Source organism: Hemicordylus capensis, chromosome 5 (assembly GCF_027244095.1).
Source record: "Hemicordylus capensis ecotype Gifberg chromosome 5, rHemCap1.1.pri, whole genome shotgun sequence".
NCBI lineage: Eukaryota > Metazoa > Chordata > Lepidosauria > Squamata > Cordylidae > Hemicordylus > Hemicordylus capensis.
In genome coordinates this window covers 95,697,796-95,986,153 of record NC_069661.1, presented here as the reverse complement: position 1 = coordinate 95,986,153, position 288,358 = coordinate 95,697,796, and the positions used below count along the sequence as shown (strand labels likewise).

At 43.7% G+C, this 288,358-nt stretch overlaps 5 protein-coding genes across 13 annotated transcripts; 2 read left to right on the top strand and 3 right to left on the bottom strand.

The window, feature by feature from the left end:
• The first annotated feature begins 74,945 nt into the window (after positions 1–74,945).
• Positions 74,946–85,910, top strand: SRD5A3 (steroid 5 alpha-reductase 3). Of its 2 annotated transcripts, none has more exons than XM_053256969.1 (5): positions 74,946–75,292; positions 78,033–78,184; positions 79,373–79,567; positions 82,385–82,507; positions 83,619–85,910. In XM_053256969.1, exons 1-5 carry the CDS (start codon positions 75,090–75,092, stop codon positions 83,876–83,878), a joined length of 933 nt encoding a protein of 310 aa, XP_053112944.1. In that variant the 5' UTR covers positions 74,946–75,089; the 3' UTR covers positions 83,879–85,910. The 2 variants fall into 2 exon arrangements, with proteins under 2 accessions (XP_053112944.1, XP_053112945.1); XM_053256970.1 differs by lacking the exon at positions 74,946–75,292 and adding an exon at positions 75,599–75,988.
• Positions 85,911–89,181: 3,271 nt separating this feature from the next.
• On the top strand, positions 89,182–117,049 carry TMEM165 (transmembrane protein 165). 3 transcript variants are annotated; one of them, XM_053255454.1, is made up of 6 exons: positions 89,182–89,201; positions 106,217–106,442; positions 109,247–109,422; positions 110,375–110,557; positions 113,540–113,645; positions 115,677–117,049. In XM_053255454.1, exons 1-6 carry the CDS (start codon positions 89,199–89,201, stop codon positions 115,751–115,753), a joined length of 771 nt encoding a protein of 256 aa, XP_053111429.1. In that variant the 5' UTR covers positions 89,182–89,198; the 3' UTR covers positions 115,754–117,049. The 3 variants fall into 3 exon arrangements, with proteins under 3 accessions (XP_053111429.1, XP_053111427.1, XP_053111428.1); XM_053255452.1 differs by lacking the exon at positions 89,182–89,201 and adding an exon at positions 97,758–98,086; XM_053255453.1 differs by lacking the exon at positions 89,182–89,201 and adding an exon at positions 103,171–103,212.
• A 10,471-nt stretch (positions 117,050–127,520) lies between these two features.
• Positions 127,521–211,797, bottom strand: CLOCK (clock circadian regulator). 4 transcript variants are annotated; one of them, XM_053253837.1, is made up of 23 exons: positions 211,638–211,797; positions 202,223–202,319; positions 187,958–188,085; positions 187,772–187,863; positions 186,163–186,222; positions 184,967–185,133; positions 180,892–180,983; positions 170,633–170,722; positions 169,537–169,657; positions 166,612–166,725; positions 164,752–164,870; positions 162,707–162,789; positions 162,398–162,504; positions 161,159–161,306; positions 160,641–160,716; positions 157,849–157,990; positions 154,657–154,757; positions 153,425–153,514; positions 150,842–151,000; positions 135,934–136,140; positions 134,897–135,099; positions 134,078–134,411; positions 127,521–132,827 (listed from the first exon to the last, which is right to left on the bottom strand). In XM_053253837.1, exons 4-23 carry the CDS (start codon positions 187,816–187,818, stop codon positions 132,624–132,626), a joined length of 2,664 nt encoding a protein of 887 aa, XP_053109812.1. In that variant the 5' UTR covers positions 187,819–187,863; positions 187,958–188,085; positions 202,223–202,319; positions 211,638–211,797; the 3' UTR covers positions 127,521–132,623. The 4 variants fall into 4 exon arrangements, with proteins under 4 accessions (XP_053109812.1, XP_053109810.1, XP_053109814.1 ...); XM_053253835.1 differs by lacking the exon at positions 211,638–211,797 and adding an exon at positions 211,503–211,617; XM_053253839.1 differs by lacking the exon at positions 211,638–211,797 and adding an exon at positions 211,503–211,617 and having other exon boundaries at positions 184,967–185,115.
• Positions 211,798–225,051: 13,254 nt separating this feature from the next.
• On the bottom strand, positions 225,052–247,328 carry PDCL2 (phosducin like 2). The gene is made up of 6 exons (XM_053253840.1): positions 247,220–247,328; positions 236,294–236,414; positions 235,199–235,289; positions 233,926–234,069; positions 227,947–228,155; positions 225,052–225,316 (listed from the first exon to the last, which is right to left on the bottom strand). The coding sequence occupies exons 1-6, from the start codon at positions 247,223–247,225 to the stop codon at positions 225,195–225,197; spliced, it is 693 nt and encodes a 230-aa protein (XP_053109815.1). The 5' UTR covers positions 247,226–247,328; the 3' UTR covers positions 225,052–225,194.
• A 1,006-nt stretch (positions 247,329–248,334) lies between these two features.
• NMU (neuromedin U) lies at positions 248,335–279,509 on the bottom strand. Of its 3 annotated transcripts, XM_053253841.1 has the most exons (10): positions 279,219–279,509; positions 275,258–275,316; positions 273,159–273,206; positions 272,990–273,049; positions 269,926–269,955; positions 269,775–269,825; positions 265,838–265,912; positions 252,312–252,365; positions 250,725–250,764; positions 248,335–248,554 (listed from the first exon to the last, which is right to left on the bottom strand). In XM_053253841.1, exons 1-9 carry the CDS (start codon positions 279,382–279,384, stop codon positions 250,729–250,731), a joined length of 579 nt encoding a protein of 192 aa, XP_053109816.1. In that variant the 5' UTR covers positions 279,385–279,509; the 3' UTR covers positions 248,335–248,554; positions 250,725–250,728. The 3 variants fall into 3 exon arrangements, with proteins under 3 accessions (XP_053109816.1, XP_053109818.1, XP_053109817.1); XM_053253843.1 differs by lacking the exon at positions 265,838–265,912; XM_053253842.1 differs by lacking the exon at positions 269,775–269,825.
• Between the last annotated feature and the right edge of the window lie 8,849 nt (positions 279,510–288,358).

The following is a 288,358-nucleotide window of genomic DNA, read 5'->3' as shown; positions in this document are numbered from 1 at the left end:
TGCGTTCTCTCTTTTTAAATGAGAAGCAATTTGAAAAATAAACATGCATTTAAGATATTGATAGAAGTGGTGAAAGCTTATAATGATGACAGTATGAAATGGTCAGGAAGCAAAATTATACCATTGATTAGAAAACCAGCCTGTGACCCACATATGCTCCAGGGCACCATTATCAACAAGATGGAGCAGTCCTTGAAAAGAACTATTGCAATGCAAACATTTTGAATACCAGCTCCATTGTGGTGCATTCTGACTTCAACATTTCCCAAGACAATGCTTAGTTTAGTTTCTCCATCTATATATTTAATTCTCCTAAACATACCCGTCACTAATCCCATGTGTGGCAGCTCTCGTGAGAGCAGCTAGCTGCTGGGGGATAGCGACAGGGACGGGAGACAATGACGGCAGAGCACCGGTCGGCCAGAGAAGGCAGCGGCGGGCCGGCCTGGCCCTTGCCCGGCCACAGGGAGGAGGGGGTGGGAGGAGGTGGCGGGCCAGCTTTCCGGCTGGTCCACAAGCCAGAAAGTGGGGGGTGGGGAGAAGGAAGCGGGCCGGCCAGCCGGCCCATCAGAAAGCGCGGGGGGGGGGGGGGGGAGAAGCGAGCAGCAACGGGAGAGTGGCCGGCTGGCTAGCCAGAAAGCCAGGCATGCCGGGGGGGGGGGGACACAGCAGTGGTGGGTGGGCCGGCCGGAGGCACAGATTTTCTGTGCCCGGCCCAGCTAGTATTACATATTACTGAAGGAACTAATGGCTCAGAGTGTGATCCAACTGAGTTAAACTACCTGGGCCCACTTCAGATGTGACCAAGTTCCTGTGACAAAAGCACATCAATGAGGAAGTCCATTGTAGTGTGTGATTGTGTCTTATGGAGAGCTCAAAGTGCATCCTCTTCCGGTGTCCCATCTCCCTCCTGCCCCAGGATGTTTCCAAAGTTGATTGTAGGGGAAGAATGGCAGTTCAGTCCCCAACTAGCGAAGCAAAACCTGTTTGGGGAGAAAGCAGCAAAGCAAGACGTCTTGAGACAGTTCTTTAGTAGTGAAGAACTACAAGGATATATTTAAAGAAAAGGTTACAAACATATGTGAAAAAGCTTGCAGCTTAATTTTACCTGTAGCTCATGGCTGAAGAGAGAGACCAAAAACAAACAGCCATCTCTGGAGAGACAGAATGGAGACTAACACTGAAAGAACAAAGAGGGGGAAAGTCCAGCACTTTTATCCATGACCCTAACCCCGGCCCCCCAGTGATCACTATGAGACATTGCAGATGAGAGCTGATGCTGCCAGGGTCCTAACTCCAACACTCCTTCTCATTGGTTTATGCTGCTGTCTATAAGTCCCAACTTCTCTCTCAAAGTTTTGAAATCCCTGGGCAACAGCGTAGTTAGCACATCTGCTACCATTTGTTCATTTGGACAATACATCAATTTTACAAGTCCCTTTGCTTGTGCATCCCACACATAATGATATTTGGTTTCAATGTGTTTTGTTCTAAATTTAATTTTCTCCATTTGTGATATCTGAAAGCAGCTTTGCTTATCCTCAAACATCTCAGTGGGATTAGGTTCATTTTGTTGAAATCCAACGTTAGCTTGTGCAGCCACGCCACCTCTTGACATGCTTAAGTGGTAGATACCTATTCTGCCACAGTAGATGAGAGAGCAACTATTGATTGCTTGCAACTATCCAACTGACTGCTCCACCACCATAAAAGAATACATTATCACGGGTTGACTTCTGGTCTGTTTGATCCTCAGCCCAGTCTTCATCCATATAACTTACTAATTTGGGTCCACAACTAGCAGGCAAGCCACCTAATGGTGCTGCGGGGAAGTAACTTGCCTAGGGAGCAAGAGGTTGCTGCTTTGAATCCCAACTGGTATGTTTCCCAGACTATGGGAAACACCTATATCAGACAGCATCGATATAGGAAGCTGCTGAAAGGCATCATCTCATACTGTGCAGGAGATGGCAATGGTAAACCCCTCCTGTATTCTACCAAAGATCACCACAGGACTCTGTGGTCACCAGGAGTCAACACAGACTCGATGGGACAACTTACCTTTACCTTACTAGCAGTCAGCTTTAATTTTAGATGGATTGTCCCATTCAGGTACCCACCTAGTCTCTTAAAGCAGTCCAGTCATCTTTGCTGTTGTGCTTACTTTCCTACTCAAGATTCCCACAGATGCAGCTATATCCAGTTTTGTTATCATAGCTACATAAAAAAAATTTCCAATAGCTGTCCTGTATTCACTGTTGTCTGGCAGACGTTCACTCCCCTCCTCCTGCTTTAGGTAACCTATTTGCATAGGTGTACTCATTTCTTTGGCCTCTGTAAGTTCCAAATACTCTAGCAAATCATTTATTCTCTGTTTTTGGTTAAGCAAATAGCTTTCATCCTCTTCTCTCTCTCTCTCTCTCTCTTTCTCTCTGTGCGTATCCCAAGGCAGTGTGAAATAGGCCCAAGTTCTTTTACTTCTCACTATTCAGGTGCTTTATTATTTCAAGGCTGTCCTCTCTATTTTCATAAAAAATTATCAAATCATCAACACAAGTAAGTATATAGGTCCATCTGAGCCTCGAGTACAGGCAAGGGTCAGCCTTTCCTTGGGTGAATCCCTCATTGACTAGCAACAGGTTTAATTTGACATTCCAGGCTCTTGCAACCCGCTTTAATCCATAAATACTTTCCTACAGCTTACATACAAGTTTTTCTTTACCAGGTTCCACAAATCCTGGAGACTACTCCATATCAATATCTTCTTTGATGTCTCCATGAAGAAATGCAGTTTCCACATCTATATGATCCATTTGCATTTTCTTTGCTGCTGCAATGCTTAGGAGTGTCCATACTGAGGTGTGTTTTGCAACGGGAGCAAATATCTCATCATAATCTTCCCCATATATTTGCAAGAATCCTTTTGCCACCAGTCTTGCTTGGTAACGCTGGATATCTCCTTCTGCATTTTGCTTAATTATAAAAATCCACTTGTACCACACAGTCTTTCTTCCCTCAGGTAGATCTGTGAGTGTCCATGTGTTATTTTTGTGCAATGATTCCATTTCTTCTTTCGCAGCTTCCTTCCAGTTTTGTGCTTCTTCAGTCACACATTTGACTTCAAACAATCCATTCTCTTGTAAAACTTTCATAAGCAATTCCTGTTTATGAATAATGAAACAGTGGTTTCCTTTACATTTTATTTCGTAGCCCCTTCCTGTAGCATATTTTGCAAACATCAGACTTGTTTCTAGAGTCGGCACATACAAAGTTTCTTCAATTGTTAATCCAATGTTTTCTCCTTTCTCCAGTTTGCAGAGCAACTGTGCAGATCCTTTCCCTTCTGCATACATCAGTTTTCCATCTGCCAAATATATAAGGATTTTACAATTTGTATCTAGGTTTATAAATCTCTCCCTTTCTCTAATCAGGTTGCTTGTAGCACCTGAGTCAATGCAAATGCCATTGCTGCATTTCTCAGACTTCGCTTCCAAAACTGTATCTGTTCTTGCAAGGTATGTCCTTTGCTTATTAGCTTTAGTCCCTGATTGCTTGTAAGTTCTGTACTCTGTGTTCCCAGATGACTCATTCTCTTTGCAACTTTGTTTTGCTTGCTTTTTGTCTGCAAACTCTTTATTCTTGGGACACTTATTCTGCAAATGTTTGGAGCTTCTACAAATAAAGCATTTATTATTTCTTTGCAAGGTTCTAAATGCATTTTCTTCACTTTCCGTTGGTTGCCTATCATCCCTTTTGTGCAAATCAAAGTCCTCTAGACAGTTAATTACAAATCGTAAGCCTGCATCCTCCTTGACTTACAAGGCACTAGTCACAATATCAAAGTAATGTGGAAAACTATTCAACAGCAATCCTATCAAAACTGTACCTGGTATGACCACCTCTTGAGCTTGCAGTTGCCTAGATATTTCCAACATTTCATCTATGTGCTTGGACAGACTTTCTCCTTCTCTAAGTCTTTTATTGCTCAGTTTTCTTACTAGATGCACTTTGGAAACCACAGACTTCTTTTTATACAATCCCTTCAGAGTTTCCCACATGTTCTTTGCATTTTCTTTGTCTCTTAGATGCACTAAGATTGGGTCACTCACCACCAAGCAAATCATTCCTGATGCTTTTTCATCTGCTCCGTCCCATTCTTTCTGCTCCTTTCCTGCATCTGCAGGACCCCAAGTAGCAAAGCAAAACCAATTTGGTAGGAAAGCAGCAAAGCAAGAGCTCTTGAGACAGTCTGTTAGTATTGAAGAACTACAAGGATTTATTTAAATAAAAGGTTACAAATATATGTGAAAAAGCCTTCAACTGGGTTACTTCTGCTCACTGATTCAACCATGTCCATTAGGGTTGTCCTACACACACTTTGCAGACAAAATAGCTCTGCTTGAGTTCGGTCCTCCTGTGTTAAATGCAGAATCAAAGTTTGCTAGTTCAGCCTTATCCCATTTTATTTGGATCAGTTTCACCTGGCGTCTCTGGCCAATATGGAAGATATGCTATTCAGGCTGGCAAAACCCAGTTAGTTGTACCATAAAGACACTGAGGCGATTCTCACAATCGCCCCAAAGCAGGCTAAGGGAGCCTAGCCTGCTTTTGGGTGGTCGTGTACTGCAACGGGAGCCACGCGGCTCCTGGCAGCTAGCCCTCAAAAATACCTCTCCCCTAAGATGAGGTTAATGGAGCAAGTGCTTTTCTGAAGCTTTTCTGAAAGCCAGATTGCCTGCTCTAATCTTCCTTGCATAAATGTGTGTATCTTCAGGGGAACTTTGGATATATTTTAAAGTGCACTCTTAGTTATCATGGGTTGATGGCGATGTCTGGCAGTCCTGACAAATAACACAGTCCAGCTGATTGTGTCACTGTAGAATCTATCTCAGAATTCTCTGCAAGAATTCCATGGCTCTGACTGGCCACAAGCAAGTGCTCCATTAACCGCGTCATTTTGCTTGTGTGTTGCCACGGCACGTGGCGACACACAAGTAGACCCCCGACAGAGAGGCTGCAAGCAGCCTCCTGGGCTCGGGGGGTCTCTCCAGGATGCCCCGTGCACCTGCGTGCGGCATCCTGGAGCTTCCAGGTGCCACGCGGCCCCTGATCCTCGCAGCCTCTACCAGCTCCGTGATGGAGCCGGCAGTCGTGTGGGCGGCTGATCCTGCCGCCCAGGGCTGCCTTCTGATCGTCTGAAGCCCAGTCTCCCCGCAAACCCCCTTCTGGTGAGTCTCACTGATCGTGAGACTCACCTCATTGTCTACAGTGGTTAGGGTTCTGGATGGCTTCAAAGGTGTAGTCCTTTGACTCTTACTCGAGACATCTAATTCAGGTGCAGACTTCCCTGACAGCTAACACTCTTGCCAACCTTCACTTCCTTACTTGAACTTTCCATTTGCTTCATATTTGATCCTGAGCAGCTGAAAAACAAGCACCATGGCAATCTACCTCGAGTGACTGTTGCTGGTGTCTATCTTATGTTTATTTTTAGATTATGAGCCTTTTGGGGACAGGGTTCCATCTGATTTGTTTACTTATTATTTTTCTGTGTAAATCACTTTGGAAACATTTGTTGGCAAACAGTATATAAATTGCTATTGTTGTTGTTTTATTGCAGCAGCAGCAGCACTGTCCTGTGTAAAGTTCTGCCCAAGGCCACCACCTTGGATTATCTCATGTTCACAATCGTCCTCCATAATGAGTATTCACTCTGAATCAAGAAAAATCTGCACAGGACTATATGACTGGGTCATCTGATAAATATGCAATAAAAATATGAAATAAATATGAAATGGAATATGAAAAATCATGAAATAAAGTTAACTGTTAATCATTTTTTCACTTAACATCCGAGCTATTTTTCAGAATAAATAGGGCAGGTCTCTTTAGAATGACCCTGCATAGACAGTTTCAGTTTGCAATTCATACATATTTTGAAACAAACAAAAATTAAGATTCACACTTGCTCATTGTTTTTTGAATTAGCTTCACCTAATTCTTACATGCTTGTTGGCAAACTGTGGTATATGTGATCACATAACAGGATTCAGAAACATTTATATACAAATACAATTGATGAATATTTATATACCGCTTTTCAACAAAAATCCCCAAAGCAGTTTAGATAGGAATGAATGAATGAATGAATGAATGAATGAATGAATGAATGAATAAAATGTTTCATGCTTTGTTTTTGTTGTGTTTGTTCAGTCATTTAGCCGCTTCATCCATTCAAGTTGTTGAGAATGTTGTTTGGTAAATACTCATGATAATTTATCCTGAAATGGTCATACTAACAACATCAGGATATACTTTACACTTGAATTGTGTTGATTCAGAATAATATATATGAATTGTCTTAGCTTTTCTATATAATAGGGTTTTTCACATGATCATATGGTTAAAGGATCACTACCCTAGCAGCAACAGACAATCAGAACCTCTGTTTGGGTCTGCAAACTCAGGAAACACATGAGTAAGTCAAGTAACATGTCCATTGCTGCAATTGGGAGCTAGAAGCATGGAGAATCCTCCAAAGGCCTTGCAGGCATTCCCAGTATGGTTTGCACTGCCACTAGACTGGAAAACCTCATTGCATCAGCAGCTGCCCTCTGACTGGCCACAAAGGGGCAGGAGGCAGCCTCCATCCTGCTGAAGTGGCTGTAACTACAGGATCATAGAGTGTGCTTTGCAGAGTGGCACATTCATGGATGGCCGCCACTGTAGCCACAGCTCTCTATTGTTTCCAGGTCTCTTAATTCATGGTAGCTGCCAGAAAAGGTAAATGGATCCACACAAACAGAAAAGCAAGGTAGGAGAGCAATCCTCTCCTCTTACCTTGGTTAAGAGCAGGGTACAAAAGCTGGGCTGCCCTGCTTTGAGCAACCTTGATCGGAGGGATTTCGATAGTTCACACAACCATACAAACCAGGAAACAAGGCCTCCTACTGTGATGCTGATGGCTGTGTGAATATTTGTTTTTATTTTGAGGTTTCTTAAACATTGGTCCAGATTTCCTCAAAACTTGGGAACATGCTACAGTTTTTGACCTAGTTATGATCTCCAAAATCAGCAGCTTACCATGGAAGTGAATGAGGTCATTCTGCTCAGAGCTAGGCATTCAATAGCAATGGTCAATCCTGCCCAAACCACAGCAAAGCCTTTGAACGGAGCTTGATCAAAGTGAGAGGAGGGGACGGTGTGGAAGTTTCCTGTCCTGTTAAGTGAAAATTAGGTGACATCAGCAAGTTTATAAGAGCTGATGGAGGCCTTTTTCAAGGGAATGCAGCAGCTGCAAGGCTGCCTCTAAGAATGTCATCCTGTGCTGTTTGGTGCTCTTTGACCACAATCATTTTGAACTCCAGCATTCTGATTCGGGGCATCTTTAATAGGTAAAAGCAGTGGGTGGAACATTACAAGCAAACTTGTAAGGATCTTAACAGACACAACAAAATCTGTCAGTGTTGCTAGGAATGTCCTCAGCAAGCCTCCTCAGTAAGAAGATCATTTGGAATAAAGACATACTAAGGAAGAGGGACTGTTTCTGTACTGTCCTCAGGCCCACACTTGAAATAAAACTACTACTAGTACCTCCTTAGAGTTTGGAACTTGAACCCAGAATGGGGTCAAAAGTGGAACAAAGTAATTGTTGGCAAGTATGGGAGTGAAGCCCAGTGGTTTTGGGTGAGTCCAGGGACTAAGGCCTGCATAAAAGCTGTCTGTTCATCCAAAGCGTACTTCCTTTATAAAAGAGAACAGTTGGAATTGAAAAACCATAGTCCTTGCCCTGTTGGTCTTGTTGTAGATGCTCTCAAGTGTAGTCTTCTGTTCTAACTACTGGACCCACACCCCATTGCCAAACATGGATGAAAGGTCACCAAGATTGTAACCCAAGAGTCACTTGCCAATTGCAAGCATTTGATTGTCCATTTTGGAGAAAAAGGTGGAAATGTTGTAAATAAGATCCTATAGTCTGTATTTGAACTTAGTGGTTCTGTTGGGATTTTTTAGGGCTTTGATTCATCAGGATAGGATTCCTTCGCAGAAAGCAAATCATAATATGCTTCTCTTTCATTGTTTCCTTTTCCAAATGCAGGTAAATAAGGTTGTGTTTGTTTTCAGGTGGAGAATAATATATCTCATTGGTGAAATGTTGAACTAAGTGATGCAAATGCAGTGAAGATGATCAGGATTAACATAGAACTTTTGACAGTGTTGAGTATCTGAAACTTGGAGTTTTGGTAGTTAAAAATTGGCAGAATTTATTTTTGTGAATGGTGGAAGTTTGTTAAAACCGACATTCGAGTTTGTGTTTGCATGTGTGTGCCGAGGCCTCAATACCTCTCTGAAAATACTGTGTGCAACTGTTTCTTCTTGCAACTGTGGGTAGCCTTTTGCTCCCACCTTGCTGTGGAAAGCAGTGTATTTCGGAAAAGAGAGAGTAAATCCTGTATATGAGCTGTTTAGCTTAGATTGGTGTACAGCCATCCAAGTATGATCTCTGTGTCTCTAATGTTCTTATAATGCCCTTATACAAAACTATGGTGTGGCCACATTTGGAGTACTGTGTACAGTTCTGGCCAGCATACCTTAAGAAGGACATTGTAGAACTGGAGAAAGTTCAGAATGTTGAAAGTGAAGGACTATGCGCTGTCTCTTGTCTCAAAGACAGTGGAGGACAGACTAGTGAGTCAGAGGGCTAGAGGGTCAAGACATTGGTCATCCCTTCTCTACTGCTCTGACACTATCCCTTTGGAATGTAGATTGCTACTCTTAGGGACACTTCCTTCCTTCCTGCCTTGTCACTTCCTCTTCCCTTCTCTTCCTGTTCCTTCTGCCTTGCAACATGCAAGCTCCTCTCCCTGCACCATGTGTGCAGCTATGCAGAATCCATCTGCATCCAGCTAGCTAGATAGATTAGAGATCCTAACTCCTCACTTTCCTATCTAGAATGGAGTTCTCTAATAAATGCCATATAGATTGATTTGAAACTATGAACTGGCTCCAAGTTACTTTACTCTCAGCATACACGCATGCCTTAACTAAATTCCGCTGTGTTGTGCCTATGTGCACTCTGTTATAATGAAAAGGGGTTTCTCCTACCAGAAAGAATTCCCAACACAGAAGAGGGTGACCAAGATGAACGGGGCCTCAAGAACTTTCCTTATGAGGCAAGGCTACAGCATCTGGAGCTTTTTAATTTGGCAAAGAGGCAACTTCGGGGAGACATGATAGAGGTCTATAAAATCATGCATGGTGTGGAGAAAGTGGATAGAGAGAAACTTTTCTCCCTCTCTCAGAACACTAGAAGCAGGGGTCATCCCATGAAACTGATTGCCAAGAAATTTAAGACCAACAAAAGGAAATACTTTTTCACACAATGCATAATCGACTTGTGGAATTCTCTGCCACAAGATGTGATGACAGCCAACAACCTGGATGGCTTTAAGAGGGATTTAGATAAATTCATGGATGACTGGTCTATCAATAGCTACTAGTCTGGGAGCTATAGGCCACCTGCAGCCTCAGAGGCAGGATGCCTCTAAATATCAGTTGTAGAGGAAGCAACAGCAGGAGAGAGGGCATGCCCTCAGCTCTTGCCTGTGGGCTTCCCAGGAGCATCTGATGCGCCACTGTGTGAAACAGGATGCTGGACTAGATGGGCCTTGGGCCTGATCCAGCAGGGCTGTTCTTATGAGAGATGATGTGGATTGGACTGGAGCCCTTCAACGCTATTTAGAGGAATGCTATTTCAAGCCCAGTATTTCCAAGATCCACTGGACCTTCCATTGATATATTTTTCAGCACAACATATTTTCATTTTGAAATGGTACCTTCAAATGTTTGCATGGATTCTTTTTTCCAGTATTGAACAGTGTGTTTATCCTGGTCATGTAACTGCCCCACAACAGAAAATGTACAATTTATTTGTGAGTTCACTCCCTTACTTCTTCATCACTAAATCTCAGACTTGTATATAGAATGGGACAAATATTTATATACTGCATTTCAACAAAAGTTCCCAAAGCAGTTTACATAGATATAAATAAATAAAATGGCTTCCTCTCCCCAAAGAGCTCACAATATTAAAAAAAAAAAGAAACATAAGATAGACACCAGCAACAGTCACTGGAGGTACTGTGCTGGGGGTGGATAGAGCCAGCTGTTCTCCCCCTGCTCAATAAAGAGAATCACCACTTTTAAAAAGTGCCTCTTTGCTCAATTTGCAGGGGTATCTGTCAGAGTTGCTAACTAACTGAGCCTGCCCTGTTCTGCTGCTGACCCTGTGTGTAACATCCAAAGCCAGCTTTTGGCAGTGAGAGCATCCTGCAAGGTCTGGAGTATGAGTGTACAGAAGACATCAGACCATGGAGGAGACATAAGAGAATAAAAAAGACTGTAGAAGGGAAGAGGAAATCACAGTAGTGCTAGCAAAATTTTAGCATTCTCCTTCTATAATTTTCCAGTAATGTAGCAATCATTCCCTTCTTGTCACCCCCCAGTATTTCACCTTGACCCAGTTAGGATTGCTCTTGTTTGATTTAAAATATATTGAAGCTATTCCCACGATCAGTAGAAAGCGGGCTAAGGGAACCTAGCCCACTTTCTACTGATCATCAGAACCACTGGGCTCACAGTGGAGTCCAGTGGTTCCAAGGTGACTAGCCCACCTAATTCCCCCTCCCCTTAAATGAGGTTAACAGAGCGAGTGCTCCGTTAACCTTGGTTTTTTTGCCCATGTGCCGCCATGGCATACTGCAACACATAAGTAGACTCACAACCGGGAGGCTGCAGCCTGCCTCCTGGCCTCAGGGGTCTCTCCAGAATGTCCCATGTGCTCGCGTGGGGCATCCTCTAACTTCCGGGGGCCAGGCAGCCCATGATCCCCGCAACCTCCACCGGCTTCGTGATGGAGCCAGCAGTCATGCGGGCTGTCAATCTGGCTGCACAGGGCTCAGAGGCTGCTCATCTGCAGGGAGAGCAGGCTAAGCCCACTCTCCCTGCAGACCCACCAGAAGCTCTTCTCATTGATCATGAGAAGAGCTTCATTGGCTTTTCAGTGGGTCAGACTCACAAGAGTCAGAATAGGGATAGAACCTGGAAGAATCCATGTGGCCAAGGTAAAACCTGGGGAGGCCCATTGCACTACACTGTTGGGGCTGCTTTTCAAGTTACATGGCAGCTCTGGTGGGCCCCTAATGTCGACTCATCAAGTCAGCTTCCTTTTTAAAAGGTCCCCCCCCCCTCAGAGTCCCTGATTCCATGAAGATAATCTACATTGATCGAATGCCTAATGTCTGCGGGATTGTGGCGGCAGTGTGGACTCACTGGAAGCGGAAAGGAAGAGAATGGAGATGTGACTGTGGAAACACATATTTGTTTTATTGAGGGGTAATAGGGGTACAGGAAATGAAAATGGTAGGTTAGGCACATTGCCAAATTGCATTACCAAGGAAGGGGGATAAAGGTGTAAGGGTGAAAGAAAAGAGAAAGAGAAAAGGTGTTTGTCATAGCTACCTGGATCTAGCTAGGGAAATCCTCCTCTCTGGGGACCTCAAGTATAAATCAAGCTCATTCGGGTGCACCCAGACAATGTGGTATGCAGAGTCTGATCGCAAGTGTGGCAAATGCAGGGTGCTTTCCAGACTGCATGGGAGGAAGTGGGGTAAAATCTGACAGCTAGTCCTAATGTTTGAAGCCAGTTAGAGTTAGCTGCTTTGAATTTTACACCACTTCCTCCCTCGCTGAGGCTTTGAGGGGAGGGAGAGAGGGAGAGGGAGAGACAGAGAGAGAGTAGGAGAGGAAGCAACCCCCACTCCTGGATCTTCACACAGGCACTTCCCTGAGGGAGAAGGGGGGGTGCTACCTGACAGCTTTCCCTCTCCTCCTTTCCTCCCTCCTCCTCAGTGAATTTGCTCAAGGGCAGCGGATTCATGCAAAAAGAAGAAAAATTGGTAATAGACACACACACACACACACACACCTCTAAAAGCAAGCCACACTTCTACAGCTGCAATCCTATGCACTTTTACCTAGGAGGAAGCCCATTTAACTAAATCATTTATGTCTGAATAATCCCAGCAAGCCTGCAAACTGTTCTCAAAACTCAGAAAACTAGCTACTACTTCACAATGCACATACAACGTGCTAAGCCTGAAACGTCAAGATAAGAACAGAAACAGGCTGTGGCTATGTGAACGGCACCCTGCTATTCCTGTGTGGAAGATGGTGCTAAAAGCCAGATCATATGGACGGACAGCAAGCCTAGATATAGTGAAGCAATTCCAAGGTGTCATCTGGAAAGTCCCCAGGAGGCAGAAGCCAGGCTGGCAAAAGCCAAAAAGGCAAAAGCAGCTGCAGGTGGCAGACGCAAAAAGCAAAAATGAGATCCCACACAAAACAAGAAGGCAAAAGCCCTAGTTCAAATGCAAGGGCACCTTGGGCAGAGTGTAAGCTTGCAAAAGGGCTGGGAGGCAAAAAGCAGGACAACAGTTGCAGGGAGCAACACTCCAGCAAAAGGGATAGGTGGCAAAAGTATGATTCCATGTTTGAGGGGAGTTTTGATAGACAAAAGCATACCCTGAGGCATTGACTGGAGGCTAGAGGAGACTGGTATATGGTCTGCTTCAAGCCAGGCTGTCCTTAAAGAGCCCTGGTGGGGTGCAGGGCCCGGGAAAAATCAGGCAATGTGGGGCTCCCTTCCAGTTAATTCTAATGAGGGTTAAAAGAGTAGGGCCTGGGGCAGTCACCCTGCTTGCCATGTCCTAAGGACAGCCCTACCTTCAAGAATTTTCCTGACTTCAGGAGTTCCTGTTGCTGATAAGGTGTGAATATTGGATATTGATTAGGTTATGTAGGGTTCTTCTATAGCCAAACAAAGGTTTCCTGAAAAGAGTGATTCCCCCAGGCAATCACTGAAAATATTTTGGGAAGGACACATCAAGCATTCTGGCATATACTTGCTTAACTGTGATAACAGGAGGAAGGTAATGTGTTAAGAATGTCCTTGAAGCCTTGAGCTTGTATTTCTTTCTCTTTTGACTATTTTCAGCTTTAATTGGGTCTGTATGTCTCTCTGCCTGTGCTTTAATGCAATCAGTCAGGGGCAATTCCTCTGCCTTACTGCAGTTCTTTTCAAATGAACCTGGAAAGCACTTTTTGGGGAAACACCTTGCCAGAATGACCTTTTGCCTGGAATGCAGCCATCATTTCTCTTCCAAGCAGGCTAAGGGAAGAACATGGCTGAAAGGCTATGTTTTAGAGGGACACTGAGGTGCTCCCCAAATGCCATAGCAAGTGTGGCTAGTAGCAGTGCCGTCTGTGTGGGCGCGGGGCACTGTGGAGGGAAGACAAGCAGGCTCCTACCTTCCCCCCGGCCCTCCCTGCCCCCGATGCTTTTGGTCGTGTGAATGACTTTATTGGATCCATCTTGTCCAGTATTCCAACTAAGTGGTTCTCCAAGTGCTCTACCACTGAGCTACGGTACTAAATTTTAAAAGGCACACATGGAAGTGGCCTGCATTACCTTACCTGAGCTCAAACATCCTAGCAGTTCCTTTTGTGTAAAAATAATAAATCCACATGCAATTACTGTGTTTCCCAGCTTTGGTTCATGTAGTTTTTGAAATGTAGCACTCTGTCCAGTCTGAGTCGCCTTTCTTTCTACTTAGCAACTTCTAAGTGGTGGTTTCCATAATTAGAAAGAGCTCTCGAGTTCTTGAGGATTTTTATGTATTTAGTGAGACAAAACAGTATTCCCTCCACCCAGTGGCTACAGTCCATATCTGTTCCCATGCTAAAGGAGGAAACATTAAAGATATAGCACGGCCTTATTAGCCACTTAACAAGTTGATATTCTCCAGGTACACCTCATTGTAGTCTCCCATTTATTTATTATTGCAACAGTGTGTGAGGAAAATGAGCTCAAAGTAAAACTTCTCTGTTGCAGCTGCCAACCTTTCTTAGAACGGAGGTGAAGAATAGCTCTCCATCAAGTTCATCCGTTAATTCAATATGTGAGCTTTTCTCCTCATTCTGTTGTTTTTTGGAACAGCTTCAGCTCTTCAGTTGCTGTAACATCTAAAAAATACACATAGATTATAAGTTTGTAAGCTGGGACTTGTTTTATCTGTTTGGGTGTTCTTACAATTATTAGGTGGTGGTAGTGATGACAAAGGAGGTGGAAGCCCATCTTCTGACTATCTTTTTGGACAGTCATACTTACTTATACTTTATTATGGTCATAGACCGGAATATCTTTTTGGACATCAAGATGAAGAGAGCTGGCCTTGTGGTAGCAAGCATGACTTGTCCCCTTAGCTAAGCAGGGTGCACTCTGGTTGCATATGGATGGGAGACTAGCACTGTAAGATATTCCCCTGGCGCCTCCAAGATAGGGCTGAGAGAGATTCCTGCCTGCAACCTTGGAGAAGCCAATGCCAGTCTGTGTAGACAATATTGAGGGAGATGGACCAATGGTCTAACTCAGTATATGGCAGCCTCCTATGTTCCTATGAGATCGTGGTAAGGCTTGTGCAGCCTCCTCCACCACTTGTCCAACTTCTCACTACAACACCCACATGCTCCTAGAGTTATTCTATGTGTTACAGCCAACAAGCTCATAGACTCAAGCTATAATCCTAGGCACACTTACTTGGGAGTAAGGCCCGCCAGCTGACATCCTGACTAACAAAGCACCAGTGCAACAGAACAAGCACCGATACTTCCGAATAGTCCAACAAACTCAGCTCAACTGCTGGGACAAATTTTGACCACCTCCTTTCCCCAGGAAGCATTCTGTGTCACCTGAAAATATGACCCTGAGGGTGACACAGCGGGCTTCCAGGGCAAGAGGAGGTAGTTAAAATTCATACACACACACCCCTACCTGGCGGGCCATTGTGTGAAACAGGATGCTGAACTAGATAGGCCTTGGGCCTGGTCCAGCAGGGCTGTTTTTATATACAGCCTAGCACCGGTGCAGTATTAGACTGGAACTCTTCAGAGGCATTTGTGCTACACCAGTCTTCTCCCATTGCACCACTGCTTCAGGATGTCAGCCACTGGATATAGTAGGTTTTACAGCATGTTGCTGTTTCTCACATCACACATGGGGAGCCACCAAAGTATGACTCTTTTCCACATGGCAAAGAAGACAACAGAAGTCTGGAGCTAGAGGTGTCGTTAGAGAGTGGCCCATGGGGCACGGGCCTGGCCGCCAATGAACTGGTCAGACCACACATTTCATCAGCCACCTCCCACCTCCATGAATTCTTCCAGAAAGGGAGTGCAGCAGTGGAGGTCCCTGCAGGGAGCATAGGAGAGAGTGCCTAGCCTCACCTAGCTCTCTGCTGCTTCCACCTTCATACTGTAGGTGCTGCATTATAATAGTAGATACTTTAAATGAAATATGCAGTTATTTTTGGTATCATTGAGAATTATCACAAGGAGTTCCAGACTCCCCGGACCACCATTAGCCCTCCCTGAAACTGGCCAGTGCTGGTATGGAGAGTAACTGCAGCATGTGTTTCTTCTTCCACATAGTGCAGAACTTCTCACATTACCTGCGTGACATGGGAAGAGGGTATCTTGCAGCCGTTCTCATGTCACAAATGCGAGAATGGGCTCTTCAAGTCCTTAGCCGTTACTGTATTAATCTTTACAGAAAGAGCAATTGCTTGCTCATGTATAGTAAACATGGCCAGCAAAACAATCTCTTTGATTAGGAGGACTTGCCTAGGTCTAGCTATTGACAGCAGTGTGAATTTCTTTGTGACTGAGTAGCTTGTAAATATAAGCCTCTGGAGAAAAGATTAGATAGATGTCATTTAACTTTACAGATACACTTAGAATTAAACATTGGATCAACATTGAATTCTGGGGAAAGGTCCTTTACGCATCATTTCATTAGGTGCTGGGCAAATATAGATGTATTATTCACCAGCATGTGGGAAGCTGAAGAAAAAGCTGCATCCACTTTCATGAAAAACCATCTCTGTCCTGCATCGTTTAGGGATAGAAAATATTCCACCAATTTATCAATTCTACAAACAAGATGTAGAAATCGGCCCTCCCTTACCCTAAAGAGTGAACCAGAACTGAACCCTGACCTGACTGATAGGCAGCCACTCAGGACACGGTGTCCGGAACCTAGAGGGCCTAGTGGCAGGAAATAAAGGGGATCTTTGTTCTCAGAAGGAGCTAGGAGGGAAATGAGAGAGGACGGGCGGAAGGTTGAGTGAGGAGCAGCAATGGAGCTTCTGCTGCCTCATGGCCAATGCTAGCCTGAAGAATTCTCTCATGAAAGGACATCTACAGATCCTTGAGAGACAGGATTGCAGGAAGCTTGAAATCTCTCCTGAAGTCTGGGGTGAGTTTCAAGGGGGAAGGAAGGAAGCCAGGGGTTTGGGGCTTCTGAAGGGTTTAACGAGGGAACAGTTTGTTAGTTAGCTCATGTTAGATTTCTTTCTTTTTGTGGTATGCAAATCCTTACAAATGGTTTATTGTGTTTTTATTTGTAACATAACCAACTAAGAGAAAGTGAGCCTCTGCCCTTTCTTTCCAACTAGTGTGTTGCAAAAGTCTCTGTAGACTTCCAAAGGTGCTTTTTGGTAATTTTTTTACGTTTATGTTCTTTGCAACTGGGTAACCATGATTTTTAAAGTGTGTCACCCCAATATCTTCTGAGGGTGCTTTTTGAAGTATTCTTGTAGTTACTGAGTGTTCCCTTTACCTGTAACTTAAAGCTGACAGAGCCTCAGACTGAAGCAGTCTGTAGTATTCTGAATAAAGTTTTTCTCTTTTTGTTCTTTGTATTTTACCTGCTTCTGAGTGGATTTTTACCTCAGAGAAGGGGTTTTTACTTTGGTGCAAACATGCCTCAATGTTAATTGCTCAGCAACCTACCAAGCATTCTCACCATGTGGAAGCTGCACGTGGAGGGTTTTTTGTATTTTTCCATTGCTAAAAGAAGAAGAATCTCCCTGGACAATCACTCAAATCCAGGGAGGGGTTAAGCTCTGTAATTAGGGTGTGATCACAGCATATTTTCTACCAGTTTAAGTTTAAAGGAACAGCCTTTATTGAGTAAACATGGAGGGAATGAATCAGCATTTTTCTTTCCCCCATGTGGGCTTGCTCTGAGGCAAAGGCTGGGCTTAAATCAGCTACACAAGGGGATTCGGTTCTCAGGATACTGTCCAATACATATTCATAGTACAGATCAGTGGCTGAGAAATAAGGTTGTAAGCCAGGAAGCTCCTGATTCAAACCTCATCCCATCCATGAATTCCCTAGGTGATCTTAGGCATGTGATCATCTTTCAACTCCACCCCAACTGCAGTATGGGGATAGTAGTAATGCTCTGCCTTACACGGTCATTATAAGGATTACTGAAATAATGTATTTGAAGCACTTTATTCAAAACAACATGCTCACCCTTTTGGAAAAAAATGTATAAAGGTGGTTCACAATGAAGGAAAAAGTAGCACAGTAACATGATTCTTATTTTTTCTTAAAAGCTCTTCATTTACAGCAAGTGATTGCCAACCACCCTCTGTAGATAGGAGATATCTCTGTGATATGTTTATAGCTTTACACTAAAGTATTTAGCTCCCGGGGCCTCCATCCAGCACATTCATAAATGACAAATGAACTTAACAGCAGGATTCATTCATTATTTGATTATTCTATTTCTGATAGGCATGTTTTGGAGCAAGTTTCATCTTGGAATATTTGGGTGCAACAAGTATAGATTTACAGATGTGTAAATAGTTTCAGGACTGTAATTAACTCTCTGATAGAGCTTTAACTTTTTAAATAGTTTTGGAATGGCAAATTTTAGTTCTCAGTCAAAGACCATAACATATCTAGGCTGGTACCAAATAGGATTTATTCTCACATTGAAAATATCCATTGCATTGTAGTCAAAAAAGATATTTTAGTGGCAATAAGATCTTGTGTCCTCCTTGTCTAGAAATAGAAACTTTCTCAAGATCCTTTCACCAGGGACTATTAGTCTCTCAAATTACTTATAAGGTGCCATTTGCAGTTTCCCTTCTTCTGGAGCAAAGAGTCTTTGTTCTGGATTCTACAACCAAAGAGATAAGAAATGAATTAGAACAACTCATAGCCTGAACTTCAGGTATCAAACTGTAAGCCACTAGCCCATTGTTCTATATGGATGTAGGGCTGACATCTCTATGGTGAAAGCCCTGTATGCATTTCATTGACATACAGAGCGGCAAACAGTTCAGTTTAATCCCAATGCCAATAAGGACTGCAGTGCGAATGTATCACCACCACCAGCTGCTACAATTCGAACCCTGTGAATACCTCCCAAACCCTCTGTGAATACCTTCTGAAGCCCTCCAAAGTCTACAGTCTCATGGGTAGCCATTTAAAAGACTTCAGCTGTAGCATGCATGCAAGCACACGTATGCACGCAGGCACACACAAAAAATCTTTAAAAGATTTCTCCTCTAGACAAAAGATCTAAAAATTTATTTCTGCCATTGGTCCAATGTCATTAACGTAGAATCCAATGCAGAAGACAAATGTAGTGTACAGTCACCAACCTATGTTTTACATTTGCTTTATAAAGGAACTTATTGTTCTTATTATCATTATTTAAAAGGAAACCCAGTTTAGATCTCATACGTGAACATGCAATTTGGAGCCATATCTTAAGGTGTGCATCCACATGCAGGGGTGGGAGGATCCCGACTGCACCACACACAGAGGGAAAGGTTAGTTTCCCCCTTTACCATTTAACCCCCAAGATCACCACTCCCACTTGTTATTGGCCCTTGAATCAGCTAATTGCAGCAAATAGTCGCTTTGGGGGACAAACAGCAGTTCACAGGATAATTTTCAGTGAGAAAATGGTACAAGGAGAAAGACTTAAATTCACCCTGCCCAAATACTGTGGTCCTAATCAGGATCAGGCCTGGAATCTCCAGGAGGAATCAGCATCAATTTCCAGGTGACTACTAATCCTGGAGATGTTAGTGACTTGACTTTGTGAAAATAATATAGGGCGTTGGGGGGAAAGCTTCAGGAATGGCTTCAGTCAGAGTTGGCAACCCTAGCCCTGCAGCAACTGCAGCTCACTTTGAGGCTATTCTATTTGAGGCCTACCAACATTTCACAGAAGAAACATTGGGACATGCTTGCAATGCCCCTGTCCTGAAACCAAGGATAATTTTCTAGCATCCTCCCTGCACTACACATTACTGAAGGATATGTGTCCGTGACACAGTATCCCATTCTGCACTGCTTGCCCTAACCTTGTCCTTTCGTTTACAGATACAGAGCTCTTTCTCATGGTCATGTGAGAGAGAACTTCAGGGCAGGCAGTGGGGAAGGCGGCAGAAATTTACATTCCCCACAGGAAATCCGGCTGCCAGGCCTGGGATGGTCAGGGCACACTATCCTGTGCATTCAGGCACTGAGCTTTTCCCCCTGGCAGCATGGAGTGTGGAGATCAGGACATGTCATCCCAGCCCCTGGAACTCCCACAATGCACCGTGTGAGTGTGAGGTGTATTGTGGAGATACCCCCCAGCTGGGGGCATTGCTGGAAGCAGCTGGTGCTGCACACAATCTGGAAAACAGGGCTAAGGGAGTACTGTACTCGCTCCCTTAACCTCGTTTAGGAAGTGGGCTCCCTAGGTGGGTTGCTGCCAGAGTGCTACCAGGGTCGAGTGTGATCCCAGCTTGGCTTTCTTAGCCTGGTCTTGGCTGCAGGTGAGAACAGCTTCACCCTATACTAGAAAAACACCATCATCCTATTATCTTGTATCAGAACAAGCCTCAGCAGCAGGTGAAATGGCAAGCTACACATGACCTTAATGTGAATGCATCTCTCTTTAGTAGAGCAGGGAGGTATTCACACATGGCTTCATGCTGCGGGGTAAGTGTTGAGTGAAGCCACTTCGAATCACACTCGTGGCATTGAGGGAAGCAGCCCCTCCCCTCCCCTCTCGGATTTTGTTTTTGCAAGTTGACATGGCATGCTTCCATGTTTTCTTTCAAGCCAATGGTGGGGGTGGGCGGGCATGCGAGAGTACTAAAAAGCTATATCTGCATTTCTAAAGTGAGTATCCCTCTTATCATGCTAATGATTCTATGTCAGTGCCTTTACCTATTTGCTCTGGTGTTTTCAGAAAAAGCAGCTTAAAAACAGCATTTTTAACACCTAGAAATACACCGAGATAAGCTGAAATTCGCAAGACAAAGCCTGATTTGTGTGTGGAGTGGGTCCAAGGCTCTTGAAGGGACTTTGGGATAAGTTTGGCTGGTGTGTGAGAGCACACACTCTCTTCTGAAGGAGATTTGGGGTGGAAGCCCTGTCTGTAAAGCCTCCAGAACATGTTTCTGAATGGGGTGTTAATGACCATGAAGTACCCTGATGGGGAAAGCCATCAGGAGGCATATCTTCTCCACTAGTGGTATAGGGAGGGCATAGGCAGCCCATGTTCTCATGGCCAGCCCCCACCCCCACCCCACCGTGGCTGCACACTCCCTACCTCTCCCAATGGTGGTGGTGGTGGTGGAAGCTTCCCCCCAGTGACTGCTTGCTTTACCAGTCAGGCAGCATGTCTTTAGGGATGGGCAGGAAGCAGCGGTGGGCTGCTGCAGTGCACCACTGGGGCTCTGCACCACAGGGAGGAGAATGGGCGAAGAAGGCCCCGGAGGCAGGGCAGTGTGGATTCTTGGGACCCATGCGCCTTATTGGAGCTCCGCCCCGGTTCTCCACCTGATGGGCAGGGTTGTGTGTTAAGGAGCAAGAAGAAGCATCTTGGAAAACAGAGGCAGTTGTTCACAGAGAGGAATTCTCATGATCAGGCAAAAGTGGGCTAAGGGAGCCTAGCCTGCTTTTGCCCAATCATCTGCTGCCACAGGAGGTGCGCGGCTCCCGGCAGCAAACCCTCCTAATTCCCCCTCCCTTAGACAAGGTTAGCGGAGCGAGTACTCTGCTAACCCCGTCTATTTGATCATGTATTGCCGCAGCACGGCTCCGCGCCGTGGCAACACATGAGGGGACCCCTGCCGGGAGGCTGAAACAAGCCTCCCGGCCCTGGGGATCTCTCCAGGATGCCCCGCGCACTCGTGCGGGGCATATCCCCACAGCCCCCGCCGGCTCTGTGATGGAGCTGGCAGTCATGTGGGTGGCTGATCCGGCTGCCCAGGGCTGTTTGGGAATTGTCTGCTAAGCCCACTCTCCACGCAAACCCTCTTAAGGCGGGTCTCACTGATCGTGAGATTCGCCTCAGAGGTTTTTGAGAGTCTGGAATGGGGAAGCTGAGCAGAGAGCTGAAGACCCTTAAGGTACAGTGTTTTCCTTCAGGCAGGCTGATGTAACTTGTTGCTTGTAGGTGTGTTATAATATTGCATCTCCATCTAATGATTAATTTGTATACATTTACATAAAATAAAAATTACAAAGACACTATAACCATCCAGTGGTCTCTCCATTAGAGAAAGCACTGAACCCAACGAAGTTCTTAGCTCTTGGGGAAGTGAGGAGCATGTGTCATAGCAGGTTATATTGCTGTCAATATTTTGATAGTGGTACTCTGTGCAGCAGAGACAATGTTAAAAGTCAAGTCATTGTCAATGCAGAACATCACCATTCCTGCCTGAGTATTTTGCTGTCTGCAACTCTGGTTTCAGGTGAGACTTCTTTGATCTGCAAAGACAAAACATTGCATAAAGACACCCTTTTGGAGATCTATGTGTGGAAATGTTGAACTTCTTGTTTGGCCCTGTCAGTTCCCCCTCTTGTCATGACACTTCACACTATTTTTCCAACATTAGTAGCAAAAGAAGAAGAGAGGGAAACGCTTCTTGGATGCAGCTGAATAAGGAGGAAGAAATTCATTCTTTTTATCTCTCTGTCAAACGAAGCACGCAGAATTTTATCAGCTACAGCCTGCAGCTCGAATCACCGTCTCCTTCTGGCTGGTTTTACAGTCTGATTAGTCTATAACTTCCTGTAGCAAACTATCATCAAGAGCCAGAACATTAAAGGGAAAAATAGAGTCAAGGACAGGTTTTACACTCCAACCCTCCAGTCAAAACATTTGTGGACCTTGCTTTATAAAGAGGTGTGTGGGTGTGGGTGTAAAATGCAACAATTCCCTTCTTAAGAGTAGCGTGCACCTATGGTTCCTATTGGCTTAAGATAGAGCCTATGGCTAGTGTACAAGGTCAATAAGAACAATGGCAAAGCATTAAAACCCCACAAAATAGATGTTCTAAGAGTCCCTGAGATGCTTCCCTGTCCCTCCAAAAATATTATTCCTGATTACCCATATAACCACTCTGTTACTCTAAATGCTTCCGAAACATTCCAAATTAGGATGGAAGCCATACATAAAAATAACCATTAAAGGGACAAAAATGTATCTTCTCCCCCTCTTCCCAAAGTACTTCTTTCCTCTTGCCCACAATTTGAGTTGCCAATTCTGGAACCGTAGCTTTCCCCTGATATTTTTTCAGTCAGTGGTTACATGACTAATTGTATCACTGCCCACTCCTTCACATAGCATATGAAAGCCAGTGTGGTATAATGGTTAGAGTGTTAGACTAGGACGGGGGAGACCCAAGTTCAAATCCCCATTCAGCCATGAAACTAACTGGATGACTCTGGGCCAGTCACTTCTCTCTCAGCCTAACCTACCTCACAGGGTTACTGCAAGGATAACTTAGCAGTCATGGGATAAGGGGACAAGTACATGTATGGATTGCTAACTGGTTGAAAGACAGGAAACAGAGGGTAGGTATAAATGGAGAGTTTTCACAATGGAGGGAAGTAAGAAGTGGGGTCCCCCAGGGATCTGTATTGGGACCGGTGCTTTTTAATTTATTTATTATTATTATTATTATTATTATTACATTTATATCCCGTTTTTCCTCCAAGGAGCCCAGAGTGGTGTACTACATACTTGAGTTTCTCTTTCACAACAACCCTGTGAAGGAGGTTAGGCTAAGAGAGAAGTGACTGGCCCAGAGTCACCCAACTAGTTTCATGGCTGAATGGGGATTTGAACTCGGGTCTCCCTGGTCCTAGTCCAGCACTCTAACCACTACACCACGTTGGCTCTCTTTATTCATAAATGATCTAGAAGCAGGGGTAAGCAGCGAGGTAGCCAAATTTGCAGATGACACCAAACTCTTCTGGGTAGTGAAATCCAAAACGGATTGTGAGGAGCTCCAAAAGGATCTCTCCAAACTGTGGGAGTGGGTGACAAAATGGCAAATGCAGTTCAATGTTAGCAAGTGTAAGGTGATGCACATTGGGATGAAAAGCCCCAACTTCAAGTATATGCTAATGGGATCTGAGCTGTCAGTGACTGACCAGGAGAGGGATCTTGGAGTCGTGGTGGACAGCTCGTTGAAAGTGTCAACTCAATGTGCGGCAGCTGTGAAAAAGGTCAATTCCATGCTAGGGATCATTAGGAAGGGGATTGAAAATAAAACTGCTAATATTAGAGAATAACAGAGAGCCAACATGGTGTAGTGGTTAGAGTGCTGGACTAGGACCGCGGAGACCCGAGTTCAAATCCCCATTCAGCCATGATACTAGCTGGGTGACTCTGGGCCAGTCACTTCTTTCTCAGCCTAACCTACTTCACAGGGTTGTTGTGAAAGAGAAACTTAAGTATGTAGTACACCGCTTTGGGCTCCTTGGAGGAAGAGCAGGATATAAATGTAAAATAATAATAATAATAATAATAATAATAATAATAATAATAATAATAATATAATGCCCTTATACAAAATTATGGTGTGACCACACTTTGAGTACTATGTACAATTCTGTTTTGTGGGTGGTAGGCACCCCACTTTTGTACCCCTAGCTGCTCCACAATAGGGGGTATGGGCTGGTTCGGGTCCCATTATACCTTATGAGAAAAATAATTTAAAAATATTTCAAATATTCATAAAAAATCATAGGGGTGTCCAAATGCTTCGGAGTTTGGGTGGTTGTTGGCACACATGGATGCTCCATAATAGGGAATAATGATCTGCTTCAAGTCCCATTATACCCTATGAGAAAAAAATAAAAATAAAATTCTAAAATTCATAAAAAATCGTACGCGTGTCCGATTGCTTTGGGGTTTGGATGGCAGGTACCCATGGGTGCCAGCTACCACCCCACCCACCTTTGGAGATTCAAACCAGTTCAAATTTGAACCAAACCAGAGGGGGGTTCAAGCAAAGCCAAAACCGAACCACCCCCTCCAGTTTCGAACCTGGTTCAAATTTGAACCAAACCAGGCAAATCGGTTTTGTACACATCCCTAAAGATGAATGTGTTGAATTAAAAAGGTTCATTAACAGAGTCATGCAAAACTACAACCAGCCAACCAACAAGGATGTAGTGCTTTGTAGAAGAGTTGACTAGTTAATTTTAATATATGCAGTGATAATAGATGCAAATATCTAACTTCTCGAGATAATGCAGGAAAACCTATATTGCAAAATAGAATCAAGGCTTAATATGATAGATCCACCAGTTTTTAACCCTGGGATCTGCTTTCAGTATCAGGCTAAATCCTGGAATATGTAAAGCCATAATGGAGAAAAATACCTCTGGGCATATGCAGAGATTCTGAGTGTACACAGAACCAAACTGAACATTTGTTGGTGGTAGTCCTGGTCCGGGAACAAATAATCTGAAAACAAACAGGGGAGTGAAGGTGCAATTTGGAGAGGAATGGGGGCAGTCAGGAAGTGCCTTAGCTCTTCCTTTGCCTGCCACTTCCTCCCTACAGCCCTCTCCCACACCTGGAGTTCAAGATGTATGTTTGCAGATATCACAAAAACACCATGAGTCTCCAATCCTCTCTCATTTAATCCAGAAAGAACCTAAAACACCAGAGTACTGCCCCTGGAATTTCTTGCCAATCATGGAAAAGAGACGCTCATAACACCATAGTGGCAGCTATAAACAATAAAGCAATATTAATGTATATGCCATAATTATGTTGTTTTAAAGGCAACAAACATTTCCTAAGAAGCATGTTCAGATTCCCATATATCAGATCCTATTATACAATTAACCTGTGTATGATTGTCTCAGATCAGAATCTTGTTTAAGCTTATTCTTTTAGCATAGCTCAGAAAAGTGTAACTACTGACTACTACTCTGTTTAGAATGTTTGATTTATTTGTCTGCTAAGTGCCTTCCAAGAACTTTCAGATGTCTCTTATTCTCAACTAGTAAACTGCAAATTCCCCATTCCTTTGGAAACCTTTCCAAATGGATGTGGAAGCAAGCTTGTTAGAACATCATGATACTTTGGGAAGTGTTATTAATCTACAAACTAATTTAAAACCACTTCATAAGAAACATGAACACTGTGTCGGGTCTTATGTGTCCTGTGAGAATCGTCACCAGAGAGAGCAGATACTATACAGTATATTCTTCAAGGAGCAGATAGTTCCTACAGATCCAATCCTACAAATCAACTATGCTAATTTTCCCCATCCTGTGCTGGTGCTCCACTATCTGGTCTGCAGGCAAAAAGGTGATGGCATTGCTAATAATCACAGGTGCAAGTGCATGGTGGTTGGACTAGGACCGGATAGACCTCACAGGGTTGTTGTGAGGGTAAGAATAAGCACATACACTGCTCTGAGCTCCTCGGAGGAAGAGCAGGATATAAACTGAATGAATGAATGAATGAGAACATAAGAACAGCCCTGCTGGATCAGGCCCAAGGCCCATCTAGTCCAGCATCCTGTTTCGCACAGTGGCCCACCAGATGCCGCTGGAATGAATGAATCACAGTCCTAAGTCAGTTTGGACTTCCATGTATCCCAGCATTTTCACTTAACAGTGGATATATATAGTCAATAACGGCTAGAAGCCTGAAACCAAATAATTGGCTAGCTCAAACAAGCTGGTTCAAATCAAGTTCCAAACCAGAAACTTCCTGATGCACAACTGCCTCTTGGCCACTATGCAAGATTACAAGTGGCATGCTTCTAATGTCTAATGAAACAGATGTAAGGCAAATGCTAGCACAGAACGCCCTGACTTATCAGAACAGTTTGGTTTGCAATCATGTATTCCATGACTCTGCATGCTAAATAGTGATGGCTGACATTCTGTGCAGTGAAACTTGAGCACTACATACCCCCTCCTGTGCTGTTGTAGGACAGGGCTGGCACACTGCTTGCTACTTAAAACTGTGCAACTGCAATTGCACAACACTACACCCGTTGGAAAAAAATGGACACAGCATTGCAAAAACTGTGACTTCACCATTTTAAGTCGCAGTGCACCAGCCCTGTCTTGCAACAGCACAGACATCCTTTTAGACATGCACAGCAGCTTGGGAGGCTTGGTACTGCCCACTTTTTACTGTGCAAAATGACAGCCATTATTCAGTAGGAAATTGGCTATTGACTACCTAGTTGTACCAGCCAACCTGCATATTAAAAACGCTTTGCAGAACCATAGATATAATGTAATAATATGAACTGAATGACAGAGACATAGTCTCCCTAATCCAGGGCTATTGTATGATTGCCGAAGAACACACAACTAGTTGCCCAAGTGAGTGAGGCTAGACATTCACATCTGCACTACAAGACATCCCCATCCAAGTCCTATAGGTTGGGAGGTGCTGAATTGGATGTTTCGCATCTAGATGTGCATTGTGCACCATACGTGCACCAAGGATGCACACCAAATCCAGGCAATGCATGTGGTTCCAGAGCCAGCAAAGGACATGCACAGACACTTACTGACAAGTTCAGGCTCCTCCCTGAAATTGGGCAAATAATTGGCTGAGTTGCATTTAAATTTTAAAATAGAGGAGCATGGAGGGTCCTCACAAGGGGCCAGTGCAGATGCTAGCATCACTCCAGCTATCCATCATGTAAACACCACATGCACACACATTCTCCCCCTCAGCTTGCCATTCTGTCCCTGCAGAGTCACCAGGGGGTTGGAACATTCCAACTCTCAATTGCCTAGTTAAAATACTATTCTAACAGTTTGGACATTTCGCCCCCCACATGATGAATATGTGGGAGCAAGGGCAGCATGCAGAGGGGATGTGGGCACACACGTTCCACGTCATGTGGTGGGTGACTGGACAGATGACATCATCAGGGATGGCCCAAGAAAGAGCTTTTTGATGATGGCGGGTGTATATGTATGTATAGAATACCTGCTTGCCTGCAGAAGGTCCCCAGTTTCATCCCTGGCAACTCCAGGTATGGCTGGGAAAGACTTCTATATGAATGAGCTGCTGTCAGTTATTTAATTTAATTTAATTTAATTTAATTTAATTTAATTTAATTTAATTTAATTATCAAACTTCTATACCGCCCAAACTTTCATCTCTGGGCGGTTAACATAAACATATAAAAAGTTAAAACAATTCAACAATTTAAAATCAACCATCAAATTAAAACAGACAATTTTAAAAAGCTGGGAAAGCTTGGGTGAAAAGATGGGTTTTCAGATGTTTTTTAAAAATTGCCAGAGTGTAGATAATGTTGAGCTAGATGGACCAATGGTCTGACTCAGTATAATCCAGCATTGTGTGTGTGTATGTGCGCGCGCGCATGCACACACAGACGCAGACATGCTCACACGCATGCACGAGCAGGGAACTGACCTTATGTGATGTCTTTATATGACAGGTCTAGAATGGGTTAGTACCAAAGCAACAAAAAAACATTTTTTCTCATGTATATCAAGTGTTTTAAAATAAATTTTCATAATTATAGGAACTAAATCATAACAAAGCTACAGCAGACCTCGCTAACATGCTTTTCTTCCATTCAGCAGAAAGGACATGGTTCAGAAAAAACTATGAAAGTTATTCCTTTGGTGAAAACTTGGGTGGAATCATTTAGCATTAAATCAACGTATTCAAACAGAAAAGAAAATCCCTAGTGAGAGACACCCTAAAAAAAGGAGTATCACTTGTGATGTTTGCTCATATGGAATGGGTTAGTTACACAAACAGTGGGGGGAAGAAGATAGTGTTACAAGTGAAGTCCAACAGCCCCTCCAATGAAAGTTATTTGGTTTCTCTTCCTGTTGTTTTTTTCCCCCACCTCGCACTTAAAATTTTTATCACAGTTACTTTTACTTTAATACAGAACGGATCGTGGTTTTCTTTTCCTACAATGGGCATTCTGCATTTCCTACTCTTAAAACCTTTGGGGCAGCCAATCGTTTTTGTGTCCTGTTGTGATGGCCATCTCCAAGTGAGACCCCTTTTGACCCTGAAACTAAAGTCACTTCAGGGGCCAGTGAATGAAATGAAACTTAGAGATCAAGTAAAGTCTCCACTTTCAAAAAGAAAACATACTTTTAAAAAGTTGTTGCTTACAATTGACCTCTGATCTCCTATTTTCTTTTAGAATTTTTTTGGGGGGGGGAGTCCAGCACTAATGGCCTAATGAGACATCATCATCCCTATCTTGGGGGGCGGCGGAAAGAAGGATCTCTTCAGGTCTGAAACTAGAAGAGGAAAATGTGATTTACTCAAGAAGAGCAAAGCCATGATTTAGTAGCGGTCAGGGGGAGTTTTGCTTAATGACAGCATTAGGATTGCAGGCTGAAGGTTTTAGAGAGGGACTCAAGTGGCCACATATCAAATACAAACTTGCCTCCCATTGACAGATACCTCTCCGATGTGATAAAGGTTCTGCATGTGATAGCATTTCAGAATGAGTAGGCTGTTGGGAGATCATTTCAATGATACAGATTATGTGATAAATACAGTATGTCACCTGAACCAACACAGAAGTATGCATTTTTGGAGCCAGCTTCTCCCTATTTGACACTCTCTTTTTTTCCAAAATATGTATTTATTTATTTTTGATGTATTCATCAGCTGAGCAATAAAAGAGATTATGCCTTGGTAAAGTAGAGGGAGGTTTCTAATTATAGGCAACAACCTGCACAGCCTGAGACAACAGATGAAGATGTATATTCCCATTCACTGCAATATAGATTGAAATACACACCTCATCCACACTGCGTAGTGTGAAGGAGTGCTGCATCAGATGGTTCCTGTCCAAACACACACCATAATGCAGATGTGCTCTGTATAGTCCGCTTATGTCATCTGTGGATTGCTGAGCCAGGAAAAGAATCTACACAGAGAAGTTGATTCTGTGTGTCTCTTTCCCTGTCAGGCTCATCATGTTTTCATGTCTGACAAATGTGAATCTTAGAAATAAATTTCTCTTTCTGTGAAAACACAGCTTGCAAAGATCTGCAGTCCACTTGGACAAGACAGAATTTTTCCTTTGCATAAAACATTTTTTCAGTGCTGTCAAATTTTTAAAAACATAATATATGGGAAAAGTGGAGGGGACCGCTTCCTCCAGAAGTGTTGTGAGCAGCATGAAATTATGTTCTCAAAGAAACAATGGCTGTCTGGCAGAAATATGAAGTTTGGAACTGAAATAATGATAAAATAAAATTAAAAAGAAAATGAAAAACTGATATTAATTCAACCCAATCATTCCAGCACAATATTTGATACTTTTTATTGTTTCCTCCTAACCCCATAATCTTATCCTAAAGTAAAGTGTGCTGTCGAGTTGGTGTCGACTCCTGGCAACTACAGAGCCCTGTGGCTGTCTTTGGTAGAATATAGGAGGAGTTTACCATCCCTGCGCAGTATGAGATGATGCCTTTCAGCATCTTCCTATAGCTCTGCTTCTCAATATAGGTGTTTCCCATAGTCTGGGAAACATACCAGTTGGGATTCGAACTGGCAACCTCTGGCTTGCTAGTCAAGTCATTTCCCCACTGCACTATTAGGTGGCTATAATTTTATCCTATCTACAGTTATTTCTCCATAAAAACTTGCAATGAAAAATGGTTTCAGTCAATTACACATTAATCTATGGGATTCCGATAGAACGGCATGATACATAAAACAATAGGGGTTTCCCCCCTAAACTACATGAAGTTGTAATAAAAACATAAAATATGCTGCAGGTATCATTTCAGATACATTTTTTTAAATTAATTATGCCAATAATTATAGCAAAAAACCTCAGTCCATTGTGAGCCAAGCTATAAAGTTACCCTATTAAAACAGGATGGTAATACTGCTGGTGGGGCTAGGAAGCTAACAGCTCTCTTTAAAATAATTATTTAGAAACACCAGAAAGCATGAATTCAGCAACATACATATTCTACCTTAATAATAGTGGCTGGCAGGATAAGCAACCCTCAGCTGACCGCAGGGACCTGCTAGGGCTGATTCAAAAGCAGTCCTGACATTGTAGCAAGGGGACTGCTGAGGAATGATTTTAAACCAGTTTCCCCCCCAATTTTTGCAAAATTTCGGTTTGCAATGAGTTTGAGTGCTGAGAAAATGCACTAGCCCCACTTCAAGAGTAACACATTGAAAGACAATGGGGCGCTTCTCACAATCAACAAAGATCAGGCTAGCAGAGCCTAGCCCGATTTTTGTTGGTCGTAAGAACCACTGGGCTCGCAGCCGAGCCCGGTGGTTCTTGAGCGGGTAACCCACTCGAGAACCCCTGCTAAAAAGTAGGTTTGCGGAGCGAGCGCTCCAGCAAACCTGCTTTTTAGGCTCGTGAGTAGCCGCTGCTTGGCTTCACGCCGTGCCTACTCACGAGTAGACCCCCAGCCGGGAGGCGAAAAGCCGCCTCCCGGCTTGGGGGTCTCCCCAATATGCCCTGCGCACTCGTGCAGGGCATACTGGGGCTTGCGAGGGCCACACGGCCCCTGCTCCCCCCACCCCCCGTTGGCTCCGTCACATCCAGCCGCCCAGGGCTCCCTGCCCGCTCGTGAGTGGGGAAAGCGGGCTTAGCCCGCTCTTCCCGATCACTGGTTACTGATCGTGAGACCCGGTCCTATGTGAATTTACCACAACTCTAATCAATGTGTATTACAAAGAAAACAATAATCATCAAAAGGTTTAGATGGCAAAGACTAGGGTATAAGTCTTTGCATGGCACTAAATGCCATTTTTCTTCATGGGTAAACATGTTTGGGAGTGGACTGCATGCCTTTAGGTAAGTCACTTAGACTGCAATTCTATGCACCCTTACCTGAGACTAAGCTTCAATAAATACAGTGACTGATGTCAATCCTAATGCTGAGCATGGGCCAGAAAAGCCCTGCCTGCAACTAAAGTGACACCACTTCTGAAAAACGGGGGTTCATGGTGGGAAGTGATAGCCAATGTCGTCTTCCTCCAGAAATGCTTTGAGCAGCAGGAAATTATGTCCTCAAGGGTTGCGTCCTCAAGGGCTGCTTGACCACAGGGGCATAATTTTGCACTGCACAGAGCACTTCCGGGAGAAAATGTGGTGAAAATGTCTTTCCACATGAAAACCCCCATGCTTCAGAAATGGGGCCCCCATTGCTGTGTTCATGCCTTTTTTTGTTGCATGTGTACAGCATTAGGGCGTCAGCCAGTAGGACGTACTCCCAAGTAAACATGCATAGAGTGTATTGCCTAGCACCTTGTTTTTAATGAGAAGACAGGAAAGGGACATTTAGCAGAACAAGCAAAAGTTTATTTTCTCTTTTTGATTTAACTTTAGTGACCAGGTTTCTGCCCTTGATTATACCATGAAATTCCAGACTTGCAATGTAACTGGCTTCCAGTTTGCAACGAAAGAGATCTGACCTGAATAACCAGTTACTGATCTTCATTATTAAAGGAACAAAGCCTGCTCACCTTATCCACACTAGTTGTCACGGTGAGATCAATGGAAGTCTTCACGTGAGTGAGATGAGCAGGAACTGGCTGTCTGTGAGCTCTGCAGATAGCATTGTCCTGTCAGTTTTCACTCCCACCAGCCACAAAGCCAGATAAATGGCTTCCTGCCATATGGTATAACCTCCATTCCAACTGCCCACATTCACACTAAAGCTGATCTGCCTTTATGCAAAGCCCCACAACTCTGACAGAAGAAATCAAAAGAACTTTATTTGCAAACATCTTTCTACATTTTGAAGTGCCACAGTTAGAGTACATGATACACACAGAACATAATTCACAATGGAACTGGAAAACCTACAAGACGACAATGAGCAGGATCCAGAATATGTTAGACATAACTCATTCCCATTGAAAGTAATGGGATTCAAGTTAGTCATTGCTCACTTGTCTCATGTATTTAAATAGCACTTAGCCATGGCTAATTTAGGCCGGATCCTGTCCTTAAAAAACACACACACAGACACATACACCCAAAAAACCCAAGCTTCAGATTTATATCCCAAGCTTCTTTCAAGTAGCTCAGGGTATATGAGATTGTCCCACGCGATCCTCACAATAATCCTGTGGGATGGTTTGGCTACATAACTAAGCACGAATTTGAACTCAGATTTCCTCAAGTCCAGCATTATTAGTTACACCACAGTAGCACCACCTAACAGAACTGCAATTTCTTTTTATACACACAGGAACATAGTCATGACATCACATGAAGCAGCCATCAAACCAAGAGGCATAGTGCTTCGAGCAGGATTGGGCAAACTTGGCCCTCCAGCTGTTGAACTACAACTCCCATCATTCCCAGTCACATTATCGGGAATAATGTGGCTGGTATTAGAAATAATGTGTCTTCCATTCCCATTATTGTGGCTGAGAATGAAGGGAGTTGTAGTTCATCAACAGCTGGAGGGCCAAGTTTGTTCATCCCTGATTTAGAGTGTCAGATAAGGACTTGGGAGTCCCAGGTTCAAATCCCCACAAAGCTGTGAAGTTCACTAAGTGACCTTGGGCCAATTGCTCTCACTCAGCCCAAGCTACTTGTCAGAGTTGGTGTGAGGATAAAATGTGGGAGGCCATGTACCTCATGTACCATGTGCCCCAAGTTCCTTGGAAGAATACAAATCAGTAGGGATGTGCAAAACAGCTTGAGCCAGTTTGCCATCGAATCGGGCCTATTCGATGGCTCACCCTCAAGCCAAACAGGGCCCAGTTTTGTTCATTTAGACTCAAGCTGAATGCCCCCAGGCCGGCTCAGGGGTTCGAGAATTTTTTTTAAAAACTTGCTGTCTGGTCTGGTGGCCTCCGGGGAGTGCTGCCACGGGGGGGGAGGGGGTCTCCAACAATCTCTGCTCCCTCCACTAGCCTCCCCCCAGTCTTTTTTAGAGCCAGTTCGACCCATATGGGCCTTTCCAGACCTCTACCTGCTCGCAGTGGCCATTTTGAAGGTGTGGCATTTACATGCCTGGGTGACCCAGCCCTAAAAAGACCGGGGGGTGCTGGCAGGGGGAGTGGGGATCATTGGAACAAAACCCCCGAGGCCATGGCAGCACCCACTGGATGCTGCTGGACTGTGCGGTAATTTTTTTAAAAAAATTAACTTCTAACACACACACCCACGAGCTGGGCCCGAACCCGTTCAGCCTCAAGCTGAACTGGGGCCCGGCTCAACATCTGCGGAACCGAACCAGGCCCCATTTCATTCAAGTCCAGTTCTATTTGAACTGAACTGGGCTTCCCGGTTGCATGCACACCCCTACAAGTCAGCAGACTGTTCACCACATATTATCTTATAAATGAAACATCAATACTTTTTGCTTACATTAGCAACTCTACACCACAGCGGAATCAAACATTCCATTAATAAGATCTACACAAGAAGATAACAGATGGTGTTGGAATTTTGATAAGTGATCTCTCAAAAAAAAACCCTATAGGCTTTTTAAGAAACTAAAACGTTAATCCAAGGCAATGTAGATCCAGATTAGACTATTGCATCCACTCCCACAATCCAGTTTACCCTCCCTGATAGCTATTTCAAGATTATATAGAATTGGCCAGTCAGGGCACAAATGGAGTACAGCACCCTGACCTCATACAAGGAGCTCCATTATAATGCTTCTCTGAGGGGGATATGATGTCTCCTCTTGAGGAGGCTATCATTAGACCATACTTGAAAAAACCTACATTGGACCCCTTAGGGCAGCTATAGGCAGCTACAGGTCCATCTCTAATCTCCCATGGTTGGGGCAACGTGATTAAGACAGTGGTGGCATCTCAGTTCCAGACAGTCCTGGAGGGAACTGATTATTTAGACCAATTTCAAATTGGCTTTCACGAGGGTTACGGGGTTGAGAATGCTTTAGTTGGCCTGATGGATGGTCTCCAATTAGATACTGACAGAGGGAGTATGACTCTGCTGATCCTTTTGGATTTCTCGGCAGCCTTCAACCATGGTATCCTTCTGGGTCGCCTGAGGGAGATGGGATTAGTTGGCACTGTTTTACAGTGGTTCTGTTCCTACCTCTCAGGCAGATTCCAGAAGGTGTCACTGAGAGACTGTTGCTCTGCAAAGCAAGAGTTACTGTATGGAATTCCACAGGCTCAATACGGTCTCCAATACTCTTTAACATCTACATGAAACCTCTGGGAGAGATCATCAGGAGATTTGGTGCAGGGTGTTATCAATATGCTGACAATACCCAAATCTATTTCTCCCTATCAACTTCACCAGGAAATGACATAACTTCCCTAAATACCTGCCTGGAGGCAGTAATGGGCTGGATGAGGGATAACAAACTAAAGCTGAATCCAAATGATGGAGGAATTGACTTTGAGTGTGGAGGTCAAGACCCAAGAGATGGTTTAGATCTGCCTGTTCTGGATGGGGTTACACTCCCCTGAAAGATCAGTTACATTGCATGGGAGTGCTCCTGGATCAAAAACTCACTCTGGTTTCTCAGGTTGAGACAATAGCCAGGAGTGCTTTTTCTCTCCTTTGGCTGAAATGTGAAGTATGCCCATTTCTGGAGGGGAAACGACTACTGTAATGCAGTCTACATGGGACTGCCTTTGTACATATTCCGGAAGCTACAACTGGTACAGAATGTGGCAGCCAGGTTGGTCTCTGTGGCAACCCAAAGGGACCATATAACACAGATTCTAAAAGAACTGCACTGGCTGCCAATATGTTTCTGAGATAAATACAAAGTGCTGACTATTACCTATAAAGCCCTGAATGGCTTAGTTTCAGGGTACTTACGAGAATGTGTCATGAACCCTGCAACCTATTAAGATTATCTGGGGAGGTCAGGTTATGGTTGCCACAGGCTCGGCTGTGGGTGACTTGGGGCTGGGCTTTCTCTGTGGCTGCCCCAGGGCTGCACTCCCTGTCAGAATAAGATCCCCATCTCCAATGGCTTTTTAAAAGACCCTTAAGATACACCTGCTTTTTCAGGCTTTTAGTTAAACCTGATTTTAAACTGTTTGGTTGCTTTACTCTGTGAAAGAAGTGTTTCAATTGTTTTATATTGTAACTTGGATTATGTACACCGCCTGCCTGCCTGCCTGCCTGCCTATCTATCTGTCTGTCTGTCTATCTATCTGGAGGTATATAAATATTATAAATTGAATAAAATAAATAATGCAACAATTTGGTCCATCTAGCTCATACTATGTACTCTGAATGACAACACCACTCGAGATTTCCAGCAGAGACACTTTCCCACTTCCAAGGGTGGCAGAGTGATTTTGGTGAGCAGGAAGTAGAGAAATATCTTTGCTGACAATAAGGAAATAGACCATGTTGTTTGTTTGTTTTCCCATACAGTGCTGAAGAACAAATGAAGCAAATGCATCAAGAGTCTCAAGCTGTGAGGAGAGATCTGGGTTTATCAGCTGTTTTAGTGTTTATATTTCAAACCCATGAGATGTCCTCCATTCACACTGGAAATTATTGGTGTTCCTGCTGATTTGGGGAAAACATTTTTTTTTTTTTTAAGAGAGAGAGAGAATGAAAAGAAGAACTGCACTGAATTGAATGTTAAAACTTGATCAACCAAAGGAACAAGTGTTGACAATTCTTATTGAAGTTATCCCTGGAAATTGTTTCCCACCCCAATATTTTCACAATCTTACACCATGGGTGGGTTCTCACAGCTTGTGTGATGCCTCCAGACCAGGAATTAAGAGACTCATAAGCCGTGCACACTTCTAATTTCTGGTCATAAAGGACTCAGAAAATTTGCAGCAATGTTGGGTTGGCAGTGCACTAAACTGACATTTAACTGGGATTCGTAATCTAGGATTTGATCTCAAATTGCTGATTCCAGTTAAGTATTGGGTTTGCATGGTACCAGCTCAACATCACTGTAAAATATTTGGGTTCTTATAAATGGAAATTGGGAGTGTGTATGCACGACTCGCGAATTCCTCAGTTCCTGGTCTGGAGACATTGCACAGGTTACCCCATTAAAATCTCCAGGTTTGTTTTCAATAATCCCCTGGAGCTCAATGCCAATCCTGGAGGGCTGGCAATCCTAAAAGGAATCAAAATCCTAATGAGTCATCTAAGGTTCTCATCACACCCAATTATTGTTGTCTCTCCTGGCCTAGCAACAGTCACATGGGAAAGAGCCATCCAATTGGCAGAGGCAATAAAATGTCTTAGGCAGAGGTCTTTCCTAGCCCGAGATCCTCTTAACAAGAGCTGCCAGGGATTCTCCATGCAAACCTACCACTGAGCTTTGACTATCCCATATGTTCTCCATGCTACCTGCATAGGCAGCCTGGAAATAAATGTCAGGGCAAATTGTTAAATAGTGAGGGCATCTAGCTTCAAAGCTGAATATTACAAACTCACATACACCAACTGCTTTAATGTCTACTCAAAAGAGAACATTTTAAAACTATATCAAACTTCAAAAGTTCTTTTTAAACTTGCCCCACCCAGCCCCTTTCCCTTGTCACAATGTTTTCAGGGTGTGTTTTTTTCAGTTCCCCCCCAAGCCAATCCTATATTTTCCACACGTTTTCTCCCCTTCCCATATTGATGAGTGATACACTTTATGAATTGCCCCAAGTATAGCTTTATTCATAAAGCCTACCCACCCTGTTTTCATGGCAGATGGATTACATGAGTGGGGCACATAAATCAAATCAATCAAATCAATCAGTCAATAAGCAAGCAAGCAAGCAAGCCCTGGGTTATATTACAAGCTTATCCCTGGGCCCTGCCTTGTGAATACTGGGACTATATATGAACCAATCTGGAGAAACACATCATGATTCAGTGAAGCAAAGAGCACAGTTCCAAACCCACAGATATCAGTGGAACAGGCATTTCCAATGTAGTTCTACTTTTCCTTAAGTCAGGGCCAGCTCTGGGTTTGAAGGGAGCCTTGGCAAAGTGCCTCTAGAGCCCTTCCTATGTGGTTGGGTTACTGGGCACTAGGACCACCACCAGCAGCAGCAGTGATGCTTCTTGCAGCACCAGCATGGCTTTAAAAATTTCCCCCAGTGTTGCACTGCTCTAGACACTGAAGGAGTACAAAAACTGCAGCTCCATTAAGGAGGCAAAAGCCATGCAGTCATCAAGGCAGTGGGTGCTCCTGGGGCATTGGGCCCCCAGTATTTGCACAAGGATGCCATGTGCTGATGCCTTAAGTTGTGCCAAATGTTACACCAGGTCTTTGAAAAATGCCACTAGCAGCTAAAAACCCAAGGGTTCGGCATCCCACACCAGACCCCTACTAGCCATAAGAACTGTTTTTCCTGTTAGAGCCCCAGAAAGAAGACAAGCCAATCACTGTTTTAGCTAAAAAGGGAGTGTCTTTATTCTATGTGTTATTCTGTTCTTGGAATGATAAAGTACAGAGTAACATACAATCATACATTTTACTAAGATGACCTTAGGTGTGCTTAGGGCTGGTTCACATGACTGCAACGATGTCTGGTCAACAACAACAAAAAAGATCCCGGTGGCACACACGCACACGCACACACATACACACTCTCCTGTAAACCATGTCATGTGAACTTAGGAATTTTCACCAATCCCAAATTCACATTACAACCAGTTGTTCTAGTAAGAACTAATCTGCCTACTTTCCTTTCACTATTGGGTTTTCAATGTCAGCTTATTGCAGTGAAAATCTGGGATCAGCAAAAAATCCTGAGTTCACACAACACGCTCTGCAGGAGAGTGCACCCTACCAGACCATGAGTTTTCATTTACTGGATGCTGCCACAATCGTGTGAAACAGTCCTTAGAGTCAACCGGATAAACTTATTATTGGGCAGCATCCAGACTAATGCTGGCCTCACGAGAGAAAGTTGCCTACATGCAAGTTTTATTTGAGCGTAAATCTATGTCCTGATTATGTCACTGAAGGTCCCTCAGCCCTCAGAGATATATTTTCTGGTGGCATCAGGGACAGCAGAGGGAGGAGGGAAATTGAGAAAAATAGTTGTGTATCCAAAATATTCTAACACAAAGGCAATGTTAGCCTGCATGCTTCCTGCTATTGATGTTTATATACCACTTTTCAGCAAAAAGAAGTTCACAAAGCAGTTTATATAGCAAAAGGGATGAGACAACAGTTTCCTGTCCCAAAGACTCACAATGCAAAAAGAAACACATAAGGCAGACACCAAGCAGCAGGCACTGGAGAGATGCTCTGCTGGCTGGAATGAATAGGGACAATTGCTCTCCCCCTGCAAAACAGAACAGAGGCATCACTTTATAAGGCGCCTCTTTGCCCAGTTAGCACAGGGGAAGGATTTATTATAACTAAATCAGTCCACTAAGTGATAAGTCGTCATGCTAGTGGCAAGGTAACAATTGCCAGGCACAACATCTTAGTTCCCCCTTCCTCACAGATACCTGAATTGATCAGTTTTTTTAAAAAAGCAATATCTGATTAGATATAAGGTTTAATGACAGATTGTGCTGCAAGGGTTGTGATTTATCACCATTAAGGCTTATCAGGCACTGATGAGCTCTTTCCTCTCTTAGCCCTTTATGATGCCAGCTTCCAGGCTCCTTTGGGTCCCTTGCAATTGTCCAGCTTCTCTCTATCCTAATCAGCAGATACAGAACTTTCTGTGATCTTACCAAGCGTTAGGTCAGCAATTTAATTAGAAACACCAGAGTATAAACATCCTACCAAAAACAGCTTCCACAACTCCTTGGTCGTAAAGAGAATTAAAATGAGGAACTTCAAACAGCTAGCATGCTCGCTACCACTGTAGTTGTTTCCATTCATCAGAGCCACACATTAATATTACACATGCAAAAAGGAGAATTATTTAATTTGCACTATAGCATTGCAGAATTGCTCCTCTGTTGGAAATGAAAGTGGAGTTCTTGTCATCTCAGAATTAAACCTGCACACTCAGCATAAATTTAGTGTGGGTTTGCACATTTACTTACCATCACCCAAGTCAGCAATTTTTGCAGTGTGTGCTATACTACAGCAAAATATTAACTGGGAGGGAATAATGTGCACAGGCATGTGCACAAAGGAAGGGCTGTTCTGTCACTTTTTTACCCTTGCATGGCATGTCACACCTGCCAAAATTCCATTTTTTACACAACTGTTAAAGGTACAAGAACCATGTGGTTTTTGCAGCTGGTCACCCTATGAACAGAGGGTGCTATGTGTATCCTGGGTGGAATATAATACTGAGCAAAGAATCTCAGTATTTAAAATCTCAGGCAGTTTTAAAAATCAAGTTTCTAGCCCTCATGGCTGTAAAGGCAGATTTTCAAAGGTGCTTGCCTGGTGATGTCTCAAAAAACAGAAGGGGACTTACTAGGATTCCCAGTGTTCTGGAGATGGGAATGCAGTACTCTGCAAATCCCTTTCCCTCCTATTCACTTGAAGAAGCAGAGTGTTTTAGAATATATACAATTCTGCCTAATTTGCAGTAGTGTATACAATTTTAGTTTTAATTGGTGCAGAATTTGGCATACTTGGTGCCAGTTTATTTTTTTAATAAAAAAGTACATAAAGATACCCCAAAGCTGCTTTGCAGAAGTATGAAATCTCTACTTCTCTTATTGGAGATATCTGGAAATGATCCCTTTGGATGCGTACCTGAATATACGATAGGGTAGAATGTGTCTAGGAAAAAACAATAGCAAAACTCAGAATTTTCCAGTGTGCCAAAAGAAAATGGAGAGTGGGAAGGAGATAGGATGCTGAAATAGCCAGGTTTATTTTCGGCTGAAAAGTTAGTAGACAATATTAGCTGGACTTCTGTAACAGATGAATTCTTGAGTGAAATGGCACATATTCACCATTTAGAATAGGCTTCAGTAATGAAAAATGACAGATGGAGACAATTACCAGAAAGAGCAGTAGTGAGACTTTAGTCCGCAACAGTTGTACAAATCATTGCACCTCTTTAATGGTACATCTAGGACTTATTTGTGGGCAGGGAACAAGGAAGTGAAGAATGCAATGCAGATCTGACCGCTCCTTTGCACAATTATTAGCAGCAGGTTGTATAAATATACTATGATGTAGTAGCAGTAGTAGTAAAAAAATATATTGACCTGGAAATACCTCTTGGGGTTCTATGCAAGCCCATTGGCAGCTATATCTAGACCTGGAGGGCTCCAGTTGTTGTGAGTCAGTGGCTGAAGCTGGAGCATGAAATGCAATTTAAGGGAATGCCTTCTTCACTATGAACCGCACCACCCATTGAGATCATCTGGAGAGGTTCGTCTGCAGTTGCCACCGGCTCGTCTGGTGGCTACTCAGGGACGGGCCTTCTTCATTGCTGCCCCGAGGCTTTGGAACACAGTTCCTGCTGAAATAAGAGCCTCCCCATCTCTTACAACTTTTAAAAGGGCGGTCAAGACCCATTTGTTCACCCAGGCTTTTAATTAGATACTGTTTTAATTGTATTTTAATTGTGTTTTAATAGTTTTAACTTTTAATTTTAATTGTTGAAATGTTTTAATCTTTTATTGGCTGTTTTGTTTTGTAGACCGCCCAGAGAACTTGTGTTTTGAGCGGTATAGAAATGTATTAAATAAATAAAAATAATAAAATAAATAAATAGGCAGAAGATACAGTATTGTTCGGTTCACCAGGCACAGACAGAAGAATATTTTGAGTCTATCCAATTTGCTGAAGTCTACCATCTATGGTTTAACTGTACGTGCACCCCTTTTGCAAAGAGACTGACAGATGTACATTTCCCACTTCTCTATACCCTGCAACTTTGGGACATTTCCTCATAGTGACGGAACTGGTCCCAGGTTTATTCCAAATGTTGGGGCAATTTTCCAGACAGATGTCCTTGCCAAAAGATGAGTAGAGGCAGCCCCTATATCCTGTGGAGCATCTCAAACCCATTGTCAGATACAAGAAGATCATGGGAAGTGAACCTTTAGTCCCCAGCCAGGTGCCCCCCTCCCCAGTTGTGTTTTTATTCACTACCCCGGCAGATTTTTAAAAATAATTACCGATGAAGCTATAGGGTCAAGTTCAATCTTTAGGCCTTATCCAATTGTATAGGGATACCAAAGAGATACAAGCAGATATGTTTATCTTTCCAGAGTCGTGTGCCAGATGTAGCCACAGCTGCAGGAAGTTGTTTATCTGGCCTTCTGACCTTTAAGAGTGTTTAAGAATAAAATCATGCTTTTATTGCTGATTTCTCCACTTTAATGAGAACCTGTTGGCAATCAGTTACAAACATATCAAAAATGCATAAGGAGGCCAAGTAGCTACAGTTAGAGAGATCTGTGTGATCCAATAATGTCCTTAATGTACTTGCTGCAATTATTAATGGGTGTACAAGAGGCAATAGTGGTTCTTGCTTAGTCACTTAAAGCAACATAAGTTTGACACCTGTATTTACTAAAGATCTTAGATGGAACGATGCATTGCGATGAACATAGGACTGCCCCTGAAAATGGCAGCCCTATATCAGGTTTTCCCATTCCTGCTCCATAACATGTAGCAACACTTATCCCATGTCCCAGCATAATCATATTGTGATTCCTCATTCCTGCCAGCAGAAGGTAATGGTGAGTTGCAGGCAGAGAGTCAAATCATTAAAAGTTTTGTTAGGTACTGGTTCAGATCTAGCTGCAGCTGAAGTAGTTGCAATTTGGTTCCGGTTCAGGCCAGTCAAGATTCAGTTGTAGTAGTAGTAGTTGTTGTTATTTTATTATTTATTACATCTGTACACCAAACAACCCCAAACTTTCATCTCTGGGCGGTTAACAATAGTATAAAACAAGTTAAAATATATACAAAAAACTTAAAACAATTTAATAATTTAAAAATCAGCCACAAATTAAAACCTTAAAATTTTAAAAAACAGAAAACGTTTGGGTGAAGAGGTGGGTTTTCAAATGCTTTCTAAAAATTGTCAGAGATGGGGAGGATCGTATCTCAGTAGGGAGCACATTCCACAGTCGGGGGTGGGGGGCAGCAGGGTCCACCTTGGTTGCATATGAAAGGGAGACTAGAAGAGTGAGCACTGAAAGATATTCCCCTTGGGGGACGGAGCTGCTCTAGGAAGAGCAGAAGGTTTCAAGTTCCCTCCCTGGCGCCTCCAAGATAGGGCTGAGAGAGATTCCTGCCTGCAACCTTGGAGAAGCCAATGCCAGTCTGTGTAGACAATATTGAGGGAGATGGACCAATGGTCTGACTCAGTATATGGCAGCCTCCTATGTAGTAAAGTTTGAGATCGTGGTAAGGTTTGTGCAGCCTTCTCCACCACTTGTCCAACTTCTCACTACAACACCCACATGCTCCTAGAGTTCTTCTATGTGTTACAGCCAACAAGCTCATAGACTCAAGCTATAATCCTAGGCATACTTACTTGGGAGTAAGGCCCGCCAGCTGACATCCTGACTAACAAAGCACCAGTGCAACAGAACAAGCACTGATACTTCCTAACAGTCCAACTAACTCAGCTCAACTGCTGGGACAAATTTCGACCACCTCCCTTCCCCAGGAAGCATTCTGTGTCACCTGAAAATATGACCCTGAGGGTGACACAGCGGGCTTCCAGGGCAAGAGGAGGTAGTTAAAATTCATACACACACACACACACCTACCTGGTAGGGATGTGCACAAAACCGGTTTGCCAGGTTCGGTTCGGATCCGAACTGGGTCCGAACCAGGAGGGAGTGGTTCGGTTTTGGTTTTGTTCGAACCACCCCCTGGTTCGGTTTGGATCCGAACCTGTTTGGACAACTGAAAATTGGTAGGATGGTAGCTGGCACCCAGGGGTACCTGTCACCCAAACCCCAAAGCAATCGGACACTCGTACGATTTTTTATGAATTTTTGAAAACTATTTTTATTTTTTCTCATAGGATATAATGGGACTCGAACCAGGCCATTATTCCTTATTGTGGAGCACCCATGGGTGCCAACAACCATGCAAACCCTGAAGCAATCAGACACCCCTATGATTTTTTATGAATATTTGAAATATTTTTAATTATTTTTCTCATAGAATATAATGGGACCCAAACCAGTCCATATCCCCTATTGTGGAGCACCTAGGGGCACAAAAGCGGGGTGGGTGGCAGACAGACAGGGGTCTTTACGCGTCTTTAAGGTTTTTCTCCATAAAGAAGCATGGAGGTGTGCACATAGGGTAGTGTAGTGCACATAGGGTGCCAACTATGTAGTGCACATAGGGTGCACATACAGGGTTCTGTTGTTTCTGAGGTGTTCTGAGTGTGGATTCTATGATAGCAAATGAGATTTTCAATGAGACACCATGAATCCACTCTAATATGCTATCATAGAATCCACACTCAATACCTCAGAAACAAGAGAACCCTGTACCCCATGGGTTAGAAACCCATGGGGGTGGTTGGCACCCTATGTGCACTACACCACCACTCGCTCTGGGCCACCCCAGCACCACCCAAGTGCACTTATGGGGCTGCTGAAAGCTCCATTATAACTTATTATGAGGAAAAACCTTAAAGACACGTAAACTTCAACAATTAACCAAAAATCAGCCCTCTGCCCAAATCCTTTGAAAAAATTCAGGTAGCTTCCTTGCCCCTACCTGGCACTACCACCAACCCCACACTGCTCTAGGCCACCCCTTTGCCCCCGACGTGAAGCTATACATTTGCTGACACCTCCATGCTTCTTTATGGAGAAAAACCTTAAAGACGCGTAAACTTCAAAAATCACTTAAAAATCAGCCCTTTGCCCAATTCCTTTCAAATAATTCAGGTAGCTTCCTTGCCAACCCTAGGAACTACCAGCCACCACACTGCACTCTACGACACCCCTTTCCTGCCGACGTGAAGCTATACATTTGCTGCAATCCTAATTATTCTCTATGAGGAATTCAAAAATACTTTAACAATTCACCAATAATCAGAGGACTGTCCAATTGCCTTGGGATTTTTTGGTTGGTAGGCACCCCTGTCTGTCTGCCACCCACCCCGCTTTTGTGCCCCTATGTGCTCCACAATAGGGGATATGGACTGATTTGGGTCCCATTGTACTCTATGAGAAAAATAATTAAAAATATTTCAAATATTCATAAAAAATCATAGGGGTGTCTGATTGCTTCAGGGTTTGCATGGTTGTTGGCACCCATGGGTGCTCCACAATAAGGAATAATGGCCTGGTTCGAGTCCCATTATATCCTATGAGAAAAAATAAAAATTGTTTTCAAAAATTCTTTTAAAAATCGTACGAGTGTCCGATTGCTTTGGGGTTTGGGTGACAGGTACCCCTGGATGCCAGCTACCATCCTACCAATTTTAGGGTGTCCAAACCGGTCCGAACCGAACCACCCCGGTTCAGTTTGAATCTGAACCAGAGGTGGTTCGGTTCGGATCTGAACCGCCGAACCGCCCCCGGTTCGGATCCGAACCGGTTCGCACATCCCTACTACCTGGCGGGCCATTGTGTGAAACAGGATGCTGAACTAGATAGGCCTTGGGCCTGGTCCAGCAGGGCTGTTCTTATATACAGCCTAGCACCGGTGCAGTATTAGACTGGAGCTCTTCAGAGGCATTTGTGCTATACCAGTCTTCTCCCATTGCACCACTGCTTCAGGATGTCAGCCACTGGATATAGTAGGTTTTACAGCATGTTGCTGTTTCTCACATTGCACATGGGGAGCCACCGAAGTATGACTCTTTTCCACATGGCAAAGAAGACAACAGGAGCTAGAGGTGTCGTTAGAGAGTGGCCCATGGGGCACGGGCCTGGCCACCAATGAACTGGTCAGCACACACATTTCATCAGCCACCTCCAACCTCCATGAATTCTTCCAGAAAGGGAGTGCAGCAGTGCAGGTACCTGCAGGGAGCATAGGAGAGAGTGCCTAGCCCCACCTATTATTTTTTATTATTATTTTCCTGTTTACACAGTCAGACAGGTGTTATTGACTGGTTTGTTTTATCCAGACATCGAGTCCTTCCCAAGGACCTGGGATGCCAGAATTTTATTGTCAATTGTTATAGATATCGTCGCAGAATATAGGCTGTTCCCAGTAAAGCTGCTTTTTGTAATTGGCTGATGATGATTTCTGTGGCCCCTATGGTGTTGAGGTGCTCTTCAAGGTCTTTTGGAACTGCACCCAGGCGCCAATTACCACTGGGATTATTTTGGTCTTTTTCTGCCACAGCCTTTCAATTTCAATTTGTAGATCTTTGTATTTGGTGATTTTTTCCATTTCTTTTTCTTCGATTCTGCTATCCCCTGGTATTGCTATGTCGATTATTTTGACTTGTTTTTCTTTCTTCTCGACTACAGTTATATCTGGTGTATTGTGTGGCAGATGTTTGTAATCGGAAGTCCCATAATATTTTTACATCTTCATTTTCAACAACTTTTTCAATTTTATGGTCCCACCAATGTTTGGCTACAGGTAGCTTGTATTTTTTGCAGATGTTCCAGTGTATCATCCCTGCTACTTTGTCATGCCTTTGTTTGTAGTCAGTCTGTGCGATCTTTTTACAACAGCTGATTACAGGTGAAACTCGGAAAATTAGAATATCGTGCAAAAGTCCATTAATTTCAGTAATGCAAATTAAAAGGTGAAACTGATATATGAGACAGACGCATTACATGCAAAGCGAGATAAGTCAAGCCTTAATTTGTTATAATTGTGATGATCATGGCGTACAGCTCATGAAAACCCTAAATCCACAATCTCAGAAAATTAGAATATTACATGGAACCAAGAAGACAAGGATTGAAGAATAGAACAATATCGGACCTCTGAAAAGTATAAGCATGCATATGTATTCAGTACTTGGTTTGGGCTCCTTTTGCAGCAATTACTGCCTCAATGCGGCGTGGCATGGATGCTATCAGCCTGTGGCACTGATGAGGTATTATGGAAGACCAGGATGCTTCATTAGCGGCCTTCAGCAATTCTGCATTGTTTGGTCTCATGTCTCTCATCCTTCTCTTGGCAATGCCCCATAGATTCTCTATGGGGTCAGGTCAGGCGAGTTTGCTGGCCAATCAAGCACAGTACACTGTATACTTTTCAGAGGTCCGATATTGTTCTATTCTTCAACCCTTGTCTTCTTGGTTCCATGTAATATTCTAATTTTCTGGGATTGTGGATTTGGGGTTTTCATGAGCTGTACGCCATGATCATCACAATTATAACAAATTAAGGCTTGACTTATCTCGCTTTGCCTGTAATGCGTCTGTCTCATATATCAGTTTCACCTTTTAATTTGCATTACTGAAATTAATGGGCTTTTGAACGATATTCTAATTTTCTGAGTTTCACCTGTAGGTGGTCCACGGTTTCATCTGCTTCCTTACAAAGGCGGCACTTGCTGTTTGTGGTGGATTTTTCAACTTTTGCTCTTATTGCATTTGTTCTTAGTGCCTGTTCTTGTGCAGCCAGTATTAAACCCTCTGTTTCTTTCTTCAAGTTGCCATTCTTAAGCCATTGCCAGGTCTTGGTGATGTCTGATTTTCCACTTATATTGTGCAAATATTGACCATGCAGGGGCTTATTTTTCCATTTTTCTGCTCGGTTCTTGACTTGTTCTTTCTTGTAGGCCTGCTTTGTTTCATTGGTGTTGAATAGTTTCTCATTATTGACCATTTGAAGTGCATCTTCTTCACTCTCCTTGATATATTCTTCAAGCCTCTTTTCTCCTCTACTGTTTGATGGACTTGCAGCATTCCTCTTCCACCTGAGCTGCGAGGGAGGTAGAGCCTATCTACATCACTGCGGGGGTGCAGAGCATGATTGATGGTCATGATTTTCCTGGTCTTACGATCCAGCGTCTCTAGCTCTGCCTGGGTCCAGTCTATTATTCCTGCAGTGTATCTGATAACAGGTATAGCCCAGGTGTTTATGGCTTGTATGGTGTTCCCGCCATTGAGTTTGGACTTGAGGATTTTTCTAACTCTCCTGATGTATTCACTTCCAATTTTTCTTTTAACTTCAGTGTGTGCGATGTTATCAGCCTGGAGAATGCCCAGGTATTTGTTTATGTTCTTTCTCTTCCAGGTTCTTGATCTTGCTTCCATTGGGCAGTTCTATTCCTTCTATTTTTGTTATTTTCCCTCTGTTCATTATTAATGCAGCACACTTGTCTAGTCCAAACTCCATTGATATATCGCTACTGAATATACGGACAGTGTTTAGCAGTGATTCAATTTCTGACTGGGACTTTACATACAACTTCAGATCGTCCATGTACAGCAGATGGTTGATTTGACTTGATGTTTTAGATGTTTGGTATCCGAGGCCTGTTTTGTTTAGTATTTGTGAAAGTGGGGTTATGGCGATTAACAACAACAGAGGGGATAGTGAGTCCCCTTGGAAAATGCCTCTTCTAAGGCTAACCTGTCCAAGTGTCTCGCCATTGATTGTTAACTGTGCATTCCACATGCTCATTGCTTTTTAAAATAAATATCTGAATGTTTTTGCTGACACCAGTTGTTTCTAGACATTTTTGTATCCATGTGTGAGGCAATGAATCGAAGGCTTTCTTGTAGTCAATCCATGCAACACTTAGATTGGTTTTTCTTCTCTTGTAATTTTCTAAAATCATTTTGTCAATCAGCAGCTGGTCTTTTGTGCCTCTGGTGTTCGGGCAATTTCCTTTCTGTTCAACTGGAAGCTGTTTGTTAGTTAATAAGTGTTGCATCACTTCATCTGCTATTATTCCAGTTAATAATTTGAACATGGTTGGCAGGCAGGTTATCGGTCTATAATTACTTGGAACTGCACCTTTTGCTGGGTCTTTCATGATGAGATGAGTTTTCCCAGTTGTTAGCCATTGTTCAATATCACCTCCTTGCAAAATGTGATTGAACTGTTTTGATAGTTGTTTATGAAGGTTTGTTAGGTGTTTAAGCCAAAAGCCATGCAGTTCATCGTCTCCTGGCGCAGTCCAATTTTTAATTTTCTTTGCTCTTTCACTTATTAATTCTGGTGTTATTATTAGACCTTGCATTTGTTGGTTACATTTTTCGACCTCTTTCACCCAGTCTGCTTTTTTATTATAATCTATTGGATTGTCCCATAATTTCCCCCAGAATTGCACTGTTTCTTCTTTATTTGGTGTTTCTAGGTTTCTTGCAGTTTCTCCTTCTATGTTTTGGTAGAAACGTCTCTGATTCGACTGGAATTGGAGATTCTGCCTGTGTTGTATAATTCTGGCTTCATAGCTGCTAATCTTCTTTGACACTGCTGTTATTTGCTGCTTTATTATTTCCAGGACTTCTCTAATTTTCCTTGAATCTAGGTGGTATTTTTGGATCAGATACTGTTTGGTGTTTTCATTCTTCAGCTTCTTGCCTTTCATATCTTTCAATTTACTAGCATCTGATCTGAGCCTGGAGATTTTATTTTCTAATCTAATCTTCCATTTAGGTGATGTACTACTTTCTTTTTTTACAGGTCCCCTGATCTTATATCCAAGCTCTTGTGTTGTTATTGTTGCTGCACTGTACATTAGTTGGTTTGTTTCTTGCAAATTATTGGTTGTTATTTCTGCAAGTGTAGCATTGACATCTTTTAATGCCTGAGCAAGTTGTTTTTGGCAACTGTTTTTAGAGCTGGAAGTCGAAGGTTCATGTGCTCAGTTATTTTTTGCTTTAGTTCTTGTTGCTTTTCTGTTAAACGGCATTTGGGTTTTTGAGGTGAAGGCAAAGGGGAGGTTTCCTGGTTTTGATTTTGAAACAGTTCAGCAACAGTGGCATCCTCGATTTCCAACACCTCCTCCTCCACCTGCGCCTGAGCAACGTCTTCAGTTGGTGGTAATTCTTCTTCCATATCTCGAGCCTGTGTTGCTCTTTGCAGTTCTTCCAGCTCAACTCCTGTGAATACTTTATTTCTTATTATGAATCTTCTCTGGTCTGCTAGTCTTTGTTCTGTTATTTCTCTACCTGGATGCTTCTCTTTCCAAATTTGGTACATTCTTTTTAAATAACCTCTTCTAGTTGGACTAGACTTGTAATAACAGATCATTATTTCCTTGTTGGCGTTTTTTGTATATTTTTTTCGGTTAAGCAACGTTTCTTCCAGTAACCTTACAGTCTCCAGCCCTGGTTACTCAACTGAAGATCCTGAGTCCTGTTGCCCACTTGCCACCAGATGTCCAGGGACTCCAGCACCTGGCGTGGTCCTTGTTGACCCGGGTGACGACCGATCCGGTATAGATTTATTAAAGTTACATCTCACCATATTGTTGATGGGAGAGGCACCCTTCGTCTGGCTCCTCTGGTGAGACCTGTCCAGTATGGTTGGACCTCTGGCATAGCTCTCACCTTCATCAGAGCACACAAGCCCCACAACCACGCCAAGGTAGTGCCTTATTATTATTATTATACATTTATATCCCACTCTGCCTCCAAGAAGCCCAGAGCGGTGTACTACATACTTAAGTTTCTCCTCACAACAACCCTGTGAAGTAGGTTAGGCTGAGAGAGAAGTGACTGGCCCAGAGTCACCCAGCTAGTATCATGGCTGAATGGGGATTTGAATTCGGGTCTCCCCGGTCCTAGTCCAGCACTCTAACCACTGCACCATGCTGCCTGGAGCTGAGAGGCCACCACCCTCTCAATTACCTTGCCCAGCCATGGGAGGTTGGAAACAAGCCTATAGTTGCTCAACTCTGGGGATCTAATGCAGGCTTCTTAAGAAGAGGTCTAACAATTGCCTCCTTAAGACAAGGAGGAATCCTGCCCTCCCTCAGAGAAACATTTATGATTTCTACCAGGCCTCCTACAACAGCATCCCTGATAGATAGAACAAGCCATGTTGGACAAGGGTCAAGAGAACAAGTGGTAGGCCTCACCGCTCCAAGCAGCTTGTCTACGTCCTCAGGAGTCACAAACTGGAACCGATCCAGTTGAACCACATAAGAGCAGTTGCCGGACACCTCCAGTTCAGACATCGAATTAATTGTGGAGTCTCTGTCTAAGTCAGCCTGAATCCGAGATATTTTATCTGCAAAAACTTCTTTAAACACATCACAGCAGGTAACTGATGGCTCCAAATTCTGATTCAAGGAGCAGTTTAGCACACAAGATGGGTGAGCTGGAGTGCTTAGTTGCTAACACAGAAATAGACATAGTGGGCATAACAGAAACATGGTGAAACAGTGAGAACCAGTGGGACACTGTTATCCCTGGATATAAACTCTATAGAAAGGACAGGGAGGAGCACCTTGGAGGTGGAGTAGCACTGTATGTTAAAGAATAAGATAGGGCTGAGAGAGATTCCTGCCTGTAACATTGCAGAAGATGCTGCCAGTCTGTGCAGACACTACTGAGCTAGATGGCCCCAAATCCATAGGTCCATCAGATATACTGTCTGACTCCATATATGGCAGCTTCCTATGTTCCTAACCAACCAGTTCAGTTCTGGTTCACATGAGAAAATTTAAAGTACATTATTTATAATGACCATGTGTACAATTTACTGAATCAAGCTAATCCTTACAGAGTCAACTCGTTCCCTACTCATATTGGAAACAGAAGCCCTATTCAGATGTTATGTTGTATGAGTGTACACAATTATATGTTTTGTGTGAACGATTGTACCTGTGTTCATTGTAAACACAAATGTACAGGCACCTCAGATGCAGTATACAGATAGGAAGTGTAGGCAGAACATCCACTGAACTTCAATGAACACAAGCCACCAGATGCCCTGGGGACACCAGGGGATGCTGCTCCAGGCTCTGCCATTCGCGGCTGCCTCTGCCATCTGTACACAGGTCCAGTTATTCACATATATTGAACTCAGATACAGCTGATGAGAGGCCTGTATCCAGGTTCACCTTTAAAATGAGTAATTGAGTAAATGAGTAAATGCAGTAATTCCAAAAACACATATATGCATGTACAGACATCTGAATTAGGTACATCTGTTTTAAAGTAAAAGTAAAGTGTGCCGTTGAGTCGGTGTCGACTCCTGGCGACCACAGAGCCCTGTGGTTGTCTTTGGTAGAATACATGAAGGGTTTACCATTGCCTCCTCCCGTGCAGTGTGAGATGATGCCTTTCAGCATCTTCCGATATCTCTGCTGCCCAATATAACATCTGATTTAGGAACAATCTGTTTTAGCTACAACATAATGAAGCTCTTCTCACGATTGGTGAGAAGAACTCCTTCGAGATCTGCAGAGAGAGCGGGTTTTGCTCAGCCTCCCCGCAGACGATCACTTACCCTTCGCTGGGCAGGCGGATCGCCCACCCAGATAAGCGCCGGCTCTCCTGCCAGCCACCAGCAGCTTGCCTGGCAGCTCCAGGGGTCCAGTGTAGGGAAGCACCACCGTGCACTGCCCTGCCCCCTGGAGCCCCAATTATGCACTGCACAAGTACACAGTGCATTATTGAGATACCCAGGGGCGTAACAAGGCTGGAGTGGGCCCAGAGGCAAAGTTTTAAAATGGGCCCCTTGCTGATACACACACACACTTCACTATATGTGACTTGCCTCATGTGACTTGCCTCTGGGGGGCCCCCAGGCAGCCGCCTCCCCTTGCCTAATAGTAGTTACGCCCCTGGAGATATCTCTCTCCAGCAAGTGTGCCCACCGCACCTACAAGCAGTTGCCGCAGACACACAGTAAGCTGTTTGCAGCACTATAGGCATCACCAATTATTATTTTTTTTGCCACTAACCTCTTGCTCAGTTACCGTCACACACTACCTATCCCCTTGCCATTCCACTCTAAGCTGTTGAAGGCTGCTACCTCTCAGCATCAGTCCCACTTACTAATGGTACCATCCCTCCAATACCCTAAGCATTCCCTCTTCTAAAGTGTAATCCCCTTGCTAGATAGATCATGTAACGGGCACTAAATTTAAGGCATTCAAATATTTTTAATCGCCTAAGAAGCAAGAATCTCAGAGCTAGCCCAGAAGTGGAGGAGTGGAGGAGTGTGTGTGTGTGTGTGTGTGTGTTGGAGATGGACTTCCAGTACATCGACCTTTTGCACCAACTGTCCTAATGACCACTAGGGGCATTGGGAGTAGAGACAGTCAGTCAGGGTCTCCCTATCTGTCCCTACTCTATGACCCCTGGACTGATTCTGCAGCACTTCCTGTGCTGAGTCACAATCCTTTCTTTCCTCCTAGAGAGCAGATGGGAACATCTCTCTCTCTCCTTACCTATCCACTATGTAGTCCTTTAGATTAGAGATAGGTCTTTCCTATCTAAGTGTATTTAACCAATAAATATTTAGTGTTTAGTCATACAAGGATCTCCACGTGTTTTCTCTAAACAGCTGCAATATCCAAACCATCCTCTGCTACCTACTCTGTAACTGGAGTGTGTACTCATTCCTTAGTGCTCTGCTGTTTTACCTATTGTGGGTAAAAATCAACAACCTCTAACAGTATGTATGCATACACACACACACACACACACACACACCATGCTACGCCCTTGCCTGGGCTGAGGGCTCCTTCGGACTTCCTGGACTTTGAAGACCCTGCTCAGTCACCTCACAGCTTCTCAGGGCCTGCCCTAGGTTGGTAGGCTGCTACACTGTGCACTCTGCTCCGCCTGGGACTCTGAAAATGCAGTAATGTCTGGCACCTGCAGAGGCTGGCTCAACACTGCATGGGGGACATACTCTGAATGGCACAGCAATGGTAGTGCCCCCCACCCACCAACAATAGATGCAAATCTATGGGTTTGTCACCTCCTCATCCTCCATCATCAAGATTTGTGTTTACACTTATTCATTTGAATAAGCCCAACTTTGATCCTTATCTCTGCTTCTCCTGTCCTTCAGCAATCCTGCTATGTCCTGTCCCAATTTTGGATTCACAGATTAATCTCTAATCCTCCAAATGTATTCCTGCCTCATTTTATTGTACAGATCTACATGTTCTCATTCTTCTGTACATGCAAAGACTATTTGATAGACATGACATATCTATGCCCCCATGTTGCTGTATTGCTGTATCACTTCACCATAAGTCTTGTATTATGTTCACCCCTTCCATGTGGTAACTGTATGTTGACCAAACCCTTGTCACCAAGAGGAAACAGCAAGCAGGTCTGCCGAGCAATCTCTGCCTAATGCTTCCCAGGCCCAGCGCTTGAGAAGGAGGAATTCAGAAGGCCTTACAAACTCCAAAACATATACAACCTTGCAGGTACTGGTTTTTAATCAGTGTATCAAGTATATGACATCAGGTGTTTTGTTTGGTTGGACCCTTATCCTGAACTGGTAAGCTCATTTTGAGTGGGGGATATCTATTCCAGTTCAGGTTTAACAGAGATTTTCAGAGAATTGTTCAGGTTCTGTTCCTGTTCAGGAAAAAATAATGGTTCAATCCAGCTTTTGGTTCAGGTTCGGTTTGATTCCATAAGCAGGGGAATCAACAATATGATGTCAAAAGCATGAGAAAGGTTTAATACATAATATAGAAGGGGAGAACTAGATACAGAGTTGCCAGTTTCAGTGGCAGACCCATGCTACAGTGACATGCACAGATGTTCTAATACTTGAATCTTCAATAACATATTCTTAAGGTTTTTCACTCCAGATTTCAACTGCCCTGCTGTACACAGCAAAAAAAAAAGTGTGTGTTTGTGCACACACACACACTCACACGAGAGGGAGAAAAACATGTTTTTCTGCAAAACAAAATGAAAGAGTGTTCAAAATATAATTATTTCTTTTAGCTTATTCCTATATTTATCTCTAGAGAAGAAATGTATTTAGTCACATATCTGTACATGATACTTTATGGAATGTTGCAAACAAAAACCCAGCAGGTTTACAATCTAAATTTGAAAGGAAAGAGAGAAGTAAAAGGTAACAAAACAGAAAGAGGGAGGCACAGGAAAGTCAAGTTGAATATATCCGTTGCTTTCCCCTCACACATGTTCTTGCCATGCTTTCTAGATATTTACATCTTTATGTGTTCATTTACTCACCATTTCATACTGTCAGTCTCTAGTGGTACAAATGCAAATTTGCCCAAGTGACTACTTAGCATCACTCCCAGTATAATCTGTTTGTTATTCATGCAAAGTTATTAAGAAGACATTGTGTGGGCACATAAATATGAAAAGGTTACATAGGAATGAATTATTCACATAACTTTTAGCTCAGGAACTTTTGCAATGGACAATTTATCAGATAAGTACCAAAGTACGAGCCTAAAGTGTGGAGATTCGCCAGTATTCATGATATAAATGAGAGTCCAGAACTGGTGCAAAAAGATTAAGCTACAGACAAATGGAATGGATCTATCAACCTTATCACTCAGGAAAAACAGTAATCGTGTCATTAGCTTAATGTTTCTGCAAATAACTACTTCCTGTCTGAAAATCAATCCTTGAGCAACTTGTTAAGCCTTAGCTTTGTTATGACATTTCACCAAAATCTCAAAGGTTTCCTTGCTCTTTTTCTGTCAACATCAGCATGTTAATAGGAAGTCAGCATGATAAAATGAAAAACACCTCCCTGCTTCACAATAAACTGTGACCATCAATATAATAACACCAGATCTACACTGATAAAATAGTTTTTGAACAGACATTTTCATGTTAGGATTTGTACTTCCAAATCTTTCTCAGAGCATTAGAATGGCTTGATGTTGTACCTTCTGGAATACAAAGTAATTAACAAGTCCTCTCTCCTTCATATACCAAATAAAAATCAATTTGTATTCATTATGTCTAACTGTTCTGAATTTATTGGAGTATTTCTTGCTGGATGACTTCTTAAATCTCAAATCCTAGCCTTTCACAGTAGCAGTGTTTAGACGTATTTATTGGGTGCACATGATAACATTACAGCACTAGAAGCATTTATGGCTTTGTTGATCCCTAGCAAAGACGAAGATATGCTAGAAGGTTTGAGAGCAAGTTAGAAAGCTGCACAACTCTAGACAATAGTGTACAAGGTTGATGATGACACAAAGGGGAGAGGTTACTGTATAGGGGTTAGTGTTTTTGCTAGTGGTCTTTCTCAGTGTGTTGACTGGTGGTCTAGAGCAGGCATCCCCAAACTGCGGCCCTCCAGATGTTGCTGAACTACAACTCCCAGCAAACCCAGCCACAAAAAATTGTGTCTAGGGATGCTGGGAGTTGTATTTCAGCAACATCTGGAGGGCCGCAGTTTGGGGATGCCTGGTCTAGAGAGATGGGCCTATGCAATTGCTATAAAGTATGACGTACTAAACAGACCACAGTTCTTGAAATTCTTTTTATGCAGTTACTGCCCTGGTATGGCACCACTGGCTAAATGCTGGATACTGACAAACTTTCATTAATGAAAGCAGGGGTGGCGAGCCAGTCCTGTGGTAAAGTAAACTGTGCCATCGAGTCAGTGTCGACTCCTGGCGACCACAGAGCCCTGTGGTTGTCTTTGGTAGAATACAGGAGGGGGTTACCATTGCCTCCTCCCGCACAATGTGAGATGATGCCTTTCAGCATCTTCCTATATCGCTGCTGCCTGATATAGGTACCAGCAGGGATTCAAACTGACAACCTCATGCTTGCTAGGCAAGTCATTTCCCACTGTGCCATTAGGTGGCTCAGTCTTGCAGTAGCAAGCATGAATTATCCCCTTTGCTAAGCAGAGTTTGCCTTGGTTTGCATTTGGATGGGTGACTATATGTGAGCACTGTCTGCTGTAAGTAATTCCCCTTAGAGGATGAGGCCATCGTTCGGGGTAGATTATCTGCTTGCTGAGGGGTGTGAGGAGAAACACATTAAAGTCCTCACACACCAGAGTATGCTCTGATGGCAAAGAAGTTTAGCTCAAGAGCTTATCTGGACACCTTAGGTAGTATTCAAAAAACTAATAAAGATTTATTAAGAAACCAAAACATTACATATTGAAAAAGATAGAATATACACAGACACTAGCCTTCAACAACTGATCAGTTCTACTTGACCAAGACCTATTAACATCTCAACATGCCTCTAGTGGCCAGAAGACGTTACTGCAGTGCCAAGAGCAAAGCTTTAGAATTCTCACTTCTAACACTGCTTGCATGCCCTGGTTCAATCCCTAGCATTTCTAGGTGTGGCTGGGGAAGACCTCCTTCCTGAAACCCTGGAGAGCTGCTCCAGTCAGTGTGGACAATAGTGAAGTAGATGGGCCAATGGTCTGTTCCTATGCAGAGAGATGCCACCGTCTCAGCAGGACTGTAAAACTGAGATCTGCCCAGTCTCACTCTATCCATTAATTAAAATTCTGATCTCAAGACTGAAATGTCAGTCACAGAACCACACCATTTTCACACACACACACATACTCAACCCTACAACTTCATAGGTGATCAATGAGATCTGCCAACCATTCGCAATATATTTCAGATCAATTGGAATTTTAAATGGAAAAAAGAATACTGGAATATATATATATACACACACACACACACACACACAGAGTTTGTATAATTACATAAGGGAAATGGTTTGTTTACTTTTGGTGGTGTTCATTTCAAAAAGAAAAATGCTTTTCAGTCACAGTAAACTAGATCTCTCTTGAGTTTTGCTCTCTTCAATTAATCTACATGCCTGTGGTCTACCATTAAAGGAAACTTTAATCTAAGACTTAAGCTAGATACATGGAATCAGTCTAGAGAGAAAACAAAGAGGTGTGGTAGGATTATTTTCAGTTTAATTTACACATGCCTGTTTTTGGTGTACATAAAAAATCCCATTCCAGAAATATTTCATTCACAGCTTAAGGGGTCTTCCCGGAGAATTAGTTTATAGCACAATAAATGAACACCTGTTATTTGTTTGCTGCGGAGAATCTTAATGTTTCTTTCCACCTTCTGTCTCAGAGATCTTGCATTTTTCTAGCAGTCCAACCACAAAAGTTTGTTCCTGGGAAAACACTTCCCCCGCTAGTTAATGCTTCCAGTACAATTCTTGGTGCTGTGTTGAATGTAATTGCCTGAACATCACAGGCAATCTGACATCTAGTGGGTACTCGTGACATCACTAGGGATGAGCAACACAGCTCTCCTTTCCCATACCCTGTGCCAATTTGTTGGAGAGGAGAGCTGGTCTTGTGGTAGCAAGCATGACTTGTCCCCTTAGCTAAAGCAGGGTCTGCCCTAGTTGCATATGAATGGGAGACTAGAAGTGTAAGCACTGTAAGATATTCCCCTCAGGAGATGGAGCCACTCTGGGAAGAGCTGAAGGTTTCAAGTTCCCTCCCTGGCTTCTCCAAGATAGGACTGAGAGAGATTCCTGCCTGCAACCTTGGAGAAGCTGCTGCCGGTCTGTGAAGACAATACTGAACTAGATAGACCAATGGTCTGACTTAGTATATGGCAGCTCCCTATGTTTGTCTCACATATGTAGACTGAGAAAGATCACACTTTTTATTATACCAACACGAACTGTGCAGAAACAAAGTTATACAAGGGATATCATACGTAGTCAGAGAAAAATTCTTGACCTTATGTCAAAATGTGCTTATCATTTCGTTGCAGGGGGCAATTGGGGAGGGTTAGATTGCAGCAGCAGAGGGGGAAATAGGTGAGAGTAGCCATGGTTGCCTTGTTTCCTGCTGCCTCATCTGAATGCTGCTCATGTCCAAGTTGCAAAATGGAAACCTTATAGTGCCCTTTTATAGTTTTGAATAATGTTCTGTGATGTCTTGAATTAATTGGGCGGGGGGAGTAGAACAAACATAGTAGGTTGCTAATAGGTGAAAAAAAGCTTTGCCAGTGCCAGATATGAATCTAAAAACCAATATTGACAAAGCCAGAAGGGGGCTTTTTTTACATTGATGAGTAAACAGAAGATGTGTGTATAATTTGGCAAGAATTAAGTCAGAGTCTGTGAAGAAACAGCACAAGCCCTTAAAACCAATGCTGACATCCAGACTAAATAACTCCTCAGTGATCCTATTGAAATTAAGTAGTCCTTTAGAGTAATTCCTGAATAGTACTACTGAGTAACTTAGTCTGCCAATATAGTGGAGATTTGACTCAGTCTTCTGTCTTTCAGTAAGTAAAGCTGTGCCGTTGAGTCGGTGAGCACAGAGCCCTGTGATTTTCTTTTGGTAGAATACAGGAGGGGTTTACCATTGCCACCTCCCATGCAGTATGAGATGATGCCTTTCAGCATCTTCCTATATCATTGCTGCCCTATATAGGTGTTTCCCATAGTCTGAAAAACATACCAGCAGGGATCCGAACCAGCAACCTCCTTCTCACTAGGCAAGTTACTTCCCCACTGTGCCATTAACTGTAAATTTGCTTCATGATCACTACACATTTGTTGCTTGCCTATCTCATTGGTCCACTTTGTTTTCCTCACAGTAACACCAAAGCAGACAATAATTGCTAGGGAAGAGGGAGTTAAATTTATTGCAGGCCCATCTGTAACGTATCATAAGAAAACACACGGGTGAGAAATAGCAGGACCCATGTTGTCATGGTACTGTATTACAAAATCCCAGGGAAATGATCCATTTGGGAGACTTTGGGCATTGTAGGGCACTGCAGCACTTCTAAGAACAATGCAAAGTATCCATGCTAGAGGTTGGCTGTCCCCTCATCTTTCCAAGATGGCACCCATTACCCCTGCTTACACTGGTACAAGCTATTCATTACTCCATCCTCGCATCAAACAACATTCATGCTTGCAAGTATTCTAACCAAATCAATAGATATGCACCTAATTCAGTAAAGTATTTATTGAGTGGATCTGTCTTTTTAGAGCAAGTGAGATCAAAAGCTAGCTATATCAGCATGCACAATTGATCTTGATGGTAGCAGAGAGGATAAATCAAGGCAGCTATTAAGTGTTCAGACTCGCCTCGCATCACCGGGCTGTCAATTCTAATTGTTCACAGTGCTGAACAAATTGACATGTCATGGTGTGGTATCATTCCATCTGTATACTGTGAGTAACCCTCATGAAGCAGTTATGTGGTATGGAAGTAAAACATTCTATCAAGTCTTGTTATGACCTCATTGGATGAGGGATTTCCCTTTTGAAATGATGGGGGTAGGGAAGAGGATGGAGGAGGGGTATTTCAACAGCTCCCTTTTAAACAGTGGTTCATCAAGTCATTGTATTTTGTCTTGCCATTGATTGTTGGAAAAAATGCCTAGAATGGCTCCTCATTGTCTCCTCTGGGGTTCAGCTCCACTTTTGTAGTATGCTGACCAGAATGGTGGATGGTAGAGATGTGCACAAACTGGTTTGGCACCTCCTTTAGGAAGCACTGAACCGGCTTGGTGGGGCAGGGAGTAGTTTGCTTAAAGAGCAGGTAAGCTAGTCCTTACCTGCTCTGACACTGCATGCACAGGCTGCAGGGAACAGTGCTGCAGCCATGCACTTCCTTTGCTTGAGCGAGCGCCATGCCCAGAAAAGTGGTGGGGCAGCAGTGGAGCAGGTAAGGACCTGCTTACCTGCTCCTTAAGGGAACCGCTCCCTGCCCCGCCCGTGCCTGCATGAGACAATTGTGCAGATCCCTGATGGACAGGAGACTAGGAACCCTCTTGGCTCTGCAGCTCTCTGGCTCTCCACACTTCGGAAGCAATCCTGAGACATATAAGAAAGACGACGGATGGAACTATTTTAAACATTCCAGTGAATCTATCTACTACTTACGTGCTTCGCCACCTAACCCCCAAGATTATTTTAATTAATTAGACATTGTTTTAATTGTGTTTTAATAGTTTTAACGTTTTAAATGTTAATTGTTGAAATGTGTTAATCTTTTTTTGGGTGGTATAAAAATGTGTAAAGGAAAGGAAAGGAAATATTTTGGATCCAGGTAGCAGGTTATCACACCTCACCCAACTCTGCAAATGTCTTTTGCTTATAGCAAACACATACAAATTAAATACGGGATTTTCTGAGTTTGTCTGCAACTTTAAATGAACCTAGACTTTGAGCAGAATGCACATTGATGAAATACTATATAGCAGTGCAATCCCTATGTGTATCCACCTGGAAGTAAGTGCCACTAGGGTTCAGTGGGACTTACTCCTAGCTAAGTGTGGACAGGACTGTGGCACAAGGCATTTTCATTTCCCTGCTTTGCACAGTCGACTTGTATTTGATACTAGTTAGAATAGTTAGAATTGTGTGCAGCATCTAGTAAAAAGGTCTAGAAGTAACTTATCACCAGCTGCTCTGACCAACTACAACCCAACTTCATCTTTCAGGAGATTTCATTTTCTAGTCTCTTTACGTTTGTAAAAGTAAAACGTGGTTTATATTCAACATGGTCCTCTAGTAACACTTTTACCAATACTAAAATTGCCAGTATGAATCAACATCATTGCTAAATCAAATTTTGTGCTGGTAATAAACAATGTGGACTGTGTTTAGTTGCATGCACATGGGTTTTCTGTGAAATGAGTCTCTGAAAAAAAGCACAGCTGCCTTTTTTAAAGCAGCATTTTGAATGTATCTTTGTAATAACATGTTCAAAAGAATACTAAATTGTAGCAACTCTATTAAGTTGACCCTAACAGCGATTAACAAGCCACATTTGCAGGTAACGTGGAACTGAAGGTCAAATGGCCCCTACAACTCCGGTTTTATGTCTCATGTGAATGTGGCCATAGTGTAAGATGATCAGAACTGCCTTGCTGAGTGAGACCAAGTCTAACATTCTGCACCCAGGGCCAACCAGGCACCTCTGAAAGCTTATAAGTAGGGCATGGGTGTGATGGGCATCCCTTTGTTGCCCTTCTCTGAGGATTCCTTCCTCTGAGGGCGTGATGGGCATCCCTGCTTCTTGCCCTTCTCTGAGGATTCCTTCCTTTACATCACTTTGCTGTCGTGTCTCATCCATTGACAGTTTTGCTAAGGATTCTGCTAAGGATACAATCATGCCAACATATGGACATCACCCCTTTAAAATATCAGGACTCTACTACTACCACTACTGCTACTATTTATATTCAAAAGTCTTTTCATAGAAACAGAATAAGAGGAAGATGGTTTCCTTGTCCCAAAGGGCTCACAATCTAAAATCTCTGCACACCCAAACACTCAAAGCTAGCTGTGTGCCTTTGGCGGGCTTATTTCCTGTTGCCTGGAATTAACACAACGGTACAACTGCAAGGGTTAGTAAAGGTAAACGTTAGCAAGCATTTATTGGTAAAAGTACTACCCCAAACAAACACATTTCTAATAAATATTTGCAAAGCAATTTCATGAAAGGAAACACATGGACATTTAAAAAACTTTTTAAAACTCATCCTGCTACTACAAAAATAAACTTGAAGCAAGCACTTGGCAGACAGAGGTTGAAAACATAAAGCATACGCCAGGAAGGGAAATGCTACTTGAGAGAACAAACCTCCTATCTGCCCATCAGTCAGAGAAGCAGCAGTGCAATGACAAAAGTTCATGGGATCATGAGGCTAGAGCTGACCCAAAAGCATTTAATCCAATCATACATCCAATGCCTAAGAATCTCACAGGGACCATGCTGGGAGACCACTGGACCATCCCTGGCATCTCCAGGTAGGGCTGGGAAAGACTCCTGCCTGAAACCTTGGGAAGTTGCTGCCTGTCAGTGTAGAGCATACTGGCTAGAAGGAACAATGGTGCGACTTAGTATAGGGCAGTTCCTATGTTCCTTTGACCACCAAGCAGAGTATTCTGTCCATGAGTATTGGACACACAGCTTTCAGTGCATGGCAGTTGTGAAAAAGGCTAATTCCATGCTAGGGGAGGAATCGTTAGGAAAGGTATTGAAAATAAAAATGCTAATATTATAACGCCCTTATACAAATCTATGGTGCGGCCACATTTGGAATACTGCATACAGTTCTGGTCATCACATCTTCAGAAGGACATTATAGGACTGGAAAAAGTGCAGAAGAGGGCAACCTTCCTCTTCTGGAGCACCTTCTTATGAGGCAAGGCTACAGCATCTGGGGCTTTTTAGTTTGGAAAAGAGGTGACTACAGGGCTACATGATAAGAGCTGTATAAAATTATGCATGGAGTAGGGAATGGACAGAGAGAAATTTTTCTCCCTCTCTCACAACCCTAGAACCAGGGGTCATCCCATACAACTGATGACCAGTAAATTTAGGACCAACAAAAGATAGCACTTTTTTGCACAGTGCATAATTAATCTATGGAATTCTCTGCCACGGGATATGGTGATGGCCATTAGCTTGGATGGCTTTAAAAGGTGGTTAGACAAATTCATAGAAGACAGGTCTATATTTGGAAGTCAGGGATTTTCCCTTGGTTCATCCCTTGGTTGGGTAATTTACACCAGGCACAAAGGGAAATCCCTGACTTCCAACACTATCAATGGCTACTAGTCTGGTGGCTATGGACCACCTCCAGCTTCAGAAGCAAGATGCCTCTAGATACCAGGGGAGGATCAGCAGGAGAGAGGGTATGCCCTCATTTCTTGCCTGTGGGCTTCTCAGAGGCATCTAGTGGGCCACTGTGAAAAACAGCATGCTGGACTAGATAGGCATTGGGCCTGATTCAGCAGGGCTGTTCTTATGGTGCCTTTCTGCATTTAACAGCAGTGTGTATCAGCAGGATCATATGCATGTTGCTGATAAGTTCTCAAAGGTTTATACCTCTGCATAAGAGCTGCTGCCTTATCAGAGATCTCTTTATCTTATCTACTCTGTACAAACTAAGAGTTTTAGGATAGAGAAGATGCATTTAACATTTAGATCAAAGCATCATGTAGGGTTTCACTGAATGCCCTGTCAGGATTGCGACATACAGGATGTTGACATCAGAACAACAGCCAAAGGGGAGCTCTCTGAAGTTCCTGTACAAAAAAAAATCACATTTGCCCTGTATATTTTGCGAAATGCCAATTCTGCCTCTGAACAACTCTTTTCTTGGGGTGATTCCACACTTTACTTATTATTAATTCGATTTCTATACCGCTCTTCCAAGAATGGCTCAGGGCAGTTTACACAGAGAAATAATAAATAAATAAGATGGATCCCTGTCCCCAAAGGGCTCACAATTTAAAATGAAACCAGGGGCGTAGCAAGGTTGGAGTGGGCCCAGAGACAAGATTTTAAAATGGCCCCCCCCACTCAAAGTCCAGGGCCTCCACACACCCCAGGCCCCCAAGGATTTAAATCTTATATTCCAAAATAAGTATGCTGCCTGGAAATACATTTCACTGAATACACACACGCACACGTCACAATATATAGTGATATACATTGAGTACTATACATTTGTTTTATTTATTTTTATTTATTTATTTTTGCATTTATATACCGCCTTTCGTTAAAAAGATAACCCCAAGGCGGTTTACAAAAGTTAAAAACATACAATAAAAAGACAATAAAAATATCATGTTAAAAATATAAAAACATAAAAACAGGCATAAAAACAATACAACAAATAAAAACACAAAGAAGCTGCAGTAGAAAACGATCATGTAAAAGCCTGGGTAAAAAGCCAAGTCTTTAAAAGCTTTCTAAAAGCCGTGATGGAGTCCGAGGAACGAATGGCCACTGGGAGAGCATTCCAGAGTCTGGGGGCAGCAACAGAGAAGGCCCTGTCCCGAGTGCACGACAGCCGGGCCTCCCTCATTGTCGGCACCTGGAGCAGGGCCCCCTCAGATGTCCTTGTCAAGCGGGCAGCAACCCGTGGGAGCAGGCGGTCCCTCAGATACCCCGGGCCCAAACCGTTTAGGGCTTTAAAGGTCAAAACCAGCACCTTGAATTGGACCCGGAAACGAACCGGCAGCCAGTGCAGCTCTTTCAAAATGGGGGTGATATGTTCCCAACGGGCAGCTCCGGATAAAACCCTAGCTGCCGCGTTTTGCACTAGCTGCAGTTTCCGGATATTCTTCAAGGGCAGCCCCACGTAGAGCGCGTTACAGTAATCCAGCTGCGACGTGACTAAGGCGTGGGTAACCGTGGCCAGATCTGCCTTCTCGAGAAAGGGACGCAGCTGGCGCACCAGCCGAAGCCGTGCAAAGGCACCCCTGGCCACCGCCTCCACCTGAGCTTCCAAAAGCAGAGCCGGGTCCAGTAGTACCCCCAAGCTGCGTACTTTTTACTTTTAATGCCTAGAACACACTAGAAAGATGAATGATTAAAATGGCCCCCTGGGTGCAGATTAGCAAAGGAGACTTTCAACCATGCAGGGTGAGCCTATGTTTGTTTTCTCAGAATTCTGAACAAATTCAGTCAAGTTCGATTCCAGGAGGTTTTTCACAGGAGGCTTTTAAAGCCCTTTAACACACATCTCCTCTGGAATAGAGGTGCTGCATTCACATGTTGGCCAGATTTACCCTGAAGTCCCTGCAAGTTATTGGGGAGCAGTTCACACACAAGAAAAATAAAATAAAATAAAAGCACAAGACATGCTTCACAGTTCTCACTCAGACCTTCTGGGTTGCAAAACAACTTGAACATAAGTGCATTTATAAATGAATGAATGAATGAATAAAATAAATATAATACTGTTTCTTCCAGAAGTTTTTGTAATTTTCTGCCATGAAACAAGCCACTTATAGGACTTTTTAGATAGTTTTTTTTAAGCCAGCAAATTTTCCAAGCTGTTTAAAAATAAATATTTCTCAGTCCCTCCCCCCCCCCATATCAAAGCCCTATGGCAAGCAGATGCCTATATATCCGGGGCGGGCGGTGGGGGGTGGAAGGTAACCACAAAAAAGGAGTTCACACTCTACCTGGCAAATGCTGGGCTGGGCTGGGCTGGGCAGGGCAGCAAGGGGTCTGCTGCAGAGAACAGTGGTGGCCACTCTGGCTGCCTCCTCCTTCCTGGCTGGCTTGGGCCCTACTGGAGTTCAGGCTTCACAGAGGCCTACATGAGGCCTCTGTGGAAGCCCCGCCCACCCGCCGATCAGCTGAGAGGCGGGAGAAAAGGAGCTCTTTGCAGCTTGTCTGCTGCCTCGATTGCCGGCCAGGAGAACAAGCTGGAGAGACGCGAACAGGGCAAGTGGCTGAGGGGCCTTGGGGCTGGGCAGGGGGCAATGGGGAGTCACGTGAGGTGCCTCTGGGGGGCCCCTCCAGGCAGTGGGGCCCCCAGACAACTGTCTCCCCTTGCCTGATCGTTGTTACGCGCCTGAACGAAACATCAGATAGACACCAGCAACAGTCACTGGAGGTACTGTGCTGGGGGTGGATAGGGCCAGTTACTCTCCCCCTGTTAAATAAAGAGAATCACCACATTAAAAGGTGCCTCTTTGCCAAGTTAGCAGGGGACATTCACTTAAATGAATTTAAGTGGCGTTTTCCACAACAAGATGTGGACACATACATGCATGTATACACATCTTAAACATCTGTGCACGTGTCTAGGACATTTAAATGTGCCAGGTTCTCCAGACATATGCACCAAGGTGTTTTAAGATGTGTGTACATGCATTATGTAGAGAGGGAGAAGAAGTGACATTTAGATTTAGATTTAGATTTAGATTTAGAAGGCCACTGTGAGGAGTGGGCTAGGTTAGGCACACTGTCTCTCTCAAAACAGCTTGAAGCCCAAACAGGTTCAAAGACCTAGACTATGTTAGCACAGGAAGGAAAGAAATTCCAGTGGTAAGGATAACTGCAATCTAAGATTTGATTTCCATTTCCATTAAAGTGTCTCTGTATAAATATATGGTGGCATGTGCCTCAGGAAAGCTTAGGCCAAGGTCCTTATTCATTCTGTAAGCTCTTCTACTCTACCTTTCCATCATTCAGTGCCCAGGACAGCTACACATAAAACCATAACAACTACAAGAATGCATCAATAACTAAATACAACAGTGATGTGAATGACAACAGTAAAGCAATCATTGCAATACTGCAGTAAAAACAGGGACTATTAAAAATACAAGAGTAGAAATAAAAGAGAGAACCATAACACACAGATGCTCGTGGGGTGGGTTAATGCTTTTCTTCTGTTTTCATCTGCCCTACCCAAAGCTTCTCTTCACCATGGCTTGGGAGAAAAGACAGGGTTCCTCTGAGTATTCCTCATCATTATGAGAACAGTCTCTTCGGAGACTACAAGCAGCACTTCTCTATATGACTGGGAACTGCCGGCTTGCAGTCTCCATCCTGGCTATCTGGACTCGCAGGACCATGAGCCCTCCATGTGCCCATATTTGTTAAACTCTCAAGTTAATTGTAGCCACCTAATGGTGCAGCAGGGAATGACTTGACTAGCAAGCCAGAGGTTGCCGGTTGGAATCCCCGCTGCTGGTATGTTTCCCAGACTATGGGAAACACCTATATTGGGCAGCAGCAACATAGGAAGATGCTGAAAGGCATCATCTCATACTGTGCAGGAGATGGCAATGGTAAACCCCTCCTGTATTCTACCAAAGACAGCCAAAGGGCTCTGTGGTCACCAGTAGTTGACACCGACTCGACGGCACACTTTACCTTACACAGATCTACAGCCAAAGTCTCCTTACACAAGCACTTAGTGGGAATGGGTGCAGGGAACAGGAACTGAGAATGCTCTGCCCTGGTTATTTTGCCAATGATCAGCGCAAGATGCTAGAACCCCACACCTAAATATATCTATTTATTTGGAAGGAAGATCCACTGATATCACATATATGTCCTTGGGATTGAAACCTAAGGCCCCAGACTTCAACATGACCCACCAACACAAACCCTATTGGCCTCAGAGAGACATTATTAGTAGTGTGTTGCACAATCCTAAACATGTTTTCTCCAAAGTAAGTCTCATCAAGGTTAACTTCCTATTAAGTATCTTTAGGATTGCAGCCTCAGTGGGGACTATTCTGGCATCAATCAAGGGTTTGGGGATCACAGGCACAGGCTGGGATCCAAAAAACCAGACAAACAGCTGAGTGTGCCCATGTGTGGTTGGAGCTTGTATCTCTTGAACAATGGTACCCCACTCCACTCCCTGTGCCACATAAAGTCACGTTTAACACCAAGGTGAGATTGAAAAGCAGGTTGTCACATAACACAGGTGTCTTCTGTTTAAAGTGGGGGCATCAAACCCTCTCTTATACATCCCCAAAGTAGCTTGTAGGTTCTTGGCCAATGTATTCTGTGATGCTAGAAAAGTTCTAATAAAGATTCTAACACAATACTTAGTTAACAGTACATTTTATAGTGAATTAATGCACTGGCTGTGACAAGATTGCTTGTACAAATCATCTGATCAAATCTTTATGTACAAATCTTATGTAGGATACTTGCAGCTGTGCTATGGATTACTTTGGAATACAGACAAAATAAAACAAAAAGCCTCTCAAATTGTGTAGGCCAGCAAAGCCTAGCTGCCTTTTAAGACTCAAAGATAGAAATTTAGTACCACCTAGTGGTGACAAATATGTTGCCTTTCTGTTGGAATCACAGTACAATGTTTAGGAAAGTTTATGAGCATCCATTTTCTGCCTCACCCAAGAAATATGTCATAAAGAGTTACTGAAGTTTGAAGGACACAAACTGATCACTCAGTAAGATTTCCAGGTTCATTCTCAGGGTAAAAATTGAAGACTCAAGGCTGTCAGCTAATCTAGTACTACCACTGCACACCTGACGGCTTCTAAGTGTGCAGATCTAAAAGTAAAGTGTACCATTGAGTCGGTGTTGACTCCTGGCGACCACAGAGCCCTGTGGTTGTCTTTGGTAGAAGACACCTGGCCGCCAGCCTCCCTATGCTACTGATACCAACTGGTTTCTGTGTGTATGGCCCAGCCCTTACAATGGAAAGTTGACCAATCAGAGAGCAGTTGATAGAGTTGCCATTTTCAGTGGCAGCCCTGTCCAAGATTACTTTATGTCATTGTGCCTTATGTGATTGGCTGAAAATTCCTGTTTGCTAAACATTTATATTGGCTGATCATTTGCCAACTCAACACTTTCCATAGGACTTTTCCTGCCAAGAGGGGCCCAAGACAAGAGAAGCCAGTTTAGACCTCTTTGTATTGAGACGACTGGAGCAAGGAAACCTTGTCATGTGATCTATAATCTGAAGGTCCCTTCCTCTGCAGCAAGATCCTAGACTCATGATTCAGACATGAGAGAAGCAATGGAAACATCAACATTAAATAGGATTAAATGGTCAGCACTGATTAAGGTCACACAGACATCTTTAATTAATTTAATACAATTAAATAATTGCTGGTCTACGTCTGAAATAAAGTTTTAACTTACTTACTTACAATTAAATACTTAATTTAATTTCTTTTTTCCCCTTGGCCTCATTTGTTTATTAATTTGTTTCTTTTTCTGGCCCCATTTGGCCCTAAAGAGGAGCCTCCATTGCCCCATTATCACTGAGGCATTGTTAATGAAACTGTACGGGGGTATTAGAAGAACATCTCTGACTGACTTTTGGGCTTGTGTGGAGGACCAGCAAATCTTAAAGTGAGCAACTCATTTCAGAATAAATTTTGCAACACTTCGGTCTTGGAAGTGACTGACAGAGCGTTGAAGTTCAAAATAGAATCAAATTTATTTTAGGGTTTAGGGGTACAGAAGAGAAATTCTGATTAATACGCAACACAATATTAACTAGTAAAACTAACAAGGTTAATAAATCAATAAGACTAAATTGAAACTCATGAAGAGGTGTTTTGGCTTGAGATCCAAATTAAATCCACTCAAGGCTGACCAGAGAAACGGTCTTAGAAGAGAACATCTTAAGACTTTAAAGTTAGAGAATGGGAAAGAGGGGAGCGAGGGACTTAACAATAGGGATTAGTATACCTCATGTCCTTTCTTACTTCATGTGTCTTTGGACACCTGTTGCTTGACCGATGTCAAGGGTCCTCTTTCCTCCGGGACAGGTAGGAAGATGGGAGGTAAGAACGGGAATCTGGGTATCCCTCATGGGTCAGGAAGCCAGGAAAAGTCCAAAGGAGATCTGATCTCAGGAGACCACTCTCTCACTGCAGCCAAGCGTGCTGCACAGATCAGGCCTGGGGAAAGGATTGATCTGAAGGCAAAAAGCGGGACAGGCATGAGAGTCCAGGTACAGCAAGGTGGTATCTCTAATAACCAAATGCATGAACATGCAATGGGTGAATCCAGAGAAGAGACACACTGCTTGGTGGTCTCAAGGACAGAAATAGGCCACATCTTACTTGGGGGCCAAATGCCGGCCATACCTTTCGATTGAAAAGGGTGATATCCATGATAGACAAAATAATACATGGTGTCCGGTTCAAACATTACTGGGTGTACTCTTGAAGCACAATTAGGTGAACAGGCTTGAGGAAGCCTGGGCAGGATGGAGGGAATGGGCGCACCAAAGCTTATCTTGTGCAGTCAAGGGGATATTGATAAATACTAGAATGTTTTAACAAATGTACCTCCAGAGCCTCGAGTCACCCATTAACATTCTTGTTAGGGAGAGATGAGCCTGTTACCTCTTACCTATCCCTTCCTGCAAAGGCGATAAGCATTAAGCTAATCCAATGTGCCAACATAAGAAGGGAGTATAGCGCTTAATTAACTGGTGTCTACTTTGGCTTCCTCACCTGCTGAAATCAAAGAGGAAAGCAGAGGAACAGTCCTCTTACGGTTGAGGGGTCACACTTGACCTAGAGTTACCTTCCCCATGCTGTCTGCCAAGTGACATACCCTCGTGAATTAGCTAATGTAAGCAAAATGGTAAGACCGCGATCCTGTAAGTTCAGAGTGTCCAAAATGGAAACTACAAGCCTGTAGTTCCAAACCAGGTGTAGGGGTGCTGATGGGAGCCCCCAATCAAGTTAACTTGGTAATAGCATATTCCCTGACACAACCAATATTTCAACTTTTTCACTTTCAAGAGCTGGCAGCTCTGTGAGCCCCACCCAAGCCCCACCCCCTGGCTATCAGGCTTAGGGATGCTGTTCACCAGGCAAGTATACTCATTAGTAGTTCACTTTCGGGGTTACAGCAGTAAAGTGACCCTTCATTTAACATTTTGAGAAGTACTGGATCTGTTCATTGAACCCTGGTGGGTCAAAATATTGGATCTCTTGTCCCTCCATATTTCAGAAAATTGCCAACACACCATTACAAAACACTTAGACCCAGATTAACATCCAGCAACATTCAAAGCACCCCAGATAGGGATTTTGACCCAGATTGAGCCCCTGGTGGCGCAGTGGTAAAAACTGCCGCCCTGTAACCAGAAGGTTACAAGTTCGATCCTGACCAGGGGCTCAAGGTTGACTCAGCCTTCCATCCTTCCGAGGTCGGTAAAATGAGTACCCAGAATGTTGGGGGCAATATGCTAAATCATTGTAAACCGCTTAGAGAGCTTCGGCTATAGAGCGGTATATAAATGTAAGTGCTATTGCTATTGCTATTTTCTCTCTCACATCCTCAATCTAAATCAGGGGTGGGTTTAAAATTATATATTATTATACACTCATTTCCCTGAGAATTAAGAAGTTCCACCACCTGGATTCTGGCCTTTTGGGGAGAAGAGATCTTTGGAGGCTTATGGTGTCTGGAGATCTTTGGAGGCTTATGGTATTTGAACTACTTACAAATATTCAGGTTAAGCATTACATATATGTAAGTACACAGGAACATAAGAAGCTGCTATATACTGAGTCAGACCATTGGTCTATCTAGCTCAGTATTGTCTTCACAGACGGGCAGCAGCTTCTCCAAGGTTGCAGGCAGGAATCTCTCTCATTCAGGAATCTTGGAGATTCTCAGTCAGGAATCTTGGAGATGTCAGGGAGGGAGCTTGGAACCTTCTGCTCTTCCCAGAGTGGCTTCATCCCCTGAGGGGAATATCTTACAGTGCTCACACATCAAGTCTCTCATCCATATGCAACCAGGGCAAACCCTGCTTAGCTAAGGAGACAAGTCATGCTTGCAACCACAAGACCAGATCTCCTCTCATTAGAAATAATCCCTCCTTTCCCATTAGGAACATAGGAAACTGCCATATATTGAGTCAGACCATTGGTCTATCTAACTCAGTATTGTCTTCACAGACTGGCAGTGGCTTCTCCATGGTTGCAGCAGGAATATCTCTCAGCCCTATCTTAGAGATGCCAGGGAGTAACATGTATACTCCGATGGGCTGATCCGCACAAACAGGGCCCGCCCCCAACACCTGATGAAGGGGCAGACAGATTGAGAATGCACCCATCACAATGAAGGGCATGTCAACGCATTGTCAGGACATCCTTTAATCAACAATGGGGTTGATAATCTGAATCACCGCTATACACATGCTCCAAACCCCTGTTTAAACAATATTTTGGAGCATGTGTTGAGGGGCAATTTGGATTATCACCCCTCACACACAATTAAAGGATGTTCCAAGAACATATTGGTACATCCTTTAATAACATTGGAGTGGGCATGTTCTCACAGCAACCCTGACTTGATCTGTGTTGGGGCTGCTGTTCATTTGAACTAGCCCTATAAGTCAGCAACAGTTTACATAAGTTCCCTAAAAAGCGGCCCTGCACTCAAAGGTGCTCCAGCTCTCTCCCAGCTTCTCTATTCAATCTCCATCTGCATCACACAAAAAGTTGTTCTAGCAAGAACTAATGTGCCTACTTTCCTTTCACTATCCCTACAAATGGAATACATTTGATCCAAATCAGTTAGGCAGTTCACAAGTTAGCCCACTTATACCTCAAACATTCATGCATCTGCCATCTTGAATTGAGGTGGATAACATCATCACAAACCATGCCACTGAGTGTCCCTGTGTGTCACTCACAACTGTACCAAATTTGGTTCAAATTGGTTAGCCAGTTCACAAGTTAGCCCACTAGCACTTCAAATGTTTATGCATCTGCCACCTTGAAATGGGGTGGATTACATCATCACAAACTACACCGTAGAGGTGTCCCTATGTGCCGCAACAACTGTACCCAGTTTGGTTCATATTGGTCCAGGCATTGTGAAATTGATAGGGACACACAAACACACACAGAATGCCAGGTGATCTCATAAGCCTACTGGAAAGTAGGCAAAAAACATCATGGGCCAGTTCACATGATTATTGCAATGTTTGATAATTGTTAAATCCCAGATTGCCATGTTGAAGATGGAGTTCCAGTGCATCAACCTTTTGCACCGACTATCTTAATGACCACTAGGGGCATTGGGAGTAGAGATAGTTAGTGTTAGTCTCCTTACCTGTCCCTGCTTGCCTCTACTCTATAACCCCTGCCTTGACTCCTCAAGTACTCCCTGTGGTGAGTCACAATCCTTCCTTTCCTCTCTCCCTCCCTCCATCTCTCCCCCCTCCCCTATTCATTATGTAGCTGATAGATAGGACTAGGTCTTTCCTAACTCAAATGTACTTCACCAATAAATCTCGTTAGTTTAGACTGTACAACAAACAATCTCCATGCCTGCTCTTTAAATATCTGCCACAACTAAACTCAGCACTCTACTCTGTAATTGGAGTGGGCAGCTTCCTTTTGGCACTTTACTAAATAATTACAAACCCCAACATGCCAAGCCACTCGTGTTGCTGCCAACATGGCATTTAACCAGTACGGTTGATCTGAAATTTGAACCTGGTTAAAAGCTGGCTGGCATCTGCCAACTAAAGATTGAGAGGTTTTTTGCTTCCCACACAACATGCTCTATGAGAGCACGCACAGCTCAGTGATTTGGGATTTAACACGGCAGTAATCTTGTGAACTGGCCCCATGTCTCCAGTTTCTTTTCACAGACCAAACATTTGTCCTTGGCTGTGAGGTGGGACATGGAAGATTGTGAGTTCTTCAACTTCCAGGTCAAGTTTCACATTAAGGAAAACCATTAGCTCTTTTGTCAAATTCTAAATTCTGACCAGATAGCCATAGTGAGGGGCCAGTTACAACAATCAAAATCCAAACTTGAAACAATATATTTAAATGAATTGGCATATGCAAATGAGAAATAAGCTTCCCTACCACCAGCACGACAACCCTAAACCTAGCAGATAGTACATCCAAAGGCATTTTAGGATGCAACCTTCAATGTGCTTGGCAGAGAGTAAGTGCCATTGCATTAACAGAAATCTTGGGCATGCTTACTCATACATAAGCATCACTAAGCACTGCTTATGTATGAGTAAACATGCACTAGATTGCACTGTTAATCGGGTTTATCTCTATTTGTTTATGCAAAAAAAACACATGGATTTTGGAAAGACTAAATATTGCAGTATTTGTAATCTAAAATCACACATTTAGAATTCCAAATTAAACTGCAAAAGATGTAGTTTAAGAGGAATGTTCTCTTACCTCCAACCCATTCACCAGTTTACTGCTACGAATATAATATGTCATTTTATTTTTACATGATAAAAACAGTGAGGAAGGAAGAGCCCATTCTCTTCCTTTTTAAGAATCTCAAAGCAAGTTAGAAACAAGAAAGCTTTTGAGGCCCAGAGAACACAGGAAAGAACTTTTCTCTGGGCTTTCCTGTCATGCACACACCTAATGTGATTACCAACCTACAGTCCAAAAGAATCTAAGTGTGTAGAAGATTATGAGCAGGGGTGGGGGTAGTTTTGAAAACGACTACATTAAAGGCATAATACTACTATAAACCCTTTTCCTCCTTTTTTGCTATAAATAATCAGATCAGTTGGATCTGTGACATTGCTTTTCCTGTCATAAAAGCCACAGGAGCTGCCTATTTTTCGAACCTGGGAGCTATGGAGATTTTTGTAAGTGCAATGAACCTAGACTGGCCCAAAAGAAGACAACAAAGCACTAATACCTTGTTATGCAGGGATGCGAAAGGCTACACCTTCTGCAATTTCCTCCTCTACACAAAGATTAAAGTTCTTGTCTTCCTCTGCATGTGATTACTGTACGTATTAACCCTACCCTATAATCTACGCAGCCCAAACAACCTAGTGAACTCCGTGCAAATGCGACGGAAACCGTTGCTCAAAGCAGCAACACCACCAAACACTACCTTTCCTAAACGCTAGCAGCTCTGGGTAACATCTTGGGATCCCCGCTCTCCTTTCAAAAGTTATTGAGAAGTCCTTCTAGTGTTCCTGATTTGTCTAGTCTAGATACCCACAAACAATCTGCCCTTTCTCCCATCCGGGAGAAACGCTAGTATTCTTTCTTATCAGCATATACCGGGCCTTGTGTTGCACGTGCACTCTGGGCTGGTAGCAAGGAGTCTCCCATTTAAAAACGCACTGAGATTCAGCAAACCAATCAATGCAGAGATTCGAGAAGCGGGTAGGCTCCAATTGGATCTATTAGCACGACAAGCACAATTCTGATCAAATCAGAAGCAGCTTGTAGAAACAGCCCGAGAAGAAGGGGGAACTAGCACAATCTATAGAAGTATAAAAAAGCTAGAATAGCACTCAGGCTGTACCTCTAGCAGCATGGAAAAGACTCACTGGTGACCATTCTCAGTGAGTGCCAAAGACTTATTTAAAATCAACATGTTTGGACGTAATAAGACTTGCGTTAGAAAGAGAAGGAACTAGTTTCTTTGCTTCTGCTTTTTGTTTGGGAGTGAAGTGAACACTTAGTAGTGCTCAATCACATGCAGCTACGGCAAAACCGAAGACTTCTTCATTGGTTTCCGACCCGTGAAGCTTTTAAAACCGTATAATTCTGAACAAACAATTATCCTGATTACGCTAGTATTTTTACATATCTCTGAGACTATCGCTAGCTATTAGCCTGGGAATGGGAGAGGAGGGACAGTCGCGCCCTAAAACTTCTGTCTGCCACAGAGAAGCACCAATAAAGATCGTAGTTAGAAGCCGCCCATACGAAGCAAATGGGGAAGGCTAAAAGCTTGGAGGCGGTACTTTAAGATGATTGAGCAGTCGTGTAACGTTAAGGTTGAAGAATTTCGGAAAGCGCGATTCGTCATCAACATTGGGGAGGGAAGCGAAGCGCTGATTGGTCCTCTCTCCCCCCCTTCTCCCTGGGATCAGGTGATGACCTCTAGGACACTTTTGCGCCTGCGCAGACGTACGGATGATGGCTGAGGTGTGGTTGGTGCTGGCTGCCAGTTTCCTCGCCGCGTTAATAGCTTTGCAGGTACCGCAGCTGCAACCTACTTCTGGGTCTTCCTCGCTCAGCCTTGCGGGGCTCTTCCAGGATCTGGTCCGCTACGGGAAGACTAAAAGCGGCTGTGGGCAGCGCCCTGCCTGGCTGCAGATCTTCGATGTGCCCAAGAGGTGAATGACGACGCGCCTCCGACATCCGCCTCCCTGGCTGAGCTGCTGCCTCTCCAGCCGGTCATCTGACCTGGCGTTCCGCTGCAGAAGTCCCCCCCCCGCCCTCCAATAGCTTTGAATCAATTATTTGAGTGTTTGGGGGTATGTGCAGAGTGCATATTGTTGGATGACCTTCTATCCAGCACTCGAACACTCGTTTGTCACGCATCCGTGCTCTATCTGTGGTTACAGCTCTCCTTATCATTTAAAATTAAGTTCCTCCTGCTTGTTATTTGGACCTCATTGGCCGAAATTCAAGAAGGCAGGAGCAGGTCTGCTTCTTAACAGCCAGGCAAGGAGGAGAAATCGTGGACTGTTGCTTCCCTGCTTTTTCAACTGAGGATTACACACAATGACTGTGTTAATCTTTTAAGGTTCCACAAGAAGCTTTGTTGTTTTTGCTGCTGTAGATTTATATGGCTGTTTCTCTGGAAATACTTTTCCTTCTACCACCCAAAGACAAAGGGCTAGAGCAGTGATCTTCACTATTTTTCAAGCAGTGGCCACTTGGGCAAAAAACCAACAACGACGAACGTTTGTTTTGGGCAGCATGGGAGCCATTTCCCACTGTGCTGATTTCTGTGCACTGTACTGTGCTTTTTCTCTTAAGGGCCCTGTGGGGAAAGGACTAGGAAGAGCTACACTTCCCAACACTCAGTGAGTGCTTTTGGAGATGGTGCAGGAGCTCAAGAGGGCCTTGTCTCCCTTAAAGGAGCCCCCAATAAACAATAAGTCAAGGAACCACACTTATGCCAAATTCAGACATAACAGGAAACCAGAGGTCCCTTCACCTCCGATTTCCGTAGGTGTCTAAGGAATTGTCTGAATTCGGGAAATGGATTGACGGCAAGAAGGGATCAGTGGTTTCCCTCTATGAACTCCACACTGAACGTTTGGCTCAGAGTGGGCACTTCCAACGGGAAGTTGTGTGCCCTCATCCCCTCCCACTTTTGGACGTGCAGGAGAGGTGCCTCTGCAGCCTGCGAGACTGTAGAGAGGCAGGGGAGCTGGCTGTGCAGGCTTCCCTCTTGACTGAAGGACAGCACGCACAGTCAATCAGGCCGGAGGAGCGTCCTCTCTCAACTCTGGCCGAAACTGCGGTACCAGCGTTTGGATGTAATGCTGGTGCCGCAAAACTGGAGTTTGAAATGTTCAAACTCCACTCTGAGCTGAAGGTTACACTCCATTCTGTTCTGCATTACGTCTGAAAGTGGGCTTAAGAGTTGATGAAAGCTGACACTCCCAGCCTTAGGATGAAGAACACTGTGCTGACTACTTTAATAATAATTTTTTAAAGCATTGAGAAAGGCCTGGAACATCTCAGGAGCACCTCCTGTAGTTATAGCCACGACCAGGGAGCAAATCTGTTATCCTCTAGTCCTATATCCCGCACATTATTTATTTATTACATTTATATCCCGCTCTTCCTCCAAGGAGCCCAGAGCAGTGTACTACATACTTGAGTTTCTCCTCACAACAACCCTGTGAAGTAGGTTAGGCTGAGAGAGAAGTAACTGGCCCAGAGTCACCCAGCTAGTATCATGGTTGAATGGAGATTTGAACTCGGGTCTCCCCGATCCTAGTCTAGCACTCTTAACCATTACACCACGCTGGCTCTCACTCTGGCATTAGACTGTACTAAAAGAGAATACTGGATCTGTGATCATCCCCTTCAAAGACATGTTAGTATTTGGGGGAGGGGAGCATGTCTGATCTTAATTCCACCGTCATATGCAGTAGTCATGCTACGTTTGCCCCTAGTTTGGTTTTCCTTTTGAAGCCTTGGCATGGGATTTTGTGTTTAAGCTGTAAGAACTAGACTTGGAATGGTAGTTCATAATATATAAATTTTAAAAATGTGATCCTTCACTCTGCTAAGTGTTTAATTTCATTAAATTTACCTTAATTTGTATATCCATTTGCCTAAGGAACCATAATGTTCCAAGTTTTGCCTCTCATATTAGTATGGCTTTCATAAAATGTACACTGGTCAGAATCCAGAGCAACACTAACATCCTTATGGCTATAGAAACCAGTGGGTTTGTGTGCATCTTTTCAGTTATGGTGTCCTCTAGATTTGAATAAAGAAGCTCATTAATGCAATGGCCTTGTGCTCATGGCTTCAGAGTAATTGAAATCAGTAAGACTTCAATTCACAGCCAGCTGTTCTATCTATTCCATGAAAATAGCCTGACCTTAGGCATGTTTTATTGGAAGCAGGTTCCTCTTGGGACTTACTCCTGAGTCACTGGAATAGGATTACAGTTTAAGTAATATGTTTATGAGAAAATGAACAAAGTGGAAGGTCATTTAATGTCTAGATAGCAATAAATGGATGAACATCTAATTATGTTCAAATTGACCACATGGCTATTCGTTTTGCAATTTACTGAAATAATCCCATTCTCTTTAAAATTAAGATATGATTTCTGGGGGCAGTATATCTTGTAGACTTCCATGTTGCATTGTCAAGAGCACTAAAACCAGCAAAGGAACACTGTGATTTGGCATGTTAAGTAGTGACTGTTAATCAACAGACAACTCATTAAACTTTCAATGCCATTGACCAGTGCTTAAGAAAATTGTAAATTGTAAGGAAGGCATGCCAAATAAAGGAAAGCCAATCGATATTTAGAAGATGGGGAATGTGGGACTTATTTAGAATGGAAAACCCATAAGTTAACTATGCTTCCATCTGCAGGTGGTTCTATCACTTCTATGTTGTGTCTGTGTTCTGGAATGGCTTCCTGCTACTGTTGGTTATCCAAAGTCTGCTTGGATCATGGCCCTTCCCCATTTGGCTTCAGGATTTGCTCAGAATTCTTGACAGAGCATCACAAGACAGGAATGAAGGTATGTATGGTTTTGTGAATGAAATGTATATGCACATCATATCGCAGGAAGGTTCAACTTCTGTATTATGATGATGATGATGATGATGATGATTATTATTATTTCGATTACTATACCGTCCTTCCAAAAATGGCTCAGGGCGGTTTACAAAGAGAAATAAAACAAATAAGATGGCTCCCTGTCCCCAAAGGGCTCACATTCTAAAAAGAAACATAAGACACACACCAGCAGCAGTCACTGGAAGTACTGTGCTGGGGGTGGGTAGGGCCAGTTACTCTCCCCCTGCTAAATAAAGAGAATAACCATGGTAAAAGGTGCCTCTCTGCCCAGTTAGCAGGGGTTATTCTCTCGTGAAATATATCTGTTGAGATTCTCTCTATTCCATGAAAATAGTGTTTTTCCATTAATAAACCAAGCTGAAATTATTTATCCTGAATATGAAAGCGGCACACAAGCAAGCTATCAGTTTTCAGCAAAAAAATCACACTTGCACAATTAGCAGAATAGAGCTGATATGTACCTTCAGAACGGAAAAAAAAATGTGTGCTGTATTACTCCTGGGACTGTCTGTGCTACTCAAGAATGCAAGTAGGGATTTTACATGAGAATGCTTTGTCAAAACTCCTTGCCTAAATCATACTTGGCATGTAGGGAAGACGGCTAAAATAGAACCCTCTTCCCAGACATGCTAGCTTTCTATGAGCAGAGAGGTTTATTTATTTCAGAGGCACACACTAAATTTGCATTCACAAGTGATATAGAACCAAGAGGGCTATAACACATACATTTTTCAGAATGTGTGTATCAGCCCTAGAATAATCTCATAGCAGGTTTGTACCTTGCCACTGGAAGGCGGGGGGCGGGTGGAATCATGCAGATTCTGCATATGCCCTAACTAAATAACCTAGATCTTTTCATAAGAAATGTGCAGCTCCAAAAATCCTAATAGCAGAATCCAATAATTATTGTTCCAAAAATTTCAAAGTACTTTGGATTCTGCATGCTAATTAGTAGTACACGGCAATGTTGCCAAGTAGTTCATGCAAGCCCTTTCATGAACCTTTTCCTTTTATCTTGTTTTTCTGATGTTTGTCTATCTTCTTCCCATGAGAATTTTTCTATGAATGAATGCAGCATCTCATAAAGAGAGCAATTGTTTTAAACAACATCCTATGTGTTGGATTCTAGGTGGTGAGTTCCTGTCTGCTTTCCTAGTTTGCCTTTTTGTCTGGCTAAACAGCTGCAGACGGTTGAGGGAGTGTCTTCACATCAGTGTGTTCTCAGCAGGTGTCATTCATATTGTACAGTACTTGTTTGGACTCTGTTACTATGTCCTGGTGGGCTTAACGGTGTTATGTCAAATGCCAGCCAGTGTCAGGGAAGGTAAGCATCTTCTTTAGTATACTTTTCATAAACATTGTTCCTTCTTTCCACTGGAGTAAAATAGTCTACACTGCCTGGTCTACACATACAGTAAAATGATGTGGGAGAGTCTTGAAGCGGTAGAGTGAACTCTGTCATTCAGGCAGAGAATACTGTTTCTGAATCCCCAAGTGATTTACTTGCCTGCAAGTAGGAGACTAGCATACCAGGGAGAGAGGTTCTAGTGGAGTTCTTTGTCTGGTGTGCTAGGCTTTTTAGTTTCAGGAAGTGTCTTATGTAGGTGAGCATTCAAAAATACTTTCTCCCATTTGAAGTACCATTCTGTGACCTCCTCAGAGCTTGCACACCTCATCCTATGGCATATGTGGATGCACCATTTCTGAGGAGATGGCCTAGTTCTCACTGAGGTGGCTAGCCTGTATCAGGGGGGCTACAGCACTTAAACCTTCAGATGCAGGCTCACCTCATGAAATATTGCTTTGTATAAAACATTCCCTTCACATAAAAAACTAGCATGACAAGAAGGCGGCTTAGATCTAGGTTAGGTTTTGTGTGCACACTCTTTTTAATGACCATTCAAATATGTGAGCCCTCACCTGCAACAGTACAGCCCAAACACAGATTTGCTGCTTCAGTGAGAATTAGGCTTGGGGACATGTCTGAACTTGCTTTTCCTTTAATGAAAATTGAGAGAATTTGAGTGGGGAAAGAAAGCATTTGATAAGACTGACAAAATCTTACACAAAAGTTGTCCAACAATCCTTCTTGTGAGATCAGATTGGATCAGTTTCAGTTTGTGACTCCTGAGGATGTGGACAAGCTGTGTGGAGTGGTCCAGCCTACCACCTATTCATTGGATCCTTGCCCAATGTGGTTGATTTTATCTTGCGGGCGGTTGCTGGAGTTGGCCTACTTGATATCATTAATACTTCACTGAGGGAGGGCAGGATGCCACCTTGTTTGAAGGAGGCAGTGGTTAGACCTTTTCTTAAGAAGCCCACTCTGAATCCCCTGGCAATAATTATAGGCCAGTGTCCAACCTCCTATGGTTGGGTAAGATGATTGAGAGGGTGGTGGCTGACCAGCTCCAAGCAATCTTGGAGGAAATTGATTATAATATAAATGTAGAAATAAATTATCTAGATCCATTTGAAACTGGCTTTAGGGCAGGCTATGGGGTTGAGACAGTCTTGGTCGACCTGATAGATGACCTTCACCAGGAAATTGACAGAAGGAATGCGACTCTGCTCATTCTTTTGGATCTCTCAGCAGCTTTCAGTACCATCAACCATGGTATCCTTCTGAATCACCTGAGGGTTTGGGAGATAGGAGGCACTGTTCTACAGTGGTTCCATTCCTATGTCTTGGGTAGATTTCAGATGGTGGCAGTTGCTATTCTAAACACAAGCTACTATATGGAGTCCCTCAGGGCTCCATTCTGTCACCAATGTTCTTTAACATCTACATGAAACCTCGGGGATAGGCCATCAGGGGATTTGGTGCTATCAATATGCTGATGACACCCAATCTATTTCTCCTTGTCATCAATATTAGGAAAGGGTGTTAGCCCCTTAAATGCCTGCCTACAGGCATTAATAGGCTGGATGAGGGATAATGAACTGAAGCTGAATCCAAGCAAGATGGAGGTGCTCATTGTTGGGGGGTTGTAATCTACAAGACAGGATAGAAATACCTGTTCTGGACAAGGTTACACTCCCCAAGGAAGAACATCAGTTTAATTTTTTTTGTTACATTTAAAAACAAACAAACACCACTCTGAGCCACTTTAGGAAGGGTGGTATATAAATCAAATAAACATTTCTTGCTATTAAAATTGGTATTGTCATAGATGAGTTGACTAAACATAATTTCTCTAGATACTAATCAAAATACACAAATCTTGGGGTTCTCCAACGTTCATGAGTATTAGCATTAACAGATTTTTTTAAAAAAATACTCAGACCAATGCAAAGTAGATCTTTTATTGTTTCATGTGTGTGGCCCTGCTGATTTCATAGCAGCTGCATGAGATTTTGAAGTCTGAGGCTTGGGTGTAATTCAAAAAGGCCCTACTGGCTGTCTGCATTCAGATACTCTCTGCATCTCCCATGTATATCTTGCAGAAGTACTGTGTCCATGAAGGATCTGTTTCTGCTCTTGGGACAGGCTCTTCAGTCTGTGGCCCATTTATTTCTCAAAGTTGGGAGCCCATTTCTACACACAACTTATTTATTTTTATTGTTAAATTTATATACCACCTTTCATTAAACAACCCCAAGGCTGTTTTTTGTAGATATTGTTATCTACACATGAGATCATGGTTCTTATGTACCAACGATGGGAAGACTTACTCAGCATAGGGAGCCACAAGAGAAACAGTCACAGCAATAGTAAATAATACTTTTAATTAGGAAGAATCAGTGTTCAAAATTTAACATGTGAGCTTTCAATTCTCCTTGAGCTGGTTTGAAACTATTAACTAACTGTAATTTCCAGTGCAATCCTATGCATGCTTCAAACCAACTCAAGGAAAGGTTCTGTGAGATTCATTGGTTCTTCCTAATTAAAAATATTATTTACTATTCCTGTGACTGTTTCACAGTTATCATTAAACTGTGATTAATAAGAATATCATCAAAGTTATATAGGTGTGACTGCACACCAAATCTACAGCATAAAGGCAGAATCTGTGCCTTGAACTTGGTGTAGGAGCATCTTCAATTATGAGATGTGTAGTAGGGAGGAATGCTTGATAGTAAAAGAAATACAAATTCTGATCCTTTTAACATGAATGTATCTTAATTTTGCCTAATTCAGGGAAAGATCAGCCAATGATAGTCCACTGGTACCATGCCCTTGGACTCCTGATGTTCGTGTGGGCTTCTATTCATCAACACAAGTGTCATGTAATTCTTGCTAATCTTAGAAAAAATAAATCAGGTAAGATTTTGCTGCTTTCCGCATCTCCTGAGTTAGTGTAACTACAGCACTTGCCACATCCAGCTTTGTCTCCCAATGTCATTTAACAACTTCATGAAACTGTTTCATAGTCTTGGGCAGAATAAAAATTTACAGATAAATTAACCCACATGTTGCCCTTCACAGAACACTGGCGACATTGCGAGGTCTAAACTATACATAATAGCAGCAAAAGTGTGCCTTTTAAAATGCAGATGTTCCCCATCACACACAAAGTAGGGGTCCATTTTAAAGAGCAAAGGGGATATGGAGGAGGTCCCTCACCTTCTCCCCCACCATCCCTCTTATCTCTGCAGCCTCCTCCTGAAATGGACTTTTTTGCCATAACAGATTGGCTGAGAGAAAAGTCATGTTGGCAGACAGACTAGGGAAATAAGCCACAGGTGGTGGGAATATTCAACACCTTTTTCTTAAGCCAGACCCTGCTTTAGACATGATTGAGACAGCCCCTCATTTATGACACGTCTGCTTCCTTCATGTGTAGAAGAGGGGTAAGAGTTAAAGAGACTCTAAAGCTGAATTGTGAATTCATAGTCTGCAACAGGACGTCCCAGGCAAGCGCTCTGTTTAAGAGTTCAGGGACACTGTCTTTATTTTTACTCCTTACAATCCAGGACTAGAGCCCTGGCTTCACAAATACATTTGATGACAGATTTGGTGCTCTGTCAGTCTCATTAAGCTCTGTGTGGGACTGGTTTGCTGCTGCTGGAGAAAGCAAGGAACAGACCTGGTCACATTGAAGCAAGAGGTGTGCCCGAAGCCTGTTGAGAACTGCTAGGCTAGCAGAAAGTAGCCTGGAGGTCATCTCTTGGGGAAACAGTTGAAAACAACTGAGTTAGGACAACTGGTGAACTTCTGCCCCATCTTTCGGCCACAAGGCTCTTGAGGTAGGTACAGTGGGAAGAGAACCAACTCCTAAAAACGGTGAGTCCTAAAGTTAATGAGGAGGAAATGGTCTAATCTGTGCAAGTCTTAGTATGCCCAAAACATATTGGTACTGGTGAACACTAAAGGAATTTCAGCCTTACCACTCAGCTGGACAAAGCTAATTACTGTGTTTCCTTGTTTGCAGGAAAAGTAGTACATTTGGATCACAGCATTCCTTTTGGCGATTGGTTTGAAATGGTGTCCTGCCCTCACTACTTTGCCGAACTCCTAATATATGTTTCAATGGCTGTCACATTTGGATTCAACAATTTAACATGGTGGTTGGTTGTGATGTATGTGTTCTTTAACCAGGCCGTGAGTGCTGTTTTATGCCACAAATTCTACCTGAGTAACTTTAAGCACTACCCAAAATGTCGGAAAGCATACATACCTTATCTCCTTTAGGTTTTAATGTTAAATATCTTAATAGAAATGTAAAGTGTTCAGGTGTCGGGCAATCATGAACAGAGGATTTGACTGAGATTGAATTGGTGCAAGTCATGTTTAAATTCCCAGGTGATTCTGCAATTCCTAGGTAAATCAATTTTAATAGGCACCAACAGCAAATATTCATGACATTAAGGAGATTGAATAGCCCCCATGAATAGCCTATTTGGAGGGTATTTGCATAACAGTGACAGAGGAAACATAATATACAAATGGAAAGTATTGCTATGACTATTTAAACTGTGTGCAACAATTCTGTACAGAATAAGGAACTGTATTTACAGTCTGATTCACATGTGCCCTGTGCATCACTTGAATAATGATATGAGGAGAAACTTGACTGACGGCTGCATGTGTGATATTCTCTTTTACTTTAAGGCTCCTTTACTACAGCTTCTTTTTCTGGTTTAAGAGCAATTTATTTTTAGACTGTGGAATTTAAATTCTGTGAAGCACCAAGTTGGGAAGAGCAACCTTGCATTATCCCTTTTAGTAAGAAAGTTGTATGCAGTAGCTGCTTCCTGTGATGCAGAGAATAAGGTTATAATTTGATCTAATTATGACCCAGTTAAAATATCTTCCTTGGAATGGCCTTACAAAAGAGCACCAGTGCAACTTTATAACTCTGTGATATGTGCAGGGATATTACTCTTGTGCTGCAGGCAAATGCCTGTGCAAGTTTACACCTGAAGAATAAGAGGATTAGGAACTGAGGGTTCATCAAAAGAAGCTATGAGGGAAGAAAACCCCCTGCTTGCTGCAACCTGCTAGTATAGTTCTTCACATGAGTCTGCCCACCAACAATAATCTTATGATGAACAAGAGCTGACACTTTCCAAAACCCAGACCTTGAATAGGGGTCTACCACTAGTATCTTCAGTTAGACTGGAGACAGTGGCTGACATACAGATCAAAGATGTACCGGTGCAGTGAGAGAACAGCCTAATAGAACTTCTCAACTGACTGCACCAGAACAGCAGGGAAATAAGTTGAAGCACTGAAATATGTCCCTGAGAATTACACAGCCCTCAGGGATGTGTTTTTGGGTGGTAGAGAGAGCTTCCTGTGGAAGAGGAGACTGCCAATAATTGCTCTTTCCCCAATGCACTAGTGCAGTTATTTGGAAAGTTCTGTTAGGCTGCTTTCTCACTACACTGATGTAGCCTTGCCAGGACCCTGTTAAGGATGTGACTTGTCAAGTGCTGGGTGCTTCCTCTGTTCTAGTAAGCTCTGCACAAAGTGAGAGCAGGTTCTGTGTGCTATTGCAAGGGTCTAGGCTGCCTGGCAAGGGGGCTCTCAGTTCCTGTGTGCTGCTTCTAACCAAAATAGTGGTTATGTGGCACTCTATTCATATACTCTATGCCACCTCTCACTCACACACCCCTACCTTGGGGGAGCAAGCAGGGCCTCTATCTGAAAGCCCCAAAACATCAGAAGCCAGCCTTCTTCCTTGTAGTTGATAGCAGTAGCTGTGGGAGTTTTATTAATGTGTGATCCTTATTTGCATGGTGTCCCTCCAGTGGGAGGGTGCCTGTTCAATCTTAACATGATTTGAATGTTAGAAACTGTGGTATTGAGTACATAGTTTTGCCAGCATGTCTTACCTCATGGTACTTAAATTATCCATCTCATATATAGAGATATCAAGGATTAGCATACTTTACTTACACTTCATGGAAACAGTCATGACTAGGAAGACAGGAACAGAACCTCATGAAGATAAGTGAGCAAGAGCCTAAAGATCTCCTGTATGATGCAGCAGGATGAAGACGACCAGCCAGGATGTGGAACAGATCACTTTCTTTCTTCTCCGGTGAATGTTTAACTTTTACTTAGTACAAGAGTTACAATGTTTTTATAAAACTACTTTAAATGTATACCATGTATATTTTTATCTGTGTTGCATATGTAGGATAGGCATTGTATTATTTCCATTTTGAGTAAAAGCTTGACCCATCAATCCCTTCTGAATGAAACAAATGTACAGCAAGAGTGTCTGCTTATTTTGTACAGTAGATAGGACAAAGTGCTCAGGAAGCATTATTTCTACATGTGCATGTGAAACAAGAGGTTGTTCAGCCAAATTTTGCCTGCTGCAGAAAACACAGTTTAGTACTATGTCAAGAAAAGTGGGAGGGTATCACATAGTGGTCCTCACTTTGTTTTGTTTTTTAGAAACAGGGGGCCACTCTGGCAGACAAGGGTATCACATAGTGGTCCTCACTTTGTTTTGTTTTTTAGAAACAGGGGGCCACTCTGGCAGACAAGCCAACCTTCCCTTTAATCTGAGAGCCATTTCTGACTATGCTGACCTTTGCACAGTATTGGGCTTTTCTCAGTGCTGGGAGGGTCATTAAGAGATATTTTGGCCCTATTCACCCCCAGCACAGTACTTCCAGTGACTGTTGCTGGTGTGTGTCTTATGTTTCTTTTTAGAATGTGAGCCCTTTGGGGACAGGGAGCCATCTTATTTGTTATTTCTCTTTGTAAACCGCCCTGAGCCATTTTTGGAAGGGCGGTATAGAAATCTAATAATTATTATTTATTATTATTATATGGAACCCTCTTAAGAGCTCTGTGGCAGCTGGTGGGCCACTGTGTGAAACAGGATGCTGGACTAGATGGGCCTTGGGCCTGATCCAGCTGGGCTGTTCTTATGTTATGGCTCCGTTTCCCCTAAATAACTCCCTGCCCCAGCACTGGCCAAAACATAGCACTGCATGGTGAGAATGGTCATCTCTGCATGGTGCCAGGGGACTGGGCAGAGTATTCAGCTTTAGCTGGAGCTTCACACAAGCCCAACATACAATGTGTCAGAGAGCCACACTTGGGCTCTCTGGTGTGGGCTGCCATTGGTCCCAGGGCCTTACAGTGAAGAACACTGCGGTGAGATGTAACTGCCTCACTTATACATACATTTATGTATATTTGCACGCTTGGCATAATTCAGATTTAACTACCAGTAGTCATAGGTGGGACTTAAGATCTCACCTGTAGAATTCTATGGCCAATAGCAGAGTCTGGCTTTGCATTTGAGGGGAGGTGGGTGGGGGGAACCACAATTAAAGGGCAAACACCTGGCGGAAAAGAAATTTCTTCAAAGATTTAAAGACTGAAAGGGAGGAGGCAGACCGAATTGGGGGGGGGGAGAGAAGAGAGTTGTTCATCTATGGCTCCCATTTAATAAAAAGTTAATCACAACAACTCTTAATGACATTTTCATTAATTTGGCCTAAGGGGACTACAGAGTATGATTCATGCAAAGCCAGAATCTGCTGTTGGCCATAGAATTCTACAGGTGAGATCTTAAGTGCTTGCTCTCTTTTAAAAACGTTATTAAATCATCAAGATTCAAGGGCAGTTTTGAAAATCTGCATACCTGGTAGAGTCTCTAAAGATAGGTGGAGGAGGAAATACATATGAGGCAGGATTACCACCAGTTGTCAGATGGCAGGGATTCAGTGCCAAGCCTATCTCTTTGCTCCCACCTATGACTAGTTAAATGTGAATTATGTCACTGTTGGGGGAGAGGTTTTCACCTTTTATCCTGCCACAGTCCTGATCTGGATCAGCCCACCCCCTGCTTCTATTTGTCCTGGGAGAAAAGCTTTCATTAGCAGAATTTATGGGTATAACTCTAGTAGATTACATGATCCAGCTGGATTTAAAGAGATCTATTTCAGTTTCACCTATAGCAGTACTTGGAGTTTGAGCTTTTCAAATCCTGGGCTCCATGTTCACCATACCATGCAGCATCAAAGCCACTCTTTTAAAAAACCACATTTGCTTTTCTCCTAGGGATGGTGGGACCCCAAGTCTGATTGATATACAATGTTGCTAAGGAAGATTAATTACCTGTATGACTGACAGATTTATCAAACTCTTCCAGAATAAGTTATGGATTGGACTATGGGATATAAATAAAAATAATTGCAGGGAGGATTTGGTGTGGAGCACAAAGAACTAAGTAGTCTTACAACATAGCCCTATGCATGCACACTGTGAAAATCCTGCTGAGCTCAATGCTACTTACTCCCAGGAAAGTGCTTATAAGTTTTCAGTGTTAAAGACCTTGATGGTGTCATGAGTTACAATATTGCTTAGTGGCCTCTGAAAAGGTCCTAGACTTTTTTGCCTTTGTCAGAACTATTTCAGACATCCAGAGATTTAGCTGGATACATGAAATGGGTCTTCTGAAATCCAGTCAAAATATCTGGTTATACTGGAGGTGATTAGCAACTTCCGTTTCTTCCAAAATGGTGTTGGTAATCACTAGCTGAAGTCCAGCATTCCAGGCCATATGTGAGATAGTTTACCTGATGCATGGTGTTTGAACCATTTACATTGCTTTTACAGAGTATTTTTTGTGATTGTTGTATCAGTATTTTATATCAGAGGACAAATCACTATTTAATTACACTTGCTCTGAATTTGTGGTGTCTATAAACTAGTCAAAGCAAGAGAGGAGGGGAGAGAGAGAAAAATGACAGCACCAACAAATTGGAAGGTAAAAAAAGAGAGGCGGGGAAGAACGCCCAAGGTACTGCTGAAATATCTAAGAGTATTTTTATTGGTACACTTTTGTAAGATTGGTTCCATGTTGCATTACACGGTTCAAGGCAAGTCTACAAAACAATATGCAAATTTCTACAAATATATATTTATAGTATAATATAAAAGGTATAAATATTAAAACTATTGAAATATAAGCTGTTATATGAATAAAGCTAAACAATATATTGTAAAAGATATCTCAAGAACTATATAAAGTGTCAGTGAAAACAGCCATCTGATATGAATCACTGAACTAGGTATTTTGTTGTTAGTAAAAGTAAATTAACAAGCACAGAAAACTTCTTATTAAGAGATCTCTTGCTAAAAACATATTTCTGAAAAACAAGAAAAGGAAAAATGAAAAGATATAGAGCATACCTTAGGTAGATAAAAATTATTCACAATGTTTGTTTTTTCCTGGAATTATCACCCTGCACCACAAAGGGTATTTATGTCTTTCTTTCAAAAGCGACTCTCTAAGACCTGCTTTAAAGCAGACACCTGTTGTTAGTGTTCTGGAGTGCTCTGATTGAATAAGTGACTAATCGGAGGGAGTATCAGGAGTGTCTTGTTATCTTGATTGTTTTAAAAGGGAGATATAGTCTAAACCTTCATTTAACTCCTTGGGTGCAACTTCTGGGGTCAATCATAGGAGTGCTGCTTTATCAACCATAGCAAAGATGCTTACTATAATCACAGACACTGTATCTAGTCTGGGCTCCAAATGGTAAGCCAGTCTGACAGTCCTTACTTAATTCTCTTTTGCATTAGGTGCTTCTAGTAACACTGGGCTTAGTTCCCAGTGGACACCTGGCTTCGCTTCAAGGCCTTTTTTGCTTCAAGGCTGGCTGCATTCTTGGTGCAATTAACAGTCTTGTAAACAGAAAAAAATTACTGGTTCTGTCAAGTTATTTGGCGAAGGTCAGCTGGCAGCTCTTTATGAAGAAATCTTAACAAATGTGCTTGCTCTTAAGGCTTTCCTCAGCCCATTTCTCCCACTCAGAAATGCTGGCAGCAGTGAGTGAACAATACCGTATGTCATTCTGACTGTCCTGAATCTGTGCAAACAGCTAGACTTCCAAAATGCATTGTCAGGAGACGTTCCTGAAGTGAATGGCGTTTGTGTCAACAAAGCACTTTGCGCTCTGGAGTCAGAATGTCAGGGCTGCTGAGGCTGCAATCTTCAAACCACTCACTTCATCATCACAGTAGTGAGTACACCATAGCAGTGGACTACTCTACAGCAAGTACTAAAAGTCTGCAGCTTGACTGAGTAGCTATTCCATCCCAAAAATAATTGAAAAGATCCGAACAAAACTTGCAGTCCAATCCTATGCATGTTTACTTGGAAGTAAGTCTCATTGGTCCCAATCCAGTTCTAGTCATAAGTTAACTAATGCAAGTAATTGTGTGAAAATGTGGAAGGATACTTTCTCAACTGAAAAATATTGTGATTTTGAGTTGACATACTCGTCAACAATTTCCAAGACCCCAAGACTTTATGTCTGCATTCTTTTAATTCTTTTCTTTAAGAGAACTTAACACTGCTCTTTGTAATTGGACACCACCTTTTCAATCCTTGCAAACTGGCTAAAGAGGCTCCTTTCAAGAGGCAGCAGCAGGTGAGCAATTGTCCTTCATCTCAGCATAGCATCCCCCTAGTGGCTCTTGCTGGTATCTCACTTGGGTCAAGGAATCTCCCTGCCCCCCTGCCCCATTTCTCTGCTATGTAAACTGCTTCTCGGTTGGTGCTGTCAAGGCATCTCATGAAGATGGGTTATCCCTGTCACATGCTCCTAGGCAGGACTATGCAAATTAGTTTAGAAAGGCAGTCCTATATAGCTCTGATGGGGATAACCCCGCCCCAGTTCTTCTAGTCCTGTTGCTCCTGGCAGGCTGTGTTCCTCGGCTCGTCCAGTTCAGGCCTGTATTGCTTCTGCTCCTTACTTTTTCCCCGTGGTTCCTATTGTTTCGTGTACTTTCTCTCTCCAGATATATATTAAAAAAAAAAAAAGCCCCGTCAGTACTTTTCAGCGCCTTTCACTCCAACCTTGGTTTGTTGGCACCCCCGGTTAGCCCCTCCCCCTCCTCCCCCCTCTCCTTTGTCAATTAGATTTTTATGGGAGATTCCTCCAGGGGCTCAGAAAGTAGGAGGAGGTTATTGCATGTGCTAGTGCCCGCTGGGCGTCCGTCTGAGCGTTTCCCGGGGCACACTAGAAAACTTGGCGATCCAGCACCCCAACCCAGCCCAATTGCCACAGTTCAGTGCACAATTGTCCTCCCTGCCCCGGCCCCGGCTGACTCTGTTCTGTCCGGGCAGGCAGTGGGAGTGTTCCTGCGTTCGATCGCCCCTTCGGGAGGCGAGTCCTCAGGAAGAACGGAGGCCGGAGAGAGCTTAAATCGCCCGAGGCGCTTTACACGTAGTGCGGCCCTCGCAGGCGACTTTAATCTAGTTGAGCCTACGTTCGGCGCATTAAACGAGGCCATCAGGGCGGGAAGGGTTAGACCGATCCCCAACCCCCCCCCACACACACACAAGCAGAGATCCGGGCCTTGTGCTCTCTACCTAAAATGGCCGCCTCCACTAGCGACGCTCTACAGCCACTAGATGGCGCTGCACCAGAAATGGCGGGAACGGCTTTGGCTGCTCCTTCTACATCCTCAGCTAGTATTACAGCGAGAGTGCCCCGATCGGAGGGGCGGGAGGGTTCCCCCCTATCAGAATCGGTAGCTAATCTGCCTATGCCTTCCCAAATGCCCACGGAATGGCAAAATTGGTTTAAATCGACAATGAAAGAGTCCCTGGGTCTGCTGAGGGAGTATAACAAGCGTAAACGCTCTAAGAGGCCCACAAAATCATCTTCCTCTTCTGATGAGGAATCCTCCTCCTCTTCCTCCTCCCCCTCCCCTAGGAGGTCCAAGCGCAGAAGGAAACATACAAAGAGGCATAAAAAGCATAAAAAGACTGCTAGGGTCATTACCTCAGTACACTCATCTGAGGGATCTGGGCAAGAATCTGGGGACCCCACGGCAAATGACATCCGCCCAGTAGGAAATAAAGCTCCACATATTCCACCCCCCCTTCTGGAGGAGGAGGCGGAAGACACCACAGCTGATATCAGGGGAGCTGATATGGCCTGCGAGGGTGACCAGGGACTAGAGAGAGATGAGGGAGACTGGTCAGGGGCAGAGGAGATCGAGCAAGCACAATCTTCCCAACGCCTTTTCTCCCCGGAAGATTTTAACCCCCTCATGACCAAAGTGTTAACTACCATTGGTCTACAGGCTAAGCCCACGCCTGAACCAGGCCAAAATTCCAAGGGCGATCTGGTCTTTCCCAAGCCACAGCCTCGAGAGCTTCCCTTACCCATGCCCACCTATTTTTCAGAAGTTATCAAATCAGAATGGGCGGCGCCGAGTGTCCCGAAAAAAGCTTCCAACTCTTCCACTAGATTCTACACGTTCCAACAAGAACCTACCACACTCCTCCAAACGCCGACCACCGATGCTCCTATTTCACAACTAAGCAGCGGATCCCTGGTACCGAGAGATGGGGAAGGGTTCCTCAAAGAACCATCCGATAAGAAGGCGGAGTTCTCGTTCCGACGGGTCCACGACAACGCCTCACTGGCTACACGATCAGCCGCAGTGGCCTCCATGACGGCCAGGGCCAGTCTTCTGTGGATCAACGACCTCATCGACGAGACTCCACCGGAATCTACTCGCCTAAGACAGCAGCTGTTGAAACTACAGCGAGCACAGGCACTCATCGCCGATACTTCCCTCAACACTATACGTTACTCGGCAAGATCCTCGGCGGCTTCAGTGGTCGGTAGAAGGCATCTCTGGCTGAAGGCGTGGCAAGCAGACACCGTATCCAAGAACAACCTATGTGCTCTGCCTTACGAGGGGTCTAAGCTCTTCGGCGATTCAGCCCTAGAGAACATACTAGTCGAATCGAAAGATAAAAAGAAAACCATGCCGTCGGCCCCCAGGAAGCCCGATAAACCAGCTTTCAGAAGAAGCTACCAACAGCCTTTTCGTGCCTTTCGCCCCGCCTTTGGGGCAGAGACAGAGACTTCCGCGGCTCCAGATCCTCCTGGCCCCACCAGCAATTCACCAGCAGGAACCCCAACTTCCGCAACCCCGGCAGCCAGGGGAAACCTCAGGCAAAGAATCAGTTCTGACACAGACTTCCTCAGCCTGGGGGGTCGCCTATCCTACTTCCTTCCAACATGGCTACGCGATATATCGGATGCATGGGCTCTGGAGGTCATTCGTTTCGGTTACAGGATCGAGCTGGGCTCCTCCCCTCTTCCACGATTTCTCCCTACTCCCCGCTCTCACTCCGCTTCAAAGCACGCGGAAATGTCCATGGCTATCCTACACCTGCGAGACATCGGAGCCATAGAGCTTGTTCCCAGGGGGCAGGAGGGGAGGGGAGTCTATTCCATCCTGTTTACGGTACCCAAAAAGGACGGGTCCCGCAGAGCGGTTCTAGACCTAAAATATTTGAACTCCTTCGTCAGAACACGCAAGTTTCGCATGGAGTCGCTCCGCTCCATTTTAGAATCTCTGCAGCAAGGAGACTTTCTGTCATCAATAGATTTACGGGAGGCCTATCTACACATTCCCATACATCCCGACAGCAGGCCGCTACTCCGCTTCAAATACGCAGGGCTGGACTATCAATTCAAGGCCCTCCCCTTCGGCCTCGCCTCTGCACCCAGGACGTTCACCAAGATCCTCGCCCCGGTCCTCGCTCTACTTCGTATTCAGGGGGTACACATAGTGGGGTACCTCGACGATCTACTCCTAAAATCGGAGTCCTGGGATTCAGCAGTAAGGGATCTGGAAAGGACCATGACAACACTGAATCAACACGGTTTTCTAATCAACATAGAAAAGAGTCACCTCTCCCTGACGCAGAGAATTCGCCACCTCGGGGTAATAATCGACACTCTATCGTGCAAGGTCTTCCTCCCGGAAGACAGAGCCCAGGTGCTTACATCAGAAACAAGGGACGTCCTGGCGAGGCTGAAGTCGCCTCTACTGTCCTTGGCTCGACTCCTGGGACTAATGGTGTCAACGCTGGAAGCGGTCCCGTGGGCAAGGCTACACCTTCGGGTCCTCCAATGGTACCTCCTGAAATTCCAAGCGTGCATAACCACGAGGCGCAACATCCTAGTCATTCCGCCTCCGCAGGTGAAAATGTCCCTGACCTGGTGGACCAGGTCTCGGAATCTCCAAACAGGCAAGTGCTTCCTCGAACTTCCGAAACTCATTATCACAACAGACGCAAGCAACAGAGGCTGGGGGGCACACTGCCTACAACACTCAGTCCAAGGACGATGGGAGAGCCTAGAAAGATCCCATTCTATAAACTGGCTCGAGCTGAGAGCTCTCCGTCTGGCCCTCTTACATTTCCAACCCCGGGTCGAGGGGAAAGATGTCTTAGTGAAAACGGACAACACCACAGCCAAGGCACACGTAAACAGACAGGGAGGAACTCGATCGCGTTCTCTGTTCCAGGAATCAGTCCTCCTCCTATCTTGGGCCGAGAAGCACCTCAATTCCATCACAGCTCACCATGTCAAGGGAGATCTGAACTCAGTAGCGGATTGGTTGAGCAGGGAGGACCTCCTCCCGGGGGAGTGGTCCCTCAACACGGAAGTGTTCGATCAGTTGGCATACAAGTGGGGGCGGCCACAAGCAGACTTGTTCGCCACTCCCCCAACGCAAAGACAGAGATATTCATCACCAGGTTCCACTGTCGTGCAGCATGGGGAACGGATGCCCTGTCTTGCAGATGGCCTCAGGGTCTCCTGTACGCCTTCCCCCCGATACCACTTCTGACCAGAGTACTCCGCAGGATACGGAATCTGAGAGCAGAGGTCGTCATGGTGGCCCCGTTCTGGCCCAGACGTCACTGGTTCACAGACCTCGTAGGCATGGCAATAGACCAGCCTTGGCACCTCCCCGCGAGACCAGACCTTCTTCTCCAGGGGCCAGTTCACCATCCCAATCCGGGCTGGTTTCAACTAGCCGCCTGGAGACTGAGCGGATCCGATTGCGAGCGCAGGGACTTCCCCCCAAAGTGACTGAAACCATCCTGGCTTCTAGGAAAAATTCCACTAATCGAATCTACCAGTATACATGGAGGATGTTTCTGCGTTGGCTCCACAGGAAAAAACTCCCTAGTGACGAGGCGACTCCACTACATCTCCTACAATTCCTCCAGGATGGGCTTGATAAAGGACTGAAGCCCAACACCCTCAAGAGGCAAGCTGCCGCATTATTGCCAATGTTGAAGGGGAAGGCTAACTCACAGTATCATTCTCTCCTAAAAAGGTTTCTCAGGGGGGCCACCCTATTGTCTCCCCCAGTGATACATCGTTTCCCCTCATGGGATCTGAATTTGGTGCTTCAAGCATTACAAGGCCCTCCTTTCGAACCGATCCGTACCATACCACTACGCCTCTTGTCTCAGAAGTTGGCCTTCTTGGTGGCACTCACCTCTGCTAGAAGAGTTTCCGAGCTGAGAGCGCTCTCAGTCCACAAGTCGTTCTGCGTCTTCTCTGAGGACTCGGTCAGGCTGATTCCGGACCCCTTTTTCCAACCAAAGGTGATATCTCATTTCCATGCATCACAAGACATCTTTCTTCCTTCATTCTGCCCACATCCGAAGCACCCCAGAGAGAAACTGTGGCACAAGCTGGATTTATGTAGATGCTTGAGATGCTACATTAAACGCACGGCCAGTTTTCGTAAGACCGAATCTATGTTTGTCTCTTACCTGCCCACCTCTATGGGAGAGGCGGTATCAGCAAGAACTATTGCTAAATGGATTAGAGCATGCATTACCTTAGCTTATGAGACACAAAAGGTCCCTCCTCCGGCCAATATTTGGGCACACTCCACCAGGTCGGCAGCCGCCTCGGCCGCCTTCTCCACTAACGCTTCAGTACAGGAGATTTGTAAGGCAGCGGTATGGAAGAGTCCATCCACCTTTATAAAACATTATAAATTGGACACATACGCCGCTGCCCAAGCGGCATTCGGTAGGAGAGCACTCCAGAGGGTTCTTCCCCAGGAATGAGCAGCGTTATCCCTCCCTGACTTGGGAAGTTTGCTTTGGTAAGTCCCATCTTCATGAGATGCCTTGACAGCACCAACCAAGAATGAAGCATTGGTTACTCACCGTGAAGGCTTCTTCTGGTTGCTGCTGTCAAGGCATCTCAGCCCACCCTTGTGGCTCGCTTTCCTCTCTAGGGGAAGAACTCTCCTGGGACCAGGTTATACGCTCCCACACACATCTGTTCCTTGCAGGGCGTAGGGACATGTATATGTGTTTCTTCTCTCTTGTATTATTCTCTGCATAACTTTCTCGTACTACTGGTTCACTCGGCCTAGAAGAACTGGGGCGGGGTTATCCCCGTCAGAGCTATATAGGACTGCCTTTCTAAACTAATTTGCATAGTCCTGCCTAGGAGCACGTGACAGGGATAACCCATCTTCATGAGATGCCTTGACAGCAGCAACCAGAAGAAGCCTTCACGGTGAGTAACCAATGCTTCATTTCTGACATTTTAAACAGTAGCATATAAATATTCTAAATAAATAAACTTCTGAAATGTATGCAAGTATCCTAGTCTAGATATCCTAAAATTAGAAGCTGCCTGCACAATAGTGTGTTGTATTTCCCCCTGCAACTAAAGTCTGCGGCAGGAACTAGCTTGGCTGGATGTGCAAAAATGATCAAATCATATTTTATGACATCTAATTTTTCAAAGAACCAGTCTTCAAACTGTGTTTGTTATTGCTGAGAACTCAGTTTCTTCTTCCTAAAAGCTTGAAAAGGTAGTTCATCAGAAAACAAATATTTAGAGGAAATTTACTCTTATTATTTGAGAGTGTTAATGTTAGCATGCCTTTCCCTCAGGATTAGTGGTCCTCAGTAACTAATTTGTTGTTTTTTTAAAAGTTGGGAAGGGGCTACTAACAAGGACACAGTTTGTTGGCATCAAAGTAGCGGGCTCCTGGGGATTTGTTGTTAATCAAAGTAACCAAATAAATATTGTAGAATATGTACAGAAATGGTAAGGTGGGTGGTACTACAAGAGATAGATCTACAAGAGATAGTTTAAGAGAAAAGATGTGAGAAATTTGGCAACAAAGATGTCAGATTAGCAAGTGGAAAGATTCATGGGGGGATAGGGTCTATCAACAGCAAATAACGATGATAACTAACTGGAACCTCATGTACAGAGTATACCAGAAAGTGGTAAGAGAAACAAGAGAAAAATCATCTTCATCTCCATGCTTGTATTCATCCTGCTTGTATCCTTCCAGGAAGCTTCTGGTTGGTGACTGTTGGAAATGGAATGCTGGAGACTGAAGGAGATGAATGTATCCAGCAAGGCACTTCTCAAATACTCACTTCTAGGCAGGGGTTGGGCATTGAAAGTGGCTCCCTTGAGCACATTTTATTTATTTTTCATTTTCATTTTATTTATATACTGCCTGACTCCAAAGGCTCTAGGCAGTTCACAAAAATAAACACAATAGAAACAGAGTAAAACCAGCTATTAAAACAACAATTAAAAACATCAAAACATTTAAAAATTACAGCAATTAAAAATTTTAAATAGCAATTAAAGTTTTAAAACATTCAGAGGTTACTAAAAGCCTGGCTAAAAAAGTGTGTCTTAAGGGTTCATTTTAGCTAGACTGGTACAGATGTTAGTTAAACCACGAGTGTCTATAGGGAGCAGCGCGCATTCCACAGCCCAGGAGCAACTACAGAGAAGACCCGCTCCCGAGTCACGCCAGATCCGGAGACGCTCTTCTCTCGATGGCCTTAACGTGCAATGGGAGATCGTGCAGAAGATCGTGCATTTTCCCTCCTGGTGATCTGATGATGTTCTTAGGTGTGTGAGTAAAAATATTAGCCATCAAAAATTATCTAGGCAAAGCTCCCCGCCTTTTCCCCGGAACTCTTAGTTCCTCCTCTTTCCCACTCCCACTACTTTTGCAGCTACACTCAGAAACCTGGGAGACACCTACGGTTATCAAGCGGCTGGGCGGGAGGGCGGATCACGTGGCCCAGGTGGTGGCTGGTCCTTCCTTCCTGGCAGCCCAAGCCAAACTTCCTTTTGTGGAAAGAAAGGATCGCTCTAACTTGACAGTTCCGACGCTCGAGCACCGCCATCCGAGCGAACGAGGATGTCCCCAATCAGAGAGGCGGATGCCGAGGAGGGGTGGGGCGTCTCCAAGGCTTCGGTTGCGTGGCAAACTGGAGAACGCGAGGCGGGGCTTGGGTTGGTTGAGCCGCGAGCAGCAGGAGGGAGGAAGCGGCGATGGCGAGAGGGAAGCACCGTCCTTCCTGCTCCCGCCGCTGGCCTTGCTAGCCCGAGAGGCCGGTCGGGGATGGCGGGCCGGCCGCGGCTGCGGCCGCTTTCCTTCTTGCTCCTGCTCTTCTTGGCGGTGCCCTTCGCCGCTTCGGAACAGGAGCCTGGCCAGGACCGGGAGCCGCCGCCGCAACAGGAGCAGCAGAAGCCGCCGCCGCCACAGCAGCCGGCAGTGCAGGGGCCGGAGCTGGCCAGGGCCGAGGTGAGGCCAGGGCCGGAGCTTGGAGAGAGGGGGTGGTGGGCTCCAGGGAGGGCTGGGGCTGCTGCCCCCCTGCGGGCAGTGACAGCTTGGGCCCCGAAGCCAAACTGCCCTTCTCTGCCTTGGACGCGCTTCCCCGCCTCCGAAAGACGCGGCACGCCTGAGCATGATGTTCCTCTTCCGCGCGCCCACAAGCGCCCACTCCCTCTCCCTCCCTAGTTGCACTGAGCTGACCTGAATAGATCTTGTATGCCCTGGAGATGCGGAAAGTGGCCAGTCCAGCCCGCCTGAACAGCCAAGGACACGCAGCACCTGCTCACCTCTTTGGGAGAAGCTGGGCTTGATCTGGGGGTGGGGCGCTGTCCAGGCATGAGTGCGCTTGGTGCGGGCTGGAGACAGCCTTTGCTTTCAGTACGCTTTCATGGAGCCTATGTAGATACTTCCAGAGAATGATCTGTGTTAAATGTTAACAAGCACATGCCCCTGCTCACACATGTTCAGTGCTGTAGAGCGAATGCACATGCAGATTTGAGTACATGTACAGTTATACATGATGATCTACATATAAAAGTGTGCTTTCTGCCTGTGTTCTCGTTCTCTCTCCCTCTTTCTGTGTGTGTGTGCTGAGGATGGTATTTATGAATCTGATGAAGTGGACTCTAGGTTACAAAAGCCTTTCTCCCAAACACCCATAGTGGAAAGGTTAAAAATTTGTTTAAAATCCTATCCACTTGCCCATTTCTTGTGGGTTGGTTAGAAGGTGACACCCATCATGCCCAGACAACCCATTTTGATGTCCCTAGGAGCTACCCATGGGGAACAATGGGGTGTTTTGAGCTTCCCCACTGTTCCCTATGGCTGAAACACTCAATGTTTGAGATGTTTCGTTGAAACAGCTGGCTCAGCCACTGTTTTGACTAAATGTTTCAGCTATTTTGTGTTTCGTTTTTAGCTCAAAACATAACGCAAAGTCAGTTTCTTAGACATACCTAATTATCTGCTAACGACCAAAAAGTAGATTTTTATAGCTGCCTGAACAGTAAAGCACAAAGTAGCAACATAAGTGTGCTGATACAGGATTATTTATTTAATTTATATATCATCTGACCCCAGTGGCTCCAGGAGCCTTTGCTGCAAACTTCAGTTTCAAGAGAAAAACTGGATCCTGTATCTGTCTTAAAAAGAAGTCTTGCAGCTATAAGCATGTGGGTCAGACAACAATTATTAAGCAGTGAAAGGAAGGTGTTCTGCATATTAGAGGGGTGGTAAAGTAAAGTTGTGCTATCAAGTCGGAGTTGACTCCTGACTCTTGATCCATGTGGCTTTCTTTGGTAGTATACAGGAGCGGTTTACCATTGCCATCTCCCGCGCAATATGAGGTGATGCCTTTCAGCATCTTCCTATATTGTTGCTGCCCGATATAGGTGTTTCCCATAGTCTGGGAAACATACCACCGGGGATTTGAACCAGCAACCTCTTGCTTGCTAGGCAAGTTATTTCCCCGTTGCTCCAGTAGTTGCATAAAAAACAGTCTTATGGCACCTTAAAGGCTAATTAATTTGTTTCAGCATAAACTTGTCTGGATTAGAGTTTTTGTCTAATGAAGTGGGCTCTAGTTTCATAAAAGCTTATACTGAAATAAATTAGTCTTGAAGGTGCTACAAGCCTTTTTGCTGTCTTTGCATATACTAAAGAGTTTTCTTGATTGCGTAATCTTTATATCTCTTCTACACAGAAGACCAAGCCTCAGATGGGAGGGAGTAATGCTAAGTGAACATGTTTTAAAGGACAAATGGCTACAAAACCAAGAGTACCTGCAAAATATTTAGGCTTCTGGTTACATCACTGTAAATAGGACACAGCATAACTTCCAAAAAAAGTGTGTGGAGAGGGGGAGCATTACTTAGGGGCATTATTTAGGGACAGTCTCACTAATGTGTGTGAAAATCTGTATTTCCCCCTCACTCAATAATAAAACTTTGTATTGAGGACACTCTTTTACCACTCTTTAACTGCCTTAATTGTGACCAGAAAAGGAGGGTTAATTAAGCACTTGGTTATGAACTATAGCTGGCATTGTGCTGCCCTAGAACTGAAATGGAAGAGAGTTTGCTTGAAAGTCTTGCAGATATACGGAACTGTGGCTGCCTGTTCGTCTGAGAATCAGTTGCAATGTGAAAACATTGCCATGGACTGTCCCCTTTATTTCACTGTTATTTCAGTGCTTTGCAAAGAGTGGGGTTATCCCCTCTCCCTGCCCTCTAGAAGTGCTCCTGTGCCTCTTAACAGTTCTGTGGCAAATAGAAATTCAGCAGGTAAAACTTTTTCCAGCATGCAGATATGGTAATAGGGAAAGCTTCACTGAATTTCTGCTTGTCATAAAACTGTTAAAAGCACAGGAGCCCTGCCAGGGGAAAATCTGAAAAACTGGTTACCTTGTTTGCTAGAAGATGTGCCTACAACTCAGGAGACTTGTCCTGTCTTATTTCCCCTCTCCTCCCCACCCACTGATTGCTTTCCCATCTTTTACAAAACCTTGCAATGCACCTGTTTCAGCTTGGCAAGAGGAGGATGTAATGGATTGTGCTGCTTGCTACTGAAGGTTTTCTCTCATTTAAAAGGGCTTGGCTTCTCTTTCTTCCGCATTGCTCCCAATTAAGAAGTTGCTTCCCAGATCTTTGGTTATGAGGCAAATAAAGGTAAAGTGTGCTGTTGAGTTGGTGTGAACTCCTGGCGACCACAGAGACCTGTGGTCGTCTTTGATAGAATACAGGAGGGATTTACCATTGCCTTCTCCCACGCAGTCTGAGATGATGCCTTTCAGTATCTTCCTATATCACTGCCTGATAGTCTGGGAAACATACCAGTGGGGATTCGAACTGGCAACTTCTGGCTTGCTAATCAAGTCATTTCCCCGCTGTGCCATTAGGTGGCTATGAGCCAAATAAAGTAAAGTATGCCATCGAGTCGGCAAATACCCAGGATTTATTTTAGTTGGAATCTGTCTCTTTCAAGCAATTGCTGCTGCTCTTTGCTCTGGATGTGGATCTACAAGGGTTTTTTGATTGGCTTGGAAAACTGTGGTAGTCACCAAACAGCTGGTTTGACAACTAACTGGGAAACAAAGTCCTAGTCACCAAGATTCCCTGTGCTCTTCTCACTTCTGTGGCTCTGCGGGGGCCTTGAAAGACTAAGGTGGTGGAGTCTTTGTTAATTAGGCCAGTTTCTCTGTTGAGTGGAGCATCTGCTGTGTGCTGACCATCGTCTTGCATGAAGGAAGGATGCTGCCCAAATGGTATATGTGAACTTGCCATAAATTTGGCATGGCCCAGCTATTGCTTGTAATCACACTTCTGCCGTCCAGTCCTATTTATATTGATTTAGAAGTAAATCTTGCTGAGTTGAAAAGGACTTCTCATAGGTATGCATGCCTAGGATTGCAGCCTTAAGATACAACTAAATTGCATGTCTCCTAGCAAGCTTTTCAAAATGTAGGCTGCAGTTCTCTCTTAATGGAGGTTTCATTGAGACAATACATGTGAGTTGCCCAGCATCTTGCTCTCCGGGCAGAAGAGGATGCCTTTGGTCAGCAGCTGTAGTGAATTTGTCAAGGAAACTTGCACTTGCTATGTTTGTAATGTTGGTTTTCAGGTTGTCTGTCTTGTTGGGAGTATTAATGAAGCATCCGTTGGCTGTGCTGAATATAACCACTCCTAAGTTAGTATTCATTTAAGGTAGTATATAATGAACTTTACCCTTTCTAGGACAGCTCCTTAGGGACATTTCACACTTGTGCAGTTGTGCTTATAGAGCCACCTTATGTGGCACAGCGGGGAAATGCTTGACTAACGAGCAGAAGGTTGCCGGTTTGAATCTCCACTGGTACTATATCGGGCAGCAGCGATATAGGAAGATGCTGAAAGGCATCATCTCATACTGTGCAGGAGGAGGCAATGGTAAACCCCTCCTGTATTCTACCAAAAGAAAACCACAAGGATCTGTGGGTGCCAGGAGTCAAAATCAACTTGATGGCATGCTTTACCTTTGCCTTGTGCTTATAGAAGTACTGTGTATGTGTTCTACAGGAAACACCATACGAACAATAGGTTTGATTTTTAATGGCCTCATAGTACAGGTACGTATTTAAAGGTGCATATCAGTTCATCCTTCATACTGCAGGAAACACCAGTGTAACTATAGCAAACATGATTGCCACCTAAGGTGTGGAGCAGCCCTTACAAACATAAAAGGTGGAGATCAGGTTGTAGAACTCAAATACATAGGTATGTGGAGCACAGCTTGGCACTTAGGAAGGAGACCAAAGTTCTTAAATGGTGGTGTTTCCAAGTTATGTAACCAAGATGTCAAACCAACCTGGATGTCTGAGGCCACAGTGACTCCACAGCACATTCTGAGGGGTGATAAGCTTTAGCAATCTTGTTGCAAAGTGAAACTATGTGGCAGCACTTCAGTTTCTGTTAATGTCAAACATTCCTCTCTTCAATTGTCAATCTTTCTGTTGACAACTAGCTTTTGTAGCTCCTCATCAATACTCTCTTCATGAACATGCATGGTGGAGTCTGGTGCAGGAGTTGGCCTCTTAAGAAAATATCAGCTCAATGGGAAGTGGATGGGTAGTCTAATAGCCAGTATCTGTAAACGTCTTTTTAAAAATGTAGCTATGTTAATTGTATTGAGATTAAAGCTGCTATCTTGTTCAGCTGTAATATATTAAAAATCTTGTCCCACTTCCCATATTGTGCATTAACAATTCAACAGCTATTCATGGTAAGACAGAATGTCAGTAATTGTATTCACACATTCCTTCAATCAAAGATTTCATTAATGCTTCTTGAGGATAAAAGGGGTAGGCTGAAGATTAACCCCCTTTTCCCCCTATGAGTTGAGAAAGTATGCTTAAGAGTTCTCAGTGATGTTAAATTGCTTTGCAGTGAATATGCTTATTGGCATAAGACTTGAAAATTGATTATCAAATAGCTGAAAGGATCTTGTGATGCTCATCCTCTACCTTCAAGCTGTGCCCTTCAAACTGTTTAAGAATTGGGCTTGACAAATCTCAGATGCCAGGGAGAAATTTAACCATGGTGCCTCGACTAGGATATTCAGAGGTAGAGTTACTAAATAAATTCCTTATTTGTCCCAGGCAGCCCTGTTCTAAGTATGTTACTTGTAAAGGGGCATAAAGAGAAGCTAATTTGCTCCCTTCACAATGTGCATCATTAAAGCTGATAGTTTTCTCAGGTGTCAATTTCTCAGGCTTCTAAATTTTGGGGCTAGCTCCTATATCTAAAGAATATTTGTCAAGGCTTGTTTCTAAAATAGCCAACATGACACAACTCATCTGTGTGGAAAATATGGGCCCTTAATCTGAGCCAACTTGGAGATGTTGCTATAAGCATTGTCTTTATCTGCAAAACCAGCTTTTCATGCTGCTCCTCATCTTTACCTTCACTGATGGTTGAATAATTAGTGACAAAGTGCTGATGGGTTGAAACATGTTCTGTATAGTAGCTGAATGCAAAAAGAAAAAACACCCTCCCCAAAGCTTTAAAATGAGAACCCTTAGATTTTTTATAACAGTTAAAATGATTAATGAACATATTGAAGAAAGAATTTTAGTTGTCTTGTGTTACCTAGAGATGTATATATCAGGCAGTATAGAAATATGATAATTAGATAATGTGCCTGTCATATCAGTTTAATAATTGTGGCATCTGACAAAGATGTTTGACTAGAGAATGACCAATCCAGGGGTGCCAAGATGTAAAGGCTACTTTTAGTCCTCTTACGTTCTATGCATGACATCAGTGTACAGAGTACAAATGTGAAATTCACACATGTTTAGTGCATGTACAGTAGTAAACTTCCTATCTGTACCCTGTCTTTTAGGGGGCCTGTACCCAGGTTCACTTTGAAAGTGAACATACACACAGTCTCTTTCTCTCTCACACAGACACACGTGTACAAGTGTCTAGACGTCTTTACACATGTACAACAATGTCTGAATAGGGCTTCTGTAAGATGAGTAGGGCTTTGGAGGTAAGAAAAATCTGCCAGGTAACTGTAACATAACTCTTCCTTTCTGTGAGAATCGGTGGCAACTATTCAGGGTAAAATTCAATAAAAGTGTAATTTGCAAATAAGCCCTGAAAAAATAAGCAAATTACAGGTGGATGAAAGTCTAAAGTGCACAATATTTTACAATTCAGTATTTGCTGGGTTGCCTTCAGAGATAAATTGGGTGATTAAAACATTAAATATTAACAAGAATATTAGGATATGGAGAAAACATGCTGAGTATCAAACAGACCTAAGTATTGAGGTCTGTTTAAATTAGTGTGTTTGTAACAGAGTTCAAAAAGTAGTCCATGTACCCCTAAATCTGATAAATCAGTAGCTGAATAGACAACAAAATGGTTTTGTAACCCAGTACATCTTCCACTGGGCCACGCTTTTTAAAAACTTGTCTGTTGTTGGCTGGTAAATTGGGACTCAGATATGTTGGTTTGCTTCTCCACTCCCCTTTTGTTGTGATTTGGAAATTAGTCTCTTTTCAACCATCAACCATCTAAAGGTCGCTATTTAAAACTGTTGAAGGATCTAGTTGTTTCTTTAAGCTAACTCACTTATTGTTGCCACAATAGTGTTGAAGTAGTAAAGACAGTAGTGGGAATACTTTGACATCATTTGAGGGACCAGTGTTGCAATCAGGTATACTGGCCTTGAATCAGGGAGACCTGGTCACACCTCCATTTAGGCCTGAAGATAATTGAGTGGCTTTGGGCCAGTCTTGCTCACAAGGTCATTGCAGAACATTTCATGTTGCTGTGCTGAACTATTTGAAGATGGGTACTTGGAACTAAAGTGTGAACATAAACCACTTTGAAAACTTTCACTGAAAATTGGTATATAACTATTCATTGTAGTAGAAGAAGATTGAGACACAAATGTGACTAATACTTACACTAGGATGCAGTAAACAGGGATGTAAAATGTTAAGCAGTTTCCAGCAAAAATATTGTGTGTTCTTAAGTATGCAAAAGCTATTTTTCACCATTGCCTTGTAAGTTGCAAGCTTTTAAAAATAACCACAGTGCTGGCTTCCTTTGAAATCTCTTATCTGGTAAAAGCCCATCTATCTTAACTATCTGAATTGATACATAGTTAAAACATCAGTCCCCTGTGGCATCTTAAAGTTAATGTGTTTGTGGTGGTAGTGATGGTAGCCTTCAGGTTGCCACAGGAGGGAGTTTTTTGTCACAGCAGCACCACACCACACAGCCAGCGTGGTGGTGTGGTTAGAGTGCTGGACTAGGACCGGGGAGACCTGAGTTCAAATCCCCATTCAGCCATAAAACTAGCTGGGTGACTCTGGGCCAGTCACTTCTCTCTCAACCTAACCTACTTCACAGGGTTGTTGTGAAAGAGAAACTCAAGTATGTAGTTCACTGCTCTGGGCTCCTTGGAGGAAGAGCAGGATATAAATGTAAAAATAAATAAAACATGGCTGCTCTCCTGGTACATACATATTTCTGGTTCTGCAAAGCAGCACTCCACTGATGTAATTGGCATATGTAACCTGAAGCATTTCCTTTTCTCATTGAGTTTCTTCTTCTTGCAGTCTCAAGTGGCCTTACCCAAAGGAAAAGGAAAACAATTGGCTTTAAAAATGTAGCTCTTGTAAGGAAGCTTCAGGATGTTTTGTCTGTCAAGGGAATTAAAGGGCAAAAATTACTCTTTGAACACACATACTTTGAGAAGCCTTGCTTCCATGTCCAGATATAATAAACCAAAAACTTTCTAATCCTAACTGTTCAAATATACTACATAAGCCCAAATCTAATGTATCACCTGGCAAAATACTAGAATAGCTGAAGATTTATATGACAGTAGCAAAGTTGATTTAAGCCCTTCTTGGTCAGTTTGTGACTCAGAAAATCAGTATAATATTTGCAAAAATGTTCCATTATTAAGCTAGCTGGATGTAATGTTCAGTCATAGCTTGCAGACTGTACAAGGACATGAAAAGATATTGAGGAAATGTTTGTGGGAATGTGTGAAGTTATTGGGTATAATTCTAAACAGAGCTGAGACACTTTTTTTCCTTTTCAGCAAGGCCCTACTCCAGTGGCTCCAGTCCATTCTGTTAGTGAAGACTCTAAGGATAAGACTAACCTGGGATTTATCCATGCGTTTGTGGCTGCCATATCTGTCATCATTGTCTCTGAACTGGGCGATAAGACTTTCTTTATTGCAGCCATCATGGCAATGCGTTACAACCGCTTAACTGTGCTGGCTGGTGCTATGCTTGCCTTGGGGCTGATGACATGTTTATCAGGTTAGTGCCATAGCTTTTCTGTCTTGAAATTCATGAGCAAAGGCTGCAGAGACATACATGATGGGAAGATGAGGTTATACAAAGAGCTTGCTTTGGAGGTTTCTTTGCCGTGAGAGTTCCTGCTACTGAGAAAAGTCACTGAGGGACTTGTGTATCAGTAGAAGGAACTGCGGCCATGAAAATATCAAGTAGATGTTTTTCTACTTGTGTGGTTCTCTTGTGTTTGTGTGTGGACTGGAATCCAAAGCAGCAATAACTACTAATATGTCACTCTTTTCCTAATGTAATCAGTACAGCTGAAACTTGATTCGTGCCTTAGTGAAATATATGTATTACTAGCTGAACCCACACAGAGCATCTGTGCGGTAGTACACTGAGCCTCTGGCATCCCCCCCCCTCCTTCCACAACTCGCTCTGACCCCCACCGCCCTCTCGCCGACGCGCTCTGACCCCCCCACAACTCGTCCCTCATCCTTGGTCTCATCTTCGGCCCACCAGCTGGTCTGGCAGCAGCCGCTCTCCCTTGGGCCGCCGTCCGACCTGGCAACAGCCGCCTCCTCAACCCAGGCCTGCTGTGCCTCCTCCCACCTTCTCCATCCTGAGGCCGGCGGGGCTTCTCCCCCCGCTCCCTGCCAGGCCGCTTCTCCCCCTCTCCCTGCCACGCACCTCCTCCTTAGCCTGCCACCCAGCTCCCTTCCTTCCTGCTTGCCAGCCAGCCCGTTGTCTGTCCCAGTGCTGAGCAGCAGCTTCGCCCCTGCCTTTTCATTGGTTGTGGCTGCAGCGGAGGTGGGGCTTGCCAAACATCCCCGCATTCCTACACAGTTCTCTCCTCAGTCGGCCGTAAGAGAATTAAATATATAGAATTATGGCTGCTAGTTTCAGTAGTAATGCCTGAGCAGTGTTTGAAGTAATCTGATGTGCAAAATAGGACTACTTTGATCCAAAGGGATTCTTTTGATCTGGTGCTCATCCAGTAAGCAACAAATATGCTTCAAGATTTGTACTGAGAGTGTTTGGCCATGCAACTTCTCTGGGGACCTGGAGAATGGTCCTGGATATAGGAATGACTGGCTCATAGTAACAGCTGTACAACAGCAACTGTCTCTCTTCTATGTTCTTGTACCTAGAGTAACAGCACTGTTACTCTGACAGTGTGAGAACACAGAAAAGAGGCTATTACTGTAGTATAGCTGTTAGCCAGCTTCATTCATGCAAAATATCCTGGGTGAAAATGAGCAGTTAAACTAAAATGAATTAGAAGGTACTGGGTGTGTAATAAGCCCAGACTTTTTAACATATCTGAAAATGTATAGTAGAACTAGTCTTTCTTCTCTGAATTGGTTGGCAAGGAGCAAAAAATTACATGTGGGTAAATATAAACTTACTTACATTCTGTATGGCGTAATGGAAGTGGCACAGTTGTACTAATGTCCAACTTGCTAGTTTTGAAAAACAGAAATAATCTTGGTCTGTGTGCTGAGAAAATAGAATCAAATATCAAACCAAAATGAATATGGGCAATCCAGCATTATATATTACACATCAATACTATTTTTGTTTAAAGCTTTGAGCATAACCTAATATTTGAATCTACTCTCTTGGGCAACCACAGTTTGTATGCCAGGTTCAGTGTTCCCTCTAAGGCATGCAAACGTGTCTGCGCTCACAAGTTTTTTAGTGTCAGCTCAGTTAATTTTAGATCCCGCTCAGTTTGAATCAGGAAGGCCCCATTCTGAATGCACATGTGCACAGTATCATGTGCCTTGATACTCCCGCCCAGAACAAATCTCATTCCACACACAGATGAAAGAAATTAGAGAGAACACTGGCCAGGTTGGTTAGTAAAATAGGGAACATTATCTTAAATGGAAAATATTAGTCAGTGCAGTGGCTGAGAGAGTGAGCTGTGGTGAAATTGGGGAGATCTCGGCTCAACTCTCACCTCTGCCACAGACGATAAGGGCCTCAAGCAAGCCATGCTCTGTCATGCTCGACCCCAGCTCATCCGCAGTATAGGAAATACTTACCTGACAGGTTGTTGCAAAGATTATTACAGGATAATGTATAAGTCTTTTGAATATTCTAAAGAGCAATATAAATGCTAGGGCTGTTGGTCTGAAGTGACTTGTTCCTGGATCAGTGGATTTTGTTTGGTAAATGTTTCTTGCACCTATACCATGCTAGAGTATTTAGTGCACAGAGTATTTCGTGCCAGAGCACCGCACTGTCTTCATGCTTGTCTCTTCTTGCAGTATTTTGTGTGTTTTCTGTAAAGCCAGGGAGGAACTATAATTCAGAGGTAGAACTCATGCTTTACATGCATAAATAGTTAGGGTAAGAAATTTTTAAAATAGAATTCCAGGTTCAATCCCTGTTAAAGCATCTCTGGTAACAGAGCTGTGAAATACCTCTTCCTGAGACATTGGGGAACCATTGATAGTTTACTTAAGTAGCTCATTGGTCTGATCTCATATGTAAATGACTTGCAAATTAGATTGTGAGCATGAGGAAAAACTCTGGGTATTTTCTTGCTAGGTAGTAGGACATCTAAAAATGTAACTTGTAACATCAAATCCAGTCGACAGGTGGCAAGCTAGACTACAGTCAGGTGTATTCTATAAGGGTTTGACAGCAGTCTTCAAAATCCACTTGTGCTAGTGTTTGGCATCTTCTAGAGATCCTTAAACTAATGGAGAATCTAATGCTCTGTTAACCAGACCACAAACTTAAGTCTGTTAGGCAGAGAGAATAAGCAATATCTACCTAATGGATAACTTTAAGTATTTGCTTTTGTACTCTTTTAGTTTTATTTGGATATGCGACCACAGTAATCCCCAGAGTGTACACATACTATGTGTCGACAGCACTCTTTGCAATCTTTGGCATCCGGATGCTTCGTGAAGGCTTGAAGATGAGTCCAGATGAGGGTCAGGAAGAGCTGGAAGAAGTTCAAGCAGAGCTCAAGAAGAAAGATGAAGAAGTAAGATGTAGAGCAATTGAATGTGTTGATGGAATTGGAAAAAGAGAGCACCTGGGTGCTTAGCCATACCTCTTTCTGATTAGAACTGAACCAGCAGATACACAATCAGTATTAAGAAGATGGCTTTCACTTGTCTGTGTAGCAAAATGTGTCTCCCTGCTGTATGTTTAAACAGCTGGCTAAATCTGAGCTGTCCTTACCAGAGCAGGGAGAAGGGGAGTTTTCAGACCTAGGGTTTAAAAACAAACCTATCTTTCCATTCAGATTAAGCAAAGGAGCTTTACAGTGATAGCTGAAGTTGTTCTAATGACCTTTGGGCAATCGATACTGTTCTTTGGTTGAGAGACCTTAGGACCTATCAATAGTTGTGTTAAGGGTTTTTTTTAGTTTGTCTTTCTCAGAGTGTTCTTGACTTGATTTAAAATTCAGATATTGAAGAGCCACGAAGTTGACCAACATCTGGGCTTAGTGGTGGATCTACTGTATTTTATTCTGTTTAGATAATTTCTGCCTGTTATAGGATATTTAAGGTGCAGAACTTCAAACAGTAACTTTTCAAAATCACTCCTTCATTAATCTGAAATCTTTAGTGCAGATCAGAATTGGCACTCTGCCTCCCATTTTCAGGTCAGATTATTCATACCTTATGCTTTAACTACATTCTGTTGCTTTGGGATAGCAAAAGGAAAAATATTTTTCCTGTAAGGTTCAGGATATATTAACCTCCAACTACTAATACAGATTGGAGTTGCTGTTCGGCCCTTCAGAACATTCTTCCCATTTTGGAAGAATAGAGAAGCTGAGCTTGACTGAATTGTGTTGTTTGATAAATGCTGATGCTTGGAATATATAATTTGGCTGTTTTCTGGTAATAGATGTCTGTATGCAATCTTAAATAATGCCACCTCCCAAGAGTATTAATCGTTTTCTGTCATCTGTATTTTGTTTCTAGCTTCAGAGAACAAAACTGCTAAATGGGCCTGGAGATGTGGAAACAGGAACAGGCCCCACTATACCTCAGAAAAAATGGTTGCATTTTATTTCTCCCATTTTTGTGCAAGCTTTTACTTTAACATTTTTAGCAGAATGGGGTGACCGCTCTCAGTTAACCACAATAGTTCTGGCAGCACGAGAGGTAAGTGAAATGCATAATATACATGAGAGAACAAAACTTTGATGATCTAATTAGAGAGAGACGAATTTCATGACCTTGCTGGGGGTATGAATCTTAAATAGCATGATAGTTCTCATTTGTACTGCTATTACTTCTAGTCCATTCTTGAAGGCACAATTGCAGTATATACTCAGTGGTATGCAATGTCCCACAGCTTCACAAAAGAGCTTTCCTTTTTCAGCTTTGTGTTGAGGAATATTGGAAACGGCTGTCGTTAGACAGCAGGTTAAGCTGATCTGTTTAATAACACCACATTCCATGTTTTCTTTACACAATTCTGTAAAGGTTGCTGTTGTATAGAGGGTTTGGGGGTTTGGCTTGCCTGTAGAACCCTTTGTAATTTCAGGTATTTGTGCCAATAATGCTTGACAGCAGAGTTGGAAGACATTGTGTTCTGGCAGAATAAGTTGCTGGGGGAACAGCCTGAGGGAAGGAAGGAGAGGTCTGAGTTGGGTAGAGCCATTTGGAAAGAATATATTTAAAACAAAAACACCTCACTCTGCTTGAGATACTTATTTTCAAAAAAGCAGTAACTACTCTTACTAGATGCAATGCAGTTAGCACAGCAAAAAGTGGCTGAATCTGATGGTAGCTGAAGTTAAGGGTGGTTCCCCTCCTACCTTGTGGGCAGGGGAGAAATGGGTGTCTCAATAACTAATGTCAGTTCTTCAGTCGAGGGTGCTGTTCCTAAGTCAATGTATTCAAGGCACAGCAAGGTGTCTCTTGAATCATTCAAGCAGTGCACTGCTACACTCACTCTGAGTAAATTCACTCAGGAGTTTCAGTTCACGATATGAATCCTGGAATCTGTTTGCCATGCTGCAGAGAAGCAGCACCATGTTGAAGATATTCTCTGTGCTGCTACTGTTCTTCATGAAGAAACCAGAGAAGAAGAGAGGCTTAGCCCTGGTCCCCATTGAACCCCCTCTCCAACCTGCATTTTGGACTGGCAAAACTGTGTATCCCTTCCGAGACCCAGACAAGGAGCATGTGTCATAAAAGCATTCACTCAACACACATAAAGGCTGTGTGCCCATGATCATGGGTTTTCTCTTTTCAGCTGCTAAGACCACTCCAGTTAACCCCATTCTCTTCCTCGTCACCCTCTAACAAGGTAGTGTGCATGTGCTCTCTCTCTCTGGTGATCCTGGCAACAGGAATATCTTTTATCATCACCTCCTAGTTCCTGAAGCTCTAACTGATCTACATTATTTGCATTAGAAAATAATTCAGTGCAAAAGTGCTTTCCAGGCCAAAGAACTGGGAATTTAGATCAGTACAGAATGCACAGTGCTTTCTGTAACAGAGAAGGGTGCTTCTTGCAATATTTTTCAGTGTAAGATGCAGGGAAAACAGCTTTCACTTCTTAGGACTGCCCATGATATGATCATTAGAGTTTTCAGACATTTAAAATAAACACAGAGTGTCAAAGGCTGGAAGCTGTTGATGGGGGTTGCCTAAACCCCCTAGGCCTTGGGGGTTTAGACAGTTTTAGCTCTAATTAAATGCAGAGGTAGACTGTTGTATAAGCAGCTTGCATATGTCCAGAGGCCTTAGGTTGCGTGTAGTAAAATCTGTTGGCTACAAGCACCTGTGAAGAGGTCCCATCTAGCTATTTCAGTGTTGCTGTTCACTTGCTATTCATTCATTCTGCAGTAGCACTTATAATAAATAATATTAATAATAAACTTGTTAGCTGCCCCATAACAAATTGTTCTCTGGCCGGCTCACAACCAAAGATTAAAACATACAATAAAAACATGTAACACATTAAATCATAACATACAAAGGTGAAAAGAAAATACAAAATGCAATACAAAGCAGCTTAAAAATCCATTTTGAAATTAGTTAAAAATCAAATCAAGTCTGAAAACCCGAACTTGAAAAGGCTGGGCAAACAAATTTTTTTACCTGGTGTCTAAAAGAACAAAGTGATGAAGTGAGGCAAACCTCACTGGGGAGGCTATTCATAAACAGGGTGCAACCACTGAAAAGGCCCTCTACTTGGCAGCCGCCTACCTCGCCTCATTTGGCAGAGGCACCCAGAAGAGGGACTCCAAAGAAGATCTTAAGGTATGGGTAGGGACATATGGGGCAAAGCGCTCTCTCAGATAATCCGGTCCCAAGCCATTTAGGGCTTTAAAGGTTAAAACCAGCACTTTGAATTTGTCCCAGAAACGGACCAGGAGCCAGTGCAGCTGATGAAGCTCACTTAAATTCATCTAATAGCAAGGAAGTCATAGTAATTTTAGAAGCCAGGGCAGGAATTGTGGGGCTCTGCAGACATCTAAACATATGATGGCTGGTTCATAGGCTGCTGTATGAGTTGATTCCTGGGCATGGTTTGAAAGCACATGATGAAACTAATCAGGTCTGGATCTGGTCAGTGCCTGAATAAGAGACTGCCTGAGCTACCCATGTATCCAGCCTTGAGTGGATGGAGCCATAGTTCAATGGTAGAGCATCTGCTTTGCTTGCAGAATGTCCCAGGTTCACTCCCTGGCATCTCCAGGTAGAGCTGGGAAAGACTCTTGCTTGCAACTTTGGAGAGGTGCTACCATTCAGTGTAGAAAATACTGTGCTAGATGGGCCAATGGTCTGACTTGGTGTAAGGCAGCTTCCTATATTCCTGTGATCTTTGTAAGTAATTTACCTAGTTCCTATTTTGTTAATCTGCTTCTTGCAGCAGTGGTAGGTGTGAAACACTTCTTGTTTCCAGTACCTCCCTGCTATCACATTCTTCTTTTCCAAAATGATCTTGCTTTTTACCTGCTTCCTAGAATCAGCCGTCCAGTAAGATCACCTTGCATCCCCAGCCTCTGATGTGGTGGACAGTATTCATATGTTCATAAAACAATTAATTCCATCTCTGCCTCCAAGAAACTGCTGTTTATCTGTATCTTTCAGATTACCCTGAAAATTGATCATCTTGTGTTTATTTAGGATCCCTATGGTGTGGCAGTGGGTGGAACAGTTGGACATAGCCTGTGCACCGGCTTAGCAGTGATTGGAGGAAGAATGATAGCACAAAAAATTTCTGTACGAACTGGTAAGTGAGCTCTTTGCAAAAGCAGCTTGCATACTTATATTTGCACCAGACACCCATAGTATATAGTGAACATGCCACTGTCATTTAGTTCTCATTTAGAATGTTGTAGCTTGGTGACTGCAATTTGATAGTCACTTGAAGTCTTATCTCTGCAGAAAGTTCTGTGAGATAAGTTGCTTCTTGCATAGTAGCAGCAACTTTAGGAGTCAAACTAAAAATTGCATGAAAATGGAAGTACATGATTATTATCTTGTCAATGTTAATATATGTATTGGGACAGCCTTGAAGGCAAGGCTGAAAAATAAAATTAGTTTGAAGACCAATTTCTGCTCATGAGTGGTGCCCATAGTTCTTCAGCAAAGTGTGATACTAGTACCACCTTCTATAAGAACATCAAATCCCAGATTCCTCTCTGTCATGTTGACTGCCCACCACAAGTGTTTCCTAGAGTATATCCAGGCAGGGGCAAAAGATAGCATTGAAAGAAGCTCCACTATTGAACATTCATTTTCTGATGTCACATTGGCTTGCCTCAGTCACATGACTTAATGTGGGCTGTTGCAGGAATGGATCTACTTATTTTGGCTCTAAAAATGATTCAAAGTGTATGTAGTTGGAGTCCTATGGGCTGCATTGAAGTATTCTGGGTTAGGGCAACATAGCCAAGAATAACTTGACATTACGCTGCAAAAGAGAGAACTTGTAATCTGCTAAACAATGCTTGGATAAGGCAAAGGGGAATGGAAGCTGCTGACCATATATGGAGGTCCACAAATTGCCCTTGACAGTCATTGCAAAATTAGTGGTCTTCAAGACCCTGCTGAAGAATAGTGATTCCCTGCAACGTGCATGTGTGTGTGTGGCCGTGCGCACACGCAAAAGGCTTTCTGAAGCCCTTTGCAGCCGAGAGGGGGGAAGGGGCAGCAGGGAGGTATCCTGCCGCCCCAATTGCTAACGAAAAAAGGCGCGTGGGAGGGGGGAAAGCGGCGGGAGGGGTAAATACACCCTCCCCCACCCTTAAAGGAACCCCTACCCCAGTGCCGGACCACAGCTCTGCGGTTCTGTGCACATCTCTACTCAAGAAGTATTATCTGATGAGCTCTTGAACCTCTTGAGCAGTGGTTCCCAACCTGAGGGATTCCAGATGTTGCTGAACTACAACTCCCATCAGCCCCAGCTACAATTAATTGTGGCTGGGGATGATGGGAGTTGTAGGTCAGCAACATCTGGAGGCCCCCAGGTTGGAAACCACTGCCCTTGAGGCAAGAGCCTCTGAAGCTCAGCACAAGATCAGTTACAATCCCTCTTCTCTCTCCTTGGTTCCAAGATCGGAGAGAGTATCTGAAGAGTACATGAGCCTCTTTGCCCCTATTCCCAACACCTCTTGGCTCTAAGCAGCACTCAGCATGTTCCCACTACCCACCCTCCAGCCTGTCTGTGCCTCTTCTAGCCCGGGTTTGAGGGCTAGATTAGAGCTGGGGAGGTGCAGTAGGCAGCAGCTGCAGCATCTCCTCCTGGAGATGGAGAGAGAGGATGACTATTTGATCTGCCGTGCAGCTTTGCATTTTGGAGGGCCATGCAGATAAGCATAGGAAGCTCTGCTGCCACCTCTGTGATTGCCATTGTGGCTACCTTCTCTCTTTCATTGGAGCAAGAAGCAAACCATCTCCCTTTGCAACACGTCTCTGCTCTAGGAGCTACTCTGTGCATGAGCTGCTGTCCATCATGCATTGAGTGCACATACAACAATTCTGATTGGCTTGAAGCTGAAAGCGATGGGGATGCACTGTTGGAGAGCAGTGGCAGCTCTTACACTGAACACTTTTTGTCATGGAGGTGTGAGTGAGGGAAGGAGGGAGGATTGAATACTGACAGGCAGAGACTTTTGTTTGACCACCAGAGGGGAAGGGGGCTCTTGCTTCATGTATGAGCAGATTTGTTGACTCTGATAAATATAGCCCTGACATGCAGTGTGAAACTGGATCTTGAAATAACTTGGAATCTAACAACCCTCCCTTTCCTCTCTTGCAGTGACAATCATAGGAGGCATTGTTTTCTTAGCATTTGCATTCTCTGCAATATTTATAAGCCCAGATGCTGGTTTTTAACAAGATATTTTCCCACGTTCTTGAAAGAGCAAGAATCAGGAGCAACAAACCTACCCTTGTCTTTGTTTATAATGTACAGCTACTTTAGTCGCAAGTGCTCAAGATGGGATGTTGAAACTTCTATAGTAACACTTTTGGTTTCATGGACACAACTTGTGCTGGAGACTTGCATATTCTATATATTTGTGATGTGAATAATGTACATTTTCCTGTTGTAGCTGGCTCAGCTACAAAGAGATCCATCACCTGAAACTTCACAGGACTTCTTCATCTACACATCGCCACTAGCCATCGCTTAAAGATCCCCTTTCTGGATGGATAAATTGCTGCTGCCCATGGCCAGCAGATATGCCTTACAAACTGTCCAGTACAAAGTATGAGGGAGAATCTTTGGCCTCTGACCTTGCAGCCCAAGCTCATCGCTCCACAAGACAAATGAGAACCCAGGAAATAGCTCCTGCTCTTGCCTCATCAAGAATTTGTAAATACTTTGTTGCTGATATTGAAGGAGGGAAAATCAGGATATTTTGCTATGGAGTGTGCTGGCTCAGAACGTAATGTTTTCAAATACAATCCATCTAGATATTTACCAGAACAAATCCTTTTTTATATTATGCTGAACCAGTTGCTGCATTTCCAGATTAAAGTACTTAAAGTATTCATAGTTTTTCTTTCTAGCAGCTAAACATGTAATTTGGAGAAATGTGAATAAACTAGAGGTGTTTCCCATTTCAGAAATGCAATTACTTTTTACTGTTGGCTTAATTCAGAGAAAAGCATCTTTGTATTATAAGTAAATTACTTCAGTTTATTTTAATATAGTCTATGCAAGCATTTTAACCACCTCCAGTTTCTCTTTAAGGTAAATATTTCTGTGGTTTAAAGTGGATATAGTAGCAACTTAAATGTTGCACTGTCAATACTATAATGTATTTTGCATTTGATTGTTTAGAGTTGGAGTAGTCTGACACTGTGTTCTTGACTCTTGACTTCAAACTCTGCTGTGGGACATTACACTGCTGTGTGGCAAATATCTTAACATACTGACTAATCTATAGTGTTAAGCACTAGTTTTAGTCTAGAGTTAAGTATGGAAAGTACATCAGTGTTAGGAAACAAAGCATCTTTCCTAAAGTAGTTTGACAGCAGCCCTTAAATTTCGTAGAGGTTTAAGCACACCATGTTATAGCTGCCAGACAGACCAGATGTATAGCCAAAGAGCAAGAATTGCTGTACATAATAGTCCATCAGGGTGGAAAAAGATTACTTGAAAATAAACTCCTTTTGTAAAGGTGACTTTAGTCTTGTTTCCACTACTGTGGTTTTCAAAAGCAGGGCAAAGTTCAAAGCTGGGAGCTGAAAACTTTTAAGTTCCAGATTTGCCATACAGAAAGAGCAGCACTGCTATGTACTAAAGGAGCAGGGAGCTGGTTTCAGGGTGTATTATGCAGGGAGTTATCTCCCTTCATTAGCAGGACAGCTACCACTCCTGATGAAGAGCTCATGCTGACACCTTTGCCTCTTGCTTTTTTCTGCCTGAAATTGTTTGCGACAGAAGACAGAACTGACTCTTATATAATCAGAGCTATATTTTGGGCTGGGTTTCCATCTTTGGGGGGGTTGTCTTTTGATTGGGAGGGATTAAATTCTTGCACCATGTATGTGGGGGTCAATCCCCTTTCTCCAGTGAAATACCATTTCATTGTCCAGGAAAGATTTAAGCACTAATCAAACCGCTTAGAGGATACAGTACTAAATTTATGGTGATATGGTATATGTCCAGTTAAAAATGGAAATCCGTCTACATCACATTCTTATATGTGCAAAACTAGCAGTGTAGAGAGAAGCTTGTAATTTAAGCTTTTCCCTATAATTTCTTTTAAAGAGGAGGCAGGTGAGATCAATGTGGCAGATGTGTTCTGACTCTTCTTCCTGTAGATGTCAAAAGCTGAGGTTACTGCACAACTGAAACCATTCCCTGGTCCTGTATATGTTCAGTCTGATTGTCATTGGCTCTACTATTTTTGTGATTCAAAAGAGGCCTTCGTAGAGCTGGCGTGAAGGCAAGGGTGAGGGTGGGGAGCTGGTACAAATTACCAGGGTCCCAAAGGGGCCTGACTGTGTTGCATATGTTTTTGACTTGCCTCCTGCTGGCACTCTGCGCCCGCCCCGCCAATCTTTAAAATAATTTTAGCCGCCATGTGTGTGGCCGGAGGGGTGAGCTGAGCAGCACCCCTTGTGGCGGCGGGCAGAGCGGGAGCAGCCGGCCCAGCGGCCCTTGGGAACTGCAAGGTGCTCCAGTATGTCTGCAGTGTTTGAAAAGAGTGACACTCTGTTCAAGCTGTGCAGGCACACTGGAGCTCCTCGCAGTTCCCAAGGGCTGCTGGGGCGGATGCTCCGGCTTAGCGGCCACTTCTGCCCACCGCTGCCACAGGGAAGTGCTCAGCTCACCCCTCCTGCCCCAGCCACGCACATGGCGGCTAGAATTTAAAAATCAGAGTGGGTGCAGGCTGGTGGCAGTGGCTTTGCACAAGCAGCAGAGGGGACCCAATAAATTTTTTTCACTGGCATCCAAACCAAATTTTTTCCATCAGTGGCCCTGTACGAGGTAATAGATGAAATGCTATACTTGAACTAAGAGAACCTCAATTTAAATTCTCTGTCCTAGAGTTCACTGGCCAACCACTACCTCACAGGATTCAGTGTCACAAGCACAAGTTTTTTGATGTCCACTCAGTTAATTTTCATCCTGCTCAGGGTGAATTGGGAAGGTCCCACTAAGAATGTACATGTGTGTGCACACTGCCTTGATATTGCTGCCCAAAACAAAACTCATTCGACACCCACATGAAAAAAAAATTAGAGAACACTGATAGGATTACAGGAGGACTTTAATATAATTCCTGTAGGTATTTCATTGATGGCAAAATGACCCAGCAGTATGCTAATACTGAGACTTGCATTTTTGGGCAGTATCCAAGTGTGTTAAATAAATAAATAAGCATATTGAAACCAGAGCAGAAGCTGGTTTCCTGAAAATGGCTTGGAACAGCAGATTTACCTGCACTGATAGTGTATCTGGAAACAAAAACATTCAGGAAATGGAAACAGGTTATGCACAATGCAGCAGCAGGGTTGCCTCAGAGATTTCCATAGAATTTGCATGTATGATAGTATGGCATAATGCAGGTTAGTTCTAATGAACATCTCAAACTGGTAAGTAGCATTTCATCAGAAACAGCCAGGTGATACCTTTTGTTTTCTGCTCTTGCAACAGCTGTTGGTTTGCCCCGCCCTTGTGACTATGCTCTACTCTAAAAGCAAATAAAACTCTAATCCCAGCTCTCTACCTGGGCAGACTTGTCTATTTAAAACATGCACTGGCTCTTTCAAAAGTAACATTTACAGTTCTGTCATGTGCACAGCCAGAAAATCACTCCTACTGTATTAAACTCCATAGGATTTAAGCTCTACGTACAGATGCATAGCAGCAGGCTGTGATACAACTTTAAGACTAATTCAGCCACCTGAGTAGAATCAAAAGTGACAATGAACCCAACTTTCCTTTTGTATTAGTGCAATTTGATATTTAGTACTGTTTGGACTACAAAGGCAAATACTGGTATATAATTACATACAAGCAATATGATTTACTATGGCAATACAAGATTTTCCTTGTATACAAATAATTTGTGGGCAATTTTAAGAAATCAAAATATTTGAGGTTATAAAGATTGCTGTGAAGTGACTTTTTTGTAGGGCCTTACTATAGATGACAGAGCAGATACCTGTTTTTGAACTGACCTCGAGAAAGGAGTCTAAACAACAGAATAGAAGTTATGTTATTGTCTAGTGCAGGGCTGCAGAACTTTGGCCCTTCTACAGATGTTGAGCTACAATCCCCATATTCCCTGACTATTGGCCACTGTAACTGGGAGGTGTAGTCCAAATAGAGCTGGAGGGCCAAAGTTGTACACTCCTATTCTAGGCATATCAGCCAATCGTGTTGTGGATGGCATCTACCTGAGAATTCTTAACTGAAATCTGAAATAGAAGATCTCCAAACATATAGAATATCCCTAAAATCTCCATCTGTGTCAAAGGACTGGACAGTAGCCCATGTAACACGTGTGTGTGTGTATTTTATAAAGGGATCCAGGAAATTATAGGTGCGTTTTTAGTGTGTCAGGTATGTAGATAAAAGGGATCTGGCTGACATTGTATACTTGGCCTGACAAAATCCCTTACCAAACACAGCAGTCACAGAAGAGGGTGGATTTTTTTAATATAGACTGGTAACTAGTTAAAGAACAAGAAGCAGAGAACAAGAATAAATGGGCAATTTTAACAACAGCAGGAAGAAGTAGGGTTCTCGGAGGATCTGGATTGATGCTGGTGCTCTTCAACTGGTTCATAAATAAGGAATTATGGTTAAGCAGTGACATGGCCAAGTTTACAGATGACACTAGAATATTCAGGGTAGTGAAAACCAAAACAGGCTGTAAAGAACACCAAAAGGATTTCTCGGAACTGGGTGATGGCACAACAAAATGGCAAATGCAATGCAATTAGTTAAATGTAAAGTGAAGTACTGTGGGGTAAAACATGCCAGCTTCACATATACAATAATGCGGACTTAGCTGTCAATAAGCAAAGAGAGAGAGCTTGGGTTGTGATGAATAGCTCAGTGAAAATGCTGCTATTGGGTCCTCTCCATTCAGCCAGCTGTTTATTTTATAGGGGAAAAACTATTTTTAAATACCATTTTAAAATTGTACTAAGGGCAAGCATATATGCAATGTTTGCCCTTTAAACAAGGACCCAGGGTGCGTTTTAGTGCGTTATTTTAAGGGATGCAGCAATGCCAGTGGAGGAGAGGACTTGGCAGCGGCAGCAGAGATCTAGCAGTGGCTGTTTCCAGTACTCTGGGGAGGGAAGAGGACCTGTGGTGGGGAAAGGCAGGAGGGGAGTGAGGGGATAGTTCCGACAGGAACTAGGATTAGAACTAGGATTCTAATGTCAGAACTAGGATCTATTCTGGAACAAGGGGGGGGGGGAGACTTAGTTGGAGTTCAGGCTGTCAGGGCTCCCTCCTATTGGTTCCAGAATTAATTCTGATAGTCTAGGACTACTGGTCCAACATGCTGCTCACAACTCTCCCAGTTGTATAGGCCTAGTGCCTGGTACTTCACAGAAGACCAGAAATAGACAATCTTCCCTGAAGAACAGCTTGCCCACTACTGTCGATCTTCCCCACAATATGAAGCCCCAGGAGTATGTCTGTGCATCTTAAGGTGCATTCTTAATTCACATGGAATAAGATGCAATAGGTCTGCAACCAAGCCACCTAGTAGCGCAGTGGGGAAATGACTTGACTAGCAAGCCAGAGGTTGCCAGTTCAAATCCCTGCTGGTATGTTTCCCAGATTATGCGGAACACCTATATCGGGCAGCAGCAATATAGGAAGATGTTGAAAGGCATCATCTCAGACTGCACGGGAGATGTCAGTGGTAAACCCCTCCTGTATTCTATCAAAGACAACCATAGGGCTCTGTGGTCACTTGGAGTTGACACCGACTTGACAGCACACTTTACCTTTAGGTCTGCAACCAGTGGTGTGAAGTAGGTTTGTACCTTAGAACAACCCCTTGTCTAAGTTCTTGCATAGTTGCCATAGGTGACCAGGAATTGTGTCTAGGTGAGTAGCGGTTATGGGGCTTTTTAATTTTCTTACACAATGCATTGGTGGGTATGGCAATGCCAATACTTTTCTCAGTAGATGGTTCCTGCCACTCGCCATTTTGTATTTCTTTATAACGCACCAGGAAAACAACCCTATGACATGACATAGGGTTGTTTCCTGGTGCATGCTAGAGGGGAAAACTGGATACCAAGTTTTTACTAGAGCTGGACACAAGGAATATTGGTGATCATCACTATTTTATTTTATTTTTTTAGTGGGAGCCATTTTGTCAAATAACCTTCAATGTGAGAGCCATTTCCCACTGATCTCCATACAGTACTGCACTTTTCTCAGTGCTGGGAAGGCCCTTTAAGAAAGATAGAAGGGAAATGCTGGGAAGCGCTACATTCCCCAGCACTCTGTGCCCCACTTCCAAGATGGTGCAGGGGTTCAGGAGCGCTCTGTTCCCCTGAAATAAGCCCCCTAGTACAGGGCAGCACAGTAGTGCATGATGAGAAGGGTAATCTCCACATGGTGCAAAGGGGACTGTGCAGAGAATTCCATTTTGGCTGAAGCTTTGCACAGGCCCTATAAACAATTAGTTGGGGGGGGGGACATTTAGGGTTGATAGGGGCTGCCACTGGCCCCCAGGCCTGATGATGAACACTGAGGAACACTGACACCTTAAGCGCTGCTGAAACTACGGTGAAGCTATTATGCCACAGAGGCAAGGCATAATGAAGCTTAAGAATATCAGATTTCAAGCCAAGTGTAACTGGGTTTGATGTTCACCTCCAAAGTCCTCATACAATTGAGAGTTTTATTCAGGACCCCCACAGTGCAGCTTAACAAGTGCTTATTAGCATCCAGTTGTCTGAGCTCTGAAGGTCATGAACAGCAACTGAGACTGCCAGAACTACCTCTGGCAAAAGGGAGATCCAATCAGTCATGCATTTAAGCCTTTAACAGGCTTAAAACACCAGAATATGTTTAATAAAAAGATTGCTTTCAAGAAGTGGGGTGGGCAGAGAGCAGCAGACAAACTTGAGACTGGGTTCTCGTACGATTATGAAAGTTATGTATGAAATTCTATTGTACATAACTGAGAAACTGAACTTTACAAGTGAAGAAAATCTAATGCAAAGCTAGTTTGCTACCTATCCTAGAAGGGAACCTGAGAGGTTTCATCTTTCAACACATTTTTTAAAATAGGTCATGATTAGTGATTATGGTTTACTACATATTAGGGCTGTGTATGATTGCACATTCCAGACCAGATAAGAAACTGAATCCAGAACGGTAGGCATCTGTTTCAGGTCCTTTGAAACCTTCAAAATTCCGTTCTCAGATAAAAAATGCCAAAAATATCCATAGAAGTCTATGGGGAAAGTTTAAAAAAAAAAATTGCAGGGAGCTCTGCAAATTTTCAGACAGGGAGTTCTGAAAGTTGCCCCACAAGTAGGTAAGATTGGCCAGAATTGAATTACAAGAGAATCTGACCATCCAGTGTTTTTACATTTTTAAAATAACTTGGAAATTGTACTCACACAACACATCAGAGAATTGTGGCAGAAAATGTAACACCCGAGAATCTCAGGGGAAGTGATGCAACACCCAAGAATCGACTGCTTAATTTTTAAAAGAAAATTAAGTAATAATCAGCTAAATAAATAAGTGCATGGGCTGGAAGGCAGATGGCAGAAGATGGCTTCTCCCCCTCCAGCTGCAATGTATATCTCCACTGCCATCTGGTGCTCTGGACATCCCCAAACAGAATTGGATAATTCTGGACCACAACAGGTTTCCCTATTTTCGATCCAGATTATCTCCAATACCCTCTGGAATGGCCATATCAAGCCAGTTCCAGAATTCCAGATCCGATATTGCACAGCCCTAACCTTCTAAAAGTTCATGTTAGAATCGCATTCTAACTGTTTAGGTGTTTCAGTACGGTCAGTTCTGTTGTACACAAATGAAAGCTTAAGGATCACAAGTGAAGCTGAAAAGATTGATGCAGCTTGAACTTGGTGCCTTCATGAGGAAACATGAAATCTAGATATATGTCCAATTTTCAGGAACCTAGGGAAGAAAAAGCAAGCAATACTCAATTTTTCATTGCCCTTTTCAATGTCTTTCGAGCAGTTATCTTCCATATAATTATTTCACTAAGCTGACCAGAAATGCATGGGGATGTGGGGACGTGTGGGGATGTTTGGCGGGCAGAAGTGCAGCGACAGAGGCAGGCTCAGTCCCAGGCCGGGTTGCTGGGAGGGGGGACAAAAGCAGGTGGCGGGGAGACGGAGACGGCAGTGTTGGTGAGGAGAGGTGGCTGGGCTAGGGCTGGGCCGGCCGTGGTGAGGCAGCGGCTTGGCTGCCAGGAAGCGGTGGAGGGTGGTGGAGGCCTGGCAGGGGTGAGAGGAGGTGGGCAATGGAGCCGCGCCCGAGAGGAGTCCGGCCGGCCGTGGTGAGGAAGCAGTGGAAGGTCCGGGCTGGCCATGGTGAGGCGGCAGCTGGGCCACCAGGAAGAGGCGGAGGGCAGCGGAGGCCCGACAGGGGAGGGGGGTGAGAGGAAGCAGGCAGCGGAGTTGTGCCCGAGAGGAGCCCGGCTGGGCGCTGGAGCTGCATTGCACCCGGCCGGCGGCGAAGGAAGGTGTGCTAGCAGCATAGACATGGGCAGAAGGTTGTGGGGAGGACAGGAGAGACTCGGGCAGAAGGTGGGGGGGAGGAGGGGGAACCGCCGGCCCCAAAGAGCGCACAGATGCTCTGTGAAGGGTCGGCTAATTGGATATCTTTTCAAACCCAAGCCAATTGTTGCAAGCTGAACCACAGCTGAAGAGCAGTAACAGAATAAAGACTGTTAATCAGCCATAACTGATATTGTTTAAGTTAATACTGTATATAGTTTAAGTTCATTCCTGCTGGTGGGGCAAAGAGCCATCTTTTTAAAGTGATGGCTTTCTTATAATTCCTAGAGGGAGAACTATTGCCCTTATTCATCTCAGTGTCTTGTCTCGCCCAGTGGCTGATGCTGATGTCGTCTTTGTGTTTCTTTTAAAATTGTAAGCCCCTTCAGGAGAACCATCTTTTCTCTTTTCCTATGTGAGCTGCTTTGTATTATAAATCCTCCTAATAAATATATGGGGGGGGGAGATCCACTGCACCTTAACAATGGTAAATCCCTTCCCCAAACTCCTCGGAAGTTTTTAAGCATGTGAGTAAATTTGCTTGCAGGCTGGTGATGTTCATGCGCTTAATTACAAAGCTGCCCTAGAACATGCTCTGAAATTCTCTCTTGGCATGTGCAGGTTTCATAAGCACACAGGTGTTCCCTGTGATTTGATGTGGAAAAGTTTCCTAAAGGAAGAACCTTTGAAAGCCACGGGTTTAGATGTTATAATCAATTTCATTCCATTGATTCATTTGAATACATCCCCTACTCATGGTCAGGAAACTTAAGGTAGTTAAACATTATCAATTAGTGACTTTTAAACATGAAAACCATTTGAAGAAAATGCAGGATAAACGATTACACATTTTAAAGAAACATATGAACATAAGTGGGGAAAGTCTTGCCACTTGAGGTGGGCTCTGCCCTCTCCTCCTCTCCTTCCGGTTCTAGTGATCAGATTGTAGCCACTCATGGTCTCATGATGCTGTTTAATGCCAGATCTGTCTGTAATAAATCTTCTCCCAGCTTTGATCTCCTTTGCAGATTTGGCCTGCATCACTGAGACCTGGTTAGATCCGGATGGGGGTGTTCCGCTCACTGAGATGTGTCCACCTGGCTTCTCTGTGTTTCATCATCCCCAAGGTCACGGTCGGGGGTGGGTGGGTGTCACGGTGATTTTTAAAGAAGATCTTATGTTGATCAGGGGCCCTATCCCATAGGTGATGTGGTGCAAATGTCTTTCTGTAAGTCTGAGTCGACATGACAAACTTGGGCTTCTCCTGGTTTATCAACCTCCTCGTTGTCCATCTGCTGCCCTTTCCGAGCTCCTTGATTTGGTGTCAGGCCTGGTGATTACGACCCCTAGACTTATGGTACTGGGGGATTTCAATCTTCCAGCTCCTGATGGGGGTTCGGTGGTTCAGGAGTTCATGAGCTCTATGGCTACCATTGGCTTGTCTCAGATCATTTCGGGCCCGACTCATGTGAGTGGACATACCTTGGACTTGGTTTATCTTTCGAGGCGATGGCAGGCAGATCTGGTCATGGAAAATATTGTCATATCTCCCCTGCCATGGTCCGATCATTTTCTGATTAATATGCAGATTGCAGCAGCCCCCTGTCTCTACTGGGACAGCACTACAACACGGATGGTCGGATTCTGGATCCTGTCGGATTCCAGGAGGCTCTAGGAGACATTCCTTGCAATCTGGTAGGCGTTTCTCCATCACAGCTTATGGAATCTTGGAACATTGAGGCCACGAGGGTGTTAGATGAAATTGCTCCCAAGCGTCCTCTTACAGTTCGTGGATCCCAGCTCCCTTGGTTCTCTGAGGAGCTTAGGGAGATGAAACAGACCAAAAGACGCTTGGAATGCCGTTGGAGGAAAACTGGTGCCGAAGATGACCAAATGCGACTACTTGCTCATATTCAGGAATATTCTAGGATGATAGGAGAGGCGAAATCCCACTATTTCGCTGCTCTTATCGCATCAGCTGACTCTTGTCCAGCAGCCTTATATTACCCGCTCCCTTCTTAGGAGAGAGGAGCCAGTAGATGTTCAATCTGGCCACTGTGATCAATTTGCTCAATTCTTTGCTGATAAAGTCACCCGCCTTCGGCTAGAGTTGGACTCTACTTCTGTAGGATCTGATCAGATAGAGGAGATTCCACCCTGTTATGTTATATGGGACACCTTTGAGTTGGTCAAGAATATGGACATGATTCTCTCGGGTATGGGTGCGGCAACATGTTGCTTGGACCCTTGTCCCTCCTGGCTGGTTAGAACAGCTGGTGGGAATGCTAATTCTTGGCTACGGGAGTTGGTTAGCTCTTCGCTACGTGAGGGTTTCATACCAGCAGCCCTTAAAGAGGCGATAGTTCGCCCTCACTTGAAGAAACCCTCCCTGGATCCTGAGGTTCTTGACAATTGGCCGATTTCCAACCTCCCTTTTGTAGCAAAGGTGTTAGAGAGGGTTGTACGTGCCCAGCTTGAGAGGGTCTTAGAGGAAACTGGTTATCTTAATTCTTATCAGTCGGGTTTCAGGCCTCGGCATAGCACAGAGACAGCACTGCTCACTCTGGTAGATGACCTTCTTCAGGACCTTGATGAGGGTAGTGTCCCTCTCTTGGTCCTTTTAGATCTCTCAGCAGCTTTTTACACTATCGATCATGCTATCCTCCTTGACCGCTTGCATGGGTTGGGTATCGGGGGCACTGTCTCACAATGGTTCCATTCTTACCTTAGCGGGCATGTCCAGTCGGTATGCATTGAAGACAGATGTTCTGACCAAGGGACACTCCTTTATGGAGTTCCCCAGGGTTCAGTTCTTGCGCCTGTCCTCTTTAACATCTATATGGAACTGCTGGGTCAGGTCATTTCCCAGTTTGGGGTGAGATTTCATCAATACACTGATGATACTCAGCTGTATATTACCATCCCAGACTATTCTGGAGATGCTGTTTCTGTGCTTACTCGATGCCTGGAAGCTGTTAAGGTCTGGATGAATCAAAATAAGCTCAGACTGAATCCCACCAAGACTGAACTACTCTTACTCAGCCCTCGTACCGGCCAACAGCTGGATGTGAACCTTGTTTTAGATGGGGTGGCACTGCTCCCGAAGGAGCTTGTACGTGATTGGGGGTCCTTTTGGACTCGCACCTCCTGCTTGAACAGCAGTCTAAGCAGACTACCAGAATCAGTGTGGGTTTACTGCTGCACAAAAAAGAAGACGCATCAACGCCCCACCCCCCACACTACTTGGTATCTCTTGCATAAGTTAGGTCTTCACCCCAACACGTCCTGCCTGGGGTGTTATTGCCAAAGGAAGGTAGTGCCAGACAGGCTAATGAAAGGCCAGAATGTAAGCTCTACTCCAACCAGAAATATTGCCAGGACCTTAAAGCTACAAGAAGCAGAAATTTCAAATGTTATATTTATTCAGTTAAAAACCGACACTTAGTAATGGTCACATGAACACTAGGGAACCATATCTACATTTTCCTGAAATAAGATCATGAAAATCGCACAGGTTTTCTACATATACAAATCTAACGCCAAATTTCAAAAATGCAAAACCAAGACAATGTGAAATCAACACTGAAAAGTATCCAATTAGACAATTTAAAAAATAAATACTCCTTTTACTTTAAGAATAAAAAAACACTTTTGAAGCAGCTGTATCTTTAGGAACATTTCCCCACCCCCCTACCCCCAAAAGTCTTCAATAAATTTTGATTGTCTACTAGTGCAGCACCTCTCGGTCAGAGCTGGGATCTGTATATCAGGCAACACAGTATTTTATTCATACACAGTGTTTCGTTTTGCGTTTTTTGTGTGTGTTACTGGTAGGTACAATATCTTTAAGCAATATAACCTATCATGCTGCTGGCAACACCCATGCGGATGAAAAAGCATGAAGCATAGCAAACACAGACTGTAAAGTACTTGTTTATTAAAAGACAGAGGAATGTAGTGTTAAAAAAATATATATTGACAAAATAAACTACCCAGTTTCATGAACAACCAAATTAAAATTAAAAATATCTCTCAAAGCTTGTCTCATTTACTGTGAGATGTTCAACATTCAACTTCAAGCAACTGTATACACCTCAACTCATTCAAACCTGTCTCCAACTCCTTTCACTGGGGAAAAGAAAGACCTTTTCCTCCCTTTTCAGTCAAATCTGTTCCCTCCAGGCTTCCCTTCTCAACATACATTAATTTTTAGTGACAACTTTCCAATGGAGACAATTTATGAGTTTGACACACAAGTTGATGCCACATGACACCATGACATTTTTAAAAAACCCAACACGCACACAACAAAAACTGGTGTTACCTCTAAGCATACAAACTATTCTATAGTTGTGACTGAAGCAGTCTACTAAAGGCCACATCTGTAAACCCTCTACACATTTTAATCCTAAGGACCACTTAGAATCGTTTTAAAGGCTCAAACAAGCCTCCTGTTGATATCTCTCTGACAATGGTGCAACTTTTTAAAAAATAAAATAAGCTCACTAAAAAGCTCAGCTGTGTAGATGTATCCATTTCCTACAAAGCCAACCAATGTTAGATGCCTGCATAATTTTGTATAAAGAGTCTCAAAGGATCACCATAGAGAAACATTTTCCAGCAATGCCTCATTTTGACAACAGTCTACTTTCTGATTCCTTTGGACCTCTCCCCACTACGTTTTATAAACATTTCCATTGCCTAAAAATAATAAAATGGTATTCCAAATGAGTTTCTTCTCAATAAAGTGCTTAGGTTTGCACACATATTTTCTTCCCTAATTCAAAAGGATAACTCCAATATGATACAAGGGTGACCACCTTGGAGGGACAAGAACATGGCACCATCAGAGACATGAACAGCCTTGACTTGCCAGTCTTTCACGACCAACACCAATATACTTTGGGGCTGCTCTCTTGGTTAGACCAGTGCAAAGGCCAGTAACCAGATCAGTGTGATTAATTGATTCCTCTTTTCATGTGTTTTAAAGGCAATATATCCTATCCTGCTCAAGAATGTGGTTACTCTACCTATTAGTAATCTCAGTTGCACTAAAGCCAATGGGATTACTAATTAGACATGTCCTTAAGCATCTTGCTGAATTGAGACATGCCAGCTGGTACTTGGGTAGACAATGTTAAGTCATTTTTGTTGCTGGTTGGCAGCAGGAGGCAGCCTACAGAAAGTGGTGACACACTGGAGCCACAGCACCAGGAAGTAAACATCTAGATAAAAGTAATGGAAGGCATATGGAGAGCTCTGACTATAGTATTTTAACATGTGTACAAATATAGTATATATATTATATTTAATATAAAAATATCTATACAATTCCCTCTAACATGCCCAGAGGCTCATCTGTGAGTCTTCTTCCCCTCCCGCCTCCCCCAAATTTAGGCAAGCCTAATCCTCTCTTCAAGCAGCACATTGCCATGCTTCCTGCTGGTTTTCTTTTCTTTTCTTTTGCTTTAGACTAGTGCATTACCACAACATTTGCTCACAATTCACTTCTCCCACCTGAAGCAGAGACATTTGGCCATTAAGACATTCTTGACAACAGAGCATTCACTCCTATATAGCAACTACTTGGATAAGACAATCGCCTTGCAAAAGCAGCAGAATGATCATGAGACAGCCAGAGCCTGATCTTCCTCTTATTTTAGTTGAATTGACATTCAACAGAGCAATCCTTTTAGGGAGGACCACTTCTTAGTAGTCAGCAACACCAGAGAAAGAGGATCAGTGGTCAATATAAATTCTAGGTAAAATACCACGGAGGTTTTTGTTTCTGGGCTCTTTCAATTACATTTGCCTGAGGTGTGGTAAAATTTTTCTCCTCCAAAATTTTACCAACTATTTTCCAGTTTCTCATTGCTTCTCCTCCATTTATTTACCTTCCACATTACCTCCCTCCCACATGTCTCATTACAAAAAACTTCACATCTACCATGAGCTGTATTTTGAGTTAAACAAACAGCTGAAAGAAGCCGTTTTGTTATCCAACAAAAACCAGCTGTCCAGTGATTGTGCTCTGCATTTTCAGAAATTTCAAATAGCAAAGTCTTGCCCTTCCGTTCTATGACAACTATTAAAGCTCTCCCAATTGTTTTTTTGTTTAGTGCTATGTTATAGTTAATAGCTTAGAGCCAGAGAGGGTGACTGTTCACTAAATAATGTAATTAAAGTATGGATCTCTGTTCAACACAGCCTAATTGGGAATTATAACCAGATCGGTATGGCAATCTGCAATTAAGTAGATGTGGTTATTTCTTAACATTATGCACTTCTCACAAACTGAAACTAGCTTAATAGTGAATGCCATAAAGTCCCTTTAAATAACACAGCTAGGAGATTTCCTAGATATATTTACCTACTAGTTTCTAGTACTTGTCAAGAGCAAGCAAAAACTAGTCCAACTCTTTGGTTCTTTACTTATACTTTTTTTTGTCTCTTTTCATGATGTTTCTGCTATTAGTCTATTGGTTGTAATATTAGCGGAGGGGCCGAGGGAAAGAGATCATGCAAGGGATCCTTTAACAGTTAGCCTCAAAGATACTTGTTGCTATTATGGTGTTGCCTTTGATGCAGGCTTTGTTCACCCCCAGCATTACATTCTTTAGCATCTCATCACACTTTGGTTACATTAATAAAGCTCCTTTGTAATACTCCATCTTCAGATATTCCTTCCTCACAATCAGATTTTTTTGTAACTACCCTACTATCTTTGTATTTTGCTCTGCAGATGTGATTTTTTTTAAAACTAGTACCACAAAATCTACTCAACATCTATTTTTAAACTGTACAGAATTTCTGTTGGAACTTTTTATTATCTTTATGAAGTGAACTTGCCACCTGAAGTCTTAGTGCAATAGAATCCCTTTTAGATGCTGCAAGCCTGATTATCTCTTATACATATTTTGCATTAAATTTGGATTTGAGTTGTGTTAAGAAGTGGTCATATTAATTATTCTTCACTTCTGTTTCATGTAAAAGAACTGAATGTCTTATTCAATGAATAATTCAAAAGGTAAATCATTATGATGCATGTCCCCATAATTAGTAGTTGAGAAGGGGAGTGCCCATCTTTTCAAAACACTTCAGTTCTCAGTTTGTATGCTGTGCAAAATACTTGTCTATACAAATACAGTAGAGAATTAGCTATGAAGTATGTTTTGTTAACAATGTACTAAGACTTCAAAAATGGTCACAGATTCAACATAATGTAATTTGAGATGATTTAACACTATCACCTGAATCAAAATCAAGGCACTATGGGTTTTTGTTTTGTTTCAAACGACCCTGAATCATTTCTGACTAACTGAAGGTCGAAATTTGCAAAGGAGAATAAAAAGATTCCAACAAATTCCGAGAAGTTACATTTCTCACCACAGAGAAGGTTAAAAAGTGCCTACAATTATTAAATTCAAATATATTTTTGTGCAAATTACTCCTATATTTGAGACATTCTTCAAAATTACTTTCATATTTTTAAACCTTATTTTTACATAAATATTTCCAACTATGTATTATATCAAAAGATAGCTTTGGGGGAGTAAAATTCCAAACCGTCCATGATATAGCAGTGCAAATTCCTATTTTTTTCCGAAGAAAAAAATTGAGTATTTCTGAAATGACAAAGTGATATTTATGAAACTGAATGCCTTGAACTCTCACAGTTCAAAGAGTTTCATTAATAATTTAACTTCAAAAATTCCACAAGCCAGCACACTATATTACCTCATTGAACAAACTGTGACATCACAGATAATGCACAAACAGGAGACTTGTGCCCACATTGCAGGTGATAATAAATGAGGGATCACATTGTAGAAGACAGACAGGTTAAAACAAATGAAAATAGTAATCCGAGTATTGTGTGAAAATTTAGGAGGAAACATATCCAAATCAACAGTTTCATGCAAATTCATATAAAATATTCTGCTTTCTCACCTTGTATCCAGACATATACACAGTATTTTACAATATCTGTACAATAATGATTTGATTCCACACAAATATTTTGAAAATATTTACTGTCCCATAATATGAAAAAAATAACTGTCTTCTGGAGCAGGCATACTAAAAAAACAAAACACAACCCACTGCTGTAGCAACAGCATGTCCATTGTAACACTTAATCTGAGAGAAATGCTAAAAACATCAAGATATTTAAGTGCCCCTATTCAGTCCATTTAATGTTTTGAGACTTGATCTGGACAAGTTAACACATGGCAGTACATGCCTTCGAAGGAAAAACACACACACAGAAAGTGGAGCAATTAGATCCCTGGCAAAGAAAGCCATGGCCCTGTCCACATAATCTTTTTGCTGAGTTATACCTAATGTATCTCCAACAGCATTTTGCATTGGTTTTTCTCAGCAGACACATTCCAAGCGGTTAGAAGAATATTCAATACTGCACTTTGCAAAGTCCATAAGTTTCTCTCTCCCTCACCAGTGCAACTATTAATGGAGCAGCCTTTCCTCTGGTTTGGTTCCCAGGCTACTGTGGCTGAACTTTGGAAGGCTCAGTCATGCTGTCAGTTCTGTGTCGTGAAAGTTGTTGCTGCTGCTGCTGCTGCTGCTGCTGCTGCTGCTGGGACTGATGCTGCTGGTGATGTGATTGGGTAAAAGTGCTTTGTTGTAGCGGGAAAGCAGCAGAGAGAATGAGCTGAGTTGACTGATTTCCATGAAGCAACCTGGACGTCTAAAAGTATACAAATGATAGAGAATTAAGACATCTCTGCCTGGAGGGTACATTGGCGTATTGTATTCTTTGACTTCTTAACATCCTTGTTTTCATATTTCTCTGTCCTCAGAGGGGAAAAAATGTAGTAGTTCTAGGTACTGTAGTTTGATTCACTGGTTTTCAGGGGAGGAGGTTCCCCATAACAGGTTCTCTTTCGACTATATGCAGTCCTTATTTCTCACTGATTCCCTGTAAGCTATATCCTATCTATTTGCCCTGCAAGAATATATTCTCATTTTATGTAGCTATTCTGCATTATCTTCTGACCCACTTCCTTGGTTTCTATGATTCAATGATGCAAGAAGACTGATTTTTCAAAAGTTTTGGCCTGGGCCCAAAAAACCATTTAGGCTTATGCAAGAGGCTTGCATTAGCCCTGTGGGATTAACTCTTTTTTTTGGGGGGGGGGAATGTGATCTAGGGGTGGGGTCAGCACCTACTGCCAAGGGGAAAAAGCTCCAAGTAACTCTGGGCACATGGAATTCATTCCATAGTCCTTTAGATCCTGGCCTATATTTGGCAGACGAGGACTGGGAAGACTTGGATTCAAATTCCCACTCAGCCGTGAAGCACATTGGATCATATTGAGTCAGTCACTATCGCTCAGCCTCACCTACCTTATAAAGTTGTTCTGAGGATTAAATGGGAGGGAGAGGGAGAATTAAGTGCACAACCCTCAAGTCTTTGGAAGAAGGGAAGAGTGTAAGAAACAAAGCCTCAAACATACATACTGGAAGTTGTACATGGCACAGGCCGAGAAGCAGAGAGGTAAATACCTTACCACAAATCATGCGCAGAAATTTGAAGAACATGCACAATACTTTCTAAATGAGGTATTTCCATTTTTGCTCAATTTTAGAAGCACACATGAAAAATCTTTACAGAAGATATTTTTCTGAGTGCAACAGACCTCTTTTCTTCTTCCTTTCTTTTCCCCTCACATTTCCCTTGCCTGAACTCCTTGTGATACAGTACCAGGTCCGACTTAAAAAGGACAGAAACTGGTGTTTCATGCAAAGGATATTATTTGCCCTAAACCACTGGATAAGGGAGGGAGAGGGTTGTGTGTGTGTGTAAAAAATAATTTAGTGTAAAATAACATCTTTCAACATAAGTAATTTGAGGTTATGTATCACTTAAATAAATTGCACACACATTTACTTAGGTGATACATAACCCCAAAGAGTATGACAAACATGTGGCTTTACTTGTAAAAACTGTTGCGGATGCTGGGTCAGCTGAGTCTGAGTTGGTTGCTGAACTGTAGTAAGCTGCTGCTGCTGCTCCTGCTGGCTCTGTTGTTGTTGTTGTTGTTGTTGTTGTTGTTGTTGTTGTTGTTGTTGTTGTTGCTGCTGCTGCTGCTGCTGCTGCTGCTGCTGCTGCTGCGTTACTGACAATGTCTGTGGCTGCTGCTGTTGTGCAGCAAAAGTGGGATAGGCAGTCACCACCTGTCCCATAAACATAGTACTAGGTACCATTACTGCTCCACAAGCTACTGGGGCAGTGACTAGTTTTGTAACAAGCTGCTGACCCTGCGAAAATCTGTGAAAGGAAGGAAACATCTGTTATTCTTCTCAGTTTGTTAAACATTCAGCTTCAGGCACTCTAAACAAACTTCACATAACCTAGTTTGATGAGCGTGTGCTGATCTATCAGTCATTCAGGATAGAAGAAGGGTCCTGATGGAACAGGAGTCCATTTAAGAGAGATTTTTTCAGGGCATGAGGGCAACAGTGGTCCCTGTTGTTTGCTCCCAGCAGCTGGTAGTCAGAGGCATATGGCTTGCCTCTGAGCCTAGAGATTTCATTTAGTTGTTGTGGCTAAGAGTTCTGGATGAGAGACTAAAAATGTCCCCATTAAGTTGACCCATCTCTCCAGACTTCTCCATCCAGTTTGTCACACCAGATGCAGTGTTCACCTGAAATGCACTCATACAATGAACCTTCTCCTTTAAAAAACATTTGATACCTAAAAAGAGAGCGTGAAGCTCTCTTTTTAGAAAAAGAACCATCTGTCTCAGCACTTACCTAATTTGTCTATCCTGGGTAAATGTGGTAATAGCAGCATTCTGGTTATTACTTTGTGGTAAAGTAGAAGGAATTTGGACCACATTTCCTGTGGTCGGCTGGGAAATCACCATAGTGTTATATAACGGGGCTGAAAGCGTGTTCTGAGACTGAGTAGCGAGAGAAGTCTGACTGTGCCCACTGAGAACATTTTGTTGACTATGCTGCAAAGAGAAAATATTTTGTCAACAAGATTATTCAGCATGGCTGAACAGATTTAAAACACACACACACCCCCACACAAACTGTCTCAATTGTAAGAACACAAGTTTGTTGAGTAGGTCCGGGCTAAAGGATTATGCTAACTATTATTTAATTACTAATCATGTAGAATCTTTCTAGTTTATTATCATAAATATATCAGAATTCTAGAAACGTGCATCTTGTGATGGAATCATTATAAATGTGATCTGACCTGTGAAATGGTAGAGTGCAGACATAGATGACAGTATGCCCTGTTCCAGAATCTCCTTTGCTTTAACTGAGACCCCTGAAAGGACTATTAAAGGACCATACCATAAGGAATTCCTTTTGGGAAGGGAGGGCAGCGACATTTCTATAAACCCAGTTTATCTCTGGCAGTCCCTTCATTCCAAAAGTTGTTCACTTCTGAGGGACCAATTGCTCCACCATTATTTTGGCTTCTCCGGTCTCTTAACTTGCATTTGCCTAATCATTTCCTGATCCTGTCCCACACCACAAAAAGCAGAAGATAAAGTTTGTGCAATAGCCCCACCCTTTCCATCTGCCCACTCAAGTTTTCCAAGATGCTTCCTTGAGATGGTTCTGGCATCTGAGTCACACTTTCTTGCACTCCAGTCTCTTCCCTGTTTCACAGGCTTGCCTGGTAGAAGAAAGTGCTTGAAGAATTATGTATTTCTCCTGAAGGAGCACCTCTTAGTGGTGGTGACACCAAGACACAATGGCTGCATTTGAGAAAGAGTTTACTCAATATGGAGCACATAACATCAAGATTTTCTCTTGAGAACATTAGTTACCTGTGCTGTAGTACTCTGCAGAGGCTGCTGTTGTATCATGTGTTGAGTACTAATATGCCCAGTGTTCATGCCACTTTGGATCTGATTAGTCTGAAGCACTTGACCTTGCATGTTTATTGGTGTAATCTGTTGAATGTTGGATGGGTTTCCAGAAGTCAGCTGCACAGGACCAAAATTTAATCCAGGAGTTGACTGCTGCAAGAACATCTTTTAGAGGGGAAAAGAACACATGCCAATATTTAAAAATACTACTGAGCATTCAGGCACACCACAATTAATAGATAGATAGATAGTCATTGAATCCTTGGTGACAGAGAAGTATCTAGGTTCTGCACCTGAGCAATAGCCTGTCACAGAAAAATTCCAAGCTCTTTGAGGCGCTCTTCAGCTCCGCCATATCGCAGGAGAGCACAGTGCTCCTCAGTTCCTGATCGATCAGTGCAATGAACAAAGAGGAATGTCCATAGGCAAAGAGAGGTAAGACAGGTAAGTCAGTATAACTATAGAGGTATTCTAGCAGCCGGGTAGGTCAGACGAGTGTTGTGAGTGAACATGGATCACCAGAAAGATCACTTTTTACAGGTAAGCAACCTGTTAATTTTTGAGGTGATCCATGTTCCCTCACAACCTGGGTGATTAACCAGCTCACCAAGATAGAGGTGGGAGCTAGGATTCTGTTCAGAGAACCCTTTTGAGGTCCACCCACCCAAAGTTGGCTTCCACCACTGATCAGATGTCCATAGCGTAGTGCTTTACAAAAGGTAAGTCCAAGGTCCACGTGGCTGCCTTGCAGATACTTATGCCAGACATGTGAGCTGCTGACATGGCCATGGCCCGAGTAGAGTGCTCTATGATCTTCAAATGGAGCTTAACCCCTTGTTTGTCATAACACATGAAAATAGGGCAAAAATAGAGAAATAGGGTGACCCTTGTTATCTCCTTTATAAGGAACGAAGAGTTTTTTAGACCTCCACAAAAGTTTTGTCCAGTTGAGGTACTAAAGAAGGGCTTGCCAGATGTCCAGAGAATGTATCGACTTCTCTAGTATAGCGGAAGGGTTCTGGAAGAAGGCAGGTAAGAAGATATCTTGGTTGAAATGAAAATCAGACAACACCTTCAGAGTGAACAAGGGGTCTATACAAAGAACAACCTTGTCAGCGTAGAACTTCATGCATCAGCACAGAGAGCTGTCAGTTCACTGACCTGTCATCCCAAGCTTATGGCTACAAGAGAAGCCAGTTTCAAAGACAAGGACTTGAGACTAGGAGAGAGGAGTGGTTCTAATGGAGGTTCAGTAAGAGAGGAAAAGACCAGAGAGAGGCTCTACGATTCGAAAGGATCCTGGATAGGAGTGGAAGGTTTGTTAACACCCTTGAGGAAATGTTTGGAATCTGAATGGGGAAAAACTGAACATCCATCCCAGGCTGGGTGTCTCACGGAAGAAGCTGCTAGATGTACCTTGAGAGAGGTATTAGAGAAATCAGAGCATTTGAGGCCTGTCAAGTAAAGAAGAATCTGCCGGATAGTAGCAGCGAATGGGTCAAAGCCTTTGGCTTTAGCATGGGCAGTGAAACATCTCCAACTAATTATTTTATATCATCATCATCATCTATAAACCACCCCATCCGAAGGCTCTGGGCAGTGTACAACAACTTTAAGAGACACTAAAACAAACACCATTCTGTCAGCTTTCTGTCAGCTTCTGTCATCTTTCTGTCAGCTTCGGCTAATTCGACAGCTGCATCTATTCCTTTAAGAGGATGACCGAAGAGGATAAAGAGCTTGAGTATTGCAATGCGCTCTACGTGGGGTTGCTTTTGTACATAGTTTGAAAATTTCAGTTAGTTCAAAATGTGGCAGCCAGATTGGTCTCTGGGGCAACCCGGAGAGACCATATTATGCATGTTTTGGAAACAGTTGCACTGGCTGCTGATATGTTTCCGGGCAAAATACAAAGTGCTGGTTATTACCTTTAAAGACGTCTTCAGTTACCACCAACATGTCTGGTGGCGACTCAGAGGTGAGTCTTCTCCATAATTGCTCCTGGGCTATGGAATGTACTCCCGGCAGAAATACATAATCTGAGTTCATTATTGGCTTTCAGGAGAGCCCTTAAGACTTATATGTTTGGACTGGACTTCCAGGGTTTTTAAACTGTTTTTAAACCACAAAAGTTTGGCCTGGTTTTCCAGGGTTTTACAAATTGTTTTAATTGTTTTAATAATGGTTTTATGTTGTTTTTATAGTTTTTGACTGTAATAGTTAATTGATTTTAGTTTTAATGTAATTTAGTAATTTAATGTAATTTAGTTTTTTTAATGTAAACCGACCTGTGCCATTTTTCGAAGGGCGGTATAGAAATCAATCAATCAATCAATCAATCCAGAAGAAGTCGCTCTTTAAGGTAGGAACTTACACATGCAGTTCCTATGTGTGGATTATTTCTGTTCGTTCAGAAGGATAGAATCTAATAATTGAGCCTCCAGCTAGTCAGATTCAACAGATGGAGATAAGGATGGAGGATGTGACCCCCATACTGAGACAGAAGGTTCTGTCAAAGAGGAAGGTCCTGGTGGATGTCTCACAGCAGTCTAAGCAGTACTAGGAACTATGGTTGCTGTAGCCACCACAGGATGAGAAGAATGCAGTGGGTGCAGTCCTGTAGGGTTAGGCTATGGTTTCCTCAACAGGAGAGGAAATGGAGGGAAGAGGTAATAGAAATGCTCTGTCCATGGCATTTGAAAAGTTAGGCCCACTCCTGCCCCAGAGCAGTTCCTGCACTTTTTGTTGTACAGTTTGGCGAAGAGATCTACTGACAAAATTTTCCAGTCGCGGAAGATGGTTTTGAGCAGGGCTGGGTTGACCTCCCACTCATGCTGATCCATCAATTCAAAGTCCCTGCTGAGGTCATCCCCCAAAACATTGTCCATTCCCTTGATAAGAAAGGCCATGAGGTAGACATGGTGGGCAATGCTCCAGTTGCAAAGCTTTAGGGCTATGCCGCTAGTGATGTGTACGAATGGCTCAGACAGCTTCTGGTGTGAGAATAGTGTTCTTCCATCACACCCTGGGTGTTGTGAGAACAAGGCGGCTAGATGCACCTTTAAGGACACATTGGCCAGTCCTTTCAATTTCAGAGTTGTGAGGTATCGTAGAACCTCTCGGACTGAGGCTTGTTTAGGTAGGAACCCTTTGCCACGTGCATAGGCTTTAAACCGGCACCATTTGCTCAAGTAGTTCCGACGTGTGGATTCTTTTCGTTGGTTGAGCAGAATGTGATTTAGCAGATTATCTGCCAGATGGTCAGGTGGAGGGTTTGGATGTCTGGATGCAGAATGCGACCCCCGTCTTGAGTGAGTAGATCTAGACAGCGAGGTTGGTGTTTGTAGCAGTTCTTTGCCAGTCTGTGTACCTGTGGAAACCAGGATTGCCTTGGCCACCACGGTGTCACTAGGATGCAGCTGGTTGTATAGCAGACGAGCTACTACTTTGGGTATTAAAGGCAGAGGAAGAAACATGTAAGGTGTCTCCAGGGACCAATCTAGTTGAAAAGCATCCCCCAGAGACTGAAGGTCGTGGCCCGCCCTGGAGCAGAAGCGGGTACATTCCACATTCGCGGAGCAAGCTAAGAGGTCTATGGTGGGTCTCATCCATTGGTTGAAGAAGGGAGTTATAACTTCTGTCTGGAGTTCCCACTCGTGTTGATGGTCCTGTAGGAAGACCCAGCTGAGGTCGTCCACCGAGGTGTTGTCCAGGCCCTTGATGTGTACGGCTATCAGGTAAATCTGGTGTTGAATACACCAGTGCCATAAATGTACACTGAGGGCGCATAGGCTACGTGACACTGTCCCTCCTTGGCAATTGATATAAGCTTGCGTGTTGTATTGTCGAGGTGGATTTGGACGACTTTGCCTAGAAGGATTGGAAGGAAGGCCTGCAACACCTGGAAGATAGCCAGGAGCTCCAGGAAATTGATGTGCAATTGGGCTCAACGTAGAGACCATCTCCCCTGGATTTTGTGGTTGTTGCAGTGGGCTCCCCAGCCTTGTAGGGAGGCATCTGTAGTCAGCCAGATCATAGGTGATGGAGCCTGCAAGGGAACTCTACTGAGCAGGTTCCTTCGCTGCGTCCACCAGGAAAGTGAACGAAGTACTTGTGGTGGAAGCAGCAAGTGCTTCATCTGGCTGTCCTTGATGGGAAGGAACACTGACAGGAACCAGAGTTGGAGTTTCCACATTTTTAGACGTGCAAAGTGAATAACTGTGTTGCAGAATGCCAGCAGGCCCAGCAGGCATTGTATTGTGTGGGCTGGTTGCTAGAGGCTGGTTGCTAGGGCTGCTGTTGGAAGAGAGACATAAAATCTCGAATGCAGGCAAATCTGTCCTCCAGCAGGAATGCGCTCTGTTTCACGGTATCCAGACTCACCCCTATGTAAGAGGTTACGGGCATTGGTTCCAGATGAGACTTCTTCCAATTTATTTCCATGCCCAGATCCCGAAGTAGGTTCACTACAACAGATGTGCGAAAGTAACTCGCTTTTGTCTTTTGTGGTCAGGAGCCAATGGTCTAAACAAAGATAGATCGAGAATCCCCTGGTCCGCAGGTGAGCAATCACCACCGCCATACATTTCGTAAAAACCCTTGGGGCAGTGGACAGTCCAAAGGGCAATATATTGTATTGAAACACTTGATGGCTGATGGTGAATCATAGGTACTTGCAATGACAGGGCCATATATTGATATGAAAATAGGTGTCCTTTAGGTCTGGGGTTGCAAGCCACTTCTCTCTCTGGAGTAGCAGAAGAATCTGTTGCAACGCCATCATACAGAATTTTTTGATGCTGATGAACTTGTTCAGGTGGTGGAGATCCATAATGGGCCGAATGCCCCCGTCCCATTTGGGAATCTGAAAATACCGGGAACAGAACCCGTCCTGCCTGTCTGCCCATGACACCGGGACAATAGCCCCTTTCTCCAATAGCTCCCTCACTTCCTGTTGGAGAGTGTCTGAAGGAGTGAGTCTCATCTCTGAGAACCATCGTAGGGACCTGAATTTGATCCATAACCCGCAGTTATAATCTTCAGGACCCAGTGATCTGATGTTATATGGTGCCATGCGGGGCATGGTTTGCCAGCTTGATGGTAGACTGGGACGGTTGGATGGAATGAACCATCGAGGCAGATGTTAGAACCCCCGCTGGCAGGAGAAGGGAGCTGAAAGGTGTCGATGGGTGGTCTGGAATCTCAAAGACGCTTCTGAGCGTCCTGTGATTTTGTGCGCTGGATTGGGAAGCCTTTGCCTTCTGATGGTAAGGGCGGCGCTGATAGGTAGAGTAAGGCCTCCTGAAGTCCTGTTGATCTTGATTTTGGTAAGATGGACAGAACCTACTATAGTTACTGCAGAATTTCAAAGCAGTTGTTGAAGCAGATGGGTGTGTGGTAGAAGTCTTAGCTGCAAATTTATACTTTTTTAGCTGTTCCATGGTTGTGTCTGTTGTCTCACTAAAGAGGCCATCAAAGGGCAACCCTTCTATCTTAACCTGCATGTCTTGTTGGAGTCCTGTAGATCTTAACCAGGCATGCCTCCTCAATGTGACTGCCGCTGTCATTGCACGGGATTCACTCTCCGCCAAGTGTTTGGCAATACTGAGCTGCCTGCGTGTCAGGTCTCCTGAGTTCTCAAGGGTTTGGCGGAACTTGGTTTTGAAGTCCTCAAAGGATAGTGAGTCAAGGTCTTTCTCCAAAAGTTCCCACAGGCCATGAGCATATTTAGCCGTACAGGCGGCATAATTAGCTACCTTAATTGATAGACATGAAGTTGAGTAGACTTTCCTTCTGAGTAGATCTAACTTTCTGCCCTCTTTGTCAGGAGGAACAGTATACCACTTCCCTGATTTTGATGCGGTGGCACAGTCGATGACTAAGGAATTAGCTGCCAGATGCTTCAGGAGGTATCCATTGTCCTTATCCTGAACTCTGTAAAGACTTTCCAGTTTCTTTGAAGTCAGAGTGGAGGTGTGCAACACCTCCCAGGCACACTTGGCAGCCCTGGTGATGACGGGCAACACTGGCAGAGCCACTGGGGCAGTGGACTGTAATTTCAGCATGAAGTTACACACTGGGTCGTCGACAGTGGCAAGATGGGATCAAATATCCAGACCCAAAGCCTTGGCCATTGTTCTTATTTGCTTGTGATAAGCCTTTAGTTCGTCATTAGGGGAAACATAGGTTACTGGCACAACATCCGTGGGTGTTTCAACAACTGTGCTTTCATCATTGGGGTCGGATTTGAAATCCGATGAGCCATAATGTTCTGATGGCGATCTTGGTGGTGGTGTGTCCCCTTCTGTTGGGATAGAGGCAGTTTGCGTTCTAGCAGTAACAAGAGGAGAGGAGAGCTGGTCTTGTGGTAGCAAACATGACGTCCCCATAGCTAAGCAGGGTCTGCCCTGGTTGCATATGAATGGGAGACTTGATGTGTGAGCACTGCAAGATATTCCCCTCAGGGGATGAAGCCGCTCTGGGAAGAGCAGAAGGTTTCAAGTTCCCTCCCTGGCTTCTCCAAGATAGGGCTGAGAGAGAGTCCTGCCTGCAACCTTGGAGAAGCCGCTGCCAGTCTGTATAGACAATACTGAGCTAGATAGACCAATGGTCTGACTCAGTATATGGCAGCTTCCTATGTTCCTAACAGGAACAGTCTGGGTCGATACCGAACAGAGAGAAACTGCAGATGTCTGTGATGCTTGCTGGAGGAGAACCAGTGGGGTGGTTTGGGTGGCCACAGTGACGGTAAAGAAGGTGGGCCAGGCATCCTGTGCCGGCAACACAGGTCTCCAGAGCTTCTTGCTTTCACAAACATAAGGTGCACCCGGGGAAGATGTACCATGGAGGTATGGCTGAATCCACAGGAATGCCAAGGAATTGGAGATTGTAGTGCTCACAATTTGTGGAGCAGGATTGATATCACTTGGGAGGAAGCCTTTAAACGTCGATGCAGAGTGTGCACTAGATGAAGAATCCAATAAGGAAAGCAGAGAACATGTTGCTGATGGAAGGTTCTCCTCAGCATTGATGTCGATGATTTCGAAAGTCAGTACCGGTGCTTGGTACCGAGGGATTATCTGCACTGACGCAGAGAGGACTGGTGTATGTAGGGCCGAAGGCAACCTCACAGTAGCCTGTGGAGCTGAAGGAGAAATCAAAGAGACCAATGGCGTCGGAGCCAGAGAGAGCGAGAGAGCTAGCCATCGGCATCAGTGTCAAATGAACATCCATCAATGGTGGCTCAGTATCAACCTCTGTCGATGTCGACTGTTGTAAGGTGACTAGGCTATTCGTCGATACCGAAGGATCAGTCAAAGGTGCAAACACTGGGAGCACTTCTGTAGAGAGATTCGGCGTCGATGACTGTGCCGAGGAAGGCGATGGAGTACAGTCTCGAGGACAGTCTTGGAGTCTATGGTGCTTGCCATCAGGTGAAGGGACGTCGGCAGATCCTCAACACTTAGCAGATCTCCCACGCTCATCCAAATGGTGTGGCTTGGAAGAGGAAGCCGACCTCAATTCCGATGTCTATCCGGATGATTTTGTCGACGTCGAAGTCGAAGATTTCTCCAATGTGGAGCATTTTGTTAATGTCAAGCTTGTCTTTGTGGAATCATGGCGTGAAGACACATTTGCTCAAATTTGATGAAGGTATCGACGTCGATTTGGGCATCACCTTTGAGGGCATAGTCAAAGTTGAAGGATGAGGAGTGCCCGGTGTTGAAGGGCTCAACACTTCGTTGTAAATTGCTGCCCAAAGGCGGAGTGCTCGATTCTTCCATGTCTGTTTCGAAAAAGACAGACATATTTTACATGAAGAGACATTATGCTCCTCTCTGAGGCACAACAAACACAGGCCGTGAAGGTCTTTCGAAGGCAATTTCGCCCTGCAACCCTCACACCATTTAAACGACTTTTTCTCTGCAGCCATATCGTATGTTAAGTCCAGTCCTTAGTCAAACACCAGGAGTCGTCGAAGCCAGTCCAAGTCAAGAGACTTTGCACCTCGGCCACGCCTTAAATAGTACGCTGCAGCACGGGGGCATGGCCTGGGCACTTCGACAAGCTCAGGCATGGCTACTGCATGGTTCCTGCGCAGGCGCAGAACCCATTCTTATGGACATTGACGGATCTCAATCCAGATCAGGTAAGCAGCTCCTTACCTGCTCGTCCACCGCCCTACCACTTTTCCACCAGCGGCGCCTACACTCCAAAAGGCCACGCGCAGCTGTGGAACTGTTCCTTGCAGCCTCCATGTGACATAGCAGGCACATGTGTGTGCCAATGCTGCACGGAAACTGCAGGGAACAGCACCACAGCCGCATGTGGCCTTTTGGAGAGTAGGTGCCACCAAAGGAAAAGTGGTGGGGCAGCAGATGAGCAGATAAGCATCTGCTTACCTGCTTTTTAAGGGAACCAATTCAAATGCTAGCACCCAAGCCAGTTTGGTACTTCCCAGAGGCAGTGCTGATCTGGCCCATTTACATCCCTATAGACCACACAGGGACCTGGAGAGTGTTCCGCCCTGACAGTTCAGGTAGGCTATGGCTGCCATGTTGTCCAAGAGCACTTGGACCACTTGGCCCTGAAGCAGAGGCAGAAAGGACTTAAGGGCATGAAAAACTGCAAGGAGTTCTAGGAGACTGATGTGAAGGGACTGTTGTTGAGGAGTCCAGACATCTTGGGTGTGAAAGCCCTTGCAATGTGCTCCACAACCTGTCAGGGAGACATTTGAAGTCAGTGTCACTGATGGGCTTGGTGCTGCGAAAAGCATGCCCATTGAGAGAGTGTCTGGTTTTGTTAATCAATGCAGTGATTTCAAAATGGGAGAAGCAGCCACGTGTTCCAGCTGTTGGAGTTCGATTTGAACACTGACGGAAATCAATTCTGGAGCCTGCGCCTGTGAAGCCTCGCATAAGGCACAGTGGCAGTGCAAGAAGCCATGAGACCCAGCAGTCTTTGTAAGGTCTGTTCCCTCTATGGATTGAGAGCAAAGATGGAAATCAGGGCTGTGATCAGTCTTCTTGTCTCCTTGGGGTGCTAAGCTCTCTTTGTAATGGAGTCTAAGATTGCCTCGATGAACTGAATGCACCTCTGAGGCATTAAGACAGACTTCATGTTCACCAACATGCCTAGATCCGCTAGTAGATTCAGCATGAACCGAAACTGAGAGACAAGGGTCTCCTTGTCGTCTGATGTGAGCAGCCAATCATCCAAGTATGGATAGTTTGAGACCTCCCCACCCCCCACCGCAACCGAATAAGAGCGTTGATGGCACTGATGAATTTGGTGAATACACAAAGGACCACCAAAACTCCGAAAGGGAGGACCTTGTACTGAAAGGCTCAGTGTCCCAAGGTAAAAGGCAGGTATTTCTTGTGGGTAGGACATATTCCCACATGAAAATACACGTCTTTGAGATATAGAGTCATGGGCCAGTCATCCTCTACAAGCAAGGGAATAATGGTGTGCAATTATATTATCCTGAACTTGCTGGTTTTTACATGTTTGTTCAGGTTGCGAAGATCCATGATGGGCTGAAAGCATCCATCTCATTTGGCCACCTTGAAATACCTTGAATAGAAGCCCATCTCCCGGTTTTGGGACAGGGGGGACAGGTTCTATCACACCCTTCTCCAGCACGGAACGTACCTCTTCTGCCAAGGCAGGAATTGAGTGGGTATTTTATCCCCACAAATACAAGGCAGCTTTTGAATTCGATGGCGTAGCCTGTCAATATTATGGGCAATACCCAGGTATCTGATGTTATATGATGTCAAGTTTTGGAGAAACGGGTGAGACGAATGATGTGGAGGCGGGGGGATTTTCAGTGCAGCACACCAAATCGACAACTTAGATTGGTCCTGGGGTTTCACCCACTGCTGTTGATGGGTGAGAGGCTTGTACTGGTGCTTAGGCATGTATTTAAATGACTTATTGTAGCCTCTATGCTCTGACTGCTTATATTGAAATTTCTGTCTCCCAAAAGAATGATAACGCTGGGAGAATGAGGAATTATGAGAGGTGGTAGTGAAAGTTTGCATAGTATAGAAAGACTTTTTCAGTTTCTCCATTGTCTCATCAGTTTGCGAACTGAAAAGGCCATCACCTTTGAAGGGCAAATTCTCCATCTTGTCCTTCATATCATCCTGTGGAGAGGTGGATTGCAGCCAGGAGTAGTGATGAAGAGTAACTGCACTAGACAAGGAATGAGATTGTTTTGGCAAGATGCTTAGCTGTGCTGATATGTTATCTTGCAAGATCTGCTGACTTGTTCAAAGCAACTTGAAACTTGTTTCAAAATTCAGCAGGGACATTGTTCAAGTCGTTTTTTCAATCATCCCAAACAGAATAATGAAATTTGGCCATGCAAGCCATGTAATTTGAGATTTTCAAGGCCAGACAAGAGAAGAAATAGAATCTCCTTCCTATCACATCTAATTTCCTGCCCTCCTTATCAACTGGGGCAGAATGAGCCTTACTCAACTTGCCACTAAGAGTGCAGTCCACCACCAGCCAGTTGGGGCGGGGGGAGAGAGAGTGCTTATAAAGGAAAAGGACAAGTGTCTTCTTGGATGTATCACCACCTTGTTAAGGTAAAACATTCAATATGGAATGTCAATTCTTAGAGCGGAAAGCTTGCTAACCCTCCTGGCTGTTGTAATCACGATGAGGAAGATGAATTTAAAGGTAAGTAACTTGAGGTATGTTGAAGACAGGGGCTAAAAGGGATCTTCTGTGAGCATAGAGAGGACCACAGGAAGATTCTATGGTTGAACTGGTTCTCTGACGAGAGGAAAGAGATTATTCAAGCCTTTCAAAAACACTTGCAGTCCAGATGGGGGGAAAGGGATATGGATCCCCATCCTAGGTGCAAACATGCGTACCTTGATAGATGAGTAAGACAATCCTGTCTGCTTAATAGAAGTAAGGTAGAGTAAAACTTAGCAGACCGAAGCTGTGGAGGGATCAAAAACCTTGCACCAGGCATAAACAGAAAACATCTTCCACTTGCAGATGTAATTGCGCCTTGTGGAAGCCTTCTATTTATGGAGAAGAATATTATTCAAAAAGGTCAGCCTCCACGCTGTCATGTTCAGGGTCCAGAGGCTGTGGTGAAGGACAGTTGGATCTCTTTCACCAAAACAATGGTTTTGGTGAAGGAGATCCGGGCAGTGCCAAAGATGGCAGTGGGATCTCTGAGACAGGCGGAAGATAAGAGGGAATCAGGGCTGCTTCGGCCACCAAGGAGTGAGTAGAATGCAGTTCATTCTCTATAGCAAGATCTTGCTCACAACCCTAGATAGAAGCAGGAAGGGAGGGAAGATGTAAAAGAACTTGCCTGTCCAAGGGATCTGTAAGGTGTCTCCTAGAGACCCCATGCCCACCGCAGCTCTTGAACAGAAAAGTGGATATTTCTTATTTTCCCATGTGGCAAAAAGGTCCACTTGGGGAGTCCTCCACTGCTGGAATTGAAAAGCTAGGGCATCACTATGACGTTCCCACTAATGCTGGCAGGCAGTGCTGGCTTGTCTGCTGAGGCTGTCTGCCAGAATGTTGTCAACTCCAGCTATATGTAGAGCCAAGGGGTAAATGTGGCATTGGATGCACCAGTCCCATATTTGAATGGCCAGACTGCATAGGGACTTTGAAAGTGCATAGAGACTTTGAAACTGTGCCGCCTTGACGTTTCAATTAGGCTATGGCTATGGTGTTGTCCAGCATCACCTGGATGGTTTTGTGGGACAGGAGAGGAAGGAACGACCTCAGGGCCAGGTAGAATGCCATGAGTTCAAGGAAGCTGATGTGCAGCGAAGCCTGCTGATGGTTCCACAGGCCGGGGCATGTAGGCCCACACAATGGGCGTCTCAGCCTATGAGAGAGATGTCCATGGTGAGTGAAATCAAAGGCATAGGAGGTTGGAATGGAAGGCCAACACTGATGTTCTCCAGCTATGTCCACCACAGAAGAGAGTCCAGGACTGGCCCTGGAAGCACTAGCTGGAGATTCTGGTCATCTACATTGGGTTGGAAGATGGAAAGCAGCCACAGCTGTGGGCGATGCATCTGCAGCCTCACGTAGGGCACCATGGACATACAAGAGGCCATGAGTCCCAAGAGGTGCTGTATAGACTGTGTAGTCTGGGATTGGAATGGAGTGGAAAGCATAAACAGTGTTCCAGATGGTCAGCTGTCTGTTTAGAGGGACAAATGCTTGCTTGAGACTCACATCGAGAACATCTCCTATGTAGGGAAGAGAGTGTTGGGGGGACAGGTTGGACTTCTTCCAGTTGACTTAGATGCCAAGAGTGTCCAAGAGAGATAACTTCTGCAATATAGGTTTGGAGGAGGTCTCCGTTGTGCAACATGATTAGCCAATCATCCAGTGAAGGGAAGATGGATATCCCCTGAGAATTCAAATGGGCAATGGCCGATGATTGCATTCACACACTTTGTGAACATGCATGGAGTCGTGGACAACCCAAAAGGGAGAGTGGTGTACTGGAAGATCTGGTCCCTCACTGTGAAAAGTAAATCCTTTGATGATGTGGGCAAATGGAGACATGGAAATAAGCATCTTTCAGGTCCAGTGGCGAGTCATTCCTCTCCAGACAGTAGGGGAAGAAGCTGCTGCAACATCAGCATCCAGAATTTCCATGTATGTATAAGGTCATTAAGGAAATGGAGGTCTAGGATGGGACGAAGACCTCCGTCCCTCTCTGGAACTTGAAAATATTGGGAGTAAAACCTTGCCCTCTGGGTTTCCAGAGAGACTGGTTCTATTGCTCCTTGGATAAGAGTTCTTATACCTCCGCTAGAAGCGTAGGAGTTGCAGGGGTACATTTTGTTCCCATGAAGGGAACTGGAGACAAGAACTCTATGGCGTAGCTGGTGGAGACAATACTTAGAACCCAGGCATTGGAGGTGACAAGACTCCAGGGTGCTAAGTAGGGGCTGAGCCAGATTGAGGAAGGAATGGGAGCAATGAACAAGGGTGTGGAGGAGTCAAAGACTTTGTCTGGAGTCATCTTGGCCACTAGGCTTTTGATGTTGTTTCCCACTTCGAGAGAAAGGCCATCTTTAAACTTGGAGAAAGGAACAGTGGAAATCTCTCCTGTCAGAAGAACAAGGATTGGAGGCCCTGGGTCTGTCAGGCCTTTGGAACCTTTGGGTATAGGAGCGCAACGCAGGTACGATTGAAGTGAAAGTACATGCAGTAAACTTAGACTTCTTAATGCACTCCATGAAAATGTCTGTCTCTTTACTGAAAAGCCCTTCCCGTCAAACGGCAAATCTTTGATCTTGTTCTTCATATCCTGCTGGAGCAAAGAAGACCAAAGCCAGGTAGTGACACAGCACTGGCCATGGTGCAGGACATCGTCTCTGTTAGATGTTTTGCCATACTGAAGAGACTGGTGGGTAATGTCAGCAGATTTGGCAAAAACGAAGCTGCTCCTTCCAAGTTATAGGAGATGGGGAGGAGAAGCAACTGGAATCGCTTTGGCAGACTAGCTGGACTGAGTCTTTGGAACACGTGGAACCCCGACATTAGACTCGTCCTCGAGTTCAGAGTCTGTGTAAAGAGAACCCTTTGAAGGTCGATCCCGATGCAGCAAATGGGGAGTCCAGCATAGATTCAAAATCTGGTGTTTGGTTATCCCTCCACATTGACAGTGTTGAAGGGAACCATGCGCAAAAGGGTGGTGAGGTCAAAGCAGAAGAAGGACAAAGGATGTGATACATAGTTGTCGACAAAGTTGAATGCAGTGAAGAAGCAAGCAGATGGAGTGGCACTCGAGGTGGCATCAACGAGGAGCAGCATTTGAGTCATCGATTTTGACAGAAGTTGTAGCTGAAGATGTAAGCACCTTGGTAGATGAAGAAGCTGACTTGGTTGAAGCCAACGAGGCTGAAGACGTCATTGACATCAATGCAAAAGGCACTGACAATATCTTAGGGCGCTTCAGGCCAGTCGGAGTTGAAGTCCTTGTGCTTCCTCTTTCTGTGATGTTTGTGGTGGGACTCCTTAGGGACATCCCTTGGCTTCTTAAAAGGCACCTGAGCTGGAATCAGATGGAGGCTTAGATGTTGGAGCCAACTTTGAGATTGATGACGCTGTTCATGTTGACGGCACTGGAGTCGGCATGTGCAAGGCGGTCTCATAATCGTAATTCCCAACTCTTCCATGTCCGTTTCGAAAAGGAGAGGCAGATTTTACAAGAGTGTACAATATGGTCCTCTCCTAGGCACAGCAGACACAAATCGTGCCAGTCCGAAGAGGGTAAGTTGCCACGGCAACTTATCCATATTACTTATCCAACTTATCTTTATTCACAGATGACCAGACTTCACCATAATTTCTTGTTCTGGTCTTTTTTTGGCATCTACAAAATCAAAGTCAAGACAGTTTGAGACAGTCTAAGCCGACAAAAACAAACAACCAAATCCAATACACTAGGCAGAAAGACAAAGTCAAAAAACAGTCCAAAGGCTGAAAAAAACAGTAACTAATTTAGAAATATGATTTGGTTTGTTCCAGGAACCAAGATTAAGGAGCACATCCCTTAGTAAGTATACACTATGCTGGATGGAAAGGAACTGAGGAGAAAAGTTCTCTGGCGCCAAAAGAGATTGAGCATACTTCAGAGTGCTTTGAGGAGCTGATTCCTTCCGCGAAGGCTACTGCACAGGCACAGAGCCCAAAGTTGGGAATTATCCTAGGCCACCATAAAGATCCATATGTTCCACACAAATTCATATATGTCAGTCAGTAAAATATTTATTGAAATTAAAAGGTAATTGAAAAAAGAAATTCAGTGAAAAATCACTGGCCATGAACTAGTGCCTAAACAGCGTTAACCAACCTGGAGCCCTTGCCCATGGACCATTTGGAGCTGTTCCTGAATCTTTCTCAACTCTTCTTGCTGGCGATGAATGTTGGCCTCTATCATTCGTGTTCTTTGCTCCAACTGATCTTTTAAGTGCTGCATAGCTCCTAGTTGAGCAGAAAACTGAAGCATAGGCTGCAAATCAACATTTAGGGAAAACACAAGAAATGTTTGAATCAACAGCCAATGTTAAACTTGATATCAGAAAAGTAATAAACATCCTGCCATCAAACCTCTGCACATTGTGAAGGAGATTTTAAATAGATTTAATGATTTAAACCTAGATAATTCATTCTGGGCTTGGCCTTAGCTCAGGAGAAGCATCACAATCAGAGATTCGGGTCAGACAAGTCTCCTAATAGACCCAAGAAATGAGAGTGTGGTAATCTTACTTGATTAGCAAAAGCTTTATTTCAGCACTCACCACAATCCAGAGTAGGAAGTAGGGGAGTGCATAATGTCCCAAAGTAAGAACATTCCAGCTTGAAAAGGGCTATTTTGAGCATTCCAAGCTCAGAATAGAACACCCCTAAAAAGGGGTCCTGTTCTGAGCTTGGAATGGAACGATCCATTCTGAGGCAGGACGTCGTGACCCCGGTCTGAGCGCCATTTTGGATTTAAAAGTGCTTGCCATGCATGCATGATTTTTAATGCCATTTTAAAATCCCAAATGGTAGCAGTCGTTCCATCAGAACAATTGGCTCGTCCGATTGTTCCGACGGAACCGTTAGCGCATTTTGCATTCCGTTCCACACTCAGAACAGAACGCAAAATGTGTTTTGTGCACAATCCTGGAAAGTAGCAAAGCAGTGATATTCAACTGGAAGGACCAACCAGACTTCTAGTGAAGATATGAAGATGGACCCCCTTACAATCTAACAGCACAATGATTTTATACCCCTTCTATGGCAATAGCCATTTACTCTTTTCTCATTGGATCTCTCACCTGGTCACGAGCATTTTATACAACCAGCCCCTCAAATAATTTCCCAGATTTTGTTAAGTTCCACTACGTCAGCCTGCAGTTTTTTGTTTTCTGTATCGATGTCAAAATTCATTCATTCATTCGATTTCTATACTGCCCTTCCAAAAATGGCTCAGGGTGGTTTACACAGATAAATGATAAATAAATAGGATGGAATAGAAATTCTCCTAACGTTTAGCATGAGCCTGTTAATTCACTACCTGTTTGCCTCACTTATGAAATTTCCCAGCAGACAGCAGAAACCTATAGCAATATCACTCTAAAAAGAGAGGCCTGACCTTTTAATATCTCTAATCAAGCCTCTGCAGAATTTGGACAAGTTAAAGCTCTTTTTGTCAACAGCTATTGCCAATATACTTCCAATAACAAAACTTATGCAATTAAATCTCCAACAATTGAAATGATTATCTGAATTGAAACTAAAGCCATGGATATATCTGACAATGAACACTCTAGATAAACATCCAACACTGAGAACGTTGCACTGTAGGGAAGAATAGACAAAACTTGGATCCTTTCTTAAACAACAAAGGTAGTAAAATATTCATGAGAAATACATCAATCTGTTCCTATGGGATGTTGATCCAACTAAGAATGTATTATCATGGATTTGGCAGATAACACTGCAAGATATTATAGAATCACCACTAAAATGGTAGCTCAAATGGTAATGGATTGAATCCTCAGTAATTAACAGTGCCAGAAGAAGGCTTCTGGGGAAGCTGGAGGATTGTTTTGTTTTTGCCCTTTGCACAGTATTGACTCAGTATTGCCATGGGATGCAATTCAATGACAAGACTGAACAGTCTAAATATAAAAATCAATCTCCCTACAGGTTATTGATTTTATATGTAGTTTCAGTTGCAGCAAAGTTTGTGCCAACATCAAATGCTCACACACATCTTCACTGAAATAAAAGTGACATACTCTAATTATTAGTGTTAGTCAAAGTGTGATAAAACTTTTGCTCCCAGACTCACTTGTAACAGAAAAGCAATGAGATCTTGTAGATAATTTCATATATGTGCTCTTGTCTTGGTATCTCATGTGCCTTCTGGAAAGGCAAACAACTACTGCCAATCTATCTCTTGAGATCACTCAGCAAAGAAAACATTTGCTCTGCAGTACACACCCCACTGCACCCACCCCATTGTTGCCTTCGCATAATCTTATTGCATGTGTTCTATAACTATAAAGCCATTACTGAAAGGTGATGCCAACTTTATTATAAAGTTTATCTGTCCATAAGGAGTCACATTTTTCCAGTCCTAGACTGGTGCCTGAAGGACAGAGCGGCCTTCAAAATTACAGATGCTGGACATTCCTGCTCTAAGCAGCAGAATCAGTTAAGGGCAGTTTATACTAGCAATTCTTTGTATTAGAACTGAATCATAATAAAAGTAATCTCAATTCTAATACGGCAATAAATCCACAACATTATATTTTGTCTCAGTAATGTTTAATCTTGCTCAAGTTTTGTATGAAATAAAGATCCAGTTATGTTTTAGTGCCCTGTATCAAAATGTGAATATTTGCTTCAAAACAGTCAGTAAACATTCATATTTAATTGGTACCTGAGACATGCCTTGCTGGATCTGTAATGTTGCCGGTTGAGACATCATTGGTTGCGCTATTGGTTGTCCAACAGATTGTGAGTTTAAAGACTAGGATTAAAAAATACACACACACACCCCATCATTATCAGGCCAAATCTTTCATGGGTAATTACTTCCTTCCTTACAGAAAACTCAATTTCAAAATGTATTTTTAGGCTGAGAAAGTAGCAGAAGAATGATTTAAAAACACAAGACCAAATGATATCTTCCTTTTCTCTCATAATTCCAAGAGAAGAAATGAGTCCCCCTGTCTCAGTGAGCTAAAAGCAGCCACAACTGGGCTGCTTTAAATTACTTAATGCCTTCAATTTTCTGACTTCAATTTTCACATACACATATCTTCTTCAGGTGCTATCTCCTACCGGAAGTTAGCTATCATTAAGGCTGTTCTGACATACATGAGAGCCAGCGTGGTGTAGTGGTTAGAGTGCTGGACTAGGACCGGGGAGACCCGCGTTCAAATCCCCATTCAGCCATGAAACTAGCTGGGTGACTCTGGGCCAGTCACTTCTCTCTCAGCCTAACCTACTTCACAGGGTTGTTGTGAAAGAGAAACTCAAGTATGTAGTACACCGCTCTGGGCTCCTTGGAGGAAGAGCGGGATATAATAATAATAATAATAATAATAATAATAATAATAATAATAAATACACATATATAAGAAGCCAAATGCAAATGCTGCATGTTCTTAGAAGACAGATAAACAACCATCTAGAGCAGAATACTCCGAGAGGTCTTCCTTGCTCCAGTGTGCTCCCTTTTCTTGCTCTTGTGGAACAAGCTTTCAGACACATTCAGTTAATGGTTATATAATCTACAAAAGTCACGAAACATCATATTACTTGCATAGGACACACAATTCCCATAACCACTTTCAATTGAACTGACAAGACATTTTCTGCTGGTCTTGTGGTAGCAAGAATGACTTGTTCCCTTAGCTAAGAAGCGTCTGCCCTGGTTGCATATGAATGGGAGACTACGTGTGTGAGCACTGTAAGATATACATGCAAAATAATTTTCAGGATGGTGAAATCCCAGACAGGCAATGGGAAGGTCAAAAAATCATCTCTTCAAACTGGGTGATTGGACAAGAGAATACGCTTACTTCATTTTGTTTGTTTTTTTAAAGTGTGAAAGCTAAAGTTCATCTTTATTAATACAATAAAAAGATGCTATTTCTGAAGAATTACCTGAGTGCCAAGCGATGCTCTCCTTTGTGCAGACTTCTCATGAGTGGATACGTTTTGCCTTGGAGGAGTGCTTGTATCCATTGTCATCTTTGTTGGTGTTGCTGATATCATAGTCAATGTAAAATGAAAGAGAGACACTTTTATTCAATGCCATTGTAACTTTGAACTATACACTGGGAGTCCTACAACTGTGGCAGGACCTTAACACCCACCAAAGAAGGGGCTGCAGCAGAAAGGTTGGAACCAGGTGTGGGAGGGGGCACTAGAGCCTGCTCCAAGCCAACCAAGTTGACTGGAAACCCTGAAGCACCTGAGGGGAACAGGCCCTACCCAGGAGAGGGTGGCTAAGGGGGCATGACCAGGTAAGGATAATTTTATTAGAGCTGATGGGGGGTGCTGAGCTAGGAAGGAGATGAATGCTGATGTGGGCCTCTGACTGCAAAGATAAATAGGGCTGTGCATATGTAAGAGTATGAGGCAGTTACTCTGGCTGAGTAGTGTAAGGAAGCACTTCCTAGTGAGTAGAAGGCCTGGACATAGAGGCACCTTTCAAAGTAGTGATTCTCTAGGAAGGGGAGGGCAACTAGTCCTATTCAATCCCAGCACAATGTACTTTCAGTGACTGTTGCTGCTGCCTACATTGTGTTTCTTTTTAGACTGTGAGCCCTTTGGGGTCAGGGAACTATCTTTTTGTATTCTTTCTCCATGCAAACCACTTTGAAAACCTTTTCATTGGAAAGTGGTATATTATTAATAACTAGCTTAACCTACGCAGAGCATCTGCACACTAGTAAATGATTGCTCCCCTCACCCCCTGCCACAGCCCCCCTCACCTCAGAGAACTCTCCACCCTCACCTGAGCCACACTCCTGCTCCTCCTCATCCTTCCGGTTGCTTCCATATCCCTCACTCCTCTTGGTTGTGGCTGCAGCGTTATTGGCGTCTACAGGCCAAGCTGCAGCCCTCTGTCCCGAGAGACCTACCTACCTGGGCCCCGCTCCTGCTCCTCCCCACAGAAGCAGTAGCAGAAGCGGTTGGCCAAGGCCTTCCTTGCTGCCACCACTGCCATGGCCGCTCGTTCTCCTCAGGCTGCTGACAGGCCCGGGCCCGTCCCTTGCCTGCCTGCCTCCACCAATGGCCTTGGTAGCCCTAAACAGCAGCAGTGGTTAACTGGGCTCTTCCTTGCTGCCACCACCACCATGGCCACTCATTCCCCTCAGGCCACTGACAGGCTCAGGCCCATTCCTCGCCCTTCTTTTTCTCTCTTTCCCTCCCTTCTTCTTCTCTCTTTCCCTCTGTCTTTCTCCCCCACTTCTTTTTTCTTTCTTTCTCTCTTTCTCTCTCTCCCTTCCTGAATTAACAGATCTTGTTCATCTTGTTTCCTCATCTAATTCACACAACGGCAGCCTCCTTCTCCTGAAGGAATTTTCCTCCCTCACGACCTCTCTCTTTGCAGACCCCTGCCCACTCTCCTTCTATCTATCTATCTATCTATCTATCTATCTATCTATCTATCTATCTATCTATCTATCTATCTATCTATCTAATTCTCTAAGGCATACCCGTGGCTAATCCTGTGCCTGGCAGCTCTCATGAGAGTTCACAGTAAGAAGCACCGTGGTGATTGGGCAGCGGAGATTCCATATGCAGATGGGGGGAGGAGCCTGTGAAAGCAGAAGCACCATGGTGATTGGGCAGTGGGATTCCATAGGCAGATAGGGAGAAGGAGCCTATGATGGTTAAGGACAGTTGGAATGCAACCGTTACTGGTTGGAAGATGTTCTTGATTGTAGAGGAGATAGATAGATAGACAGATAGATAAGAAAGACAGTGGACAGGGGTCTGTGAAGAGAGGGGTTATGAGAGAGGAAAGAGCCCCTTCAGGGGAAGGAGGCTGCCATTGTGTGAATGAGATGAGGAAACAAGATGAACAAGATCTCTTAACCCAGGATGGGAGAGAGAGAAAAAAAATAAGAGAGAGAGAAAATAAGGGAGGGAAGAGAGAAAGAAGGAGGGGCAAGGGGCAGGACCGAGCCTGTCAGCGGCCTGTGGGGAATGAGTGGCCATTGCGGTGGCAGCAGTGAGGAAGGGCCCGGTCAACCGCTGCTGCTCCTGCTCCTATGGGGAGGAGCAGAAGCGAGGCTCGGGTGAGGAGGTCTCTGGAGATAGGGGGTTAAGCCTGACCAATAGGTGCCAGCAACGCTGCAGCCACAACCAAGACGGGTGAGGGGGGTGGAGTAAAGGGATGGAGGAGTGACCAAGAGGAGTGAGGGGTATGGAAGCATCTGGATGGAGGAGGAGCAGGAGTGTGGCTCAGGTGAGGGTGGAAAGATCTCTGAGGTGAAGGGGGCTGTGGCAGGGGGTGAGGGGAGTAATCAAGTACTAGCATGCAGATGCTCTGCACAGGTTAAGCTAGTATATATAAATCCTCTCCTCTATACTCAAGAACATCTTCCGAACAGTAACAGTTGCATTTCAACTGACCTTAACCATCACAGGACCCTCCTCCCTATCTGCATATGGAATCCCCACTGCCCAATCACCATGGTGCCACAGGCTCCTCCCCCTATCTGCATATGGAATCCCCACTGCCCAATCAGGTGCTTCAGCTCGCAAACTCTTGTGAGAGGTGCCACTCAAGGGATTAGCCACAGGTACACCTTATATAGAGCCTATATTTAGCAAAATTGCTAGTAAGGATGGGTTAAAACAGTAACCATCACTTTTGTGTGCTTTGTACCAATGTTCAGGAAGGCTGTTTCAATTCCTAAGAAACATATTTGCTGCTCTGCAATGAGAACACTCTCTCTCTCTCTCTCTCTCTCTCTCACACACACACACACACACACACACACACTCACTCACACACACACACACACTCACACACACACACTCTCACACACACACTCTCACACACACACACACACTCACACACACTTTTGAAATGTTTAGCTTTAGAAATTATAGAACTGTGTTTTCAACACACCTTTTTCAGCAATTTCTAAATTTATTTTGGCACCAGATTAACAAATCCCTCCTTAGATTATCTTTTGCAAAACTAATTATCATCAAGCCACTATTAGATCTGCTTTGCTTCTGAAGTCACACACACATACATCCAAAATTAAATCAGAAACAGAGACATAAATAAAATAATCTTATACATAACAGGTTTCTATTCTGAACACTCACATGAAGGGTCCGAGACTGCAGTATGAGAAGATTTCCTTGAACTTCTGGATGAGGCAGAAGGTGTGGGGCTGTTATCAAATCTCTCCAAAGCTTCTTTGAGGCTTACTGTGTTTATATGATTGTCAGAACCAGAGTCCTGACTCTGAAACAATAAAATGTTTTGGTTCTCATTCAAAAAAATATCACTAAGCAAAAACTGATTACAAATATAAAATATCCAAACATGGGGCTTCAGTGATGAAAGAATAGTTCCAATGACATCTGTATGCCTCACTTTCTAAATAGGTGAGTTATCCCAACTTAGGAGTTATATCTATGTTGTTTCAACCTTGTTTGCCACTTTAGCAATCCAAACATCTTTTTCCTATACTACTTTATCCAAATTGTTTTCTTCTATTGTCTCTGATGTGACCTAGTCTCTGTCCACTCTGAAAACCTACATTTTTCTTACAGGAAATTTACCAAATTGCTCAAATCAGACAGACAATGTGAAAGAATGAATAGCTGTGGGTAAACATCTATCTATCTATCTATCTATCTATCTATCTATTTCTCTAAGACGTACCCATGGCTAATCCCATGTATGGCAGCTCTTGCGAGAGTTTGTGAGCAGCTGCTGATTAGTGCGCGGGGGGGTGGCGGCAGCAGTTAATGATGGCGCTAGAAGGGCGGGGAGAAGCTGGCTGGTGGGGGGGATAAGCGGCCCGGGGTGGGGGAGGAAGAAGCAGGCCGGCTGGTGGGCGGGCAGGCAAAGGAAGAAGTGGGCGGGTGGGGGAGGGGAAGAGAAAACAACAGCTGGCGGGCAAATGGCAGTGGGTGGGTGTTGGGGGGAAGCGGCTGTGGGCGGGTGGCTAGAGGCACAGGAGCACCGTTCAGGGGGAGACAATGCCGGTAGGCGGGTGGGTGGCAGAGAGGGCGGCACAGCCTCCATCTCTGGCCCGCCTGCCGGACAAAAGGCAGGAGTGCCCAGCAGCAGGCAGAGGAGGGGAAGTGGTGGCCAGGCCGGCCAGCCGCGGAGGTAGAACGAGCTGGTGGGGGCGGGGGGAGAGAGGGAAAACTAGGGGCACAGATGCTCTGCGCCAGGTCAACTAGTTTTACTTAACACTTGCTGATGTATAGGCACTACAAATTCTCGCTCTGCATCTACAGCCAATACCCTTTAATCCTGATTCACAATATCCCAGGTTATTTTCCTCGTAGGCCTCTTGATGCAGTTAATTCAATAATATGTACCTATATTTGTAAACAAGGTCTCTATAAAAACTTGCATACCTAATCTTAATACTTGCTATGCCAGCAAGTGCTCAGGACAGGCTCATAAAATTATCATAAAAAATGATGCTAGGCCAGAGTTGAAAGTAGGTTACACCAATGCAAGTGTTTAGGATCACTGGGCAGCATCCAGACTAGTTTGTCATGATTGAGCACCAGTGAAATCTCTGAGACTAGTTAGTCAAGACTAATTCAGATCCCACTAATTTCAATGAGACTTTGTCATGACTAAGTCTCTTAATCTACATGCTACCCAGTATGTGTTTTATGGCAAACACTATGGGCTGGCTCCAAAGATGCTCTTTTGCATTTGGAAGGTGTCTACTGCTCACAGAAGGGCCTTTTTACACCCTGCCCTAGAATGTAGTGTGTGGGGGGAAATGTGTGTGAAAAAATTAAAACTAAACCCAAGGATGTTCTCTCCACTTGTATAAGGGATAATTCAAGCTCTGGTGCAAGGAAAAGCATGAGAACCAATATAGAATTTAACTATAAAAGCACTCTATTTACTCTTCTGCTAATGCTTGTGTGAGTAGCTACTTTTGTTACCCTCAAACTGGATCTTTGGATCCAGTCCAGTATGATCTAGTTCTAGTGTGTATATACCATGCAAATTGGGGCCCTTAACAGAAATATGTTGGTATCACTTTGCTAATAGAAAGAGAAAATATAGAAAGACAGAAATCTGAGTAACAATATATAACACATTTACATACCACCTAATCAAAAATATTTAGAGAATTTACAATCCAAATAAAGCAAACCAGTTAAAATACAGAAATTAAAACAGAAGCAAAACCCCGCTTTTATGGATGTTACCAGATCACGATCCAGATCCAATTAAAACAGTTACCGTATTTTACGGACTATAAGACGCTACGGACTATAAGACGCACCTTAATTTTAATCCAGTTTTTCAGAGTTTTAACATATTAAACTGTTAAAACATATAAGACGCACCTGAATTTTGGCGGATATTTTTCGAGGAAAAAAGTGAATCTTATAGTCCATAAAATATGGTACTTACTTAATTCGATTTCTATACTGCCCTTGCAAAAATGGCTCAGGGTGGTTTACATAGAGAAATAATAAATAAATAAGATGGACCCCTGTCCCCAAAGGGCTCACAATCTAAAAAGAAACATAAGATCGACACCAGCAACAGTCACTGGAGGTACTGTGCTGGGGGTGGAGAGGGCCAGTTACTCTCACCCTGCTCAATAAAGAGAATCACCACGTTAAAAGGTGCCTCTTTGCCAAGTTAGCAGGGGTTAGAAACAACCATAGAAATGCCTGATTAAAAAGTTTAAAAGTCCTTATAGCTCTCTTAAAAGCCCGTTCGGAGGGCAAACTTCGTATAATGGCTGGAAGCACATTCCAATGCTCTGGGGCAACTATAGAGAAGGCCTGACTCCGAGTCACTGCCAGATGACCTGGCCACAACGGCAATATCCAAGATATTGGATCTTTTAATTTATCAGAGAGAAAAAACAATATAAGGGTGATAATGGAAAACTCACTTTATCTGCTGCTATCTCTGGAAGAGACTCTTCTATACCAAGTTCACGTCGCCTTTCTGCTCGAACTTCTGCATAACTACAAATATATAATCCACATTTTAGGGTACTAGCATGTTAATTTTTCTTATAGAACAACAAACAAATGTTATGCACAATCTCTTTAAAGTATTCTAAAAGTAATATAGGTCTGCAATGGTGTTCCCTCTAAGGTATATGCATGTGCACACGCTCACAAGTTTTTTTTATGTCTGCTCAGTTAATTTTAGATCCTTCTCAGAGTGAATCAAGAAAGCCCCATTCTGAATATGCATGCACTCACACACTGCCTTGATGCTGCCACCCAGAACCAAAAAGTCATTCTGAACACAGATGAAAAAGATTAGAGGGAACACTGGTCCTCAAGTTAACATAACACATGACTTCTTAGCCAAGAGACACACATTTTCCTAGTGCTGGATACAGTACCAAAAAACTAGTTGCAGAGCCTTGAAATCAAAGATTACACAAAATTATGTTACCTTACTACTGTATGAGTGCATACGATGAACTCTGGTCGAGAATTCCACTGATGATAAGTGATATAGTAATGAGTTTGCAACCAAATCCACTGTTGCCCCTTTGTGAGGAATCTGTAATAACAGGACTTCCCTTTTCCATACTGCATTACTAAAAGTGAAACAAAATTATTTTGCTTCAAAATATGCCAGCCCTGGGACATTTATTCAATTGGTTTAAATCAGTGGTCTCCAAACTTGGGTCCCCAGATGTCATTGTGGCTAGGGGGAGTTGCAGTCCAACTTGGGGATCCAAGTTTGAGAAGACTTGGTTTAAATCCTTTGATTAATTTTGATCAAACCTTGAAAGAAAATTCTATGAGTCTCTAATAAGTGCCCTTGTGGGAGCATTCTTCCACTCACACTTTTCAGGATCCAACCCTTTACAAGCAGCTCAGAAGCTATACATGGTGAGAATGGTTGGGATCCCAAGAACAATTATCTACATATCCAAGACATGCTCAGTGGGATTTCTTGAATGACAGGCACCCATGCCATTCATAAAATGCCTATGAAATTCCCCTCAGTTTCCAAAGTAGTTTGCCTTGTGGTACAAGGAGCTGCTGGTGGAAAACCACAAGTCCAAAAGTACACAAAAGTAGTTGTTCAGTTCTTTGGATCCTAGACAATAAGTTTAAGAATTTCACATTTCATAGATTAAGATATGTAAAAGTTATGTGAAATCCCCAGCTTGTGAAGTATACTGGCCAACATTCCCCACAAAGCTCCTTCTGCTGTCAGAGCACTGCAGGGAATGTTAGCCACTACAACTAACTTATTGAGTCCTGATCCCAATCCAGTTGTGAAATGTAGAGGACAGCTGCAACAGCCACACAATTAGAAGACAGTTTAATTTTTAAAATATTAAAAATTTGAAAAATAAGTGGAAGGAAACAGCTTCCCATAAATTGTATGACAAACTGTCCTTACTAGTATAGCACTCATAAAGGACACAATGTAGTAGAAATTAATTAGCAATGAGAGAACATCTTGGTAGATCAAAATTAATTTTCCCCCGTTTAATACAACAACACAGGACAACAGCAGACTCTCTCATTCAAGAAATCATAAACATAATGTAAGCAAAATAGTAATACTGTTCTGATGAATGGTACAATAATCTTTATTATCACACAAGCTGGCATCTATTGTACATAGGCTGAAATTAGTGCATTTTGTATAAAGTAACTATGATATACTTACAATGTTCATGACATTTTGCCAGATTTTCTAGGTCATCCACATGATAATAATCATAGCCTGATGTTCCCAACACTTCAAATGGTAAATAGCCTATTATTGGTGGTGCCCTGGATAATGACACAGGAATTGTTATTTTATTTTTCAGAAGACAATATTAATCATACTATTGTTTATATTTGTGTTACAATCAAATAAAAGTGCATTCAAAAAGCAAAAATTCATTTCTTGCTATAAATAGCCAATGCCAATTAGTGGCCACTAAAGGTAACAGAATGCTACCATTTAGTACTACATTGTAAGAAATGGCACCTGTGATCCAAGAAAAGGAACTTCCATTCTAAGCTATGTCTAGAGGTGAACTCTTCATTGGGTTCTTCAACAGTGCTCATTTCCTAAAAAATAAAAAAATGTAAGTCTCTCAGAACTGCTCTACTCTGATTTTAAAACTAGTTGAAATTCAGACTTCCAAACAATGAAATACATTCACAAGAACGTAACATGCAAAATATTTCTCATTTTGCTGTTTCCTTGCTGTTTGGAAGTGGAACAATTCAAGTAACTTGCCTCTACAGACCAACATGTGCTGTCCCCATTTGACCAGAATGAGAAGGGCAAGTTGATTATCACAATTCATAGTTCTGTTCAGACATTATATGTTGTACCTACATTCAGATGCCTGTAACATGTTCATGTTTTTGTGTGAATGACTGCTCATTTAAAAAGTGAACCTGGATACAGGTCCCTCAAATGCATGGTACGGACAGGAAGTGTACTACCACCTACATTCCATATAACATGTGGGTAGCTGTGCCTGTGCAGAGATCTGTATCTGTGAACACTGTACACAGATTGTACAAGTATTGAACAATTGTGAATAGAGCTCATCAATCCTGTTTTGTCTGACCAAAGGATTATGCCTTGTCAAAACACACCCAGAAATATGCTAGTTGATATGGCAAGAATTTATATTATTTTCACTAGCAATTCACGTTAGAGAAAATTTTTTGCTATCAAGTCTCCATCCAACTTAACCTTGGATGATGAAGGGGACCTACACAGAAGGCCCTAAACAGTAGTGATGTGCACGGACCGATTCGCAGGCCATTCTAAAGGCCTACGAACCAGTTCGCTGGGGGTGTGTGGTTCATGGTTTGCAGCCAGGGGAGGGTGGCTCTTTAAGGGCGGGGGAGTGTGCACTTACCCCACCCACTGCTTTCCCCCCTCCGATGCTCCATTTTTGAAAAGCATTTGGAGCGGCAGCGTACCTCCGTGCCACCCCTTCCCCATTCCTCGGCAAAAGGCGACAGAACATGCGACTGCACATGCGCACGCGCAGTCGCACATTCTGAAGCCTTCTGCCGAGGAATGGGGGAAGGGATGGCAGGGAGGTACGCTGCCGCCCCAAATGCTTTTCAAAAATGGAGCACTGGTGTAGGAAAAGCGGCAAGAGGGGTAAGTGCACACTCCCCCACCCCGCCCAGCTGTGAACCGGAACGCCGGGGTTCCATGTACACCACTACTAAACAGATGATTAGGAACTGTCAGCTTTGACAGAAGGGGGCTGGATTGAGTCCCCTATTTCTGCTCAGAGATAGTCAAAAGTGTTGTCAAAACCAACAGTGCCACTTGTCTATTGGGGATGTGTGACTGGATCTGATCCAGCACACATAATCATAAATGTAGTGACAGAGGCTGGATATTGATGTTTTGAACCTGCACAGCACCCAAACCAAAGCGTGATCCATACAGGAACAAACCCCCATTCCTGGAATGGATTGGGGTTACAGGAGAATCTAGTTATTCACAGGGGTTCTGTTCCTTGCCTACTGCCGTGAGTAAAGATGCATTAGGGCTATGGGGAAAGGGGGGTTGGAGTCCAGGCTGGAGGAAAAGAAAAAAATTAAGTGCCAAAATGGCCCACAAATGACACGGAACATACTGCGGCATGCTCTGCGGGTCCCCAATATGCCTAGGAATGCCCTCCAAATGGCAAAATACCCCCCCCAAACCACAAAAAGATGTGGGGGGAAGTCAGTGTTTTGTTTTGAAGATGAGTCCTCCTGTCTCTTCCTGGGCTCTGAGACACAAACTGACAGCCGGAAGTGACCTCCACGGTCATCTCCGGCCCTCTAGGAACCGCGGATATATGCATTTTAACCCCTTTGTATCCACAGATACTGAAAAAGGGTGTCTATGAGACACCCCGCGGATATGCGGAACCGCCAATAGCGGTTCCACAAATAACGAGGTTCTCCTGTACTTAAATTATTATTCAATGAATAAAAAAGGCTGACATTATAGTACATACAAAAGAAAAGCAAATGTCATACATATTGAACAGCTTAAAAACATACCTTGATAAACTGAGGTGTAGCTAACCTAACTGTAGCTACAAAGCAAACTCTGTCTTCATAGGAAGGCCTATGGGATCGCTGGATGGTTCCCTCATAACCATTATGTGCAGAGTTGGGCACTAAGAAGAGGAAGAAATGTTTCTACTACCAGTTTCCAAACATGAACACATAAATAGAGACATCATAATCCCCCCCAAAAAAGTATAAATAAGTGAACATCATAATGGAGAAAATAGAAAACAAGGCTAGATTTTTAAAATGTGAATTGAATAACACAGTTCATTGCATGATAATCCAAAGCATTTGCTTACCAAGAGAACTAGTTTATTAAGTGCCTACCACCTGATCACATAATATAATCTCGTAAGATATGTTTCATATACATTTCATACTGACATCTTCTACAACATATGGTATTTCAGAAGTACAACACTTTCCAAATTGTGTTCACTTACACATGAAGTTTATAACTTTAGGGAATGTAAGGTATACATTTAAATTACCTTAAAAGAAATATATTGCTCCAAGCTCCATCTACAATAATAGTCACAGATGGTGCTAACATTACCAGTGGAGTTGTTAAACAATATAAGTTACATATATAATAATGAGAAAAGAGGACTATAACGTAGGACACAGTTGTCTTCACCCTCAGTTATACACTCTAATTTCCAGCTCAAAGAAAATTAATAACATTTGCCCAGTATACTCCAGAACTACCCCAATAGCCAGTGCATTTAAAGTCATATTTAGATTCCTGTTTAAAGGCAAAACATTTTGAATGTTCCTAAATGTAAAAACACTGATTTAAATCTTTCCTCACCTCAGATTTTGTACAATGATTGTACAAATATTTAAAATAATGTACAGATATGGATCTTGAACATCTACCCTAGCAGAATATTTAACTTTAATAGCACTTTTATAATGAATAGTGTCACTCAGTGCTATTACCTGTTACTTTTTTTTTTTAAGCTGACATCCAAGACTAACTCTTCATGCTCCAAATAACATTTCATGTATGCAATGGGGAAAGGGCAATTTTTGCCAATTCTTTTTCCTTCAGTGTCTCCTGAAAATATGTCCCCAAGGACCTGTTAACCTTCGGGGACATATTTCCACGTAGAACAAAGGAAAGGGGGGCTGGCAAAAATTACCCCTCCCCCAGCACATGTGCACAACATTAGTCTGGATGTCCACCATATTTATTTTATTTATTTATTTCTCATATTATATACTACCTGACATGTGTATCTCTAGGCAGTGTACACAATTTAACGCACAACAAATATAAAACAGTAAAAATAATTTCATGGGATACAAACAATTACACAGTTTAAAATTAATTTCACTTAAAAGCCTGAGGAAGCAGGTGTGTTTTGAGTGCCTTCCTAAAAGCAAAGAGATGGAGATGCTTTTATTTTGACAGGGAGCATATTCCAAAGCCCCAGGGCAGCCACAGAGAAGGCCTGGTCCCAGGTTGCCATCAAATGAGCCGGCGGCAAACATAACTGGACCTCTCCAGATGATCTTAATAGGCGACAGGATTCATGACAAAGAAAGCACTCTCTTAAGTACTCTGGACCTATAGGCAAAAACCATCACTTTGTATTTCACTCGGAAACATATCGGCAGCCAGGACAGTTCTTTTAAAATCAGTGATATACAGTCTCTTAGGATTGTCCCAGGGAAAAGTTTGGCTGCTGCATTCTGTACCAATTGTAGTTTACAGACTATGTACAAAGGCAGCCTCACATAAAGTGCATTACAGAATATTTTGAGTTCTAACAAATGGAATCTAACTGAAAACTCTGAAAAAAATACATTTATTAGGTACAGAATATACAATACCGAACTTACTATTACTCAAAGACTTGAAATTTCCTATAAATTTTACATATTCATATGTAGGGGGCTCTTTTGGGTCTATTGTTCCTCGGAGCATATGGCAACAGAATTCTAGCTGATTTTTTGCTGAAACAACAAAACAATAAGGAATCACACATGATGAAATATCAAGACTGATCATCAAAGCATTAAAAGCTGATATACTTGAATAAAGCATACACTGGCCTAACATATGATTCAAAGAGCTACCGTATTTTTCGGACCATAAGACGCACTTCCCCCCCCCCAAAAAAGTGGGGGGGAATGAGGGTGCGTCTTATGGTCCGAATGCTGTCCAGTAGGGCTGTGCACCAGCCGCCCCTGCCGCCGCCGCCCGCCCGTATTAGGGGCTGAATCGGCCCAAGCTAATTGCTGCCGCGGCCACCCCTGACCACCCACCCGCCCAGCTGCCCAGTCCTAACCTTCTAAGCCCGATCAGGGCCCCATACTGGTAACTGGAGAAGGAGAGAGGAGCTCGCAAGCAGAGCTCCTCTCTCTGCAAAGCCTCAGCCCAAACTGGTGCTTTGGCCGCAAAGGACGCCCTTTGCGGCCAAAGCGCCAGTTCGGGCCGAGGCTTTGCAGAGAGAGGAGCTCTGCTTGCGAGCTCCTCTCTCCTTCTCCAGTTACCAGTATGGGTCCCTGATCGGGCTTAGAAGGTTAGGACTGGGCAGCTGAGCGGGCGGGTGGTCGGCGGCGGGGGCAGCCGCGGCGGCAGTTAGCTTGGGCCGATTCGGCCCCTAATCCGGGCGGGTGGGCAGGTGGCGGCAGGGGCGGCTGCGGCGGCAGTTAGCTTGGGCCGATTCGGCTCCTAATCCGGGCGGGCGGGCGGCGGCCACAGCGGCAGTAGTTTGGGCCAATTCGGCCCCTAATACTGGGTGCGTCTTATGGTCTGGTGCGTCTTATGGTCCGAAAAATACGGTAATTTATGCACAATGGCCGACATCCAGACTGATGCATATACAGAACAACATGCTGTTCACACAACGAGGGAGGGGTGGTTTTTGCCAACCCCCACTTCCCTCTGAAGCACCCTGTGTTTCCCAAAATATGTCCCCGAGGGTCCCACAAACCTCAGGGACATATTTTAGAAGGCACAAAAGGGAAAAGGGGGGACTGGTAAAAAATCTGCACACCCCTAATGAACGTGTGAAACATTCTGTAAATGCATAATTAGTCTGGATGTTGGCCAGGAATACCAAAACCTAATCTAGCCTGCTAATGTTTACTTTGATTGGCAGTAGCTTTCCAGAATTTCAGATGAAGTCCTGCCTAACACTGTTACCATGGCATCAACAGTTGAAGAATGTTCAACTGCTGATGCCATGAACTGAACTTTGGACTATCCATCTATCTAATCTATATACATATATACATAAAATATGTGTTTGATCCTTGAGACAAGTCTCCCTTTCCCAATAATTCTGTGAGTACTATAAGAGAAAGCTGTAGATAATGACCATTCCCTCCTGCATTAACGAAGTGCAAGAAGGTTATTGGAAAGTAGCAGTGTGCCCGAACCGGTCCGGCGGCCATTCCAAAGAATGGCCGAACTGCCGGACCGGTCCGGCCCTGCCTGGTTCGGGTCCGGGTGGGGGGTATGCCTTTAAGGGCGGGAGGGCTTGCTTAGGCCTCCCGCCTCCTTGCCCCCGCCAGCACCCGTATTTTCTAGTATAGGGGTGCTGGAAACCAGCCGCCCCCCCGCCGCCGCGGCGGCGGCGAAAGAACTCCCAATGCCAGCCCTCCCTCCCTCCCAGCTAGCTGCCCGCCCGCCCGCCCGCTCGCTCACCCGCTCACCGCATAGGAAACGAGAGGAGCTCCGGCACAGAGCTCCTCTCGTTTGGAAGGCCTCCGGCATAATGGTGTTTTGCGCGCGCGCGCGCGCATGCGCACGCCACAAAACACGCCGTTCGCCAGAGGCCCGGTCTACCCGCCGGGAAAGGGCCGGGTAGACCGGGCCTCCGATCGCTGGGTAGACCGGGCCTCTGATCGCCGGAGGCCCGGTCTACCCAGCGATCGGAGGCCCGGTCTACCCGGCCCTTTCCCGGCGGGTAGACCGGGCCTCCGGCGAACGGCGTGTTTTGCGGCGCGCAAAACACCATTATGCCAGAGGCCTTCCAAACGAGAGGAGCTCTGTGCCGGAGCTCCTCTCGTTTCCTATGCGGTGAGCGGGTGAGCGAGCGGGCGGGCGGGCGGGCAGCTAGCTGGGAGGGAGGGAGGGATGGCATTGGGAGTTCTTTCACCGCAGCGGCGGCGGGAGGGCGGCTGGTTTCCAGCGCCCCTATACTAGAAAATACGGGCGCTGGCGGGGGCAAGGAGGCGGGAGGACTAAGCAAGCCCTCCCCGCCCTAAAAACAAGGCCCCCCTTCAGTGCCGGTCCGGACTTCTCCGGACCGTGCACATCACTATTGGAAAGTTAAACATATCTGTGTTAATATCTCTATGTTATATCTATGTTAATAAAGAGCCCCTGGTGGTGCAGTGGTAAAACTGTCGCCCTGTAACCAGAAGGTTGCAAGTTCAATCCTGACCAGGGGCTCAAGGTTGACTCAGCCTTCCATCCTTCTGAGGTCGGTAAAATGAGTACCCAGAATGTTGGGGGCAATATGCTAAATCATTGTTAACCATTTAGAGAGCTTCTAGCTATAGAGCGGTATATAAATGTAAGTGCTATTGCTATTGCATTGCTAATATCCTAGTTTTAACCAATCTACACGCCATGAAACTAGAAGATGCACTATGTAGACACATGTGCCAACCACATATATTGTTATCCTTTTCACTTACACGGCATGTAAACATTTTAGGAAATTGTTAGCTCAACTCAATAAGCCAATGGTTGAAACATATTTTTAATTTGCAGTCTTTAAGACTTCTCCCTATATAAGAGTTGCAACTTACATTTTAAATATTCTGGAGTCAGTGAATCACTTTCCAATAGATGTGTGGACAGTATTTTATAAACCTCTGAATGTTCCCCCTCTGGGACAAAATTAAAAATACTTTGATCCACAAGATCAGACTGAAAAATAAAAATAAATTAAATTTTTTAAAAAAGACGTAGCATCTTGTGAAACTTCAGCTTTCAAAGCAAAATAACTAACAAAGTTGGCCAAGACAAAGTGACATCCTGGATTTTCTCTCTTTAAAGGAGAGACTATGTACAGTAGATTTAACACTAACTTCTTGATCAGCATTATCATGCAACCAACACAGACAGCTGTCTGGAGATGATATTATAGATGCTGGCACCAGACTCCTGGTTCTCCCTCAGCAACTGATGAATATTTTGCTGCCCAGTTTGAACGAGCATCTTGCTTTTGCTGCACAGGGATTAGTTCACAAACACAAAATACTTGCTAAATGGAATGCTGTAGGTTTGCATCTGCATGCTGATCAAGAATGTTATTGTTACAGCAAGTGTTCACATATGAGCAGCCAATGAAGATAAAAACCCTCACTCCTAGTTCAAGGACACCAAGTCTGTGATGCTTATAAGCAAAGTTCCACTATGGTGATCTCAACTGTACTGCAATGTGGCACACAGTTACATTGTGCTGTAGTATTTAAATACATCACTTGCTGAGTGCTCCATAAGGCCCCGTCACACTTTCGTCACCTCAAAAAGTAACTTATGCCTTTTGACAGGTAAGTAGTCAATACATTTTTCAGGGCCTGGTATGTGCAGGCCTCCATGGAAGTAAGATAATGCACCGTTTATAACAGGGATTCACACTGTTGGAACATGCTGTGGTGGCAGCATGTACATGAGAAGAGTTTCTAAAATTCCAGGTTAAGGGCCCACTGAAGTAGCATCAGTCTCAGTCATATGACACAGCATAAGACAGAGTGAGACAGCGGGGACTATTCTGAGGGGGAAAGACAATCCTGAAAGAGACATGTACATTGTTTAAGTTCCAGAATCTTAAATGGCAGATAGTAAATTGTGCAGTGACTGAATAAGTCCAATGTCTTGCTAGAAGCAGCTTGTACTTACTGGCAAATGTTCAAGTAAGGGGGTTACACTTTCAGATACATATATTATACTTCCATCTGTCATGATTGCTAGGAAAAAACTGTCAAGAGCCTGAAATATAACAGAATGGACAGGTGAAGAGAGACAAGAAGTTAGTGAACTGTTTGGTTAATATATGAAAAAAAGTAAGATTGACTTCTTCACAGTAGCATCTTAGAATACAAATGTATTGAACATATAGCTATGATAGGAGTCGACACTGACTCGATGGCACACTTTACCTTTATGATATACATTTAGCCAGGACTCAGCCAAACTAAACCCTTTCCTGACGTTTCCATCACTCAGCCTGTTTCTCCCTGCCCAGTATTCTATGACAGCTCCCTTCCCTTCCCCCCCGCCACTCACACCTGACAAAACACAAAATGCACAATTTATTTCAATAAAGAAAACTGGACAAATTTTTAGAAATTCTTTCATATGAAAAATTAATCGGCACAGAGGTTTGCTGTAGATCCAACACATACCTCACATTCTGAGACACATGTATAAACAGGTTGCTTACCTGTAATAGGTTATCTTTCTGGTGATCCATGTTCACTTGAAACCTGGGTTCTGCACCTGTGCAGTGAGCCTTGCAGAAGAATTCAAAGCTCCTTGAGTCACTCCTCAGCTCCTCTGAATCACATGAATGGTGCGACCGTTCTTTTTTGGCAGAAGAACCCTTTCTGCTCAGTTCCTGATCAGCCACTGTGATGAGCAAATAAGAATGTCCATAGAAAGAGTCAAGTAAGTCATTATTACTGTGGAGGCATCCTAGCAGTAGGGTAGGCCGGACGGGTGTTGTGAGTGAATGTGGATCACCAGAAAGATCACCTAGCAAGCAACCTGTTTATCTTTGTGGTGATCCATGTTCCCTCACAACCTGAGTGATTAACCAGCTCACTAAGACAGAGGTGGGAGCTAGGATGGTGTTATAGAACTTTTTTGATAACCGCCCGACCAAAGTTGGCCTCCGCTGCTGAATGGATGTCCACAGCATAGTGTTTGACAAAAGGTAAGTCTGAGGTCCATGTGGTCACTTTGCAAATGCCCTTTTTACCAATGCCAGACATGTAAGCTGCCAATGTGACTATGGCTCTAGTAGAGTGTTCTGATCTTTTAGGTGGGTTTGACCTCTTGTTGGTTGTAGCACAGGAGGATAAGTTCTATGAGCCAGTGAGACAGCTTTTGCCTCAAGATAGGGAGACTTCTCCTTTGTAAGAGATGAAAAGCTTCTTGGATCATCTGAATGGTTCAGTCCTATTTAGATAATAAAGGAGGGACCGTCTCACACCCAGTGAGTGCATATATTTCTCCAGAAGGGTGGAAGGGTTCTGGAAGAAAGTAGATAAAATGATATCTTGATTTAAATGGAAGTCAGAGACTATCCTTAGGGTGAAGGAAGGGTCCATCTGGAGAACGACCGTGTCTGGGGAGAACTTGGTGTATGGAGAGTCAACACAAAGAGCTAAACAGTTCACTGACATGCCTATGTTAGCAAGAAAGGCGACTTCTAGAGACAAGGACTTGAGGCTAGCAAAGACGAGTGACTCCAATGGATGTTCAATGAGAGAGGACAAAACCAACGAGAGACTCCAAGGCTCGATGGGTTCTATGATAGATGGAAAGAGGTTGTGTAAATCTTTGAGGAACCTCTTAGAGTCAGGATGGGATAAAACCAACTCCATCCCAGCCTGGAGTCTTGCAGAGAGTGTGGCAAGATGGAACTTAATAGATGTATCTGATATTCCAGAATGTTTCAGACCCATTAAGCAGACCAGTATTTGATAGATAGTCATGTTGAAGGAATCAAAGCCCTGGGACACAGCATGAGACATGAAGCATTTCCACTTGCACATGTAGTTTTGACAGGTTGACTCTTTCCTCTCATTGAGGAGGATGGTATCTAAAAACTGATTTTCAGATTCAATAGCTGGAGATTGGGGTGAAGAACGCAGCTCACCTGTTGGGATAGAAGATTCTGGTGGAGAGGAAGGCGTTTAATGATGGCCTTGAGACAACCAGAGCAAGACTGGGAACCACAGCTGCCATGGCCACCATGGGATAAGTATGATGCAATGAATGTTTTGCTGCAGTATCTTGCGCATGATCTTTGAGAAAAGGGGTAAGGGAGGAAAGAAGTATATAAGGTGCTCCATCCAGGGCATCTGAAAAGCATCACCCATGGAGTTCAGACCCATTCCCATCCTGGAGGAGTAGCACTTCTTGTTGCATTGAATTGGATAGGCTGTTGTGGCACTAGAACAGACTTCTTTAGGTTCACCATTATCCCTAAGTTTGCTAACAGTTCCAGTGTGAACTGAACCTGAGAGACTCCTTGCTGTCTGATGTTAGCAGCCAGTCGTCTGAATAAATGGAGACCACCCTGAGATGCGTGATAATGGTGCTGACACACTTTGTGAAGACACAGGGGGCTATGGAATGTTCAAATGGGAGAACTGCATATTGATAAGCCTGTGGGCCCAAAGTGAAGGGCAGGAACTTCCTGTATGCGGGACATATCCCCACATGGAAGTAGGCATCCTTGAGATCTAAGGTCACAAACCACTCATCCTTCATGAGTAAAGGAAAAATAGTCTGTAAGGAAATCATCCTGAATTTTCTGGTCTTTACATATTTGTTTGAGTTGTGGAGATCAATGATGGGACCAATGCCTCCATCCCATTTGGGCACCTGTATGGAAATACCTCAAATAAAAAACTGCCTTCTGGAGGTTCAGGCTCTATAGCCCGTTTTTCTAGTAGGGAATGTACCTCTTCTGCTAAGGTAGGAATGGAGTGGGTTTATTTTAACCTCGTGAATACAGGGTGGCTTGTGAATTTGATGGTATAGCCTGTTGATATTATGGACAATACCCAAGCATCAATGTTGCGTGACCCCAAATGTTGGAGAAATGGGTGAGATGAACAGGAGGAAGTAGAAGTTGAGGTATTTCCAGTGCCGAAGCATCAAACAGACTGACTGGACTTGTCCTGAGGGTTCGCCCTTTGTTGCTGCCTGTGCTGTGGATTATACTGATATTTAGGCACTAGTATTTTTAAGCCCGTTATGATAACGGGCGCTAGCTTTGTCTCACGCCTTTTTTTTTTGTTGTTGTTGTTACCTTTCTGAGGCCGGGACTGGGGGCGGAGCGGAGGCCGTTCCGGCAGAGCCTTTGCACAGAGAGGAGCTCTATTTGCAAGTTCCTCTCTGCCTCTGAAATTAAGGACTATCTTCGCCCGACTGACACGGGCCGGGGTAAGGTGGACTCGGCAGTTGGGAGGGAGGATGATAGGTCGGTGGCATCAGCCACGGCAGCAGTTTTTTCTCCCTCCCGCCCGGCTCCGACGGCGCTGCCAGGCCTTGGCAGCGGCTCCACTGCCGCCATTCCCCCTCCCGCCACCTCCAGCCTCCCCGGCCGGGCAAGGGCCCCCCGCCACCGGCGGCCTTGCTTTTCTGGGCCGGCTGGCTGCCGCCTGTGGCCTCCGTAGCTGGGCCGGGCCCGCCGCCGCCTCTGCCCCCCCCCCCCGCGACCCAGTCTCTGGCCGGGCCGTCTCCGGCCCGGCCGCGGCCGGCCTCCGCGGCCGGGCCCTTCACCATCGGCCTACATGCCACCGCTGGCTTCCGCTCCGTCCCCCCGGTCTCCCTACTCTGCCGCTTTCCCGGCTTCTTCGGGGCGGCCGCTTCTGGCTGCCCAAGATGGCTGCCGGGTGCTGGCAGTCGTGTCTCCCTTGCGCATGCCCAGAAGAGCCCAGGGAGGCATGAACGCACGCCTTGGTGTCTGTCCACGGACGGACACCAAGGCTTTTATTAAAGAGGATATACTTGAAAGATTTAATGAGCCGGCTCTCACGATCAGTGAGACCCATTTTGGGAAGCTCAGCGGGGAGAGCGGGCAAAGCCCACTCTCCCCGCAGACGATCAGGGCGGGAGCCCTGGGCGGCCAGATTGGCCGCCCACACGATTGCCGGCTCCATGATGAAGCCAGCGGGGGCTGGGGAATTCAGGGGCCGCGTGGCCTCCGGAAACACCAGTATGCCCTGCGCAAGTGCGCAGGGCATACTCAGGAGACCCCCGAGCCAGGAGGCTGCTTTTCAGCCTCCCGCCGGGGGTCTACTCATGAGTAACCACGGCACAGAGCCACGCCATGGCTACTCACAATTTTTAAAAACAGGTTTGTAGAGCACTCACTCTGCAAACCCAGTTTAAGAGGAGGGGTACTTGAGCGAGTTACCCGCTCAAGAACCACCGGGCTCTCAGCCGAGGCCGGTGGTTCTCACAACTGTAGAAAATCGGGCTAGCAGAGGCTAGCCCAATTTTCTATAATCGTGAGAATATCCTCATTGTATTCTTTATGGTCAGGCTGTTTTTAATTGGAATCTTTGCCTACCAAAACATCAATATCTTTGAGTGAACGTGGATTGCTGTGGTGTAGTACTAAGAGTCTATGCAGTGTAGCAGGACTTCTTCATTCTCTCTTTTGTTTCATCCATTTGGGTACTGAAAAGGCCATATCCTTCAAAAGGCAAGTTTTCAATCTTGTCCTTCATGTCACTCTGAAGGGAGGTAGAATGCAGCCAAGACTGTCTGTAGAGACATACAGAACTTGCTAAGGACCTTGATTCAGTTTCAGCAAGATGCTTTGCAGTGCTTAGATGTTGTCTGGTGATGTATGCAGACTTGACTAGAACAGACAGAAACTCATCTTAAAAATCCTCAGGAACATTTTAAAAATCCTGCTTGAGAGTGTCCCAAACTAAAAAATGAAATTTGGCCAGGCATGCATATAATTAGAGATTTTCTAGGCCAAGCAAGATGAGGAGTAAAACCTCTGACAAATAGCATCATGTTTTCTGCCTTCTTTATCTACTGGGGAAGAATGCACCCTTCCTGATTTGCTTCTAATTGCACAGTCCACCACCAGGGAGTTAGGTGGGGGTTGTTTAAACAGCATAGGGCAAGAGTCTTCTTGGATACAGTATAAACTTTCAAGCTTCTTGGATGTGGTAGTAGAGGCAGAGGGGGCAATCCAGCAGACTTTAGTAGAGTCAGCAAGGCCTGGAGGCATAGGTAAAGCAGCAGGCTGAGCAGCCAAAGTAGTGGCCATGAAATCATATACTGGGTCCTTAACTTCAGGCATTGATGCTTTCAGTTTTAGGCCCAGAGCCTTAGCCATTTCTACCTGAACACAGTAGGACCTTGTTTCTTTCATAGGCAAGCTCGACGGTGGACTCGCTATGGTCTTGTCTGGAGAAGGTTCCAAAAGGTTTTTTGGTGTGAACAGAATCTCCTTCAGACGAGGGGCTGGAGTCGTATTCTCTGTCAGAAAGATCCTTGTGTTGGGGTGACTTTTCTGGAGCCAGAGATTAACTATTTCCACATCAGGATTTATCAGGTGGGTAGGAGCAGGAGATGTTATTTTCTCCTTACCCACAGAAGCTGAAAGCATCTTAGAGCACTTAAAAGTAGACACAGGGACAGGTGAGAAAACAGGGTCCTGGCCTTTCACAGGAGTAGACTCCAGAGCACTCTTAAGTTACATGGTTTTCCATAGTCTATATTCATGGAAATCATAAGGCAAAGCAGGTAAAGGCATATAATAGTGGTGCCTACATTACCGAAGTCCTCTGATATATCCATGGTTCAAGGCCCCAGGAGAGCTCCAATAGTCCTTCAGATGGGACATAGAGGCAAAATGTGGGGCAGAATGATGAAAATGCTCTCTCCCTCCAAGGTTGAGAGGGGTAGCAACGTGGGGTCGCCTCAGCAGGAGAAGCAGGTGGTGTTTTAGGAACTTGTAAAGATTCCGAATCATCATCTCCATCCAGGCCTTGCAGGTGGAAGCCTTTAAAAGGTGGAACCTGACGGCATGCTGGTGGAAGATACCAGGAGATATTCTTGGTTCCTGGATGTAGACTTGTTTCCTGACATTGAGGATAATTCTCTTGAAGACTGATTCCCTTTGTCAGGGGACTCATGTAGAGAATGGGCTGGAGACGAAGCCGGTGAAAAGTAGATGACAATGGGTGAAGCCACCCTAGGCTCAGTCTTTGCTGTTTGGACATCGTTGATGTCATTGAGATCGGCACTGTAGTTGTGCTGAAGGTGACGCCAGAGGTAGTCGTTGGGCAAGGTAATGTCAATGTCGAAGTTGGATGCAGAAGCAACATCAAAATAATAAAAGTCAAAGTCGGACCCAACTTAGGCATTGCTTGTGATGCCAACGCTTGTGATGTCAAGGGAAGAGATCCTTAGAAAGCCACTTGCACAGTAGAAGGTGAAGGGGTATGAGGAGACATTTTTGATGTCAACGTTGAAGGCTTTGACTCTGTCAATGTCAACAAGGTGGATGAAGTACAGTGATACTTAGGGCTTGACGATCCCAGCAATCCAGATTGGTCGCATTTGTTTTTTGTTCTGTCATCACTGAGTGTTGACATCAACCACCATAGGTTTCTTGAATGTCGAGTACCTGTGCTCTCTATGAGAAGGGTTTCAAGGAGTAGATGCAGAATGCACCTTTGATCCTGAAGGGTGGTGGTTGGCAAATCCTGAAGTGACTTTCGGTCCCGACAAGAGGCCCAGATAGTTTGGCATAGGTGTCAGAGGCCAAAGTGCTGTCTCATAAAGGGTCGCACTCAAGTGAAGTTCATGGTATATATAGGTTGCTTACCTGTAACTAAAGATCTGGAAGTGATCCGTTGTAATCATAAACACCTGAGTTCTGTGCCTGCGCAGGGACCTTGTGGGCTGATGAGTAGCTCCTCGTGATGCCCCGCCCGCCTACACGTGCAGTGCTGAGTTTGTTAAGAGTGGCGATTGGGGAGTCTCCTCTTCAGTTTCTCGCAGACCGCCCAAAGTGACGATCTACAAGATGAATTTCAATGTCTCTTTCCACTACCTAATACTGCAGCAGGGATGGTTCGGGAGGGGCTTATGACTACAACAGATCACTTCCAGATCTTTAGTTACAGGTAAGCAACCTGTATATCTGGATCGTGATCCGTTGTAATCATAAGGATTGGGTGATTAGCAAGCTTTCCCTCATGGAGGTGGGTGCAGTCGACCCCAAGCTTTTGCCAATACCCTCTTTAGAACGTTTCTCCCGAAATCTGCCTCCCTTGCCATCCTCAAATCTGTTGCATAATGCTTGATGAATGACAGTTGAGTAGACCATGTGGCTGCCATGCAGATATCCGACATCCTGATGCCTGATAGGTGAGCTGCTGATGTCACGTATGCTCTGGTTGAGTGTGCACACACTGTCTTGGGTGGTGCGACCCCTTAACATTTGTACGCCTGGAAAATTAGCTCTACTAGCCAATGAGCTAGGCATCAGTATGAAATTGGGCATCCTTTACATTTACCCTTGTATCCCACAAAGAGTTTCCTGGTCTTACGAAAGTCATTGGTCCTCTGTAGGTAAAATAGGAGGGCTCTCCTCACATCTAATAAGTGAAGTGGCACTTCCAAGGGCGTCTCTGCGTCCTGAAAAAAGGTGGGCAGGATTATTTCCTGATTTAAATGGAAGTCAGTCACTATTTTTGTGCGAAAGCGCGGATCTAACCACATGACAACTTTATGGGGATAGAACTGGGTGTATGGTTTAACTACCCGGAGAGCTGTCAACTCACTCACACACTTTGCCGATGTGATTGCTACTAGGAACGCAGTCTTCAGTGTGAGTAGCCTGACAGGCACAGTCGCCAAGGGCTTGAATGGCTGTTCCGTGATTGCCGATAATACCAAAGACAAGTTCCATTGTTCTATCAGCCATTGCACAGGTGGATACATATTGTTAAGTCCTTTCATGAAGCATTTGCATTCTAGATGGGGAAGCACTGTAGACCCATCCCATCCCATACTAAGAATTTTTCTTGAAAATGCAAAACAAATTCTACAGGCATTTAAGTTGTGTTCTTCACCCAAACAAATTAAATGCTCATCGTGTTTACCCAACGAAGGCGAGGTATATCCACAGGAAGTACACTTTTTAAAAGTCTTTCTTTTGTCCATTAAAGTGACTGAAGGGGCAAGACGAAAGAGAGAAAGCTATGAAACAAACCGGAGAGACAAGCCTGAGGGAAATCCAAAGAGTAGTCAAGAAAACCAGTCTGAGTCAAGCTGAAAATCAATACTGAGGACAGCTAAGAAATGAGGAGAGTGAATATTTCCTGATGGGAGCAGTGTGGTGGTCGAGAAGGGACTGAGGATAAAGGCAGTCTCCCACTGAAAATAACGGTCGTGTGATTCAGCAAAGCCAAAGAGTGCCTCAAGGAGCTTTGAATTATTCTGGGAGGCTCACTGCGTTGGCATAAAACTCAGGTTGTGAGGGAAGATGGATTAACAGAAAGTTCATTACCATAATGGATCCCTTTTCTGGCACAGCCCATCAGCATATTCCCTACATCAATTTTCACAATGAGTGGTTATTTGGTTTTAAAGTGCTCAACATCCCATTATGTGTGTAGCTTACACTGCTTGCATGTTATTTCTCATGGAGATACACTTATACAAATGCATACACACGCCAACTGAACATTTAATGGATGGTTCAGTTACTATTACTCACTCTCAGAGCCAAACTACACACAATGTTTAAAGCATTTAGTCCTGACAGAATTATTTTTTCCTTAGCCAGTGATGTTTTATATATACATACACACAAAGAGACCCATCATATCTATTTCTGAAAGAGCTCAAACGTTATGATCCTTATGGATGGAGAACCAGAGCGCCTGCAGGCAAGAGAGCAGATTTGGTGATCTGCATATACAGTTTCACAAAAAATATGAAGCGGGGGAACCCTAAGGGAGCCAAACCCTGTCTCCCAACTGCCCCCCATGTTAATCAGTGGAAAAAATATTTATGAGCTCATACAGTTAACAGAATGGCAGAGCTAAAAAAACTCATTGGCTGTGAATGGGGAGGGCTTCAGCAAAAAGAGAGGGGGAATTTCCAGCTTGACGGATACTCCTTCAAGACTGTCACCCCTTCTGCTTCTGAGGGGGAAACGTGTCTAAAAGTCTTCAGAGAAGAAAATACTGAAACTCTGTGGCTCCTTCACTAGTCCAATAACCCTGTTCTATTTCTGAAGGGAAAGGAGTTTGACACAGTTAATTTCTTGGTGTTATGAAGTATTACCCTTCCAGGTGCTGGTGTACACATTTTGAGGGAATTCCTTAAAACTCCCAAACTTTATGAGAACACTGTCCAGGTTCAGACAACCACAGTAAGACTTAACAGAAGAAACATACTTTTGTAGTCCACTCTGTAGCATTTACACAAACCTGAAGAGTCCTGTTTCTTAACAGCAAGTTTGACACTTTAGGGCTAGATGAAGAGAAAGTGCAACTAAGCACAAGTACCTTTTCCCCACCTAAATCAAATCAAATCTTTATTGTTACAGTCATTCTTTCCCCCACCCAAGAAAACAGAAAAAATAACATTTGCACATATTATACAACCCAAGTTAGAGGAGGAACTCCTGTCTTTGCTGCTAACCTTTGTTTTGTCAGCTACAGGCTCAGATAACACATGTACTAATCCTGATCCATGGGCCCTCTGCTTTGGCTGCTATTAGCTAAAGAAAAGCTAAGCCCATCAGGCTAATATTGCTTTAAGTATCATGTATGGTTTAGCTCTCTAAATTTAAATCCATTACAATACTTTCTATTAAGGGTAAATCACAAATAGTAACACAGAACTTCCATGAACTATCTTTGCACTACAGTTTAAGCAATCTGTTCTAAAACTGTGTAGTTATCTTTCCAATTGTAATAATTAAAAATCTGTATTCCAACACAGCGTAAAGTACTAATTAATTTGATTCTTATTTCTTTTTGTTTACATCTATAATCTTCTATAGCAACTAGCCTACTTCCAATAAGAGAAGCATGCATAGAAGTGGAGCTGCATACTCAGTTCCCTGAGCTGAAAGCCTGATCCAGGAACTGATAATCAGATATTGTTTGGTACCAACAATCTTCTGTGGGGTTGGGGATAACTGAATCCAGTTCTCTGCTCTTCACTTTCTCCATCCCATCTGAAATAGTGTTGCCAGTCATCTATCTGACCATCACTTTCCAGGTTGGGCTTTCAGCCTGTGAAAATACAACTGCACCTTCCCGTTTGCACACTTGTTTAGGCTAAGTGGATCAGAGTAACTGCATTTAATTGCAATGTAAAACAGCAAAAGAATAATCACATGTTTTCAAACAAAAAAACAAACAAGTTACCTCTAACATTAACTGAGTGAATTCTTCATTACTAAGGAATGTGGGTTTCCAGTCTTGTCGAATTTCACTGGCATCTGACTGTGCAGTGATTTCTATGAAGGGAAACAAATTAACTGTACATGCATTTATTCTAATCTTCACATCCAACTTTTCAGGCTCACTTATAAAACAAACAAGGGAGGGAACTTGGAACCTAGATGCTCTTCCCAGGGCAGCTCCATCCCCTAAGGGGAATATCTTACAGTGCTCACACGTTTGGTCTCCCATTCATATGCAACCAGTGTGGATTCTGCTTAGCTAAGGGGGCAAGTCATGCTTGCTACCACAAGACCAGCTCTCCTCTTGCAGAGAAAATCACTCCTTCCTCCTCCTGTGCATGCACTCTGCTGCTCAACAACCTGCCAGCTGAACTCAGAAGCAAGCTCTCTGTGAGGGCACAGCCCTTGTTCTGCCCTCTTAACACTGTGCTGGATGTCAGCCATTGCTCTTTAATTATTGTTTTACAGAGGACCTACTTATTTAAAAAGTAATTGTTTCTACTAGCTTCTCAAGAACTCAGTTGCAAGGTTGGCTAAAGCATCCTATTAATCAAGGAAAAAATTCAGCATATTATTAGCTTTATTGAGACCTAAATGACATGAATATTTTTAATGTTCAAAAAACAGCTATAGCGAATAGTGGATTTAAGCCTAGCCTTTGTCTCAGAGCACGCCCATGTGGGGGAAAGAAAAGTCCTGATTCATTCCCTCCATATTTGCTCAAAGGTTTTAAAGTTCCTTTAAAACCTAGCCATTTCTTGGTAGATATATCACTGCCACCACGCCCACATTTTAACAGAGTTTAATCTCTCCCTGGTGTGGGTGAACTTTTAGGGAAACTCTCCTTCTTTTACCAAGGTTGGTGGTGGGGGGGGGACCCTCCTCCACGTGCAGCTCCCATGTGGTGAGAAAACTTGGTAGGTTGCTGAACAATTAACTTTGAGGCATGTTTGCACCAGAGTAAAACCCATTTTTCCTGAGTTAAAAATCCACTCAGAGGCAGGTTAAGTCCAAAGAACAAAAAGAGAAAAATATTATTCAAAATACTACAGACTGCTTCAGTCTAAGGCTCTCTCAGCTTTAAGCTACAGGTAAAAGGAACACTCAGTAACGACAAGAATACTTCAAAAAGCACCCTCAGATGACATTGGGGTGGCACACTTTAAAAATCATGGTTACCCAGTTACATAGAACATAAATGCAAGAAAATACAAAGATCGCCTTGAGAATTTACAGAGACTTTTACAATGCCCTAGTGGGAAAGGGCATTGGTTCAGTTTGATTGGTTCCTTGATTTGTAACATTGCCAATAAAAACACTATCAATTAGATTTGTATACCGGCCTTCCAAAATGGTTCAGGGCATTTACATCATGATGAAAACAATTAAAAACAGATTAGCAATTAAAATCAAACTATTAAAACACAATAAAACCAATTAAGCAGCTAAAAACCCTGGAAATCAGGGCAACAATTTAAAACAGTATAAAACAGTTAATCATTTAAAACCCTGGAAGGCTAGGCCAAACAGGGCTCTCCTGAAGGACAGCAATGATCTCAAATTATGAATTTCTGCTGGGAGTGCATTCCACAGCCCAGGAGCAGCTACAGAGAAGGCCTGCCTCTGCGTTGCCACCAGACGAACTGGTGGCAACTGGAGACGGACCTCCTCAGATGACCTTAACATGCGGTGGGGATCATGTAGAAGAAGGCGCTCTCTTAGAAAACTCGGATCTAAGCCGTTCAGGTCTTTAAAGGTAATAGCCAGCACTTTGTATTTTGCCCAGAAACGTATCAGCAGCCAGTGTAACTGTTTCAAAACAGGCATGATATGGTCTCTCCAGGTTGCCCCAGAGACCAATGTGGCTGCTGCATTCTGAACTAACTGAAGTTTCTGGACTACGTACAAAGGCAGCCCCATGTAGAGCACATTGCAGTAGTCAAGCCGGGAGATTATCAGCTGATGCACCACTGTTTTGATGTCATCCTCTTCAAGGAATGGGCGCAGCTGTCGAATCATCCGAAGCTGATAGAAAGCACTCCTGGCCATGGCCTCCACCTGAGATACCAGGATGAGGCCTGGGTCCAAGAGTACTCCTAAACTGCGCACCTGCTCCTTTTGGGGGAGTGTAACCACACCCAGCACAGGAAGATCTAACTCGCCCCTCAGATTCTGAGCCCCCACAATGAGCACCTCCATCTTGCTTGGATTCAGCTTCAATTTGTTCTCCCTCATCTAGCCCATTACTGCCTGTAGGCAGGCATTTAGGGAATGAGTGCCATTTCCTGAAGATGAAAAGGAGAAGTAGATTTGGGTGTCATCAGCATACGGATAACAACCAGCACCAAATCTCCTGATGACCTCACCCAATGGTTTAATGTAGATATTAAAAAGCATTGGTGACAGAATGGAGCCCTGGAGGACTCCATATAACAGCTCCTGTTTTGAGGAGCAACTGTCACCAAGCTCCACCATCTGGAATCTACCCGAGAGATAGGAGCGGAACCACTGAAAAGCAGTGCCTCCTATCCCCAACTCCCCCAGGCGATCCAGAAGGATACCATGCTCGATGGTATCGAATGCCGCCGAGAGATCCAGAAGAAACAGCAGAGTCACACTCCCTCTGTCGATTCCCCGATAAAGGTCATCCATCAGGCCGACCATAGTCAACTCTAAAGGGGTCTAGATAATCAGTTTCCTCCAAGACTGCCTGGAGCTAGTTGGCCACCACCTTCTCAATCACCTTGCCCAACCAAGGGAGATTGGGGATTGGCCTGTAACTGTCCATCGCTAAGGGATCCAGAGAAGGCTTCTTTAGGAGTGGTCTAATCAATGCCTCCTTCAAACAAGGAGGCACTCTGCCCTCCCTCAGAGATGCATTTATGATATTAACTAGGCCATCTCCAACAATCTCCCTGCTAGAGAGAAGCAGCCAAGTCGGGCAAGGATCCAGAGAACAGGTGGTAGGCCGCACCGCTCCAAGCAGCTTGTCAACATCCTCAGGAGTCATAGATTGAAACTGTTCCAATCTAATACTGCAAGAGGGATTGCTGGACACCTCCTCCATAGATCCTGCAAAAATGGTAGAGTCCAAGTCAGCCCGAATAAAGGAGATCTTGTTAGCAAAAAACCCATTAAAGGCATCACAGCAGAATGACCTCAGGGACTGATTTGAGGTAGAAGGAGCAGAAATCAAACTCCTCACAACCCAGGATAGCTCTGCTGAGTGTGAACCTGCAGCCGCAATGCGCACAGACCAAAAACTCTTCTTTGCCGCACACACTGTAACCACATAAGTCTTCAGATGGGTCACATGCTGTATCCTGTCAGATTCAAACCGAGTTCTCCTCCACTTGCGCTCTAGTCACCTACCCAACCGCTTCAGCCCCCGCAACTCCTCAGTATACCAAGGGGCCATTTTTGAAGCAGGTCGTAAGGGACGCTTAGAAGCAATAATGTCTACTGCCCTGTTCTACTGCCCTGTTCCCTGTTCCAGGTTTCCACCAGGGCACTGACTATAAACCAGTTGTAGGAATTTGCATAGCACAAAAGAAAAGAAAATAGTCTAATGCAGGCTAGCTATCACACTATTCCTGTCTAAGTCTTTCTGAAGCCCAAGAAGCCCTTGGCTTCCTTTCCCCTTGAACTCACCCCAAACTCCAGGAGATAATTCAAGTTTCCTGCAATCCTGTCTCTCAAGGATCTGCAGATGTCCTTCCATGAGAGAAGTCTCCAGGCTGGCTGTTGGCCAGGAAGCAGACAGATTTCATGGCTGGTGCTCACTAAGCCTGCTCCCCATCCTCTCATGTCCCTCCTAGCTCCTTCTGAGAACAAAGAAGAACTTCATTTCCTGCCGCCAGGCCCTCTAGGTCCCGGCCACCGTGTGCTGAGTGGCGGATCCCCAGAGGTCACTGCCTGTCAGTCAGGACAGGGTTTACTTCTGGTTCACTCTTTACAGGAAAGGAAAGGCTGTTACTGCCTGATTGTTACAACAGCTTAAATAATTTCACCGCTTTCTCATAACATCCCAGAATTACCTTTATGCTTTCGTAAAAAGTCAATGCTCTTTTGCAGTACAGTGGATTTGTCCATCTTCCGAGCATTGCCCGGAAGCATGGATCCCAGTTCTTTGATGAGAACATTAAATTGATCTCTTCGTTTCTTTTCAGACTTGTTCCTTGACACTCTAAAACAACAACAACAACTTGACAATCATAAGAAAAAATGAATGCAATTTTTAAAATTGATTAATCAGCCTTAAGTGTAAACTGTTAGTAATATAAACCTATTTCAAACAAGAAATGTGAAAAATAGCAGGAAAAAATTAGGAGGAAGATTTGTCAAAACTGTATTTCTTACTGAAATATTCCATTTTGGAATATGCATACATATTACACATGTATATGTAAGCTTTAGCAGTATGAATCCACAACTTTAAATTGTTTGACAGGAATCCAAGTAGATACATGCTGAGGTGATTGGGCACATCAGGTGGGGTATTTGACTATTTTTCTTCTAACATGTTATGGGGGGCTACTGTTCAAAAAACACAAGTCAAAACCCCTTGAACATAAGAAACTGGTGCACTATTTGGATCCCAGTGTTTATCTTAAATTGATTTTAGTGGTTTTTCAACAGGCTAATTGTTAGTCAACTTAAGACATGTGTAGGGACTTCATAAACTAAGAATCTAATCATCAAAGTACTTTTAACCAATATATATTCTGTCTATTCCCACTCTTTCGAAAGTCCAAGAGAAAATGGATAGGAGACAAAAATAAAGTCTAATCTGGAGGCATGATAGATTTAGAACAAAATCAATTACGCTTTAAATTAAACTGTGTCCAAATTTACATATGTTAATCATTTATTGCAATCTTATACTGTTAGCATGCCACAAAGGGAAAAGTTCAGATCCATAGATACCTGCACATAGCAACAGGCTTGTATGCAAGGATTTCATCTGCTGAACAGATGGCAGACTGGTCATTTTGGTCACTTCTTGACTGGGAACAATGAAAAAGTGGTGCCTTGAATCAATCTTCCCTTCTCCCCACAACAGGAGATCAGCATCGCCAGAGTAGATAGCTGACCACCTGTTTGGCACTGGGCATGCACTGTAAACTGCTGGATCTGGGCCTTTTAATCCACATTGGTCCATATCCAAAAGCAATGTATGCACAGAAGCCCATTTCAAACTACACTTCCTAACAACATTTTTAGTGTACCGTACCTTTTTGCTTTGTCCTTGTCATCTTCCTCCACGAGACCATCGAAAATGCTACCATCATCTCTACAAGAGAAGAAGAGGTTTCAGAGTATGGCCACATGCCACAAATTGCCTTAATGCAAAGAAAGGAGAGGTTGTTGATAAAATATTTCCAGTTCTGAAGATAATCACTGGCTGACATGCAGAATAAGGTACCATGGACTAGGGGTGTAAACAGAACCGTTCTGGGCAGTTCAGTTCAATTTTGAATTGAATTCGAATGGAACTGCTGGTCTGAGAACTGGTTTGTTAGAACTGGCGGGCGGTTCAATTCATGCATTCGAACTGTGTCAAACCAATTCGGGATGTTTGTAAACAGGAATCCGATAAGGATTACCCTTTACAAGGAAAGGGGATCACTCCCTAACACTGAAGAGGGGCTGAAGGGGGTGGGTGAGAGGTCACCTTATCCACGGCAGTGGCTCCCCTAGGCCCCACCAGCATTCTCCCCCTAGCAGTTCAGGCTGGTGGGGTGGGGCGGTTCCAGCCTCCACACATGTGCAGAGGCCAGAACTGGACCCCCGCTGATCCACATTGTTTGGGAGGGGGACCACAGGTGGGGCCTAGGGGAGCCATGAGGAAGATGACCTCTTGCCCGCCCACCCTTTCAACCCCTTTTCAGCACTAGGGAGGGATCATCTTTGTTTGCAAAGGGGAGTCCTTGTCAAATTCCCCTTTACAAGCAACCCAAACTGGTTGAACTGGGCTGAACCAGTTCAATCCGAACCAGGCCCAGTTCAGCTCCAACTCTGATTGACCCCCTTTTTTGAGGGGCTGGTCTGGTTTGAGCTTGAACCAGACGAACCTAGAAGTTCAAAACAAACTGGGTTTGATTCGAACCGGTTCTGCACACCCCTACCATGGACACACCAGAAAACACATCTGTGCTTCACAAATCTTTTCTAGCTACACTGGGGGAGCGAATTTAGATTATTTGTGCTGCCTCCAGAAGTACTCTATGTCACCCAAAAATATTTCTGTGAGGGCTGTGTGAGCCCTAGGGACATATTTTCGGGTGACACTGTGAGGGTGTGCTGCCTTTTGGAGGCAGCACAAACTGTCAAAATTTGCTTCCTTCCCCACTACTGGGCAAGATTCCCACATTGTGGCTGCATCTTCCTAGCTTGTTCACAGTGACTGGCTCGCATGTCAGCCACTGTTTTCATATGATTATAATATAATTGACAAATCCCTTGATTTACAGATTGTCAAGTACTTAGATATTGAAACAACTGGCATTTCTGAGAGCTTGCTTGATGTAAGCAAGCTATTATTTGCAAATCGAGCTTTCCTAAGATAGTTAGAAACTGCAGTCTGCTTATGAACATTACCTTTTCTATTGTGGTTACAGGAAGAAGGAAACATTAAGACATCCTTACAGACCATTTTTTGAACTCGTGCTCTGCTGTTAATTGAAAATTTTCATGACAAATAACTAAGAAATCTTACTGTTATAAATAGCGTTTTTAGCTCTACATCACTGTACCTCAGTTTGAAATTGTTTAAAATCACAAGTAACCATTAACAAAGCTTTTGTTAATTCACATCATTTAAAAAACAACAAATAAATTACCTGTCTGCAATGGAGCTCATTTTATGGGTGCTTATGGTAAAGAACATAACATTACACACTTTAGTCTTGTGGTAGACATTTGTACGTCTTCTCTGTGAGAGAATGGAAAAAGAAGGAGCATTATCTTTAACACATTATGATGCTTCTGAACATAATTTTGGCAGAGAGAAGTGGATTGTTATTTACCGTTTATACTATTTTGGATAATAAATTCTGGTGCTCTAGAACGATTGATTCCAGAAGGAGTGACTTTTGAGACAACCGTGTCTTCAAAGTATATTCTCCACTGAAGATCATTAATCTCAAATTCAGCACTGTTAAAGAAAAACAGAAGTTGTTATCGGAATTCTGTACCTCTTGGATGGCATCCATGATTTCCCTTTCTCCAGAGGAAAGGAAACTATGGTTGCCACCCAAAGATTATTTTTACATAATATTGATAGTCACTTTTTATTTGAATTACACATTATAAGAACAGAGCAATATATTTAAATAACTTAAAGTATCAAAATAGAAGAGCATTGCTGACAAGAGAAAAGTTCTTGAGCAGCTTCACTTTGATCTTGCCTGTCTAGGGCTGCACTCTTAAATACTTGCTACTTGAAAGTTGAGTTCCATTACAATTTAAATTTAAATATATTCACTTAATTGGATATATATTTTATCTCCAAATTTATTTTCTTTCATGCAATCTATGTCCTCAAACCTGTTTAGTCTTAGTTTCATCACCCCGAACCTACCTCCTATTAACTTGATCAGGTCTTACTGAAACTTCAGTTTACAAAGCACAATTCTCACAGGATTCTGTCAGGGGGTGGGGGTGGTGGAACGTCACACGTTGATTTTTAGCCTGCTTTCCAGTAGGCTTATGAGATCACCCGGCATTCTGAGTGTGTGTCCGTGTGTCCCCCACATCAACTTCCAAATGTCTGGATCAATATGAACCAAATCGGGTACAGTTGTAGGGACACACAGAGACACCACAACAGCGTAGTTGTGAGGCGCAAGTGGGCTAACTTGTTAACCACTTAACCGATTTGAACCAAATTTGGTACAGCTGAGGGGACACATAAGGATGCCCTAATGGCGTGGTGTGTGATGATGTCATCCACCCCAATCCAAGATGGTGGTCGCGTGAATGTCTGAGGTGCAAGCCGGCTAATTTGTGGACTGTAACCCATTGAAACCAAATTGGATACAGTTGCACTGAGTGACACACAGGGACACCTCAGTGGCATAGTTTGTGATGATGTCATTCACACTGATTCAAAATGGTGGACGCATAAATATTTGAGGTGCAAGTGGGCTAACTTGTGGACTGTAAAACTGATTTGAACCAAATTCGGTACAGTTGTAATGAGTTATAGGGATGTCCATGAACCCATTCGGAGGCTTTTAAGAGCCTCCAAAACGGTTCGAATGACCGAGTGTTGGGCTGGTTCGAAGATTGGGGAGCATACTTTAAAGGGTGGGAGAGGGTGCCCTAACCCCTCTCGCCATGTTTTTTCTGCCAGCACTCCATTTTAAAAGTGTCCATCAGGGCAGCAGCATACCTTCCTGCCATCCCGTGTCTTCTTCAGCCAGAAGTAAGTATCCAGCGTGTGCGCACACACATCGCGTACGCTTGCGTGCATATCAGGTGCAAGAGAGAGCAAGTGCTTCCTGTTACTTCTAGGTACTTGTTCCTGTTCTGGTTACTTCCTGTTACTTCTGGCCACAGAGGATACCGGGTGGCAGGGAGGTACACTGCTGCCCTGACTGACACTTTTAAAATGGAGCGCCGGCAGGAGAAACGTGGCAGAAGGAGTAAGGGCACCCTCCCGGACCCTTAAAGTTATGCCCCCTGCCTTTGAGCTACCCCCCACCAGACCCGTGCACATCCCTAGTGAATGACACACAGGAACAGCTCAGTGGTGTAGTTTGCGATGATGTTATCTGACCCTGATTCAAGATGGCGGAAACATAAACTTTTGAGGTACAAGTGAGCTAACTTGTGAACCGCTTAATTGATTTGCATCGAATTTGCTACAGCTGTAGGGACACCTCAAAAGCAAAGATTGTGACGATGTCACGTACCCCAGTTCAAGATGGCGGACATGTAAACTTCTGAAGTGCAAGTGCACTAACTTGTGGACAGTCTAACCGATTTCAATCAAATTTGCTACAGCTGAATGGACATATAGGGATGCCCCAATGGTGTGGTGTGTGACAATGTCACCCATCCCAATCCAAGATGGCAGATGCATAAACATTTGAGGCACAAGTGCACTAACTTGAGGACTGTCTAACCTATTTGAATCAAATTTGGAATAGCTGTAGTGACACAGGGACACCTCAATGGTATAGTTTGTATTGATGACATCCATCCCAATCCAAGATGGCAGACGCATGAACATTAGAGGCACAAGAGATCTGACTTGTGGACCTCAATTTGCACCCAATTTAGTCCAGATGTAGAGACAGTGAAAGGAAAGTAGGTTGATTAGTTCTTACTAGAACAACTTGTTAAAAAGTGTAATGGTTAAGCATTTTATGTGCAGCAGTTCTCATTTACCAGTACCCTAAACACTGTTTGTAACAGCACAAATCTTGAATCCAGCTTGACACTAGATGCATGTACTCACGCAATCTATACAGTGCTTAGCAACATTACCTGATAAACAAAACCTCAATGAGTACAATCATTGTGCTGGTATCTGTGCTGCATCTGCTGCTACAAGGTCATCTCATCATACCATTCCCTGTTTAAAAACTGTACCATGGGTACCCTAATGTCCAAAGGAAATAACAATGCCGATATCGCTATATGACTTATCTTGTAAATCTTGACTATACTTTAACATTTTATTCACCAGAGTCCACATGACGCTATTTTCAATCACAAACACACTACACACAAACACAAACACATTCCTCTTGAGGTATGAAAATTTTACTGCTGACAAATTTTCAAATAACCAGATATCTTAGAGGTGAGAGGGAAACTGCTACAATACTCTTCTCTCTCCATCAGCTGTCTAGAGCAAGCAGGAGAGTACAGCAACACTATCCCAAAACTGATCTGTGTAACTTTAATGCCCCTGAAGCTATGATGATTTTTAGAATAAAGGAGCTTTTTCAGAACTTCCTTAAGACTCCATCTAAATACTAAACTGAATATTCTGAGCTCCCTTCAGGAAGTAAAACATACAAGCGTTAGCCTTTTAACTTTCATTTAGAAAATTAATGTATCCTCTTGCCACTAAAGTGACTCAAAGTTTTGTTTTTTTCCTTTGAAGGAACTAAAAGGTAGAAAATAGAGAGGAAAGCAATCCACCAGAAAAAGAGGGGGAGGCGGAAACCAAACCAACCAGAGCATGACTCAGTGAACCTGCTTGTGTCTTTTTGGCCTGATAGCCTAGTGTCCTATTGACCTACTTTGTTTTCCTGTTAAGGTAGTTAAACCCTTATCTCTCATTTGAATAGTGTTCTTTCTTTTGGCAGACACATGTATCCTCTAATATGCACACAGAGACCTTATGAAATCAGAGGGACTGTAACATGAAGCCTGTATTTTTAAAATTTCGGCATATGACTGTTCTGCCAATAGTTATATAACTTTTGAAAAAAATATGAATGAGACAAGTTTTACATCTAGCCTCAGCATCTTTCAGAGCTGTGCTCATCACTCTCATTATTGTGCATACTATGCCCAGAACTCTAGGCATGCCCAAGGGCTTGTCTAAACCCAATGGGATTTTTTAAAAACTTTCCCCTTTCCACAATTTCAGAATTGGCTTGTCAAGAGACTGGGAAGGGAGAACTGCTATTTGGGAAACACAACTCCCAATGATTTTTTTTGGCACATGGAATTACTTGCATGCTTTTTAGGATCTTGGCCAGAGATCTACATTTACTGGAAATTCTTTAATTGGAAAATTTTCTGGACTTTTCCCATGCAAGCCTTTTCCTCAGTTGCACTTCCCCCCTCCCCCGCAACTTACACATTTTTTCCTGATTTCTTAAATAGATTGTGTGATCTGATTTGGCATGTTACTTGACCTACTTATTTAGTTAAGAAAAATATATTACTTTCCCCTGCTGTATCTGAAAGGTTTTTTCAGTCAAGTAGTTAAACTAAAATATTTATTTGCAGGAAGAAATCAATAAAAACACTTACTGGAAATAAATTAATTGTATTATTTGCATGATCCTGAAGGATATATTTTGGTAACACACAGTGGGCTTCAGAGGAAAGAGGAGATTGGTGAAAATCGTCCTTTCCCCCACTCAAGCAACAGCACAGAAGTCGTCTGGAACTTGCACTGTTGCATGTGTACATCCCAATAATGGCCAATGCAATTTTAGAAGTGGAAAACTTCCCACAGAAAAATAAAGTATGAGAAATTATCTGGAAATTTTTCAACATCATATCTCTCATCTTGGCATATGCTTATACCCCAAAAAGAACACTTTAGGAGAAAGATAAGAAAGAAGGCTTTTTCAAAAATGAAGAGTGAATATGTGCAAAGGCAGATATGGAAAAGAAACTGAACTGTGAAAAAATGTTGAAAAACCAAACACACAAACATCTAGGCTTAATATCACAAAAGGATAGGCCTATGGCTGATGTGGATGTGTACATAACCAGCCTTATATATAAAAATTTATTGGCATCAGAAGCATAAAGTACAATCTACTCCAACAGTGTGTGTACATTTTATGGGTATCACCAAGCAGGCAGGAAATGAATAAAAACATGCTCCCAAAGCAGCTCAGAAACAGTTTTAAACTGTAAGCAAACTTTAGGTTTTACAGTAGAACTGTAAGTTTTAAATTGTAAGCAATAATGAAAATCTAGTACCTTCAACTTAAAACAGCAAATTTTCCACTTGTCTAATTTAGACAATCCAAAAACCCATTGTTTGTTGGATTGTGAATGAGCTAATCATTCACAAGTGTTGATCTTCTCCCATTACATATTGGGTAAATGCAAAGCTTTCTGATTTACTAAGCCAACTCCCCATGATATCTGAATAGAGCTATAATTTATTGTGGCTGGGGATGATGGGCATTGTAGTTCAGCAACATCTGGAGTACCACAGCTTGGGAACCCTTGGTTTAAGCAATCCCAAATCAAGGTACTAAACCAGAATCAAACTGTGGTTTGATATTCTGGTTTGTTGAGATGGCTTAAACCACAGTTTCCTCTTTTGAACATCACAGGTAACAGTGGTTTAACACTGGAAGATTTGTACTTAGTCAGCCATGCAAGAGGAGGAGAAAAAGGCAGGGGAGAGAAGAGAGGGTGTGCACAGGCTTGTTGGTCCTTTCACAAAACAATGGTCATCTGAATCAGGCCAAGGATGACTGAAGTAAATCTTTAAGGAACATCATAGGACTCAAGGAAAAATTATGAACACACAGAGTCAGAAAAAGGAGCATAGTAAGGAGCAGTGTGGGAGTATACTTGCAGGGGGTGGGTGATACTAAATAAACTAAGCTAAAATTGTCACAGAAAATAAGAGGAAGTTTTAGTCTAACAACAGATGCATACAGTATCCCTTGAGTGTAAAAACATTAAGCTCCTGAAGCAAGCCACACAATTCAGCTTGCCATCATACTTCAATATACTGTACACTGAACTATTTGGTTAGTTTGATGTTTGTGGGCTTCTGAAGTAGACATCTTCAAAAATTAGTGTCTGTCTAGATAAGAATCCAAAGAGAGAGATTTATTTATCTAGCAAATATATTGACTGCCTGGCTTCCTTAGACTCGAGGCAGTTTACATAAATTAAAAACAACAACAATGAAGACAAGGAGGAAAGGGACACACACACCCCTAAAAGCCTGGCAAAATAAGTAAGTTTTTAAAACATAAGGAGGGGGCTACAACAGAGAAGGCCCTCCCGTGAGCCCGGGCCCCACATACCTCCCCTTGGCCTGGAGCTCTGAGAAGGCCCACCTGAGATGACCACACAGGGCGGGTCGAGGTTGGATGTGATAGGCAGTCCTGAAGGTACACAGGCGCCAAACCCTGAAGCGTTTTATAGGTGATAACCAACACATTGAATTGGACCCGGAAGTGAACTGGCAGCCAATGTAGTGACCTCAACAAAGATGAAACACCTTTGTGGATCATATTTTCTGCTGCCCATAAGCAGCCAGGCTGCTGCATTTTGAGTCAGCTGAAGCTTCCGAGTCATCTTCAAAGGCAACCCCAGGTAGAGTGCATTGCAACAGTCTAACCGAGAGGTGAAAAGGGTATGAGTTATGGTTGCCAGGGCCTTCCAGTCAAGGCAAAGCCACAATTGTTGCACCAGATGAAACTGGGCAAAGACTTTCCTGGCCACAGCTGTTCCAGGTGGAAGCCCCAAATTGTGAATCTGCTCTTTCAAGGAGAGGGCAACCCCATCAAGGGCAACACTCAAAACTGGAACCTGGCCAGATTGAGAACTGAACAAGAGTAACTCTGTCTTGGAGGGATTAAGCCTGAGCTTGTTTTGGTCCATCCAAACCCTTACAGCCTCGAGACACTGGGCCAACACATTCACGGAATCCCTGGATCGACCCGGGGTGGTGATGTACAATTGAGTATTATCAGCATACTGATGATACCTCACCCCAAACTGACAGATGAACTCACCCAGCAGCTTCATATAGATGTTAAAAAGCACAGGAGTGAGGACTGAGCCCTGCAGCATTCTACAAGGGAGGGGTCAGGGGCTGGAACACTCACCTCCAATGAAAACTGTCTGAAACAATCCTCTAAGGTAAGAACGGAACCAGCGCAAAACTATGTCCCCAATTCCTAACCCCCACAGACAACCTCGATGGTATCAAAAGCTGCTTAGAGATCTAACAGAACCAAGAGAGGCAGGCTCCCCTCATCGAGGCTCTGATAGAGGTCTTCCACCAGAGCGACCAATGCCGTTTCTGTGTGGTGCTGTGGCCTAAACCCCGACTGAAAAGTGTCAAGAAAATCCACTTCATCTAGCATTCTCTGTAAGTGGGCAGCAATAAATTTCTCCAAAATCTTCCCTAAACAGGGAAGGCTGGAGATAGGTCTAAAATTATCTAATATCTCTGGGAAGAAGGGATATTCCAGGGACGAAGACTTCCAGAGTGGGTAAACCACTACTTATTTCAAAGCTAGAGGAACCTCTCCCTCTCTGAGTGATGAATTCACTCATTCCTGGACCCAACACACACACCCAGCCAAACAAATCAACCAGGAGGGGCAAGGCTCAAGCGAACAAGACGCCGTACTCATACCACAGAGAACCCTATCCACATCATCAGCCTTCACAAGCTCAAATGTATCCCAAATGACATCACAAGACATTACCTCCGTTACCTCAATGGACATAGCATAATCAGAGTCCATCTCAGAGCAGAGACAAGCTACCTTAATGGCAAAGAACTTGGCAAAAATGTCACAGTGGCCCATCGGAAGTTCTTCCTTCTCCCATTTCCCCAAAAGAGTATGGGTGATCCAAAATAATGCCACCAGATGGGATTCTGCCGATGCATGAGAGCAGAGAAATAAGCAGACTTCACCACTCTCATTGCAACTGTATACTCCTGGACATAGGAATGCAGCTGTCTTCTATCGTCTTCACTCCCAGTTTTCCTCCAGTGTCACTCTAGACATCTTTTGACCTGTTTCATGCCCCTTGGCTCCTCTGGAAACCAAAGGGCATGACCTACAAACTTTGAAAGGCCGCTCAGGAGCAATTTCATCCAGTGCCCTCGTGGCCTCAATGTTCCAAGCCTCAATGAGCCGCGCTGGAGAGCTGCCCATAAGATTGATGGGAAATTCCCTAAGCACCCTCTGGAATCCAACCGGATCCATTAAGCACCTGGGGTGGACCGATAAAATGGGTCCATAGAGATTGTAATCGCACACACTCACAAAACATCGAATCTCACAAGATTCAGATAAAGAATGGCAAAAATAGCATTTGGAACTATGAAAGTTACAACTTCACTAGCTCTATCCTCCTTTAAAATATCATTTTTGTCACTCATCAGTGTGTTTTATTCCAGGTTTGTAAAATGCCACTTGTCTGATCCCCTGTAGCATCCAGGAAGGGATCCAGGACTCTTTTTGGCAACAAATAATTAACATAAGTGTGTGGGGAGGTTGGCTAGTGAATTTTTTGTGGGCCAATAACTTTGATGGACTTCTTAGCAAAGCTGCTTTGTTCATACAGTTTGATCTGCATTGACGTTATGCATTTAAAAATGCTTTAGTTATTTGAAAACCACACCATAAAATACAGACAACAACATCAACAACATAACAGTAATACACTGTTATTACAGTGAAAATTCTCTGAAAAAGCTAGACTAGTGAAGATGGTCTAATACAATCCAAATTTAAGCCAAAGTGAGTAGAAGAAACAAAAAGAGAAACAGCAAACAATTTCAGTGTACTGGCAGATGTCCTATAAAGAACAAGTAATAGATGCTTTCTCAATAGACTTGACAAATGTGCTTTAGCTCAACTGAAGCCAGTATAAAGAATGCACACTTAGAAAGAATGCATGAAGCTCAAGATGGAAATTGGCACTCAACCAATTTCCTCCATATCCACTCCAAGGCAGGAAAAATGAATCAATTGATTTGAGAACAGAATCCTTTTCCCTATTCCAGTATATATTTAACATAATAACTTATTTTCATGATATGTTTTTCTTTGCAGTTCCTGCTCCAAAAGCCTTTCAGTGACAATTTCCTATGTGTTTCTTCACTTTAGAAGATATGACATATTTCCAACTGTTGCACTATGCGAAAGCAGCAGTTTCTCTAAGCTGCACATCTAAAAAGCTTCTAGATTTATCTCCTGACCATCCCAAGCTTCTTTTGTCATTACTGCTTTTTAAAAAATCTCTGTTTTCTATCATTCTCCATTTATTCCCCTTTGCTAATGTGTTTTTTTAGTCTACTAACCTTTATATAGCTTTCACTGACCTAATACCAAGGCTCTGACATATTGATATTATTCTCACAACACTCCCATATGACAAGAAAAGTACTGTAGCCCTGAAAATAATTTAATATAAAAGGGAAACAGATCAATTGTTTGCAGTCATCTGAAGTATCGTCATACTAAACAAATGAAATGCAGTAATCTGAATCAGTAACTAACTATGTGCAATAGTAAAGATACACTTCTAGCCTAATCCTAAAACTTGGTGCATCAATAAATGATGCTTCAGCACATTAAAAATATTATAAGAACCTGCAGAAAGAACAATCCTATGTGCTTTCTGATGGCTAGGATCCAAGGAACTACTTCAGAGTGTCCAAACGCTTGACATGCCCAGTAGCCCACTGTTGTTGTTTTTTGAAGACAAAACTCCAATGCTATATCTCAAACTCCTATGGAAAATCATTTTAGTTCAAAAAGCAATCTGCCACGTCTGAAAAACACAAGCCAAAGCCCACTTTGGTGCATGGAACTAGTTGTGTAGATCTTTGAAGCTATACAATCTTTGCTTTCACTTTAAAATAATGCCAAACTGTTAAGATTCCCACTGATCTGGAGAAGCATTAGAAAAATGAAGTACAGGGGAAATCTTCAGATCCATATGCCCAGCCAGACCCTTAAGTAAGTAGATACGTCACACGAAACTCTTATATTAAAGTAAATTTGGTGCTTTAATAACCTTATATTGCATATAGGTGTAAGTAACAAGCATTTTCCTTGCCCAAACATTTACAATGCACACATGCAGCCATCAAACCTACATGGTCTTCTGCATTCCCTTCAATCATTGCATACAGAGAGCTGCCCCTGGCACTGAAGTAAATAAGGAAGCCCTTGCTCAGCCCTTGAAGTGAATAAGGATGCCCTTCCTCACATGTGCCAGAGCCTCTGGATCAGGCAAAGCCAACCATGATGGCTGCCATAGTAAAAGGCAGGGTTAAATCTGTTGCAGATTGCCAGGATGAATGCTGAAGATGTACTTTTTCATATTGCACACATATATAGTGGGATACTTCAATACGTACAAATGACTGTGATCAATTCCAACGTTAATCAGATGACTGCTGCATCATTGTGCTTGCTCTAAAGATTTCCTTCCTCCAAAAAGTTGAGGGGATGTGGGCGGGGAGGTGGAGTGGCTGTGGTCTATAAGGATAACATCTCCCCTCACCAGGGTCCCTGTTAGGGTATTGGACCATATTGAATGTGTGTACTTAAGTTTGGGGACCAGGGATAGATTGGGACTTCTGTTGGTGTACCAATCGCCCTGCTGCCCAACGGAATCCCTTACTGAGCTCACGGACTTGGTCGCGGAACTTGCATTGGAGTCTCCCAGACTTTTGGTGCTGGGGGACTTCAATGTTCATTTTGGGACCAATTTGGCCTGGGCAGCTCAGGAGTTCATAGCGGCCATGACAGCTATGGGCCTATCCCAAGAGGTCTCTGGACCGATGCATATTGCAGGTCACACACTTGATTTGGTCTTCTACTCTGATCAGGGTGGTGTTCCGTGGGTGGGGACTCCTTTGATCTCTCCGTTGTCATGGACGGACCACCATCTGGTTAAGGTGGGACTTACAACCACTTCCCACCTCTGCAGGGGCGAGGGGCCCGTTAGAATGGTCCGCCCGAAGAGGTTATTGGATCCAGGAAGATGCCAAGAAGCCTTGGAGGGATTCAATGTTGGCTTTGCCAGTGATCCTGTTGATGCCCTGGTTGAGAACTGGAACAACTCGCTCACCAGGGCAGTAGACACAATTGCCCCCAAGCGTCCCCTCCGATCCGCTTCAAAACTGGCCCCTTGGTATACGGAAGATCTGCGGGGGCTGAAGAGGCAAGGTAGACGACTGGAGCACAAGTGGAGAAAGACTCGACTCGAATCCGACAGACTACGACATAGAGCACATTTAAAGATCTATGCTCAGGCAATACGTACTGCAAAGAAATGTTTCTTTTCTGCCCATATTGCCTCTGTGATTTCACATCCAGCGGAGTTGTTCAGGGTTGTGAGAGGACTAGTATCCGCCCCTCCCCTCACTAGAACCAGAATTTGGAGTCATCAGTTACCCGCTGTGATGTGTTTAAAGAGTTTTTCGCAGATAAAATCTCTCGGATTCGGGCCGATCTAGATGGAGACTCCACAGTTAATTTGATGCCTGAACTGGAGGTGTCCAGCAACTCCTCTTATGCGATTCGACTGGATCGGTTTCAGTTTGTGACTCCTGAGGATGTGGACAAGCTGCTTGGAGCAGTGAGGCCTACCACTTTTCTCTTGACCCTTGTCCAACATGGCTTGTTTGATCTAGCAGGGAGGCTGTTGTAGACAGCTTGGTGGAAATCATAAATGCTTCTCTGAGGGAGGGAGGGCAGGATGCCTCCTTGTGTTAAGGAGGCAATGATTAGACCTCTTCTAAAGAAGTCTGCTTTAGATCCCTCAGAGTTGAGCAATTATAGGCCTGTTTCCAACCTCCCATGGCTGGGCAAGGTAATTGAGAGGGTGGCGGCCTCTCAGCTCCAGGCGGTCTTGGAGGAAACTGATTATCTAGACCCATTTCAAACTGGTTTTCGGGCGGGCTACGGGGTGGAGACTGCCTTGGTCGGCCTGATGGATGATCTCCAATTGGCAATTGACAGAGGAAGTGTGACTCTGTTGGTCCTTTTGGATCTCTCGGCGGCTTTTCGATACTATTGACCATAGTATCCTTCTGGAACGTCTGAGAGTGTTGGGGGTGGGAGGCATTGTTTTACAGTGGTTCCGCTCCTACCTCTTGGACAGATTCCGGATGGTGTTGATTGGAGACTGTTGCTCTTTGAAATCTGAGCTTAAGTATGGCGTCCCTCAAGGCTCCGTACTTTCTCCAATGCTTTTTAACATCTACATGCAACCTCTGGGAGAGATCATCAGGGTATTTGGAGCTGGGTGTTACCAGTACGCTGATGATACCCAGATCTACTTCTCCATGCCAACTTCTTCAGGAGCTGGCATATCCTCCCTAAATGCCTGCCTGGAAGCAGTAATGGGCTGGATGAGGGAGATTAAACTGAAACTGTATCCAGATAAGACGGAGGTACTTATTGTGCGAGGTCTGAACTCCAGAGACAATTTTGATCTACGTGTTCTAGATGGGGTCACACTTCCCCAAAAGGAAAAGATTCACAGTCTGGGAGTACTTCTGGATTAACACCTCTCCCTGGTTTCTCAGGTTGAGGTGGTGGCCAGGGGTGCTTTCTATCAGCTAGGAACAACATAGGAACATAGGAAACTGCCATATACTGAGTCAGACCATTGGTCTATCTAGCTCAGTATTGTCTTTACAGACCGGTAGCGACTTATCCAAGGTTGCAGGCAGGGCTCTCTCTCAGCCCTATCTTGGAGAAGCCAGGGAGGGAACTTTGAAACCTTCTGCTCTTCCCAGAGCGGCTCCATCCCTTGAGGGGAATATCTTTCAGTGCTCACACTTCTAGTCTCCCTTTCATATGTAACCAGGGTGGACCCTGCTTAGCTAAGGGTTCAAGTCACGCTTGCTACCACAAGACCAGCTCTCCTCTCTCAGCTCCGGCTGATACGCCAGCTGCGCCCGTTTCTCGAGATCAATGACCTCAAAACTGTGGTACATCTGTTGGTAACCTCCAGACTGGACTTTTGTAATGCGCTCTACGTGGGGCTGCCTTTGTATGTAGTCCGGAAACTTCAGTTGGTTCAGAATGCAGCAGCCAGGTTGGTCTCTGGGTCATCTCGGAGAGACCATGTTACTACTTTACTGATGGAGTTACACTGGCTGCCAATAGGTTTCCGGACGAAATACAAAGTGCTAGTTATAACTTACAAAGCGGGCCTCCGGCGGAGCGCCCAGGCATCCTTTGCGCGCAAAGCCTCAGTAGCGGCTGAGACTTTGCAGACAGAGGAGCTCTGTTTGCGAGCTTCTCTCCCTTTTTGAATTGTGGGGCCCTGATCAGCCCAACTGACGCAGGCCTTGTTTAGGTGAGGACTCGGGCGGCTGGGAGGAAGGGAGGGCGGGCGGGCTGTGGCAGTAGTTTGGGCCGGTTTGGCCCGTCATCGGCCGTTTGGGGTTGGCTTCCTTGGCCCGAAATCGGGCCTTGTGTTGGGTGGGTGGTTGGCGACCGCGGCGGACCTTGAACGTTGAATCCGTCGCGTAATCCCTGGACGAGACGATAACGGCTTTCCATTTTTGCTATATTTTAATAAATATTTTAGTATACTGGTACTATTTGGTTCAGAATAATTTTTTCTTGTTTTCCTGCTCTAAAAACTGGGTGCGTCTTATGGTCAGGTGCGTCTTATGGTCCAAAAAATATGGTACTTAGTTTTGAACATGAATTGAAACTACTTTTATCAGTTTACACTACACAGTTTCTTAGTCCTTTAAAGGCAACCTTTTACTTTCTCCTTTAGTCGCATAGTAGTTATTGTAGCAAATCAATCTTTCAGTCCCAGCAAGGGATAATTTACTCCCTGCCTCCCAGCGGTAGCTGCTATGTAGCCACAAAGTTCTCTCTTAGGCAATTTTCTTATCACAAAGCCAAAGCAAATATATCTGGACCTGTCCTTATAAACTACTCAGCTATCCTGCAAGGGAAAAAAGTGAAAGGCAGCCAGAAGATAAAGGAAGTTGGGACCAACTAAAAGCATTGTCAAAGCATGGGGGGAGGGGGGACCTGAATTATATACATTTGCTGAAAACAGAGATGTTTTGAGTTCTAGGCTCTCTTACTTGCTCCGGCTCTCAGTTCAAAACTAATACTGGCTGTGATCCAAGGAACTATTTAGGCCAGTGGGATTCAGGTTTTTTGTTTGGTTGTTTTTAAGCTGGCCCTCATGCCATTTCACAAACTGTGAAATATGAAAGACCCTCTCAGTCATTCAAATGTCATTTCTCATGTAGCTTTGTGGGTTGCTATACTAGTTGAATACTAGGCCAAATAACTCCCTTTAATACACTAAACTGTATTCTGTAAAGTTCTTTGGATGTGAGCCACTGAACTCTAATTATTCCATTCAAAATGGAATGTGGACAAGTTGCTCGGAATGGTGTGGCCTACCACCTGTCCACTTGATCCTTGCCCAACATTTGACTTCCAGCAAACAAAGCAAGAGCTAGTACCCACCGTGGTGCTAGTATAAGACCAAGTTAGTTTGAACAACTGGGTTCATGAAGTTTGAACCAAGCTGCTGTGGCAGCTTTGGATTTGTGTTAGCTTTATTTTGCCATTTCCGCAAAAGACACAAGTGCATGCCAGTACATGTTTTGCCAGTACTGCCAGATTTTTCTTGTGTTTATACATATGGAATATCCTGGTATTCAGCTAGTAATAAAGATAGGTGTATGAAAACACAATTTTTTCCAGTCATTTCCATAGCTTTGTGTAGACACCGCAAGAGATGCATACAGACCTATTGCATTTGTAAGACAATATACCTTTGTATTAATAACAATGCCAAACACAGAGACTCACCTAATGTTATGAAGATCCTATATTACAGCATTGTGGTACTTTTCCAAGAGGTTCTAGTAAAATGTAGAGAACAGTTCCACTATGGATCTTTCAGCAACTACAAAGGAAATAAGCAATTATAAGGCAGTTTTCAAATCAAAATTTATTTTTACATACCAAAAAGAAGAAAGTCTCAATATAATATAATTCTTTTAACTTCTATTTCCCATATTCAAGGAACTGTAGCCTAAATTGTCACAAAGATCTTACAGTCTAGGAAGAAATACAGTTTTCTATGCTATCTGCACATATAATTCAATAATATTCTTCGTTAAGTTTTAAGCAGTTAAAAATACATAGTGACAACATTCTGATGAAAGTGTCTATATTTATTTGCAACTCTTGACCCTGACATTTTCAAACAGAAGGAACAAATCTGTGCCAAAGTTGCTCCAGCAATTCATATTGGGGTTGAAGCAGCCCAGTGCTCAAGCAATGCTACTTTTTTGTCCTCCTTCAAAATATGATTTTACATACACATTCATATTTATCAGTTCACTAAGGCCTCATTCTGCAACAGGTCTCTGAATCTTCCATAGTTATCACAGAACGTCTGGTGCTTAAGAGGATTATCAAACTACAAACTTTGTCACCTTCCCACAATGACTGCAGCACTGGTATAGATACTGCCCTGTCCTATAATCCAGGAAAGTTCACTATGTGTTCTACAGGTTGGAAGACTCCACTCGAGGGCAAGACCAGGCTGCAGGCACCATATTAAATAACTTTCCGGTAATCTCTGAAGACCAGACTACAGATTGACTTTTATTAGAGAATGTTTAACATAAGGTTTACAAAAGCAACAGTGAATAGAATTTCCTGATAAAACACGGCCACGTACTAACGAATGTGTGGTTGCAATGGTAGAAAGAATATAGCATTGTACGCGAGTTCCTACGGGTTTGGGTAGAGTCTGGTTAAAAGAGTTCAGTGAGAGGAATGTCCAAAAGGTCCAAGGAAGGGTCAGATCCCAGCCTCACCTTGCGTGTGGCCGGCAGGGCCTATTACAATGCCTATTCTATCCAGATCTTCTATCAGCTTACACATTTCTACTTAAGTGTTACAGTAGTCTTCATACTACCCAAAACTAAATTTCTTATTTTCTTAATTATAGTACTGATACACAAAGTGTCCATCACTTTAGAAGGCATGGGCCTAAATCTAGACTAGCATTGTGCTAGAATAATGCTGTTGCACTAACAGAAGATCGCAACACAGTGAAGCTATACAAAGAAAGGAGCTTTTGTTCCAGACTAGAGGATTGCTAGTGGAAGATGTTGAATTATCGCTAGCGCATACGGAGTGCTATCTGCTTTTTGTGCAGTACAACCCATTGCACTATGCTATATGTGTTCTGTTTACTCGGGAACACCGAGGGCAGAACAGAGGGGTGGTTTGTGCAATTGTTTGCTGTTTAGAATGATGTTTTGTGACCCCTCAGTTACACCAGTGGATCTGCATTACTACACTTTAGAGGTGTTTTTAGTTTGCTGCTGGGAGGACCAAATGGATAACAAGCAAACAAGCAAATGGATAACAAACTAAATAAACAAACAAACAAAGCAAGTTAAGACTTGGAAAGAAAATCATCCCTTCCCATAATCATGTTACTTTAGTTACAATGGACATATCACAGACTTACATAATATTACCACAATCTTTAAAATGTTTTCAGTGCCTTTCTGAATAACCTGAGAGTATCCTTTTTTCAGCATACAAACTACTTACAACACAGGACATCCATTACCCAACCTCCCAATATGATCCGTAAAGATTAGGATTAAAGGAGGGCACCCAATTTGGCTTTGGGCAGCGATGCTGGGGGAGAGATTTTGAAAAATGACACAGCGGGAAACATCCCCCCAGTATTTATTTATCATAGTTTTATACCGCCTGATAGGTACATCTCTAGGCGGTATACAAAATTTAATACATTTAAAAGTCAACACAGATTAAGATACACTACACAATAAAAACAGTAGTATAAAACAGTTATTAAAACAAATTGAATTATTATTAATTTGAATTATTAAAATTATTAAAATCAGTACCATCGCCCTGAGTTAATTCAAATACACACAAACCCCAATAGCTGCTATTAAGCTTAAGAAAAAGAAATTGGGAAATCTGACCACAGATCTCCTATATCACATATACTTTGGTTCTGAGTTAGTATTTTCAGTGAGGAAGCAGAGAATTGTCTGTGACCATATGAAAAGGCACAGTGCAAAGCAAAATACAAGAGCAAGGGCAGGGTTCTTGCAAATTTGGCTTGGATATCTAGGCCAACCAAAATTTTTGGGACCTATTTTTCATCTTAACCAAAGCTTGAAGAGGATTTCCAAACCCTCGTTAACAAGAAACCTGGATACAGAATGAACCATGGTCAGAACTGACACAGTAATAAATACTAAAGCAAAATTAAGAACAATGAAGAATGGGAAGGGTGCTTTACACAGGAGAAGAAATGCACAAGATCGCAGCCCATTCTGTGTGTGCTTAGTACAAGGAGCTCCTGGCTCTTGGGGAACAAGTTTGTTCCCTCGAAGCCAAGGTGGCTAATCTGGAAAAGCTTAGAGATATATATGGACAAATCCTTCAGGGATGTGATAGAGGCATCCCACTTCCAGGCTTATGGCTCCTCTGCTGCCATGGAGAATTGAGGTCTGACTCTCAAGGAACAAGGACATCATTTCAAGGAAGAGGGAAACGCTCCTTAGAAGTGACCCCTTCCATGGATGATGAGCCCATATCCTTTCACACAAGGAATACTCCTTGAGGGGTGAGGCTTTAGTAGTGGGCGATTCGATCACTAGGGATATAGAAAGATGGGTCTTTCTATAGGGTCACTTGCCTGCCTGATGCAAAGGTTGCGGATGTCACACAGTGTCTAGAGAGGCTGTTAGGCAGTGCTGGGGTGTCAACTGCCATGGAGCATGTCAGCACGAGCAATGTTGGTAAATGTAGTCGGAAGGTCCTGGGAGCAATATTTAGGCTGTTAGATAAGCATATTGAAGTCCAGGAACCCCAAGGTAGCATTCTCAGAAATGCTACCTGTTTCACACACAGGAGAAGCTGAGGCGTCTCAATGTGTGGATAAGACAGTGGTGCCTGGAGGAGCGGTGATCTGATTGTAACTGATCTTTTAAAAAATGTTTTTAAATTGTTTTTGTTTTGTATTTTGTATCCCCCCAATTTGTCATCTGTTCTGTTATGATTTAATGTGTATTTTTATCTTATGTTGTAATATTGTGTTGTAAGCCACCCAGAGAAAAATTGGGCAGCTAACAAATAAATTTAGGACTTACAAAAGGAAGTACTTTTTCACACAATGCATAATTAACCTATGGAATTATCTGCCACAAGATGTGATGACAACCACCAGTCTAGATTACTTTAAGAAGGTCTTAGATAAATACATGGAGACAAATCTATCAATGGCTACTAGTCTGAGGGCTATAAGCCACCTCCAGCCTAAGAGGCAAGATGTTCTAAATAGCAGTTGCAGGGGAGCAACAGCAGTAGAGAGAGCATGCCCTCAGTTCTTGCTTGTGGGTTTCCCAGAGGCATCTGGTTGGCCACTGTGTGAAACAGGATGGACTAGAAAGGCTTTGGGCCTGATCCAGCATGGCTGTTATTATATATCCCTAACCATGGTTAAGAGGTCAGAAGCATTCTGCCTACACTGACACTTAAGGGTAAGCAGTATACAAAGTATCTATAACATTTACATTTTTAAAAAATTGATCTTCATACTGAACAATATGAAGCTTGGTACATTTTTAATGTACTCTAAAAATTAAATAAACACTTTCCTAGTTCTAATAAACATGATCATTTCAGGGAATATTCAGTTAAAGATTGTCACTATCAGAAATATTATTTATAATGAACGCTATAATTGCAATGTTGTCATCAACTATTTGTATATACAGTAACATTGTTTTAGATAACCTATGGCCATGCATGATTACCTGAATAGTTACACTGTGATAACTCCCTGGAGAGGGAGTAATTTTTTAATCTGTATTCACAATTCAAACCAGTTTAATAGACTTTACTATGAATCATGCCATGATGTGGTCTGTATCATGTAGGTTTGCAACTATTTATCTGAAAATCTTTTTTTCAAGATAGTAATGTCACAAGGTCTGTTTGAGAAACCAATATGTTAGTGGCCTTGTGAATGCTTATAACTGCAAGCCTATGTTTTCCATATGTACTTCCACATAGAGGAGGGAAATCTGAGATTTAGAGACTGATCCCTATGCATATTTACTCAGAAGTAAATCCCACTTTCAACTGGTCTCATCCCCGAATAAATGGGCATAGAATTTCAGGCTGAGAGATTGTATTATGCTTATTAATGGATTACAAAAAGAACCTGCCAGTCATAAACGGGAGATCTAAACTATTACATTTTGTTGCTGCTTTCAATAGTAGATGAGCAAAGACAGGATATGGTAAATTTCCTATAATTATGTAGATCTCTTTCAGAGGCTTAAAGGACTGAATGTAACTGAGGAATGGAAAATGACATGGACACAAGCAATGAGAAATGAAGAACTGAAACTCCTGCTCACACAGGAACATCCTGATGTACATCAATGTTTCTCCCTTGCAATTCAAAACACGAAGACAAGGAGCAAAGCATTAAACTTCATCTCACCAGCATGCAACCCGTACAACCCCTTCAAAGTTTTGCACCATTTTTTGTATTTTAATTTGCCATTGGGTTCTCCAATTACAAACATTGGGGAGGGATAGAGAAGACTTTTGGAAATGAGAGGTTGGGGGGGGGGCAGAAACTAATTCCTCCAGAAATCTCCAAGCCATAACTTCATGGGAATGTTTGTTGTCATTAAAGTTTGCCATCAAGTTGATTTCAACTCCTGGAGCCCACAGAGCCCTGTGGTTGTCTTTGGTAGAATACAAAAGGGGTTTACCATTGCCTCCTCCCACACAATATGAGATGCCTTTCAGCATCTTCCTATATCGCTACTACCTGATATAGTAGCAGTGGGGATTTGAAGTGGCAACCTTCTGCTTATTAGTCAAGCATTTCTCCCAGACTTACTACGGGTTCTGTGTCTGGAAACATAATACTGCAGTCCCATACACAAGGCTGCTATGGATTCAAACTTTACTTTGAACAGTGTTGTTCTTTTAGGCTAGAAGAAATAGAACCATGCATGCAGATACCATATACTGCAGTCTGCATGCAATACAGACACAGAATTGCAGTGCAGTGACTGCAACAGTCTTCCAATCTCACCTGGAGATAATTTTAACTAGCAACAGGCAACAAGGTCTATTTGCAATCCTGCAGTTCTGTACAAATCTGGTTTAACCTGGATGAGGACTGTATAAACTGACTAAAATATTTCCACTAGTAAACACTCCTTTGGTAGTGGTTACAAAGGGGCATAACTTGGCATACTGTCCCAGCATATTACAAAGCAGGATTTATTCTGGTACTTCAAGGGTATTTCACAACAACATTCCAGGGAAATATGCCAGGGCAAGTAAGCTGACACTGCACTCTTTAAAATGTTTTATTTGTGTGAATCGCTTTTCACAGTTATATTTATTAGGTTTTCAAGATAAATACTGCAGCATTATCAAAACTAATATGCAACCTCATATAGCAATTTCCAATAAAAAATGGTCTGACCAAATGCACAAATAAGACCAAAGTATTCTGGGTGGCAAAGGCAAATTAACAATATTAATGTTTCATAACAGCTCCCACTTTATGAAACAGTATTACTACCATTACATATCTATGATGCAGTCAACGCAAGTGTGTGCATGTTTACTCAGAAGTAAGTCCCACTAGGAGTTTTACTTCAGAATACATGTGCTTAAGATTGCATCCTGAGAATACACTAAGCAACTGCAGATGCCAGATAATCTCAATATTATATAATAAAACAAAACATGGCGCAGGACCAACTAGAATGAACAGGGAATAATTTATCTTTATTTATAAAGGAAACCTTAAAACAATTAGCGTTTACTGGACTAGGACCGGGGAGACTCGAGTTCAAATCCCCATTCAGCCATGATACTAGCTGGGTGACACTGGGCTAGTCACTTGTCTCTCAGCCTAACCTACTTTACAGGGTTGTTGTGAGGAGAAATTCAAGTATGTAGTACACCGCTCTGGGATCCTTGGAGGAAGAGCGGGATATAAATGTAAAAAATAATAAAAATAATGAAAATAATAATAAAATAAAAGACTTGTCAAACAGCATGCGATTAATCTGTGAAACTCATTTCCACAGTCATAAATAACTTTTTAAAATATGCAATGACAACATGGAAAGACTAGTTACTAGAAGTTTAGTTCTGCTGTACATGAGAGTCAGAAGTACGATCTCCATGTACCAGATGCTGCAACTAATAAGATTCATATTGCTATTGTTGTGAGTTTTCTTGTAATATATGTTTAATCACTTACAGATGACACAGTTAGATGGACCATTGTTTTGACCCAACATAGCAATTATGTTTTTAATAAGTCATTGAATAACTGCATTTACACTGTCAAAATATCCACTCCCAGCACAGTACCTGCAGTGATGGTTTTTGGTGTCTATCTTATTTTTCTTTTTAGATGGTGAGCCCTTTGTGGACAGGGATCTATCTTATTTATTTGTTATTTCTCTGTGTAAACTGCCCTGAGCCATTTTTGGAAGGGTGCTATAGAAACTTAATGAATGAATGAATAGAAAAAAATAAAAATAAAATAAAATATATGTGGAGTAAAGTCTTAAGGTCCAGAATCCTGTGTATATTTTCCTCTTGTATCTGATTCAGTGAAGAAAAAGGCATTTTAAAACCACCAAATTTCAAATACAGTTTGGCAGGACAGATGAGCAGAGGGAAGGCTGCAAAGCTACCAGCTTGAACAGATCTTGAGTACTTCAGTCATTATGGGCTATTTATACACATTTTTTGAATGAATACCTTTAAGACATTTATACTAGCAGTTACAGAGATCTCAGACAAAAAAAACCTGTGTGGATCTAAAGATACAAGGTAAGAGTAAGTTTAAATAAAAAACTTCACATAAGTAACTCAAGGCTATCTCAAAGGAACTTTTAGTGTGACACAAACTCTGATTCTTTTCTAAGTTCCCAAACCTGCAAGCACTTGTATTCAAGTAGCTGTCTGCATAAAGCAATTCATATGTTTATAGGGCAAAGGTCTGAATTTCACATACTACTTTATGCACATGCTGTAGCTAACCATATTTGAATACCCATGTGCTTTTGTATTCATCCAATCATAACAGCAATGAAATCATTGGAAATCCAAGTGTAATAATGACTCCAATCCACCAAGGACTGCAGCATAGCATAGCATGAGGAAGGAAAATGATTACATCAGATCCGCTGAAGGACTATCCAAGCTGGAAAAAGTGGTCTATCTTTGCTTCTATTCTGACCTGCAGTTTCCAGAAAGTTTTGCTATCATGCAACATAGTGTCCTATAGTTCAAGTACTAGATATTGAGAGATTAATATTTTTCTATTCTTTGATAAGATTTTAATCAAATAAAAGCACATGGCAAAAGACATTGAATATATAATTGAATCAGTGGTTGGTCAATAAGTATTTGATGCTGTAGTATTGTTGAAACTAAATGGGCATGAACCAAACTAGGGTTTGGATGGGAAACTATTGGCAGGTCCATGTAAGCTGATCCGAGCTTTCTGATGGAATGTGGGACATGTGTGTAATACAGTTCAACCGCATTAAGATACAGAATAGCAATGTAGGCAAGTAAAAACAAGTCCACAAAAAGTGTTACTATGTGTTTACATTGTGTTACTATGCAAACTATGCATCAAAGCAAAGCATTCCAGGAGCTAGTCTGACAAACTACTCACCAGCAAGCAACTTTTATTCACCTTGAGTGAACTGCCAGCTTCAAGGTTTATTTAAGATTCAACCTAGTCTCCCTAGGTAGATACTTGTAACCACACAAACATTTTGTCCACTAGCCCTACGCAACTCAAGACCAAAGGCTATTAAAAAACACACACACAACTTTAGGCATATACTTAAGCAGGATCCCTTATAAAAGAACTGTATATGAACTTGTTCGGTGTGCTATAGAGTTATCTTCTCAGAGGGTGCTACATCAAACAGAACACAAACTTATCTAATATTTGTACAATATGTTGGCCCAATTCTAAGCATGTTTAATTAGAAATACCTCTGCGTTCATTAGGATCTACTTCTTAGTAAGGACTTCAGACTTTATTGCAGATTACTTAGGGAAAGTATTATCCAATGCAGTTCGCAAAATTAGAACACACACACAAGTAGTGGTAATACATACAGACAACTCTGATTGCTAACAATCCAGTTGCATGGGGGAGTGGGGGATCAGATTATAACTGTTGACTTCTGTGGCAGAGAAAACGAACTTGGCAGCCTTGCAGTTGGCCTGACAAATTAGTGTTCACTCTCTAGCACTAAAGAGAGGGCGAAGAGGGGTCGTGGACACGGTAAATAGACGAAAGAATGTGTGCACCACTCACTGCAAGTTGCTCCAATGCCCTAGATTTGCTCATAAACAAGCGGCTCCAGAAAGGCGAGGAAACCCCTCCCCGCCTGCATCATCAATATTCAAATAAGGTTGACGGCCGCTGAAGAACGAACTCTCCCCGCTCTGAAAAAAGCTCTGTACACACGATCTCTTTCAGAGCCCGGGAACCCACGCTTCACTTTTGACAGGAACCAATTGTGTTTAATTAGCGTAGCAGGTTCCCTCTCACTCTCCCAGCGTGCCAGTGTAAACCGGGACGCTGCAACCCGGGAAGCGGAATGGGCGCAGCTGCAGCCACCTTCGGCGCCGGGAAGAGGAAGGCCACCTCCAGGGCCGCCGTGTGAAGTCCCCCCTTATGGAACGCCCGGTCTGTTCCGTCTCCGCCTCGCGTGATGCCCGAGCGGCAGGGCGGGAGCGACCCGGCTGGGAAGGGTTCCCCCTCAGAGGGCCTGATAGGTGTCCCGCAGTGGGTCAAACGGGGCCTTCACCTGGTGGGAGGACGCACTGAAGCCACATATCTCCGCTGTCGCGCCCGCCTGTCAAAGTTTACCTCAGCCTCCTCACAGAGGAGCCCCCCACCTCTATTCCCCCGCAGTCCGTCATCGCCTCAGAGCAGCGGCTGCTCCGGCAACTACCAGCCGCCTGCCCTCCCCGCGCGCGCACGAGCGAGCGTCCTTACTGTGCTTCGCTGCCTCCCCCTGCGCGCTCTTCTTCAGCCTCTAACCCACCACCACACACAGATGATTCTCCCCCGCTTCTCTTGCAGCAGGCCGAGGGACCCTTCGCTACCACGCATGCGCCGCCTCGCGCTTACCGGCAAAACAGCGGCAGTCGCCAAACCCGGAGAAGTCTCACTGCACTACGCGTGCGCCGAATGTTAAAGGACAAGCTGCAGTGGTTCGAGGGAGGCTACCGCTACTAAGCATGCGCAGAGGCCTCACACAACAACACAGCTACAAACAGAGCTGCTGGTGATTCCCCTTCGTCAGGCGCAGTAACGGGAGGGAGTGGGTGCTTTTGCGCGTGCGCCATCGCAATCTGTCGGAGGGGGTGTGTTGCGCACGCGTGGTAAAAGCGGAGTGTGTTCTCGCTCAGCTTTCATGACCTCAGATCACCCTTGTCTGAGGGAGGCGACGGCAGGGCAGGGACTCCTTCGGGTTCTGGGAGAGCGCGATACAAAGCGAGAAGGAGGAGGCGCTTCTTGCCGTGATTTTGCTGAGGCGCGTCTAAAACCTGAGATTGGGTTTGGGAATCGTTTCCGGCGGCAGTAGTGTGTTGAATCGGAGAGATATGAAATTCCGGGATTCTCAGAGGTTCTTGCAAGAAGCAGCTCAGCACTTGGGTACTATTAGCAAAAACGTCTGTACTGCCTGTAATCAAAGGTGCACCTAGGTAATTTTGGAGCCTGGACCTAAAGATCTTTGGAGGGCCCCTGCTGCAAGATAAGCATCATTTTTTTAACATGTAGATTCTTGAGGGTACAAACCACACCACCCAAGACAGACTAAAGAGGATTTGGGGAGGGGGGCAGGATGTGGAGGCCCTGGACTTCTGCCCCGAAGTCCAGGGTTAAGAGCCCCACTGCCTTTAATCCTAAGCAAATATAGCTGCTGGAATGCAAGTCCCATAGAAATCAAGGTGGCTTACATTTATCATCATTATTTTATTATATTAATAATTTTATCTCATTTATATACTATCCAACTAAAAGTGTCTCAGAGTGGTTCACAATTAAAATTTTTTTTTTACATAAAATGAAAATTTGAGTAAACGTGGTTAGGAAAATGCTGTTGCTCCGGCAGACTGGCATGACTACCTTTTGGTACCTAGCTCTCAGTGTTTTATCAAATTTTAATTATTTTGAAAAGATAACAAAGAGGTGGTTTAAAAAAAATATTATTTATCATATTTGTAAACTGCCTTATATATGATGGTCAAAAAAATCTGCCAGTTTAAGGGCAGAGTTAAGGCTATCTCAATCTGGCTCAAGCTCCACAAAGCTGGGAAATTGGAACCCACGGCTGATACCTTAACAGATGTGACACATGATAGTAATGATGTGCAGTGTCATACTCTTTCCTTGGTCTTTGTGGTCCAAATCAAGATAGTGAGGATGGAATGCTTGACACCAACAAAGATGCCCCATATTGTCCTGGTCCTGCACTGTCTTATGAAGCATCTGCACCTTACTGAAGATGTTGGACTACAACTCCCATCATCCCCAGCCATTGTGGCTGGAGGTGATGGGGTTGTAGTCAAATGACAGTTTAAAAATCCTTGTCTTACTGTATTCTGCAAAAAAACCCCGCATCATGCTACATTCCCAAAGCCAGAGTAAGAAACTTGCATCATTCAGCAGGGGAGCACCTAGGGCTGGGCAATGCAGTCAGTCCCTGGAGTGCCAGGGCAGCCTCCCTGTCTGGAGGTACGTGGATGGGGTGTCTCCTCCCCTTTGTCTTCCTTTTTCTCCTTCTCATCTGATGCTCTGTGCAAAAGCTGAGGCTTTAAAAACAGAATCTTCTACATTTTTAGCATCTTCTAAGTCTATTGATCCCGACAAAATAGAGGTAAGCCAGTGATAGAGGAGCATCTGATAACCTTTATTTATTTATTATTTTTTACACTTATATCCCACTCTTCCTCCGAGGAGCTCAGGTGTATATGGTTATTTTTATCCCTGCAACAACCCTGTGAGGTAGGTTAGGCTGAGAGATACATGATTGACTCAGAGTCACCCAGTGAGTTTCATGGTTGAAAGGAAATTCAAATTCAGGTCTCCCCGGTCCTAGTCCAACACTCAAATCACTATGCTATGCTGGCTTTCTCCTTGAGCTTGGGGCAAGCTCTGGGTGGTCTCATCCAGCCTTTACTGAAGTACACCATAAAACAGGGCTACTCAGTTTAGGCCCTCCTGCAGCTGTTGGCCTACATCTCCAATAATCTCTGGCTATGGGCCACTGTGGCTGGGGATTATGGGAACTGAAGTCCATAAACTCTTGTGGGGGAGGGGGGAATTGAGCAGACCTGCCATAAAACCTCCCTTCTGTTGAGTCAGGATAAGGATGATGAAGGGTGCTAGAAGAGAACGCCCTCCCAATTGTTGAACCCATCCTGCAAACTAATGATGTAAATAAGCAGTCATGGATCAGCACACAGATCATGGATCAGCATACAATCCCTCTAGCAATATACTTGCTTCATAAGGCATTACAGGACCAGGACTACATGAGGCAGCTTCGTTGGTGGTTGTGTGTGTAGCATGCGTCTGGAGTCTTTTGCATCCATTTATGTGGTGCCAGGCACTCCATCTTTCCCATCTTGATTTGGACCCCAAAGACCAAGGAAGTGTCAGGGCATGGAGAGCAAGTTGTAAGTGAGCACAATTGGTGACATCAGACAACATCATTAATGATCACATGGCACATCTGTTAAGGCATCAGCCTTGGGTTCCAATTTCCTGGCTAATAATAATAATAATAATTTAATATTATAAATATTATCAATATAGTAAAAAAGAAATCTCCTTGTTATGTGGTGCATGAGCCAGATTCAGATAGCCTTAACTCTGGTCTTAAACCAGCAGATTTTTAATTTTCCATAGTTTGTAAAAAGGAAATTTCTGTTTGTGTTTGCATTTGTGTGTACCTAAGCTTGTGTGTGGAAGGGCTTTTGTTTCTCTCTGTGTGTGCCTGTGTTGCTCACATGTGTGCATATACTTCTACGTATGTGTGTGTGTGTTTGGACTCCATGTCCGTGTGTTTATGTTTCTGTGTGGCAAAGAGGCGCCTTTTAATGTTGTGATTCTCTTTTATTTATCGGGGGAGAGTAACTGGCCCTGCCCACCCCCGGCACAGTACCTCCAGTGGCTGTTGCTAGATTGTGAGCCCTTTGGGGACAGGGATCCATCTTATCTATTTATTATTTCTCTGTGTAAACTGCCCTGAACCATTTTTGGAAGGGCGGTTTAGAAATCCAATGAATGAATGAATATGATGGTGTTGTGTGGGGGTGTGCATGTTTCTTGTGTACATGAGCCAGCGTGGTATAGTGGTTAGAGTGCTGGACTAGAACCAGGGAGACCCAAATTCAAATCCCCATTCAGCCATGAGACTTGCTGGGTGACTCTGGGCCAGTCACTTCTCTCTCAGCCTAACCTACCTCACAGGGTTGTTGTGGGGAGAAACTTAAGTATGTAGTACACCGCTCTGGGCTGCTTGGAGGAAGAGCGGGATATAAAATGTAAATAATAATAATGTTTCTGTACCTTTTGTGAGTGTTAGTATGCGTTTGTTTGTGTTGTGTGCATGAGCTTAAGTATGCACATGTTTGTAATTTGTGTGTTTTTGTTCTGTGTGTGCATGTGTTTGTTTTCATGCTTTTGTATTTGTGTGGTGTGTGTCCTAGTGTTTGTGTGTGTAGCATGCATCTGGAGTCTGTTGCATCCATTTATGTGGTGCTTGTGTGTTTGTTGAGCATGTATTTGTGCATTTGCATTGTTCTTGCATTCGTGTTGTGTGGATGTCCTTGTGTGTGTTTCATGGGTGTATTTGCAAGTGTTCATGTGTTTTTGTTGCATGCATGTGTTTGTGCATTTATATTACATTTGTGTGTTTGTGTGCCTTTTGTGCTTTTTGCATTGTGTATTGCACATTTACACAAGTTGCATGAGTCACACATTTGTGAATAGCATGCATTTGTGCATGGTGTATGTTTGTGTGGAGTCTGCATGGAGTCTGGTGTATATGTATAGTGTGCATGTGTTTGTGTGTGTTTGCCTTGTTTGTGCATTTGTGGTGTTTCTGCATTTGTGTTGTGAGATGTTTGCATTGTGTGCGTTCGTTTGTTCTCCATGCATTTGTGCATTTGTGTTGCATGCATTTTGTGTGTTTGTGGTGTGTGTGTGTAGCATGTGTCTGCGTGTTGCACATAAATATGCACCAAGGGAGCATAGCCAGTAATCTCTGCTCATGCCCAAAATATTAATGTCTGTATAGGGTTTATACAAACTAACATGTATTTAATTATTGAAGTCTAATAAGCCCAATGCTGTTGCAGATTTATTACTTAATTAAAATACCACAACTCCACAATAAGCTCTCTTTAAAATATTACATAACAGTTTTGCTTCCCTGGGTGTGTTATTTCCCAAAATTGCTGTTCCTATGAATCTCCATAGAACAGATGGCACTGCTCTTGAATGTTGCTTTTTATTTTAAAATTTCTCTCAAACCACTCTTTATGTAAAGGATCAACAATAAAGTTTGAGAAATGAAGCACAGGTAATATACCTTGTTCAAACATTAGGCCTGGTTTATAGTTTGGAAGTGCTTGATTGGTGACCATTTCTCCCTTATGTAACTAGTGAATCCTGCCTCACACATGGTTTGGGAGTCATTAAGGTCCACTGTATGCCTTCTGTCTTATTTGTCTCTAACAGCTTTTGTCGCTGAAGTTGCTTGGCAACTTATTAACTGAACTATCCTCAAACAGTTATTGCTTCACACAGAATGGACTGATAATGTAAGCTGTATAAACAAATGTCCAGCATGTTCATGCCCTTTTATAGGATGTTTTCAAAAATCAATGTAAAGGCCAACATGTATACATATCTGCAAATGTTGTAACTTCTTATTTGAATCAAAAGATTAGATCTTGTCTCTTTAGAAGTCTGTGGGTAGGGGCAGAATTCCAGTTGATTTCAGCAGAACTAGGAATTTTGTAACTTACATTATTCATAAGACATAGGGCAGTGATTTCCACACTCTGTGCCAGGGTACCTTGATGAGAGGATAGAGAGTCACTATATTAAGTCACAGCAGAGAAGTCTCCCCACCACCAATTTACTGAAAGTGGCATCATTCCAAGGAGGGGGGAGAGTAAAGGCACTCAAAGATTTCCTAATGCAACGCAGGCTATAGGCGTGGGGATGTCCCCTGGACAAAGGGGAATGTGGGATGTTCAGAGGCAACATAAAGTGGACTATCCCACAGCTGCAAGGCAGATGTTTGCTCATTGTTCTAGGAGTGGATTTGCTGTGCAATCTCATATATATTTACTCAGAAGTGAGTCCCACGTAAGAGTGCCTGGGATTCCACTCTTATCCCAGAGTGCCTGGGATTTCAGCCTGAGAAAACGTATCCTGTTGAGTTTAAGGGTGCATTAAAAGTGAAATATTACATAACAATGCTTTTCCTCTGTGAATGAATAGTGTTGGAAATCACATACTAACTAAACTAACAGATATGATGTGAATGGAATAAGTTCACAAGCATTGATAACTGAGGCGGTTGTCATTTTTTACTTATTATTTGAATGTTCTTGCTGGTTTTGCATAATTGAATAGTGTATTTTTGTAAAAGGTGCTGACTGACATCCAGCACAGCATAATGTGATTCGGCACAATGTAATTCTGAAAAGGGCTATGGAGTGTGATTTTGGTCTCTTCTCAACTGCTTCCATAAGGACATTGATGCTCCATCTTCTGTTTGAAGCACAGGACCTCCATGGCCATGCATATCCTTTGAGTCTGACCTACTACTGCCTATCACATGACACTTTTGCAGGAGCCAATAATATATGAAGAATTAAAAGACCGGAAAGGATTATTACTAATAACCTTGGTATAACAGCACTCCTACTGATTGTGTCTCTAAATTAAGTATGAGCTCTGTACTGGCAACCATACCCAGATTGTACATGAGTTGAGCATTACATTTGAATAGGACTTTTGCCTTCCATGAATGAATGGGCAATAGCCTAAGTATAGTGAGTTAATGAAGCTATCACCCTGAATGTGCATGACAATATGCTCCAAGAAACGTATTGTACTTTACAATATGCTCCAAGAAGTTTTGCTGTCAAACTTGGACATGCTTGTCTTGACATAACTGTTAATTCTTAACCCTGCCATTGAGGACTTATTTTACATCAAACAGAGAAACAGGAAGTGACTCTCTCTTGAGTTCTCCTTTCCTGAAGGGAAAGTTGCTTTAGCTTTTGGTGAAAATGGCAGCCTCAGATAAAATTACTTTGTCAGGGAAAGTGCAGATTGGATTTAGAGGGAGGAGTGGAGTGGGTTTAGACCATTGTTGGACAGTGGTCACATTGTCTGAAGGAACAAACAATTTAACAGAAGGTTACTTACGTACATCCAATCGTATGGCTGAATTTACTTAACTTTAGTCAATGAACCACTGAGCAATTCAATCTTTTTAATTTTCTACACGTCATTCATAGTTGGCCTTTTTCCTACTATACCTTACCATGACATAGATAGCTTAGTTCCCAGCAGAAGCTGCCCATTAAAACAAAAAACCAAGCAGGTAGGAAGATTATGCATTCTCAGGTATTTAAAACTTTATATTTGTGTGTGTGTGTGTGTGTGTGTGTGTATGTGTGTATCCCCCCCTTCCATGGAGGGTCCCAGTAGTCTCCCATCCAAGGGACTGATCAGGGTTATGCTTGTTTAGCCAAAGCAACACTGCAGCATCAGTACTCCCAGACCATTAATTTGACTCCTTTTTATGCATGTTGAGGTTCTCCTAAAACATTCACTGTAGAAGAGTAGACCAATACTTTGTTTCTGCAGGCATAGGACTAATTTAAATGTCAAAAGGCTCAGTAAAGGCTTATGCATAGGAGCACTCAGCATACTCAAGATGTAACATGAAAGCCAAACAATCATATCTAAGTGGTTATGTATAATTATGGGCTTTCTTATTCAAACCAGCGTACCACATCAGTCCACAGAGAGATTAAGCAAATTACATGCATGAAAAGTGTATTTGAGCTTTTCATGGGCCCTAGTTAAGGTACTCCGACTGTCATTAGCCACCTGTTATCAACAAGATTGTAGCATGAACATAACAAGAAGACCATTAGAGCCTTCTCTTAAAAGACATTTAAACAGATTGGTGGATTGGGAAAGTTGTGTGAGGAATGCCCAATAAAACAGGTAGTTCATAATCTTAGTTACAGTAATCACACACTCTTTCCTGTTAAGGTAGCCATCAGCATTACTCCTGGGAATGCTAAATGAGCACAGAGGTGGGTTAGAGTTTAAGGAGCAAGATTAGCTTTAACAGTCTACTCTGTTGGGTAGGAATGCAGTGCAAGCAACTCTGAGAGGCACACATCAACAGAAAGCAAGAGCCTAGTACAGCCCCTTCCTTGACAGCTGTCTCTGATGGGCAGAAAGAAATCCCAGTGAAGAAGGAAGAGTGTAGAGCTTCAGTCTGTGTCAGAATTAGGGATGTGCCTGAAGCGCAGTTCGAGCCCACCCCTTCCAGCTTCCTGCTGGGGAGGCACACATCCCCAAAAGCCTTGCGCGCCATCAGCACACACGGCATCTTCGCATTTGCTGAAAACTCAATTGGCACCCACGCATGCAGATGCCATGTGTGTGCTGATGGCACTCAGGGCTTTTGGGGATGCATGCTACCCCAAGCAGGAAGCTGAAAGGGATGGCAGAGAGCAGGTAACCACTGCTCTCCTTTCTCTTAAAGTTTCCTTTTGAATTTCCCTGCAAATGCTCGAACTGTGCTTCGACTTCCAGTTTGGGCACATCCCTAGTCAGAACTTTCTGCATTCAGTACATGTTTACAACACTAACTTAGTGAAAAGTTGGGGTCTTGATTACTCTATTGCTTATAACATGTGCATACCTCTGTTTCTAACAGGAGAGGCAGGATTGGAAGATGGTTTTCTCTTAAGTGATTTGGGAGGAAATGAGAAGGGCAAAGGTAATAGAAAATGAATATATAGTAATATTGTACAGGGATTGTTTCAGTATAAGATAAAGTCATACTGATTGATGGCCATGGCAATCTTTATCACAGCTCTTTCTGCAGTCTTTTTCACACACTTCCATCAATAGGTTCAATTGTAACAGCTTCATTCTTCTAATGGGGTTGCTGCTCACAGGAAAAGCTTCAAGCTGTGCTAAATTATTTGCTGCTTTTGTGAGCTTGCAAACTTCAAGAGATTCTTCATCTTGATTTCAGTCAACACCCACAGTATGAATTCAGTCTATTTATAGGTGAGCTGCCTGCTTTGCTTTAACAAACAACTTGACTTCAGATGATATGAGCAAGTTCTCATGTTGGGGAATGTATGGCAGAAATTCAGCTGAATGCAAACATGAATTAAATGGGAAATACAACATCAATTTTTAATTAATTTAATACATGTTTCAAATAAAATTCACCAGGAAGCTATGGCTACTAAAGAGAAACTGAAGTAGAAATCCACCTATTTGTCTTCAGTAGAAAAATAAGAATGAACAAATTGCTGCTGAAGATAACAATGGCCTGTTTCACACAATCATTTGAATCAAGGTTTAATGTGGGTTACTGACATTACTGTGATTGCATGAACCCACACCAGACAGGATTCATCTCAGGCTATAACACACCTTGGCATGGGTTCATATAATCACTCTAATGTCAGTAACCCACATTAAATCTTGATTCAAACAATTGTGTGGACCAAGCCAATGTTTACAATGATTGTACATATATGGTGTCCAAAAATTTCTCCTTTTTTTCCAACTCATATCTTAGAGAGGCCACCAAACTAAACTGCCCACACGTTGTTCTTCATATGCTTTAGGCTAGCCATGTAAAATGATTTCTTAGGAGTGATTTCCCTAAATATATCATTCTGTACTGAGCAGCAGGGGATTTGACTAGAAGACTCTATCCCTTCTGGCTCTAACATTCTATATTTCTATTGAACAGAATATATAACATATCTTTTAGACTACTGCATATGCAGCACAGGTTTTCAGAATGTTTGGTTCCAGACTGATCTAGGCTGAAAGGTCAACATTTGTATTAGACTGATAGGGTGAAAGGTAAATATTTGTATTAATTTTAAATGGTTCTGTTTAATTGGACCATTAGAGGACCAATGAACTTGTCTGTAATTTGAACACTTGCACCAGTCATTGGTACAACTGTGACAATCACCTCAACTTCCTTGGGGGATTTGTAAATGTCAAAAATTAACACTAAATAAGCAGCAAAGCTTTTGTTGGTTTGGTTTTCTCAGATAATGTGATCTTTTGGTAGCAAGGACCAGCAGATACCTCTATTTGTTTTTGTTTCAATGTTCAGTGGTGAGTAAACATATTGTAGGGAAGAATGGCAGTTTGGTTCTCAAATAGCAAAGCAAAACCAGTTTGATTAGAAAGTAGCAAAGCAAGACGTCTTGAGATAGTTCTTTAGTATTGAAGAACTACAAGGATATAAAGGTTACAAATGAATGTTAAAAAGCCTGCAGCTTAATTTCAGCTGTAGGCTTTTTCACCTTTGTTTTCTTTGCAGCAGCAAAGAAAATACAAGTAGATCACATAGACATGAAAACTGCATTTCTCCATGGAGACATCAAACAAGATATTGATATGGAGCAGCCTCCAGAGTTTGTGGAACCTGGTAAAGAAAACCTTGTATGTAAGCTGCAGAAAAGTATTTATGGACTAAAGCAGGCTGCAAGAGCCTGGAATGCCACATTAAACCAGTTGCTAGTCAATGAGGGATTTACCTAAGGAAAGGCTGACCCTTGCCTGTACTCGAGGCTCAAAGACAACAGATGGACCTATATACTTACTTGTGTTGATGATCTGATAATTTGTTATGAAAATACAGAGGACAGCCTTGAAATAATAAAACACCCGAATAGTGAGATAGAAGTAAAATAACTTGGGCCTGTTTCACACGTATCTTGGGATACACTTAGAGAGAGAAGGGGGTAAAAGCTGTTTGCTTAACCAAAAATAGAAAATATATGACTTGCTAGAGTATTTGGGACTTACAGAGGCCAAAGAAACGAGTAAAAGGTAAAGTAGTGCCGTCACGTCAGTGTTGACTCTATGGAAACAGGTTGCCTAAAATGGAAGGAGGAGAGTGAACTTCTGCCAGAGAACAGTGAGTACAGGACAGCGATTGGAAAACGTTTATATGTAGCTATGATAACAAGATCGGATATAGCTGCATTTGTGGGAATCTTGAGTAGGAAAGTAAGCACATCCAGCAAAGATGACTGGACTGCATTAAAGAGACTAGGCAGGTACCTAAAAGGGACAATTCATCTAAAATTAAAGTTGTCTGCTAGTAGTGGGCCCAAATTAGTAGGTTATGCAGACTGGACTGAGGATCAAACAGATCGGAAGTCAACCAGTGGTTATGTGTTCTTTTGTGGTGGTGCAGCAATCAGTTGGCGTAGCTGCGAACAATCAATAGTTGTTCTCTCATCTACTGAGGCAGAATATGTATCTGCCACACAAGCATGTCAAGAGGTGGCATGGCTGCACAAGCTAATGAGCCAGCGTGGTGTAGTGGTTAGAGTGCTGGACTAGGACCGGGGAGACCTGAGTTCAAATCCCCATTCAGCCATGAGACTAGCTGGGTGACTCTGGGCCAGTCACTTCTCTCTCAGCCTAACCTACTTCACAGGGTTGTTGTGAGGAGAAACTGAAGTATGTAGTACACCGCTCTAGGCTCCTTGGAGGAAGAGCGGGATATAAAATGTAAAATAAATAATTAATAAATAATAATGTTGGATTTTAACATAGATGAACCAAAACCCACTGAGATGTTCAAGGATAAGCAAAGCTGCATCCAGATCTCACAATGGAAAAAATTAAATTGAGAACAAAACACATTGAAACAAAATATCCTTATGTGCAGTATGCACAAGAAAAGGGGTTTGTAAAATTGATGTATTGTCCAAGTGCAGATATGTTAACTAAGCCGTTGCCCAGGAATCGTTTCAAAACCTTCAGAGAGAAATTGGAACTTATAGACAGCATCACAAGCCAGTGAGAAGGAATGTTGGAGTTAGGACCCTGGCAGCTTCAGCTCTCAGCTGCAATGTCTCATAGTGACCACTGGGGGTGGCGGTTTAGTGTCATGGATAAAAGTGCTGGACTCCTCCCCTTTTTGTTCTTCCAGTGTTAGTCTCTATTTTGTTTCTCCAGAAATGGCTGTTTGTTTTGGTCTCTCTCTTCAGCCATGAGCTACAGCTGAAATTAAGCTGCAGGCTTTTTCACATTTGTTTGTAACTTTTTCTTTAAATAAATCCTTGCAGTTCTTCAGTACTAAAGAACTGTCTTAAGACTTCTTGTTTTGCTGCTTTCTCATCAAACTGGTTTTGCTTTGCTATTTGGGGACTGAACTGCCATTTTTCCCCTACACATGTTAAGCTTGGTTTAATCAAGATGAGTCCCACAGGTTCACTAACAAGATCTGACTCAGTGCAGAATCTGGTCAGTGCTTTCCCAGATGTTTTTGGGTGCTCAGTATAGCCATTAGACACAACAACAAAATGAATCTTACCACAACAGAAAATAATTGACATAACCCACAAATCACAGTTCCTTCACAAACCACATATATTCCTTAGAATGTCATGGCCTCTGAGTAATTGAATGAAGTTCTTAGGAACATAGAGAGCTGCCAAATACTGAATCAGACCATTGGTCTGTTTAGCTTAGTATTGTCTTCACAGACTGGCAGCAGCTTCTCCAAGGTTGCAGGCAGGAATCTCTCTCAGCCCTATCTTGGAGAAGCCAGGGAGGGAACTGGAAACCTTCTGCTCTTCCCAGAGTGGCTCCATCCCTTAAGAGGAATCTCTTACAGTGCTCACACATCGTCTCCCATTCATATGCAACCAGAGCAGACCCTGCTTAGCTAAGGGGGCAAGTAATGCTTGCTATCACAAGACCAGCCACAAGTTAGCCCATTTGTTCCTCAAATATTTGCGTGTTTGCCATCTTGAATTGGGGTGGATGACATTATCACTTACTGCACCATTGAGCTGTCCCTATAACTGTGCCCGCTTTGGTTCATATTGGTCCAGGCATTGCAAAGCTGATAGGGGAAGACACACGGATGGACACACAGAATGTTGGGTGATCTTATAAGCTTACTTTCCTTAAGGAAAGTAGACTAAAAAAGATATTTACTTTTATCCACGGTGCTCTGAGGTGCATATGAAACTCTGCCTGTCTTCCTTCATCAATGAAGGGGACAGCTCCATGCAAGTGTGTGAATAACAAAATACAGGTGAAACTCGGAAAATTAGAATATCGTGCAAAAGTCCATTAATTTCAGTAATGCAAATTAAAAGGTGGAACTGATATATGAGACAGACGCATTACATGCAAAGCGAGATAAGTCAAGCCTTAATTTGTTATAATTGTGATGATCATGGCGTACAGCTCATGAAAACCCCAAATCCACAATCTCAGAAAATTAGAATATTACATGGAACCAAGGATTGAAGAATAGAACAGTATCGGACCTCTGAAAAGTATAAGCATGCATATGTATTCAGTACTTGGTTTGGGCCCCTTTTGCAGCAATTACTGCCTCAATGCGGCGTGGCATGGATGCTATCAGCCTGTGGCACTGATGAGGTATTATGGAAGACCAGGATGCTTCATTAGCGGCCTTCAGCAATTCTGCATTGTTTGGTCTCATGTCTCTCATCCTTCTCTCGGCAATGCCCCATAGATTCTCTATGGGGTCAGGTCAGGCGAGTTTGCTGGCCAATCAAGCACAGTACACTGTATACTTTTCAGAGGTCCGATATGTTCTATTCTTCAATCCTTGTCTTCTTGGTTCCATGTAATATTCTAATTTTCTGAGATTGTGGATTTGGGGTTTTCATGAGCTGTACGCCATGATCATCACAATTATAACAAATTAAGGCTTGACTTATCTCGCTTTGCATGTAATGCGTCTGTCTCATATATCAGTTTCACCTTTTAATTTGCATTACTGAAATTAATGGACTTTTGCACGATATTCTAATTTTCCGAGTTCCACCTGTATGTTCCTGCTGAGTAAAAGGAAGCTTTTAAAGTAGTGATTCTCAGGAGGGAGTAACTGGCCCTATCAAACCCCAGTACAGCATCCGTCCAGTGTTTGTTGTTGGTGTCTACCTTATGTGTGTTGGGGTTTTTTAGATTGTGAGCCCTTTGGGGACAGGGAGCCATCTTATTTATTATTTATTTGTTTTTCTATGTAGACTGCTTTGGGAACTTTTGTTTAAAAATAGTATATAAATATTCATAGTAGTTGGTGGTGGTGCTGCTTCATATGTTCTTTGGAGTACACACAGAGCTCAGGATTAAAGGGGTGTGTGTGTGTGTGTGTGTGTGTGTGTGTACGCAAATTATTAATAATTACATTTAATAATTACATTTATTATTAAAATTAAAATAATAAATTTTATTTTATTTTATTTAGAGCAGCGTTCATTACACAGTAATTTGACCAAGGATAAGTGCAGCTATGCCAACTGTTTTCTTCAGATACTCTTTTTATTTAAGAATCATTGTCTCTTCACAGTCTCTGCTGGCACTGGTTCAGTCCTCACTTAGGGAAGCATTCCTGATGGAAGATGTCATCAGATCCACAACGTCCTTTCTGGGATTTTCTTCCAAATCAGTTTTTAGAGCACCAACCTCTGCCAGCTTCCATTCAAGTCCTGAAACAAAAAATACTACTAAGATAAACTGAAATAGCCATGTCCTTAACAATAGAGCCAGCCAACCAAAATGTTAGATAAAATATTGTGGTGAGGGGAGGGGGAATTGTGGTGGGGGGAAGGCAACATAGCAAATTATTATAATGTTGTCCTAGATGGCTTACTCTTATATAAGTAGCCTAGAAATCAACCTGGCAAAGGACTCTACAGAAGTTGAGAGCCCAGAAACATTTGCATTAATCCTGCCTACCCACACATTTCAATGGAAGTTACTTGTGACATACCAGCAGCCTGAAGTGGGGGCAGAGTGAAGCCATTCTTCAGTTGGGTGAGTAGCTGTGCATGAGCCTACCAGGAATAATGATCTGAAAATTATTCCTACCAGGAATAATCTAAAGTAGAGCAGTGGTTCTCATATTGCAGGTGAGTTTGAATCGCACATTTTGCTTCTTTTACCTGTTGAGCTTAAACACAGCTGCACTGTGGTTGTAACCCTTTACTCAGCCGGTAAGAGGCGGGCTTCCCAAAAGAATCTTGAAGAGTTGACTAAAGCCCTCCCCTTTCTCTACTGCAAAGGAGGCATCTATGGATCTGCCCAAACTGCAATTCAAAGCACGGTTCAAGCACTTGCAGGGAAATTCAAAAGGGAACTTTAAGAGATAGGAGAGCAGGTGTGTCCACACATGTGCAGATGCCATGTGCATGCTGATGGTGCGGGAGGGGTGGCTTTTGGGGATGCGCGCCACACCATCAGGAAGCTGGAAGGGGCAGTGGAGAGAAGGTAAGCACCTGCTCTCCTTTCTCCCAAAGTTCCCTTTTGAATTTCCCTGCAAGTGCTCAAACCGCACTTTGAACCACGGTTCAGGCACATCCCTAGAGGCAGCCTCTCTTTGGTAGAAGGAACTTTAACTTTACCTATGGAAATTATTGCTCCCAGCATGGGCAGCTTGCATACTAGGTGAGGTGAGGCAAAGACCTCAGACACCACCTGCACCATGGAGCATCGAATGTGGGCCTCTCACCCTGGCCCCATTGCCCACAGATGCTGCCTCACCTCCCTGCCACGTCTGCCTGCTCTTCAGCACCTCACTGCCTAGCCCTCCCCCATCTTGCATCTCTGCCTTACCAGGCTGCACTGGGATTTTAAAGTGTAGATTGGTGGCAACCACTGAGAGAGCATTCCCTCACTGGCCACGACCAATCTGCAGTTTAGAGCCCTGGCGCGTCCTGCCTTGAAGGTAAAGCAGAGCCATGAGATGGGGGAAAGCAGGCAGGACTGGCCCAGTTGCTTGATGCTAGTGTAGGCTAGCCCAGTTCACTCACCCAGCTGCATGCATGCCATTTCCCCCCATCTTGAAGCTCTGTCTTACTAGGCATGTCTCACCAGGGTTTCTTTAAAGCTCCAGTGCAGAATTTTATTTTATTTTATTTTGTTTGTTTGTTTGTTTGTTTATGCATTCCCTGCAGAATGCAGCCCAAGCATACACTGAGCTGGGCGGCAAGAGCACCTGGCTGAGGGAGGAGCCCTCAATGCATCGTGCTCCTGGTGCAGTGCTTTGAGGGATGTCGGAGGACATCCTCTTCTGGCTCCTTGCTCTGCCGATCGCCATGGCAACACATGATTCCAGTGCCAGGGTAAAGGGCACACTTGTGCCTTTAACCCTGGCTTAAGGCCAAAGTAAAGAGTCGGGTTGGGCAGGAGGGCAGCGCTGTTCTGGCTCGATCCCAGCACTGCACAGAAGCAGCCCAACCCAGGCTGGGCTGTCTGTTCATATGAATAGGCTGATTATGTTGTATGGGTGTACATACATTTGTACACATATTCATGCTTGTGTGTGAATTACTTTACCTATATGTTCATTTAAAAAGTGAACCTGGGTACAGGCCTTTTGAATGCATGGAACAGATAGGAAGTATACTCTTGTACATGTGTTCAACATAATGGGGCTATTCCCACAATCAGCCAAAATCGGACTAGGGGAGCCTAGCCCAATTTTGGCTGATCGTGGGAGCCACCAGCGAGCCCGGTGGCTCCCAGGCGGTTAATCCGCCTAAATACCCCTCCTCTAAAACCGGGTTTGTGGAGCAAGCGCTCCGCAAGCCGGGGTTTTTTTATCGTGAGTAGCCGCGACGTGGCTCCGTGCCATGGCTACTCACGAGGAGACCCCCTCGAGGGGAGGCAAAAAGCCGCCTCCCGACTCCGGGGGTCTCACCAGCCTGCCCTGTGTGCTCGTGCAGGGCATGCTGGCACTTCCAGGGGGCCAATTGGCCCCCGCTCCCCCCAGCCCCCACCGGCTCTGTCACGGAGCTGGCAATTGTGTGGGTGGCCAATCCGGCTGCCCAGGGCTCCCACCCAGATCGTCTGTGGGGAGAGTGGGCTTAGCCAGCTCTCCCCGCAAAACCAGCAAAACCAGGTCTCACAGTTTGTGAGACCCGCCTCAGCATGTGAATAACTGTACCTGTGCACACATCTATTCCTGAATATACTTGTACAAGTGTTGAAACATAACTTGTGAATAGGACTTTAGAGAGGAAGGAAAACTGGGAGGAATAACAGGCTAAAAGGAGACTTCCTATGGCCAGGAGCTGAGAGGTGAGGAAGGAAGTTTGTTACAATCCTTTAATAGTACCTTCCACTGTAAGCGTTGTTCCTCCACATTCAGTAGTTCCAATGAACTTGCCTTTTATCTCTCCATTCTCATACACAAATATTGTAGGTAAACAACTGTCATGGTAATTTTCAATACAGCTGTTTGCAATGGCTTTTAGAAACTTAATTTCCGGAAACTTTGTGGCCAGCAGGCTGAGGTGTCTATTAATTAATAAACACATTGGGATGCTAAAAAAAAAAATGCCAAGAAAAAATGTGTTTGGTCATTAATTCTGACGCAAATCAGAAAATGCTACAATTTTAAAAATGCTGACTGATATTCTCTTAGGGACACATCCCTTTAGTTACAGCCCTCAGAGACATATTTTTTACAAGCAAACATGGTTTTGGCATGCTCCCATGCCCTGCCCTGCCCTGCCAGCCTTGAGCATAGCTACTCCAGCTGCTGCTTTTGAGGGTGGAGCGCTTATCCCATCCTCCTAAGGCTGCAGAGAATGTCAGTCACTACCTCAGACATTCCACATTAACCTATGCGTGCAGTTGTACATCAGAAGCATAGGTTCAATCTGATTGGTGGGTTTCCTTGTCTCCTTGACAAGTTCTTTTCAGACAAAGTAATGCATTCATAAATCCATTGCACCAGCTTACCAGGCTGGGTTCCTTTCCACAGTGACACCCATGCCCTGAGATGTCCCTATGACAATCTGCCCACGCTGAAATATTAGCCCCCTTCAGTTTCAGCCTCACGTATATTGAATGCATGGAGCAGGAATATGCCTACTGCTCCAACCACTAGTTTCCATGAATTCGGGAGAAGATCTTCAAGGGGTTCCTGTATGCATACTGTTGTATATGCATAGGCTCCTCATGCAATTGGGAAACTGAACTGTACAGAATTCCAAAGGTGTGGTGAGTCTACGTGAGTCCACATCGAATCCACCTTTTCTTTGTGGATTGCTCCGAGGCAACGATCAGGATTGGAGCCACCAGTAAGTCTTTAGGCCTTTAGGACAAGTAAGTTTTTTTGGGCTTTCCTGCCCCCTCCATAAATCCTGCCACCCAGAGACATAAGTTTGGGTGGGGTATAAATTAAATAAATAAACAAAGTTGTACTGTCGAGTTGGTGTCCACTCTTGGCAACCACAGAGCCAAAAGATTGTTGAGAAAGCAGCAAAGCAAGAGGTCTTGAGACAATTCTTTAGTATTGAAGAGCTAAAGTAAAGTTGTGCCTTCAAGGCGGTGTCAACTCCTGGCGAACCCAAAGCCCTGTGGTTTTCTTCTGGTAGAATACAGGAGTGGTTTACCATTACCTCCTTCCACGCAGTATGAGTTGATGCCTTTCAGCATCTTCCTATATCTCTGCTGCCTGATATAGGTGTTCCCCATAGTCTGGGAAACATACCAGCGGGGATTTGAACTGGCAACCTCTTGCCCCCTATGCAAGCATATAGGTATCTGTGCCCATGCCCATGTGTTTGTGTGTCTGTAGGGCTAGCCCTTCCATGAGGTAAGGTGAGTCTATTGCCTCAGGCAGCAGATTACTGGGGCACCAGCAGGGTGGTGAGTTGCCCTGTTGCTGCCGCCACAATACATAAACAGTCAGAGCAGCTCTTCAGGATTGATCTGATGCCTTCAAGCTTTGCAAGGAGTGCCTCTCCTCACACTCTCTGCAGCGCTTGCCAGAAGCATGGGGGGGGGCAGGGAGGAGGAGGAGGCTGCTGGCAACTTTCCCTCCTCCCAGTTGCAAGGGTCAGCTTTGAAAGGGAACTGACACTGGGCAACAGGGCAGTATTTGGCACTTTGCCTCAGGCACCACAATACATTGGGCCATCCCTGTGTGTGTGGCTACACATGTGCTCATTGTAAAATGCATTGAAAAGTTTAAAAGTGAAGCTGGGTATAGACCCCTGCCCTGGGCTCTGGGTGTTGGAGTTGTCAGGCACTCAAAAAAGGAGTAAACGAAGCAAAGCAGCAGAACAATAGCTAGGCAGAGCCGGTCTTCCATCTATCCAGGCTGGGCCACAGGGGGAGGCTGGTGAGGCTGTGATATATCTCCAGGCCAAGACCAGGGAGACAAGCTGACAAAATCCAAACTCATGCATCTTCCCCTCCCGTCCACTCCCTTGCGTCCCTCAATTTCTGCTTGAAGAAAAGCTTGAAAGCTCACGACAGTTCACCAGCTCTTCAGCTCCTGGCTTGAATAAAAAGTACTGTACTGTAGCTGCTTTGCCACTCAAGACACATTGCATTCTAAGCCCTATCTTAACAGTATGATTCCAGGGCAAACATATAAAGGCAATGCTAACTCGAGAACTCCACAGCTTCTGGGAAGGCCTTCTTCCTATCAGATTGCTCTTAAGCTGTTTAGAGGTGCTGGAGCTGGGACCCTGGCAGCATCAGCTCTCAGCTGCAAAGTCTCATAGTGACCATGGGCGGGGAGTGGTGGTTTAGGGTCATGGATAAAAGTGCTGGACTCCTCCCCTCTTTGTTCTTCCAGTTTTAGCCTCCATTTTGTCACTCCAGAGATGGCTGTTTGTTTTGGTCTCTCTCTTCAGCCATGAGCTACAGCTGAAAATTAAGCTGCAGGCTTTTCCACATTTGTTTGTAATTTTTTCTTTAAATAATGAAGCCACCTAATGGCACAGCAAGGAAATGACTTTCCTAGCGAGCAAGAGGTTGCTGGTTTGAATCCCTGCTGGTTAACACCTATATCGGGCAGCAGCGATATAGGAAGGTCCTGAAAGGCATCATCTGACACTGTGTGAGGGGAGGTAATGGCAAACCTCTCCTGTATTCTACCAAAGAAAATCACATGGCTCTGGGATCACCAGGAGTTGACACCAACTTGAGGGCACAACTTTACTTTAGTTCTTCAATACTAAAGAATTGTCTCAAGACCTCTTGCTTTGCTGCTTTATCACCAGACTGGTTTTGCTTTGTTATTTGGGGACTGAACTGCCATTCTTCCCCTACAATAGGTGATATATTTAAATCATCTTGCATTTTGATTCTAAACATAGAACCTACACATGCTAAAATTAGTATTTGATTTGAAACAGGCTCTCTTCTGCTTTCTATTGCCCTTTAAAATTTGCAACTGCCATATTCCAGTCTAAAAAGTGTTAGCACTTCTTTAGATACCTTCACAAGGGATGCTAACACTAGGCTTGAGTTCGAAATGTTTCGGAGGCATTATAGAGGCCTCCAAAACGTTTCAGCAGCTGAGGACATTTCAGCTTTCGGCGGGGGGTTCCTTTAAGGGTGAGGGAGGGTGCACGTACCCCTCCCACCGCTTCCCCCCCACCGGCGCTCCATTTTTACTGAAACCCATGGGGCAGCAGCGTACCTCCCTGCCGCCCCTTCTCCCTTTTGTCACCATAAGTTGCCAGCTGTGCATGTGCCCGACCCGTGCATGCGTATGCACGGCAGATGGACACACACACACATGCAATGGGTGCACACACAGCCAGTACTTCCGGCGACTTATAGCGATGAAAGGGAGAAGGGGTGGCAGGGAGGTACGCTGCCACCCCATGGGTTTCGGTAAAAATGGAGTGCCGGCGGGGGGAAAGTGGTGGGAGGGGTAAGTGCACCCTTCCCTGCCCTTAAGGAGCCGCCACTGCCGAAACGTGGCTGAGCCATTTTGGGCTCAAGCCTAGCTAACACCCCTGCTAACTGAGCGAAGAGGCACCTTTTAAAGGGGATGTTCTCTTATATTTAGCAGGAGGAGAGCAACTATTCCTATCCAGCCCTAGCACAGCATCCCTCCAGTGACTGTTGCTGGTCTACTTTATGTTACCTTTTAGATTGTGAGCCTTTTTGGGACAGAGAGCTATCTTTTTAATTTATTATTGTTTTCTACGTATGCTGCTTTGAGAACTTTTGTTGAAAAGTGAGAAATACATATTAGTGAGAAATACATATTAATAGTAATGGTTATGCTTTTATGCTTTAAGCATTTATGCTTAATAATAAAATAATAAAAAATGATTTAAGCATTTATGCTTAATGCTGGTGAACATGTGGCCGCAGTGTGTATGTCAGGGGTAGGCTATGTGTGTGTCTTCAGTTTATTATAGCTGGGGATTATGGGAGTTGTAGTTCAGCAACATCTGTAGAGACACACATTCCCTACCTCTGGTAAAGGTGGTCCATGTAACAGGATGCAGAAGGAGCCTTGGGCTCACACACCATCTCCACTCTGCATAGAGCTTTAAATGTGAACCAGGGCCTATATCCACATTCCTTGGATCACTTGACAATGTGTAGCAGGTAAGCAGGGGAAGGTGTGTAGAACAGAAACTTGCTTCTATGTCCTGTCAGATATACAGCCAGGCTGTATGTGAACTAGACCACAATGTGACTCTTATCTCTCTACACATCTCCATTGTACCGAAGTGAAACTCTGCAATGAGATCTGCATGTCTAGTAATGCATAACCATTACTATTAATATGTATTTCTCACTAATATGTATCTCATTAATATGTATTTCTATTAATATGTATTTCTCACTTTTCAACAAAAGTTCTCAAAGCAGTATATATAGACAACAATAATAAATTAAAAAGATGGCTCTCTGTCCCAAACAAAATATTTCTACTTTTAACATCCCTTTAGACACTGTTGGCACTGTAGGAAATTGTCTCTACCTACAGCATATGAACATGAAGCATGCATAGAAGTGTGTTCATATCTGTATTCCTGAACTGCAGATGACTGGAAGAAGTAGATATATTAAAGATAAAAATATTTACCCCTTAAAATATTTAAAGACTAGTGTTTTCAAGTCCGTTAAAATAACGGGCGCTAGTAGGGGAGAATTCCGCTGCCAAGAGTGCCGTCCGCCCCCGCCATCTTCACCGTCCGGCTCCACCCGCCTCCACGCCCCCGCCTGGCTTCGCCGCCGCCTCGGCCGCACCGTGTCCTCCTCCACCCGGCCGGGCCCACCGCCTGCTCTGGCCCCACACTCTTGCCTCTCTTCTCCTCCCTCCTACCCCAATCTCTTGCCCTCCCTCCCCCTCCCACCCCTCTCTCTCACCATCCCCTCCCTCTCACCCTCTTGTCCCAGTCCCTCTTGCACCTCCCCCCTGCCCCACTCCCTCTTGCCCTTCCCCCTCTCCCTGCCCCACTCCCTCTTGCCCTTCCCCCTCCCCCTGCCCCACATCCTCTTGCCATTGCCCCTCCCCCCTGCCCCACTCCCTCTTGCCCTTGCCCCTCCCCCCTGCCCCACTCCCTCTTGCCCTTCCCCCTCCTCCCTGCCCCACTCCCTCTTGCCCTCCCCCCCCTGCATTTTTTTTTCTTACTGGCCCTCCGCTCCTCCTCCCGGGCGGCTAACAGTTAACATTTTTGGAAGTGGCAGCGAAGCAGCAGCAGGAGGCGGCAACTGGGTCCGATGCCGGCCTCAGCGGGTCTGCCACGCCACGCATCCTGCCGTGGCTGCTGCCGCCGCTTGTCTGTCGTTGCGGCCGGCTGCCGGACAGCCACCGCTCCCCCCATTTCCACCTTCTGCCCCTGGTATCGGGGCCCACTGCAGGCTGCCCGTCCGCTGCCAGGCCGGCCCCGCAACCACCAACTGTCGCCCCTCTGTGGCCGCCGCCACCATGGGCCCCACTCGCCACCGCCATCGCTTCCCTGTTGTTCCGTGGCGGCGGCGGCCACCGCCATCAATCCCTGTTGCCCTGCCACGGCTGGCATCGGCCCCAGTCGCCACCGCCTCCTGCTGCTGCTTCGCCGCCGCTTACTGGGACCCAACATGGCCGCCGTGTCTCCGCGGCCGTATCTTTCTCGGCCGAGAAAGACACGGGCCGAGAGACACGGGATTACACCCTGGCTCTTTATTATAGAGGATAAACCAGGTAGAAATTCTTAAGTGTGAGTTGTATATTCAGATTATAACCCAAAGTTACCTTTTAAAAAGCTTGTATTTTGTTTTTTCCAAGTATCAAGGAAATATGTTTAAATTTTAAAATACAGTATTTTGAAAATCTCATGATTACCTTGTTTTATATAGATGAATGACAACCCACACATCTTTTTGTGCATTTGTAACTTCTTTCACATACTGATCACCAGAAATTTCTCTGAGTTCTCCAAATCTTTGTCTCTTCTGTAGAGATTTTAATTCTTCTAAGCGTTGTTTCCTTTTTAAAAAGAAACACAACATTGTTGTGGCTTTTAATATAATAAATCATCAATATACTGGGGAGGAAGAGTCTGACTGGCTGTGACAATGTATCACTTTAGGTCCTCAGAGATTTGGAGAGAGGAGAGTTGTTAGATAAAGGGAATAAAGAGAGTTAGATAAAGGGAATAAATGCTGATTCAAATGTGCTGACGCACATGTGGTGCCATCATCCGAGAGGATTATGCTGTCTCAGAATGCCTGCAGGGGATTACCTGTCTCTCCCCCACCCCACATTTGCCACTTATATCTACGTTTTTGCTACTGCAAACAGATTACAAAATAGGGCAAGAGAGCGGGGGGGGAGGGCAAGAGAGAGTGGGGCAGGGGGAGGGGAAGAGAGAGTGGGGTGGTGGAGGGGAGGGCAAGAAGGAGGGCAAGAGAGCGGGGGACAGGGAGGGGGAGGGCAAGCAAGAGGGGGAGGGGGAGGGCAAGAAGGAGGTGGAGGGCAAGAGAGTGGGGGAGGGGGAGGGCAGGAGAGTGGGGGAGGGGGAGGGGGAGGGAGGGAAAGAGAGAGTGGGGCAGGGGGGAGAGTGGGGCAGGGGGGAGAGTGGGGCAGGGGGGAGGGGGAGGGCAGGAGAGACTGGGGCAGGAGGGTGAGAGAGAGTGGGGAGAGGGGGAGGGAGGTCAAGAGAGAGTGGGAGGGGAGGGGGCAAGAGAGAGTGGGGAGGGAGGGAGAGGAAGAGGGGCAAGAGTGTGGGGCAGAAGGGAGGCGGGGAGATACAGCCGGCCCCAAAGAGAGCACAGATGCTCTGTGCGGGTTGGCTAGTATATATATAAAATCCAAAATTTTGTCCACTACATTAGTTTTGAATATGAAAACACTAGGTGGCGCCATTAATCTATAGAAATCAGCTCTGCCTTAAAACTAGAAATTGTTTTTCAGGAAGCTGCAAGTATTTAAATGAACTTAAATAGTTTAAATGACACATTCACATTTTGCTCATTAATGAAACATTAATAAAATGAGTATTCTTTCTATATTTACTCTCCAGGTTTGGATTGTTGTAGTTCTTATTGTATGTGAAATAAATCTGCAATTACAATCTTAGCTGTGAATATGGTCACTACCAACCAACTTGGCGTACCTATACATCTCAACAGCCTTCATATCTTCCTCATCAAATACATCTTCAGCTTCTTTGAGTTGTTCCATGCTCATTCTTTCATATGGCTTCACTGAAATGAAATTGGGTGAAATGGCTACACATTAAGATAATTTGTCAACAACCAAAGGGTACAAATGCTTCAATTTGACATTTATGACAACATGAAACAGGTTCACTAGCTACAAGAGTCAAAAGGAAGACTAGGCAGGCAATGACAAGGGAGTGGCTATGAGCTAGGAAGGCTCTACACACAATCTGTGTGTAGAGCCGAAAGGGGGATTGTGGGGAGAGCGTTCTCCCCGCAGACGATCATTGGCCCATTGCTGGGTGGGCAGATTGCCCACCCAGACAAGTGGAGGCTTCCCTCCATCGCTCCAGGATTGCACGACATGAGTGAGCAGGGCATTTCTGGGGTACCCCTCCCGGAGTGTGATGCATGACCATAAAAATGGAGTTAGTGGAGTGCATGCTCCGCTAACTTCATTTTGTGTGTGGGGGGGGGAAGGGGCGAGGAGCATTTAAGAGCCCAGCCGAAACCAGGCTGGGCTCCCTTAGCCCAGTTTCAAACAGTCGTGAGAATCACCTCAGGGCCTCCCTAGCTCTAGTAGGGAGTCTCTAGTTCAGATGTCACCTCAGCTATGAATTCATTTGGTTGACCTTATTAGGCCAAGTCATTATTCTCACAGGGCCAAACTGGACAATACACAGATTAAATTATTGGTGTGTGTGTGTGTGCGTGTGTGTGTTTTAATGTCAATGTCAGTTGATTGATCCTGATTTGGACCATAGGAGTGGGAGGGGACTCCAAGCCTTTGCTGCCTCCACGTACATTTCCGGACTGCCTCTGCCCACATCTGCTGTTTTTGCTCTGGGAGGAAAGTTCTCATACTATAGGCCCAGGAGTACAACACTGGATGTCTTTTCCAAATGTGAAGAACAGTCCTTATTTTCTGGTTAAAACCTAGCAGACAGCGACAACATCACTTCTGTGTTGCACTGCAATGCCTGTTAGGCTGCTGAAATGGAATGGTAATGTTGACTTTAATAATGAACAATAACCTCAGCTATCCTTACCTTCCGCTTCTTTCTGTAAACGTAAAACCATTTCTTCAGTTTCATCCTTAACCTTTTCTTTGGGGGGCAGAATCCCAAAATCTCTTAGGATGTCGTTCCATTCTGTATCTTCATTTGGATCCTTTTAAAAGAAAAAATCCAACTGTTTGCACCATGGCATTCCTATATTTGTGTACATCAAACAAGACAGAATCTCTTAGGATGAAAGATATGGCACTATTGAAAACTGTAGACCCAAGTTCTGTTTTCCATAATGTGTAGTGAAACTTACCTGTACCCTGACTTCATGATGTTATGAATTTCCCTTTCCCATCCAGGGGTAGTCAGTGAGGTGGAATGGGAGTGACAAACTTATCCAAGGTATACAGAAAACTGGCACACTATTATTTTCTTATGGTCAGTTACCTTAATACATGATATTTGATTACACAATTAAGCATGGATTGTGTCATCTTTCCAGGACTGGTAGCTTGCTTGGGAATAACAAACACTGAGAAGCCATAACCTTAGTAGCTGTGCAACTGGGCAGAACATGAACTTTCTCCCTTTGTAGGCATGTGCATCTTGGAAGTTCAGTGTAATAAACAGATGGAAGTCCCTCATATACGTATGATGGAGTTGAAGTGGATTGGTCGGCACAAAATTACTGCAGAATTCACCAGTGTGAATTCTGGGGTTAGATACACTTTAAATATTTGATATACAGTATTTGTATTTTTAATATCTATTATTTGTCCTTCACTATTTGATAGCCCATTTTTGATAATTACTATTTCATATTCCAGTGATAATTTTCAGGAAAATATCCACTGTTTGAAAAGTGATAGGGAAAAGAAACATTCTCACTAGGAACATTAATGTTATTGAAGTTCAGGCCTTTGGGTCAATGTGTTCCATAAACAATGAACAAGAGATCTGAATATCAAATCTGCAGGGGGAGTACATTGGGTGTGGTGCCTATTCCCCTTCCCTAGTCTTTCACCCATATTAAGGGACGCTTTCTACTTCTACTGATTTGTCAGTAGGTGCAAAATAGCTTCTTCTCCCTCAGCATGGTGCAATGGAATGCCACCTTTTTTCCCCCTAAGCAAGTTGAAACTGAGATTTCAACAGGAGCAGCTTTTCCTGGCATAGAGAGGCAGTGATAAGAAACGTTTTACTTGAATTTCTACCTGAATATTAGATGGTGAGAAAGCAAAAACTATATCTCCCTTGACCAGGCTGTGAGCGCCCCTGTTCATTAGGCAACCACCATCTGCTTCTGTCCTACAGAAATAGCTCTCATGCTCTTGTAACATCCATGTTAGATTACTGCAAAGCATTATATGTGGAGCTGCCCTTGAGATCTACACAGAAACTTCACCTGGTCCAAAATATGTCAACTTGATTATCAACTGGGATATGATGGTTTGGTCATGTTATGCCTGTGTTGGAAGAGCATCTTTGGATCCCAGTGTCTTTCTTAGTGTGACATAATTCAAGGCATTGTATTTGAACTTTTAAAGTCCTAAACAACTTGGGACCTGGTTACTTGGTAAACCACCTTTTCCCATATTAACCTGACTGGAATTTAAGATCTATGTCAGAGGTGCCCCTGCCACCATTGATTAAGGGGTGGTAATAATATAAGAGGCCTTTTCAGTGATGGTACCCTAGTTATGAAATGCCCTCCACAGGCAGGTTAAAGCAACATCCACACTTCTGTCATTTATGAAACAGGTCACAATTTTTTCATTCTCTTGTCATGAATGATGCTACTGTACTGGGTTTTTCATTATCTAAGACTGTTTTTGCTGCTGCTGCTGCTTTTTAGCCTACTTTCCAGGAGGCTTATTAGATCACCCAGCATTCCGTCCGTGTGTGTGTGTGTGTGTGTGTGTGTGTGTGTGTGTGTGTGTGTGTGTGTCCCCTGCCCCATCAACCTTGCAACAAATTGAACAAATAAATAATGTCTGGACCAATATGAACCAAATCAAGTACAGTTGTAGGGACATATAGGGACACCTCATCAGCATAGTTTGTGATGATGTCATCCATCCTCATTCAAGTGGGGACATGTGAGCACAGGCACAAGAGGGTTAATCTGTGAACCGCCTAACCGATTTGAACCAAATTTGCTAAAGCTGTAAGGACACATAGGGACGCCTCAGTGGCACAGTTTGTGAACATTTGAGGCGCAAGTGTGCTAACTTGTGGGCTGTCTAACCAATTTGAACCAAATTTGGTACAGTTGTAGTGAGTGACAATGGCAAACCTCAATGGCATAGTTTGTGAGGATGTAATCTATCCCTGTTCAAGATGGCAGATGCATGGAGGCACAAGTGGGCTAATGTGAGCCGCTTAACCAATTTGAACCAAATTTGCTACAGCTGTAGGGACAAATAAGGGCATTACAATAGCACAGATTGTGATGAATCCACCCCAATTCAAGACGGTGTGCATGTGAACAATTGAGGTGCAAGTGGGAACCAATTTGGACAAAATTTGGTTTGCAGCGTGAGCTAACTTATGGACCATCTAACTGATTTGAACCAAATTTAGTACCATAGTAGTGCGTGACACATAGGGGCATCTCAGTAGTGTAGTTCGTAATTATGTCCTTCACCTTTATCCAAGATGTCAGATGCGTGAACATTTGAGGTGCAATTGGACTAACTTGTGAATTGAATAACCAATTTAAATGAAATTTGCTACAGGTGTAGGGACACATAGGGACACCAATTGAGGTGCAAGTGGGAACCAATTTGGACAAAATTTGGTCCAGTTGCAGGGACACCCCAAAGGCATGGTTTGTGATGATGTCATCTATCCCAATTCAAGATGGTGGACTCATAACAAGATGGTGGACACATAACCCCCTGCTAACTTGGCAAAGAGGCACCTTTTAACATGGTGATTCTCTTTATTTAGCAGGGGGAGAATAACTGGCCCTATCCACCCCCAGTACAGTACCTCCAGTGACTGTTGCTGGTGTCTATCTTATGTTTCTTTTTAGACTGTGAGCCCTTTGGGGATAGGGATCCATCTTATTTATTTATTATTTCTCTGTGTAAACCGCCCTAAGCCATTTTTGGGTGGTATAGAAATCAAATCAAATCAGATCAATCAATCAATCAATCAATCAAATAAAAAAACATTTGAGGCATAAGTGGGCTAACTTGTGAACTGCCTAACTGATTTAGATCAAATTTAATCCAGTTGCAGGGATAGTGGAAGGAAAGTAGACAGATTACGTCTTACTAGAAAAACTTGTATATTGATGTATTGGTTTAAGGGTTTTATTGTTCTGTAAACCTTTTTAAATTATTTATTTTATTATTTATTTGTTTATTGTATTTCTATACCACCTGATATAGAAATCTCCAGGCGGTGTACAAATTAAAACATAAAATAAAACCAATATAAAACAGTTAAAATTCATGCAACAGATAAAATCTCAATAAATAAAAACACATTAAAATGTAGATTTGAGTTAAAAGCCTGAGAAAACAGGTATGTATTCAGGGTCCTCTTAAAAGCAAACAGAGAAGGAGATGCTCTTATTTAAGCATTGAGCACATTCCAAAGCCCTGGGGCAGCCACAGAGAACGCCAAACCCCATCGCCACCAAACGAAGCAGCAGCAGCTGTAACTGGACCTCTCCAGATGATCTTAATAGGCAAAGGGTTCTCAACAGAGAAGGTGCTCTCTTAAATACGCTGGACCCAAGCCACTGAGGGCCTTATAGGTAATAACCAGCACTTTGTATTTCACTTGGAAACATATCAGCAGCCACTGCAGTTCTTTCAAAATCGATGTTATATGGTCACTTCGGGTAAACCCAGAGACCAATTTGGCTGCTGCATACTATACCAATTGTAGTTTCCGAACTACATACAAAGGCAGCCCCACATAGAGTGCATTACAGTAGTCAAGCCTACAAGTTACCAGCATATGTACCATTGTTTTAAGGTCATTTTTCGCCAGAAATGGACATATTTGGCATATCAGCCAAAGCTGATAAAAAGCACTGCTGGCCACTGCCTCAGCCTTAGAAACCAGGGAGAGTTTAGGATCCAGGAGCACTCCCAGACTACAGATCTGATCTTTTAGGGGGAGTGTAACCCCATCCAGAACAGGCATATCTAAACAATCTCTCCGGCCCCGACCCCCTACAGACAGTACCTCTGTCTTATTACGATTCAACTTCAGATTGTTATCTCTCATCCAGCCTATTATCACACCCAGGCAGGCATTTATGGGGGTCATGCCATTTACTGATGGAGTTGGTATGGAAAAGTAGATCTGGGTGTCATCAGCATATTGACCAATCCCATCCCAGACCAAATCTCCTGATGATCTCTCCCAGCGGTTTCATGTAGATGTTAAAAAGCATTAGAGACAGTATGTAGCCTTGTGGAACTCCACACGTTAGCTCTCATTTTGCAGAATAACAGTCTCCAAGTGATATCATCTGGAATCTGCCAGAATGGTTGGAACAGAACCACTGTAAAGCAGTGCCACCCCATCCCACCAAGAGACCCAGCAGGACACAATGGTCAATGATACGGAAAGCCACTGAGAGATCCAAAAGGATCTGTAGAGTCACATTCCCTCTGTGGATAACCAATTGGAGATCATCTATCAGGCTGACCAAGGCAGTCTTGGTCATACAACAAATTGCTAGTGCAAATAAAACTGCATGTAAGGACTTGTTTGTTCTGCAGCACATTTCAGAAGCATCGCATGCTCTAAAAAGCATATCATGATCTAAAAGTTCATCCACATGAAACTGCTGGAAGATATCATAAAGCTATTTGGTGCAGAGTGTTATCAATAGAACCTATTATTGTTTTAAATTGTTTTCATGTTTTAACTTCGTCTTCAATCTGTGTTGTTTTATTGTAAACCACCCAGTGTTTGGGGCAGTATACAAATGTGCTAAATGGCTGTTCCCTTCTCCCTCCTGCCCCACTCTCCCTCCCTCCCTTCTGCCCCACACTCTTGCCTCTCTTCCCCTCCCTCCCAACCCACTCTTTCTTGTCCTCCCCTCCCCCTCCCACCCCTCTCTCTGACCTTCCCCTCCCTCTCACCCTCCTGCCCGTCTCTCCTGCCCTCCCTCCCCTTCCCTGCTCTCTCCTGCCCTCCCCCTGCCCCACTCCCTCTTGCCCTCCCCCTCCCCCTCCCCCTGCCCCACTTCCCCTTGCCCTCCCCCACCCCCTCCCTCTTGCCCTCCCCCTCACTGCCCCACTCCCTTTTGCCCTCCCCTCCCCCACTCCCTCTTGCCATCCCCCTCCCCCCTGCCCCCTCTCTTGCCCTCCCCCCTCATTTTAAAAAGTTCTACTTACCAGGCCGCCGCTGCTCCTCCTCCCAGGCGGCAAACAGGAAAGTCCCACCACCCGGTTCCCTCCCACCCCAGCCTCTCACGGGCTCCTCCTGGCTTCGGCGGCTGGTCCCAGTGTCACCTGGCCGAGAGCCGCCTCTGTGGCCTGTCCCACTGGCCTGTCCCACCTGTCGTGCCTGCGGCTGGCAGCAAAGAATGGCAAGCGGTGGTGCCGCTGACACCTCTTGCCAGTCTTTGCAGCCAGCCACAGGCCAGCCACCTCTCCCTCCACCCCCACCTTCTGCCCCGGTATCGGGGCCTGCCGCCCGGCCGCCTCACCACCTCGGCCCGGCCCGCCACCGCTTCGCTGCAGCCAGGCTGGGCCCGCAGCCACCACTCGTCGCCAGGCCGGGCCTGCCATGGCCCTGGCTTGCAGCCGGCCAATTCTCCTCCTCCTGGGTGTGCCTGCTAATCAGGCGCCTCCGCAGTCCAGCCAATCAGCTGGGCTGCCGGGACACATTTTCCCTGGCACACCCAGGAGAAATATATAGAGAGAGATGCTGATGATACCCAAATCTATTTCTCCATTTCAGCCTTATCAGGTTCCACCCAGGGTGGGTACCCAGGCAACCAGGCTGGGCAGTATCTGCCATTCAGCCCACATGGGTGTCTCTATGGTCTGACACTCTCATGAGAGAGTGGTCTGTGGAAGAAGGGATGTCATCACACATTCTTAGTGATTCTACCCATCTCTGTCCCCACAGACAGTTCTTCTCATGAGTTGTGAAGGTCTGCTCAGGAGCAGCATCCATCCTCATCACATGTGAGGAAGCTCACTGGAGGCAATGCTGATCCCGCTGCCCAGTCCTTCTCATGAGTAAGCCTAGGAACCGCATGCATTCACCCAAGGTGAAGGGGCTGGGCCCCCCTTCCCCAACATCATTGTGCGAAAATTAGACCTGAGCCATTCAATAATTCCTGGTTGGGGCTGCCCTTTAAACCTGACCCCGGGTATCACTGCCCTGCCATATGTTCCTGTCCCATTGATCAAATAGGCTTGCCCTGTTTATGTTGCCACTGCAACTGCATGTGCTTGTGAACATATATCTTGATCAATTCATTTTTGGAGAGCTATGCACATAGTGCCCATTTTGCCATCTCATCCCCTTTCTCTCCTGACTGCCAAGAGGGGGAACAAGGGACAGAGAGGGAAGAGACTATGCCCCTGTGTGACTTTTCCATTTGACAGGCTTGGAAGCTTGGGAAGGGACGTGGTTTTATCCCTGTTGCTGGGCAACAGCTTGAGTAGATTGGAGACAGAGGGTTGTGGCAAGTGTTCAGAGAGGCGGCCAGTGAGAAGTGCCATGTGTATGGAGTGCCTGAGATCCTGGGTGGGTCTGGGTCACCCTCTCTATTATTAAGGTTCCTGAAACTACACTTATGGTGGCATCTGTGTTCGGACATAACACTGCCGCTGGAAAACCTCAGGTTGCGGTGGCAAAACTCACTACAAACTGAAGGTTCAAACTGGGCAATCTTCAGGTTGCTTTTGAAGTAAAATCAGTTGCACGTATTCGGACGTTCACGAATTTCAATCTCTACCCCATCTAACAGTGGTTTTGTGTAATATGCGAATGCAGCCAAAATATGATTCCCCATGTCTCAAGCTGAGATAGGTTTTACAGATCAAAGAATAATAGAATTATTGAGACCAAAGAATTAAATTGAATAATTGAAACCCCAAATGATTTAGAAACTGTTAAAGAAATTTCAGTTAAATACTTGATGGAAAGTATACAGAAGAACACCTAGATGATACAATATCAGCACTATTAGATAAACAAGCCATTGATGATTCAAACTAACTATGGATTCAATAATTGTAAATATAAAAAGGATGTAAAGCTGTTTGATAATCTAAAGTCAAAATAAAGTCTCTGTACAACAACCTAAAGTTTAAGCAACATTTACATATCCTACCAGTTTAGCCAATTATATGTATACAGTAACTCTGTAAAACTGTGGTACCATAAAATGTTTAAAGACTTGCATAATAAGGAATGAAATTAGTGAAGCTAGGTAGGGATTGGGCTGAAGTTAGATAAAGAGGCTATTCCCATGATAAAACTGTGGTACCATAAAATGTTTAAAGACTTGCATAATAAAGACTTGTTTGTTTAAAGACTTGCATAATGTTTAAAGACTTGCATAATAAAGACTTGCATAAACTCTGTAAAACTGTGGTACCATAAAATGTTTAGACTTGCATAATAAGGAATGAAATTAGTGAAGCTAGGTAGGGATTGGGCTGAAGTTAGATAAAGAGGCTATTCCCATGATCACTGGAAAGCGGGCTAAGGGAGCTTAGCCCACTTTCCAGAGATTGTGGGAACCACCAAGCGAGCCCAGTGCTCCCAAGGCGGCTAGCCCACCTAATTCCCCCTCCCCTTAAATGAGGTTAATGGAGCAAGCACTCCGTTAACCTCATTTTTCTGCTCATATGTCACTGGGGCGCGCGGCGACACAAGGGTAGACCCCTGACCAAGCAGCTTCCCAGGCTCAGGGGTCTCTCCAGGATGCCCCGCATGCGGCCCCTGATCCACATAGCCCCTGCTGGCTCCGTGACAGAGCTGGCTGCCCAGCTCCAAGCAGCTGCTCATATTCAGGGAGAGCGGGCTAAGTCCGCTCTCCCCACAAGCCCAACAGAAGCTCTTCTCACAGATCATGGGAAGAACTTTGAAGTGTAACAAGGCACAAAGAAGGAAGAATCTGGAGCTCTGGTTAGCTGAGCATCTTTATGAAAAGTTATAGAAATAAAGCAGATAGTCATAAATATGGCAGACTCTTAACTAGATGAATAGCTCACCTAGGGAAGAAATTCCTATCTCCTCATTCCTTAAGAAGAGGGTACAAAAGCACAGGCAACAAGGTCAAAGCCTAAGACCTGTATCTGCCACGGACATAATTTATCTTGATTTCAGCAAAGCATTTGATAGCCTTCCCTATGATATTTTGGTTAGCAAAGAAATAATACTGTATGGTGGTTTCACAACTCGTTGGAAACCTGTACTTGTAGAGTGCATATCAATGCTTCCTCATCGAACTGGAGGGAGGTTTTAAGTGGAATGCCACAGGCTCCATCCTGGGCCCAGTATTCTTACACTTTAAAAATCAGTAATTTAGATGAAAAGGTAGAGGAAAGCCTCATTAACTTTGCAGGTGACTCAAAACTAGGACAAACAACCTACACATCAGAAGACAGGAAAGAAATGTCCTTGATAAAATGGGGAGGGGGGAAAACCCTCATCAAGGGGTAGCATTCTGCAGCTGGAAAGTTATTAATCATGGACCCCACCTCTGTCTCAAAAATGAGACCACAGTTTGACTGCAGCTTTTAAGCACACCTAGTAGGAAGTAAGTCCCATTGAACGTAGTGGGGCTTACAATCCAATCCTAATTGAAGCATAGTTATACCACATATTTAAACTGGTTTAATAATCCTTCTCTTGCCCAAATGAGCTCTGGGAACTGCAGTTCTGTAGCAAAGGCTAAGGGCCATCTTTACGCACAAACGATAGTGCTCAAACCATTGGCTTTAAACCTGTTTCCGATTTTTTAAATACCAAGGAACCCTAAAGCAGTTTTCTGTGAAAGGGACTAGAGTCTTTTGATGAGTTTTCCTGTATTCTAATCAAATATAATCCCCAGTATACTGGGAAATGGGGAGAAGGGCCATGATGGTTAAGCCGGCTTAACTAAACCAATAAATGTTTATCATATATCTGTGTCCTAAATCCACCTAGGAAATTTTAAAGTGGCATGAGGAACATACTTGTAGAATAGAAATGCACACATGGGCATTTGGAGGCATGTGTGCCAGAGGTACAATTCCCCCAACTGAGAAATTCCCATTGAATTCAATGGAGTACACTAAGTGGGTATAGGATTGCAGCTCCCCCCCACACACCCCATGCATGCACTGTGACTTTCAAAATATAGTTTTGCCCTTTGGCTTGATATTCAGTCCTGGAGCATTTTTATCTATGCTGTGGTCAGGTGTGGAACATGTGAAGCATTAATCAATAGGACATGTGCTAGTATCTTTCATTTCAGCCCCAAGCAGTCAACGGAGGACAAGAGGCATGCCTTCCAGGCAGGCTTCAGCCTGGATTTCTGTTCTTAGATCACAATCAAACATTGCTTCAAATGCTGTTGTATGTCTCACATCGTTTCCTTTGGTTATACACCCTGCCTTCCAGGTGCTCTCTTCTCTGTAGAGAATGTGGCCACACACCAGCCTCATGCTTGGGGGTAGCATTTTGCCTCACCCCACCTTTGAACCAGTATGGGGCAGGCTGGACTGGTCCTTGCCAGGCAAGGGTGGCCTGGCCATACCTGGGTGACCATACCTGCTTCCTGGGCTTCATCACTGCAAGGGCTGTGTGGCTTGTTCTGGTGAAATCCATGAAAGGCCCAGACCCCCTTAAAGAGAAGCAGGAAGCATCATGCCCTGTTTCCTGGCTCTGAACCTGGAGGTATAGCCCTAAAGACTTTTGGAGAAGGAAGTCTGACTTTAGCCTTAGTTAGGCCCACACCGCTGGGGGTGGCACTTACTCTTGCCGCCATCCAGTTATGTGATTTGATAAATAATGTTGTGGCCCTTTCTTCCATAAGAATTGATTGTGTTGATTGAAGAATTGATTGATTGTCTCATTATTGCAAACTGTGCCGGGAAGTGTGAGGCAAATACCTTCTGCCCTAACGTTTCCTTCATGCTACTTTCCTTCTACCTACAAAAATTAAGAGCATGCTTGCACTGGCACTTCACTTCTGGAACAACTGCTGGATATGTCTGCACCTTGTATGATTCTGCACTTGGCCAGCAGTCGTTCAGTATTTCAGTATTCAGTATCGTTCAGTATTCAGTATCAGCCAGTGTGGTGTAGTGGTTAGAGTGCTGGACTAGGACTGGAAGACCCGAGTTCAAATCCCCATTCAGCCATGAAACTAGCTGGGTGACTCTGGGCCAGTCACTTCTCTCTCAGCCTAACCTACTTCACAGGGTTGTTGTGAGGAGAAACTCAAGTATGTAGTACACCGCTCTAGGCTCCTTGGAGGAAGAGTGGGATATAAAATGTAAAAATAAAAAATAAAATAAATAAATTTAATTGCAGATGGATCAACTAGCTGCAGTTTACTACTGTTTCCCTTAGGCTGTTTGAAAATCAGTGCAAATAGTTTGAGAATATGGCGTTACAACTTCTGTTCTCATTCCTTTTGCTATGTAAACCATTTTGAAAACTTTGTGTGGTTGAAAAGCAATTATCCTAGGTAAAAAGTCTTGAGCAGTTTCCTTTCTACTAAAGCAGCACTGTCCACAATCTCTTACTCAATGCAAAGGAATATATGATAGCAAGCTACTTTTTAAAAACTTTTTTCTCAACCCAGGGACAAAAGCAGAGAACAGTAGCAGTTTACTTTCCACTGAAGTGCAAAAGGTACAAGTGAGGTTCTTTACTGCTTAACTGAGGTAGGAGTAGACAACTGCTGTCTGAAAAGATAGGTGTGAATGTAGACTAAGTTTCCTCCATCTCCTATATGCCATACAACCCCAGCTCTCTGACCTGCATATTGGTTTGCTTCGATGCAGCAAAGGTGACCCTGCCAGCTGGCCCTGCAAGAAGAGGCCAAGTGAGCCAAGCAGGCAGATGGCCAACTAACTGCTTCAGAATGTTGCCAGCTCTAGAGGAATTGTGGGTGGAGCTAAGAGGATAATTGCAAGATGCCAACTGCCATTCTAAGAGCTACAGTACGTCCCGTTAAAAAGTGTCAGAGAAAACATATGAAGGAAAATGTGGTGATATAAAAGGAACTCAACAATAAGTATATGATTAACATAAATGAATCCTGAATGCTGGCATTCTAACCAGTGTCATATCAGTTTCTCCCATTTGCGTGGTGGATATATCCTGAAGTGGGATGGGCTTGGATTCTAAAATGAGATGTGGCAGGGCCCAATCTTGTCTGGAAGTCATGTCCTCTGGCCTGAAAGCCTTCTCCCCACCCACCTTCCATACAGAAGGTGGTAAATTGTAGTTACTCAGTGTGGTAAGAGAAGGCCACACATGCCATGTACTAAGGCACTATATTACTACTTGATGCATTCCACAGTTATGTCCTAGCACTGATACCAGCTTCCAAGACTAAGCCTACATTGATCCCCAGAACAAATTAAGCACTGAGAGATGACAAACGGTTTAATATATTTGTTAGTCCTTAAGATAATACCAAATGTTGTTTTGGCTAAAATAAGCTAACACAACTACACCTTTGGAATTAATAAGTTTAGTAAGCCCAATAAGTGGCTATTGCTAGGTAAATTTTCTAAACATGAGTTGTATTCATAACACTCAGTTTTCCACTTTCTGATGTTTTACGAGCTAAGTTGCATCAATTACCATTCCACTGCTCTGTTGCTCCAACAGCAGAAATGTTACAATATGCAAGAAGGGCCAATTTGATTCTATATTAGATATTTACATTACAAAACCACTTAGACCATAATTGCAAATCATAATATTTGAACCATGAATATGACATTAAAAGGGGGGATCATCAAAATATTCTCATTAAACAACTCTCTGCTGAGTGCCTTTATTAAAAAAACCCCAACAAAAACCTATATATAGCAATTCTGCTAAGAAAAAGGCTTTTTGCATACAACTATTCAACACCAACATCATTTTGTTTATAGCTTTATTACACACAGTTGCAAACATCAGAATGTGAGGGAATGGAATTCTTTATAGGTACTTCAAGAAAAGCATTTGCAGCATTTGTAAGAAATTTACACTGAGGATGCAGTATATTTAAAAAAAAAACCATTTACATATGATAAAGGATAAGGACACCCATCTTGTCTGCAATCCTATGATATTCTAGGTCAAGGATGAGTAAACCTGAAGAAGAACGAACACACTTAATGATATTTTTCCAACTGTCCACATTTTAACAAAGTGACTTAAAAAAACCTCCTGTGATAGCTCTGGCAAAGGAAAACTTGTATATTTATTGACATTAGATTACTGAGAATGCCCCAAATCCAAACCTAGTTCCGACCTGGTTCACATAATTGTTCAAATCTAGGCTTAATGTGGATTACTGACATTAGCATGATTGTATGTGTGATGCACTCCAAAGTGGCTTATGGCTTGAGATGAATTTGAGATTCCTGTCTTGGCATGGGATTGCACAATCACTCCAATGTCAGTAACCCACATCAAACCTAGATTTGAACAACTGTATGAACCAGGCTACTGTGTCACAGCAATAACCTTGCAGTCCGCTCCTGGAATTTTCTGAAATAACCCTCTTGCTGTGCAACAGCTTGGCAGTGAGAACAGTGAGGTGAGTCTCACGGTCAGTGAGAGCCGCCAGAGGGGGTTCTGCAGGGAGAGCGGGCTTAGCCCGCTCTCACTGCAGACAATCAAGGCAGCAGCCCAGGCGGCCGAATTGGCCGCCCACACAACTGCCGGCTCCATCATGGAGCCGGTGGGGACTGCGGGGATCGGGGGCTGTGTGGCCCCCAAAAGTTACAGATGCCCCGTGTGAGTGTGTCGGGCATCCTGGAGAGACCTCTGAGCCTGGGAGGCTTGTTTCAGCCTCTCGGTAGGGGGCTCCTTATGTGTTGCCACGCCGCGGAGCTACTCCACAGCAATACACAGTCAGAAAGACGAGGTTAACGGAGCACTTGCTCCGTTAACCTTGGCTACAGGGAGGGGTAATTTGGGAGGTTTGCTTCCGGGAGCCGAGCGGCTCTCGTGGCAGCAGACAATCAGCAAAAAGCAGGCTAGGGTCCCTTAGCCTGCTTTTTGCCAATCGTGAGAATCTCCTCAGTGTCTTGAGCTCTCGCTGTTAGGGAAATTGTGGCTTCACCTACTTCATTTCTCTCCCTCGGGACCAGTTTCAATGAACTATTCCATCACTCATCAGGATAGGAGCGTGCCCATTCTGACATCACTGCAGGACATACTAATGTACTGTTAGGGCAAGGGCATCCTTTAGTAGGGCATCCTTTAGTTGCATGGAAGGAGCATTCATCTGAATTGCCCCTCTACCCCTTTTTAAACAGGGTTTTGGAGTGCATGTAGTGTACTTGGAGTGCAATTCAGATGAATGCCCCCTCTCCCAATTAAAGGATGTCCCAACAGTGTGTCCGGATGCCCTGCAATGTCGTGAGACTGAGCACACTCTTGTGTCAAGCAGGTGATCACTGGAATCGGCTCTCAGATTAGCTGGTTCTGTTTGAAGGCATGGTTAGAATTTATGTAAGGAAGAGAGGCGCTTCATGTGACACATGCAAAGTGCCAGGAGGGTTTGTGTGGGGGCTCAGCTTGCTCTCCCCCGCACAGCTTGCAGACTTAGCTTGCTCTCCCCACACACGAGCAGCCTCCAAGCCCTGGGCAGCCGGATCAGCTGCCCACATGACTGCCAGCTCCTTAATAGAGCCAGTGGGGGCTGTGGGGATCTGGGGCTGCCAAGCCCCCAGAAGTTACAGGATGTCCTGTGCGAGTGCAGCTGGCATTCTGGAGAGACCCCTGAGGCCGGGAGGCTGGATGCAGCCTCCTGGTCAGGGGTCTACTCATGTGTCACCCTGCGCCACTGCGGCACATGAGCCAAAACATGATGTTAATAGAGCACTTTCTCCATTAACCTCATTTAAGGGGAGGGGGAATTAGGCGGGCTAGCCGCCTTGGAACCACCGGTCTTGCCCGCAAGCCCGATGGTTCCCATGATCAGTAGAAAGTGTGCTATGCTCCCTTAGCCCACTTTCTTCTGATCATGGGAATAGTTTCAGAGATTATCTGCAGGGGTAACCAATGAACCTGGGGAGATTTTCTCTCCACATTCTGGAGCTCTGTGTGTCAACATTAGGGGGCACACTTCTGTTCCTCCTCTACGAGGTACATTGTACCCATTTTTAGAATGCCTGAAGAGGGTGTCTATGTTTATCAAGATCTTATTCACAAAATTTTGAAACACAGATTTTATAACTTTGTTTTAAAATTTTAGAGTACTTGTATAAACAGGCTTGGGTATTCATTCTGAGTGAAAGAAGAAAATAAATACCATTTTAACGAAAAGCAGCTGATCTTCGTCCATTGCGTGGCTAGAAAAGAAACCATATCAGATGAGAGGTGAGCATTTTTAAATACCTTTAACAATACCTCTCTTAAGAGATTATAAAACTGTAGGCAGATCTGAAGGATTCCAAAATGCATTTTCCATGTTTGCACCTTTGTTACATAAGAAATCTGCTATTGAACACTGGTCAGATGAAAGTGCAGCACAAAATGGCTGAGCATTGTTCTCACCTTGATCATCTGTGACCTGAGATACATTTGCACTAACCTTCAAACTGCCAGGCTGACCTAGACATATAGAAGTAGTGAGCTACCTGTAAATCCTGAATATCAACATGCAAAAGACTGTATAGTGTAGGAGGCTGAAAGAAGCAGATTCTGACTAGAGCAGAAATAACTGGTGGGCGATCCAGTCACAGGCCGAAGGTAGTGCGGCCAGAATGTGTTTAATATGTCCTCTATTTTGTTATACTACCTCTGCATATCATTGGTCAGAAGTCTCTCTTTCATGCTGGAAGGACAGCTATCCAGCACTGCTCCCATCTTTCAAACACATCTGACTAGACTTACCCTACAATTGAAGATAAATTTATTTTGGTGCTCTACTTTCACTAACCAGCTGTGGTCAGGAAGGAAATGATATTAAACTCTTTAAGACAAGATATGTGAACAACTCCCTTGTCAGCTTGAACTTGGTTGCAGCTGGATGTGAGACATGAACGTGCTCTGAATCTACTGAGCATGTTATAAATTAAAAAGTAGTGGCATCAAAATGAAATATTTGGCTGTATCATGTACATGGTGCAGTGGAGAAATGACTAGAATAGCAAGCCAGAGGTTGCCAGTTCGAATCTCTGCTGGTTTGTTACCCAGGCTATGGGAAACACCTATATCGGGCAGCAGCAATATTGGAAGAAGCCTGTGTACATAGGTGGCCTTACTCTGTAGAGCCTATTCTCATGAGCAGCTGAAATTGGGCTAAGGGAACCCAACCCGGTTTCAGCTGCTCGTGTGCAACAATGGGAGCCCTGTAGCTTCTGGCGGCAAGCCTGCCTAACTGCCCCCCCCCCGAAACGAGGTTAGTGGAGCGAGTGCTCCACTAACCCCATTTTTTTGGTGTGTTGTGGCTCCACGCCATGGCGACTCATGAGTAGGCCCCCAACCAGGAGGCCAGAAGCCTCCCAGCATCAGGGGGAGGTTCCCCAGAATGCCCCACGCACTCACTGGGGGCATGCTGGGTCTTCCAGGGGCCGGGAGACGCCCCCTACCCCTGCCGCCCCAACCGGCTCTGTGACGGAGCTGGTAATTGTGTGGGCAACTAATCTAGGTGCCCAGGGCAAGCTACCTGCTCATACGTAGGGAGAGTGGGTCAAGCCCGCTCTCCCCACAAACCCCCTTATGGCACTTCACACTGCTTGTGTGAAACGCCTCCTAGACTTGTTCAAGGATGGTTGCTGATGCAGAATGAAGTTCTCTACACCACTGATATATATTGCTACTTCTTTAGTTTCTCTTTCTTTTGTTTGGAATGCAACAATGAGCTTGAAATGAAACAAAACTAAATCCTACATACCCTGAAGACAAAGTATCCCCTACTCTGAATTCCTCCAGGTATTCGAAGTTCTTCCTGGAAAGAGAACAGATTTCAAACACATACTTGAGCAACAATATAATGAGGCAATATATTATAAGGGGTTTTTTCCTTTAAAAAATGACAAGGAGTATGAGGTATCAGGCCGCAGATTCTTCCAGTGCTTGCACACAACTATGCATTTACTTGCATCTGTGTACTGTAACAAATGTGGAGTTTCTTCCTATAATGAGAATGACTGTGCATTTACCACTGTGTAACGTAAAATAATGCAGTGGCTTTATTTCTACAATAGGTAAACTACTAGTATTTTCCTTTGTGGCAAGGGTGTTACTTCTTCTGAAACTATAAAGTTCCTGATTTGAAGACGGAATTATAATATTCAAGTGAAACAAAGCTATAATTGCTTAGTAGGCACAAATACAACCTTATTCATTTTAACCCATTTCTATACCACCTCATATTAAAATCTCTGGGTGGTTTACAATCTATCTATCTATCTTATCTATCTAATTCGTTCCATTTCTATACCGCCCTTCAAAAAATGGCTCAGGGCGGTTTACACAGAGAAATAATAAATAAATAAGATGAATCTCTGTCCCCAAAGGACTCACAATCTAAAAAGAAACATAAGATAGACACCAGCAACAGTCACTGGAAGTACAGTGCTACGGGTGGATAGGGCCAGTTACTCTCCCCCTGCTAAATAAAGAGAATCACCATGTTAAAAGGTGCCTCTTTTCCAAGTTAGCAGGGGTAACTTGGTAACTTATTTAAATCACAAACAAAACATTAACATAATTAAACTGATTTAAAGTATAAAGAACTCAAACTCAAAACTGTAGACTAAAAAGCCTTTTTTACACAGGTTGTCTTCAGATACCTAATTATGTAAGGGACTGCATTCCAAAGTCTCAGGGCAACCCAAGAAAAAGCCTGATTTTGAGTCACCACCAACCGAGCTGGTGGCAACTGCAACGGGACCTCCGCTGTTGAACTTATGGGGCACTAGCTACTGGGATATGTCACAATACAAACACACTTAAAGATATAACATCACAACACAGTGGCAAATTTCAATAGCTTTAAATGCACAACCCTGTGTTGAAGTGCGTGTGTGGTATTTGTAGTATAGCTAAAAGATAAGATACTTTCGCACATTTTCATTTTTATTTAGATTTTAGATGCTTTATAGCCTTCAAGGACCCTTATCGGAGCATCCAAGATTAGAGATCCTTTTACAAAGTTTTGGCCCAGATGAATATAGTACAGTATTACAATTCGCTTATAATACAGACCAAAATTTCCTAAATTGTGAATTAATCAAGCTATGCCCCCTTCAAATTTATGTATAACAGAGGGATTGTTATAAAGTTCCTGGCTGTATAAAAAAATCTGACTGGCATCCTGCTTAAGTTAACTTGAGGAAGTCCAATAGAACAAGTTAGGCATGCCTAACTTGTCCTTTAATTTCAATAGGACTTCCTCAAGTAAATTCAAGCAGGATGTCAGCCACTGGAGAGAATTATGAATTCATTATTATGTGCTGTCTGGATTTGCATTGTGGCTAGCTGGAAAAATAGAAACGTTCTGCTTTTGATGACTGTTTGGCAATGGTACAGAAAGCTGCAGAGATAATGAAACAAACAAACTGAAAGAGAACAAATACACATCCGTGGAATACTGGACTTGTGTAATTATGGAATGAGAAACACCCCAACTCTCTCCAGCATCTTTTTTAGTAAAAAATATTAAATGATCTATTTATAAAATTGGCAAAAAAAATTCTTAGATACAAAAATGAGGAAAATAATTATAAGAGAAAAAGTAAAAGGAGATAACATTTATTTAGAGATAAAGTAGAACTGCTGAGTTCTCAAGAATGTATTGTTTGTTGCTTGGATAGTGTGTAGAATTTAGAGTTGTAATCACAAAAATAAAACTGAACACAGGAGGCCCTCTTTATTCACGGGGGTTCTGTTCCTGCCAATTAGTGTGAATGTGGAAACCACAAATAAAGAAACCATACCTACTATGGGAATCCAGGGGTTAAGTTCCTTACTCTAAAAAAAGTGTCAAAAAAGCAGGAAGGGCACAGAAATAAGGGTATAAGAGCACAGTACTTTGTTCTCCAGGATGCCCCCCAAATACCCCTAAATCTTTTATTTTTCAATTAATTTTTTGTAACAAATAAAAGCCACAAAATGGCTCTATGCTTCAAAATGGCAACTAGAAATGGCATCAGAAGTCTTTCCAGCCACTCAGGAACTGCGGGTAGGTGAAAACTGCCTAATTCCATGCCACAAATAAAGAAACTGGTTCTCATGAAACCGCGATCCACAAAACTGCAGATAATGAGAGTCTCCTGTACAATAATAGCTAAAATCCCAAATAAACGGCCAATGTTATGGGCTCAATCCAGGAAACAGAGCACATCACAAAGCTGCAATACTGCTGCTATGAACAAAGCACTACCACTCCACCCACCCACCCACCAGTAAGCACTGTCAGGTCTAGCAACAGGGATCGCCTAATGGACAGGGATTGCCTGGAACAAGTCTGATACCTCCTTCCTCTTCCTTCCAGTTGCTAGATACAGAAGCAAGTCTCATGATCAGTGAGACTCACCAAAATGAAGTCTGCGGGGAGAGTGGGCTTAGCCCGCTCTCCCCGCAGACAATCGCCTGTGGAGCCCTGGGTGGCCAGATCGGCCGTCCACACAACTGCTGGCTCTGTCATGGGCCGGCAGGGGCTGTGGGGATCAGGGACTGCACAGCCCCCGGAAGTTCCAGGATGCCCTGCGTGCATCCTGGAGAGACCCCCAGGGCTGGGAGGGTTGTTCCAGCCTCCCAGTGGGGGTCTCCCCATGTGTTGCCACACCGTGGAGCTGTGCTGCAGCAATACATGATTTAAAAAAACAGGGTTAGCGGAGTGTTCGCTCTGCTAACCCCGTTTAAGGGGAGGGGTTTTTCAGCGGGTCACTCGCTTTGGAGAAACCAGGCTTGCCTGTGAGCCCGGTGGTTCTCACACTCGGCCAAAATCAGGCTAGGCTCCCTTAGCCCAATTTTGGCCAATCGTAAGAATCACCTCACAGAGTCCACCTCCTCCAGCAAATTTCTGAGACGATTCTCACGATTGGCCAAAATCGGGCGTAGGGAGCCTAGCCCGATTTCAGCCAAGTGTGAGAACCACAGGGCTTGAACACGAGCCCGGTTTCTCAAAAGCAGGTGACCTGCGCAAATACCCCTCCCCTTAAACGGGGTTAGTGGAGTGAGCACTCCGCTAACCCTGCTTTTTTCCTCGTGTATTGCAGCGGCACGGCTCCGCACCGTGGCAACACATGAGGAGACCCCACTGGGAGGCTGAAACAAGCTTCCTGGCCCTGGGGGTCTCTCCAGGATGCCCCGCATCCTTGTGCGGGGCATCCTGGAATTTCCGGGGGTCGCCCAGCCCCTGCCGGCTCTGTGACGGAGCCATCAGTCATGTGGGCAGCCGATTCAGCTGTCCAGGGCTCCGTGGGTGATCGTCTGTGGGGAGAGTGGGCTAAGCCTGCTCTTCCTGCAGACCTCATTTCGGTGAGTCTCACTGATCATGAGACTCGCCTCTGTATGTTCTTGGTACAAAAGTAATAGTTTAACCTGTGTAAACCAGCATTTGCTGAGGTTTACAGAATATACCTTTTATAGTTTACTATATACCTTCTAAGAACCCCAACAGGTCCCATTCAGTCTTGGTGTTCAGTTACTTTGCACTTGTTATGCACTGGGTGAGGAGGTGGGGCTGGCTTTCTTTATTTGAACAACTAGGAGATATGCCTGTTCAGCAGACAGCACTGAACAACTACAGTAGTTCTCAATTAGGGTGGCAGCTCTCTCCCTTTCCCAATATGTCTTTAGTGTCTCAAGTGTCACTTCCAACCCAAAGTTGCTTTCAGCCTGTTTGCAAGTTGATGATGAGTTGAATTTGGCCATTCTGCAGGTTCTAGACATTTATTTATTTAATCAATCAATCAATCAATCAATCAAATTTGTACACCGCCCCAAACTTTCATCTCTGGGCGGTTAACAATAGGATAAAACAAGTTAAAAACATATACAAAAACTAAAAACAATTTAAAAATTTAAAAATAAAGCAGAAATTAAAACCTAAAAATTTAGGAAGCTGAGGAAGATTGGGCGAAAAGTGTTCAGTTGAACACTTGAAGCTTGGGTTTTCAAGTGGTTTTTTTTAATTGCTAGAGATGGGGAGGATTGAATCCCAGCAAGGAGCACATTCCACAGTCTCAGGGCAGTGACTGAGAAGGCCCGTCAGTCTGTGTAGCCACCAAATGAGTTAGCGCGGCGGTAACTGGAGACGGACCTCCTCAGATGACCTCAATGGGTGGTGGGGCTTGTAGTGAAGAAGATGCTCTCTTAAATACCCAGAGCCGAAGCAGTTTACGGCTTTATTAGCAAGACAATGGGTATAACTAGCACTTTGTATTTTGTCTGGCAACTTATTGGCAGCCAGTGTCTCTATCAGTAAAGGAGTAACATGGTCTCCGAGATGACCCAGAGACCAACCTGGCTGCCGCATTCTGTACCAGCTGAAGTTTCCAGACTATGTACAAAGACAGCCCCACGTAGAGTGCATTATAGAAGTCAAGTCTTGAGATTACCAACAGATGTACCACTGTTTTGAAGTCATTGATCTTGAGAAATGGGTGCAGCTGGCGTATCAGCTGGAGCTGATAGAAAGCACCCCTGGCCACCGCCTCAACCTGAGAAACCAGAGACAGGTGTGAATCCAGAAGTACTCCCAGACTGCGAACCTGTTCCTTTTGGGGAAGTGTGACCCCATCTAGAACACGTAGATCAAAATCGTTTCTAGAGTTCTGACCCTGCACAATAAGTATGTCCGTCTTATCTGGATTCAGCTTCAGTTTAATCTCCCTCATGCAGCCCATTCCTGTTTCCAGGAAGGCATTTAGGGAGGATATGCCAGCTCCTGAAGAAGTTGAAAAGTAGATCTGGGTGTCATCAGCGTACTGGTAACACCCAGCTCCAAATCCCCTGATGATCTCTCCCAGCGGTTTCATGTAGATGTTAAAAAGCACTCGGGAAAGTACGGAGCCTTGAGGGACACCATACTTAAGCTCAGATTTTGAAGAGCAACAATCTCCAATCGGCACCATCTGGAATCTATCTGATAGGTAGGAGCGGAACCACTGTAAGACAGTGCCTTCCACCCCCAACACCCTCAGACATTCCAGAAGGATACTATGGTCGATATTATCGAAATCCACCGAGAGATCTAAAGGGACAAACAGAGTCACTCTTCCTCTGTCAATTCACAATTGGAGATGATTCATCAGGCCAACCAAGGCAGTCTCCACCCCATAGCCTGCCCAAAAACCAGTTTGAAATGGGTCTAGATCATCAGTTTTCTCCAAGACCGCCTGGAGCTGAGAGGCCACCACCCTCTCAATTACCTTGCCCAGCCATGGAAGGTTGGAAACAGGCCTATAATTGCTCAACTCTGAGGGATCTAATGCAGACTTCTTTAGAAGAGGTCTAATCATTGCCTCCTTAAGACAAGGAGGCATCCTGCCCTCCCTCAGAGAAGCATTTATGATTTCCACCAGGCCTCCTACAACAGCCTCCCTGCTAGATCAAACAAGCCATGTTGGACAAGGGTCAAGAGAACAAATGGTAGGCCTCACTGCTCCAAGCAGCTTGTCCACATCCTCAGGAGTCACAAACTGAAACCGATCCAGTCGAATCACATAAGAGGAGTTGTTGGGAACCTCCAGTTCAGATATCAAATTAACTGTGGAGTCTCCATCTAGGTTGGCCAGAATCTGAGAGATTTTATCTGCGAAAAACTCTTTAAACACATCACAGTGGATGACTGATTACTCCAAATCCTAGTTCAAGGGAGTGGGAGCAGATATTAGTCCCCTCACAATCCTGAACAACTCAGCAGGACGTGAACTCACAGAGGCAATACGAGCAGAAAAGAACCACCTCTTTACCACAAATCTTTAAATGTGCTCTATGTCACAATCTATCGGATTCAAGTCGAGTCTCTCTCCACTTGCGCTCCAGTCACCTACCTTGCCGCTTCAGTCCCCGTAGATCTTCCATATACCAAGGGGCCAATTTTGAAATGGGTCGGAGGGGACGCTTGGGAGCAATCGTGTCTGGTGAGCATGTTGTTCCAATTCTCAACCAGGGCATCAACAGGATCACCAGCAGAGCCAACATTAAATCCCTCCAAGGCTTCTTGGAATCTTACTGGATCCAATAACCTCTTCAGGCAAACCATTCTAATAGGCCCCTAACTCTGCAGTGGTGGGAAGTGGTTGTAAGTCCAACCTTAACCAGATGGTGGTCTGTCCATGACAATGGGGACAGAGTCCCCACCTATGGACCACCCTGATCAGAGTAAAAGACCAAATCAAGCGTGTGACCTGCAATATGTGTCGGTCCAGAGACCACTTGGGATAGGCCCATAGTTGTCATGGCCGCTATGAACTCCTCAGCTGCCCCGGACAGATGGGTCCCGAAATGAACATTAAAGTCCCCCAGCACCAAGTGTCTAGGAGACTCCAACGCGAGTTCCGCAATGAAGTCCGTGAGCTCAGTAAGGGATTCCTCTGGGCAGCGGGGCGATCGGTACACTAACAGAAGTCCCAATCTATCCCTGGTCCCCAAACTCAAGTACACACATTCAATATGGTCTGATACCCTAACAGGGACCCTGGTAAGGGAGATGTTATCCTTATAGACCACAGCCACTCCACCTCCCTGCCCACATCCCCTCACCTGCTCCTCTATAGAATATCCTGGAGGAAGAAGCTGGGACCAAACTAGACTACTAGCCTCCCCCAACCCAGTCTCAGTAATACATACCAGGTTGGCCCCTTCATTCACGATCAAATCATGGACGAGTTCAGGTTTATTTTGGACCAACCTGGTCAACAGATCACTTTTATAAAATAGTTACTCAAGTCTCCTGCTTCCATCTTGACATGAAAGGTTTTAGGAACTGTGCAGGGTGAAGTAGCAATTCTTAGTAAGTGACAAAATTGCTCTATATTTAATACAACAGTTGTGTTTACTGAACACACACCAGGTTTTCCCACAGCAAACAAAATGGGAACAGGACCAAGCCAGTGGTGACTTTAAACACACTGAGGCTATTCCCATGAGCAGCAAAAATCAGGTTAGGAGAGCCTAGCCCAATTTTTGCTGCTCGTGTAAACCACCAGGCTCGCAGGCCCTCACAGGTAGCCCGCCCCTTAAACCGGGCCATGGCGCAGCTACTCATGAGTAGACCCCTGACCGGCAGGCTGAAAAGCAACCTCCCAGCTCGGGGGTCTCTGCAGCATGCCCTGTGTGCTTGCAGAGGGCATGCTGGAGCTTCCGGGGGCCATACGGCCTCCGAAGTCCCAGCCCCCGCTGGCTCCATAACGGAGCTGGCAGTCGTGTGGGCGGCTGGTTCGGCCACCCACAGCCAACTGACGGGTTGTCTGTGGGTAGAGTGGGCCAAGCACGCTCTTCCTGCTAACCCCATTTTGACCCACTGATTGTGGGAACCGCCTCATTGTTTCTCCCTACAGGTTTTTTTTTTTGTAAGTAGCAGTTGCAGGGGCTCCCACAGCTGCTGTTTACAAAGATACTTCCTTCTGGGAGTTCTTGTCACAATGGAAACCACTGTAAATACTGGTGCCAGTGTTTCTCTTAACCAGAGATAAGATGTACTGATCCCAAGGACAGGTGGGAAGAGGGAACATGCATTCCTGAAGCAAGCTGAGGCTCCCAATGGTGGTTAAGATTCTAGAACGAACAAGTATTACATCTGAATGAGCCCTCTGTGATATAAGCCCAAAGATTCCCAGGAAGAAGTTAACACAGTACTGTACAGTTAAGCAGTGTACACTCTATATTTCATAATTCCAAGTAGAAAGTGAAATTCAAAGATATTATCTAAAGGGCAAAAACAGGAATATTTTTATAGTCTCACAGATTATGCAATATAAAATAGCTGGCATTCAAATTAGCAAAGGAATTTCAAAATACAGTACATTTTACATACCTTCCTATTTTCTAAAAAGTATGCTACAAATTTTTCTTCTATAACATTTTTAACCATGTCTTTATTGTGTAACAGGATGTTGTTGTTTTTTAAAGGAATCTGCCCAGATTCTGTTTTATTTCTCTTTACTCTGATGAATATGTTGTTATCATATTACAGTTTTAGCCTTTCTGCTAGGCAGTTTTCTTTCCTATCTTGCACATGACTGAAGGTCTCTTCGAAACAAATTTCTGATATCATCACAGTCTGAAGTTAAGTATGCATTGGTTGCTCACATCTTTTTTCATTTCAAATGTGTCAAAGGAAGTTAATCTTATGAAATATTTATTAGTAGGTCACATACAAATTCTTTTTGTTCTTATCTCTCTCTTTTTGCCCTTTAGGCAAGTTACTAGTTATTGGATAGTTCAATTTAGTTATCTTTTTCAGTATCTCATGGGATACTAACTGAATCTGATGTTCTTAAAACAGAGGAAGAAGGGAAAGGATTTTAATAGAGAACTCATTTGAAGTTTAACCAATGAGAAGCATCTTTGAAATGGATACACTATGACATAATCTGCAGTTATTTGACATTTTATTTATTTGTTTGTTTGTTTTATTTAACATATCTCCATACTGCCCAAAACTTGCATCTGTGGGTGGTTTATAATTAAAATCATTTAAACATTAAAACCATTAATTTTAAAATCATTTTAAACCCAACATTAAAAGTATTAAAACTATAAATCTAATTAAAAGCTTGGGTGAATAAATATGTCTTAGTCTCATTTAGGAACTTGTGAAAGTCAGCATCCCTACTGCCTTTGGTCTTGCTGCCCCGGGCCAACTATGGCCTCCAAGCTCCACTGGCTGCCCTCAGCAAAGAGCTCCTACTGTTCCTAGGGTCTGTGGGATCTCTCTCTCCTTAGCCCCTGCTTTCCTTGGCCATATTTTCTTGGTTGCTCTTTCCCCAAGTGCTTACCGTATTTTATGGACTATAAGACTCGCTTTTTTCCTCGAAAAATATCCGCCAAAATTCAGGAGCGTCTTATATGTTTTAACAGTTTAATATGTTAAAACTCTGAAAAACTGGATTAAAATTAAGGTGCATCTTATAGTCCGTAGCGTCTTATAGTCCGTAAAATACGGTATTTCCTCCGCAATCTGTCACTCAGGTCCCTGCATCTCATCTCACTGCCTACTTTGTCCCCTTATTTATTTATATCCTGTTCTCTTCCTTCAAGGAGCCCAGAGTTATGTTTATGGTTATCCTCACAACAACCCTGTGAGGTAGGTTAGACTGAGAGAGATGTGACTGGCCCAGTGCCCCAGTGAGTTTCACAGCTGAATGGGGATTTGAACTTGTGCCTCTTCAGTCCTAATCCAACACTCTGGCCACTGCATCATGCCAGCCCTTTCTTTCAGCTACATTGCTGGTGGGTTCCCTTTTCACTCATGTGCTCAGCCTTTGACTCCTTAACAAGACTGCACACTTGCCTCCACCCTCCGTTTTCTGCCATAGCACACAGCCTTTTCTATCCTTAAAAGCTGTGAAAGGCATTTTGCAGCTAAACTCAACTTTTACTTCTCTCATAGAACCTGCACTTTTACTTAACTTTCTACCACTGACAGTTCTCCTGTGCAGTTAGAACATTTATGAACACTCCATAGCCTTGTTCAGAAGTTAGGCAAACCATGGGTGCTATATGCAGCTACAGCACCCAAAGGAGAACCAACAAGTCCATACTGATGCACTCGTAAACCACACTCCCACTCTCCATTGAAAGCAGCTTCTGCAGAGACATGCTGTACTCTGGGAGAGATCCTCCTCAGGATTCGAAATGTTGGGCACTCATCTTTGTTTCTTATTCACAGGAAGGATTTCTCTGATTGTCTCTGAGGAGACAAACACAGTGGCTGATATCCTGACTAAATTACTTAGTAGTAGTACTCAGGAGTCCTTTAGATTACTAAATTTCAATAGGACTTGCTCTAGTAAATTTAATAGGATGTCAGCCAATAAGGCTCTCCACACGAGTAGTGTGGAGAGCCTAAAGGGGGTTTGTGGGGAGAGCAGTCTCCCCACAGATGAGCAGGGAGCCCTCTCTGGGTGGCCGGATCAGCTGCCCAGGCAATTACTGGATCCATTACGGAGCCGGTTGCCCCCAGAAGTCCCAGAATGGCCCGCACGAGTGCACGGAGCATTCTGGAGAGCCTCCCGACACCGTTGTAGCCTTCCTGTTGGGGGGCTACTCATGAGTCGCTGCGGCACGGAGCTGCGCTGTGGTGACACACAATTCTGTAACCCGGTTTTCAGGCGCTCTTGTGCCCCAAACCCGGGTTCATCGGTGGGCTCCATAAGCAGGCTTGCGGCCGAGCTGCTGCCAGGAGCCACGCTGGGCTGTTGTCTGCCATTTCCTAGCCTATTGGCATTTACTCTCCATCTTCTGAAGAAACTCCAATTTGCTCAGTAATTTCTACCTTGCTTTTAGAAAATTCTGAACACTTGGCCCACAATCAAGTACACCTAACTCCATGCAGGATTGCAATCCATATCTTCAAGTAATTGTGCTTAGTGTCCTTGCATGACTACAGAGCATCAAAATTATCTCTAAGGAGATGTAATTACGTAACAAAAAAGAACGGTTGGCTTCAGTTTGAAAAGTTTAGATTACCCTCTTAGACAATGAGGCGGGTCTCACGATACGTGAGCCTGCTTTTGTTAGAACTGCGGGGAGAGCGGACTAAGCCCGCTCTCCCCGCAGACGAGCGGGCAGGGAGCCCTGGGTGGCTGAATCGGCCACGCACATGATGGCCGGCTCCGAGACAGAGCCAGTGGGGTGTGGGGGAGTGGGGGCTGCGCAGCCCCTGCAAGCCCCAGTATGCCCTGCGCAAGTGCGCAGGGCATACTGGGGAGACCCCTGAGCTGGGAGGCTGCTTTTAAGCCTCCTGGCCAGGAGTCTACTCATGAGTAGGTGCAGCGTAAAGCCACACTGCGGCTACTCACGAGCCTAAAGAGCAGGTTTTCTGGAGCGCTCGCTCCGCAAACCTGCTTTTTAGCAGGGGTTCTCGAGCGGGTTACCCGCTCAAGAACCACCGGGCTCGGCTGCGAGCCCAGTGGTTCTTACAACCAACAAAAATCGGACTAGGCTCTCCTAACCTGATTTCTGTTGGTCGTGAGAATCGCCCCAATATAAAGGTTATATTTAGTTGCAAACTATGTTTTGTTATACAACAAATTAGTAGTCACTGTTCAGGAAGTGCATGAGTCACAAAACACAAAACTCAATTCAAATCAATTATTTAAATCAGTTATTTTCTTAGTGATTTAGATTGCTTTGATATAAAATCAGTCCACTGGTTATTTTGCTTTAAAAATTACAATTAATTTTAATTTTCAACTGCTGGCCTTTTCTACACAAAATATAGTGCTGAATGCCTTGGAAATGAAGATGAGATATTTGAAACTAATTGACTGGGAAGAACAACTTACATAAATTTGTCAGAAGTATATGCTAAAGTTCTTCCTTGGTGAAACCCATGATCTTAAAAAACAATCTCTACATAGTCCAACGCTCTGCCAGATACTACTGATTGCTCCCTATGGAGCCTGTGATAGAATCTTCTTTGAAGTCAGAATATTGCTTCAAGGAAATCTGGTAACTTTTCGTACAAAAGTCCAATTAGTGCAAGAAACTGAAAGGATGATGACAAATCAGTGTTTATTTAAAAACTTGACTTCATTCTTTTTTATATCTATAAATGGATCATTACCATGCTTAGAGGCAATTCAGGTCACTTCCAGATGGTGCTTTCCTCCCTAGCAGATGACCAGTATGATGAGTCAAGGATACAGATCACTCACAAATCTCACATATAGGCAGCAGGAGGAGATTGGTTCCTGCTCCAGTTGCTACTAGAATCTGCCTCTTCCACTGCCCAAGACATTCATACAATAATAGGAATGCTACTCTTGGGCCAGAGGTCTGGTGGAAGCACAGACTAAAGGAAACCAGATGTTTCTGGTGCAGCTGTGGTGCCAGAATCTTAAGCCTGATCCTACAGTCTGTTGTACCAACACAGACTGTACCAACTACAGTCTGTTGTACCAACACAGTAGAAAAGGTGAGAGCTTGGCTGGGACCAAATGTCATTTGGCTCCTTCTCTGCCAGGGCTTTCCCTATTATTTATTGAAAGTATTTATATCACACCCCTCTAGTGCAATCGTGCTCTGGGCAGTTTAGAAATGAGAATTCTGCATAGTTGCAACAGAGGGGGAAGAGCTAACTGGACAAAGAGTTACTTTTTAAATTTAGCAGGATAAGAGCAACTGTCTCTATTTAGTTCCTCCAGATGCTGTTTCTGGTGTCTTTTGAGACTGCGAGTTCTTCTCTGAGAGGCAGGGAACCATCTATTCATTTTGCCTGCTATATATACCATTTTGTGAACTTCTTGTTGAAAAGTGGTATATACATATTCTTAACAATAAAGAGGTGGAGCAATAAAGCTCACTCCTTTGGTTTGGCTGGAATCAAGCCATTTGGCTCTTCTCCTCTGAATGGTCTCCTAGGTCATCCTTGTTCCACTTAGTCATTATGTAATGATCCCCTGCTAACAGAACAAAGAGGCATCTTTTTAAAGTGGTTATTCTCTTTACTGAGTAGGCAGAGAGCAAATGGCCCTATCCAGCCCTAGCACATTATCCATCCAGTGGTTGTGGTTTTTCCCACTTTTCAACAGAAGTTCTAAAAGCAGTTTACATAGAGAAATAAAAAACAAATATAGATGGCTCCCTGCCCCAAAAGGGTTCACAATCTAAAAACAAACATAAGATAGACTCCAACAACAGCCACTGGATGGATGATGTGCTAGGGTTGGATAGGGCCAGCTGCTCTCCCCCTACTCAGTAAAGAGAATCACCACTTTAAAAAGGTGCCTCTCTTTCTCCCTCTCCCTCTATAGACAGACAGGTAACTTGTAAGTCTGGGTTGTTTTCCTTTCCCCTCTTCATCTCTTTTTCTTCTTTATTGTGTCATTAGGACTCTAAACTGGCAAAAGTCTGTCATTTCTTACTCTACATACAACATCTAGAAACTGTGTGCATAACAACAATAGGACCAGTCCTTTGGTCAGAATTATTAAAATATTTCATTTTTCAGCCAGGAGAGCACAACAAATGTAATCTTTTATAAGGAAAGATATTACAGTTCTTTACATATACAAATATCTCTTATATTAATTTTAATAAAAAGGATGCTTTGGAAATCTCTCTCTCTCCATATAAACACACACACCTGAAGAAAAAAGGCATACAGAATAATCCCATACTTAAGTGAAAAGTGCATTCTTGTGACTTAAGAAAAATGATCAAGAATAGGGCATTTTTATGAAGAAATAAGGCAACATGAAGGAACACACTACCATGCATAATTTAAAAGTTACATACGTCCTCTTTGTATCTCTTCAGTCTCCTCTCATGCAGTTGGGGAACAAGTTGCAGCAAAGGATGCAGGACAGACGACTGAGAGGATATGAATATAGACACATAAACAACAATGAAATCCTGGCCTCATGATGTAAAAACAAAAAACAAACAAAAAACCCTTTACTGCAACACTGATTCATGGATAGGTCATGCAAAGCAAAGGATGGAAGACATTTGTGTGACCACATTAGACATTCCTAGGGCTGCTGCTGATGTTGCCATTTCCTTCGTGGATATGCACAATAATTTTCTTCCATGATGGAAATCATAGTGTTAGAGCAGTGATTCTCAAAGTTGGGTCCTCAGGTGTTATTGGACTTCAACTTCCATAATCCCCAACCAAAGGCCACTGAGGCTGGGGATTATGGGAGTTGAAGTCCAGTAACATCTGAGGACCCAAGTTTGAGAATCCCTGTGTTAGAGTGTCTTGTGCCTGTGATTAATTTCAAATTTGACAAGGATGTACTAGTTGGGAAAAGCCAGTGATGGTCATGTCCCAACTAATACCACAAGCTCTACCAATACAACATGAGAAAAATATCGCCAGACTCCCTTATCAGAAGGAGCAAATCCTGAGGTCTTCAGACAGGAGAATTTGAAAGACCCAGAGCAGGAAGAGCCAACAATATGATCCTTAGTCATCACTCACAAGAAAGAAATACCATTAATCAAGGAGCAGTGCTCCTTTGATCCCACTTAACCAACCCTGATTTATATGCCACCCTTTCAGAGAAGCTTCAGAGCACCCTCTTCACAGTACCAGACACACTACAAAAGAAGAATGCAGATTAAGGGCTCGCAACGAGGCAAAATGGCAGCATGGTGTAGTGGTTAGAGTGCTGGACTAGGACCGGGGAGACCCAAGTTCAAATCCCCATTCAGCCATGATACTAGCTGGGTGACTCTGGGCCAGTCACGTCTCTCTCAGCCTAACCTACTTCACAGGGTCGTTGTGAGGAGAAACTCAAGTATGTAGTACACTGCTCTGGGCTCCCTGGAGGAAGAGCGGGATATAAATGTAAAAATAAAAATAAAATAAAAATAAACTCAGGTTTTGTCTCTTTAATATATCACAATAATTAGGAGGGGCACAACCAAAGTAGCTTTTGGTGGTTCTTTACTACTTAAAATGAGCAATTGGTATCCAACCACTGATAACGAAATGAATTCCTGGCCTCTTCAATTCTTAGCTCTTTGTTTTTCTCCATCTTTACTCTTTGTGTACATTCTACTCTATTGCTTTCCCTCTGAGGTAACGTCAAGATTAAACCTCTGTTGCTCCACAAGTCTCAGTCACAAGAAAGACTAGGCACTCTGCATGTGTGGTGGAGCACTTAACAGTGTTCTAAATGGACTGATAGTGGTAAGGGCATGTGGCTTAAGTTTATTGTGCATACAATATGCATTTTTTGTCATTAAACGTTTCATGCAACATAAGTGCATAAGATGGCACAAGCATTATTCCCAAAGGTGGGACTGCATAATTGTCTGTATATTGCACCAAAGCAAAATATCCAAAGTTCAGATTCTACCCAACCAAAAGCCCATTTTATTTAATGCATCTTTTCTCATTTTCTTGCACTTCCAATAGTATATAAACATGACAAAGGCTGCAGAAAGGAGAACATCATGGAACATACAAACTCAATAGGAACTCAACATTGATCTTAAGTCACAACACAGCTATCAAAGTGCAGCCACCAAGGTAATTGGCAACGCACAGCAGGTGTATTGCTTTTAGCAATGATACAATTCCTATCTAGATGTTTAAAATCCTAATATTATGCTAGACTTCAGACAATGATTCATTCTGTTGCCCATTAGAACAAGACATCTTAAATAGAAGGAACAAGCATGCAACACAGATTGAGGCTATTCACACGAGCAGCCCAGCCTGGGTTAGGCAGCTCGTGCAGAGCGCCAGGATTGCTCCCGATTCCAGTGCTTCCGCCCCCGCTCGCCTGACTTTTAACCCCAGCCCTTAAACAGGATTAGAAGGGGTGAGGGTGCCCTCAACCCCAGGGTCAAGATCACGTTTGTGCTCAGGCTGTGTGCAGCCCGAGTGCAGAGAGTTGGGCACCTAGAGCACCTGACTCGGGGGGATCCACCAATGCACCACGCCCATTGCACGATGCATTATGGGATTCCTGGAGGCTATGACTCGTTTTCCTGGCCTCCAGTGATCTGCGCTGCTGTGATGGTGCACTGAAGAGGAGTGCCTTGATCGGCTGGGGGAAAGGTAGATTCAATCCTGCCTCCCCACTCCCCCGCCTGTTATGATTGTAAGGGCAACCTTATTACCGGTATGTTATGAAATAAATAGTAAGGTTATACTACTGCTAGAGTTAGATGTATGATGAAGACACAAATGTATACATATAACAAATAAATTGTGTTTCAATGCACTTTAAAAAGGGAGACATGAATAAATCTAGATGTCACAGTATCCTTTACAATATCTGGTTATTATGTCTTTACGATGAAACCAAAATAAGTAACGTCCTGTGGTTACTATAACCCTATGGCTTTCAAAGAAATCTTTATTACAGAATATAATGTAACCACATCTATAGCTTAATCCTGAACTAATATGAACCAATATAGTTCTATGATATTTTAGAATACAATAATTTGCTTTATGGATATCCATCTGTAGTATGGACTTTAAACATTTAGATTCCAGACACATCTTTAGTTCATAGCAAAGATATTCTTCATCCATTTCCTTCCTAATTGTGTTAACATATATGTTTTCCTAGGTTTTGAATCACTGGCATTCAAACATAGCTGCTAGAGATGTGCACGGACAGCTCATGCACAGGCTGGGGGGCAGTGGTCCCTCTAATTTTTTTAATCTCTGTGCTGAATCAGTTTTGTTCTGGGCAGCAGTATATGTGCACATATGTGCATTCAGAACAGGACTTTCCTGATTCAACCTGAGCGGGATCTAAATTGAACTGAGCGGACATCCAAAACTTGTGAGTGTGCACTAGGGATATGCACAGAACCGGTCTGGAGGCCCTTTATGGGCCTCTGAACCAGTTCGAAGAGCCGACGGTTCTGCCGGTTCGATGGTGGTGGGGTCTCTAACTTTAAGAGTGGGGGAGGGTGCTCTTACCCCTTCCTCCACTTTCCCCCCTGTCGGTGTCCATTTTTTTTCAAAGCCCATCAGGGCAGCAGCATACTTCTCTGCCACCCTGTTGCCCCCATTGTCTGGATATGACCGGAAGTCTCCAATGCACCTGTGTGCACTGGCATGTCATATCCAGACCACAGGGGCAACAGGAAGGTATGCTGCCGCCCCAATGGGCTTTTGGGGGGGAAGTGTCAGGAGAGGAAAGTACACCCTCCCCCCTTCTTAAAGCAGCACCCCCACTGCCTTCGAGCCTTCCCCCCACAGTTCCGTGCACATCCCTAGCGTGAGCATGTGCGCATTCCTTAGAGGGAACAGTGCTGGGGGGCGGGGAGCAGTTCCCTTAAGGAGCTGATAAGGAGCTCCTTACCTGCTCCTCCCCACACCTTTTCTGGATGCAGCACCCAGTCCCCAACCAGCCATGCGGGGCTGTGGCACTGTTCCCTGCAGCCTCCACACAGCATCGGTTTGCACATGGTGTGCATGCCGATGCCATGCAGAGCCAGCAGGGAACTGTGCAGCAGCCCCGCACGTGGCTGGTTGGGGACCAGGTGCCATGCCCAGAAAAGTGGCAGGGTGGAGCAGGTAAGGAGCTCCTTAAGGGAGTGACTCCTAACCACATCGAGCCGGCTCAAATGCCAGCGCCCAAGCCAGTTTGGCACTTCCCAGAAGAGGTACTGAAGGATACATTCCAAGAAATAATGTCATCTTCTTTTTAAGTACAATTGTAGGTTTACTCATAGGGAAAGGGGCAGATCAACTTACCATGGTGTCTGAGTTGCCTGTGTCATGAGTCTTAGAATAATGAAATAAGAACTGTTCAAAGAAATTAAAAGTAGATTTTATTTTGATACAAAATGGGCTATGACTTTCTAGACAAATGTAAAAATAAAAGATACAGATGAAATAAACTTACTCTTTTGGTGTTTTCTTTTTCATCTAATTCCTGTGGAAATAGTAATTGTCACAGACATTTTAACAGAGCAGCACAGAGCACAGATAATTTTTTTGGGAGGAAACACTGAGGGCATGCACACAAGCAGCCCTACCCAGGCAGGGTAGCTCTTCATTGGGATAGCCCCCCCCCTTTTTAACCTGGGCTTATATTGAGATAGAAGGGCGCGAGTGAGCATGCCCTTCTACCCCAGTCGTATGAACGCTCAGACTGCCTACAGCCAAAGCATTCATAGAACCGGAAGGCTAGAGCACCCGACAGCGGGAAAATCCCCCAATGTACCACACTCGTGTGGTGCATTGTGGGATTTCTGGAGTCCAGGCTTCATTTGCCTGCCCTCCAGGTGACCGTGACGTCCCTGCAGCATGACTTGTGTGAGCGGCACGGCCTAAGAGGAATGACAGTCGTCTGCGGGGGGAAGGTAGGTGCAATCTGTTTCCCCTCCCTCCAGCTCCACCAACAATGGTTGTGAGAACAACCTTACTGTGTACATATTTATTTATTTATTACATTTATAAACTGCCCCATCTAGAGGCTCTGGGTGGTGTACAACAACTTTTAAAAGACATAAAAACACACAATTGAAAACATTTTGCTAAAAACAATATAAAAACAATTCAAAAACAATTAAAACCATTTAAATCCAATTAAAATACTTTTAGAAAGCAACACTTTACAAACCTTGGAAGGCCAGGCCAAACAAATAAGTTTTTAGGGCTCTCTTAAAGGCTGACAGCGAGCCTAAACTGCGGATATCTGCCAGGAGTCTATTCCATAGACCAGGAGCAGGTACAGAAAAGGCCTGGTTCCGAGTCACCACCAGATGTACCGGTGGTAACTGCTACTTGGAAAAAAAAAATCTTTGGAATTGCCAATGTAACCTACCTATTTACAGATTCCAGCCACCCCCGAGTCATTTCCTCTCCATATTACATTAGTGCCCTTTGCTTTTTTCATAAGTTGGTTCATAAGTTTCAGTTTGTGGAATGTGGAAGCTTTAACACCACAATTATGTTACATAATGTGTTTTGTGGCAGACCTCTATACTATTAAACCATTGCCAATATTTATGTGCATTTTATGCTCTTATTGGTGTAATCTTTACACCATTCTCATTTTCAGTTTCTGGCAGTATCTGATGGCTGGATGATGGCACAACTTTTCTCCAGCAGAAAAGTGATGATACAACTTTGTCTCCGGCAGTTGTACCACTGCAATAGCAGTTACAAGGTGAAGATTGTACTGGTTCCAAGTACTCCATGATTCCAAAAACACAAGTAGTTCTGCATAGAACGAAAAGAAACTACTTTCCACTTCTTTTTACATGGTGACTCTAACCAGGACCACCTTCAATTTTCTGTAAATTTGGATTTTTATCAGACTATCAGCTCATGGGTTACACATGTGATGGGGGGGGAGGGTTGCCTATATGTTGAGTAGCTGCCAACTTGAAACAATATGACAAATTGGCAAATAGATGTCAGACTGTAAATGCAAAAGTTAGAGGCGTACACAGACACACAGCTTGGTGATCTCATAAGCCTTCTTCCCTTTGAAAAGTATGCTGTGCCAACGCTACCCAAATTCTAGGTAAGAGAAGCAGAGTTTTCCATGCAATATTTGCATTTTTGCTTATTCTGCATGCAGCTCATTATGTTGTATATGAGTTTATAGCTAAACTCTGCTTACTATAACTTATTCAGCCACTCCTCTGCATGGTAAGCATTGCCTATATACTCTCTTGCCTATATTTGCAACCACAAGGGCTAGAAACTTGCTTTTCTAAACATGAAATCCACATTTATTTATTTATTCATTCCATATATATACCGCCCAAACTTTCATCTCTGGGAGGTTAACATAAAACAATTAAAACACATATAAAAAGTTAGAACAATTCAACAATTTAAAATCAATCACAAAATTAAAACCAACAAATTTTAAAAGGCTGAGAAAGCTTGGTTAAAAAGATGGGTTTTAAGATGTTTTTAAAAAATTGCCAGAGATGGGGAGGATCGTATCTTAGTGGGGAGTGCATTCCACAATATTGGGGCAGCAATCAAGAAGGCCCATCTCTGTGTAGCCATCAGATGGGTTGGCGGTAACTGGAGATGGACCTCCACAGATGACCTCAATGGGCGGTTGGGCTCATAGTGAAGAAGACGCTCTCTTAAATACCCAGGGCCTAAGTCGTTTAGGGCTTTATAAGTTATAACTAGCACTTTTTATTTTGCCCAGAAACCTATTGGCAGCCAGTGTAACTCCATCAGCAATGGAGTAATATGGTCTCTCATGGCTGAAAACTGTATCACAATTGACTAACTGCATAGATAATGATTGCACTGTGCAAGTTACACTGACTATTGTGAGAAGCGTTGTTGCACAGATGCTGCATTCCAGAGAAACATAGCACATGAGCACACAGGGAGACAGTTTTTGCCAATCTCCCTTTCCCAGAAGTGTTCTGGGAAACAGACCTGGAAGTAGGTCCTTGAGGGTTATGCAGCTCAGGAACCTACTTCCGTGTCACATTGGGCATTTCCAGGGAGGATAGATCAGCAAAAACCACTCCCCTGCCACACAAAAACCAATAGAGGAATGGCCTTAGTCTGCAGTGCAGCAGCAACAGGGCGCTTTCCAGCTTACACACTACAACAGTGTCACTACATGTCCATTAAGTGAGATTCCATACTGCCTGTGTTTTGACATCGCAGTGCCTGTGCTGTCAGCAAGGTGCTGTTCACATTTCCGATGCCTTATTTTGGATTTTATCCTTGCATTTTAGTCCTACAAAGTTGCATGTGCATTGCAAAAAATAGCTGTATTTTCCTGTTGTAGGAGGGTTGTGAAAGCTATTTATGTTTCCAAAATGATACTACCAAACCGAAGCATTTTACTGCTGATCAGCCTGTAATCTGGAAAGTGCCCAGCAGCACTTCTCATGGAGTGCTGGTGCTTCATTCAGCGGATGTCTGCTGCCGGCAATCATGTTTTAGAAATAAAACCTAATGTTAACTGCCATTACCTGAGTTTTCTGTAGGAGTCCCAGAACCATAAAGCAAAGTTCCTCCAATGCACTAGATGACTAAAGGCAATAAAACAGAGTTTCAGAGATGTAATTACTAAAGTGAAAGCACCTGCCTTGACAAATGTACAGAATTTGAATTTTTTTTTTTTTTTTAAAGAGGACTGACCTGAGGCTGAGTATCTCTGGCCAGGTAAGCAGAACAGACATCATTGATCTGTAAATATCGACAAGAGAGCAGACACAGCAAGAGATTTAATAAAAAAGGGGAAAGGAAGTTAGGGTTTCTCTGAGGTTCCATTCTTTTCAGTGTTAAGATGACAGTCATGAAGGGTTAACTCCTCCGTTCAGAAGGCAGAGCCCAATAACACGAGATCCATTCCTGGAAAGGAGCTCCCACACAAGGCTGCAATAGAACTTCAGGAAACAACAACAACTCAGAGTAAATTCAAGACATTTTGGCATCAGGTGCAGACATTTTGGCATCAGGTGCAGTACCAACTGATGTGTTGATCTTACTCATACAGGTCTGTGTGAACAAAGTCACCAGTTAGGAGGTCTGACAAGCTGATTGCATGGCTATGAGTAAGAGGACTGACCTAGAGCTCTAGTGTGGTACACTAGAGGGCTGATGGTGAGAATGTATACAGCATACTAGTATGTCAAGTTGATTGCATCTGTTGCATCCCATTCTATGGAACTTAGAGAAGAACCTTTGTACCCCACTGTTCCCCAATGAAAAATTATATCAAATATATTATATCAAATATATACCCAAATATTTATAAACTCTTGGAAGGCTTCCAGGTATATAGTTCACTCCCCTGTATAGAGCTTTTGTTGGTTCATTGATGTAGTTTTGGTGTTGCTACGTATTTTGTGATATACTCAGCCATGAGAGGTAATGTTTTACCCACAGGAAATGGTATTTCTTGTTGGAATAGTTGTGAGCTTGTGCCCACCCTGACTCTTGGTGTTTGACATGTGTCACACACATTTGCTTTTTGAGACATCTGCTTTAAAAGTGGTGGTGAATCCTCACCTGCAAACGCCACATCAGACCCTGAAAAGGTGATTTCCAATCCCATCTGAAAGCTAATGCTTCCCTGGACCTCACATTCTTCCCCCTTTGTTCTTCTTCCACATCTGTGGTTGGCCTTCCTGTGACAGTGACCATGCAGGTCTACTGGAGGCTGATGTTCAGAGCACAAGATTATTTACCTGGCGATGATCCCTCCCACTCTTTTGTGCACCAAGATGGAGGCGAGTTTGTTAAGTAGCAGCTTGTCAAATGAACAGTGCTGCAGATTTTAAAATTTTTATGTTTAAAACAGCTTTGGGGGAAGAAATTGCTCCCTCTACTTCTGTGCATCTTCCAGAACTCATGTAGGTTCATCCTTTGTTGCTCTTGGTGCCATCATCTTGGTTTCATGCTTGCCGGATTTTCAGTGCCTATTGCATTTCTGCCTTCCCTTCCTTCCATACCCTCTCCAATACCCAATTCTTAAAATTACTGTTAGTCTGAAAACACAACAGGCTTATCTTCATACCATGCTGAACCGGGGACATGCCTATACACCATGTCTATCCATAGATTTGTATAATATGGGTCTGTTTCTCCATAAGCACAATAGCATTCAGGGAGCCTTCTGTTGTTCTTATAGTTGTTTCCCCATAATTTGGAAAAACAATTAATTTGCTCCTTATGCTTGTGATCTTTTAATATTTGAAGCCTACTTTCAAACATATGTACATATCTATATGGCGCGCACACACAGGCATGCACACGCACACACCATCAAGAGCTAAACAAAATACTTAAGGGCCACACTAGTGCACTTGCTGGACTGTTTACACAATGGCTAGGTTCTATCAATCACAAGGATCCTGGTTAAAATGTTAATCTGGATTGCGAGAATCCAGAATTTCAGGGCAATCCTGGTCAAACCGCTCTGGTTAACCAGCATGTAGTCAGGATTGAATCCTAGTTATCCTGGCTAAATATTGATTGACTGGAACAGTTTGACCAGGACTGCCCTGAAATTCTGAGTTTTCACAATCAGCTCTACAGAGCTCATTAATCCTGATTAACGACTTAACCAGGATCCTTGTAATTGTGAGAACCAAAACCTTAACTTGCTTACATGTTTACTAGAATCTTTAGTTGTTAACCCTGCCCCTTTATACATGCAATACAAATTGTATGAACAATCTACCAGTCTCATACATTTTATGTTTTAAAAAACTGGTCTAGAATTTGCTTTCTACCTCATTCCACAATTGCAAATCTTGTTCTTCTTGTAGAGCATGGGATACCATTGGTGCACCTGGAAATAAAAAGGTATTGTTCTTAAAGCCATTAAAGTTTGCCATTTATATCATTCATTATACATAACTCTCTCTATATGTGTGCATGCAATGTCACTACAGACAATTCTGTTCTTTAAAATATTAGGATTTAACACTTCTTTAGCACCAAAAGCAAGTTAGAATATAATACACATTCATTTAGACAGAAAAATGTAAATTTTATTTCACCTATAACAGCAATATCTTGATTGTTTTAATCCAATGTTATATATAGTCAGAACCAAACTAGATGTGACACAGGAGATTTGTGATCAGATCTTCTGAGGATGTTGTATTTTTATTTTACTTTTTAAAAAAGGCACAGAGGCTCTGAGTTTTATTGGAACAGAAGCACTGGGGAAGCAGGTATTTAAATTCTTTCTTCCTGTGCCATTTACCCAATATAATTTGCACTTCCTCAGAAAAGCTACTATTAGTCACATGGGGCGGGAGGGTGATACAGGTACAACATCTGTGCCTGTATTTTCCCTCCACAGGGCCAATAGAAGTTTTTAGGATACTTTAGATCAGAGAGAGTTAAACACCCCTTCCCTCAGCACTGTTACTCTGTTCAACATTTAAACAAAAATAAATAAATGAAATAAATATTCTGGAAGCTCATAAATCTTACTTAAAATTGTCACCAGCACCTCATAATTTTCATCAGCCCATTATACTCCACATAAAGTTATAGGTTAATTTTGATTCAAACACATCTTCTGTCAACAACTCCCTTTACAAAAAAAAAGTTGTTTGGTGACACTGAAGTCTTTCACACAAGCTCATGGCTACCGCTGGGTATGCTGAGAGGAAGGCAGGAATTCACCCACCTTCCCCGGCAGATAAACAGCAGCTGCACACAAGCAGCGGTGCAGTGACAGCAGTTGCAGAGAGCAGGAAGACTTTTCCCCCTCCCACATCCCAGGGACTTTTACACACAGCAGGCTTTACCATGAGTTTACTGGGAGCTTTACTGAGAACTTGAAGTAGTCCCAAAAAACATTGGGTTTTTTTTTTTTACCCCGGATATAAATGGGGCTACTCTCAGACACACAGTGAAAAACCCGAATTATGTGTGAACTGTTCCCTGATAACTTGAAGGGACTTCGGGGTAAATCTTGCTGATATGTGGATGCACCCCCTCCATTCCAGAGGAGAAGCAAATTAAAGGGCTTTAAAAGCCCCATGTGAAAGACTTCCAGGTTGCCCCGTGCTACGAGTGCTGCGGCTGTTCTCCTTAGAGCAGCCTCCGTGCTTGGTGCACATGCTCCTTCTCCCCGCTCGCTGCCAGAAATGGCGATGGGGCCAGGGGAAGCCTCTTAACCTGATATGGTTAAGATATGGTATGATATGGTATATTCTTGATATGTCAATATCATTATATTCTTCATATATATGTATTACTTGAGAACAGTCTTGGATTAATAGCGATTACCCTCATTATGAATAGTCTGCATGGCTATCTGTGACACTAGAACGTTATTCTGATTAGATTATTTATTCCACTGTTGTTTTTCTTGGTTTTTGATCACTTATTTTCGGGTTGCTTCTTGTCATTTTTTGTGATCCCCATTTTTTTGTTTGAGAAATGGCGATGGGGCCAGGGTAAGACTCTTAACCTGGCGGCGATGGCCCAGACACGGGGCTAGGCACAGGGGTAGCACCAGGATTTGGCTCAATCATAGCATTTCACATGTGCAGCCTAGTAGCCTGGGCTACTATTTCACATGTGAACAGCCTCATTGTCTTGCTAAATGTGTGTTCCCAAACCCACACGTGCTGAGATAATGTAAATGGTGGCAGAGGATCAGACTTACAGGAAATAATCAGTGGTAGGAAGGAGGAGTGTTTAATTATGTTCCCATGATTAAATCCAGCCTTTCAAAAGAATTTATATACATAAATTTAATCAAACTAACAGCAATTTTATGTGTTCATTCCCCCCCCATCACACTTGCAATCAGAAGGGTTAAAGCCCCCTCACCACACTCCCATCCATGCTCATGGACAGAGAAGGGACTCCAAATCTAGAGAAGGGATTGTGAATGGAAAACAAGAGTACTTAACTAATATGAACAAGATCTAAGACAACTTTTGTTGTATGGTGTTACATCTGCTGCTGAGGCAGCAATAGTTTTTGTGCATTCTTACAATCACAAAATTTGGTACAACAAAAGGCAGAGCAATGGCCTGTACCAAACCAACTACTGCTGCTACTGAACTTTAATTTTTATAGATACATTCTGAAAAGGCTTGCACAATACATAGAAAAGTAGAAAGTTATCAGAGATCAATTGATAGACTGATTTTTCAGCTGGCCCCAATTATTTTGGCTTTTGGGTTCCCCTCCCATACCACCCCAATGGACCAACATGGCTTTCTAAGATGTTTGTCAATCATACTTGTTTTGTATGATTGATTTTGATTTTGTATGATTTTGTATGAAGACCCTAGGAAGGAGACAACAGTCTGCACCAAAATAGATTCATCACTACAACTTGTATTCACCACTGCTGGTGACTTGTAATTTAGAACCAATTCTGTGCTAGATACTAACCTCTTCATTTTATCAATTGTGAATCAGACCTGTTAAAGGAGGACACATGAAGATACCTTGCAGTGTCTGCCAAGGAACTATCTTCACAATTCAAACCTATTCTGATGACCTTTTGGAAGCAGGTAAAATCTTGCATTTGAACAGATATTCAGTATCTGGAGGTAAACTAGAAAGTGTTTTAAAATCTGTGTTGCATTCCTTTTATTGAAAATTGGTAGGTGGTTGCTGCTAGATTTGACCTAGCCATTGGGATGGAATCTGTACTGGGTTATTTGGAAATGTTGTGGGGGTTTTTAAAAAGAAGGAAGGTGGGATATATACTTAAACACATAAAATCTATAGTAAATATAAAATAGATAAGTTGATGGGGGGGGGGTCAGACCAACTTAGGCTGGCATTAAATTGGCAAATGTTTGATTGAGTCTTACGAAACTCCACAGCAGGCAGAAAGTAAAGGCACCAAAATTTTACATAGATCTGTAGCCAGCGTGGTGTAGTAGTTAGAATGCTGGACTAGGACTGGGGAGACCCAAGTTCAAATCCCCATTCAGCCATGAGATTTGCTGGGTGACTCTGGGCCAGTCACTTCTCTCTCAGCCTAACCTACTTCACAGGGTTGTTGTGAGGAGAAACTTAAGTATGTAGTACACCACTCTGGGCTCCTTGGAGGAAGAGCGGGATATAAAATGTAGATATATAATGATGATGATGATGATGATGTAGCAAGATGGCCCCACCCTTAAAAATTATATGCCTCTAACAGCTGCCTGACAGGAATTGGTGCACTTATTAATTCATTCCACCTATGGTCGTTTCTATCTAGTGAGGAAAAGTCAATCTACTTGTTACACAAGTAGAAACAGAGCTGGGAACATTACATATCGTTTCCCTTAAAAAAAACAAAACCCGAAAAAACAATCAAATCACTATCTGCAGAGAGGGAGATCGAGGCAATTAGAAATGTGAGGGCAGAAAGAGCGCTAACATTTTAAACTGATCAACGGGAGGGAGCCCTGAAGTTGAATAGCTGAAGGCAGCAAGAAATAGAAGAAACATTTTGTTACCCTCCAGAGTTGGGGTGGGGAGGGGCGGCGCCGGCTAGAAATCTGAACATGCAAGCATTTTAAATTGTTCAAGGGAGAAGAGTCCTGAATCTGAGCAGCTGAAGCAAGAGGAATGTGTAACCTGCAAGACAGCGGCAAAAGAGCTCTGAATCTGCAGCCCTGATGAGCCACATTTTTACAGAGATGAGCGCTTGGATGGATGAAGCGCGCATGGAGGAGAGAAAGCCGCGCGGGAACAACGAAGGCAGCAAAGCCTTACCTTTGCACGAGGTCACCCAGAAGGCGAGAAGGAAGAGGACGAGCCGCCTGCAGGGGGCTTCGGAGCTGGGCTGCAGCTTCCTGCGACTGGGATGGCAGGCGCCGCAACTACCACTCTGGTAAGAGGCTGGAGGCTGCCGGCGCCGGCAAGCGCTTGCCCTTTGCATACCGTCGTCCTGCGCCTGGCTTTCTTGGGTCCCGCTGCTTCCGCGCTTTCCCCTCCTCTCCCCTCCTGCTTTGGAGTCGCCAGGCAGGGGAGCTCCCACTTTTAAATCTCCCGGACATAAAGAAGGTGGCCGCAATCTGACTCAGGGAGACTACGTCATTCCGCCCCCCCCCCGCCCAGCAGCCCTCCTGGTTCCCGCCTTTTCCAGCCGCCGGTGTTAAAAAAAAAAAATTCTGCTACACCGGCTCCCATTTGACCTATTGCCAGCGGTGACTCTGGGGGATTCAGACACCCAAAAGCCACGCGGTAGCCACTGAGGCAGTGAGCCAATTATTTGTTTAAGAAATTTCTACTCCACTCTGGTAAAAGACTCATACGCTTCCTTTGCCCATACAGACGACCATTCACCAGGCAGTAACTTAGCAGATGAGTCACCTTAAGTGGCACAACAGGGAAATGCTTGACTAGCAAGCAGAAGGTTGCTGGTTGGAATCCCCGCTGCTACTATATCAGGCAGCAGCGATATAAGAAGATGCTGAAAGGCATCATCTCAAACTACAAGGGAGATGGCAATGGTAAACCCCTCCTGTATTCTACCAAAGACAACCGCAGGGCTCTGTGGGTGCCAGGAGTCGACATCGACTTGACGGCACACTTTACTTTAACTTACCAGACAGTGTACATGGAGCCAGTGGGAAGCTGGTCGCCTGTATGTAAGCAAATTTTACCAAGCAATTGCATCACCAGTAGTCCAGGGAGCTGAATAATTCTTTCTCCTCACCAAGGGTGTAGCTGTAATTAAGCAGATGGGTTCAAAGAACTCGAGCCCTCCAGCTACACCTCTCTCTAATTTCTTCATTATCTCCCTCATTCTGAGGGGCCGCTCTGAGGGAGAGGTGAACACAGACCCCGCTCCCCTAGCTATGCCCCTGCTCCTCACCACTTGGAAGGGTGCAAAGGCGGGAGCCATGTCCCCATGAGGTGATCCCACAAGGCTGGGGAGCGAGTGCGTGAAACTGCATGTATGAGTTGGTGGCAAGGATCTATCACTCCTGGCCGCCACTCTCCACTTTGCATCTTGTTGCCTTATGTGCAAGTCACATGACTGCAATTCTAGCCACACTTTGCCCTACTTCTCACAAAAACCTGAAGAGGTGACAAGCTGTGTCTGAGCTACAGTGGCAGCCCAGACAGAGGCGTAACTATAGGGGGGCAGGGGGGGCATGTGCCCCAGGCGCCATCTTTTCTGGTCACGTGGGGAGGCGCCGCCATGACCAAATGTTTTTTTAAATTTTTTGTTAATACAAATGTTTCCTGCTCAGTGCAGCAGCGCTGCAGCACTCAAGGGAGCGCGTCGGTGCCCCCTTCCCCACGAGCGGTCCCTTCCGCGCCGCCTGCGCCCCCCCCATTGCTTTGCTGGCGCCTGGCGGCCAGTCAGTGGCCTGGCTTTGCGGCAGCGGCGGGTGCTTGTGAGGAAAAACCTAAGTATAATGTAGTATGTTGGGGGGGGTGCCATTTCAGTGCTTGCCCTGGGCGCCGTTTTCCCTAGTTACGCCTCTGAGCCCAGAAGTGTTTTGCTGCCTGCAGCAGAGCACAAAATCTCTTAAAATCTCATCTCCACACTCCCTTTCCCCCAATCTCTCCCCCCCTTTTTCCTTTTCTAGTAGGAAGGGAAGAAGCAAACCACCTTGTTGTCTTTTCACTTTCCTCTGGGGAGGGTGCTGGTTGAGCAGCTATGTATGTGGCCATTGACCTAAAGCAGCCTGCTTCACTCTGCTTCATGGTGGGGCCAGCCCTGCTGGACTGCAGCATTTCAGAATGAGGTGGATGCTCATATGATTGAATGCTCTTCTGCACAAACAAATTCTTGCATACAGAGGTCTGGGAGAAAGGTTCTGGCTTTGCCTTTCCCTTTATGTATTAGTGTGATATGTGCAAGGAAATGTGTTGAGGGGGCCCCACATGCAGTCTGAAGTGGTTCAGCCCAAACACAGGCATATCTCCTCATCTGATGACTACACATGTTACATGTGTGTACAGTGAATGTGTGTAGAAAGGGAACAGGATCATATCCACTCACACTTGCTGGCCCCTATCCTGCTCATGTGCATGTTCAGCATAACTTGTTCCTGTGCATGTTCAGCATAACATCAAAACCTTACACTGTGTTGTATTCTATCCAGTATCTTTTATGTTTTGTTGTTTAGAAGTTTGTCCCAGTGTTACATGTGTGTACAGTGAATGTGTGTAGAAAGGGAACAGGATCATATCCACTCACACTGTGAGAGCCAGCGTGGTGTAGTGCTTAGAGTGCTGGACTAGGACCGGGGAGACCCAAGTTCCAATCCCCATTCAGCCATGAAACTAGCTGGGTGACTCTGGGCCAGTCACTTCTCTCTCAGCCTAACCTACTTCACAAGATTGTTCTGAAAGTGAAACTCAAGTATGCAGTACACTGCTCTGGGCTCCTTGGAGGAAGAGTGGGATATAAATGTAAAATAATAATAACTTGCTGGCCCCTATCCTGCTCATGTGCATGTTCAGCATAACTTGTTCCTGTGCATGTTCAGCATAACATCAAAACCTTACACTGTGTTGTATTCTATACAGTATCTTTTATGTTTTGTTACTTCGAAGTTTGTCCCAGTGGGAATCCTGTAGAGAATGTGGGGGGTGGAGTCAGAAAGGAAAAGGGAGGGGAAAGAGAAAAAGGAGTTGTTTCTGAATAAAAGTTAAATCTATAGAACATTTATATCTTATAGATTTATTGACATATAATATTTGTAAGATTACTTTGAGTCTGTGAGGGAAGCAGCTATAAAAACACACTATCTCAATCTCCACTCTCCCTTAGTGTACATAAAGTGTATGCATTTTGCTATTTGTGAGAACTAAGGGTGGACCTGACTTTGGAAGATCTTATGCTGTTAAATAAATAAAATAAGCTTAATAGCAACTGTAGAGGAGATGCAACTGTAGAGACAATGGCACTGTGGGAGAGGGTCACCCCTTTCCCCGCTATGTTTCCCTGATGAAAATGCTCCCTAAGTAGCTATTTTTCTTTTAAGGAAAAACATACAAGTACCATACAAATGACAACCTATATATTTTTCCCCCACAGGGGTAAGGAGCAGCTGGAGGGGGTGCATTTTCACTAGAAAAACAGTGTGACAGTAGTTCTGATCAGATTATCTTCCCTCACCCCTATGGCTGCTAATAAAAGGCAGGAGAGCCAATTGCAATTCACCCAATATTACATCTAGTTTGCCCCAGTCCTCAGCGGGATGTGTAATCTCTCTCCACTGAACATGGTGGGACGTACTTCTGAATAATCAGGAACAACTTGGGGCAGCATGATGATTGTCTCGGGGGAAACATTCTACAAACAGAGAGAGCCTGTAACTCAATGGTAGAACAGATTCCCTTACATGCAGTGAGTCACAGGTAGGGGTGTAGCTATAACTAAGTGGATGGGTTCAAAGAACCCAGGGCCCCCAGCTCCTGAGGGCCCCCCAGATCCACCCTTTCCTATTTTCTTCATCACCTCCCTCACTCCAAGATGCCTCCAGGGAGAGGGGCGAACATGGCCCCCTCTCCCCTAGCTACACCTCTGGTCACAAGTTCAATATCCAGCCCCTGGTCACAGGTTCAATATTCCAGTTAAAGAGTAGTAGTAGAGCTGAGAAAGATGTTTGCTTGAAACCTTTAAGAGCTACAGCCAATCAGAGTAGATACTGCTCAGTATAAGGCTTCATATATTCCAAATTAACACAAATGAATATACTGCTATAAATAAACAAAAACCAACGAATAGCACATTAACTAAGATTCCCCCCCCCCAGCATCATGATAAGACTACAAATAATATACTGTACATTTTTAACTTCATGTTCTAATGTATTTGGAAAAGAAAGCTAGTTTTAGCTGAAATCTCCTGTTAATGTTATATGGAACATATTTTATTTCATATTCATCAGTCTTTGAATATGTTAATTAACATGTGTATATATTTATATATTTTTATACAAAGCTGAGTCTTTCTTTTGATGTTGATGTGCTTTCAGCATAACAGTGATATGTCTTAATGTAAGGATTATTTTAAAATAACTGAAACAACATGGAAACCATGAAACAGCTCCCAAGAGAAAAGCTGGAAACGCTGAGCAAGATGAATCGGAGAAAATACAGAAAGGAAGAAAAGGTCTTTTAAAACTTACTCAGATAAACTGTAAGTTTTACTCAGTGTTGCCTGTTTTTTTCTTTCTTAGGGCTACCTTACCCATGCATGTGCACTACTCTGTTTCACATTAATCATTCCACATCCAGAGCAGTTTCCTTCTAGGATCCAGGTAAAACTATATGCAAAGTATGTTCATCCATCATGTGTAAAAATTGCCACAAGTAATTCTTATATTCTATTCTACTTTTAAACAAGTTCTCAAAGTGGTGTACACAGCAAAAGAAATAAGAAAATGACTTCCTGTCCAAAAGGAGCTTGCGATCCAAAAAGAAACCAAGTGAAACAGCAATTGGGAGGGAAGCTATGCTGGGCTGAATAAGGATGTTTGCTAAAAATCAACAAACCACCACTTTAAATGATGCCTCTTTGCCCAGTCAACAAGGGTTACTTTTGTATATGTGGAAGCCACAGCATGCAGTGGCTAGTGTAAGGATCAAAACAGTTTCTTTTGTGGCCAGATACTGTTGCTTAATGAATAGTTCCATGCAATCGCATATCCTGATACAGGACAGAAACCAACCCTGGACTAACATCAGCATTTGTAGCTCTCTTCAGTACACATCTAATGCTTCTTCCTAGTTAGCATTTCCAAAGCTCTGCCCTTTTTCTCTGCATCAATCACTACTACTGTTACTATAATCAATAACACTTATATCCCACCTTCCGGATTCAATACTGATACTGAAGAAATGAAAAGGGACAGCTTCACAAGCATTGACCAGCAGTAAGAATAGCGCAAGGGCCATGCTCAGCTTCTGTCCAGAGTGCTGAAACTCACTAGGAGGAAGCATAAGAATCTACAGAATACTGCACAAGCGTCCGGACTGTGCATGAGGGCCCTTAAGTAACTACTTTGGAAGCACAAACCTTTTTGTGTTCTCTGCTACTATACCAGTCCCCATGTCTCCTTTTATCTTTACCTTTCATGACTTAGCGACCAACTATACATTCAGAAATATTATGTAGTACAGACCTCCTGGAACTTTATTACTTTAAAATACAGGTGAGATAATTGCTTGCTTAAATGCTCCCTGACATAATTCTTATAACAATACTATATGGTAGGCAAGTATTATTATCCCTGTATTACAGACAGATAGTGTTGTGTGGCAAGTTCATGGCAAGGATCCAGTTTGAGACAGGAGCTGCCAGCTCATGGTCTCAACAGATGTGGGTGGGTTGGGGACTATGTGCTGTTGTATCTGGTGTTGTTTAATTACTGAATGAAATTAATTTACAGATCTTGCAGGAATAAGGAACATCCTTATTAAAAGGGTATTTCCAGTTTTGGATTATATGCTGTTCATTCCTTTATATGAACAGCAGTCTGTGAATATTTATGTTATTTTATTGTTGAACTTAGTGGCAAATATAGGAAGGGGCCTTATCAGACCATTGATCTACACTGACATATTGAGGCTATTCTCACAACTTCAGGAAAGCAGGCTAAAGGGAACCCAGCCCACTTTTCTGTGGTTGTGGGAATCGCCGGGAGCTGTGTGGCTTCCGGTGGTTAACCTGCTTAAGTCCCCCCACCCTTAAATGGGGTTCGTGGAGCGAGTGCTCACGATCGCTATTTTACTGATCATGTGCCGCCGTGGCACAGCTCTGTGCTGCAGTGACACATGAGTAGACCCCTGACCAGGAGGCTACAAGCAGTCTCCTGGCCTTGGGGATCTCCCCAGAATGCCCTGCGCACTCCCGTGGGGCATCCTGGGACTTCCAGGAGCCAGGCAGCCCCCGATCCCCGCTGCCCCTACCAGCTCCATGACAGAGCCGGTAGTCATGTGGGTGGCCGATCCAGCCAGCCAGGGACAGCTTCCTGCCCATCTGTGGGGAGAACGTGCTAAGCTCACTCTCCCCGCAGAGCCTGGTGAGGCTCTCCACACTGCTTGTGTGGAGAGCCTCATTGTCTACATTGACTGTATATAGCAATAGCAATAGCAATAGCACTTACATTTATATACCGCTTTATAGCCGGAGCTCTCTAAGCGGTTTACAATGATGTAGCATATTGCCCCCAACATTCTGGGTACTCATTTTACCGACCTCGGAAGGATGGAAGGCTGAGTCAACCTTGAGCCATATACAGACAATAGACATATTAGTCCTCCATATATATATATATATATATATATATACTGTATATATAGACATATACTGTATATACAGACAATAGACATATTACAAAGTGCAAGCAGTGCTCATGCTTACAGCAAGGAAAATGGGAGAAAGTCATCTCCCACACTGTCACTCATACCTCGCACATGACAAACATGCTTAGGCACCATGTATTTGAAGGGGGAGGCTCCCTAAGCATGCTCACCGGCGATTCTGTGAACTGCAACAGCGATCAATCTTGGTTGTGACTCATGGAATTACCAGTGAACACGCTTAGGGTGCCCCCCGTTCAGACAAACAGTGTCCTAAGCATGTTCATTAGGCACAAGGGGCTGAGTGACAACAGGAGGCAGAACCTCCTCCCCGTTTCTCCCACTGTAAGTGTGAATGCTGCTCATGCTTTATACTGTTTGAAAGCTAGTGTCTACGCAGACAATAGACATATTAAGTCCTTTCTCATGAGCATCTGGGAGTGGTTGTGGGGGGAGCTCACACACACGAGTAACACAGCTGCAATCTTCATTTTAGAATCCAGGTACTGGGTCCTCTGAGAATTGAAAGAGTTATCCTAGGGGGCTTTGTACTGGCTGGAAATGGGAGATCCCCATTATGGCATCAGCTGCCCTCTGACTGGCCATGAGAGGGAAGGAGGTGGGCTCAGCCCTATTCAAACCATTTTGAGGAAAGGATCACAGAGTGGTCTGTGCAGAGTGGCACATACATACACATATAGCAGCTCCTGTAGCTGCCACTCTCTGTTATAAAAATATAGCTGTTGAGAGCTGCTGCAAAAGGGAAATGACCACACATGATCACAAACTTTGAAGTAGAGAAGCTCTCTTTCCCTTGGTAAAGAACAAAGTAGAGAAGCTTGGCTACCCACATCTGAGCAAGCTAAGTTGGAGGGATTTTTGTGGGTTTTCATAAGACCCCAAACCTAGGCTGCATATCTCTAACCTTCTTTTCAATAATTGTGTGAATAGCTCTATTGACTACATTGAATAGCAGTGGCTCTCCAGACTTTCATTCAAGAATGTATTTCTTCCCATATTGTATTTTTAAGTGAATACCTGCATGTTGTGGGCATCTAAAACAAAGCTGGAACTGTTGTGCAGGAGCGCTCTTGTGTTAATAAGTAAAAGTGTGCAATCTTGCTTGCATGTCACTACAGCCATGATTGTGCAATTTTACTTATTAGTGGAAGAGTGGCCTTGCACAACAGTTGTCATTGTTTTAGATGTCTGAATCAGCATGCATGATACGGAACTGCCCATGGTTGCTGCATGACATGTATCACACAGATATATTCACCACATAGAGCAAGGACTGGCTATAGCTGGTATGTGATCTTCAAACTGGGTTTGTTGCTATGCAGTGTGTGAAATGACACCAGTCAGAAGAACCAAGACAGACTGCTTCCACACACTGGAGTGTTTTAGTTGTGCTGAGGAATTACGTTTCTGCAATTAATTCTGGACATGGAATTAAAATGGAGATTCCACACAGCATGCAATGCTATATTAAGCAGCATATCCTTCCCTATGGTCAAGATCCATTTAAAATGTTTCAACAAAAGTCCTTTTCAGAATTAATTAAAAGCTTCCCCTTTGCAGGTTCAGCCTGTACTATTGCTTCCTATCAGCATGGCTGGGAAATTAGTGATGAAATGTCCCTTAATTAATCATTTTATGTTCCTTATTGGGGTGGGTGGATTAATTACCAGTTTCCTTGTTTCATTTTTCATTTTATTTCCTATAGAAAAATTGCAATATTTTGCAATAAAACTGAAAAGAAAAATGCAAGGAAACCAGTAATTCTCACATGTATACTCTTGAATATTCATTCATTCATTCATTCATTCATTCATTCATTCATTCATTCATATTTATATACCAGTGTCCTCAAAGCAGTTTACAAAAAGAACAACATTAAACCAAAATCTAAAACAATAACAAGAACAAAAAACAATGCTAAAATAATTAAATTAGCCAGTAAGTCGGTGTCAAGAAAATGTCAATTACAAATTACTAGCTTGCTGAAATGGGAAGGCTTTCACCTGATGTCTAAATGCATAGAAGCAAGACGCTAGGCAAGTCTCTCTCAGGAAGTATTCCATAGATGGGGGCCACTACTAAAAAGGCTCTTTCCCTATAAGCCACCCAACCTACCACAGTAGTTGGCAGCACCCAAAGGAAAGCCTCTTAAAGAACAGACAGGGACATATTGGAGAAGGTGCTCCTGCCGGTAAACTTCTCCTGAGCTATTTAGGATGTTATAGGTCAGCACCAACACTTTAATTGGGCCCAGGAATGGACTGACAACTAGTGCAACTGACATAACACACTGGTGTAAAATCCAGCCAATCCAAACCAGCCAATCTCAGTAATCAGCCACACTGTTCTGTACCAATTGAAGTTTCTGGACTGTCTTCAAATGTACAGTGCATTTCAATAGCCCATGTAGGAGGTTGCCAGTGCATGGATTACTGTTGCCAGGCTATTTGTTTCCAGGTCAGGCTGTAGTTGGAACATCAGCCTAAACTGATAAAAAGCAGTCTGTGCCACTGAGGCTACTTGAGCCTCAAGTGACAGAGACAGGTCTCCAAGCATCTCAA

Coding starts and splice junctions, on each gene's coding strand:
- SRD5A3 (XM_053256969.1), top strand. CDS start 75,090: ATGATGGCTGAGGTGTGGTTGGTGCTGGCTGCCAGTTTCCTCGCCGCG. Junction 75,293..78,032: donor ATCTTCGATGTGCCCAAGAG/GTGAATGACGAC, acceptor TTCCATCTGCAG/GTGGTTCTATCACTTCTATG. Junction 79,568..82,384: donor GCCAGCCAGTGTCAGGGAAG/GTAAGCATCTTC, acceptor TGCCTAATTCAG/GGAAAGATCAGCCAATGATA.
- TMEM165 (XM_053255452.1), top strand. CDS start 97,904: ATGGCGGGCCGGCCGCGGCTGCGGCCGCTTTCCTTCTTGCTCCTGCTC. Junction 106,443..109,246: donor GCTGATGACATGTTTATCAG/GTTAGTGCCATA, acceptor GTACTCTTTTAG/TTTTATTTGGATATGCGACC. Junction 110,558..113,539: donor TAGTTCTGGCAGCACGAGAG/GTAAGTGAAATG, acceptor GTGTTTATTTAG/GATCCCTATGGTGTGGCAGT.
- CLOCK (XM_053253837.1), bottom strand. CDS start 187,818: ATGTTCTTTACCATAAGCACCCATAAAATGAGCTCCATTGCAGACAG. Junction 169,658..170,632: donor CCTTACTTGAACATTTGCCA/GTAAGTACAAGC, acceptor TTTATTTTTCAG/TCTGATCTTGTGGATCAAAG. Junction 151,001..153,424: donor TCCAGCAAGGCATGTCTCAG/GTACCAATTAAA, acceptor GTTGATTTGCAG/CCTATGCTTCAGTTTTCTGC.
- PDCL2 (XM_053253840.1), bottom strand. Junction 235,290..236,293: donor TTTACAGAAAGAAGCGGAAG/GTAAGGATAGCT, acceptor ATTTCATTTCAG/TGAAGCCATATGAAAGAATG. Junction 228,156..233,925: donor ATTCATCTATATAAAACAAG/GTAATCATGAGA, acceptor TTTTTTTTTTAG/CATCCCAATGTGTTTATTAA.
- NMU (XM_053253841.1), bottom strand. CDS start 279,384: ATGCAAAGGGCAAGCGCTTGCCGGCGCCGGCAGCCTCCAGCCTCTTAC. Junction 273,207..275,257: donor ATTTGCAATTGTGGAATGAG/GTAGAAAGCAAA, acceptor CGATATTTACAG/ATCAATGATGTCTGTTCTGC. Junction 269,956..272,989: donor GACTCCTACAGAAAACTCAG/GTAATGGCAGTT, acceptor CTATTTCCACAG/GAATTAGATGAAAAAGAAAA.